At 37.9% G+C, this 231,080-nt stretch overlaps 12 protein-coding genes across 23 annotated transcripts; 5 read left to right on the top strand and 7 right to left on the bottom strand.

The window, feature by feature from the left end:
- The first annotated feature begins 394 nt into the window (after positions 1-394).
- On the top strand, positions 395-21,420 carry LOC126382022 (ATP-binding cassette sub-family C member 4-like). The gene is made up of 25 exons (XM_050031708.1): positions 395-696; positions 3,453-3,584; positions 4,098-4,302; positions 5,096-5,321; positions 5,694-5,791; positions 6,001-6,198; positions 8,745-8,871; positions 8,986-9,126; positions 9,695-9,864; positions 10,175-10,339; positions 10,883-11,020; positions 11,565-11,732; positions 11,824-11,925; positions 12,157-12,410; positions 12,577-12,626; positions 12,715-12,924; positions 13,054-13,284; positions 13,629-13,735; positions 14,702-14,825; positions 17,089-17,262; positions 18,683-18,810; positions 19,185-19,307; positions 19,784-19,906; positions 20,503-20,663; positions 21,031-21,420. The coding sequence occupies exons 1-25, from the start codon at positions 491-493 to the stop codon at positions 21,314-21,316; spliced, it is 4,047 nt and encodes a 1,348-aa protein (XP_049887665.1). The 5' UTR covers positions 395-490; the 3' UTR covers positions 21,317-21,420.
- A 1,683-nt stretch (positions 21,421-23,103) lies between these two features.
- LOC126382017 (ATP-binding cassette subfamily C member 4-like) lies at positions 23,104-49,653 on the bottom strand. The gene is made up of 25 exons (XM_050031700.1): positions 49,293-49,653; positions 42,793-42,924; positions 42,390-42,594; positions 41,692-41,917; positions 40,917-41,014; positions 40,038-40,235; positions 39,712-39,838; positions 36,364-36,501; positions 34,728-34,927; positions 33,848-34,012; positions 33,092-33,229; positions 32,229-32,396; positions 31,238-31,360; positions 30,697-30,941; positions 29,640-29,689; positions 27,592-27,801; positions 26,897-27,127; positions 26,619-26,725; positions 25,954-26,077; positions 25,414-25,587; positions 24,630-24,757; positions 24,105-24,227; positions 23,899-24,021; positions 23,653-23,813; positions 23,104-23,572 (listed from the first exon to the last, which is right to left on the bottom strand). The coding sequence occupies exons 1-25, from the start codon at positions 49,484-49,486 to the stop codon at positions 23,281-23,283; spliced, it is 4,080 nt and encodes a 1,359-aa protein (XP_049887657.1). The 5' UTR covers positions 49,487-49,653; the 3' UTR covers positions 23,104-23,280.
- Positions 49,654-52,505: 2,852 nt separating this feature from the next.
- Positions 52,506-88,906, top strand: LOC126381978 (potassium voltage-gated channel unc-103-like). 3 transcript variants are annotated; one of them, XM_050031627.1, is made up of 19 exons: positions 52,506-52,800; positions 54,968-55,229; positions 69,500-69,586; positions 71,789-71,936; positions 72,721-72,902; positions 73,666-73,686; positions 75,914-76,068; positions 76,289-76,402; positions 76,809-76,930; positions 77,393-77,511; positions 79,024-79,214; positions 83,023-83,165; positions 84,583-84,776; positions 85,174-85,299; positions 86,064-86,208; positions 87,447-87,524; positions 87,711-88,126; positions 88,415-88,666; positions 88,742-88,906. In XM_050031627.1, the coding sequence occupies exons 2-19, from the start codon at positions 55,161-55,163 to the stop codon at positions 88,904-88,906; spliced, it is 2,727 nt and encodes a 908-aa protein (XP_049887584.1). In that variant the 5' UTR covers positions 52,506-52,800; positions 54,968-55,160. The 3 variants fall into 3 exon arrangements, with proteins under 3 accessions (XP_049887584.1, XP_049887582.1, XP_049887583.1); XM_050031625.1 differs by lacking the exons at positions 52,506-52,800; positions 54,968-55,229 and adding an exon at positions 66,469-66,741; XM_050031626.1 differs by lacking the exons at positions 52,506-52,800; positions 54,968-55,229; positions 73,666-73,686 and adding an exon at positions 66,469-66,741.
- Positions 88,907-95,198: 6,292 nt separating this feature from the next.
- LOC126381980 (bystin) lies at positions 95,199-97,366 on the bottom strand. Its single transcript, XM_050031628.1, has 8 exons — positions 97,082-97,366; positions 96,852-96,969; positions 96,533-96,770; positions 96,251-96,407; positions 95,972-96,163; positions 95,640-95,848; positions 95,414-95,564; positions 95,199-95,313 (listed from the first exon to the last, which is right to left on the bottom strand). Exons 1-8 carry the CDS (start codon positions 97,214-97,216, stop codon positions 95,233-95,235), a joined length of 1,281 nt encoding a protein of 426 aa, XP_049887585.1. The 5' UTR covers positions 97,217-97,366; the 3' UTR covers positions 95,199-95,232.
- Positions 97,367-104,705: 7,339 nt separating this feature from the next.
- Positions 104,706-111,157, bottom strand: LOC126381981 (mite allergen Der f 7-like). The gene is made up of 5 exons (XM_050031629.1): positions 111,002-111,157; positions 109,819-109,954; positions 108,384-108,536; positions 106,966-107,117; positions 104,706-104,973 (listed from the first exon to the last, which is right to left on the bottom strand). Exons 1-5 carry the CDS (start codon positions 111,103-111,105, stop codon positions 104,775-104,777), a joined length of 744 nt encoding a protein of 247 aa, XP_049887586.1. The 5' UTR covers positions 111,106-111,157; the 3' UTR covers positions 104,706-104,774.
- A 2,161-nt stretch (positions 111,158-113,318) lies between these two features.
- On the bottom strand, positions 113,319-117,377 carry LOC126382253 (very-long-chain (3R)-3-hydroxyacyl-CoA dehydratase hpo-8). Of its 2 annotated transcripts, XM_050032062.1 has the most exons (5): positions 117,353-117,377; positions 117,131-117,246; positions 116,890-117,007; positions 114,806-115,035; positions 113,319-113,999 (listed from the first exon to the last, which is right to left on the bottom strand). In XM_050032062.1, the coding sequence occupies exons 2-5, from the start codon at positions 117,223-117,225 to the stop codon at positions 113,744-113,746; spliced, it is 699 nt and encodes a 232-aa protein (XP_049888019.1). In that variant the 5' UTR covers positions 117,226-117,246; positions 117,353-117,377; the 3' UTR covers positions 113,319-113,743. The 2 variants fall into 2 exon arrangements, with proteins under 2 accessions (XP_049888019.1, XP_049888017.1); XM_050032060.1 differs by lacking the exon at positions 117,353-117,377 and having other exon boundaries at positions 117,131-117,342.
- A 1,101-nt stretch (positions 117,378-118,478) lies between these two features.
- LOC126382008 (60S ribosomal protein L30) lies at positions 118,479-120,183 on the top strand. The gene is made up of 4 exons (XM_050031688.1): positions 118,479-118,556; positions 118,654-118,707; positions 118,998-119,143; positions 119,983-120,183. Exons 2-4 carry the CDS (start codon positions 118,687-118,689, stop codon positions 120,155-120,157), a joined length of 342 nt encoding a protein of 113 aa, XP_049887645.1. The 5' UTR covers positions 118,479-118,556; positions 118,654-118,686; the 3' UTR covers positions 120,158-120,183.
- A 1,159-nt stretch (positions 120,184-121,342) lies between these two features.
- Positions 121,343-131,464, bottom strand: LOC126382006 (collagen alpha-1(III) chain-like). Of its 3 annotated transcripts, none has more exons than XR_007569009.1 (10): positions 131,170-131,445; positions 130,798-130,982; positions 130,612-130,737; positions 130,274-130,520; positions 127,463-127,567; positions 127,196-127,267; positions 126,728-126,859; positions 126,263-126,411; positions 122,091-122,191; positions 121,343-121,400 (listed from the first exon to the last, which is right to left on the bottom strand). XR_007569009.1 is itself a non-coding variant. In XM_050031686.1 (10 exons), exons 2-10 carry the CDS (start codon positions 131,271-131,273, stop codon positions 125,574-125,576), a joined length of 1,131 nt encoding a protein of 376 aa, XP_049887643.1. In that variant the 5' UTR covers positions 131,274-131,283; positions 131,394-131,464; the 3' UTR covers positions 124,872-125,573. The 3 variants fall into 3 exon arrangements, 2 of the variants coding, with proteins under 2 accessions (XP_049887643.1, XP_049887644.1); XM_050031686.1 differs by lacking the exons at positions 121,343-121,400; positions 122,091-122,191 and adding an exon at positions 124,872-125,584 and having other exon boundaries at positions 131,170-131,283; positions 131,394-131,464; XM_050031687.1 differs by lacking the exons at positions 121,343-121,400; positions 122,091-122,191 and adding an exon at positions 124,872-125,584 and having other exon boundaries at positions 130,612-130,725; positions 131,170-131,444.
- An 872-nt stretch (positions 131,465-132,336) lies between these two features.
- LOC126381842 (p53 and DNA damage-regulated protein 1) lies at positions 132,337-133,068 on the top strand. Its single transcript, XM_050031353.1, has one exon. It carries the CDS (start codon positions 132,497-132,499, stop codon positions 132,947-132,949), a length of 453 nt encoding a protein of 150 aa, XP_049887310.1. The 5' UTR covers positions 132,337-132,496; the 3' UTR covers positions 132,950-133,068.
- A 450-nt stretch (positions 133,069-133,518) lies between these two features.
- LOC126381817 (serine/threonine-protein kinase mig-15) lies at positions 133,519-146,823 on the bottom strand. 6 transcript variants are annotated; one of them, XM_050031308.1, is made up of 22 exons: positions 146,549-146,823; positions 146,281-146,346; positions 145,016-145,223; positions 144,691-144,867; positions 144,390-144,621; positions 144,178-144,306; positions 143,878-144,105; positions 143,714-143,790; positions 143,550-143,634; positions 143,082-143,205; positions 142,575-142,601; positions 142,319-142,415; positions 141,987-142,116; positions 140,930-141,050; positions 139,239-140,201; positions 138,318-138,437; positions 136,315-136,714; positions 136,013-136,233; positions 135,635-135,825; positions 135,363-135,489; positions 134,707-134,841; positions 133,519-134,610 (listed from the first exon to the last, which is right to left on the bottom strand). In XM_050031308.1, the coding sequence occupies exons 1-22, from the start codon at positions 146,612-146,614 to the stop codon at positions 134,362-134,364; spliced, it is 4,173 nt and encodes a 1,390-aa protein (XP_049887265.1). In that variant the 5' UTR covers positions 146,615-146,823; the 3' UTR covers positions 133,519-134,361. The 6 variants fall into 6 exon arrangements, with proteins under 6 accessions (XP_049887265.1, XP_049887266.1, XP_049887267.1 ...); XM_050031309.1 differs by having other exon boundaries at positions 134,707-134,835; XM_050031310.1 differs by having other exon boundaries at positions 136,315-136,519.
- Positions 146,824-150,872: 4,049 nt separating this feature from the next.
- LOC126381825 (zinc finger and BTB domain-containing protein 14) lies at positions 150,873-205,190 on the top strand. Its single transcript, XM_050031324.1, has 3 exons — positions 150,873-151,097; positions 177,645-177,687; positions 199,221-205,190. The coding sequence occupies exon 3, from the start codon at positions 199,659-199,661 to the stop codon at positions 201,408-201,410; it is 1,752 nt and encodes a 583-aa protein (XP_049887281.1). The 5' UTR covers positions 150,873-151,097; positions 177,645-177,687; positions 199,221-199,658; the 3' UTR covers positions 201,411-205,190.
- A 6,843-nt stretch (positions 205,191-212,033) lies between these two features.
- LOC126381834 (serine protease inhibitor 88Ea-like) lies at positions 212,034-230,507 on the bottom strand. 2 transcript variants are annotated; one of them, XM_050031345.1, is made up of 9 exons: positions 230,471-230,505; positions 228,444-228,743; positions 218,058-218,355; positions 217,444-217,611; positions 216,022-216,283; positions 215,246-215,344; positions 214,651-214,781; positions 214,133-214,259; positions 212,034-213,397 (listed from the first exon to the last, which is right to left on the bottom strand). In XM_050031345.1, the coding sequence occupies exons 3-9, from the start codon at positions 218,346-218,348 to the stop codon at positions 213,237-213,239; spliced, it is 1,239 nt and encodes a 412-aa protein (XP_049887302.1). In that variant the 5' UTR covers positions 218,349-218,355; positions 228,444-228,743; positions 230,471-230,505; the 3' UTR covers positions 212,034-213,236. The 2 variants fall into 2 exon arrangements, with proteins under 2 accessions (XP_049887302.1, XP_049887301.1); XM_050031344.1 differs by lacking the exon at positions 228,444-228,743 and having other exon boundaries at positions 230,471-230,507.
- Between the last annotated feature and the right edge of the window lie 573 nt (positions 230,508-231,080).

Below are 231,080 nucleotides of genomic sequence, written 5' to 3'. Positions count from 1 at the left end.
TCTTACTAAAAGGTCCGGGATAGAATTCCGAGATATGAGTTTTATGCATAAAATAAAATACTATAGCGATTAATGTATTCTGATGAATGCAGCTCTAAAATTAGAAAATAGTACAGTGTGTAACATGAAAAAAGTAAATAAAAAACAATCAGTTCTGGCTGTGACCCCAAAAAATGACTTCATTTAATGATAAAACTTAGAGATATGATAACTATAATTCGATTTCTATACTTTATTACGTTTTTAAGGGGCATGCGAGGACGATATCTTCGAATCGGGTTGTTATATTGATACGTAATCACTAATATAGATTTGAAAAATGTATAATCATGCCAGAGTTATTAGTACCATATACTAATGTTTTATCTCTGTATTAATAGTTACAGTCGCGCTCGAACTGTGGTAGTGTGAGGTTCTTATTCGATTAATTAACAAAAACAGTATTAAATTTATGCATAGTAATTGATTAAAAAAGCTTTGATGATTTGTCATGGAAAACGGTACTAGTCCGAACACGAAAGCTGAAGGGGCTGGAAAGAAAAAAAGGAAGCAGCCGAATATAGTATCAAGATGGTTTTTGTGCTGGGTGTGTCCTGTGTTGTTCAATGGGAACAGGAGGGAAGTGGAGGAATCAGATCTGGTGTCGCCGCCGAGCAAGCAGTACGACTCGCAGATTGCCGGTGACAAACTTGAAAGGTAACGTCTCTGGGGGTGTAGCCAAGTTGCTAATGTCCCTGTTTCTACTGTGCAAGGTGTGTACGGTTAATTAAAGAATATTGCTGAAGTGTGTTCGATTGTTGGGAAATATTTAATAATTCAGTGGTGGCCTAAAACGTCCTCTCGATTCTATAGGTAGTCTCTACAAACCTGGGTACATACCCAGGTTAAAAATAATTAAAACACATAATAACGGGTTGTTACCGCGTTTAAAGCAGGTATATGCGACTCCCGATAGTCATCCCGTGATCATTTCACTTGCAACAGTGTCGAAATATCGGGAGTCTCATATGCCTGTTTTAAACGCGGTAAGAACCCGTTATTATGTGTTTTAATTATGATAATAACCGCGTAAACTTAAAACAATGTATGCCCAGGTTAAAGCATAAATATGCCTTGATAGATTTTAATTTTCTACATAAAATAAGATTACTCAACCTTGTAAAAGTAAATGATGTTGCTAACTAAACAATATCAAAATGATAAAGCAATCTCATTCAAGTTTATAATTGTATGTAAGTTTAATGCTCAAAGATGTTTTTAAATAATTTGTTATTCGCGAAGTACTTATAGCTAAATGAAATACAAACAGTGAGTTCAGAATATTATTTCATTAAGTTTCCTTCTCGCATACACAACAAACATTTTATATACTTAAAAAACATTTATATAAATACACGCGAAAGACTTTAGAATAGTTTGTTAGATTACAGTACGCAATGTTAGATATGAGTGAAATAAATAATGTAAATTGTGCCGATGAAAATGATTTCGCAATAAAGTAAGATAAATATAGGTCGTGCCGTGCAATATAAAAAAAACAATGTCCATTTTTGTATGAACCCTGAACCCAGTGTTGAGTATCATAATGAAAGATCTTTATCAAAACCAAAACCTACCGAGAAATACGTCTTTCTCAGAATCTAGAAGTCGTATTGATCTTTTTTATTGGATTAAGTATCATTATATTCGATAGTGCAAGTTTCATCAATATTGGTATAAGTGCTTAGTATATTCTAAGTTATGGTCAAAACTGTTAAAAATTTAGATGTATTACTGAAATTATTAGAAATTTAGCGTTTCGACCGAAAATTCGACTTGATATTATTAACTCAGATAATCAGCTGAATCATCCCTCTCAGTATTCGTTACGATGTCAGGTAAAAGGGTTATTTTTTAATTATTTTCTGTTCATCTCAAAATCATGGTCTGAATCATCTCTCAAAGTTTTCGTTACGATGTTACTAACACCCTGTATATGCTTGACCGTAAATCAAAGAAAATTGTGTCTGATGTCAAGGGTGTGTCGGGCATACATTAAAAAAATTATAAGTCCAGGGACTTAAACAAATTGCAAACGATTGTTGACAAAACATTTTTTCTTTTAAAAGTTTGGTAATGAAGGGTTAGTTGAAAGGGAAAGGAAAGTAACACTAAACTTTACCTATATAAGTTATGCAATCAGGTAAACGATTTGGCAATAAATAAAAGACAAGCGTGGATCACGTTACTATTAAAATACTTAGTCGTAAACACATTAATTAGTTGTAAACTCATTATTACAGTAACACGTTAAATTACATGAAACAATATTAAATAACATAAACACTTATGATTATTTTATAAAGCCAAGTGTATTCAAATTCAAAAATACCCTTTGCAATTTTTTAAATAGAAATACTCTTTATTTGCCTTTGAAAAGCTAACCAACAGCAGGCAAGTTGCAGATTTTGCATGCAGTAGGCTGAATAAGGATACTTTAAATAGTCATTTTTTACATAACGAACCTCTTATCCACCTAAAACTATATACCACCCGCCCGTATGTGCCACCCGCATTAAAGCAACTTGGTTGAGTATGTTCCATACCCCCTCCGGTTGATTGATGGGAAGCCTGTGCCCAGCAGTGGCACGTATTAGGCTTTTTGTGTTATGTTTATTTATATTAATTATGACAGATAGTATACAGTTGACAGAGGCCACAGTATTGATGAGTTAAAAAAAAATAATTAAAAACGTACCAACCTAGTAAATTCAGTTTTATGTATAATTATACATGTTTCTATCACAGTAAAAATTGCTCTACCAAGGTATGTTATTATTGTATGCGTATATGTAAGTGCGTATTAGATGTTTACATTCTTGTGTTATTGCATCCCGCACTATTTTTAGAACCGCAGACGTAACATGAAAATACATAAACAAATATTGGACCTACTTAGAAGCAGGTGAATGTACCTACCTAATCTTTATGTAGCGTGGTGTGGTCTACTGAAAAGTATCGCCGGCCGAAGGACATAATGTACGATCCTGGCGCTTTAGCCATAAAGGCGGACAATCAGCTTGCGACAACAAACACATCTGGACCCTGATACCGGACCCGCTGGCTTGGTTGACGATTTCTCTCATTCAGTATTATAAAATAAAAGTACTTATCTTATCTAGCCTACTGCTGGGCAAAGGCTTCCCCCTGATTCTTCCACTCTTCTCGACTGAGCAATCTCCGATCAATCTCAAAGACAACACACAATCACACAATCTTTTACAGGGTCTCCCCATTATACATTAGACGGTCTGTAACCCGTCTAACAGAAAACTGAGGTGAAGCGTAAGTAGGTACTCAGGTCATCTTACAATGGATTTACCTCTGATGAGCCCAATAGCCCAGGAAAATATAATCGTGGGTTTACTTTATTTATTTTTATTAAATAACAAAAACTGTTTCTTTCCGTGCAGGGCGTGGTTGGCGGAATGTGAAAAAGCATTGCAGGAGAACAGAAAGCCTTCATTATGGAAAGCCCTATCAAAAGCCTACTGGTTGTCATTCATGCCTGGAGGTATTTACCAAATCGTCGTGGCTATTGTCAGGTAAGTTCAATGACATTTAGACATAGAGCAACGCGGACTTCTGCGGCCCATACATAAGTTCGAGTCTCTGTAAAGTAAAAAATAGGAACTTCTCTTGGTGGCCCTTTTCTGTCATGTACAGTGATCGAATATTCACGGCCTCGGTGCTTCAGTGGTTGAGCGTTGTGCTCACGATCCGGAGGTTCGAATCCCGGTGGGGACATATCACAAAAATCACTTTGTGATCCCTAGTTTGGTTAGGACATTACAGGCTGATCACCTGATTGTCCAAAAAGTAAGATGATCCGTGGTTCGTAAGGCACGTTAAGCCGTTGGTCCCGGTTCCTAATTAATGATGTAAGTAAGTAGTCGTTACTTGAGCCATGTCAGGGGCCTTTGGCGGCTCAATAATAACCCTGACACTAGGGTTGATGGGGTTGGTAATTCACCTCAGAACCCACACGATAGAAGAAGAAGAAGACGGGATAAACGCCAGGAAGTATATTGTAATTACTTATTTTTTATGCCGTTCAGGACGATTCAGCCGCTGCTATTTGCGCAGCTTCTCAGCTATTGGACTGTCGACTCGCAGTTAACGGCATTAGAGGCGGGGTACTACGCCCTCGCCATGTTGGGGCTTAACTTCATCGCCTTGATGAGCCAACACCACGGCAGTCTGTTCAACCTTCGATTCAGTATGAAAATGAAAGTGGCTTGCTCTGCGTTGCTGTTTAGAAAGGTAATATACACATTGACAGTACAAGACCTGTTTCTGTCGGTAAATTCATAAACATTTTAGGGTATTTTATTATTATTTTCAGTTCCATACTTGCGACGGAAAATTCCACTTGATATCAACTCAGAATCATTGTCTGAATCATCTCTCAAAGATTTTTTACGTTGGCACTAACACTCTAATTATATAGTATAATATATATAATATAATACGTTACTTTGCTACTGAAAGCAGTGGTAGTAATTCACACAGCTGTTGAGTCAAAGGATGACTTGTGTTTTATGTTATACTAATTTGTTATCATATCTTTATTATTATCGCTTTTATTGATTAGGTACTTACTCATTTATTTTCGACGATATTACGATTGACTAATTAATATACATAAATTTAAGATAAATCAATTTTATTAGTTAAATTCATATTAAAATGAAGTCTACGTGATTTACTTAAAATGCCTATAGATACGCGGTCTATGTATGATCAAGTATGAAAAGGAAAGAAGTTGATCTTGAGATCACTTTGTGCCAAAACTGATGGACGTTTTATAAAAATAGGATGCGAACGCTATATATTTATTCCAGATACTTAGGCGCATACTAAGTACCACTCGCGCATTAGTTTTGTATCTTGTTTGTTAACACACATTGTAGATCCTATATCCGCATAAATTGTGCCCATTTTGGGGATATAGTGGTGATGTAGCCGCTTGTAGAAGTATATTGAGTCAATCGGTCAATGTACAGTTTGATATAGAGATTCGCATACAATCTATACAATCTTACCACGTCCACAGCTCATGCGCATCAATCAAGCGTCGATCGGCGACGTGGCGGCGGGAAAGCTGGTGAACCTACTGGCCAACGATGTGGCCAGGTTCGACTACGCTTTTATGTTCCTCCACCACCTGTGGATCATCCCCATCCAAGTCGCAGCCGTCCTCTACTTTATGTGGATTTCCGCTGGCTACGCACCCTTCGTCGGCTTCTTTGGAGTGGTCATTTTGATTTTTCCTATTCAGGGTATGTGATCGTCAATGTTCAGTTCAACTCAACATGATTCCTAACAATCTAGTAAGGTGATTGGCTCGACTGGGGTCGACGTTTTTCCCTCCGACCCAGACAGCGTGGACTATTTCTGAAATGTTCCTATTTTACGCGCAATTCTATTAATTTATCTTTCCATAAGAACCTTCTACAAATTAATAGATTAAAAAAAAGATCAATTGTATCTCTTTAATCGTTTTAATGTTACCTATGTTAGTAGATTGTTTTGTAGCTAGACTGATTTGAAAATTACGTCTAGACTAACAGTGTTATTTTTATTTGTATTAAGAGAATAGGACTGAATAGTTTTATTACCTAATTGCTAATATGAAATCGTGTCAATTGTAGCGGCTCTCACCAGAGTGACTGCTACCATACGTCGGGCCGTCGCGCAAAGAACTGACAGAAGAATCAAATTGATGGGTGAAATCATTGGCGGTATACAGGTAATTTTGTTTTTATTACCATTAATATCCATGATAGTGGTTGCATCATCAGAACAGAAATAGTATAAGTACCACTAATATATTTACCTTTCGCTTATCGTATCCCAACCTTCCTAGATACCTATGGGAGCGCGCACATTGAGCGCTAGTTGGTCGTCATAGACCGGCCTAAGCTTGATTAGTATTGAGTATATTTTTTTGTCCTCAAGGTCATCAAAATGTACGCCTGGGAAAAGCCATTCCAGAAGATAGTGGCAGCAACTCGTGCGTACGAGTTGAACGCGCTCACCAAGTCCATATTCGTGAGGAGCGTGTTTATTGGGTTCATGATGTTCACCGAGAGGACCATCCTCTTCGTCACCTGCTTGACCCTCATCTTGAGCGGGGATATGGTCACTGCACCCACGGTACGTATCATAAATATAAAATATTCTTGGACAGCGCATACAGGCTACATCCCACTGTGCCGTACCGTCAATCAACATTAAGTTTCCGTCATAGGTAATTGATTGTAGTCAAGTCCAGCACAATCTCACCGGACGCTAAGTAACAGTGACCTAAATAGACAGACAGTGAACCAAGGTATGAGATACAGTGAATTAAGGTACAGAAAATTACAATTGAAATGACTTCAAATGAAAAAAATGCTTTGTCAGCTTCTGAAACAAATGGAAAAACCAGGCCAATTAGGGTTTCGTTTCAATGATGGTTCCATTCACCGCTAATCTCGACAAACGTCAACTCAGTTTATCATCTATATTATTATAATAACATGGATCCTTTAGAAGAGTACACTTCTGAATGCTTCTGTGACATTAAAATGTAATGAGTCGAGATTGGTATTCGGCACTTATGCTTACTCATTCTTTATGTATAACGTTGCATTATGCATCATACACTTGTTTTATCACTAGCATAAATTCTTCACTAACGGTATAGGCAAGTCATATATGAATATCACAGTATAGATAAGTCGATTTATGGGTAAGTAATACAACCGTTAATCATATAAAGTACTATTTTTAATTGTCATGGTGACACGCTATACGTGTACATTATTGTTGATTAGGTACGTATTGTAACTTATCTGTGTAATAAAAATATTTTTTTGTGGTGCCTTTACAGGGTTCCTGTTTTCTCTATATTTAAGACCTCTGTAATAAAGTCAATAAATAAATATATCTTATCTTAAAGCCTATCGTCCAGTGATTCACTCTGAATATTGCAGGTGCGAGTCTCATACAGCCACAGAATATATTTTTATGAACTGGACCGTAATTGATATGCCTGTGTTTATATTATATTATAAATTTTATTGAACACAAATTAAAAACACATAAACAAATACATTCCATCATCACTAATTTAAGAGTCACGCTCTTGTCGGGGTAACATTCTCCGTGCTACTTTTTAGGGAAAAATAGGGCAGTGGTTTCCTTCGTGCCTTGCGCCCCACATAAATATATAAATACATTCCATTCAAGCACAATTGTAACAACACATAAAATATTTAAAACCATTTATAATAATAATAATAATGCCGTGTTTTATCAGTGAGGGAAAATCATTAAAATTGTAATGAAGCAGAAAATGTCTCATTGATTGTTTGTGTTCAATGGTGTTAAGAGAATGGGTAGGTATATGTACCTACGTGCTGTTTATGTATCGCTTTTTAACCCTCGACGCAAAAACGACGGGGTGTTATAAGTTTGATGTGTCTCTGTGTGTGTGTAAATGTGTATGTGTCTGTCTGTGGCATCGTAGCTCCCAAACGATTTTTTGTTTGAAAGGTATATCAGTCGAGAGTGTTTTTAGCTATGTTTGGTGGAAACCGGTTCAGGTCTTCAAGGTCATGAGGTCGTCTGTTAAGTATGATAGGAATGTTAAACGCTCAGTTTTCTTACAAGTATATGTGGGATAAGTTATTTTTTTGATTTTTATAGGGTTTAGCATTTTTAACCTTTTGTCATAATAATTGAGTACTTTTTTTGGTCGGGGTTTTTTAATTTTTTTTTGTCGCGTTGATTTATTATACCTAGATTCAATAATCTTTCAGACCAATGAATACCTAACGCAAAAACAAACGTCTATGATTAATATTATGACGATTATTTGACGATAACAATCATTATCATATATATTTCGTCACAGCATAGGGAATGTAGATATTTATTTCTTTGAATAGGACGATTATTATACGGTCAGGCGTCACCGAAAAGTTTATACTATAAGTACATATGTAAAAAATATACAAATGTCATAAAGTTATTATTGGGTAGTTTTAGGCAAAGCGGTGGCAACAACAACGATTTTCATATAAATTTGACTCGATACCTCATCTAATATGCTCATTTGATCTATGTTTTTAGTAATATACTTACGTCATAATGACTGTCAGCTGATTAACCCCATTGTTATAGATAAGGCTAATGCACCACGAAAACTACGACTAAAAGCAAGTGTGGCCGCAAATGTCCTTTCTAACAAAATTTATTAGATAGATATATTTAGGCGATGGATTGATGACTTCTCTATCATGAAGCGGTTGGTTTTATTCGACTTGTGTGTCCCATCCCGATAGGGTTACGGGCGTGATTATGTATGTTTGTACGGCGAGTTGTAGCGTCGATTACCTCTGAAAATAATCAAGTATGGACTTTAATAATCTTAATTTAGTTATATAGTTATAATTATTTTATTTAGATGTAATTATTATATTTCGTATATTGCACATCTTTTTATTCTCCAACAGCTAATCTTGTACTATCTCTGGGTTGGCTAGAAGAGATCTCTCTTAGAGATAAGTCCTCCCTTGTTAACGTCCATTTCATGTACGTGATGTAACTGGTTGTTAAGTGCAATAAAGAATAAATAATAATTGCATTAACTAATGATAGTCAATTTCAATTTATATATTAATTAATTAATTAATTTTTATTTTATAAATTTTTAGATATACCCTATCCAGCAGTATTTCAGTATCATTCAAATGAATGTGACGTTGATTTTACCACTGGCTATAGCAAGTTTATCAGAAATGTTCGTGTCATTGGAACGTATTGAAGGTTTTATGGCTTTAGGTAAGTATTTCAATACATTCAAAAGTATATCTTACCGTTCGTATATATATCTTACCATAAGTATATCTTACTTAATATATTTACTAATAACTATTACAATTAATTATATTTTAGATGAAAGGGAAGACTGCAAACTGATGCCCAAGTCAAACCTCATCAATAATGTTACAACATTTAGCTCTAAGAAGCATTCAGTTGACAATGCAGCTACCGTCAATCCGACGAAATACTCCCCAACAGGTGAAGTAAGCACTGGTAAGTAAATAAAACATTACCTCTTAACTACATTCTACAATTCTTAATCTGTTCTCTGGCCGCAAGCTATAAAAAATGTGTTTCATTCTTCTTCTATCGTGTGTCAGGGTCACTATTGAGCCGCCAAAGGCCCCTGACATGACTTTCGGACAAACAGGTGATCAGCCTGTAATGTCCTAACCAAACTAGGGTCCACAAAGTATTTTTGTGATATGTCCCCACCGGGAATCGAACCCAGGACTTCCGGATCGTGAGCCCAACGCTCAACCACTAGACCGTGGCGATCGTATTTATTATATTTAATTGTATTGTATTTGCGTGGATACTTAGTTCATCTTGCGATGGAGGTAGCTCTGACTGCCCCTATATGGGGTGTAGGGACATAAGCTCACGAGCTTATGTTTTGTTATGTTCATTGTATGTTTAGTGTTTTATTATAATTGCACTCGTATCAAGGCATACCTAGCAGCCAATTTATTTATTTTTTTATTTTATTTGGCTTTACCTTGTAAGTAGTCAATTTATTGGTCTGTAATATGATAAAAGTATATTTCATCTGACATCTTAGCGACTCCTCAACACAAAGCGGCTGGAGCTGACTACTCGGTGGAACTATCTGGTGTCAGCGCGTCGTGGACCGACTCCAAGGAGCAGTCGGAGATGACGCTCAAGAACATTTCCATGCGCGTACGCAAGGGCAAGATGTGCGCCGTCATTGGTCCCGTGGGTTCAGGCAAGGTAATATCTTCTTTTAAAAATACTCTTATAAAACACTAACATAACAAATAGTTTATAGCACACAAAGAAAATACAAAAAACACAAATAAAAGAGAAATAAAGAGTACCATAGGTGGCCTTATTGCTCAGTATATGTTGTTGTTGGACGCAAGTATAATTAATACCCCAACTTTCATAGATCACTTTATATTAGTATTAGTTATAAAGTCGATAATAGAAATTGGTAAAACAAATAAACTGTTTATCGGAATTTCATCGATTTTTTTACTGCTGTCGTTATTCAAAAGTGATTCGAGACTTTTCTTTTTAGTCCTCTTTACTCCAAGTACTGCTTAAGGAGTTACCGACGTCTAAAGGCAGTTGCAGTGTCAATGGCAAGATCTCGTACGCCTCTCAAGATGCCTGGCTGTTCCCTGCCACTGTGCGCGAGAACATATTGTTTGGAGTGCCCTACGATGTGGAAAGATATAAAAAAGTAAGTTGTTTTGAAGATTAGCTTTCTTTTTCGTATGTTTTAGACTCATTAACAATTTCACAGACACAGACCACATGGGCCTGTAGACATTATATTCTCGAAAGTGTTAATATAAGATAACCTGCTGATGAGTTCTGATTTTGAAAGCTTGATAAGTAATATATTTACAATTCGTTCATTGCACAAAGTGCAGTCACTGAGCCCAGCGAATTATTTGTAAACAGTGGTGAAATTATGAACCATTAGTTGTTATAATTATAAAATTTATGTTTTTGTAGGTGTTTTTGGTCTATTACAGAAACGACATGTAACCAGGAAGTCTTAAGTGCAAGCAGTAAATTTATTACTTTGCAAGAAACTGATTGGACTTTTACACCTTATCGTACATATACATCGATTCAGAAGACGAAGAGTCATATATGTAGCCAGGCAAAATGTGTCTTTCTTTATTTAAAAAAACACCGCTGACTGCCAATCCACCTTTTCCTTAAATAACTATAAGCTGCACTAAATAATTGAATGATTCAACTCTATCTTCACCAGGTTTGTAAGGTGTGCTGCCTCCAACCTGATTTCAAGCAGTTTCCATACGGAGACCTGTCACTGGTAGGAGAGAGAGGAGTGTCCCTCTCGGGTGGTCAGCGAGCCAGGATCAATCTGGCTAGGGCAGTGTATCGAGAGGTATGTGATAGTACAATTTGCTTCTACGTCATTACTCTATGATATCACTCAACTTTCTAGTTGCATGTACTCAGCATTATAATGATACTGTCTATGGTTTTGTTCGTTCTCTCTCTTCTCACTCACGTATGAAGAGCTACTTCACGGTTCATTAGAATTTATTTCTAATAGCCTAGTATACTTTCTATAAAACACGAAATTAATTATTGTTGTCTATTTTTATTATACGTATATAAAGAAATTCACGAATAAAGCAAACAGTTCAGGCCATTGTACCAAGTAAGTACTTAGTTGATAAAATATCTGATAAACTTGTTTACTTATTCTATAACATCTTTATGATAGGCATGAGATTGTCCTTTGACGGCACACGTGGTTGGTACAAAGTAATGTTTAATGCTAGATTGCATGCCTATGTTTGAGATGTGTGTATATAGGTACCTATCTTATGTTTGAATGACCGTGTCTGGAAAGGATTTGAGTGACTGAAGTAAAGTCAGTGAGCGCTAAGGTGAAATTATATACGCTGGATTAAAACTTTCAGGCTGACATCTATTTGCTAGATGACCCTCTCTCTGCAGTAGACGCGAATGTCGGTCGTGAACTGTTCGAAGGTTGCATCAGCGAGCACCTGCGCGGGCGCACCGTCATACTAGTCACTCATCAAGTTCACTTCCTCAAGTCGGCTGATCAGATTGTCGTCCTAAATGAGGTTGGTACCTTCATTCTATAGTAAAATAAGAGAGTCCAGAATAAGATTCCTATTATTTAGTTACTTCTTACATTTTCATTCTGATTTGCAGGGATCGGTAGAAAATATTGGAACATATGACGAATTGGCTAAATCTGGAACTGAATTTTCATTAATTCTATCTAATGAAGGCGAAGCAGATGAAGTTGAAAATGTATGTATTAGATAAAAATATTATGGTAACTAAATACTTTTACAATAAATAATATATTAACTAATATTTTTATGTCTATTTTGTAAGAGCTCTATGCAGCTTTTAGCTAAGTGGTGTCTACACTTGAGGAACTGTAATTTGTTGTTTTATATTTTAATCATTAGCTGTCTTCAATAAATAAATAAATTTTCATAAATACAATCCAATTTCAATAATGAAATCTACTTTCAGGCAGAAAAGAGGCCTTCCCTAAAGCACCGCATATCTTTGCAACGTGGAATATCAGTAAAGAGTGATGACAACCCTGAGGAGGAAAGGGAACAAATTCAGGTAGCAGAAGAAAGAGCTTCCGGCACATTGAAGGTGGAAGTCCTAATCCAATACCTCCAGTCAGTACAGTCCTGGTGTCTCATCGCCTTCGTCTTTATTGCGTTGATTACTGTACAAGGATTTGCAACCACTACCGACTATTGGCTCAGTTTCTGGTGAGATACTTATGTTCGTTGGTAACTAATCTGAACACGAACAAACAACACATCTTTTTGGTGTCGTATTTGTGATCAATTTAAACTCTACGGCATAATAGTCAGCGCGAGTTAATATTTTGTAATATTCTGTTTCCATCTGTAAAGAAGTTATTTTTATTTACAGGACGAACCGAGTAAATGAATACATGGAGGAGAACAACGGAGAATTGCCTGGTTAGTTTTTAGATATAAGGACCTAATGCTGCTGTATATTAGTTCCATATTCCTGTCGATCTATTAATTTTAATCTTCTACTTCGCAGACACTAGCTTAGACTTCCAAGTGGGTCCCTTGACAAACGGGCAGTACCTCGGGATTTATGGCGGACTTGTGCTATCAATTATAGTATTTCTACTGATTAGAATTTCCATCTTCGTCACGATGACTATGAGAGCCTCGAAGAATCTTCACAATACCGTCTTCAAGAACTTAATTGCTGCCGTCATGAGATTCTTTGACACAAATCCTTCGGGTAAGCACATTCTAGATGTAAATAAGATCTTTCGATTACTCGTATGTTCGGTGTTCTCAAGACATTCGAATTTTGAATTTTCGAATGTTCGCAGTTTTTGATGATGATTAACTAGTTCTTTATTCGTAGGTCGTGTGCTGAACAGATTTTCCAAAGACCTTGGAGCAATGGACGAGTTCCTTCCTCGAACATTCTTGGAAACGATTCAGATGTACTTGCTGATGACAAGCATCCTCGTGTTAAATGCACTAGCCTTGCCATATACGCTGATACCTACCTTTGTATTAGTGATTATATTCTTCTTCCTACTTCGGTGGTATTTGAATGCGGCTCAAGCTGTGAAGCGGTTAGAAGGCACCAGTAAGTAATAGCACAGAGAGATAATAAAACAGCGTATTAGTAACACTGTAACGAAAACTTTGGGCGATGATTCAGACACTGATTTTGAGTTGATGTGGAATTTCCTGTCAGAAAATTTATGAAAATTTATACGGTATCCCTAACACCTTACGGTGCTACGGTGTCACTTACACCCTGTATATTTGAAATCATTAACCCTGACACCAGGGTTGATGACGTTGGTAATCCAGATAATGTTTTGCAACTAGTATAGCTGGTAGAAAGAGTGATATTTTCTACATGAATTATACATAGATAAAAGCTGAAAAGGTAGTCAGTTAGTAACATAATCCCGTTTTTTCCAGCCAAGAGTCCAGTCTTTGGTAAAATCAATTCGACCGTGACAGGTTTGTCTACAATAAGAAGTTCTAATGCCCAAGATATGCTTATGCGGTCCTTCGATGAAGCTCAGGTACGATCAGTCAAATTTATTTATTCCATGTATTTTCTTTGGTATTTTATGTACTTATCTGTTTTGGAAGAGTATTACTTTTTGACGTGGGTATAAAGTAAAACAGCTTCTTTCGGACTTTGAAAACATATTTTCATTTTACAACTAGAACTATTCACACAAACTAGTTTTACAGTCGCTATCAAATCGTATCATAAACTGAGTATTTTAAAACCCGAACTTAGGTATTTAGAAATTCATAATTTCGCTACCGAATACTGTAAACCTTTTGGTAAAATTTAATGGAATTCACCAACACGCAATGAAGCAACGTGGTAGTGTGGTCTTTTCCAGTTCATATATAGCTCCAGCTCCCTTAAAATACACTTGTATCACCATGTTAGCGTACTAAGAAATTTTTGTTTTGTGTTTTTAAGTGGAGAAATAAACCTTTTATTATTTACTTTAGTATTAATTTATTTTTTATATTGACAGTTGCATGGAGTTTTAAGTAAATGATGATTTTTCAGACCAGTGTACAATAAAGTTTAATGCATACGGTTACGGTACACATCAAGGCCGTTCCGGGCTGCGAAGCGGGGGATTGTATGAAATTGCGCCACACAACGTGTGAACGCGTGCTTACAAACAAGAAAATTAAAAAATTCTCGCTCCCGCTATGCCCCTGGTACCGCCTCTATGTGCATTAAGCTTTAGCAATGGGATAGTATAGGTCAAAGATAAATTCTGATGACTAAATATAGACATTTAAAACTGACGAAAAACATTATCTTTTTTCTATGTATGAATTTGATATCAAGAAATATTAATAACAAATTCGACATTTCATCGTTTTTCTATGACGTCACAGTGTGGTTTTTTATACAAATTCCATAGTAATTTTGTGTTTTAACGTTTAGTAAAAAGTAACTGATTTGCCTAGTTGGAAACTAGCCTGTTGTTAATAGGTATTATGTGCGGTTGCAGGATCTCCATTCGAGTGCTTTCTACACGTTCATCGGCGGGTCTTCCGCGCTGGGCATGTATTTGGACGCGATGTGTCTCATCTATCTGGGCATCATCTTGGCTATCTTCATATTGGTTGACTTTGGTAACAATATTGATAAATATTTTAGCTCACATACAGAGGCAGCACCGGGAGCGTTACAGGCTGGATTTTTTTGTAATGTTCGAGAGTATATGCATAGGTATTATTATGTTTAGACAAAAATCCGCCGCCGCGGTTTGTTAAAAAAACTCCACTTACGGCCCACCACGGTCGCGATACCGCCTCTGTCCGTGAAGATCTGCATACATAGCGTCGCTGTAGTATTACTTTGCAAGAATATTTGTTACCATAGTGCATTTTTAAATCAATAGAAAATCCCATTACTGATTTTTGGAGGTGGAATTGGATAGTCTTTATTATATTATTCGGATAATGATTCTCATCGATGTGAGTGTCGAAGTTTCTCCGAAACAAAGGTTGTAGTTGTAATCTTTTTAGATATATAATAATACGTAAATCCATAGAATTCGACCTGAATTTCTGTTCTCAATAGATAAAAAATAAATTAACTTCATTTTATGAAATTCGGTATAATAGCATGATATTGTATATTAATATATCAGTTCATTGCCTTATTGCGCATGTTGTTGTTTAGTTTTGTTGTTTGTAGAGCGAATCTACATTTTTATTTTAAAATTCAATGATAACACTTGGGTTGCATTACGTGTATTTTCCAATGTTCTTTTTTTTGACGTGACTTATTGTAGATTTGCCGCAGATGGCATTAACTACTTGACCGGACAAATGGGGAGCGCTGAAGGCTCTCAACCGGTATAACGTTTAACACAACAGGCCTGAGGGTGCCCAGTTGGGCGCGAACCTCGGCTTAGGGCGTCGTCTGAGAGGAAAAATATTTGAAAGACTTAATCGACCCTAGTGGGTCGATAGCGATAAGCGTTGATTGAGGGAAATGGTCGACCACGCCGGCGGGGTCGGTATCGGGGTCCTAACCAATGTTCTATAATTACAAACGTTATATTTAATTGTTAATTAAGTACCACATAGTTGGCTGTCGACTATTACAGTTAGTGATATAATAAGTACGTTGGTCTAACAAAACTGTCTGAATATACTCAGTTCAAAAACTCAGAATATCTTTATTCACTAGATACCTAACAACGGTGCTAATTCCTGTAAATACCATCTAATTTTATTTTAAGTTATATCTGTCATTTTCTTATCCGCCGAAAAGGAAAAGGACGGGTAATCGACAAGCATAAAATTTATGGAACACACGTCAATTTTAAGGACAAATCTAAAACAACCGTCTAAAAATTTTACATCAGTCAATAACCCGACACAGGTAAGTAGACAGCACGTCAAACGGATTGCATACCAGCGACATACCTTTTTGATTCGCCCGGGTTATTCATTCATTTACTCATTCTTCCTAAAATTAAGAGCTGTGAATCATCCGTCCCTTTCCTTTTCGACGGATATGAAAATGACGGATATAACTTAAAATAAAATTAGGCGGTGTCTGCAGGAATCGGGGCCATTGTTACACTTTGAATCGTGCAACGGATGTACCTCTGACTGACTACCCCAATTGGGATAGTCAGGAGCTTATGTTATGTTATATTAAATTGTTCATTCGAAACCTAAACAACTACGTAACTAAAAACTATTCCTTTGCCAACTAAACGGGCACTCTGTTGTTTACGTGAGGCTGCCCCTAAAATAGAATATTGCTTGCATTAAAGACGCCAGCTGCCATGCCGTCTGGTTCCGTACATGAGATAAATATTAAAATAGTTTCCAAGATACGTGCTAAATTGCACCGTGGAAATTTTCATACTAATGTTACAATTTGGTAATGATTTTCTAAGTTGTTTAGAGTTTTATTTTAAGTATTTATGTTGTTAAGAGTTGGTTTTACATATGGCAATTTTTTTTAGCACACGTATCCAGATTAAGTCATATGCGGATTATTTGTCAAAAATAAATTTAAAGCTCATGTGAAGCTTACGTTATGTAAAAAAACCTTATAGATTAATGATTACCTAAATGATAAAAATGTCTCGTATTAAATGTGTTCCTCTAGTTATTAAATAACTTGTAATGTATACATACCCTCATCCATTTAAAAGATGTGTTGCTGTTTCAGTTTCTTGTCATTTCTTCTCTTCAGCCATAACACCTTGCGAAATGACGTAAATTCAAAAATGGGGGTGAGGTCCTCCATGCAGTAACCCCATGTTTATTCAAGTGCAAGTTTATTCATAACTAATTGCGGTCTTGAATAAAATCCAAACACCATTGTGAAATCTGAGTTGCAGGAGGTTATTTGTGTAAATATTTCCAGGTGATTTAATCCCCGTGGGGAGCGTGGGTCTGGCCGTGAGCCAGTCGATGGTGCTGACGATGACGCTGCAGATGTCTGCGCGGTTCACCGCCGACTTCCTCGCGCAGACCACCTCCGTCGAGAGGGTGCTCGAGTACACCAAGCTTAATAAGGAGCAGTACATTGATGATGGACGTAAGTGACACACATATGGTGGCATATTAGACCCATATCTGACAGACTTTTTAACTCGAATAAAACGGATTGACCCTACAGCTTTGGTGTCATAATAATAAATGCTCAGACGGATAAGGTATAACTGAATAGAGCAAAAATATTTTTAGCCCTGCACAATGACTTTTGGGCCGACATCCGATGATCTCATTTGTTATTGAGACATAAACATAACATAAAGAGTCTATATATGTCCCACACCTGGGCACTAGCTTCCCTTCAATCAACCGGAGACATGGTATTGAAAAACTAAAAAAAGTAGAGTAAGTACGGAAAAAAACGACAATTAATTGTATGTTATTGAAGTACGATTGGCCACGAATTCATTAAAAATATCGTTGAAAGCATTGTTGTATAATATGTTACTATAGTAACCATTGATTGAAGGGAAGATAGGAAAGAAGACCAAGCAGAGCTTAATTATATAGAACAAATTATTAAGAAGGCGAATGTCGGAATTCTCTAAAGGCAAAATTAAATTAATAAAATAATAAAAAATATAATTATTAATATTATTAATTAATTTAATTACTTAATTGCTATATCTAAAGACAGATAAATATGGAGAAAGGTACACCGACAAAAGCCTGGTTAAAGAGAGAAAAAAACGAATCTTATCTAATAGATGCCATTACTGATCCTTTATTGGCTTGACATTTTTTTGAAATAGGTACTCCACAGTAAGTGAAGCCATTAGGAAGCTATTGCATGAATGCCTAAATAGCGTATAGCAAATACAAAAACAAATAAAATCTATTCCAAATCATTCGTTTTCCGAATACCAAATTCCGAATAAAAAATATTTTTCGGAAAATCTACATATGATTCTCGTTATCCGTTATAACCGTGTGAGCATGACCGTGAATTTTATTTCGGCCGTAAATTTATGTTTCGGCCTCAAAAATTCTGTGCTGTGCCGTGTTTGCATAACGTATCAACAGTACAGTTTAATGTTTTTTTTTTTTGCGTTCCTTTTAAAATGATCAAATCCTAAAAGTTTGAAACCACCTAAACTTTTATCGTATGCCAAGCAAGCAAAATCTACCTATTAACCACGTCACTTATTTTATCGCTGATCGACAAAGGTTATTTCATTCATTAGAAATAAGTACTTACTTTGAATGCTAACTAAATGAGTGGCCGTAAACAGTATTTGAATTGGTGATTGCGTAAACAATGATCCGGGTTATAAATCATATTTATAAAAACTTAGTTAGACGTTAGTTTGAAGCGGCTTAAAATGTGAGTAGATATTTGCAATAGAGTAGTGTGATTCTCCATACCTTATTCGTCTGAGGGCAGTCCTATCTCTAATAGTATAAGGGTGGTATTTAATAAAAGTTAACACAATAAATACTTACCTGATGATTTTTATTTACAGCAACCAAGCCACCAAAAGATTGGCCAACGCAAGGCAATGTGAAGTTCGAGGGAGTAAGCATGAAGTACGGTGAAGATGATCCTCCTGTTCTGAAAAATTTGAATTTCGAAATCCAAAGTGGTTGGAAGGTACTGTAACAACTACAAGGTTGTATATCTATGTTAATTTCGAAGTTATTTCTGTCTAAGGAGCTGTAGTCTCGGCAACAGTCATGGTACACAATTTAAAAAACTTTTAAACCAAGATTTAATCAGCTTTTAAGCAAGAAAAGTGTATCAGAATGCAAGCAAATGGAATTCCGTAGGTTCTGCTCGTTAGTTTATTTATGAACGTATCTTAATCAGTTTTGAAGTTTAAAGTAGCTACTTCACGTTCATTTTAAATTTTCACGCTCAAAATTGGTCTTTTAATAGGCCTAAATAAAGTACTTTTGATCTAAAGGTTTAAAATTACTCATTATGTTAATTTGTCCCATTCAAGTCTTTGCTTGGTATACTTGCAGGTGGGTGTGGTCGGTAGAACGGGAGCTGGGAAGTCTTCGCTAATATCAGCCCTCTTCCGACTGTACGATATTGAGGGCAAAGTCAAAATAGACGGGGTCGATACACACGGCGTCGCTAAACAGGTACAGTTATCTAATCACCTAAATAGCACAGAAAATAATCGTATAAAAATGGTTTAGGGTAGGTCCATTATATATTTTTTAAATAAATATTTTGCTAAGAGCTCGAATTTGGAGACTCCACCATATAGAACCCAATAGGCTACTTTTCAACTACACGAATAAGTTACTTTATAGGAAACGTCAAGACACGAAATTACAAAGGAATTTGTATGAAAAAACACTCTGTGACGTCATAGACAAACGTGATAAAATGTCGCATTTATTGTTGCGTTTTTCTTGATTACAATTCAAAAATTTGTTATATAGAAAAAAATAAAGTTTTTTGTCAGTTTTAAATCTGTTTTTATATAATAATCAAAATTTCATAATTTATCTTTGACCTAAGAAACTATCCAGTAACGTAATTTGGAAAGTTCGAAACAAGTATTGTTATTTGTATTTCAATGTGTTGTATTTTCTTTTTATTTGTATTTCAGGAGTTGAGGTCTAAAATTTCAATTATACCGCAAGAGCCGGTCCTGTTTTCTGCACCGCTGCGCTATAACTTGGATCCTTTCGATTCTTATAGTGATGATGATATATGGAGAGCATTGGAACAGGTGAAATCTTTAATATCCACTTACTTTTTAGATATTATCGTAATCATTCACATAACTTAGGAACTTAGGACATAAGATTAAAATGCGAGTGTAATTTCGTAGTACAAATTTCTAATAGAATAGCGAGAGTACCTAAACTCTCTTGAGTATTTTCATGCTTAAACCGCTGGATCTATTTGGATACAAATTGGCACTTGCACTAAAACCCTGGAAGAGATATGTATTGTGGGACGTAGTACATGTAGTTTAAAGTTCTGAGTAGGTATTTAGCGTGGTTACCGAAATCCACGAACGGCCTCCGTGGTCCAGTGAATCCCGGTGGGGGCATATCACAAAAATCACTTTGTGATCCCTAGTTTGATTAGGACATTACAGGCTGATCACCTGATTGTCCGAAAGTTAGATGATCCGTGCTTCGGAAGGCACGTTAAGCCGTTGCTCCCGGTTACTACTTACTGATGTAGTCGTTACATGAAACATGTCAGGGGCCTTTGGCGGCTCAGTAATTTTTGATGAAGTTGGTATTCCACCTCACAACCCACACGATAAGAAAAAGAAGACCGATATCCACTCCAAATAATTTTATTTAATTGTAGGTGGAACTCAAGGAAGCTATTCCAGCGATAGACTTCAAAGTGTCAGAAGGAGGCAGCAATTTCTCGGTGGGCCAGCGACAGTTGGTGTGCCTGGCGAGAGCTATCCTGCGCTCCAACAAGATACTTGTCATGGATGAAGCCACTGCGAATGTTGATCCTCAGTAAGTCACATTCTAAATAAAAGAGCCGATATAAGTACGTCCAACTGCTAAGCACAGGCTTCTCCTCAATCAACAGGAGGATATGAGCATCCTCCACCACGCTGTTCGACTGTAGGTTGATTTATGGTAAACTGAGTAGGGGTAACAAGTCATTACACTACTTTTCAAGTTTGTCAGCTCGAAAAATCTAAGCGCATTGAAGTTCTTGTACATTTTCGTCTGTATTTACTGGCGGATTATTTAATGACTGAGTTACTATATGACGACGTATATGACTATATTTAAATAAAATATGTTTTGTAAAAAAAATCGTTTTGTACAGAACTTTTCGCTCTTTCCAATAATATTAACTTGTACGTTTTTCCAGAACGGATGCCCTCATCCAGAAGACCATTCGTCGTGAGTTCTCCGCGTGCACCGTGATCACCATAGCTCACCGGCTCAACACCATCATGGACTCCGACCGAGTGCTCGTCATGGACAAGGGTGAAGTAGCTGAGTTCGACCATCCCTACCTGCTCCTCAGCAACCCCAACAGTATTTTCACGTTCATGGTCAACGAAACCGGACCCAACATGAGCAAAGTACTCATAGAAATGGCAAAGAATAAGTACTTGAGTACTCACCCAGAAGAAGACAAGAAAGCTAGGTAAATAATGTAGTTAAATGTAGAATAAATTATAAGGTTGAGAATCAACCACAATGTTGCTGACTGTGACTGATGAGTGTGTAAATTATAAATAAAGATATATTTTTTATTATTTTGTAAATTTTGTTTCTTTTTCTTTAACTTTATGGTATTTTACTGGAATTCATACGAAGAAAGTCGGTAAAGGTCTCGCAACATTTGCTTTCAAAGTTTATGGTTTAAAACTATCAATGTCAACAAAGTGCCATCCACATCATCCATCATTCAAAAAACATCCCGAAAGCTTCCTTTACAGTATTTACATTTAACAGGCAATAGTTTCCACACCACGATGTAGCCAATCTAGACATAAAATGGAACTGCAACTATCTGTGGAATATAAATAACACGTTTTATATAAAAAAACTAGATTGAACATAGCGAGAAATTTATGTTTGGATTCAAACCAATGTGCTGCGACGGGTGTTTGGAGAAATCTATGTTTTGTGACCCCCATGTTCTGTATATGTCCCTGATTCTTGGAGGACTCATCCTATACCTCTGTTGGGCCCTCTACAAGTGTCGTTACTGCCTGTAATATACCTATACAAGTAAGTATATATATGTTTTCGGTTCGTTTCCATATTGTATGGTAAGTATTTACTTGCATAGTAGAAGTAGTTCAAAATTTCTCTCTGGATCGAACAGGAACATAATAAACATCTTGTATTTTAGCTTCTGTAAATAGTAAAATCAATACGAATTACAGCAAAAAATAATACACTACCAAAAACAATATTCGTTTGGAATGTAATCTTCTTTTCATGCAAATTTTATTAGGTATTTATGTAATCATCTTCGTCTATTGTTCAATTTGATATTTCATTGGATTTTTGAATGACCATTTGTCAAAACCGTTAAGTCATCCGAATCATGTAGGAATATAAAAAGCGTTATTCAATTACTCCTTACCTTACCATCTCAAATAGCCACCATGAATTTAATTAGTAAAATAATAGTCATGAATACGTAAATGTAAATTAATAATAATGATATTTTGTTGTGACAATTGCACTAACCAGAACTTTCAATCGTTCTTACTCAAGAATAAGGCCCGCCTCTGGATAGCATTCCTTGTGGTGTTGGCACTTGTTCTGTATTACCAGATATTTCGGTGCTATCATCCCAGGCGGAGGTTGCTGTGTCTGCTGCCGTCACCGTTTAACAATTAGGTAAGTAATTAACTCACGTTCTCATAAAAAAAAACAGTGGTCTTTTGTGTAACAGCTTGCCTTTGAAACAGGAAGCGACCGTTCACTTGATACCGGATTTGTACCATTGAGTAATTTATTTTAAGTTTCATTTTCACTAACACCATTGACTCGACCATTACAGACGCGATACGGCTCACCACCTATCACGTAAGTCTAACAGAAAGCTTGGTCAAGCGTGGGTACTTGGTACTTATCGCTCAAAGGCTACTCATGTTTTGCGGTATATAATTATATGTTACAATTAAAAGACTACTTTATTAAACTAGTTTTTACTAAAGGTTTTGTCAAAACTAGACTTTGAATCTGGCACTTTGGTTGACGAGGAGGACAACCCACAAGAGAGAACACTAAAACAGGTTTTAACTGTGACATAATATACGTAGTTACAGAGAACCAAATGACAAAACCACTTGCAGAGGCTTTGAAATGAGAACGATTTTATCCTTCTGTTCGGCTGTGTTAGTATGCGTGTTTCCAAGCTTAACATAATCTAGTGTAGGATTTTGGAATTTAGGTTACTTACTAAGACATAAAAGCATATTTTCATATAAAATTTTATACTTAATCGGAAATTATAAATACAAATTTCACCAATGTACATTATTAATTGTCCTAGGTCCCTACTCTATTTATCTATATTTGGATGATCAATCACTGTGATCTAAGCACACATGATTCGATTTGTACAGTTAATCCACAAAACTTTACTTCATCTTCAACGATCAATTCTTTCTCCGTGTTCTTTCAGGTTACTTTTGAAATAAGCATCTTTGGCAACGTTGATGAGTGTAGCGGCGTTCTTCTCGCCTGTCTCGCGCAACATGGAGGAGAAGGCGCTGTTGGGGTCTGAGAGCAGGATGTAGGGGTGATCGAACTCCGCCACCTGCCCGCTGCTCATCACCAGCACGCGGTCTGAGTCCATGATGGTGTTGAGCCGGTGAGCAATAGTGAGCACGGTGCACGACGCGAACTGCCGTCGAATCGTCTGCTGGATGAAGTTGTCCGTCCTGCCAACACAACCGTCGCATATTATACCATAGCCCGATATTCTAAAACCAATCAATATAAAATATACCAGCACACTCACGCAGGGTCGACGTTAGCAGTAGCTTCATCCATTATCAAGATCTTATTTGACCTGAGCACAGCTCGTGCTAAGCACATAAGCTGTCTTTGGCCAACGGAGAAGTTGGAACCACCCTCTGTCACTTTAAAGTCTAAGGAAGGAACCGCTGACTTCATGTCAACCTGTAAACCAATTTAAAGACAGTAAATATATATTATCAAAAATAAAATCTTTATCACATTTAACGTGTTATTATTGCTTGTATACCTGTTCGAGCGCTCTCCATAGATCGTCGTCACTGTAGATATTAAATGGATCTAAATTATATCTAATTGTAGCTGAGAATAAGACAGGCTCTTGAGGGATTATTGAAATTTTCGAGCGTAGACCCTGAAAATAACAAATAAAATTATGAAATGTAGAACGGAATTCATCAACCATACAAAGTGTACCTAATACTCGCATGTATATACCTGTCTGGATACAAGACTAGTATCTATTCCATCTATACATATTTTCCCTTCGATGTACGCAAACCGGAACATGGCAGAGATGAGAGAAGATTTGCCAGCGCCAGTCCGGCCGACGATACCTACCTGAAATAAAATGGGGTATTTACTATAGCTACATATTACGAGTATAAATGTTGTATGTTGCAGGATGATGTACCAAGCAAGAATAATTATTTTAAAGCCATCGAAAGTATACGTTATTTCGCATTAGCATATTTTTATTTTCCTGGCCTTTTGAAATATTTTAGAAATACATGCAAAAAATAACAAATTAAAAAGATACGCCTAAAAGTTACGTTAAGCATAATGGTGTTTAATATAATATCTTATCCAGGATTGATGATCCACCCGACAACCCAAACGACAGAGGAAGATAATAACTTAAAAGTAAATGAATACGTATCTACATTTTTAAAATAAGGATAACTAATTAAACCGAAAGACGAACAAACACCGCTATAACAATTATCATGAACGGTGACCCACCTTCCACCCACTGTCGAAGGTCAAGTTCAAGTTTTTCAGCACAGGGGGCTCCTCAGGAGCATACCGCATGTTCACATCTTGGAATACTATCCTGCCCTCCGATGGCCAAGTCGGCGGGGTAGATATTTCTGTGAAAAACATACAAGACTTAACAATCGAACGCTAGTTGTGAAAACTGATGCAAATCTTAGCTGAGATTCAGCACATATAATAGGAGTTGAGTCACTGAAGACGAGCATTGCAGCTATTCATAGCCAACGCTTTGAATAACATTTCAAACAAAGGTGGCTTTTTTTTCTCCGATATGAGGTTCTGTGGTAAGACTTTGGTGTATGCATTCCGTCCCGCAGTACTCTGTCTGACGAGAGAGACGAGAGATGGGATGGCGCCCAGAGTACTCCATTTTAAAGCCGTACCAGGACTCCTATCTTCCACCTCTGAATAGTACTGACAGTTACGGCTGCCCTGGCTGTCAGGTTCCAGGTTACAGGCCCTTCCGTCTTGCATTGTCGTACGAATGGCTCTCATCTCCGCCTCTGCAACCGTCGAGATCTTCACCCGTATACCTGGGCAAGGGTTCTACTTTATACCCCGTAGGTCTGGGTCCCTATTCGAACTCAGCCACCATCATACTTCGGCCTACTGAACTAAGAGGCCCACCCCCGCGACAAGGACGCGCCGAACAGGAATGCCCCACTGGACAACAAAGAAGGTGATTCTTGATGATATGAAACCAAAACTACTGGCCAATGTCATGTACCTACTTAATTAATAAAAAACTTACGTCCTTCAAAGAGGTTAGGTTCGTTCTCAATGTTGGTGTACTCGAGCACTCGCTCGACGCTGGTGAGCTGTGCGATGAACTCGACGAGCATACGCGCTCCGTGCTGCAACATGGCAGTCAGTGTGTTGCTCTGTGTCACTGCCAGCCCCACGCTGCCCACTGCCACCAGGTTACCTGCACAAACGCAGCTTTTAGAACACTTGATTTTGTAATTCTTTCGTGTGACTTATAGACCTTATAGGTCACGTTAGGTTTTTCTCTACTGGTTTCTACTCTAGTTCAGTGGAAAAAGCGTTGTATGAGGAATTATTTCATTATTTTCTCAAGAATTATTTAAATTGGTCCGATAGCTATTAAACCTCGTAAGGCCTGGATTTTCAGACACAATAATTAAACAATTGTTTTTGGACTTCAAAGGGCATCTGGACCTTTGGGCGACCTTACATGCAGATAATCTTATAGTAAATAGAGTATGTAAATCTAGTTCCCTGAAAACAGCAGATTTTTACAGGAACTCAAAAACAAATTGAATGTGCTTACCAAAGTCAAGGTACAGGAAGACGAAGATGATAGTTCCGAGATAGATAAGACACATGGTGTCCAGATAGAGAGCGAATGTGGCCCCGCCGCATAAGTATCCGTTCCACGCTGATGTATGTAGATTCTAAAAGACAAAATACAACATAACTTATTCGCCGTTTAGGAAGGAGATGGATGATTGACAACTGTTAATTTTAAATTGAAATAATAACCCGGGCGAATAAAATAGTCATCTCGCTGATATACAATCCGTGTCGCGTGTGCTACTAACTTAATTCTGTCGGGTTATGGACCAGTATACAATTTTGGAAGGCTATTTTAAATTTCTGCCCAAAATTGACGTATGATCCATAAACTTTATGACTGTCTATTAACCGTCCCTTTCCTTTTCATCGGATAGGAAAATGTCATGTGTAACTTAAAATAAACTTAAATGGTGTGTACCGGAATCAGCACCATAACAAGCCTATATAAGTCCCACTGCTGGACACAGGGCTCGCCTCAATCAACCAGAAATCGTGAGTCCAACGCTCAACCACTGGACCACGGAGATCGTTAAGTACTAATGATGATGATGGAAGCGGTCAGGTACGCAGGATATATTAAGGTGCGCAGACGTTCGCGCAAAACGCAGGCGCACACACCAAGTACTAATAAATCCTCACCTGATGAGTATCGAACTCGCTAATCAGTCTGTCCTGCGCACCGCACGACCTTATAGTCGCCATACCGTTGAGAGACGACGTCACCATGCCGAACACTGGACTTTTCGCTAAAATAGTACAATAAAATGCTATTAGTGCTGCGTTAGGGCATGATGTGGTTTAAATGTTTGTTATTAAGTTTAATATATGACAATTATTAAGAGGTTTTACAAAAAAATACGTATATACTATAAATTTTATAAATTTCATTTTATAAATATAATTATAAATTTACATACTTGTGCCTTCGAGACGTTTAATAGCTTGAGCCATCTTAAGATAAACTTTGACGAACAGGAAGAAGAGTATCAGTAGTACGGCTGAAGGAATCAATGTAAAGTAGAGAGAGAGTGCATTTAGAACCAATATGGCGACTAAAGTGCTATAAATCTGCAGGACGTCGAGTAAAGTCCTCGGAAGAATCTCATCTAGAGCGCCCATGTCTTTGGTGAAACGATTTAGGATGCGACCTGGAACATATTGCGTTTATCGGTGAGCAAATAATGTGCTTCGGTAGAATACTGAAATATAAATAACCATTAGTAAGACATATTTACTTTTACACCTTGATTCAGCTGTACTGCTATAAAACTAACATTAGTTTTATGAAACTAATCAAACCCCTTCTTCAAGAAAGCATAACTATTTACCTTGGTACCCGTAAGAACACATACGTATATACATAAACTTACGCCTATTTCCCACCGGGGTAAGCAAAGACTACAGAATTCCATTTGCTTCGACCCTGACACACTTCAGTCGTATGAAAATAACTAATTATTAAATAAATAACTTCTAGCATAGAGAAAAAATATACTACGTAAGTTATACCTACTATTCGCAATAATGTTTTTTTAAGTAATATCAAATTAAAGTTTAAATATAAATGTTATACTTAAAGCACAACCAAAGCAAACTCTACAAAGGTGTTTACCTGAAGAGCTGGTATCGAAGAACCTCATGATTCCTCTAAGCATGTTGGAGAACATGCTGTTATGGAGGTTGTTGGAGGCGGTGACGCAGAGGTTGACGAAGGGGATGGCTCGCAGCTGCGTCAGCAGAATACACGAGAGGACGATGCACCCGTGGATGATGAGGTACTGACCCGTCGTGAACATACCCACCACTACGTCCAGACCGGGGTCTGAAACAGAACAATTTTACATCGTTCTTCATCTTAACATTGCATAAGCTCTCTTCTATATCCCAATTGGGGTAGTCAGAGGTACATTCATCGCAAGATGTACCGGGTGAGAGCCTTCAGCGCTCCCCATTTGTCCGGCCAAGTAGTTAATGCCATCTGCGGAAAATCTACAATAAGTCACGTCAAAAGAAAATCGCAAGATTAACTTAGTAGCCACACCTCACTGAGCTTTCTGTTAAACCAACGTCGATAGGCTATAATGGTCGGGCCAACTGTGTTGGTGCAAGTCCGTTATCTGGGTTCGGACCAGCGTTCCCATCTTATGTTCTTTATCTTCATCCTATCAGAGGACGCCTTGAGCTGAACTTCACGCCAACGTAGACACCCTCACGTCTGTTATCTTAGCCTGTGTCAAATTTACTGAGTGAGAGCTCTCAGGCTTCCCATTTGTCTTTCATCCGACACGTAGATCCGACACGATAATATGTCAAGTGAAAAAAAAAACTTCGTTGTGAACATGTTCTGGGATAGTTTGCATTTATAGTGAACTAGTTCGATTTAAGTCAAACGTTTTCGTTGATTACATAAGCGTCTATATTAGGAATTACACAAAATAGCGCTAGATGGCATGTAGCGGAAACCGGGCCGCGACTACTATACGCATACCATACTATCGTATTTACTATTGGAATCCGGCCAAGTAGTTAATGCCATCTGAGTCGAGCCTACAATAAGTCAGGTAAAAAAAACACTATCGGACTACGAAATGAATGTATGATGAATCTAGTACAGATTCAAGCACGTTCATTATGTTTGCTTTTTTTACTAATTATAGGAATAACAGTTTCATATCTCGAGCGTATGCAGCATTCGACAAATTATGCCTTATTCTGCAGCAGCTTTGACCATACTAAAAAAGTCTCATTAGTAATTTCCTTAACAGTGTTTGACACTTACTTTATTGTTATATATTTATCTGCTTATTTCTTATTTCTATTAAGACTCTGTTCGAAATTTTACCCATTTAAATGTTCAATGCAGCAACATAATAATATTTATTATTTTATTTAAATTTCTTCAGGGAGCTAACAGCTTCAATTACAAATAAATACAAAGGTTGTGTCTATGGAGTATTGAAGGCGATTTTGTTCCACCGACAAGAGCGCAGCTCTTGAATAAAGAGAGAGAGAGAGATGGTTTGTGTAAAATTTAAGACGTAAGAACTTACTTTGATATTTCACTTTTATATGTGGAAGCTTGTAATTGGCCTTCTGCTAACTAACTAATGTTATGTTGCTGCATTGAATTTTAGTAGCTAAGTACTAATATTTACAAGTGTCCGACAACAAGTAAACATTTCTTGATACTTGTAGGTGCATTGCTCGCCACTTGAGATTCCACTCTCGTTATAATCTTAGCATTTGAAATATAATTGCATTCTCAAACTTGAAGTACAAGGATATAGTTAAAACGTTTTATTAAATGTAATCTACAATTAGTCTACAAGTACTTAAACTTCAGTGAACCTCATTCGATATTGGAAATGTATTTTTTTTCTATCATACATACGGGTTCTGAGATGGTAGTACTTTGTCGGTCTGCACCGTGCAACTTCTCCGACTTACAAAGGATGATTAAGTTTTATAAAGGCATAGAAAAGTACCACCATTAAACAAAGGAAAGTTTTTGCTATGACGACATATTTAAATGTGACCCAGAAATATCACGTTTTTATTGTTTATTATCTTATCAACTTAATATCTGTTTGTCCTAATAGAACATAAACAAATTAATTATCTAATCTAACCTTATTAAGTAGGTAAATCAATGATACGTACCTATTGGTTCTCCAGCCATGGCTTCTTCATATTCCGCCATTCGGTTAGACCTTAAATTAAAAAAAAAAAAAACTCTGCTAAGAATATTATTTTGTTGTTGTGTTAAGAGTAAAATGCATTAAAGTGCCGTTAAATAAAAAGGGTATCAAGACCCGTATTTGGACTATAATCTAGTACACATTGGTGCTAATTCCTGTAAATACCATCTAATTTTAATTTAAGTTATATCTGTCATTATCTTATCCGCCGAAAAGGAAAGGGACGGATAATCGACAAGCATAAAATTTATGGAACACACGTCAATTTTAAGCTCAAATCTAAACCAACCGTCTAAAAATTTTACATCAGTCAATAACCCGACACATTCATTTACTCATTCTTCCTAAAATTAAGAGCTGTGAATCATCCGTCCCTTTCCTTTTCGACGGATATGAAAAATGACGGATAGAACTTAAAATAAAATTAGACGGTGTCTCCAGGAATCGGGGCCATTATATCTTTATAAATGTTTATAATATTAGTATCTATTAAAATCACATCGACACTATTATATAGTATAAATGATATGATAGTATAAATAAGAACTTATACTTAACAAAAATCTTAGGTACTTATAAGTCATCTATCGTGTGGGTTGTGAAGTGGATTACCAACCTCATCAACCCTGGTGTCAGGGTTACTATTGAGTCGGCAAAGGCCCCTGACATGACTCATGTAACGACTACGTACTTACATCAGTAAGTAGTAACCAGGACCAACGGCTTAACGTGCCTTCCGAAGCACGGATCCTCTTACATTCGAGCAAGGTGGTAAGCCTGTGATGAGCTAACCAAACTAGGGATAACAAAGTGTTTTTGTGATATGTCCCCACCGGGATTTGAACCCGGGACCTCCGGATCGTGAGCCCAACGCTCAAACCACTGGACCACGGAGGCCGTTCCTTATAATAACTTATAAGTAATAAATACAATAACTTGACTGCGACTCTCATCTAAGTTAATATAATAATTATTATCATTTTATCCGTTCCACATAGTAGAAGGTTATAAGTACTTACCAGTAGCTGACCCAGAAGTCAGCTCCAGCGGCGCTTGCAGCAGCTATGAGGACCATGAACATGGTGAACAGGACGAAGCACCAGTTGCCTCCGCTCCTGAAGTACGCTGACACCACCGCCCAGCGAAGGTTGCCTGACTGACGCTCCTCTGCCTTCATCTTCTGAGCCTCAAACTCTGGCTCCTTCTCGCTTTCACTCACAGATTTTGTCCTCGTAAGAACTTTTTTGTCTTTGGAGTCTGTACTCTGAGAATAAATAATAGATATTTATATAAACATAAGCTCACGACTATATCCCAATCGGGGTAGTCAGAGGTACATCCATCGCAAAATGAACTAAATATCCACACCTCACCGAGCTTTCTATTACACGAACGATATTTATGGGCTTATCACGGTAACTCATTGAATAGGGTCTAAAGCTATGATAATCTGGAGGGACGTCGGCGTTCTCAGGGTAAGTATTCACTTTTCAATATAACTATTGATACATATTCAATGCGTTTTAGCTAGATAGCAACACTTGTAAACGTATTACTTACACCAGCCGAGCTTAAGCTGTCGCTGTCCTTATCCTTGCCTTCTTGCAAAGCAGCCAGCATCGTAGCGAATTCTTTTCCTGTTGATACGAGCTCATCGAAGGTGCCCATATTCTCCACTCCGCCCTACAAATTGATATGTAAGTATAAGTAAGTATTTTTAAAAAAGTTTTTTGCACACAGGTCCGGGATATACGAACAAGCAGCGGTCGCTCGATTTTATATAAAACCGCAAAGAAATATGATACGATGAAGAAAAACCTTATCAGACAAAACACAAAAGGAGTAACTTGGTTGAATTGAATATTAAGTACTTATTCGACAAAAATAAAATAAATGTATCGGAAGGAACGTTCTCTCGAAAATATCCTTTCAATCCTTAGTCACTGTAATCTGTTACAGTGGTCAGGATTTGCGTCCTTCACGACTTGACTTTGTATCTAGAGCTTTACCCACGTAACGTAACCGTGGGAATTGAGCTATAAATAATAAATAAAAATAAAAAAGTGTTTATTTCTTGTTTTATGCAACATAAAGTTATGAGGCAACCCCAGGAAGCAAGGTTAATGCTTGGGTTGGGGATGTCTCGCTCTTACCCTAGTTGTAAACACTAAATAGTTGTACTACAATAAATAGTTGAGCTACTTATACATAGTATAATGGGTACCCGGGCGGAGCCATCGACCACAGCCATCGGAGGCCAGCGACAAGCAGTAGTGTCGTTGCGGGGCACACGAGAGGTTGATATCCGCCACTATCGCGCTGCTCCAGCCCCGCGCAGTCACCGTTAGACCCTATTGTCCCTTACTCTTATTTTTTCTTATTGTTAGACTCCCCAGGAGAGAGCGAGTTATAAAACGCGGTGTTCTTCCGAACACCGCAATTGTTGCCGCGCTTATGTCACTTTTACAAATGTGGGGGTACTTGTTACCGATTACTGTGGTCGGTGGCCCTTATGAGCCGAGCCTAAGCAAAGGATTTGTAGTATATTTACCTCATTGAGTACGATGATGTAATCGGCGGCCTTGAGGAAGTGAATCTGATGCGTGACGAGGATCCTGGTGTGCGAGCGCAGGTATCCGTTGATGCAGCCCTCGAACAGCTGCCGGCCTACGTTCGCGTCCACGGCCGACAGCGGGTCGTCCAGAAGATATATATCTGCCTACATTGCATAATGAAGATGGTGGTATTATCAATTGTACAGCCTCTATACAGTCATATAAATATAGAAGGCAGAGCCATAAACTTCAGCTCCTTCGAGAATACGTATTTCTTGTAGGTAAGACATGTTCATACAAGGAGAAACGAAAGCCACGAACAAACAGGTGGATAATAAGGATAAATCAAAGGATTAGAAGCTTCTTCTATCGTGTGGGTTGTGAGGTGGAGTACCGACCTCACGCAATCAATATTTTGTTTCCTACACACTAATAAACTACCACGAAAATTTCTTTACTTGTTTGAGTTCTAAAAGTACGGTGAATTGTTCAAGACATTTCTTCTGGGAGCCACAAGTATTTAAATGAATGGCCAATCCCATTTTACTTTTACCGTATTAGTGTAGGTACGACTTAAACAAGAAAAATAGAAATATGAATATTACTGAAACCACTGTATTTACGAGGAAAACAAAACATAAACTGAATAGAAAATGTTATTCTTGTTATAAGTACGCAATAATACAGTTAAATTGCATTTTGCATTGAACAAACAAAACTATCTTATTCAGCTATTATTCTGTGTACTACCTAACAGAAGGAAAGAAAACATGGAATTGGAGCTGTTTTTTTTCTATCCGCTCGCTTGTTATCATGAAGGTAGACTGTTTATACGACAAATAAGAAACCAATTACCTACCTCTCTGTAGACGGCGCGGGCTAAATTGATTCTGGCTCGCTGGCCCCCTGATAGGGACACCCCCCGCTCCCCAACCAGCGTCTGGTCACCGTAGGGGAACTGCTTGAAATCCTTCTCCAGCGCACACGTGCGACACACCTGATGGAGTGCAATTAAATCTTACCCTCTACCTTTTTTTTGACGTGACTTATTGTAGATTTACCGCAGATGGCATTAACTACTTGGCCGGACAAATGGGGAATACCCCTCTACCATTATAATTAAAAAGTTTAAAAGTTTAAAAACTAAAACCCGATTACGGTATCGTGCTCGTGCTCTAAAAAGTATGAAACAAGAAAAAATTCTCTGAAATTCTTCCGAATGAGATAACAACAGTGACAACTGTAGGATGCCAATGTGTTCTAAAAGATTTCTTACCACGGCATACTACCACCGTTATACGCGGAAGAATTTCAGAGAAATATTTTTTTGTTTCATACTTTTTAGAGCACGAGCACGATACCGTAATCGGGTTTTAGTTTTTAAACTTTTAAACTTTTTAATTATAATGGTAGAGGGGTATTCCCCATTTGTCGGTATCCGTAATATACGATCCCGACGACCCGATTACTCTAGAGTCATAGAGGCAGCCAATCAGCTCGCGACACCAAACACTTCAGGACCCCGATACCGACCCCGCCGGCGTGGTCGACGATTTCCCTCAATCAGCGCTTATCGCTATGCTATTTTTTATAATAATACTATATTTCTACTAACCTTTTTGTATTTTTCGGCGTCATATGGCTGACCAAATAGTATGTTTTCTCGAACAGTGCTGGGGAACAGCCATGCTTCCTGACAGGCGTACGAGACCTTCCCATGAACGGATACTGATCCCGACATCGCTGGTAACTCCTTCAGCAGCAGTTGCAGCAGCGAAGACTGAAAATAAGAAGAACAATAATATTTTACTTGCGACAGATGAAAAACATCAGCAGTCGGCTTATCCTCCCGAGCATGTCGTAAAAACCGACAGAAGGATATTGTCCTTCCCTTTTAATATGATGAACCGTTATATTATGTTCATCATTATCCATTCCAGGACTTCGTATCAAAAGTTCAAGTAAATTGTTTTCTAGTTACTTGTGCCAACCCCATTACGAAATATCGGACGTGGGTTTATGTATATCTCAAGTAATTTCAAGAAGACATCACTCATCTCAGTAAACCATACTTGAGTTCACTCATCGCGATCGCGGGTAATCCCTCTCAAGTTAAGGGGGCTTTAAGTCGTCATGAGGCTTGAAGCATTGAAATGTCTAAAGTAAATATATATAAACGACTCGTAGTCCAAAATCTGTAAACGTATTTAAGAGAAAACATTCAACTATTAAAAACAATATCGGAACTAAGTAAGAACTTAAGGAAAATGTAATGACATTCGTTAAATTTAAATTCAACGATGAAAATGTATAAGTAACATTCTACCTCTAATGTCTCGCAATGCCGCAAGAAGCATTAAGCATGTAGTATTTATGTTTTAGTAAGTACTTAACTACTATTATTTATTCAGTAGCATTACTGAGATGAGAATACATTCTAGCATGTCTGACGAGTATTATTTATTCTATGAAATTTAATTAGTGAGAATACATACCTTGCCAGAACCAACCGCACCGATGACGGCGCAGAGTCTTCCTTTCCGTATTCTGAGCGAAAGATTCTTCAGCGCCAAGAAATTTGGGTCATTGGTCCAACTGGCTGTAATGTTCTGAAGTTCCACAGCCACTTCGCCAGGGAAGGACAAGCTTCGGGTGAACTTTTCTCTTCTATTTTTAACGTCAATTTCTGGTGTTCCTGTTTTAAAAAAGTGTATGTTATTAGCTCTGTACACTTCTTGATTTAATTCCAGCCAGTTAAAGAGAAGCTTGTAATAACCGGTACTGAACTTGCACCAATGAGTTATTAATTTATAGACAATTATAAACGGCGATACGTTGGTCTAACAGAAAGCTCGGTGAGGTGTGGCTACGCAGTTCATCTTGCGATGGTTGGATCAATTGGGATAGTATCGTCTGCTTTTTTCTAGAGGTATTATGTTGTAGTAAAACTGTGATTGATTTATTTTCATTTGTCTAATAATAGTCTATTAGATAAAGCTGTCAGTAACACCCTTGTTAGATTTACGCATTAGAGTCCTTATTTATCCAACCCTCTATTTACTCTACTAAGATGTAAGTACTTATAGAAAAGTAGGTTTTTCAGTTGGTAGTTTGGCATTTGTCGTAATGTAATTATAAAGATAGAATTAGAGCGGCGTGACAGTTTTATCATATGATAACGATGCACGTGTTGTAGCGATAATAAATCTGAGACAAACAAAATAATGAATTGGTTTTTTTTTCACAATCTCACCTGATGATAAGTGACGATGTGGTCTAGAGTGGATCACGCTTACCTAGACAATGCCTATTCACTCTAGCCTTGATTATAACGAGTTTGAAAAAGAGAAAACGGCAGACAGTTCCAGTCCTTTGCTGTTCGCATCAAAAAGGAAGAGGCAAAACGTTTAGTGCGGATTGATGGTATATCTGTCGCAGGGATATGATAAAAACGGGGATTTGATCAATTCCCTAAGGGATTTGATCAAATCACGAAGGATGTTAAAATAATAATACTATTTTATCTTTTCCCTAAACAAATCTAGTGAATTATTTTTAAACAAATTTTTGTTCGTTCTTTCAAAAAAAAATTGTTCTAAGTAATGGTGATTTTTATATCAATATTTCCTTGTATTACACACACCTGATTATCCTAACCAAATAAACCTTTAAAATACCAAAGCAAAATTATTTTTGTCATTTCACTGAACCAATTTAGAAATTTGTTCAATTCACTAGATTTGTTTAGGGAAAAGATAAAATCGTGTTGTTATTTTAACATCCTCCGTGATTTGATCAAATCCCTTAGGGAATTGATCAAATCCCCGTTTTTATCATATCCCTGCGACATATCCACAACATAAAGATGAAATATATGCCGACGTCTAGTTGTCCGTAGATGGAATGGAGTGGGTGGAATTCACTTGTCAAGTTCCTGCGCGCACTAACCGAAGTGTATCCTATAATTGGTCTGATCTAGGGGCTACTATAGATATGCATACACACAACGAGCAGTTAGAAGTTAGTTAAATTATGAAGTTACTTGTGACCTCCGCATTATAGCGTAAGCTTTCATGGCTTCCTTTTTTTGACGTGACTTATTGTAGATTTGTCGCAGATGGTACGACTTACCATTACTAAGGTATGTGTCAGTCTTCGGCTGGTAGGAGAGTGGTCTGATGGACGCCTTCTCTTTCGCTCTGAAGCTCGACATGTTGCGGAAGAGGTTGGTATCAAACGCCCACGAAGACAGTAAGTCGGGACGGTCATCTGAAAAACAGTTCGATTGTAAAGCGTAGAATGCAGTTTAAAATAAAAAGTATCTACTATCTATCTCTAATCTAACAGAAAGCTCGGTGAGATGTAGATACTTAGTTCATCTTACGAAGGATGTACCTCTGACTACTGATATAGTCGTGAGTGTATACTAAGTATTTAGCTTGTAAAAAAATACAAGAGTCTAATCTAATCTAGCCTACAAGATCCCACTGCTGGGCAAAGGCCTCCCCTTCCTCTTTCCATTTTTCGCGATCCTGTGCGTATTCCGGCCAGTCCCTCCGGCAAGCGTCCAGGTCGTCACGCCATATCTTTCGAGGTCTGCCACGACGCCTGTATCCGTCATGAGGCACCCAATGCGTGACGATCCGTGCCCACCGCTCAGGGTGCATGCGACAAACATGTCCGGCCCAATTCCATTTGAGTTTTGCGGCTTCCCGTCCCACATCAGCGATTCCCGTTTTTGAACGCAGTGTTGTGTTTCGGACTCGATCAATTCGTTTGACACCTAACACACTACGCTCAATCGCTCTTTGGCAGACCTTGACCCTGGACTTTTGACGTTCCGTCAATGACCAGGTCTGGGCACCGTAAGTTAGGATGGGCAGAATACACATGTCGATGAGCTTTCGCTTTAATGAAATGGGAAGATCCCCTTTCATTAGGTGTTTCATCGACCAGTAGCTCTTCCACGCATTTTCGATACGGCGATCGATCTCTTTTTCTTGCCGGTTTTGGAAAGAGACTATCTGGCCCAAGTAGATGTATTCATCGACATAATGTATTTCTTGCCCATCAACCTTGACCCTACGTTTTGTGCTGTTGGTCATAATCTGAGTCTTCGACCTGTTCATCGCAAGCCCAACCCCAAGGCTCGCTGTGCTAAGGTCTTGAAGCATCTGCTCGAGCTCGACTGATGTAGGCGCAAAGAGTACTATGTCATCGGCAAACCGAAGATTGGTTAATCTTTTCCCTTGGATGACAATTCCTCTCGTCTCATCGTCTCAAAAAAATACAAGAGTAAATACTTTTTATGTATTTGTAAAGATTATGTGGGATTTTTGGACATGGTCGATTTTTTCTTTCAAGGTAAATAATAATTCTTGATATTATTTTTACGTGTACCTTGTGTAATACACAGAAATATGCGAGGACTCGTAATGTATGAGGGTGTAACTGAAGTCATTCAAAGCGATAGTTCTTGTGGGTAGGTCCCCGCCCAGCCAGCCAGCCAGTCTGGCCGATTGTCTGCAAGAGCACTGCATTTGGCACGCGTAACCCTACACTACAGTCATAGCCACGGGTTACGTCTGACGCATACTTAGCTCAATTTTGTTTTACTTGAATTATTGTAGATTTGCTGCATTAGGTGTTCATCACTTGGCCTGACACACGGGGAGCGCTGATGGCTCTCACCCGGTACAAAATTTAAAACAACAGGCTTGAGGGTGCCCAGTTGTGCTTAGCTCAAAGTTTACAATATTTTGTAAGGTTTTTTGTATAATGTTGTTTACCTAATTAGTTAATACTTTCACTACTGTTGAAGACTTGGTAATGTAGATAGTGTATGAGTTTGTGTTTATGGATGTAAAGTACATGTGTGTGGTTCTGTGGGTGGATAGAAACCGCGGATTAGTAATTACCTATTTATTGAAGAAAGTGACATGGCGCATGTTTCGGTCTTCGAAAGAGAAGTAAAACTCTGTACTTATATTTTATTTTTGTTTTTTATTTTTATATTTCCTGCGAGTGTAATAAAGTTTTTGTTATGTTATGTGAAAGATCTTCTACAGCTTACTATGTTTCTTACAACACACAAGAGCACATGTTCGCATACCGAGTTGTATAGTCGAAGAGTTCACATAATAATTTAGATAACGAATTAGATAAGTAGGCCAAACTAAATCAACGACAATCAGTTTAAGTGCACACACTTAAACACACACACACTTAATCTTAATCCATGCTAAGAACACATTCTTAGCATGGATTAAGATTAAGGAAAAAATTACGTCGTGTGTTGAAATTTGAATGCAAAAACATAATTCATGGGTACCTTGTCAAAGGGTATAGCAGTCTACACACGTACTTTTTACTAAAGTGAACCTGACTTTAATGGTCCTGTGTCACAAACAGCCTCCGTGGTCTAGTGGTTAGAGCGTTGGGCTCACGATCTGGAGGTCCGGGTTCGATTCCCGATGGGGACATTGTCAAAATCACTTTGTGAGACTGTCCTTTGTTTGGTAAGGACATTGCAGGCTTGAATCACCTGATTGTCCGAAAAAGTAAGATGATTCCGTGCTTCGGAAGGCACGCTAAACCGGTGGTCCCGGGCTATTAGCCCTAACACCTCCACCAACCCGCAGTGGAGCAGCGTGGTGGAGTATGCTCCATACCCCCTTCAGTTGACTGAGCGGAGGCCTGTGCCCAGCAGTGGGACGCGTATAGGCTGTTTATGTTTTATGTATGTATGTGTCACTAAGACACTATGGTTGCCGAAATATTCAGAACTTGGTTGTCAGCAACATATTGGTTTGTACATGCTGCATACATTTCGTTGATTATACCCATCGTTCTAAAATAACCATTTGTTTTAGCCACAATGAGTGTGCGTCAAACCTTAAACGTCCCGACATAAGCAGTGGCGCCGAAACACTTGCAAGTACAATCACACAAAGACTTTTTTCTTTGGCAAAGATAACATCATCTAGACAACCTTAAACATTAATAATAGTATAAGTGTGATAAAATGTTATCATGTTAATATTACCCGATAGATAATTTTACGCATATCGTCAAAATTGGACTTTGTTTACATTACTTATTGGAATTTGCTATCTGCGCTTAAAACATTATTTAATACAAGTAGTTGACATATATAAGGAAAACAATAAAAAGTGCGTCACATAGCAATATGGTATTACACTAAACATATTAATAGATCGGGTAATTGGTCGGTGTACTGCGGAACGGAAGGCGATTGGGGCAACCACCTTTCTATACGCCCTATCTATGAAGTATTGAAGGCGATTACCTACTCCACCGACAAGAGCGCAGGTCTTAAATAAAGAGAGAGATATTTATAGATTAATAGTAAAACGGAAACTTTGTCCGCGAATAGCAAGGCTAATTCGTGACCCATGCAAATGTGTAGTACTGTCAAATTTTGTTAACAAAAATACTAAATAAGTATTAGCTACATACCTAATATAAGGAACTCCTGAACTCTTCGCAAGGAGACGAACAACTCTGAAGTGAAAGAGATCACCAGCGGCAGTATCAGAGTTATGTTTATCTGAGCTGCGTTCATGAACTGCTGGAGTGGATAGATCTACAAATATACAGGAATCATAAGTAGTTTTGTACTTCAGTAACATATAATTTGACAGCCATGAATAATTTGTTCTCCCAATTTGTTTAGTGAAGTCATAATTGTAAATAACACGATTGGTTGCTTCACCTATTCTCAGCGGTTCATTCAACGCGCTCTTATTTGTCTTTGTCTTTCAAAATTTAGGTAGTATACTCACAATGTTGGCCGACATGGAATTGCCGAGCAGTACGTAGGTGAGAATGGCAATAAAGAGGGCGGTCCTCTCGGTGAACACCATGAACCCAAGGAACACTGTGCGCAGGATTGTTGCCGTGTTCACCCACCGCAGCTCCGCCAGCCGCTTCTCGCCCACAACCTTTTGGAAGGGTATCTCCCACGCGTACATTTTGATCACCTGCAAACAACAACCATAACAAATAGGTACCCGTCAACTCGTAGTGGAGCAACGAGTTCAAATGTGCTCCATACCTGTTCCAGTTGGTCACCATCTTCCTAGCATTATCCCGTTTTTAACAGAGTCCGCTTACCTAACCTGAAGATTTGACAGGTCCGGTTTTTACCCGATCCAGTTGGTATAGCCTATTATTTTTATTGCGTATGGCTATGCCACCTGGGAACCGGTGTAGAGGGCACTCGTTCACTATGTGAGATAGGGTTTGATCCGGGTGACCACATTCACAGTATGGCGACTCCTTTAAGCCCCATTTATGTAGGTGATGGTCGACTTTCAGTGGTTGGTCCTACACCGGTTCAGTCGGGTCAGGTCATGTTCAATGGCACAAATTCGGACCTTATTCGAGATCCCACGCGGAAGGCTTTGACACCAAACGAAAAATCTGGTATAGCCTATTAATGTTATGTTACACATAACAAGTCAGTTGATAGGCAATTATGGTAAATGGAAAGTAAATATTGTTGTGCAACATAATATCACCGTTTCGCTTATGATATCCACTGATAAAACAAAGTGGCGCTATTATACGAGTATTTAACATATACGTACAATTTTAGTTCTGTGCAGAGAAAAGCTCTATAAATACAAAGTGTAAGAGAAATAAACGAGTAGGTGTCTTACTTGTATTCCGTTGATAACTTCACTCATAACTTTGATTCTGTCATCTGTTTTCTCAGCGACGCGGAAACGCACTTTGCCCGAAACTCGACCGAGAACACCTAAAACGCAATAGCATAATATTATTATGCTATTTTTATAAAAAAAAGTTAAATACCTATTCCTTTCATCACAAACGGAGAATATGAAACGAAGTTCCATTCTTTATTAAGTATGCTACTTTGTTGTCCAACAATGACGTAATTCATAGTTTAAAAACAGACATATCCCATTTGCTCTGAAAGTTTTAACCCTTAACTAAGTACCACTGGACTGCTTGAAACTTACTACTTACCCCAAACACAACGGAGAGGTGAATTATGGTCCATAACCCCTCCGACTGATTGAGAGGATGCCTGAGCCAAGTAGTGGGATAATATAAAACTAAAAATATGCCTAATCTAATATTAATTACCCTTTTAAAATCTTTAACATAAATAACATAAGTTCACGACTAGGTATATCCGAATGCGGGTACTCGGAAGACGTGAGGTATCTATCGCAAGATGAACTAAATAAATATCCACACTTCACCAAGCTTTCTGCTAGACCAACGTGATAGATTGTGAGCCGTATCGTCTTCTAGAATGATCGAGCCAACTGTGTTAGTGAAAAATGTACTTAAGATAAATTAATAACTCATTGATGCAAGTTCGGTACCGGGGTTTGAACAGGCGCTTCCCGTTTAAAATTTGGGAGAAAGTCGTGAACTCATGTTATTATCATAATCTTTGCTAACCTTGTATAGGTAGAGCGATGAGGATCAAGGCAACAATGCCAATCAAGGCGGCGTATCCAGCCTGCATGAACCCCAGGTAGCAGACAGCGATCATCTGTATGGGGATGATCCAGATGTAATGCATGAACAGGAACGCCAGGTCGAACCGCTGCAAGTCGTTTGATAAGATGTTCACTACCTTCCCCGCAGTCGTCTCGCCGAGGGAACCGTTGTTCATCCGCATTATCTGTGAGAAAATAAATAGATACTGAAGTAGTTGAAAGAAACACAAATTTGCACAAAAAATTGGATTATTTTCACGCCCAATCTTTTGTACTTACAACGAAAAATTTCTCAAACAAATAAAGATTCAAGCCGCATGTATATTAATTGTTTTTTCTTCTTCTTCTAATACTTTTATCCCTTGTTGGGATGCAGGGCTCGAATGACAGATTTTTCTCCTCGCGTTTTTTTGCAGTTTTTCTGTAGCTTGCTCCCAAGATATGCCGATAGTTATTAATTTTGGCGAGGGTCGCCAGGTCTCTTTGGGTCCCCCCTTTTGCGTTTTCTACGCGCACACCAGGTCAGAGCTCGTCGGGACAGGTGTTCCACATATATATTCTATATATATTTAGTAATATCAATAACTTTATGTCAAAAAATATCTTTCTCTATTACTATTCGCAGAAAATATAACTAAAAATCCTATGGATTCCAACCTTTCGAAACATGAGAGAACTTGTGGCAATCCTGAGCTTCATTCCGAACTGCTGGCAAAAGAGGTTGCCGTGATGGTTGAAGAAGGCGGCGAACCAGTTGGTAACGATCATACTGAGGCCAAAGTAGGTAGCTGTGGTGCGGTCCATCGTCGAGTCCGCTGACCAAAAGCTCAACAACTGCGCGAAGAGAAGCGGCGATAAGGTCCTAGAAAAAAACACTCAATAAAGCATAGGAGCAACTACTTGTGTAAAGAATATACCATAATACCTATAGCTAGTTACTGGATGAGATATATCAAAATTATATATATTCGTTTTCCCCTTAGACAATTTTATGAAGTTTATGTACAACCTCATATATTCTCGGTATTACAATATAAACCTTAATGGTAATAATATGAACCTTAAAATGACGTTAAGAAGCTGCATAAGTCCACCAGGCACGAAAGACCAGCCGAATGTCCGCACCAGTACCATCGTGAACGAAGGCTTCCGCCCTGATGCCTTGGCATCGCGTTCTTCCGCCAGCCAGTTTCTGAAACAACCAATAAGTAAGTATGTTGTAAAGCAGCCATACTCAAATTCTTTACGCGATAAAATTATCAACTCTCCAGAGCCACTTAAAATCATAAATTGAAAGTGACAATTTTAAGCCTACGGTATAAGTAGGTAGGTACCTACGTCGAGTATACATAGTTGTCGTAAAGAAATACTTCGGCACCATGGTGAAATAAATTTTAAATTGTCTTCGTTCTGTGCTATATTTTGGCAAAATATCACCGAAATAACATAGATTTCTAAATTCCAAGTAGCTTGTTTGTACATTGTTTGACAATCCACTCTTTATCTCTTTTAACACAATGTTCTAATTAAGTAAGTATTAACTTTTATTATCACTTTAGTTCTATTATTATATTTCCAATTTCTTGTCACCGCATCTTTCTGGTTTCATATCTTGAATGTAAACATGTTTTATCTCTTTACAAATTAAATAACTCTTTAAAATACCTTAAATAAATAATAAAAATATGTTTGGGGACAACTTTAAACTCGTAAGGCAACTTTAACCTGTGCCTGTGATTTCCAGACACAATAGTTAAACAATGGGATTTGGATTTTAAAAGGCATCTGGGCCTTACGACCTTAAGATAAACGACGCAACGCCACTCATTTGCCCTAATTATTTTGTCAAGGTGATTCGATTTTAATTGTCTTGAAAGATAAGTAAGTACAATAACTATCAATAATTGATAACCGGTATCTTCGAAGTCATCTAGTACTTATAATTGAAATTGTTGGCGCGCCAGAGATTCAATGATACTGCTGGCTTCGAGCCCGACCACTGGCGAGTGAGCGTAAGGTGGTATAGAAGTGGCGTAAGGAAATAAGTACTCAAATGTTACGTTAATTCCCCTGATACAAGTTTAGTTTACTTATTGAGAAAAATTACAAAATAGATTATCTCTTATTTTTTTTACTAAGAATACAAAATATAGCAAGCTTTAATTTGGCTCGACTCTTTACTACTTTTCTCATAACAGATCTTCTTAGTCTAATATTCACTCCCACGCTACGCTAAACACTTACCACCTTACAAATAAAAAATAAACCAGGGATGAACGTGGGTAAGTATTTGACAGCCAAGCAAAGTTTAGTCGAATTGTATGATAATTGGATTCAATTTTGCTTGGCCGTCAAATACTTAAATCCACGTTCATCCCTGGTTTATTTTTTATTTGTAAGGTGGTTGAACAATTTACTCACACATAGTTTTTTTTAATCCCGCTAACGAGTAAATGGTAGACTAGAGAAATGACGGACAGGAACATGCCTCCTATCAAAAACTTACTACGAAACATATTCTACACCAGGCCTCTTTACTTCAACTTTCCGAAGATACCTGAGACGTAACTTTTAAGTGCTCTTCAAGGTTGATGGATACGATTATTGAAAGTTCCATTACCTACGTTTCTTTCTATTCACCAAATTATTTGATTATTTTTTATCAATCTGTTTTTGATAAATCTCTAAAGATCCCTTCTTCACCTTAATAATTAAATCAATCAAGACAAAATTATTATAAATGCGCATTGAATTATTTAAATGTGGTTTAATTTAAATGAAGTTTCCGTACTTATTTTCGAATACCTATTACATTAAAAATTAGCTGAAACGTTTCTTAATATTTGGTAAGTAGGTACTTAAATGAAGAGATGTTGTATTACTTAATACGAAGCGAAAATATTTTAGTAACATTTCATAAAGGAAAAGACGAAGACTAAAATGCCGAATTTGTGCTAATTCTCCTACTCTCTAAATTAAAACCTTGCATTGCAAAATACGAACTACTTATATAAGTAAAAAAAATAGTCTACAGTATACTCTCTCTCTCTTTATTTAAGAGCTGCGCCCTTGTCGGTGGAGTAATCGCCATTCTCCCATTCGCCATTTCCCGCCAAATCTCTGCTGATACGACACGACCTGCACCATCTCTTTTAATTGTTTCTAAAATAGACTATTATAGCAATATTACTGTTAATTATTATATTGCGATAAGAGGACCATAATAATTATTAAATGATATTGTTTTCCTTTTTTCTGTTTAGTATGTAACGCGGCAGTAGAATCTGGAAAGACGTGTACCCAAAACAATGAACATTGCATACAATTACGGTTTATTTGGTAATCATTAAATTTAGTAATGTACCTAATCTGTGGTAAAAGTCTCGCCAGCAGGGCTAACATGCGCAGCATCATAAAATTATCGATCATTTCAATAAATTTTGTCGAAATCGATAAGTTTGTTTTTTTCCTAACATGCGTGATACGTGATTTTCTTCGTATTTTGACAGAACGGTTATGCTAATTTGTTGTCGGTTGGTGACAAAACGGACATAATTATATCGGCAGAATCGATCAACTCAAATCAAATATACTTCATTGCATATAACTATATCTCAACCATTAGGTATAACACATGAATACAGTACAATTTGAGCGGCCTTTTTGCTCTAGAGCAATTTCTTCTGGGCAACTACTATGACAACTGACAACACTAAAATTACTGTGACAAAATTTTATCATAGGATAAGTCAAGTATTGTTTGCGCGATGCACTTATAAATAGGCAAGCAGATGTTCATTTCAGGTTACTTTTAATGGTTACTCGGCCACGATGTCCGGGAAACGACCTTGATAACATGACTAATAGAACAATGAAGGACAATATTACGACTAATACTTGTTTTGTTAGTCAATAATATATAATTATTTTATTTACAGCTGAAAACATGTGTTATGTTGAGTATCCTTTCCAGTTTACTGTCTTACTTATTTATCTAATAATTATAACTATAAGTTATCATACGGACCAGAAGGCAAAAGGGAAACCACTGATCTATTCTTCCCTAAAAAGTAGGATGGAGGATGCTACACCGATAAGAGCGTGGCTCTTAAATTAGTGACGATGACGGGCCCATACCAAAGGCGGTAACTTATACATATATAAATATAAACTTAAATTATGATAATTATTTACCGTAGGCACTCAGCTTATCAAATATCTTTAATAATTATTGTAAGTAAGTACTAACCTAATATCACATAATAGTTTAATTATAAATAAATAAAATAAATAAATAAAAAAAAAAATAAAAAAAAAATAAATAAAATATCACATAATAGTTTAATTATAGCCTCGGCGAATCTCGCCAATAAGCAATTGAACAGGGGGGTAAAAAAGGTCACTTCGAGGCAATTCACCTGAAAAGCAATGTTAGCAATATTGACTTTTGTGTATATAAAAATAAGTGCGATATGCCAACAAATGTCAAATAGCAATGTTGCTTTTTGAATTGCTTCGATGTGGCCTTTTAACCCCCTCAGGTTTGTTTCCATGGCAACCTCATTTAATATATTTAAACTAATAATACCTAATAAACATATGTACATTATTACTGTCTATGCCAATTCGTCGCGTTTCCTAGGCATGTGGAAGTTAAGAAGTTACGCAAGAAACCCTATATACTATTTTACAGTCTGAATTTGCAAAGTTTAACAATAACACTTAATATTATGGTGGTAACTTACACAATACTAATTCATTAAACATGTACTAACAGTTTGAGTTCCACATGAAGGGTACTGCTGCTCCATTGAAATTTGTGGAGATGGCTCAAAACTTACAGAGTTAGCCAGAATTTCCAAACCGCTCTTTTAAGTTATATCTCTATAACCATTGATGTACGTATAATTAATTATGCTATATTCAAATTCAAAAATATATTTACTCAGTATATAACATAAGAGCTCCGGATTGTGAGCCTAACGCTCAACCAGTGGACCTCGGAGATTGTTCGGAGGTCCCTAGTTTGGTTAAGAGATTACAGGCTGATCTTATAAACAAATGCAATCAAGCATTTTATTCAGCTAGTGTTACAATAAATTTATTCCCCACATTAAACAAGGCATTTCAGTACACTTTATCGGTAATTTCATGCCTCATAGCATGACGCATTTATATTATTACATTTGTAACGCCTCTTACAATTAAATAAGTTTACTTATATTTGAGGAATAATTAAACCATCCATATTGTAATTAATGATAGGTAAGTAATTACCTATTAGTTACGTATATTGTATCAAAGCTGTATCATAATTTAGTATACTTACTTAATATACATACGTAGGCGATTTCAAGTCTGTAATTTATTCTAATTGGAGATTCACAGATTTTTCCCACTAATCGAAAGGTTTTTTCGCGTGGCTAAGGGGGGGGGGGGGTACATATTATTATTCCAGTTGGTTTGATTTTAAAATCTAATTAATCGAACTACTAAATTCCAAGACCAAGTGGTGCGACTCTGGGATGGATGTAATTCAAATGACATTCACTCACTACTGTCCGGAAACGAAATGAAAATACTTAAAATTGGCTAAATAATATTTTCTCAATGTTAAATTGTGAGTCTATTTCCTAGATGTGAGAAATGAAATAAGTAGTCTGTTGTCAAATAAGTATCAAGAAAAGAACTAATCCATAGCAAAAATGAAAAGATAAAAAGTATTTTAAAAAATACAAGCGCTTATTTTATACCTCTTAACATATTTTATTTTCTCGAAAAAGCTTTATTATAAAATATACAGGGTATTAGTGACATCGTAACGAAAACTTAGAGGGATGATTCAGGCCATAATTCTGAGTTGATATCAAGTGGAATTTTCCGTCGCAAAAGTATGGAACGGAAAATAATTTAAATAAGCTCTAGACTTCTCCGACAGGAAATTCCACTTGATATCGACTCAGAATCATGGTCTGAATCATCCCCTTCAGTATTCGTTACAGTGTCACTAACACCCATACCTACTTGTATGGCTACTGTATGTACTTGTATGGGGTGTAAGTGACATCGTAACGAATACTGAGAGGGATGATTCAGCTGATTATTCTGAGTTAATATCAAGTGGAATTTTCCATCGCAAAAGTATAGAATTGAAAATAATTTAAAAAAACTAAAAAAATAACATGAATTTTGCGACGGAATATTCCACTTGATATTAACTCAGAATCATGGTCTGAATCATCCCTCTGAGTATTCGTTACGATGTCACTAACACCCTGTATGTTTACTTCTATTGTTTAAAAATTGGCGCGAAAACGTTGGTCACGTAACATTTTCCCAGTGACGTCACATTTTAACAAACAAAGAAACAGTCAGACAGTATAAGTAACTTAAAACCTGACAGATAGTTTTTCTTTATTTTGTGAAATGTGACGTCGCACGAAGCTCAATCATGGCCGCCCGTGTTTCAGGTCTTGTAATACACAGATAAAAAAATGCATTTTTATTATATTTTTTTAATAATAAAAAAGCTATTGGATAAAATTATCTTTAAATGATAAACTACCAAATTCGTCAAATTTCATATTTTATTGTTACAACGGTCAATTAGCCAATTATACAACTTACCTTACAAAACTTTGTCACTTTGTTGGTTTGGTGTTTGTTTGCCAGGACAATCATTTTATGACACGAAGTATTTACGATATATATATCGTACATACATATGATACTCATCTTTACCATCTGTCGCTATGCAATGCAATTTTCTTCCTTGCAACGGTAAAAACAAAATGCATGCTTAGTCACTGGCTGCTGAAGGAAATGGAAAATTACGGGCGTTATTTTGACCCGAGATTACATTTTTCAATCTTTTCCCTCTATTAAAATTTATTGTATTGATATACTTACATATTTACCTAGTGATACTTATTTCACACGAATATCGATTGTTTCGTGTTATCAATCATATTTTTTTATCTCGAACAGTTGCGTAGGTACTTAGGAAGTACATAACGTGGTCATATTCGTTGATAAGTAGGGATGCATCTATCAACTTCCTGTTCAAGAAGAAGTAGCGTACCTACTATATCTAATCAAATCAATCGATTGTGATACTAAAAGATAACACATTTCAAACTCTTTCTCATGCGTTAATGTGCACCAAGCACGGTTCTAAACCAGTGTACGTTGTAGTTTATCATAATATAATATTTTAAGACACAAACATGAAAAGTGGATGCAAATTACAGCTCCTGTGGTAGTCGTAATGGCTTGTGTTCTTTGATATTTTCTTTAGTACCCAAGTAGGTCGATAATTATAGTAAGTGTCAATAATTGATAATAGAACAATAAAGTATAACAACACCTTTTTCAAATAAATCAAATCAAGTTTTACATTAAAAAAAACACACGTGTTACATTCATTATAAAAAAAAACTAAGATCTGCACAGCGCTCTCGACTCAAGATCCTGAGAACTGCAGATTGGAACTTTTAAGAAGAAAACTGTATGAAAAATGTACAGGTACCACTATAATAAGCTGAAGCTGCGCCGACTTACCGTTCCAACTTGTCCCCGGCGGATTTAGAGTCATACATATTCCTGGCCGGCTGCAAGTCGTACTCGTCGAGGTCCCGTCGGTTGCCATTGTAGAACATTGGAAACATCCAACAAAACCACAGGCGAGAAAACAAATTCGGCACTTTCTTCTCAGAAGGCAACCTCTGCTTGCTTGTACTTTTTTGTGTCGTCATCTTTATATTTTTGTTTCACTATATTTTATGAATATTTTTTTCTACACTATTTTTTTATTTTATTAATATATATAGTTATTTACATTTTCCATCGAGCCGTACAAGCGCGTGCGTAGCCGCGCGCTACACTGATACCTACGTTCGTCACTTTCAGACTGAGTCTAATACAAACACATAAGGCTCACGGCTTCTTTTTAATGACATTTATTGTCCACTTTATTATACGATGTCATTAACAGAGATACGTAATCTAAGTACACTGTGGCGATGCCGTTATCAGCCGGGCTGTACATTTTACAACGGACTATCTATATTATATTCAGCTAATCATGTTCCATTAAAAATGAATTCTACTTCCTAGGGCGTCCATTGTGCCTAAAAATATAGGTGCTTAAGTAAAAATAATGCAAAAAATATATAAATATCTACAGTATCTAGTTCATCAGTCTGGTTTACTCAGTACTAGTATTAAGTCCGTGGTACTTAAACTAGTTTTTTTGTAAGTACTAACATATTATTATACGGAATGGATGTAATGTGTTTTGATCCGAAATAAAATTTAATTTAAATAAATCATCTAAAGCCGAGCCGTTGGTCCCGGCTATTAGCCGTGAAAACACCTCCACCAACCCGCAGTGGAGCAGCGTGGTGGAGTATGCTCCATACCCTCTCCGGTTGATTGAGAGGAGGCCTGTGCCCAGCAGTGGGACGTATATAGGCTATTTATGTTTTATGTTTATGTTTAAATCATCTAAAAGATGCCCGAGAAATCATACAACACATTATAAATGTTACATAGTATTCAAGTGTAATAACAAAATCAACGTATTTATCAACTTATATAAATATTGTAGACAAATAGGCTCGTGCGTTAGCAAATAAGTTACTAATCGTTCATTGAATCATGAACTAGTTTCGTGTAAAGAGCGGGTTCTAACGCTCATTAATGACAAAATTGTTTATCGATTAGGTTTAATTGAGATACGATAGGTACATTGTGTATTACAATAACCGTATGAATCCGTAATAGTCCTGTTCGGAGAATGCGTGACTTACATTATAGTGTCGCGGGTTTCAATCCCGCCTCAGGCTCTAAACTAAATACGACCTTATTGAGTTTGAATTCATATTTGAGTTAATTGATGTCACGTGGCTTCCGGGATTTGTGCCCGGTTAATGCCAATAGGCTGGCCCCATATCACAGCAAACTAGGAACAGTCTCACGATATGTTTTTTTGTTAGACGTGTCGCAGCGGGAATTGAGTTCAAATCGTTATATTCAACTCATGCAAGGTTAGGAATTACGAAATTAAAAACAAAAACTTTGTATTGCATTTATATTGCATGTTGAAGGCATAACACTATGACAAACAAAATAAAACTCACTTTTAAAATATTAGTCACCATTTCCGAAAACCTAAAAACGATTTGTAGCCTGTTACAGTAACAGCTAAAGCTGTTCACGGAAACACACGTTCTTTTTTCGAACGCAATTTATTTATAAATAAATTCTTAAGTCTTATTACAAATGAGTTTTTGATTTAAAAAATATGTATACCTTGTCTGCTCGTCGGAGAACTAATTACCAAGTGACCCGCGCCTTTTCAGCATACCTGCCTATAAACTACTCTGCAGATATGCTGCATACCAGGTTAAAGTACCTATTCATCTCAGCGTCTTCTAAAAGTAATTTTGTCGGGCCAAATAATTAATGTCACATGCTACAAATCCACAAAAAACATGGCAATAAAAATATCAAAACTAACAGTATGCTCAGGTAATGTCGTAGGTCTACATAATTACATATTAAACTCAGAAATTAAGGCATTTTTGGGACTTATTTTAAATCTGCTGCATATGACATAACTAATTGGCCGTATAAATGGGGAGCGCTGAAGGCTCGGTCCTGGTTACTGTCAACGTAATACATTTTTCAGTAGCAAGCATATTTTTTGTAATTTTCAGCGTTTAGTATCATGGGACGTCGTATTAGTTACACACTGCATTAGCCGATTATCAGCGGTGGTGACGTCATGCGTGCGTTATCGTATCCCTGATTGAGCGTTGCAGTAGCTGCACGTCACATATTTACTCTCAGATACACGGCCTGTATACGGCTATACAGTAGGTATGTGTACAACATTTGCCACAGTCAGTCAGCCAAAGGACCTCTTGGAATATCCTTCGTCATTCTACTTAACTGTATGTGTGTGGTGAAGTTTTCCTGTTCTGATGATCATTAAACTATGCAAATTATAAGACTAGACTACAAAAACTTTTGGTATATCTTAAATGCATAAAACTGATCTATCATTATATTATGTTAATCCTACCATGACATGTATGCCCAAAATGAAGACGTTATGGAATAGTTTGCATGGAAGTTTCTAGTGAATACTTACCGATTATTTATTTAAAAAAAATGCGATAAAATCAAAGTTAATCGTAAAAGTCCTTCACTGAAGGAAAATTTATTTATCGACAAAAATATTGCTGCTGTGACAATGCGATCCTTTGTACAACCTTGGAGACGTAAAGTGATTGTAAAGGACATAAGATAAGCGATTAATCTATTAAGTTAATTATTCAGAATTGTAACTAAAATCAAATCAAAGTACCGTTAAACTATCGTTAATAATAGAATTTAGGTCATAGCATAATTGGCTGTTAACCAACAACGATCTCGTGTTAAGCTTATTCCACTTAAAATACACGAAAAACCTGCAGTTATGCTGCGCTGAATATTATTACTACAGTTATGTAACTCTACATTTAGGGTTTATTTGTATTTCAATTTAGGGTGATTGGAAGTTTGAGAGCGCAGGGAAGAAAAACGAAATTAGTATGTAGTCCAAGGTCTCACGTCAATAATAAATGATGGTGCGTATGGTGGTAAGTGGTGAGTGGTGTGTGCCGGTGGTGGCGCGGGCCGGGGGTCGCGGCCGCCGCCGCCGCCACCGCCGCGCCGCAGTGTGACGCGGTCCGCGCCCCGCGCACTGCCGCCAACGACCGCCCGTCGACCGACGCGACGCGTGCCGCACGACACACGAGCAATATGCTCTGTAATAATACAGTGATCGTGCCTTCTAACTATCTAAAACTACAAATACCTAGGTAAACTTTTTCTAAACAAATGGCGATTTGACGGGGTCGGTCCGACAACTTTTAAACTCGGTTTTCATTCAAATGTTATAAATAATTTTGAATGTTTCTTAAAGCACATTAAACGAATAAATCAATTAAGTATGTCCAGTGAAATTAAAGTTTAGGGCATAAAAAGTGAGTTTAGAACAAAGAAGTGTTTACAAAGAAATGTAACATAGCAACGATTCTTGTGATATAATGACACTACAACGTGACAAAGAAATTACTTAACACATAAACTAGTTTAGACCAAAACATATTTCATTTCAAATCATCAAGTCACATCCATACCATATAAATGATAATAAGTATCTTTTTATTTGATGAAACATACAGTATACCTCGGGTACTGTTTACGTTACAATGAGGATTCGTTACATATTTGAAAGAATGGAAATAACACGAAAATACGTCTAAATAAACTTTGCTTTAATTAAAAAGCTTGTAAAAATTTTACTTTTTTGTTTTATAAAATAAGATTTCTAAGTAAAATGTAAAACAAAGCCAACTATTGTGTCTCGATTCTGGACGTAATCGAACGTAACCGCCCGGAGCTACCACATCGTAACCAGCGTTCCACACGAACAAGCTTGTGATTACGATTGTAATCAATATTCTAAGTACTTACATACACAGATACTGATTTTACAATGAGTAAACTAAGATTTATGATATTTAATTTTATATTTTCCATTTATGACATTTAAATACTGGAATAAACAAGTGTCGTATAAATCCAACCAAACTAAATAATTTTGAATGAAAATTACGAAATGAAAATAATTAATATCATCAGTATAAAACCGAAAATCTATATCAGTATAGGTGATTAATTAATACGATCATTCATCTGTTTAAATATATTTTATAGTGAAATAAAAGATATTAAGTATCTAATAAGTGCTTGTTATAAAAAATAAAAGTTTTTAAAAATAAATATTACTTTAAAAATCAAACAAAGAGTCACAATGGGAAAACTGAAATAAATATAATAATACTTACTAGCAATTTCAGTCATAATTTAAAAAAATATATCTGGTATAGCTCAACATTAATTTCATGTAAATTTATCTTCTAAATTATTTTGCTTTAGTAATTAATTTACGAAGGGGTTGAGAATAACCACCTCGCGTAATTTCTACATAGTCATATTTTTACCTCCAGTATTTTTCATTCAATACGCGATAGTGATAGGTACCTACTTATCTAAAGATCGTAGTTTACGGTCTTGGTATCATACGTGGTTGATAAGAAAATCATTGTGCAAATTTTTGTAATCGATAATGGGGAGAATTTTATCGATAAGAAATTAGAATCGTAATTATTTTTATTTTATTATATGATTGAATGAAACTCTTGCTTTTAGCTAAATCAAAAAATAAATCTAAACCTAACGTGCTTTTAGTTTTATTTTTCTATTATCATATCATTATCTATAGCTAGTGATGATATTTGTAGATTGCAGTAATTGCAGCTCTTTTTTTTAACGTGACTTATTGTAGATTTGCCGCAGATGGCATTAACTACTTGGCCGGACATATGGGTGGCGCTGAATCCTCTTACCCGGTGTAATTGCAGCTTAGACACACTTCGATAATATCAAATTAAGCGAGGAACAATATACGTAGAAAAGAGCCAGGCCACGGTGGCGCTAGTGTCGCGGTATCAGCATATAATAATTATTATGACTAGTCAATTAGCTCCCTTAAAATCCCCGAGACTTCTTTCATCGCGCGTATTCTGCCTATCTTATCATTTTTTTACTTATTGTTTATTCAAGAAGACTTACTTAGAGTCACCCTTCGAAATATTTCTCTCGTTTAACCGGTTCAAATCAGTATTTTTCGGTATGACGAAAAATTAAACATAAGCTTATGTCTGGTAAATAAAACTGAGTTCGAGATTTAGTTGTGTGAGTATGTATCAAATCCAAATAAGATATCGAAACATTTGCAATTATCCCGCTGAGTAATGATTACAAGCAATAATTTTGTTATCAGTGACTTACGAGTGTCACAATGAATATTATGTATAGTTTGTCTAATCTGGGGACATTTAACACATTATGAACATAAAAACTAGATGATTTAAAGATTAAACACTAAAACATAATACCCTTTAAATATTATCTAGTAAGTATTGACTGAATTTAAGGAATAATAAAAATATATAGAATCTCGAATTGCTTTTAAATCTTACACGAACACGTGAATGACTTCATAGTTGAAAATTAAGAAATTTATTGGAAATTAAATGATCATATTTTGTTTTCAAAAACACACCTACATTAAAGACACCTACTAAAGTAACTTAATTACATTGTGTGTGTTTCTACAGATAACCTACGCGTTGATTTTAGTAATACACTACATTTGTGCCTATACCCGCATAGGTATAGTACTAATATGTAAGTAAGGTAAACATTACAAATAATGTATTATGAAAAGTGTTCTCGTATTATAGACATATTACATGTGGATCAATAGTGCTAGAGATATAAGTGTGGTGTACCCGACGATCAGTTGTGGACATGGAAAACGGTGCCTTAAAATATGGGAGCAACAACAATAATGACAAGGTGGACATTGAGGAGAAGGTGGTAAGTATTAATTTACATTGTTTTATTACTTTATGTAGCCATTAATAACCCAGCTGTCCGAATATCTCTTCCATTTTCATTGATTCTGCGTGAAATATTAGTCTTTCCGGTAAACCTCAAGGTTGGCACGCCATCTTTTCCGAAGTCTACCATGATGTTCATAACTATAAAAAATACAATGTTTTGAGTATTTATTCTTCTTCTATCGTGTGGGATGTGAGGTGGATTACCAACCTCATCAACCCTGGTGTCAGGGTTACTACGCCGAAGGCCCCTGACATGATTCATGTAACGATTATTGACTTGTATGAAGAGGATCATAAAGAAATGTTCTTCCACAAGACTTTCTAAAGGTATACCTGGGAAGGCACTTGCTAATTGACCGCTTAAATATGCTGAAAGCTGAAGGTCCTCACTCCTCATAAAAATGCGCAAGATGGCGACTTTACGGTCGGAGTGGTGCTTTACTTTCGTGCAGAGAAAACTGCATCAAGACACTTAGTAGATTATGCAGATCTAAGAAATCTTATGAAAGCTGCGAAAGATCTTGATAAATTGTTCGCAAGTTTAATTTGCGTTTGAAAAGTCCTGCGTTACGTCCTAGAAACAAGACTTTTGATACGTTTCTAGACTTAACAAACTGCTTAAAAGAGATAACGTTAATTAATATGATTACGCTAATAAAAAGTGATGTTTAAAACTAACCTAATTTACAACGTAATGTACTTCATTAGCAGATAAAATATAGACTTCTATAAGGCTGATAAAGCCTTTTGTACCTGTGTAATGTCTTTGGTACAAAGCACAACAAGTTTATAAGTATTGTAAAATCATAGACAATTCAAATGACATAACTTACTTCAATCAATCTAATAACCACAAACTCGCATGTAATAGGGTTTGTCCACTGTAATAGGGTGCCATACTTTACCTCTACGTAAAGCTAAGGGCTATATAATTTGTTATAATAGGCCTGCATTATATTTTAAATGCGGCGGCATATGGCCTTGAAGCTTTTAACCCGGACAGAAAGGGCTTATTTTTCCTCGTTTCTGTATAATATACGACAGGTCAGGAAATCACACACGCGAACGTGGAATTAGAAGAACCCACTGACCGCAAGGCTTAGTTATTTTATCGCTGCCAAGTACAAAGTATCTGCATTGCACTGTGGAATGGATTCACTCGAGTGTCCAATTTGTGAAATTGCATAGTGTATTCGCTATATTTCGCAAACTAAATTGCTTGTAAATATTTTAAGGTTATTCCGGTCAGTAACATCTATATACCGCTTATATCACGTCGTTATTATTCATTTTATAAGTGTAAGTACATTTTCTTTAAATATGGTAATTAAAAGGTTTTCTATCAATTTTGTAATTCGTTCTACCTCGTTCGCATTCCAAAAAAGCAATAAAATCTCCTTGTATGTATACTACAGAGACAACATATCAAGGAGCAAAAAGATTTTATACTCTCGGAACACCATTTAAACTTACGAAAAAGAGTACATATTCGACCTGGCTGCTTTAGGTAGTAAAATAATTGGGTCGTGTACTAGGTTCAAGATAAATTATGAAATTCTGATTACTAAATAAAGACACATCTAAAACTAACGAAAAACATTTTCTTTTTTCTATTAAACTTATTTATGAATTTTAATCAAGAAAAATGTAATAATAAGTCCGACATTTTGTCACGTTTTTCTATGACGTCACAGAGTGCTTTTTCATACAAATTCCATAGTAATTTCGTGTTTTGACGTTTAGTAAAAAGTAACTGATTTGACTAGTTGGAAACTAGCCTATTATCACTTATAAAATTAAAATTAATAACTATAGGTACTTCTTATTATATTTTACGTTCTGCTTTATACATGCGAGTTTTATTACGTTCAGTCATTAATAATTGATTGATTAGGCCATACAAGCTAAATCTCATTCTGTGAAATTCTCTTTGTGTAGAGACAGAGGATTCTTTCGTAATTTTATATATGTTCGCGAGGGCTCTACGGAATATTCTAAGAGTGATCTCTTCTTATGTTCTACTGATTTTGTTCTAGTCCTATTGTTCAAGTTATTTGTTCGTTAAATGTACTTAAATGAGAGAATAATTTAGGTACATTTATGATTACACTAAAAGAGCAAAATAGGAGAATAATGCGCTGATTCGATCGATGAACGTTTGGTTTAGCCCTACACCGTTTTACGAACTATTAAAATGTTCATATCAAGCATCGTTACACCGAAAATTAAAAACAAATTCAACGGAATTGAGTACCTCCTCCTTTTTTGAAGTCGGCTGAAAAGAAGCCATATACGATACTCTTATTCCAAAAACAGTTTATATTCTGTGCTACAATTTTGATACAGATTTCGTTGGCGCATATTTCGTAAAGTAGAAAAAATGGACCATCCAGAGGAAATTACAAGAGTTCCCTTTTATCTACAGAATTCTGAAGAAAGAAACACTGATAAACCAAAATGATGTAAATGTTACCCTGCTATTCACGTGAAAATATTCTACAATATTTTTGATCAAATAAGAATTTGTGAGTATTTACGATGTCGATGTACTCAAGTTTACCTGCATACATTTTTGAATAGCCATGTATGAAAAAGGCGTTATTGGTACAGTTGTTACACGCAATTTGGATATTGTAACATAATTATACTTAATAATTTAACATAATATTAATTAAGCTACGTTTTTTAACAAATTACTTTAAGTAAAATGACAAAACAATTAAAAACGTTTTTCCTCTTAGTAATGATTATAGAAATTACCTTCAATCTTAGGCGGTTTTGCTCTCAACGCACCTTTTTACGTTGTCACAAAATAATAGCCAACGAAATTAGTGTATAAAACAATGATCAGTGCCTGCGTTATATAAGATTTTTCACCATTTCAACTTCCGACCGCTAATGTATTCTAGTCTAGGTCCTGTAATAAAAATAAAAATCTCGACAGTAAATTCACATTCTAAACTAGAGCACTTTAAGCGGTCCATTTCTGGGCAAAGGTCTCCCTAGGGCATTGGAGCTTTCACTGTGCTTTATCACCGTGGATTGGTGAGGGTCAGTTGCCAGTAGACCTAACGTGACTTTGATTTATGTCTTCCACAAAAATATCCTCTCCAAAAACACACATACACAAACAGCATAACCTTGCGAATTGAATACGATCAATAACGGACTTCTACGTTTTAAACTAAGCTATTAAAATAATAGATAGGTATCTTAAAACGATTGTGACATTTTCCAATAAAATGTTTTATCACTTCAGCAGCGGCGAGTTTCAACCCTGAACTAATAATAAAACAAGAATATTGCAATCTAACTTGGATTATTACTTACTCCTATAAAACCGTTCTATCTTTTAAAGCCTCGTCGGTATTATATTAGTTACCATAGCAAATTTGAACTATTTCAATTAATTTCGACTTCTACAGTCTTTTTACGCTGACTCTTCTGATGTAAGTAGATAAGAGAAACCACCGGGAATCCATTTCATATTAAAATTCTTCTAATACCACTAATGGTACTGATTCCAGTACATACCATCTAGTTTTATTTTAAGTTCTACCTGCCATTTTCTTATCCGCCGAAAAGGAAAGGGACGGGCAATTGACAGGCATAAAATTTATAGAACACACGTCAAGGCAGAAAATTAAAAACGCTTCCTAAAATTTTATATTCGCCAATAACCCGACAGAATTAAGTTAACAGCACATGTCAAACACGTTAAACATCAGCGGGTTGCCTGTTTTATTCGCTCGGGTTATTCATTCGTCTCATTTATTTTAAAATTAACAGTTGTCAATCGTCCATCCCTTTCCTTTTCGGCGGATAAGAAAATGACGGGTATAACTTAAAATGAAATTAGGTGTCTGCAAGAATCGGAACCAATATCTGATTGGTCTTACTTTGCAACTATAATATAATATAGAACCAATGAACTTAGGTTTTAAGTGAGTGTGGCATATAGTTGTGGATTTTAGTTTTACTTTGTATAAGTGGTTTTTGTTTTTAGGGCATTTATATTGGAATGGACATCACAACACCGCGGTCCTCTAATGCAGATTGATGGAGGTTACAAAGCTGACGGCCCAGATATCGGGGCCAACAAGCACGTAGCTTAAGGCTATGGTATAACCATTGACTTTTTGGCGGCGAGGGTGTGCTGCCGCCAAAGGATGTTTTCGGGGTACCGAACTGAGCATAGTACCCCGCTAGCCACAAGTTAGTAGTGTGACTAGGGATCGACGATCCAACAGTATTGTGTTGGAAGTTGTATATATACGTCTTGCCGTGAAAACTTCGATACCGCGTTTCAGGACTGCTTGAAGACTGCATTATTGAATGTGGCGCCATCTGTTGCATGTGAGCGGAACTAGGTGGCCAACTAGTTGGGTCCGCTACATCACTCCCCCCCTCAGACCGGAGGTCGATTTAAGTGCTTCAGTGCTCTTCAGGAATGCCGTGTTGCCTGTACTCCCAGTGAGTCGGGAAGAGGTGTGTACGGCGTGGGTTGTGCTCCTTGTCCACGGTGAGTCGGGATGGGGAGCTGCTCCTATCCGCGGTAAGTCGGGATTGTGGAGCCGGCGACTGGCGTGAGGCGAGAAGGCGGCCTGCCACGTGGAGCGCGTGCTCGACAGCGTGGTGTGGCAGTGGACCTCGTGTGCTGTGTCGCTGCTGCGTGCGGAGTGCCAGGTCCAGGCAGCTTGGGCAGCTGGTCATGGAACTGTAGATGCTCCGAAGTCCTGGTGTGGAGTGTCAGATGTCCAGGCAGCGTCATAGGCGGCTGGCAGGTGGACGTGCTGATGATGCTCCGACTGAAGGCTGATGATGAACGCCTGTTGAGGGTTGATGCGGGGTGATTGATGCTGGTGGCGGATGATGCAGGTGAGACGCAGTTGACTCCGACTCCCAGAAGGTGTAGGCAGGAAGTGTTCTGTCGAGGGTCACCAGTGTGGAAATAAAGTGGGAAATAATTCAACAATTTTTCAGTTTTACATCTAATTTGGGGTCACCAGTTTGGCGGCGAGGGTGTGCTGCCGCCAAAGGATGTTTTCGGGGTACCGAACTGAGCATAGTACCCCGCTAGCCACAAGTTAGTAGTGTGACTAGGGATCGACGATCCAACAGTATTGTGTTGGAAGTTGTATATATACGTCTTGCCGTGAAAACTTCGATACCGCGTTTCAGGACTGCTTGAAGACTGCATTATTGAATGTGGCGCCATCTGTTGCATGTGAGCGGAACTAGGTGGCCAACTAGTTGGGTCCGCTACAACTTCTTTGGCTTCAAACTGAAGTAGACCATTATGGCGACCTACAAATTATAATCAAAATTAATTTAAATTAATTAATTTAAGTACCAAAATTAATTATGTGAGTAATTTATCAAATCACGCTAATACTTATTAAAGCTTCAGCAGCAGTAGCAAAGCTGGTGGGGGAATTAAAGCGCGTCCGCGTAAAAATAAATGTTGATATGATTCCAAAGACAAAGAAACTACCCCGCATTGGGCTTAACCTGCTCCTGCTTTTGGTGTGCTAAAGCTTTTACTTCCATGATCAAACCACTACTGAGGAGCTTTTTTTTAATGAAAAAACAATTAAAACTATAAGGCAGGTTATCCACCTCTAAACGCACAGCAATTTGCAGCACGTTGCGCTTTTTTGTTGTATAAAAAGCCTGCTGTGTTATGAAATTGTAGGTCCTTATGACATCAACGGAGTAGACTATAAGCGCAACTAAAAGTGACGTTAAGGTCCCAGCTTCTGGTTGCAGAATTCAGAATTTGAATATTTTCACCCCTCTCATATCACCCTTCAAATACTTAGTATTATTATTATATTTTATTATGATTTTGGTTTGCTTTTCTTTTTCTAATATTTTTGTCTTAGTTTTTTTTTTGTTTCCCTGCGTGGTTACTGTCCTGTATTAAATGTAATGTACCTGTCTGTCTGTGTCTGTGGTGTCTGAAACTAATAACTGTTTCTTTCTTTCTTCAAACTCTCATTCGCGTGCAAATACCTAATAATAAATAATGGTGTGTTGGCATATTAGGTGTTGCGAATGAAAGAATCTGAAAACAAAACACTTACACATGATGGTGTTTAATCTAAGCAACGCAAGTTATCGTATCCTATCGTGAAGTCACCGGGCTGCAACTAACGGCGTCGTAAAACCCGCCGTTTGGTGCATAGCGTGTTGTGGCGTGCTCGAACTTTTTACACAACACAATAAGTGCACTAGTGTAGTGTTGTAACGTATCGTATCCCAGTGTGACGTCACCGGGGTTGGAGTGAAAGTGGTGCGGTGTACCTGTGACGTGGCGACCAGCACGATTAGCACGCGATAGGTCAAGGCCTTCCCCTCTGCATCAGATACTAGACACTCCATTACGGTTGCGTAACTACTAATCGCCGTGGCCTCCACCCATCTTTAACTACTTTCTCTTGTAAAGTAAGAATCTGAACTTGGATTTTTTTGCTGAAATCGTATTTAGGCGTGCTATTTGCTATTACACTACAAACTGGTGACTTAGTGATGTATTTTCAGTAATATTTCACCAGTAGTAGTAGATAAGTTGAGCGCCAATTTGTAAGTACCCTTAGTTCATTTTCTGACCTCTTTATTTGTACTTTGTATCATGTCATCTCAAGCACATAAATAGTTTCTGTCCTTTCGTTGGTAATTTGCAATCACCTGATTATCTGAAAAAGTAAGATGATTCTGTGCTTCGGAGGGCACGTTAAGCCGTTGGTCGGCTATTAGCCATAACAACACCTCCACCAACCTGCAGTGAAGCAGTGTGGTGGAGCATGCTCCATACCCTCTCCGGTTGATTGAGGGGAGACCCAGCAGTGGGACGCATATAGGTTGTTTATGTTTTTATGTAGTTTAAAAACCGAAAATCTCGAACCTACTTATGTTTGAGGTCCTCTAAGTTGAAATATTGTCGTGTTGTCGAGAATACGTCTTCGTAAACCGAGCGACCTGCCGACTCGCTGCCTCTGAGGTAATATATAAATATCATGACGAGGACACATGCTTTCAACAAACAGGGATAAAATGGGTCATACGCAGAGTACGTGAAAAAGGCAGTGGATAGTGGGCTAAACGTGATAAGCACCAGGAAATGCCTTTGTGTAGCATAAGAGCGTATTATTAAAGAATATAAAATATTTCTGACGCATTATAGAAAAATAAAAATACATATTTTACATTGAAAAAGTCTATTAAAGGAATAAGAATAGCTATGATTTTTTTTTTCAAATGACATAGGTAAGAAGTGTATATTAGATATTGTCTTAATCTAGTAAAATAATATCAGAATATCAACTTAACAACCATCAATAGAGACTCCTTAGTTAATTCTTCGTTAGTTAATTACTCTATCTCCTTCCTTAGCAATACGACATTTGGCCCGTCCACCCTTTGTTTTTGTGACCCGTTGTTTTCGTTATGATTTCTAAAAAATAAAGTAATATATTGAACAGTTCAATATTCTATAAAAAAGTACAAAATAAAAAGTAAAGTTAGAGGTTGCAGAGGCCATCTATCATTATTATCTATCACAGTGTGAACGTAGCCATCTCGTAGCCGTCGTAGCTACAGCTACGCGCCACCCTGTCGTAACGCTGTTACTCTAACGCGCCACCCTGTCTACGATGCCGTAGCTTTATTTCTAAGATTTATTTTAAATTATTTTTAAATTTTTAACTATAAAAAATGTGTACAATCTACGAGCTGAAAATCAGATGTTATGTATGAGACATAAATTTATGAAGAATGCATTCATTTGCAATTTTCTTTGATCTTTTCTCTTGTTTCTTCTAGAAGTACATAATAATCCACGTGTACTATTCTCATTTTCTCTTACAATAATAATGTCGACCCAAATCAAAGCTACAAATATGAGTGACATTTCGATGCCGTGCTTGTTTGTAATAACACGTAGGTACGTCGATGTTGTCGTATTCAAACGGTATCCTATATCTCCCTATGTTAAATCTTAGCTTTTTAATTCTACGAAATAAGAGCCTGTATAGGCGTACTAACCCTTTGGCGCAAGAATGTATATGACGAAATGATTTGTTAGTTGATTTGAATGGGTAATGTGGAGCAGTCACGTGATGGTCGCGTACCGAAGGCTCCAGCTGGCGCGGAGCCGCGGCGCGGGGTGGAGGCGGTGCGGGTGACGATGGCGCGGGGCGGAGGGGGGACGGCGAGGTCACGCCGGCACTCGGGCGGATCCGCCGCCGCTCGGGGGCGCTCGGCGCGCGCACAGCGACCTCTGCCGTGCGCCGCGCAGTGCCCATGGAGTTTACGTCCGACGACCACTCTGCGGGCTCTGCCGCTTCCCACACTGCCATCGAATTGTTATCTTGATACCGTTCCAGGGCCTCTTGCCTTGAGCGAACGACGCCGCGATCCCATCTCTGCGACCCCCGACCGATACAACCGCCTACACGGCCGCGTTCCCAATAAAATGTGCAAATATACAATATACTAGTCGAGCGTTTGATCGATCGACTGCATTAAAAAGTAAAAACTGTTATTATCGTTTTGCAGTCGTTCTTTGCAGATTTTGTTGCGTTCAGACGGAGCTTTACAACTTACCTTTTAAATATTTACAAAAAAGTGGTCGATCGTCGGCTGCGCGTGTTTCGAAGTTAATCAGTAATAGTGTGATGCCGTCCCGAGCTTAGTTCAGTGATCAGTGCGCCAGCAGTGGAGAGGTGTATTAGCGTTCTCTTGGTTGCGAGCTTTAGCTGTTTGTGTTATATCAATTATTTGTTGCTTTCGTTTGCTATTTTTGTGGAAAAACGCGATCCATGCTTGGAGTTATGACTACCATGGTATGGTTTTCTTTGTCTACGTTGTACATTTAATCTCTTGTACTCTGTTGTTAGTAGGTGATCGAAGGTAGTTAATTGATGCCATTACACCTGATTCGTTGCATTTAGATTAGATTCATGGTACTCCTAGAGACATATCACAGATTTAGGTTTGTGCTGCCATTCATGAATTTACTTATTTACCTCCTACACTACATACATTGTTTAGGGTACATGCGCTTTGCATCAGAATGGTGTTCAGTAGATTTTCAAGAGTAACTAGATACATGTTTGATGTTGGATAATTGCGTAGGTAGATTAAGCGTACACTTCCATCGGCGCCCGCTTCTAGCAGTAACAATAGAGCGAGTAAAAACTGTGCAGAGCATGAGCCCCCGCCACCCCCCGGCTTGCTGGAAGGATGCCCAGAGGATCCGTCGGTCCGACCTAGCGATACGCATACATTATCTTACCCTAAACTACATCCACTTGGCACTTACTCTACTTTATTTTACAAGTACATTATAAAACAATTCAATTCATCGTAGAACTCAATATTGCGAATTTATTTAGATGACAAATTTTAATTGAAACCATTATGTATGTTCGCTGCGCCGTAGCACAATGCTACGCTTATTGTACTCCGGGTCGTAAACAATCGTCTTTGTCATTTGATCGGTAACATAAAGCTCTAAAGGTGTACCTATATATTCCATTATAAATATATAGTGTCCTTCATATCTCCCTATTGACTAATATATATCATGAAATATTTAGCGTATAGACCGATTTATATCTTTAGTTATATGCTTTATAAGTTTTATAAAAACTAATTAAACACGTCTACAAGTATTATAAGTATTGTTACATAAATAAATCACGAAGTCACGCAAAAGGCGAAATCGTGACTCATTTTACATAAAACCGTCATACTATATTGGAAATATTACCTACTAAATACGACCAGTAAATACACATATGCGGTGTCGTGTATTCAATATCTAAACAATAAGCATCCACCACTTAATTAATAAATGACTCAGCAACCAAACGGTGCAAAATATATGGCGCTTTCATATTTATGGCCGCATTTATACGTACAAATCCGTGCAGAGTTAAGAGCTCATAATATAGGAGTGTGGAACCATCTAGTGGTTTACGTAAGTCGTGTCAGCCCACTCGGCCGCCGCAGCCTCGGGATGTTCCCAACTTCTTGCGTAATTTTCTTCAACAATAAATATAGAACAAACAGACAAATTCCACGCCATTCTAAACGTACAGTGAAAGGAATTCGGGACATGACACTTTTACGATCAATAAAACTGACTGACTCATATGACCCTATAGACTTTTATTTTGTGAAGCTGTCACCTTTTTCACAAATAGGAATTTCTATTGACGATAACACCTCTGCGTTCTATTTTTGAACAAGTTCCTACAACAAAAATAGGTATTTATATACCTACTTATATCTTCAAGTCTTGCAGGTGTTCTAAGAACACAAAGTTTATTTGAGGGCCGGGCAACACAAAATATTTACTTTGTCCGAAATATCATTAAAGTTGTTTTGATTCGACTCGACTTGGAATAATATTATTCATGAGATTTCTGTACCTGCTGGTATCATGTGACGTCATCACGCGCTGACCTGCGGGCGCCCTGCGGCGGCGCGATCAAAACATGTCTCATACACTCATTGTCAACAATAGCTTAACTACTCTACCTACTTACTATATACAAGAAGATACAAATGATTGACTGTTAGATACTGTATACATATATTATTATATGTACTGCTGTGTAAGTATTTTTTGTCCCAATTTAGGTACGTTTATACCATCCCGTCCCAAATGTTATTGCTACGTTTCCTACTTTACGTTTTATCATGGACCGTCTAGCTCACGGTATAAAAAGATGAAAAGGTCCGGCTCCCCATTGACATTCCGTCTTGAATGAGGCTCGGCCTCGTTCTCGCTTAGTCGTTCGCAGCTTTATGCCTATTGCCGGTGTCGCACCGCACCGCCTCTTATGCGGAAACTCAGTGTTGCCTCTGAATACCTCTGTGTGATCGTTGTTGTGTCGGTGTTGTCTCACTCATTTCTTAAAAATACGAAACTTTTGTTTCTGTAAAACCATACCATAGTACGCATACCTCTCTCTAAAATGTAAATGTTATCATCTATCATCGTTCGTAATTTTTATTCTATTTGTTTGTGGCGCAACGAAAAAGAAGGAAGAAGTTAAATTCGAGAGGACTTAAATTGTGCATCTATGCAAGTCACGGCACTCCATGCCGTGTTCGAGGGCGCGTCGCCGTGGGCCTCGGAAGAAAGTGAGCAGTCGGAGCAGAACAGCGGGCTCCGGTGAGAGCTTTGGCGCGTCAGCGGCATGGAGTCGCGCGCGCCTGCCGATGTGCCGCTGATCGTGACGCCGCCGTGCTCCGGAGGCGGCGGCGGCGGCGGCTCGCTCGGGGGCGGCGGCGCGGCGCTCACCACGTCGCGGCGCGCGGCCTCCGCGCGGGGATCGCGCGACGACCCGCCCTCCACTTGGCGCTCCTCAGTTCGTGTGCACGACACTGGTTTTCGTGGCTCCCGCAAAAGCGTCGTACGCCTTGAACCGCCTTGTAATGGCCTCAACGGGCTCCCCGCCATCGGCAAGGAGGTAATTTGCGATCTCTATGGTTGAATATTACAAAAAGCAACTGTAAAATGTCCTGAGCACATTGTGATAAACAGAGGAAGAGGATAAAGCTATCGATCAGATAAGCTGAAGTTACTCTTTGAGCAACAGATTCTTTCGCGGCCACTTGTTGACTGATATTATAATCTTAACAAAGTCGGTTAACTTTAAATTCAATGTTATACGAAATCTACGTAAGTAGATTTATTAATTATTACCATATATGTTATGGCTACCTGCAGATACTTTTGTCGAACGAGTAATAAAGTTATCATAAACTGGAACTTCCTAATACCTCAGCTAATAGAAAAAATTCTTAAGGAAAAACGAAGCATTATAGCGCTGAAACTAATTTATAGACCATAAAACTTCATAAGTGTCATAATTTAAAAGTAGTCAAGTAGCATCTGCTCCTAGGAAGCCGTAAATGTCACGGACGCGGCCGTAATCGACTACGAGAAAATATCATTTCAGTTTCACTATTTACAGAAACAATATTTTCTTCGTATTACAAACTTTTATTTCTTCGTTTCTCCTACATCCAATTTGTTCGCAGGAACTATGAGCTCGCTGAATGGCTTTTGTTACATTTTGTATGAAACTCTTTCATACTTCTTTTATTAATTTTCCATTTCCACCCAGTACGAGCTAATTTTCTGTTATGAGTTTAGAAGTTTACATAATCACGGATGTAAATAACTGTAATAACAATGTAGTGTGATGGCAGCAGCGTTAATATAGTTAAGCTCTTATTACGCATCACTCACATATAATTACTGTAATTTCACCCCTGTTGCTGTTGCATGTTATTTAATAAAGAAATTAACAACATATTTCTATTACATGAGTAATTTTCAATTCGCTAAGGGATGCAACACTGTACTGGCTATAAAGTAATTTTAGCAATTTTATAATTAAGAAATAATTATTCGTAGTATGTTTTGCTTATTTGTTAACTGTGACATATTTGAGATAATTATATTTTTAGTTCACTATATATAATAAATGTTTTCAGAGAAAGCAAAATATATTTTTGCGAAAACAACAAAAATATAGGTGAATATATTTACGCATACATACTGTCTACGCCCAAGGGAAAATGTTATCCACTGGATCGTAAACTTTCAAAGCAAAACAAAATGTATTTAGCGAAGTTTTTCGTTTAAAATTGATTTCTTTTTACGTAATGCCAAGTCAAAGAAAAGATTTCCTGCTAAGCCATGAATAATTTACTTTGCACCTCCTGCCCTAGAACCGAGTATCGAGTCACGCGTCGATATCTCATGCTACCTGTACGTAGTATTGGAAAATGTAATGGAATCCAAAAAGGATCTTATTCGAAACATAAGACCGTTGTAAGAAATCGAGAGGTCTCGATTCCGTTCGGTCGAGTTCACTTGTATTGTATTAGATTAAACGTATGCTTTTTGTAAACATATTGAAATCAGGTAAACAAAGCATTGATTTTCATTTAAAGAATGTTAATAAGGTACTTAGTTGTTTTTTACCCTATCGACCCATTAAATACTTGTAGTTTACTTTGTAACAAGTGCGTGAATCTTTAAAAGTGTTTATCATGTGTAGTCCTTGAAATAAATATGACCTAATATTACTTGGCCATTACTGAATTATAAGTATGTTGAGTATGTATTTAAAAAATAAGTCTGAATTAGCCTAAGTTATTCTTCACCACTAATTTAAGAGCCACGCTCTTCTCGGTGTAGCACTCTCCATGTTATTTTTTTAGGGAAAAATAGGACAATGATTTTCCTCTTGCCTTTCGCCCCGCAGTACTCTGTCTGACGCGAGTGGGATAGCGCCCAGAGTAGTTTGTTTCAAAGCCGTACCAGGACTCCTATCATCCGCCTCTGAATAGTACTGACAATTACTGCACTCCTCTGTCAGGTTACAGTCCCTGTGACTTGCCCCTTCCATCCTTAATCGCCGTACCGATGGCTCCAATCTCTGCCTCTGCAACCGTTGAAAACTTCACCCGTATCCTTGGGTAAAGGTTCTACGTTATACCCCGAAGGTCTAGGACCCTATCCGAACTCAGCCACCATCTCACTCCGGCCTACTGAAGTAAGAGGCGCCCACCAAGAACGCGCTGAACAAGAATTGCCCCAGTGGATAGCGAGAAGACGACTCTGTCCCCCCTGGGGCCGGGTTAATGGTCTTGTAAGAAACCAAAACCAAAGGCAAGCCTAAGTTATTAATGGTCGCAAAATAATATTACAAATTAACAAATAAGTACAATACCTTTTATTATTCTCCGTAAACAACAAGAAGAAGCTCCTCATTTCAGCCTATTATTGAAGCCCTTTGTTTCTCCTTATTTAAAGAGAATAAACTAACAATGTTATAGACTATTATAACAAAACATTTTTTTTCTATTTGGCTTTGTAATAATGGTAGACAAAGAGTAACCGTAAAAGTAATAAGGTACCTAAATATTTAATAAAAATAAAGTTTGATTTCAACAATTAATATTAGTTGACGTTTTATAATAAAGTAACATTTGGAATTATCCTAAAAAAAACTGTTTGAACGTGAACTAATAAACCAAAAAATGTGTCATGTAAATTGTTCTACTTATTTTAGGTAATGTTAATAATAGACGAACATAAACGAATGGGCGTATAAATCGTGATGCGAGTGTCGCAGAGTGTCGCATACGAGCAGGCAGTTAGCGGGTATAGAAACACATACATACATGTACACATACATATATGTTCCGCAGGTACTGTCACTGGGCGCGACGGGCGGCCACAAGGGGACGACTCAGCCCTCTCACCCCTGCACTATCCTGCACCATTCTCCTTACAAGGTAATTTGATGATTATTCACTTAAATGTAAGTTTAGATAAGTACAGGATACAAATTGCTACGCCTATATTATGCCAAGAACTAGAGTAGCGGAACATTGAACCATTTTCCTGATAAGGTGATTTGTTTGTCACAGTACCGTCCTTTTCTTGTTCGCATTGTATGTAAAATAAATAGTAAGTACCTACATAAATGCTCTTACCTACGTAAGTCTTAGAATACAAGTTACAGAAAACAAAATGGTAAAAAAGTACGTTTTTTAAAACTTTTCTGGACCACTAGAATCAAAAAATCTATGTATATTATTGCAAAGTATAGCAGTAGTAAAAGCTATAGGATTCCATTCCAGGGTCATGAGTTTTTGGGTCAAAAAAATATTTTTGAACCTCAGCGTAAAATGAGAAAAAACGTAGCTATTTTCGGAAAGCTTTAAAGAAAGGGAATTGTTCAGAACATATGACTGTGAACGCAAATTTTAGAAATAATACTCAAGTAAAATTAAACTTCCAAATTAAAGTTTTCCTGTTTACATACAAAATCTACTCGAGCACACAATTTTTATTACAAATGGATTCTTTAAGTATAAAAGAAAATATGTTTTTTCCTGTTCCATTCTCTTTACGCTAACTTGTTTATTTTTACGTACACATACCCAACATCGTTACAATGACGGTTCTTTCTCATAATCAATTATGTTTTTCGTTTCTTTGAATATAAATATTTTTTTGTTTTTTTTTTGTTTTGAAGGATACTTGAAGAATACTTACCAGAGTTTTACAATCTGACCCAAAGGAAGTTATGTATTAATTTTAAATTAAAAAGTTATTTAATATTATTACAATCATTTATAACTCTACACCAAAATGATATAGGCGTCTAGAAAGAGCAACACGGGTCTCCGCCGCGGCGGATCAGAGTCAAAACGTATCGTCCGTGTCAAAATGTGAAAATATTTTAGAAAAAATGTAGACTAAAAGCTGTTGCTGCTGATTTCGTATTGGAAACCTTTATCGCAGGCTAATTAGAGAATAAAGGTATAATTATAAAGTGAAATTGTCCTCATAAAAATTTAGTATTAATGGAAAATATGAACAGTGTTTGTCGCAATGGCCTCGGGCGAGTGCGGCACGCGACAGCCGAGACACACGCCATTACTTGGTCGACTTGTTGGTGTGCCAATCACGGGACTGCTCCGTTTGATTTTACGCATAACTCTGGGTTCCGTTTTTTCCGATTAATTATTTCCAGTAGCTATAGTACGTCAACCATATAAGATCACATCTTACGATCTCCTAGATTGGAGACTTGTCGCTATGGCCGAATAGGCTTGAAAGATATATAAACGTTGTATTTTCTCATCTTTTATTTTCTCTAAGTATTATTATTTTCTCTAAGTAGTATCAGTACTTAAACTTTTATACCATTCTGAAACATAAAATTATATAGGTTTATTATAAAAAATTAAAAGTTAATAATTTATGACGACATACACATACGTAATCCTTAATGAGGTTGGCAAAGTCACAAGTAATCAAACAACTTACAGCCAAAATTCTCCCTCAACATTACTAGTGTTGGTACACTGCAAAACGATCGATACTAGTTTTGCCGAGTCTTTCCCACTAGTTCCATTCAAACGTCCCATAATGGGACGAATGGGGAAAACTTCTGTCCCGTCAGAAACTTGCTAATGAAAATAGTAAGAAGCAGCCGTTACAGGCGCGCATTGAGAATTTGGTTTCAACAAAATTGGAAAGTCAATCAATCAAACAATAATACTTTATTGCACAACACTTATACAAAGGACATAAACATACGTATAAAAACATAAGAACAATAGGCGGCCTTATTGCTAAACAGCAATTTCTGCCAGGCAATCTTAGGGTGAAAGAAGTTTATGCAAAAAACCTTTCCTTTCCTCCTTATCCTTTTATTTTTCTTTTTTAAAGTGTTTGTTTCTAAACAGACATTGACCTCGTCTGAAACTGACAAAAGCTGTTCATTTGTCACCTAAAGTAGTAGCAGCCATTAAAAGTATTATAATGATTCGAAGCCATTGTTGCCATCTAAGGCAACGCAAATTGGATATTCAGTTTTAATAGTAGGTATGTCTACGTATTGGTAAAGGTCAACATTATACAAACGTTTTTACTTAAAACGTATCTGAGCTGACTGGAGAGAAGTAACTGGGTGTTTTTTCTAGGCCGCTTGGGATTGGTTGATCCTTATCCTGGTCATCTACACGGCGATATTCACCCCCTACGTGGCCGCTTTTCAACTCAACGAGCCCGATTTCGACAAACGCTCACGTAAATTCGGCGAAGATCCCATTGTCGTCATTGATATGATTGGTAAGTAATTTTTCTTTATTTGTGATAAACTTTTTATATGTTTAACACCAACATAAAAAAATGTTTTTATCTTAAAGGCCATGAGCTATTAACCTGTGACTGTATCAGTTCATTGTGTTTATTACTATAATTATAATTAAATCCTTTGTAGCTCTGCCTAATCTGTAGTGTTTTATGACGCAGACAAGGGAATCAATTATATACTTCCTAAATTTAAAAATTGTCAAACAGAACGAAATATAAATGGAACTAAAAGGGTGTGTTGTTATGACAGATAAGTAAAAAGGTGCGACTACGAACACTGCCCCATTGTATCGGAATATTACCTTAAATTTCCATACCTTTACAAATATAATACTTCTATGATTAGTCGCATATAGCTAGAAGATATACTTAGGGTTTTCCTGTGACAAATACATTAACAATATTTATTAAACATGCTTATGCATAACGATGTAATGTAATGGCAGCAACGCAACCTCGATGAATAAATATTAATAGCATTAACATTATTCATTCATTTCTAGTTGTTCGATAATAAAATATATTTTTTTAAATTGATATAAATTTTTTAAAACGAAGTTTTGGGAGCATTTTTAATTGAGCCTACTTGCATGTACTTTCTTTTTGTTTTTAGTTTTAGTAGTCTAGTTTTAATTATTTGTAATTTTAAGATTAATAATAGTTTTATATTATATTTTGTGAACTATCTATATATATTTGTCATTTTAATATATTTGTTATTGTGACAAATATATTAACAATATATTTGATTCCTTTCCAGTGGATGTGACGTTCATAATAGACATCCTAATAAACTTCCGCACGACGTACGTGAACGTGGCCGATGAAGTGGAGTCGGACCCTGCCAAGATCGCCATGCACTACCTGCGCGGCTGGTTCGTGATCGACCTCGTCGCCGCCATCCCGTTCGACCTGCTGCTCTTCGGCACCGACACGGACGAAGTGAGCCTCTACCCCGCCCCTCGACACACTCCATGTTTTCGTTCCATCTCACTCGCCACATATAATTTTAGACTAGACCAAATCGATGCCTGAATTTTAGAACGAGAATCACCAGACGATCAATTGTCCGAAATCGTTGATGCTCGCTTTATCGAACTTATTGTATTCAACAGAATTCACCTTCCAAAACACCAGACGGATTACAATGAAAATAAAAAAATATGTATAGGGTTGTGAAGCACGTTATTTTTTCGTAGAAAAAACCATGCGAGTCAAATATGTAGGTCATAAGTATAGAAGCGAACTAGGTCAAGTTAGGGCTGTGCGGTAGTCTTTTGTTCGGTTGAGCATCCGTGTAGGAGCTTGAACAGATACCTAGTAACTATTTTCGGACAACTGAAGTTCTTGGTGGCATCACACGAGTACCGCTAGTGGAATGCAGTTACTGCAAGTCATCACCCGGATAGGATACCACTATTCAATAGCTGACTATATGCCGATCACATTATACTTAGGTCCCATGTCGCAAGTTGAATTGGCTATTTATTATAAAATTATCTAAGGTCATTACTCACAACTTTTATTTATTTATAATAACATTATTTTGTGATTTCGACTTATTTTCTAACTAAACAATGTAGTTATGGATTTCATCACCTTTATGTTCAACAATACTGTTATATTTATTTTCATCATTATCATGGAATGAAAAGAGCCCAAAGGTGGGTGCGTATTGAATTTGTAATACCATTTCTTGTTACAGCAGGGGCTGGAAAGTGATGAGGTATACCATCTTTGTGAACTACTTTTATGTTGCTGCCACTCGATTTTCTTACATTTTAGTTGACATATTTTTATTCATTAATATTCACTAAGCATTTTCAATCCACTATTCGAATGCGTTAATGGAAGATAAGGACGCTTCCCATAAGCAAATGTTATCGTTTTCAATTTGTACCACGCGAACATCTGAGCTCACTCGCTGAACCACGAGCTTGCTCGGCTGCGCCTGCGCCGGCGACTCTACATGTCAACGAATTAGCTTCTTACTCAGGTAGCGGTAGTGAACTGTCACTAAGGAATGCCTACAGTCTCTACGGCTTCAACTCAAATCATAAGTGACGTTATTGGATCTGTTGTTACTTTTGCAAGTCTCGGCTTAGAACACGAATATAAAACTCTCATGTGCGATTAGATGCATTTTAAGTAAATATATCCCATATCTGGTTTGCGTGGGATCTCTATAGTGTCAATGCATAATAGATTTAGATATAATTATAACGGTTGGATTGTAGCTCGCCACAAACAAAATACGCTATAGGAGCATTACGATTGAGCCCCGAGTTGTGGTTGTAACGATCGTCACAGCCAGTTAAGGTGACCTTGCCAGGGCCTTCACCTTTTCATTTATGTTACAATATTTTCGCTGCTAAGCTTATAACGCTACGGACTGTAAATTTGTTATGAAATTATCCATAAGGTACTTCATAAATACAAACTAGTTTCACTTTGATATCTACTTAACGAAATATGTTCAACTTTAATGAAAATAATTGAAAACGAACGTTAATATTGTAAAGCCCAGAGTTTGATGACGCTTATTGTAAGCGTATGAAATGGGATATTGTTTCATGTGCTTCTCAGTATGAAAGTGCAATACCACGAGCACAGAGCTTGGTAGCATACGCTCACACTTCCCAGACGATCATATATGTACAAATGAATAACGCATAATGTTCATTACACGAAGGAGCACTAAGTACAACATAACATAATTATGGCACCCACCTTACATCGACGTATGACGTCCATGTACTGTTTATGTCAGTCATTCTCTCCAACCGACTCATCATGCGACACATTTCATTTGAACTCATCCTCATTACCTTACTTTACATAATTATTATTTACTTTTACACTGTGATGTCTTTTTAAATAAACTATTGTTAATTTGAAATCGTTTATTTTCTTTTTTAGTTCCTTTACCTTTGTTAATCTCATTCACAAATTATTATTGTATAAATCGGACGACGATATTCGACGCATTGCATTCTGATAAAGGAATAAAATATTGTTTTATTAACGACCAGCTTCATATTATAATATGCTTTAACATAACGTGCATGTCACAAATAGCACACTAGTGGCTGTTTGGTGCCGACAATATGCGTTTGCTTCAACAACATGTTAAAGGAAATTGTTTTAGACGTTCCGTCGCTCAACCATATTCACCACCGACTCATTGTGTATCGGAGGGAACACTACCTTATAGAGGTACATTGTGTAGGAACTTTAGGTATTTTGGATATTATAAGTGCTCTGCTGTTTAAAGTCATAATTCAAATAAAGAGTGATAAAATGAAGCTATTCGTACAAAATTATCACGTAGAACCCTCGTGTCGCGTTTGTAACGTTCTAAACACATTTTTGTTTGAACAATGACTTTTAAAATGAACGTAATACGGGAAGTTTAAAATGTTTATTAATATTTTAAAGTAAGTAAGTATTGTTTTTAAGCCAAGTATATTTACTTAAAATGGCCCCATTAATAGGTACGTAATCATATTAATTCCAAAGTTAAATTAATTATTGGCTTGGTTTGTATCATGCACCGTGTGAATTACCCAAAAAATATATTATTATTTTTCAAAATACTTATATCGAAAACATAAGTTAATTAAAACGCACAAATTGATTGCTCGTAAACAAAAGTCACATAAAAATACTGGATACAAAAAATATAACAGTTTATACAGTATTATGCACCGCATCTGTATGAAGCCAGCTAATTTTATAGTTTTTAAGTAATCGCTTTTAATTCTGCAAACAAAGTAATCGTAAGTTTGAAATGGAGTCGCTCGCTAGCATTCATAGGCAAGTTTTCGCTTGGTTACTATAGCGTGGTTTTCGCTGCGAGGCCTCATTGATGCTATTTAGTAGGCGACAGTTTTATCCAAGGCTTGGTCGCGGCGGTGGCGGTGGTGAGGTTCTGAGCGGGCTTGGTGTTGCAGACGACGACCCTCATCGGGCTGCTGAAGACGGCGCGCCTGCTGCGGCTCGTGCGAGTCGCGCGCAAGATCGACCGCTACTCCGAATATGGCACTGCCGTCCTACTCCTCCTTATGGCCACCTTTGTACTTATTGCGCATTGGCTGGCTTGCTTATGGTAAGGTTCCATATATATCGGAAATAAAAATGTGCATTATTATCATGCATAAGTACATCCTAGTATCTGTGTTTAATGTTTAAAAGTGTTAGAACAAACCACGTTTGCACATTCATCGTTGTTTTGTATATAGAAGAATGCTTTTTGTGTTTCATGTTTAATTAATGACTATTATTATATATGTATATTGTATACAATATGTTGCATGTGTTACGCGCAGGTATGCTATCGGCAGCTGGGAGCGGCCGCAGCTGCACGCGCCTATCGGCTGGCTGGACGCGCTCGCCAACGATGTCCAGGCTTCTTATGATAACTCCACTGGACCTTCAATGAGGTAATATATACATTTACCTAATAATAACGCTTATTTTAATAATAATAATAATAAATAATAATAATAATAATGTACAAGTGCCGCAATCCACCGAAAAAAGGCCAGGGTGCAGTTATTTTCCCAGAGGCCAACAATGTCCTTATAATATATGGTGAGGGCTGCCCTTTCAGTCTTCAGTATTCTTTTCTTTAAACTTTGAGGGATGATTCAGACCATGATTAATTGATATCAACTGGAATTTTCCGTCGCAAAAGTATGGAACGAAAAATAATTAAAAAACACTAAAATTTTCATGACTTTTCCGACAGGAAATTCCACTTGATATTACCTCAGAATCATGGTCTGAATCATCTACCTGAGTATTCGTTACGATGTGACTAACACCCTGTATATTTTCCGGTCGCAGGTCTCGCTACATCACTGCCCTGTACTTCACGTGCACGTCGCTCACCAGCGTCGGGTTCGGAAACGTGGCGCCTAACACCGACATGGAGAAAGGATTCACGATATTCGTCATGCTCGTCGGATGTTAGTATTCACATTTTTACATAACATAACATAGCCTACATACGTCCCACTGGGCACAGGCCTCCCCTCATAATACACTATAGCAGAGCTGTAATTCGGTGTAGATTGCTGCCTTTGTTCTATTTTCTTGGAAGCGTCATCATAAAACCAAGCGGTCTACATCGGATGTACCCTTTCGTTGTATGTCACCGTACGTATTGTATAACAATAAGACACATACTTAATTAAATATATATCACACACCTAAACTGCACATTCTGGAGGGTGTCCAAAATAAAATAAAAGATCTCCCTCAGCATAATGCCTATGAGACCTATCGTCATAGAATAAGGAATACTACAGTGTTGTTTTGTGGGTGTGACGTCAGGACAAACCCTTTCGAGATTTAACGACGTTATATTAATAATATTTGTAACAATGTTTTGTAACAATAATAAACTGTAATAATAATGTAACCCACAGCTCTAATGTACGCCAGTATCTTCGGCAACGTGTCGGCGATTATACAGCGGCTGTACTCGGGAACCGCGCGCTACCACACGCAGATCCTCAGAGTGCGCGAGTTCATACGCTTTCATCAGGTAACACTATACCCCCATAACATAAGCTCACGACTATATCCCAACTGGTGTAGTCAGAGGTTTGTTTTGTTTTTCAAAGTTCTTTATCAGTAATAATAATTTAAATGTTTACTCACAAAAACATAGTGAGAAACAAATCATCAAATTAAAATAAAACGTTAAAGCCTTTAAAAAACTTATAAAGTCAGCGGTACATCCATCGCAAGATGGACTAAGTCCCCTCACCTCACCGAACCTTCTGTTAGACTAACGAGATAGGTCGTGACTGGTGAGCCGTATCGCCGTCTATAATAGTCAAGCCAACAATGTTAGTTAAAACTGCTCTTAAGATAAATTAATAACTCATGGGTGCAAGTCCGGTACAGGGGTTTGAACCGGCGCCCTACATTTGAGAAGCAAGCTGGTGAACCACAGGACAGTGACTATATACCCCCAGCCTTCCATTATATCTTTACATGACCCACTAGTTTTCCGCCCGCAACTTCGCCCGCGTAGACGCGTGTTTTGTATCGCGAACTAAGCACGCCCCTGGAAAATGCCTACTCTATGTCCTTCTTTAGCACTCATACTATCTTCACATCAGCAGCTGAAGCTTCAAAGAGTTACTTTCGTATTTATAATATTAGTAAGGATTACTTATTATGTACTTAGTAGGTAATTTAGAGGTATTGGTGCAGTGCCCGTAGTCATGATTTTATCCAATAAAAGCCCGTTTGTAAACAGGCTAAACTGTGTTGCCTGTCAAATTCAAAATTCAAATTCAAATAATTTATTTCAGAAAATATAAATTGCGTATTTGTTAGTAATATGACTTATTCTATGTTAGTATCATTAACTTATGTGCTTAGTAAAAATTACAAAATGACACACATAAATTAAAAATTGCTTTATTGGTTATTTATTTCCATGCATTTTTTTTTAATATTTTTTTTATTTCAGATTAATATCCATAATTATAAGTACATTAAGATTAGATATTTTTTTTATTTTATTATTATTTATTTAAAAAAAGTACAACCACATCACACATATTGAGCTTATTCCATAACTTAACTAGGTATTCTGACTGATATGTGTAACAATAACGGTGTACATAGCACTCACAATGCATAAACTAATTTACAAATTTAACAGTAGCAGAAAGGTAATTAAACTTAATTAAACTAAACTAAATCAAAACATACAAATAAACTTTGGTGGTAGACTTAAAATATTAACTCAAAAAGTGTGGAATAATTATATTATAGTTAATTAAATGTTAAATGACAAAAATAACATACAATCTATAACTGATGGCCAATTTATACAAAAGAAATCTAAGGCTACCTCTACAAAATTACAAATTAAACATTAATACAATTAGAAATTAACAATTCAAGACCTTACGTGTCTAATCGTCAAATAATCCCCCCGAGTTATTCCAGGCGCAAAGGTCCCCATTACACTCGCCGCATTACCACGCATTTTTTTGTGTAATCAATTTAATAAAGTTACCTACATTTTTTGGTACAGATTGCGAACCCTCTACGTCAAAGGCTCGAGGAGTACTTCCAACACGCATGGAGCTACACCAACGGGATCGACACCTCCAGCTTGTTGAAGGGCTTCCCCGAGTGCTTGCAAGCCGACATCTGTCTCCACCTCAACCGCAACTTGCTCGCCAACTGTTCTGCCTTCGAAGGCGCTAGCCCCGGCTGTCTCAGGTATTGAAAAAGAAGTTTTATATCCAAAAAGTATACCACATAGAAAAAATATATTTCTGAAAATTATTCCTGTTGGACAAATCACTTGAGCATTTGGATCAGTGTGGTAGAATATTATACTCCATACCTCCCACCTCCTGTGTCAGAATGGGGTGTAAGTATTTAGAATGTTTATGTATAAGTAGAAATCTAAGTTTGACCACGTTTACGAGTTTTTAGTACTCAAGGTGCAAGAAATATCAATGTACTTATTAAGAACTAGCTTTTGCCCGCGACTTCGTCCGCGTGGCGTGTTATATAAGAGAGAGATCTTTGTGTGTGTGGGAGTGCATACTTATGCAGTTTAGATTTTTTCATAAGTACATTTTTTTTCCCAATAACTCCCATTTTTCAAAATACAGCCAAAAATAAACTTTATATTTACTAAGGTATGCATGCGTGCTAGATTGAATCAATTGATTGAATTGTTTTTTTTTTAATTGATTGTTCATTGAGTTTTAATTTTAATACACACTTCCTCTCTTCCCTTCAACGTTGCTGTGCCCTATAGGGTCCATGTTTTAGTTCCTATGCCTATGTAACACCCTATTGTACTACATGGAATGCAATAAATAATTTAATTGAATTGAATTGAAAATATCTATCTTACGCGGTTTCGATTTTTTCATACAAATGTTTTTTCCCACTAACTCCCGTTTCCGTGGGAATTTTGCAATATCCTGTTGCAACTAAGCTTTAAGTTAACTAAGGTACCTGCATGCCAAATTTCAAGCGTCTAACTTAAGCGGTTTAGATTTTTCATACAAAAAGATTTTCCCGCTAATTTCCGTTGCCGTGGGAATTCCGGGAATTCCTTTCTTAGTGCACCTCTACGGTACCTAAGCTATGTCCCTTCCAAATTTCAAATGCCTACGTTTAGCCGTTCAGGCTATGCGTTGATATATGTCAGTCACTGAGTCAGTCAGTTTCTCTTTTTTATTTAGATTTGATTTTTTCATACAAATGTTTTTTCCCGCTAACTACCGTTCCCGTGGGAATTTTGTAATATCCTGTTGCAACTAAGCTTTAAGTTTACTAAAGTACCTGCATGCCAAATTTCAAACGTCTAACTTGAGTGGTTTAGATTTTTCATACAAAAGGATTTTCCCGTTAATTCGCGTTCCCGTGGGAATTTGGGAATTCCTTTCTTAGTGCACCTCCACGGTACCTAAGGTACCTGCATGACAAATTTCAAAGGTCTAACTTGAGTGGTTTAGATTTTTCATACAAAAGGATTTTCCCGCTAATTCCCGTTCCCGTGAGAATTTTGGGAATTCCTTTCTTAGTGCACCTCTACGGTACCTAAGCTATGTCCCTTCCAAATTTCAAATGCCTACGTTTAGCCGTTCAGGCTATGCGTTGATATATGTCAGTCACTGAGTCAGTCAGTTTCTCCTTTTATTTAGATTTGATTTTTTCATACAAATGTTTTTTCCCGCTAACTACCGTTCCCGTGGGAATTTTGTAATATCCAGTTGCAACTAAGCTTTAAGTTTACTAAAGTACCTGCATGCCAAATTTCAAACGTCTAACTTGAGTGGTTTAGATTTTTCATACAAAAGGATTTTCCCGTTAATTCGCGTTCCCGTGGGAATTTGGGAATTCCTTTCTTAGTGCACCTCCACGGTACCTAAGGTACCTGCATGACAAATTTCAAAGGTCTAACTTGAGTGGTTTAGATTTTTCATACAAAAGGATTTTCCCGCTAATTCCCGTTCTCGTGGGAATTTCGGGAATTCCTTTCTTAGTGCACCACTACGGTACTTAAGGTATCTGCATGCCAAATTTCAAACGTCTAACTTGAGTGGTTTAGATTTTTCATACAAAAGGATTTTCCCGCTAATTCCCGTTCCCGTGAGAATTTTGGGAATTCCTTTCTTAGTGCACCTCTACGGTACTTAAGGTACTTGCATGCCAAATTTCAATTGACAACATTTCATTTTTACTAAGGTGCCTTAAATCGAAAACCATTTCGAGATATTTCTATGATTTACACAAAACATATTTTTTCAGATTTTTTAATTCAGTAATAATAGAAATATATTGAAAAATCCACGAGGTCAGAAGAGGAAGGCATAATAAGTTCAGACCTTTACATAAAAATTATAAAAAAAGTAAATGTCATACATAACATGACACTTTGTTTGCGACTTGTTTTAAATACGCATGCAAAGGTACATTACAGTATACTGCCTTCATTCTATCAATGGCAGAATCCAATTTTCAAAAAATATTTTTTGTAACTTCTAGTGGAAAAATCTTGAAAAGAAAAAATACGTGTCTTCTATTTAAACAAGTACATTCGAAATAGCACAAAAAAACCACGGCTTAAAAATTTGAAATGTTGTCAATTGTCTAACTTGAGTGGTTTTGATTTTTCATACAAAAGGATTTTCCCGCTAACTACCGTTCCCGTGGGAATTTTGTAATATCCTGTTGCAACTAAGCTTTAAGTTTACTAAAGTACCTGCATGCCAAATTTCAAACGTCTAACTTGAGTGGTTTAGATTTTTCATACAAAAGGATTTTCCCGTTAATTCGCGTTCCCGTGGGAATTTCGGGAATTCCTTTCTTAGTGCACCTTCACGGTACCTAAGGTACCTGCATGACAAATTTCAAAGGTCTAACTTGAGTGGTTTAGATTTTTCATACAAAAGGATTTTCCCGCTAATTCCCGTTCTCGTGGGAATTTCGGGAATTCCTTTCTTAGTGCACCTCTACGGTACTTAAGGTATCTGCATGCCAAATTTCAAACGTCTAACTTGAGTGGTTTAGATTTTTCATACAAAAGGATTTTCCCGCTAATTCCCGTTCCCGTGAGAATTTTGGGAATTCATTTCTTAGTGCACCTCTACAGTACTTAAGGTACCTGCATGCCAAATTTCAATTGTCTAACTTGAGTGGTTTAGATTTTTCATACAAAAGGATTTTCCCGCTAATTCCCGTTCCCGTGGGAATTTCGGGAATTCCTTTCTTAGTACACCTCTACGGTATCTAAGGTACCTGCATGCCAAATTTCAAACGTCTAACTTGAGTGGTTTAGATTTTTCATACAAAAGGATTTTCCCGCTAATTCCCGTTCCCGTAGGATTTTCGGGAATTCCTTTCTTAGTATACCTCTACGGTATCTAAGGTACCTGCATGCCAAATTTCAAACGTCTAACTTGAGTGGTTTAGATTTTTCATACAAAAGAATTTCCCTTCACTACTCTGCTCCTATTGATTGTAGCGTGATGAAAAGTATACTATAACCTGTCCAGGAGTGTGAAGAATAATTGTACCAAGTTTCATTAAAATCCGTCCAGTAGGTTTTGTTTCTATAAGGAACATACAGACAGACAGACAGACAGACAGACAGACAGACAGACAGACAGACAGACAAAAATTTTACTGATTGCATTTTTGGCATCAGTATCGACCACTTATCACCCCCTGATAGTTATTTTGAAAAAATATTTAATGTACAGAATTGACCTCTCTACAGATTTATTATAAGTATAGATGATATAAAGAAAGTGATTAAATTTTATATTGTAAATTCTAATAGTCGTCAATAATTCAAAAACTATAGATTTGTATACTGAACATAAATAAAAAAAACAATATGGAGATTAATAAAAACTCAATAAAAGCTCGAGAGCATTCTGGGGCGGGAACAGAGTTGTTTTTTTTCGAAATGTCGCTGCATCTATTTAGACCAAGATAAAAAGCTTTTGTTATCTACCATGTAAATACTACATTCCTTACATTTATTTATTTTTTACTACAGGGCGCTGTCACTGCGATTTAAAACGACTCATGCGCCTCCCGGAGAGACCCTGGTTCATCGAGGGGATGTGCTCACATCTCTCTACTTCATATCGCGAGGGTCCATAGAGATACTTAAGGACGACATTGTCATGGCAATTTTGGGTGAGCCCACTCTATGATTTTAATCGGGAACTTTCCAGGCTACGTTCCCAAAAAAATATATAGATGGCGTTGTACAGATTTAACGTGAAAGGGTAGTTTCCAACAAGTGAAATCAGTTACTTTTTACTAAACGTCAAAACACAAAATTACCATGGAATTTGTGTGAAAAAGAAACCTGTGACGAAAAACGTGACAAAATGTCGAACTTATTATATATTTCTTTATTATTAAAATAATATAGACATAAATAAGTCAAATAGAAAAAGAAAACCTTTTTTGTTACATTTAGTAATCAGATTTTCATAATTTATCTTGACTTAGGAAACTATCCAATTACCTATTTCCTCATTGCCCGGGTACGTACTCCTATAAACATAATTGTTGCTTGATATTTGAATCAGATATAGTATAGAATTATGTCGCTAACTGTATTGCTTCTCTTTATTTTGATCAGAATAATAATGGGTGGAAGATATGTGCCTGGTAACAAGGGTCATCATTTATACTCAAAAACAAAGATAAAAGATGCTGTTATCCATGAAATTAGAAGGTAACTGTGTACCATTTAAGCATATATTTTAGGAGGAACGTAGTCTGAAGAGTCCCTCATTGAGTTATCATTCAAACTACGGAATTGTAACGTAAAATTAAATAAACCTTATTTGTAGGTAATCACTTTATAAAACGGCGTTAACTGTTTAATTTGAATATTTAACAAAGCTGTAATTATGTCGGACTTTTAATTACAGTTTATCCTCGAATAAACAACTTCAATGTGTAATTTTCTTAAGTCATTCTCTACTAAAGTACACTTGTAATTTGTTATAAGTACCTAAGTATTCCCTTTTAAATATAGAATTATATAAATATAGAATTTGGTATCAGATAAATGAGAAATAAATGATAGTGATTCTAAACGTAATTTCAGTGGAGCTATTTTTGGCTGTTTTTCTAAACTATTGGTAACAAAGGTAATATTCTAAAGTGGTTGACTGACACTTTATCATTAAAGAAATAATTTAAGTACATAACAACATAATATAGCATCACGCCCGTATCCCCGAAGGGGTAGCCAGAGGTGTATACTATACACCCACCCCACATCAGCTATGTTCAAGTCCCATGTAATAGAGGGCGAATCTATTGCCATTCTTCAACAAATCCTGGAAATCACATGATTTCAATTATCTCTACCTATGATCCAAACATGAATTCAAACTCATAAAGTCGATTTCAGTAGTTTAGATTTAAATCCCGAACTGGGTTCGAATCCATGACACTAAATGTAAGTCACGCATTCTCTGAAAGACTATCGCGGACTAATATTTACGCCGGCGAAATTATGAATAGGAATTTGAAATACTAATGTAGGTCCGTAATTTACTTCCCTCTATCCCTTTCTATTATCGTACATCAGGCAAGGACGACATATTCGGCGAGAACCCTTGCATCCACGCGACGGTGGGTCGGAGCAACTGCCGCGTGCGCGCGCTCACGTACTGCGACCTACACAGGGTGCACCGCGACGACCTGCTCGACGTGCTCGACTTCTACCCCGAGTTCCGGCAGTCCTTCGTCAACAACCTCGAGATCACCTACAACATGCGGGATGTTAGTATTTATTTGCTTAACATTCGGGAGGTCAGCAATTACCCAATTACAGATCCCCACAAATAGCATCAACGTAGCTGAAGCAAAAATAATAAATGAAAAAAACAAAAAAATCGCATCTTTCACAAACTCTTAGAATTAGAATTACTCCTGTTATTATAGTAGTTTAGGTTTAAGAAAAAATGCCTATTAGCTTGTAGGCTAGATTGTAAAGCATATATTTAATTCTAATGCTTTATTTAAATTTAAAAAAGAAAAATCTTTCACAAACGAAAGCCTAACACCGGCATTCTAAGATGTCAACTCGACAGACCTCCCAAATTTTGTCTCGATCAAAATTATTTACTGATCATAAGAAAAACAGATATGTAATTTACATACAATATAATGCTTGCAGGAGGAGCTGGGTGGTATAGAACCACGTCGACGCATGCGCTATGAGAACCCTAACGACGCGCGTCTGTTGCGAGAGGCGTACGCGCGGACCACGCGCAAACCTCATACTGAGACCTTCGCTGAAAAAGTATGAGTACTTACTATTTGTTAAAAAATATTAATGCAATTTCCAGATAACGAATAAGTACACCCACATGTGCAACTCTACAAACAAGAAGAAAGGCTATTTTTTCTGTGATGCTTACCGAGTAAGCTGACTACTACTGTCTAGTAGTAGTTCACGAATCATTTCATTCTTTCATGCTATCTAAAGAAAGTATTTAGTAGGAGGTATTTATTTTTCTTTCCATTTCTACTGCAGACCCTTGTTGTGAGTGCATACATCGAATATCGCAAGCAAAAAACATTCAGGGCCGATTTTTATAGCTTTCAAAATAAATAAAATATTTATATCTATAGAAAAGCTCGGATAAAAAAGCTTGAATATAAAAAGGACGACCCAAGAAAGTGTAGATGGATTGTGTAAAAAAGGATATGTGTGGGAAATGACTGCAGAAATGAATGAAAGAAGAATACATATTGTGCCGACCGCACCTAGAGTGCGATAAGGGCAGGAGAGTGATGATCTATCAAAAAAACAAGATAATTAATTTAAAAACTACCATCACTTTATCTTATTCATTTTCCAAACATGCGTCGATATTAATTTTAAATAGCGAGCGGTAGCAACGTTATTAATACATACCATAAACAGCCTATATATGTCCCACTGCTGGGCACAGGCCTCCCCTCAATCAAGCGGAGGGGGTATGGAGCATACTCCACCACGCTGCTCCAATGCGAGTTATTAATAATAAAGATTATAAAACTTAATTATAGTATAACTGCCAGGACTCGCAAGACACGGACGAGGAGACAGAGTCGCCTGCTAGTCGGGGTATCCTGGAGTTCTCCGCCGACAAGGCAGGGCAGGACGTCACTCCACTCAACTTCAACTTCAGCAAGCAACGCTCCACCACGCTCAACTCCATCACTGGTGAGCCTCCACCCACTACATCATCCCCCCACAACAGGAATGTATTTATAACCCCCTTTATATATATTCTCCTATTTCGAACACAATGTCGCCCGTATGTGTTTAAGTTGATTGTACGCGCTCCGAATAAATATCCTTAAAAGTAAAAAATAGAATGAACGCGCAAAACTACTCACTTGAATACTCAAATGAAGAAAAGTGTATTCTCACATTTGGCGGTCCGCTATGCCTAAAAAGAGATTTGACGAAAAGACTGGAACTAAGTATTCTTCTCATTTCAACCAATTTTAGCAAAATACAGTAACAACTTCGCTGCTTAACTTGCTGTTATCAGTATCATAGTCAAGTCTACAAGTTATTGAGTGGTCTACAAGAAGAATACAGAGAAATATAGTACAGCGCCTACAATCATTCTTGAATTACAGATATGAATATTCGAGTGCGGGTCGCCGACTGTACTTTTAACTTTAAGTACCTTTATCTACTTATACGTGGTATCCTGAGTTTAATCAAGAACAACTTACGAATTGTAGGCATCCCACACACGAAATAATATTGATTCTAACAAATTATTGTTGGGGCGACATGTAGTGTCATGGTTTTAATTTTTATAGAGTAGTTTCACTAGAAAATGAATGGATAATATGCAATTCCGATTTATATTTATTATTTATTTAATATTTTGAAGAAATACATCGACTGTATATTTGAAAGGCCATTTCGGTCACCGTGTATATGAGAGTAATTTGACACATAGTAGAGTATTTTTCCTAGCTACAAACTGATATTAGTTTCATTTTATGTTTTCCTTTATTTTAAACACCATTACACCTGTAAAGGTCATCAGTTTCAGGACACCATCTGGTTTTACCAATTTGAATCAAATCACCAACTTCTTCGTTGAAGTTATTATTAAGATGATTTAAATATTTACAAAGAAGATAAACTGTCAAGTTGTATAGGTAAACACAAGATAACTAAAGCGAGACTTTATTTCGTTTAAAGCAGCATGTATTATGGCTTCATCTTTCCGTATTATTTATCTGTACCTACTTCTTTGGTGACGAGGGCGTTCGGGAGCGGCGGATACGTGTCACACACACTGATTACTACTGCTTTTATGCATAAGATAGAAATGTTCGAGTTGTATGGGAAAATGTGTATATGTGTGACCGCGCATGCGTCCCGCGGCTCCCCGCGCCCCGCCCGCCCGCTCTGAGCGCGGCCCTTGTGTGCAGGCATGCTAGCGCAACTTAAACGGAGCTTCCCAGACCTCTACCACCATAAAACACACCAGCCGCTGCACAACAAGTACTGTAAGTATGCATTCTACTTTTTATAACTGCATGTTTTCATTATGGTATCGATAAAAATGAATTTCAATTAGAACTTTTTAAATACGATACTTGTAAATAAACTCAGAGAGAAACGAAAGTTACCGGATCAATTATTCTGCAACGTAGGGAAAATAACGACAAAATTAAAATCGAAATGGATTTCAGCGCAATCGACGCCGCAGACGTACAGAAGTAGAGGGGCGGTGCGGCGACAGTCGTCTGTGGGTCCGCTGAACGACACGTCCCCGCTGACGGGCGGCGGCGGCGGCGCGGAGGCGGCCGTCAGCACGCCGGCTCACAGCGCCACGATGCCCGTGTCCAGCCTCAGCACCAACCCCAGCTCGTACTACACCAACGCGTCCCCGAGCCCGCCCGCGCCGCACGCCGCGCCCGCCGCGCCCACGCACGTGTCCTGCGACGACATCCTCACGCCAGCCGCGCCCACCGCCGCGCGCGCACCTTCCTCCCGCTCCGCGCCGCACTCCGCGCTCAACCTGCACCACGCCGCCACCGCCGCCGCCGCCGCTAGACCCACCGCGCTTGTCTTCGCTTCCGAGCGCCAGACCGCTACTAACGCGCAGGTAAACGACGCACTCTAGCTCTTGACGATCGGATCGCTTACCGTCCATGACATGAGCATGGTTTTCCGATCCAAGCCGTAAGGTGCTTCTTAGCACTAGCTCGTCTCAATCTTTAAATATTTCATTAAGCCCCTAACCGTCATCAGTTCGTACTAAGTAATATGTATTATTATTATTAATTACTAACTATGTATATGTATAAGTAACCATCCAGTATGTAGGAGCCACTGTACTTTTTCAAATGTTTTTTCGATATCTATCAACTAACTGTCGGTGTATTCGTTACAGGACGTCATATCGCCCCAGTACCAGAACGTGGGTACGGCGGCGACGGCAGTATCAATGGCCACGTTGCTGACTCGACTCGACGAGCTGAGTCGACGAGTTGCAGTGTTAGAGACGGGGCTGACGACAGACGTGCGCCGTATCCTGCAGCTGCTACAGGCACGCGAGCCTGCGCCTCATCACACCGCTCATCCCACGCACACACCTTCCCAACCCCTACCGAGGACGTCTCTATCCGTGCCGCAAGCGAACGATGTATGTAAAAGTTTCTATAACATAATTTAATATTTTAAATTAAAGATAATATCTTCTTAACTTCAACGTCTACAGAATCAGAGTCAATGGGAGTGGAACTGGAACGGTTCCGGCGAGCGCGGAGCGCGGGGCGGGCGGGCGGAGCGCACACCGGGCGTGCAAAGGTCGGCGTCGGAGCCGCACGCGCCCGTGCCGCCTGTGCTGCCGCCGCCGCCGCACTCGCACTCCTTCTACAGGTAGTGTGAGGCAGGCGAGACGAGCGCCCGCTGCCGGCGCTCGACGCGCTCGCTCGCCGAGTCGGCATCGTGCGGCTCGCTGGCGGGCCCACCGCCGCCGCCGCACCCGCCCCTATACGCGCACGGTCGCACGCGCCCGCCCGCGCCACGCGCCCGCTTCCACTTCTGTCGGCGCATCGCGCGGTTCCGGTACGACGATGCTCGGACCTTCCTTTAACGCGGCCCGCACCCGAAGACGCATGGACCAATTTTATACTTCCGTTAACGCCTAAATAACACGTCCTCGCGATCTCGCGAGCGGGCGGTTTCGATCCGCCCGCGCCGAGTCCATTTATGATGAAATATAAGACACCATTTTCGTACACTAGAGGAATGGTCATCGCATTCGGTGACGGTATACGGACTACGGATAGAAGAATGTTAATAAAAACATTTCTATGAAAATTAATGAGTGGTTTGAAGCGCAATAAGTGGTGGATATATTGGGTGCTTTAAGTTGTTTTTAAATTTATTGGCTTTCTGATGGAAGTCTTGTTTACATTATTACTTACACGTATGATATGATAATTCAATAGCACTATCTGACAGTATTACCCATTGTCATTTTTTTCACAGGGTTCGATCACGGTGAACACGGATCGTTACTGATGTCGTTCAATATTTCTCTCGATTAATTTTAAGTGCTGGCTATCAGAATGAGGTATATAAGACTGAGGGACTACGTAACTACCGTGAACTGTATTTCCAGTTGAGAGTAAACGATAAACGCTTTCTACCCGTCCTCGCTCCTTGCCTTTACATGTAGCTAGGTAATGTACGGTGCGCCAGGGCGTGCGAGTGACACTCGCGTCAACGCAGTGAGGACCGCACGTTGGTACAGCCGCCGGCACAGGTGCCGCGCGTGTGTCGCGTCGCCACTGCCTGGTAGTAAGTTCAATAAATATCCACCGTTGTGTTAATATTCTTATAGAGTATGAAGTATCATCTAACTGATATAAGTCGTATGAGAAACGGTTTATAAAATATTACGGCGTGAATACAAACAAGCAAGCCTGCTACGTATACTACTACAGCAAAATATATTACTAAACAATGCATCATTATCCATTAACTTGATAATAACTTTTGATTAATGGTTGATGGATCTGTAAATGACGCTCAAAGTAAATTATTATTATTATGTTGTAATTCGTATCCTAGTTACAAGGTAAGAAACGTCGCCAATATCATTGTAAGCAATAATGAAACCCACCATGATAACTTTAAATTGTCTATCTTATTATAAGAATCTTCGTGATTATATTTTTTAAACTTAAAAGTGGCACCGACATACGAGTACCATTTGATAGAAAATTAAGCTTTATTCTGAAAGAGCTTTTCTTTGTTTTTGTGCATTTACTTAAAGTTAGTGGAAACGTAGTTTTTATTTTCTAATAAGACACATTTTTCTTTCGTCCATGAAAAAATAAAAACTAAATTATTAGTTGAGTTAGCACCATGAAGCAATAACGACGGCACGAAAATCAAGGGCTAAAGTATTTAAATCGTGGCTGTGTAAGCATAGCCTTGAGCAGACATGCTTTATTTTAATTTAACTAATAGATAATCTCTCTTATAAAAGTAGAATGATAGGCTCAAAAAATATTAACTTTAAAATTCCAGAAACAAGACTTTACGATACACGAACAAATACGCTAAGAAAAAGACATCAACGCAGCCGCCTTTAAACCATTTATTTATTTATTTTTTTATTTTTACAATTATCGCGTTGACAGTTCAAATAACACTAATATTTCACAAAGGTACAACGACACACAACAGTTAACTTTAAGTAATAACCATATACATGTTAATTTTACAAATTGTGTAAATATTTACCTATCGTAGACGTAGGTTTGTAAATTCGTCAATTCCCAGGTGTAATTCTCGTTCATCTAGTTTACCAGTTAATTGCTTTGCTTCATAATAATGACTATTTAAAGGCGCACTCTTCTAGGTACTGCATTGCTTTAGTAGCTATAGAATAACAACTATCATATAATGGCCGTACATACAATACATATATATGCCTAAACTCATTTACAAAGCATATGCTTTAAGTAGGCACATGTTCACAAAAGTATATAATAATATATTGAAAGAGGAATTCCCGTTAGATAGTTAACTGTAACTGTGTAGTTAAAGTATTTTAGAATATATAACAGTATTCATACAGTTAATTGAATTTTCCGAAACTAAAATCGCACGGTAATAAATCAGCATTTGAAAATTGACAAAGAATTTTGTTGTGACCCAGGAATAACTTTTAATTCAATCGTTTTGTCATGTTCAACATTCTAAAGTATCCTATTGTAAACATAACACTTCTTGACACTTATTATTGTGATCTGAGATTGTGATGCTCAAAATTTACACGTTTGTAACCGTATAACGCTCGATATTTCAGAACCATAGCACCATGCATGACTTGAATTTTCTAATTGTTCGTATACACTTATTCGATTTTCGAACCTTCTTACCTCTATATTTATTAATTTGTACTATTGATCTTGCAGTGAAGAATTCCGCCCACTCACCTTAACACAATCATGTATAACAAGTGGACAGGAACGCTTCACTATCGACTGACGTTCACCGATTTATCATGAAATTGCATTTGTAAATAGTCTTATATACTTTATTTTTCTCTTTAGCTTTACGACGTACGTCCACAGGGCGGATTGTTTGAGTTACAAAGCCTTTCACAAAAAGTACAACAGTATACCTACTTAGTTAGATGCTTACGCGGTTATTATCATAATTAAAACACATAATACCGGGTTCTTACCGCGTTAAAATCAGTCATCCCGTTATCATAACACTCGCGTTGAAATATCGGGAGTCTCATATCACTGATTTTATGTGTTTTAATTAGTATAACTACTGAAAATGGAGAACATCTATGAATGGACCCTTGAGTTGTGCGTGTGTGTTTTTGTTTTTGATAACCGTAAATACGAATGTGCCGCACTTTACTAAACACAACTCATACACGTAATATAAAGCTATTCAATAAGATAATCATATGAACTCGTGCGTATAGGCAGGGGTGACTCCTCGTTCCCCTTTCGGTCCCCATTCAGGGCGACGTGCCCTCGTGCAGGACAATCTCAGTTCAGTTGTTGATAGATTTACTAAATGGAATATTTATAAAACGCACATTTTTTCATTTGTGACGTAAAACAAAGCAATTGGAGTCATATCTGTACTATACGTGGCAAGCGTGAAAATATGTATAAATGTAAGTAGGTAACTCGGTACTAACCGAAATCGCCCTTCTAAATAATGATATAAGTACTAATTAGGTATATCTAAACATAAACATAAGCATAGGTCACTAAGTCGCCACCTTGCGAAAAGTTATTCGCTTGATCATTTGAAAATTGTTGCCTTGATATATTTTAGTCACAGAAAACTGGTTGTTTCAGCTTTGAATAATCACACAATTATATTAAATTAGAATATTGTAACGGTAAGTTAAGTGTTTTGTATTCCAGCAGCATAAAGCGCATGCATCGACGCGCGCGCGCATCATAATGTAATTTTGTCTGTGATCAAAATTTTATATTGTTAAGTAATTATTGAAACGCACGTGATTATTTTTAAATGCTGGTTGGCTACACGTTTATGCATTCTGTAAGCCGCTGACACGCAAGCATATGTCTCGAAATTATATGATTTCGTTATCTCAAAGATTCAGCGATCTCTTAATCTTTAACGTTATCTATTTGAACTCTTTTAATGAATTGAAAAAGTACGTATCTATTAAGTATATATTACGTGTATTAAGCTGTATATACATGACTTTAAGCTGCTTAATCAGCATATATGAAACTACTTTGTAAACCCAATCAAGTTGCCTTATATGTATTTAATAGTTTAAAACATTCTCAGACGTGTAGTCTCATTTCAGGATGTTTATTTCAAAGGTAGCTTAAATTTAATCATATCCATTCTACAATAGTTTCAATAACATGCCACAAATCCTACCTAACTTTGTTTATACCTATTCAATCAAGTTGTGGGTTCAAGTTGTGCTATGTTATGAATCGTATTAATTTTCTTAGAAGCTAGAAGCTCTTTGTTACGACATCGATTCATTTTATATATCAAGCGCGTGGCCCTACACTACCATTAATTTCTTTTTTTCATTCATATAGAGGATTATGCAGAGCTGTTCTTAGAAAAGTGATATACCTAAGTCACGAAACACGAAAACACGAATGCTACTTGGCAGTAGGAAGTTAGCGCGCAAGTGGTAGTTACATACGAGTACAAACACCCCACCACATTGACAATAAATTTATTTAGATAGTTAACCTCATCTTTCCTCAGAGCTTACCAATCAGATTTACTAAAAACTATGGCCAAAGCCAACAAGTCAACAATTACAGAATGTATAAATACGCATCACGTAAAGTATGATATTAAATGCCTATTGAATCTTCTGGTTTTTATCGTTAATATCACACTACATGGTATGTATAATGATAAGTTTTGTTATTTACAAAATATTGTTCTAAAGCATGTTGCGTGTTATCAAGTAATACTTGGCGACACATAAATACTAGATGTACTATGTAATAAGTAGGTATGATTGTTATACAGTCGGCAATAGTTGGGATAGATTGTTGCAGAACTCTGTGCCCGAGAATTACTGTTTATTTACCAAACGTTTGTTGTATAGGGAAGCGAGTAGCGCGTTGCTCATCACCGCAATTTAGATATATCGGATTTCAATAACATCATCATGAAACATGAATATAAATGATGTAAATATTTTATCGTTAATTATATTATATTTTGTCAAACATTACTTGTTAAATGATATAATTTAATTCTAAGCTGGTAACAAAGTTACGGCAGTGTTTGTTTGTATCTCACTTTTAATGATCTTGCTGTGTTCGATCGATTATTGTACGTCTATACTTACATTAAACTTATTTCGCTGAGTCACTTTCCAAACTTTCCAATTTGTAATTATAAGTTCAACAACGAGACTAATGTTTCATCACATACACGTGTAATATAGCCGTGTTAATTTAAGCAGCGACTGGAAAATATTATTATGGCAGTTACTTTATAAAGCCACAAAATAATGCTTTAGGTATACTTTTTATACAAAATTATTATTGAACGTTTGTTCATTATTGTTATGGGTAAACAAACTGTACATGCTAGTACATGTAAGTATGTACTTAGATCAATATAAACAAAGCACATTAGTCACATAGTTCAATCGAAACTTTGCAATCATTGAACAGCGCAAAATTCTTGTTCAAGCAAGTTCAGTGAAATAAAATATCACGCACATGCGATTAGTTGTTTTATTTCCGTGATTTGCAACATTTCTTTCCTATTTTACTAATCCATGCTGAACAAACTAAATAAACATAAAAGCGGATCCTCAAATAAAACTTTGTACGAACATTAACCGCCTCTAGTTGTTTTCTAGTGGTTAGAGCATTCAGCTTTCGATCTGGAGAGAGAGATTCGGGTTCGATTCCCGGTAGATATCTAGTATTTACATATAAAAAACAATTTGTGTGTGTGATCCCTAGGTACAATCGTACCCACTGTGTGCTACGGTATTTCCGGTTTTTCATTAAACGCACCCATTGTATGACGTCAGTTTCAACTGTCAAAGTGACAGATGTCACATCAATGCCGATTGTCATTATCTGTTCATTATTGAGTCAATCGAGTGAGATTATTGAAGAAAACGTAGTGATTTATATTCTTTGAATGTATGTAAATGCATGAAATAAGTGTGTACGTGAGTACCACTGCAAATTAAACTTCTGAACACTGCTAAACCTATTTTCATGCCATGGAGAGCCAGTTTGGGGGTTATATAAAGTGTCATAAATGTAGGCACATTCTTCTAGATGATATAAACAAAATATACAGTAGTGAGGTTATACATTCAGAGTGTGACAGCTATGATATCAAAAAGTTTATATATTTGCTAGAAGACAATCTACCAATATGGATAAAGTTAAAAGTTGAAGAGGAACAATGGACTAAAGGGAAGCTTCACTGTGAAAATTGTGGGAGCAAAGTGGGCACATTTGATTTCATTTCAGGACGAAAATGTGATTGTGGAAAGTCAGTGTTACCACCAGTACATTTTGTTACAAGTCAAGTAGATCGACCAATAAAGATTTGAAACTGTTAAATAAGTTTTATTTGTAGGTAATACAAAAAAATAAGTGTACTGTAGTATCTTAAAATAGTAAACAAAATAAACTAAAATATTGTGTACAAATTAGATTTAATAATCACTAACATTTATTCCACAATCATACTAGTGGATACTCCTTCATTGACTTCATCATCTCTGCATTTGGCGGCATGAAGCTCTCTTCGAATCTGAGAAAAAAATATTAGACAAGTTGAAAGAAAAAGTTATTTACAACAATAGAATTACAATACAATAAACACAACAACAATAATAGAATTAATGTTGTACCTCAGATGTAATAGTTGGATGTGACTGTTTCCTCAACAATTCTAGTAGAGCGTCCCTCTGTTCTGTGGAAATGTCAGCTTTGTAGCGCTGCACAAAGGTGAGCAGTGACTGATGCCAGAGCACAGGCAATGTACGAGACTCATTCTGGAACCTAAAATACATTAACATATAAATACCTTGCAATATAAAATGTGATTTGACAAGAAATCATTGATATTTAAATTACCTCAGAAAGTGAAATACAATAGCATCAACAACTCTGTAGGGAAGAGCATATTTTTTATCAAACAGTATTCGTAGGAATATTGAGTTGGCACCAGTGTAATCCATTTCAGCTATTTTCAATAGAGCAGCACTAGAGTGCAGCACTGGCACGGAATTGCGAGCTAACACTGAACCCACTATGATTGCCTCTCTTAGAGTGCAGTCCCCAGCCTGCAAAAAAAATAGGAGAACAAAACTTATAGTTGATCAACCATGAAACATATCTATAAATAAGACTCTAAGATGGTCCATTATGTGTAACATCAATAATAGATTGAATCTTTAAAAACTTACTTCACACAGTGGCAGTAGAATACCCTTCATAAATGCCCCAGGCTTAAACAGAGATTTTCTAAGAGCTTGGTATAAATGAAAGTTCAAACGTTTATACTCTGCAAGATCATCTCTGATACGTGGCATTAAGACCAAGTTATAAAATCGTTGAGCCATTTTTTCCTTAAGATTTGATGCAAAAATTCTTGTAGCCTGCAAAATAAATCATTATTACAAATATAGAAAATACTTAATATTAAATTGAAATATTCTATTGGTAAAAATTAAATATAAAGTTACCTGGTACATCGCAGCTGCTGACCAAGTGGCAGGTTCAGTTATGTATAGAATTTGTTCCCAGTTCTGCAGATGTGGGATCATTTTGAAGGCTTTAGGCAGTTTGCCAGACCGATACTTTTGTAATACGTCTCTTACTCCTTCATACATGGTTTTAATCCTGCAAAATAGAATTCATAAATCAAGGACATGAAATATACATATTTGCAAAAAAAAACTAGTAATCATTTAATACTTCTTTTTTTACTTTCAAAATAAAGGTTTGACTGTTTAAGTGTAAAGTACCTGGGATCAATATTCTGTAATTTTAAGGTTTCTACATCTGAGAACTGTGTATGCAGTTCTGTGTGTTTCTCTGTTATTTTGTCCATAATAATGTCTGCAAGTGTCCGAGTCTTCTCAGGTTTAGCAGACATAAACATTCTAAGAGCTTCCTCATCTTCTTCATTAATTTCAATGTTGTCATAGTAGGTATCAGGCTCCAAATCATCATGTTCTGATCCAGACTCATCATCGTCGGAATCTACGAATTGCAGGATATTAATTGAAAAGTCACATTATTAAATTGAATTATAATTAAAATATATTTGTTTATTTCTCATACCTTTGGCAGTGGATAAAACCACATGTTTAGCAGGTGAAGGTCCAGCTCTATCATCGAGCTCAGCCTGTTGCCTTCTAGCAGCCTTCAAGATCTTTTTGGATAAATCTGCATTGACAAACTAAAAAAAAACATGGTAGGTATAATGACCATTTGTATGTAGGTACATAATACATAGGTATTATACGAAAAATCACAAAAAAACCTGTATTAATGGAGTATTCAAAACGTACCTCTTCATCGTCATCGTGTCTGTTCCTTTCTTTATTCCTGTTCTTGGGTTTCACAGCATTCACTGACTCTATCTGATCTGCTAGAGCTACATTCTTGCCCACTTGTGACGGTTTCAACTTTTTAGCCTTGCCCATGGTTAAGTTAATAATAACTCACTTTAAGTCAACTCGTAATATAACTATGATTATAATTATTCAACTAAAATCGGCACATATTTGTAAAAATATGCAATAAATAACCAAATCACGCATGTGGTTTGGATTTGCAACTTCGAAATGACAGTATTTGACATTGACGTTTAGTTGATTTTTTTTTTTTTGGTTTGGTTTTCCCCGAAGGGTAAGGCAAAGGGAACTATGCCCATACAGCCATGTCTGACGTATATTTTTTCTTGATGATTAATGAAATGATGAAAGGTGATGATGATGAAACCTAAGCCCCCACCCTCGGAGTAGACTCCTACTCCGAACCCCAAACGAATTAACTCAAAAGTCCGCATAAACTTTTGAGTTATGAAGCGGCTTCCTGACACGAAGCGAAAATAGGCAGATACACTTTGTTTATTGAATACTCCAATATAATAACACTCGCGAATGTCTTCCGACTAACTTAATGCGATCATTAACCACAAAACACCACTTCGTATTAATTATTTAGATCATTCAATGAAGAAAGCAACTGTCCCGTTCCCGCCTCCCGCCAAAAAGCCGACGTTTAGTTGACATAAGAAAGTTTTTTTTTGTTTTGGTTTTCCAAAACGCAAAGGGAACTATGCCCATACAGCCATGTCTGACGTATTTTTTTTCTTGATGATTAATGAAATGATGAAAGGTGATGATGATGAAACCTAAGCCCCCGTCCTCGGAGTAGACTCCTACTCTGAACCCCAAACGAATTAACTCAAAAGTCCGCATAAACTTTTGAGTTATGAAGCGGCTTCCCGGCACGAAGCGAAAATAGGCAGATACACTTTGTTCATTGAATACTCCAATATAATAACACTCGCGAATGTCTTCCGACTAGTGTTGGGTTCTTACCCGGAAAATTCCCGCGTTTCGGGAATTTTCCCAATTCTGAGGGAAAAAACCCGAAAAATTCCCATTTCAAGGGAAAATATTTTTTATCGCATATATTTGTATTAAAAGTAAGGATTTCCAACAAAGACCATTTAAATATAATGTATGCCTACTTATGCCCAATTTATTTTCTGTCGTAGTGTCGTATGAACTCTTAAAAAACTAAAAGGAGATCATCGGATTTCGGCCCAGAAGTCAAAGTGCCGGCCAAAAAATAATATTGCTATATTCCGTTAGATCTTATCCGTATGAGCATTTATTACTATGGCACCAAAGCTGTAGGGTCAATATCTTCGGTTTTATTCGATTTTAAAAAACTGTATTTTTCATACATTTATGGTGAAAATGTAAAGTGCCGGCCAAGTAACAATAATGGTATTATCCTTAGAACTTATCCGTCTGAGCATTTATTACTATGGCACCAAAGCTGTAGGGTCAATATTTTCGGTTTTATTCGAATTAAAAAAAAACTGAATTTTCATACATTTTTGGTGAAAATGTGAAGTGCCGGCCATGGAACAATATTTGTATATCCCGTTAGAACTTATCCATTTGACCATTTATTATTAGGGCACCAAACGTCTATGACCATTATTTTGACTTTTTTTGGACTTTACGTTATAGTTTCTGTGTGAAAAGTGCCGGTCAGCAAAAAACACATGTCAAAGCTATCGAGAAGATACCTGTAAACATTATTCACTATGACAAAAACATGTATGACCATTAATTAGTTTGGCTTTTGTTGGATTTAAAAAAAAACTTGAATTTTGTTTCATTTTGTATAATTCAAAATAAAATATAACAGGCGCGTTATTTAAAGGATCGTCAGAATGTTTATTACTATGGCATTAAACGACTATGACCAATATTTTGAACTTAATTCGATTTTTCAAAAATAAAAAAAAAGTTTTATCTAGTGATAATGGAACTATCTTGCTAAAGGCGTAATATGGTGGTCGTCTTTTGAAAAATAGGTTTGCGTTTGACCACTACATTACCTGATGGTGATACACGCTTAAGAAGCTACTTTTTTTTAAAGAAAAGTGTAAACAAGGAATAAACAGTGGGGTGATAGAGGTACTATGTTATCGGCCGAGTAGCACCAGGACATTGTGATAGGCATACTTGCAAAGTACAACTACCCGACTCCTGTTTTCCCTAACAGATACTTCAGACGTCATGCCAAAATACGAGTTTCGTCACTAGATGGCAAGCTTATCTTTGGAGGGTGGTAACCATTTACGGTCAAGGTGAATCAATACCATAATTCAACCTAAACTTAGGCCGTAACGTTGAGTCGAATGCAAAAACTACAGCCAACGTCATATCTAAAATCAGATAGTATTAATATAGAAGTTCACCTAACAACACTCAAAACAAAAACACAAAGTATTTATCTGACTAATAACTAGTCATTGGGAAAGCTCTGCTTGTTGTCATTGTTAAAATGTATAGAAAAAAGTTTTTTTAAAAAGTCCAATAAAAGCCAAAGTCGACATTTGGTAGTATAGTAAAAATACGTTTCAAGTCGTTTACCAAAAGATTTGACTTATTTTGTTTCGCTGGCTGACATTTTCCCATTTGAACCAAAACGGAAAGAGAGACGAATAAAAAGTCAAGATAACGGTCAAAAATGTTTTGCGCCAGATTATTAAATGTTCTAAAGGCCCTTTTTAATCCGCCGTACCGCATTTTTTACCCAAAGCACTTTATTTTCATACAAAATAAATAAGAAATGAAGATTTTTAAAATACACTAAAAGCCAAACTAATGGTCATACAAGTTTGGCGCTATAGAAAAAAATGTTAACAGGCATCTACTTGATACTCTCAACATGATATTTTTGCTGGTCGGCATTTTTCACATTTGAACTAAAACGTAAATTCCAATAAAAGTCAAAATAATGGTCATAGAAGTTTGGCGCTATACTAATAAATGTTCTAACGGTCCTTTGTAATACGCCTGTATACCTCTTTTTCCCAACGGACATAATATTATTTTTTACAAAATGTATGAAAAATCGAGATTTTTAAAATCCAATTAAAGCCAAACTAATGGTCATACACGTCTGGTGTCATAGTAAAAAATGTTCAGAACAATCTACTCGAAAAGTTTGACACATTTTTTTTCTCTGACCGGCACTTTCAAATTTGGGCCGGCCAAAGTATGGAAAGCCGACGATCTCCTTTGTAATATATTTTGAATGGAATGTTCAATTTTAATAATTCCATGCAAAGATATCTACATATTATAGGATATATAGGATGCTTTTGGCACGAGAGAATGTCATCATCGAGGAGCAACATGGTTTTGTGCAAGAAATTGGGAGGCACGAATACCTACAGATATTATTTACTTGGACTATGAACAAGCTTTTGATCGAGTTCCTGTCACACGATTGATTGCTAAATTAGAGCCCTTTGGAATCAGAGGCAATGTCGTGAAGTGGATTAGACTTCCTGTCAAATCGCATATTCTCTGTGCGCATCGGAGAATCATACTCTGTTCCCAGAAAAGTCCTCAGCTGTGTGCCGCAGGGATCGGTGTTAGGACCTATTTTATTCAGTATCTACCTTACAGATCTTAAACATGGTATCATGTCTGATATATCACTCTTTGCAGATGATACGAAAATAACGGGGAATCCACTTATTAGCCATAATATAATCCAAGATGATCTTGATAGAGTAATTGCTTGGACCCGAGATTGGCTAATCACATTAAACGTAGACAAATGCACTGTGTTGCATGTTGGCAGTAACCACCCCACGTTGAGTTACACCATTGACTCAAAACCTCTCGAGTGTGTTAAAAAACAAAATGACCTTGGCATAACGATAACACATAGTCTAAAGTGGGACGAACACATTATTGGAATCACTAAGAAGGATAACTCCCTCTTATACATAATTAGAAAAGCTTTTTATCATATAGATACGGAATTGTTTCTTAGGCTTTACAAAACTTACTTACGTCAGATGGCTGTTAGAACATGGGTTTCAAATATGGAGACTTTACTATAGGAAGGACATTGCACTACTAGAGAGAGTCCAAAGAAGAGCAACAAAGATGGTGACAGTACTGGCTGGCCGGAGTGGACCTTAGCGGGGGCCGCAGGACTCTCACCTCTGGCTTGCCTTCATTGGCCAGCCAGAGTGGGGCGTTAGAGCTATACGCTCGCAGGGTGGAAGTGAAAGATGCATAAGTCGCGAGTTGATAAGGCGGGTAAACCGCCTCGCAGAAAGCGGTGTACACCTCTTGACACCCAGAGATGCTCACAACCATGTTGCTGCCTTGCCGTCCAGTCGCGTCGGCTAGATAGGTGGCCCAACCAGTGAGTGACGAGTCACCGCCTGCTCATTTTATCCATGTTTACCAACATTGGTCGAGCAGGCGCCATAGTCCCCCATAGCCCCAGTATCCCGGTTCACTAACCCCCAACCCAATAGCCCAGTTCCTTTTGTTCCCATAATCTGCAATAGTCCTACACGAACCAGGGATTGTCTTTGGGTGCACTCCCATAGTGCATACAGGGATAATCGCCGGTTGGTGTCACAACACATTTAGAGTAAATTGTTTTAAGGGGCCTCTACGTGTTGGCTTCGGCCCCACGCACGCCTTCCAAAAGTCCGGGACTCCATGACAGACCCGACCCGAGACATGGAAACGAGATACAAATAATAATAAGATTAAAAATAATTAAATAAAAAATATTTTCCCATGATTCGGGAATTTTTCGGGTGTTTATTTTATTTTCCCATATTTTCCCGATATTTTTTCTTTCCCACCCAATTTTTTCTTTCCCTGCCCATCACTACTTCCGACTAACTTAATGCGATCATTAACCACAAAACACCACTTCGTATTAATTATTTAGATTACTCAATGAAGAAAGCAACTGTCCCGTTCCCGTTTCCCGCCGAAAAGCCTGACAGAAGAAAGGCTAAGCCCTATCACGGATTAGGACAACGTTACGTTTATACATTGCTTTTTTATAGCATTCCTAACAAAGACGCAATGTATAACCAAAAATTATTATAAATCTTAACTTTTTATGAAGTAGAATTAGTTATTTGGCTGCGTTTAATGGGTTTTAAAAGGATTTTATTTTATATTTCGTTCACTGCACTGCGCAAACAATCTCAATAAATAAAAATGTTTTGGCATTCACATTAATTAGGTACATTATTCATGAATAGGAAAGACGGGTATATTATACGAGCATAGAGACAAGTTACCTTTCCCGCCATCCCCGTGGCCTGTCTGTAAAATGGCAGCTGATGTGCTATAATTATTCCATTTAGACAGGAAACCACCACAAGACGTAAACGTTTAAATACGTTCCTGATGATCCGATCACTTCCGACAGCTTGAGACGACTAATATCTCAGACTAATAGGACCTCGTCGATAAGAGACAAACATAATTCTCTGAAAGTAATCCTCTCAAAAAATAAAGGACGGAGAAAGGTGGGATCATTGACTAACGACAATGACTATTCTATTACTTGATAAACATGGCCTAAACTCTCCCAACTCCTAGGCATAAAATAAAGAATAGGTATAAGTAGTATATAATATAATAATAATTAAAACATAAAATGTAATAGATTTTAATTAGTCTTCTTCTATCATGTGGGTTATGAGGTAGATTACCAACCTCATCAACCCTGGTGTTAGGGTTACTATTGAGCCGCCAAAGGCCCTTTACATGGCTTATGTAACAACTACTTACTTAAATCAGTAGGTGGTAACCGTGACCAACGGCTTAACGTGCCTTCCGAAGCACGGATCATCTTACTTTTTGGACAATCAGGTGATCAGCCTGTAATGTAACCAAACTAGTGATCACAGTGATTTTTGTGATATGTCCCCATCGGGATTCGAACCGTGTACCTCCGGATCGTGAGCCCAACGCTCAACCACTGGACCACGGAGGCCGTTAATTTCATTTAATTAGTAGGTAATCGAATAAATAAGTATCAGCCTCCGTGGTCTAGTGGTTAGAGCGTTAGGCTCACGATCTGGAGGTCCGGGTTCGATTCCCGATGGGGACATTATCGAAATCACTTTGTGAGACTGTCCTTTATTTGGTAAGGACTTTTCAGGCTTGAATCACCTGATTGTCCGAAAAAGTAAGATGATTCCGTGCTTCGGAGGGCACGTTAAGCCGTTGGTCCCGGCTATTAGCCGTAAAAACACCTCCACGTGGTGGAGTATGCTCCAGACCCCCTCCGGTTGATTGAGGGGAGGCCTGTGCCCAGCAGTGGGACGTATATAGGCAGTTTATGTAAGTAAGTATCCACCAGGCTGCTCCACTTCGAGTTGATGGAGGTGTTTTACAGCTAATAGCCAGAACTAACGGTTTAACGTGTCCTCCGAAGCACGGATTCAACTTACTTTTTCGGACAATCAGATCATTCAAGCCTGCAATGTCCTTATCAAACAAAGGACAGTTTCGCTAAGTGATTTCGACAATGTCCCCATCAGGTATCGAACCCCCGTACCCCCAAATCGTTAGCACAACGCTCTAACGACGGAGGCTGTGTCTGTGTTTGCTTCACACCCCCTGAATGATTGAGGGGAGGCCTGTGCCCAGTAGTAGGACGTTTTTAGGCTGTTTAATGTTATATAAGTATTTAGTAAAGGCAGGGCCCGAAGTAAGAAAAATTCCGTAAATGAAAAGTTAAAGAGGAGCGGGAAGACATTTCGGTCGGCGGCGAGGCGCATTGATTTGATTATAAGGTAGGTAGGTATTAACTTCGTAAAAGGTACTTTCGTATCTAAGGTGCCTAATTGATATCGGATAATTCTCCAAGAAAGATATCGCAACGAAACTGATTTCTATCAATCTTAGCTAATACTTACACGCGCAACTGTCCTCAGTGATGTAGGTACCTATATTTAAATACCTGCTAAATAATTATTTGGCGACGTAGTTACTTTGAAAGTCGAGTAAGTACCTAATATATTAATTTCGTTGTAGATCGGTCAATCGTGTCTTCAACAGACAACAATTGAATACAATATTCAAAGGATTCTGATAACACCCTATCACGGTTTCGTATCGTAATGTGATACGACGATACGGTTAACAATACAATACACAATTCTTTATTGCACAATCACGCGAGAAAGAGACAATAGTATAATTTAAATTTTATCGTCATCATTGTTCATTACTAACATATTATTATACCTAATCAATATTTATCTTTCAACAATTTTCCTCAATTTTTTGTCTTTTTCTTTTTGCTATCACAGTTGTTAAGGTTGATCATGCTGTACGACACTACTGGTTTTACAATCTCTGGTATAATACCTTATACACTATTAGATGTTATCCTCTATTATGATTGTTACCTGTTCAATTCAATTCAATTCTCAATTATTTATTGCATTCCATGTAGTACAATGGGGTGTTACATAGGCATAGGAACTAAAACATGGACCCTGTAGGGCACAGCAACGCAGCTGTTGTGCTCGTTTTTTAAATAAATAAATAAATAAGTGACCGTCGTGTTTTGAATAATAGGAAAAACAAACTATTCTACATAGTATTACTATTTTATTGAAGATTGCTTGGGTAATACAAAATATCACATTTATTCAGGTAATTAGTTTATGGACTCCAGGGTACTGATGATCTCAGCGATGTTATGATTGAGGATGCCAATGACGGCGACGACGGCGTTGCGGATGTTGACCTCAACGACCTTGATGATGATGGTGTCGAAAATGCGGATAAACACGTTGAGCACAGGGTTCACCAGCCAGTCGGTCAGGATGTTTCCGGTGAAACGGACGCGCAAGCGACTGGAAACAAAATAAGACGTCGTAACATTGTTTATTGTTGTGATTTGGATAGCGTTAATAAAAGATGTAAATTCTTCGGTATATAAAAAACAGAAAAATGTACAACGGTTGGTTTGACACAGAAAAAAGGAGGGAAGAGCGGAAGAGCAACAGCGCCACATGTGACGAAAATTGGAACTAAAAACTAAGATTGCGTTCCATTTAAACATTTATGAATGTGTAATTAAACTAAGAAGTTAGGTAACTAGCACTTTTAGCATTTGTATAGGAAACATAGATAGGTACTTTAGGTATCTCTGAGTTTTACCTACTCAGTTAGACATACATACGTAATCTTAAAAAGTTAAAAAGCTTATTAGTAAAAAGCACTTCAAGTAAAAAGTGCGTATCGAAAAATCTACGTTATAATAATCCATGTTCAGTAATCCAATCGGCGGCGAGCAAGAGGAAAACCACTGCACTATTTTTCCCTAAAAAAAGTAGCATGGAGAATGCTACACCGATAAGAGCGTGGCTCTTAAATTGGCGAGTCTAGGAGAGCCTAAATATTATGGATTATAAAATCCATAATTACTTTATGGAAAAAGTATATCTTTAATATAAATAAGTAATGGAAATACCTACGCATATTTACCTACTTATATACAGGGTGTTAGTGACATCGTAACGAAAACTTTGAGGGGTGATTGATGATTGATTCTGAGATGATATCAAGTGGAATTTTCCGTCGCAAAAGTATGGAACGGAAAATAATTTAAATAAGCTCTAAAATTTTCGTGACTTCTCCGACAGGAAATTCCACTTGATATCGACTCAGAATCATGGTCTGAATCATCCCCTTCAGTATTCGTTACAGTGTCACTAACACCCATACCTACTTGTATGGCTACCGTATGTACTTGTGTGGGGTGTAAGTGACATCGTAACGAATACTGAGGGGAATGATTCAGCTGATTATTCAGATTTAATATCAAGTGGAATTTTTCATCGCAAAATTATAGAATTGAAAATAATTTAAAAAAAACTAAAAAAATCATGAATTTTGCGACGAAAAATTCCACTTGATATTAACTCAGAATCATGGTCTGAATCATCCCCCTGAGTATTCGTTACGATGTCACTAACACCCTGTATATTAAGAAGCATAACTACCATGTACCTAAAATTGTTCTATCAACCCACAGGTTGTGAGCTCGATAACCGACCACAACAACCCTGGTTTGAAATTTTCATAATTATGTAGTAAATATACGTTTTCATAATACTTATACTATTATACTTCCTAATTATAATGTGAATTAACGTTATGACTAGTCCGTTATGGATTTTTAAAATACCTAGAAGTGTTTTAATAGGGTATTTGACTGGGTCAAAGATTAATTATAAAATGCTAATCTAGAAAAAGTAGTCATTGGCCCCGATTCCTGCAGACACCGCCTAATTTTATTTTAAGTTATATCCGTCATTTTTATATCCGTCGAAAAGGAAAGGGACGGATGATTCACAGCTCTTAATTTTAGGAAGAATGAGTAAATTAATGTGTCGGGTTATTGACTGACGTAAAATTTTTAGACGGTTGGTTTAGATTTGTGCTTAAAATTGACGTGTGTTCCATAAATTTTATGCTTGTCGATTACCCGTCCCTTTCCTTTTCGGCGGATAAGAAAATGACAGATATAACTTAAAATAAAATTAGATGGTATTTACAGGAATTAGCACCAGTATAAGATTATCAAAAATCAATCTAATTTTACTTTTCGATTTATCTTCGAATTTTATTTATGAATTAAGTAACAATGATTACGTTTGACCGCTTTTATTGATGACGTCACAGGACAGTATTTCCATACAAACTCCAAAGAAAACTTTCGTTTTGACATTTCGTAAAAAGTACCTCATTTGACTAGGTTGTCAAGTAGCTTGGAACTCTCGATCCAATCGTATAAGAATTGAGTCCACCTCAAACATTAAAAGCAAACAATTGGTCCTCACCCGATGTCATTCATGGAGAACTCCTGAAGATGAATCTCATCGTTGTTGAAGTCGATGAGTACGTCTACAACGATTACGAAGCGGCTCAGCGTGGCCACGATACCACCAGTGGGCCCCAAGTTCATCACTTGGACGAGGTAGTTGTAGTCGAACTGGAAAATAAACGTAAATACAGGGTGTTAGTGACATCGTAACGAATACTGAGGGGGATGATTCAGACCATGATTCTGAGTTAATATCAAGTGGAATTTTCCGTCGCAAAATTCATGTCTTTTTATGTTTTTTTAAATTATTTTCCGTTCCATACTTTTGCGACAGAAAAATCCACTTGATATCAACTTAGAATCATGGCCTGAATCATCCCTCAAAGTTTTCGTTACGATGTCACTAACACCCTGTATATTGTTAACCCGCCGTGGAGCAGCGTGGTGGAGTATGCTCTATAACCCACTCCGGTTGATTGAGGGAGGCCTGTGCCCAGCAGTGGCACGTACGAGTATACAGGGTGTTAGTGACATCGTAACGAATACTGAGGGGGATGTGTCAGCTCGTTATTACATATGGGTATTAGTAACACCGTAAGGAATACTGAGAGGGATGTTTATCTTACGTTACGATGTCATTAACACCCTCTATAAACCGTTTATGTTTTATATATGTTATGTACTTGAAAATAAAAATACATATATAAGATCACGACTATATTACCAATTAGGGTAGTCAGAGGTTACAGCATCGCATTATGAACTAAGTACTCGCTTGTCGTCGAGCTTTGTAAGCAACGTTAAGTAAAAGTTTGTTTCCTCCACAAAAACTCTTTATATAGAAAGAAACTCAGTTTGGACTTAGAATTTCTGAAGAGGCTGGCTGGAACCTAGACTATCTACTATATTATATAATCGTCTTATGCAGATAACCGTATTAACATAACATAAGATGGCGTATATATCCCAATTGGGTCGTGTACTAGATTCAAGATAAATTATGAAATACTAAATAAAAACAGACCTAAAACTAACGACAAACATTTTCTTTTTCCTATTTAACTCATTTTGAATTTTAATCAAGAAAAACGTGATAATAAGTCTGATATTTTATCACGTTTTTATATGACTTCGTATTTTCCATACATTTTTCGTGTTTTGACGTTTAGAAAAAGTAACTGATTTGACTAGTCGGAAACTAGCCTATAGATTGGACACATATTATCCGACGCAAGATGAACTATGTACTCACCCACACCTCACCGAACTTTCTGTTAAACCAACACATATGGTAGGTAGTAGGACGTATCGTCGTCTATAATGGTCCAATAACAAGGACCAACTGTATGTGTATAACCGTATTACCGTTAATATATCACACAATATAATCGTTAGGTTTAATATAAATAAGTACAAATATTACTGTTAACATACCCTTAAATCGGTGAACTGCAGTTCAATTCTCGAGCGGACCATCTTGGCAAAATAGTGTACCATCTGGTCTCCAGAGCGCTGCATGTTCACTAGACCAGTCATTCTGCCGTTGGTGATCTTCAGCCACGCGCTGTATGTGATTAACAGCGGCCTCTGTGCGAAACAAAATCACAGAGCAGTGTTAAGAGCCATAGAATAAGGAATGATACCTAGTAGGTACGTCTCTGCCCCGCACCAATTCGTATCGGGCGCTGACCTCTCCCCGGCTTGGTCTTAAATGGCCTTTTTTTGCCCGTGACTTATTGTAACCTAATATAACATAAGCTCACGACTATATCCCAATTGGAGTAGTCAGAGGTCATCATTAACAGCCGACGCCCACTGCTGGGCATAGGCCTCCCCCAAAGTCAAGTCAAAGTCAGAGGTAGGTACATCCATTGAAAGATGAACTAAGTATGCATACCTCACCGAGCTAATTACTTCTTGACTTATAGATTTGTCTCTCACCCTGTCTAAAATGTCCGTAATTCAAATTCAAATTCAAAAATATCTTTATTCAGTAGGTAACATAGTTACACTTTGAATCGTCAATTTTTACATAACGAACGTCTCATCCGCCTAAAACTACTGCAGCTTCTCACAACCTGTATAGCCGGGGAAAAGAAGCTGCAATCCGCTAATCCGCTAAGAAGTATGGGGAGAGCGCGCGGATTCTGTCTCGCTTACCCTTACGCGTTGAGCGGCGGGGAGTCCCCAGGGTGTGCCCTACTAACCTAAAGTGCTTCATTAGTACTTAATTACTTATTTGTCAAAGGTTTTCTTTCGATAGAATAAAATAGAAATTGTTTATTATAAAAGGACGCTACGAACAAAAACAAAACAATAACATCGCTTAAAATTTTCACAAAACAATTAAGTACAACAAAGCAACATCTATAAATAGGATGTTCGTCGAAATGATCATAAGGTAGTGGTGGACGTCCTGAGATAAAAGGGCCTCACTCAGCACAAGTCACGGCGTGAATCACGGCCCTGGTGTTATGTGGACCCACCTGGGTGAGGCATGAGCATCGTGGTCGTATACGTTAATAATGTACTTACATGGGTTACTTACATAAAAAGGTTTTCTCATACCATAATACCACGTTACATCTTCAATATTCTTCACCTTGTGATGTTTGCGTTGCGTTAAGTCATTGAGATACCTATGTAGGTAGGTAACGGACAAAGTAATAATATCATACGTAAGTTTATGCGATGTTATGTAGATACCTACGCCCCGATCGCTTCTCGGCAGAGTTTGCATCAATTGCCATCAATGCCATTGCTTATTTCCAATTTCGACAGCTTTGGACGTTGTAGACGTAACTACTAATTATGTACAATTGGGTTCCGTAGTAATGATTGTAAATAAGTGAGTATACTTATTACTTACGACTTCAAAACCTTCGACAACATCGGGCAGCGCCATAGGATCAAGACCATTGTTTTGCATGAAGGGGATGAGCATATGCAGCGTGTTGTCAACGTACTCATTGACGTTTGCTGATTCGCCCCAGCCATCGATCTTCCTGAAAATTATATAAGTAATCGTAGACAGGTAAGACTGAAATGCTGACGCCCTTTGTGGCGATACAATTAGTATGTAAGTATTTAGGTATACCTACCTGTTTACTTATAATTATTTTCAATTGCATTGAAGATAACTATCACTAACAGGATGGATAAGTAGTTAGATACATACCTATTGTATTACGTAGCTATCTAACGATTTAATTTGATTGCCTCGTTTAAGTAGATATGTAAGTATTTTATAAAAAGATATCTAAGTACATCCAGCAACTAGGCAGGTACCACGGAAAAGAAAAAAAGGTTGGAAGGGCCAAGTGAGCAAGAGCAAATAGTTCATAAGTATTTGAACTTTGCACTCCACTCGTTCGCAAACTTTACGACACACGGAGCTCCGCGATAGTAATTATATTAAAAGTTCGTCTTGTGTATTATAACCTGCAGGGCGATAAATCAAATATCGACTATCACGCAAGGAAAAACCATCACAGGAAATACCTATAATCGGCTATTTATCAAAGAAATACTTTTGTATGCAGTACTTACGAAGAGTAATGACAAAATTGCAGCCTATCACATAAGTAAATAAAGTATACAAGTACATTGCCGGTAAAGTGGCTATGGAATTTAAGAAGCAGTAGAGCTCTCTTAGTTATCTGTGTCCAGGAGTAGGGAGTAGTAAAAGAAAGTGAGGTTGAGCCGAGCAAAATGCGCGTTAGGGCCTTTCCAACGTCTTTCTTCTATTCCGTTGTAGGTACTATGTGGATACTGAAATACTTTGGAAAACTGCTTCAAACATTCCTTCTAAACTATTTGTATTGGATATACATATCAATTTTACGCACATTGACGACACACGGATAAAGCAGAACCACCACGACACTCACTTTATCAGTTGTTTTATAGCCTTATAGAAGCTTTTTACTTTATGCTTGGCATAAGAAATCCCTACTCTGTACTTTTAGTCGGTTCAATCCACTGGAGGTTGATCGTAAGAATTCCATCTCGAACATCTTCTTTGGTCGCACTTAGCATATTAAGACACTTACGGTGCAGCCTCAAGCGCCACAGGAGAGACTTTGTTGACGGTGTTCGCCTCCGCAGCGAGCACCAACACCGCAAGGACCACGGCAGTATATTTCTTGTACATCATGCTTGCGATGTCCAACAACAGACTATGTCGCCCCTATCTTATAGTGTTTGTTATATAGACAGATGCTAGCTAAGATAAAATTGATAGAGAACCGATTAACACCACACTAATATACAAATCAATGCTGATGCGACTGATTATGTACACTTCGGATAACGTAAATCATAATTAATTAGTTTTATTAGAATGATAGGTAGCAGTAAACAACCATATCTCATTTCTGATCGGCTTTATCTCGCTGGTGTTCTCATCGTCGCAGCTGTTGTAAGAATCCAACCATAGGTGCATATCAAATATACCCCGATACCTACCCCGCCGGCGTGGTCGACGATTTCCCTCAATGTTGTCTTGAACGTTGTACCGGGTGAGAGCCTTCAGCGCTCCCCATTTGACCGGCCAAATAGTTAAAGCCATCTGCGGCAAATCTACAATAAGTCACGTCAAAAAAAAGCTAATCAAATAAGTTTTTTATCAGAATCAGCGGGCTTAGCACCGTAAGCGCGCGACTCTTTCTCGCCTCGACATACATCGCCCGTCACTCTCTCACAGTACTGCACAGAAAGAAACAGATGATCTCTGTCGCGGCGAGAAAGAGTCGCGTGGTTACGGTGCTAAGCCCGCTGTTCCTGTTGTGCTCGTTTATCACATGTGTCATACTGGCTGGCATACAGTAGCCCAGCTACGGACACCAAGGCGCTGCGAGTCTTCCACACCCCGTCAAAAACGTTATATCCTCTTTGACACCGTTCAGTGTACAAGGGTTTTGTGTCAATAGTGGGACGTGTACAGATTGTTTAAGTATCAATAGACATCCTAAAGCAAATCTCAGAGCACTGAAAGTCAATATCATTAACATTATTGCTGTAAAAATATCCTCTAAATCTCCTAAATCCTCAAAATCTAAATAAAAGTTTTGCAAATATCCACTTCGACTTTATGTGTTGGTAACATACATAAATTCCAACCGGATATTTTCGAAATCACAAAATATTCTTACTAGGTATGACACAAGAAAACCTTATAGACACTGCCAAGGTGATTGGACAAAATAACAACTGCGCGTCACATGATTAACCACACATTTTTGTTATCATTACAATAATCAGATTAATATCTATGTTGTGTGTGACAAAATAACGTAGTAGGTAGGTACTTAGAATAATGAAAATGTTAACAATGCATTGGCAACGAATATGAACTAGCATTATTTTATAGTCTGCAAACAATGACTAGGTACCTACCTACCTATCTCAAAAGATACGGTCCGCGGCAGTACCAAATCACATATACATAGGTACTTCATTGCTACTTCATTGCAAACAAAACATACAAACATTTAGCAACAGTACAAATGGTCAAATCGTTACATACATAACACAAACAGCCTATATACGTCCCACTGCTGGGCACAAGCCGCCCCTCAATCAACCGGAAGAGGGTATGGTGCATACTCGACTACGCTGCTCCACTACGGATTGGCGGAGGTATTTGGGCTAGTAGCCCGGGACCAACGGCTTAGCGTGTTTCGACAAAGTCCCCATCGGGAATCGAACCTGGACCTCCAGATCATGAGCCCAACGCTCTAACTTTGTAACGGGTCCGGTTTAAATGGTTGAAAATAATGAATACGTCTACAAAAATAAAGGAACGTATTTTACACTTCGTTATGAACAAGGTCTGGTCATCATCTGACGTCGTATTTCGTTTTAAAGGTACCTAGTTTATAGAAAATAGTTATAAACATGGCCAACTTGGAAACGATTTCAGTATGTCCCTTCTCCTTATCAGATTAAAGAGCGTACGGAGCATATTCCTCTGGAACCAGAAACCGAAACCTCTGGGTGTATCACTGCAAGGTCGTAGCCATATTGGGAAACTTACAAATCGATAAGGTATTTAGGTGATTCATTACATGATTCGATTAATGTGCTTATGTACTTGCTGCACTATCTACTATTGCATGTAATCCTCTGTAAATGTGTCAAGTTTGTAATATTTTTCCAGCAGTTACCTACCAACTTTATTTTTTGTCTCGCGCAATCTCACGGAGTTCAAATTCAAAAATACCTTTATTCAGTAGGTAACATAGTTACACTTTGAATCGTCATTTTTACATAACGAACGTCTCATTCGTCTAAAACTACTGCAGATTTTCACAACCGTAATAACAGAGTTAATCCATCTTCTAAAAAGATACGAAGGTAAACAACAAATACTTTATTAATGAAAATACTTTATTTAAACATTGCCCATTACCCAATCGACCGATAACAATAAATTACTTACACTAAGCCTCATCCCGTATTAAGTCACTTATACTACTGAGTTAATTAAATACATTCTTGGGAATGATTTATAAGTTAATTGTACACATATATTGTGCAACCCGTCACTTATATTATTAATATTATTACCCATATTTGCTACTAAATTTAAGCGTAGGTTCATCGAAGTGTTCTCAAAAATGCAAAAGGTACCTGTAGGAAAATAGCTGCAATGCAAACATGACCAGAATTTGAAAAATAAACTAGTAGAGAGATTCTAGAAAAAGACACACTAAGATAAACTTATCAATGTGATAAGTTACGTTAACTGAGTACCTAAAGGTATCTTGTAAAAAATAGTTATTTACTTAAAATTACTTGGTTTTCTTATGGTCACCACCCAACATCTTCTTTCTCTGGGCCAGCATGTGGCCGAAGAGGACAGGGAACAACGGGATGTATAGGAACATGTAGAAGATTAAGAAGTAGTAGTAGTTAAAGGCGAAGTTCCACGCATTGGGCATGGACACCGTGAACAGTTTCTTCTCCTGGATCTCCTCAAGGGAATGGTACATGCAGAGCAGCTCCCCGGTGATTCCAAGAGGATACAGCGGCAGGAAGGTCGAATACCTGAAATGTACAAGTCATTCGCTTTTAAACTGCGAGTTCCTTCACATTGAATGAAATTGAATACATTAGACATGTCATTTCATTATGATAAGTTATTCAGAATAACCAAGTGGATGTTTTATTTTTCCTGATTTTTACAGCACACGCAAAGTGGCATGGGAATTAGTTTGAGGGATACGAAAAATTGAGCATTTTATCCATTTTTTCTTTATGACGCGTAAGTCGAACTCGTAACATGTTACGAGTTTTTCGAATCGAGTATCGAGTTCCACGCATAAAAGAACTCTTTGCCTTTATGGTCTGTAAAGAGTTCTTCTCATTGATTGAAGGAAAAATCGTAACCAAATCGGACTATCCGTTCTGGAGCTACGATAGCGCAGACAGAGACAAAGGGATGAGCCTTATAACACCTCTCCAGCCAGGGGTCAATAAAGGATGATTCACGCACGCTATACTGGTGCGTACTCCACGGCAATGCGTGCGTGAGTAATAGGCTAGTTTCCAACTAGTCAAATCAGTTACTTTTTGCTAAACGTCAAAACACAAAATTACTATGGAATTTGTATGAAAAGGCAACCTCTGACGTCATAGAAAAACGTGACAACGTACATTTTTCTTTATTAAGTAAATAGAAAAAAGAAAACAGTTTTTGTCACCTTTAGATTTGTCTTTATTTTGTAATCAGAATTTCATAATTTATCTTTGACCTAGGAAACTACCCCAATTAACGTGAGAAGGTATTACCCAAAACCGAGAAAATTGGTTTTATAATTAAACCCAATTCAGAAACTAGCCGAAACACTTACCTGAAGAATAGTAAAGGCTGTGGCACGGCGTTGAGCAGATTGAGGGCATAGTAGGCGTATCGTACAATTTCAGTGATAGACCACGCAAGGATGCAGAGCGGGAGTCCAGGGCTCACGGTGGCGCCGTGTGTGGCCAGCAGTGCCCCACATACAAGGAACACTCGCGAGTACACTTGCATCAACACCACCATCACGCCCGACGGCACTAGACCAATCGCCGCATGTACCACCTACAATAACAAAAATCTTTAAGGAACATTCATATTATACTTACTTTGATGTGGATTACCAACATCGTCGACACTGACATCAGCAGGGCTATTATTGTGCCGCCAAAGGCCCCTGACATGGCGCATAATACCTACTACTTACTAACATCAGTAAGTAGTAACCGGGAACAATGGCTTAATCCGAAGCACGGCCTTACTTTCGGACAATCAGGTGATCAGGCTGTAATGTCCTAAGCAAAATTAGGAATCACAAAGTGATTTTTGTGATATGTCCCCACCGGGATTCGAACACGGGACCTCCGGATCGTGAGTTCAACGCTCAACCACTGCCCCACAGACGTCGTAGGGACATTAAATAATGCAAGTCTCTTCCCTCAGCGTCTCTGGACACGTGGTGACGCGGCATATTTAAAGTATCAGATATTAGGGTCCGTTTATGGAGCCTTGGAGCTTATTCCATAGAATAAGGAATAATTATTCTTAAAGACTTGGGGTTCTCTGTTCACAGAGAAGCAGGGTGCTTGAAGTTTAGCGGTAGGTATATCTCATCGCGCATGACTGTGTGGTTTGTAGGTATATTACGTACGTTAAATTACGTAACCTACTTGCCTACCTACGCGTAACTTTTTTCTAAATATTTAAATCTCAATTAAAAAATAATATTAAGAAGCGTATCTCCATAAACACTTTGAGACATGATAAGCTCACGACTATATCCCAATTGGGGTAGTAAAAAAGATACCTACATCGCAAGTACCCACACCTCAACGAGATTTCTGTTAGACCAACGTGATAGGTGAGCCATATCGCCGTCTATAATGGTAGTGCCAATTAAGACATTTCGCATGTGTGAATTGGCCGCTGTATGCATAAATAATAAAACACATCTGTTACTTATATAATTAAATAACATTTTAATATTTCAATTACCTACCTATTAATCAATTATTTACTTATATGATAACCAACAGCTTACAACAGAACATTTAACAAAGTTTTTAACCAACCAACTTAAGCTACTTAGAAGTTAGCCTAGATAAGTTATACTCTTTATTAAATGACTTTAAACTTTTAACTGTTTAAATGACATATTTTCTAGTACTAAATACTTCTTAGTTAAATTGAAGTATGAAGTTTGTAATTTACAAAAAAGAACACACATACACACATAGAATACATTTCCCGGTGAGGAGTCTAACTGGCAACCTAGATTTGGATAATATACTACAATTTAAAATGATATTTTCCCTATATATTTTTTTAATTCCTGATAGTCCCCCCCATCCTCAAAAACATTAAAATACCTATTTTTATCTCTAAATTATTTTTGTAGTTTTGAGTGTGGCCAAGGTTCTCATTTGTATGGATGTAGGTACATAAGAAGTGAAACTGACTTTTTAAAACAATTTGAATACAATGCATTATTTAAATAAGCTTCAGTAATGTTTTCCTACATTCAACCAAGAACCATATGAAAAATTTATGTAAACAGTGTAATATAATACTGTTTCTATTCGGTTTACATAAAACTTAAAATTTTACTATTTAATACTGATTATAAGTCAGAAATTTGGTAGCATATTTTACCTAAAATTTGCAGTACCTAGTCCATAATATATATTTGATATCACTATTTACTGCATTATTTCTCTAAAATAGCAATAATGATAGTGATTCAGATAAGGCAGAGAAAAGTAATATCAACATTACCAATAATTTGCAAACTGCCTAATATGTGTAGATAATATTGATAAAATGTATATTAAAATAGATAAAGAAGGTATATTTCGAAAATAACACTGACTGATTGGAAGATCAAGACTAGGAAAAGAAATAATCACAAAGAATATTTACCTCCAATATAGCAGCATTCTGGAATATTATAACTGTCCACTTAATTTCTTCCCAAAATGTGTCTAAAGTGCCTCGGTTTAAGAAGTGAGTTAATGATTGCCATAATAAGTAACTCCACCTAGAAATATACAATTTAAATAGTGTAAGAATGTAGCAACGACCTTTAGACCAGTGTGATTTAATTTCAACAGGTTATAACTGTTACAAGTCTGTAATTTGAAATATGTATTATAATACTTACCCTAAAGTTTGTATACTATTGTAAGCCACCAAATACAGTTTTCCAAGAGCCGAAGGTTCTGAACTTTTGGACTTTTTCTGTACTTTTGACGACATAATTCAAATATTTGGTAACCTTAACAAATAAGAAAATATTGAACGAGTAACAAGATTACAAAAAAAAATTAAAGTAGCTATTTTCACTGTCCTTTCATTAGCAACTGAAAACTTTAATTAAATAGGTAGTCAAGCAACTGCAGTGGTAATTCCTCAGCCTCAGGGTAATTCACTGGCTAAGTAAAAAAAAAACTCGTCGAAGTTGTTGACGAAGACTATGACTGACAGATGGATGATGACGTTTGACGTTTACAAAATGACGTGCGTGACTGACATTCTTTTTTCCATGATTTAACTTACCTCAAAGACCAAGTATACTTGGTCCTTGAACTTACAATTGAACTTACCTACATATTAACTTAAGTAGGTGTAGGTAGTAATGGTATGTAACGTAACAAAAAAAAACAATTAATATATGGCAACATCGCATTCATCAATCAATCAATCTAGATCGCTTTGTATACAAACCTGAAAAATAGATAATTATCACGTTAAATCTCGAAAGTGCCACCTATATTATTTTTGGGGAACATACTCTAGAAGGAAAGTACCTCATTATTGGGATGTCCCGGATGACCATGAGGATACTGATCTATATTGAGCGTGTAGTATAGCCTCTTTTTTTTTTGGTTTTCCCCGAAGGGTAAGGCAAAGGGAACTATGCCCATATAGCCATGTCTTACGTATTTTCTTTCTTAATGATTAATTAAATTATGAAAGGTGATGATGATGAAACCTAAGCCCCCCACCCTCGGAGTAGACTCCTACTCCGAACCCCAAACGAATTAACTCAAAAGTCCGCATAAACTTTCGAGTTATGAAGCGGTTTCTTGGCACGAAGCGAAAACAGACAGATACACTTTCTTTATTGAGTACTCCGATATAATAACACTCGCGAATGTCTTCCAACTAACTTAATGCGATCATTAACCACAAAACACCACTTCGTATTAATTATTTAGATTATTCAATGAAGAAAGCAACTGTCCCGTTCCCGTTTCCCGCCAAAAAGCCTTAAAAAGTGCCATTTGCCATTATAATGTGTGTTGCCAATGTAAATTTAGATGACTTTATGTGGTAAAATTACGAATTGGTTAACAAACATGATTGACATGACATGATTTTTTATACTTACACTATCGCCCAGTGCTATCGCCAAAGTTTTTATCTAAAAATATGGGTTGGCGTCATTGGCATGTTTTGTGATTCCATAAAAAAATCAGTGTATTTTTGTATAATTTTAAATAGGGAAACCATCTAGGGAAATTAGCAACACTGTTAGTCTACTTCAAATTTTTCTTTCTTATCTGTGTACGCGTTTCGGCTGCCAGGTTTGTGCGCTCTGACTAGCATTTTATTAATTATTTGCTCTCAAATCTTTAATTTCTTCTCATATTCGTGCTAACGATTATTATCATTTCGTTTTAGAGTTTACTCTGTGAGAAGACACACTATATCACAATGGTTGCCGCCAAGAAACAGGTGAGTTGGAACACGTGTTCGTTTTTAGAAATCAAATGGACTTTTGGCATAGTTATTCAGTCTAATTATATGGAATAACTTCCGAAATAAAAGTCCAATATTAATTGTTACTCGATAGGCTCGCTAGTTCCATAACAAGCGGGGTTGAGAAGGTACCATACATCTTGATTTTAAGGTTATATCATTTTGGATTTTACTTCGTAGTACGGTTATAGTAAACCATAAATTGACTTATACCAAACCAACTGCTGTGTTTAGATTGCTCAATCGTGGTTATTGTCGATTTTCAGAAAAAGACCATCGAGTCTATCAATTCGCGCCTGGCGCTTGTTATGAAGTCTGGCAAATACTGCCTCGGCTACAAGCAGACGCTGAAGACGCTTCGCCAAGGCAAGGCTAAGCTGGTCATCATCGCCAAGAATGCTCCGCCTCTAAGGTGAGACTACTGAGAAGTAGAGTTTCCCAATTTATTTGTCGAAGGGAAGCATATGGAGTCTTAGGACAAAGAAGTATGGATTCCCCTATGTGATTCAGTAAAATTGCATTCTATACAAATAACATTTATTTTTAAAATGTATTAATTACTCGACTCTTGCAATAAATCATGAATTATCATGGCAAGCTGGAGTACCTATCTACTCACATGATCAATATTATAAATTTAAATAGAATTTTACTGTTTCACATGCTCTAAGGGAAACCTATGGAGTAGTCTTGAGCCCATTTGCTGAACTTTGGCAGGTAAGAAATGTTATTTTGTATAAATAGATGTAACACTTTTCAAATTTCTGTTGGAGTAGGTTTAGTGTCCCGACATGTACAAGTAGGTATTGATGCCGATTCTGGTCGATACCAATATAATTTGACAAGTTTTAAAACTATCTCTGTTACCTCATAAGTGAAGGACAACACAGTTTTTAGAGATATGTGACTAAAATAAAATTAAAGTTTTGTCCACCAGAATCAACAGCATTATGTCCTCTATAAATATGATGGATTATCTACTGGTTAATAAGTTTGTAACCTATCACAATATAATTCAACACATTTATCGAAATACTTAAATGATATCACGGCTGCAAGTTGACTTTTGGGGACTTGTTACTCTGCCTGTTATGTGTGAGATGGTCTGTAGAAGAAATGCAAGATTCTTTACTAAAAATCTTGTTTGATAACATCAAGCACCTAAGAAAATCTAATTGGTGAATTTTTATGGTAATTTATCGTTATAGGTTACATTTTTGCTTATTTAATAAAACTAATAACCGTCTTCAGGAAATCTGAGATTGAATACTACGCTCTCCTGGCCAAGACTGGAGTCCACCACTACAGCGGCAACAACATTGAGCTGGGTACTGCCTGCGGAAAGTACTACAGAGTATGCACCCTGGCTATCACAGACCCTGGCGACTCTGACATTATCACTACCCTCCCTGAGGCGACGGCGTAATATGTTTAATATAGGCTAAAAACAAATATGGTATTTTTTATTTTAAAACACCTTTGAATGTTCCCAAACAAGAAATGTACACTATGTAAACAACTCCAGTACTATAAAGTTGTCGATTATTGCTTTCAGCATATAACTACTCTTTGCTTTCAACAAGATGAGCTCGTGACTATCCCCATTGGGGTAGGCAATTTCCACTACCTTAGATAACAATGAGTTAACGAGGGACTTTCTAAGGCTGCCACCAAAAATAATATCCTCGTCAGGCCCGGATTTCCAGACACAATAGTTAAACAATGGGATTTGGATTTTAAAAGGACTGGGCCTTACGACCATATAGATGGGTGGAGTAATAAAATGGGTCATCTCATCGTTGATACAAAAGATGCATGTCTTATTCATGAAATGAGGTTAAACTAAGAAAAATCGGTACAGTGCCATTGTTTTTTGAGGAACGTAGCCTAGAAAGTCCTTCACTGGTTATATTATTTATATAATTAGGTACTATAGGTAGGTTGAGAACTAATGACCCTATTTCCTGCAGACACCTAATTTTACTTTTTTTTAAGTTATACCTGTCATTTTCTTATCCGCCGAATAGGAAAGGGACGGGTAAATCGACAAGCATAAACTTAAAAATAAGATTAGATGGTGTTTACAGGAATTAGCACCAATATCTGGTTAAGAAAAGTATGCTTCTGAGGTAATACAGATTGTGGAGAACAGCAGGACAGGAATATAAAAACACCAGTAGCCTCTGTTCCTCTGCACGGTAACCGCGCCGCGCGCACTACATCGAGGCCTTCGACCAATAGCCGTGTGATGTCGGTGTTGTGATGTCCCATCTACGTAGATAGCATTCGTATCGTTTATTGGTCAATGCCCTCAATATAATTCGCGCCGCGCGGTTGTCATGCAGAACCGGCTGGTTTTCATTATACCATGATAGAATAGAAGCCTTTTAAGCAACTACTTAATTGCGCAAGAGTCGTGATGATTATGTAAGTACTGTTCTGACAATGTCATATTTTAATCAAACTTTAACAACTAGTCATTTTATAATCCAAAGCACTATGGTCATTAAATGTGCGAATGGGTGATCGGCCTATTGCCCATATAATCGTATGTCGGCCTAGTGCGTGACGAAGTGGACAAAACCCCATGGTTAAAATAAAAAACAAGAAATATTGTTGTCTTTTATTTAAAACTATTTTTTCTCTGCCAAACGGCCCGAACGCTGAATCTGTAAAAATAAAAAATGTTATAGAGCATTGGAAGGCAAATTCTTGCATTTAAAAGGGACTCTACATTTATGATAATTGCAGTGTAATTGATTTTTGCAGTGTAATAAGCATTGTTATACAGTGTCTTTTGAATAAATATTTTTGTTTTATTTTATAAAAACTAAAATCTTGGTACAATACTGAATTCGACTTAGTACTACGGTTTAAGTTTTACCGTGGCGGTGCAGTATCGCAATATTATTTTCAATCTAGAGCAAAACGCTCTAAAATAACAGGAAGAGTATCTTTACACACGGCTTCTTTTGCGATTAGCCTATAACGTTTATGTATCGCCGTAAAAAGTGACCCGCTAAGAGCTAGGAGCTCGGTGGCGCAGCGGTAAACGCGCTCTGTCTGCGATTGTTGAAGTTAAGCAGCTTTCGCAAAGGCCGGTCATAAGATGGGTGACCACAAAAAAAAGTTTTCATCTCTAGCTCCGTGCTTCGGAAGGCACGTTAAGCCGTTGGTCCCGGCTGTATTAGCAGTCGTTAATAACCATCAATCCGCACTGGGCCCGCGTGATGGTTTAAGGCCCGATCTCCTTATCCATCCATAGGAAAGGCCCGTGCCCCAGCAGTGGGGACGTTAATGGGCTGATGATTATGTGTTTCTAAGCCCGAATAATTGCGAATATATTAAAACAAACATACCTCTTTATCCATTCCAGCGTACCAGGAACTCAGACTCAGTAAGGTGATTGCCAAATGTTTCTCTACACCAAAAGTGTCTTATCACTCATATTATCCATAGTCTGAAATATTAATAATATTATTAGAACAATAAATCAACCTCACAAAGATGCAATACAATTAAAACCAAATAAGAAATGTTTCTAGTAAGTAAATAAATATAAATAGTAAGTACATGTGATTTGAAATTCTTATGCATGTACATAATATTTCATTTATAACAGTAATTGTATTACGCATAATTCTCTATGTTATGCATTATTTTCTTATCGTCACGTTTCACAGCAATTTATTACTTCTGTAAGTTGTATCCAAAATTGTTATGTTTGAAAATTACTATAAAATTGCATTGAACCAACCACTTTGTGTAATATTTCTTATTCATTTTATTCCATACATCTTTTTATACCTCATTATTTCTGCAATTCACTTATTTCTTGGATTGAAATTTTATAAAGATTTAGTAACTTCTTCACTTGAAAAATAGTAAAGTACATAATAAATATTAATTTGTGTTACCTGAAGTGCGCTAGAACTTAAAATCTTCCCCTCATTTATGCTCTGTAGTGGTCAATTACCTATTAATGTAACTACTATGGTATATAATGGTCGGTCAACTTAGGTATATATTTTAGCGCTATAAGTTTTCAATATACCGTAAATTATATAATTATAATATATGATAGCACACAAACTTACTTGGAAAGAAGTCGTATAATATAACTTTCGATAGGTATTATTATAACCTAAATACTAGCATAGATCATTGAATGAGTATCATCATGCTTGGCCCCTTCCATACGTTTAGGACTTATTACCTACCAATGCTCGCCACCAGAGCTATATTTTAGTAGTTAAAAGTAGCTGAATGTCACTAACCGAATAAGCTTATAGGTTCCGGCAAACTTCTTGAGCATCGACCTTGACTGCGCAAAACCGAATTTTAGATCTCTTTGGTGGTGCGGTACGGGGGGCGGGGGCGGGTGAGTCCCGCATCGACCGGCTATTGGTAGATCAGTCGATACTTCCCCCGCGCACGTTGTCTTCGTCCCTTTGACTCCCGAATACACTTGCGTGCAGTGAAACTCTTTTGTTCGTTTTTTTTGTTATTACTCATTTGTTTAAGTTTAAGAATTAGTTACTAGCACGAGGTCTATGTCTACAGATCCAAAACCTAGCACTAGCTCTGGTATTGCTGGTTTCCACCTCATGGAAGGAATATCATACTTACGTGACGATTAGTTTTTTCTTAAATATAATAATATAAGTCTTAATAAACTATAATAATATAAGTTTAGTTTTATTTATAATAATTGTTTTTTTTTTAATGAAATTAAGAAAATAATCAAAAGTTCATTTTTTTGCACGGAAGTGTACGTGCGCGAACTTTCCCCCACTACGACACTCGATGCTCAAGAAGTTTGCCGGGAGTTATGGAAATAAAGTGTCATATCATTATGAACACAGTGACAGTTGGTACACATGCTCGTCACCGGCGCTCATTTGAGCGCCTTTTAGCTGCTATTTTTGAGGTATAGCGAGGGGATCCTCCATATAGTATGATAGTTACTCCATGGTATCGTTAAGAATTCACATTCCAGTTTCCCGATAAAGCAATATATGAAAATGCCATCCCTAACAAATTTGCAGTATTCTTATGAACAACATAATACTCTCACCTTTTGCATAAAAATTAATAGAAAAACTAGCATAATAATAAAAAAAAAATCAGTATATTCTAATGATTCATGCCTTGTTCAACTTATTATTAGGACATATTTAGTCTCTCTCTAAGAATAGTAATATTGTTGATGTATTATACACATTCACTTAGTAGATCTAGTTCTAGATTAGCCAATATTGTCTCAATGCTGGGTAAAGGACCTACTTTCCAATCCCTCCTCGACTATCTCCTTTGTTCTCACTCGATTCGATTCATTAGTTCGATCGTCGAATATCGTGTGCTTCAAAAAAATCCTAATCCAAATTAAATCAGCCAATAACTCGAGAAACCCCGAAAAACAAGACTCACAGGTCGCTAGACCGAAATGTTGCTCGTCAATCTATATAGGTATACTAGGTAAAATTATAAAGAGGTTTGTAGGGGATAATCTCTGGAACTATTGAACAGATTTTGAAAATTATTTTACCAGTAGAAAGCTACTTTATTCCTAAGTATATATTTTATTACCAATATTATTATAACCGAAGTCCACACGGACGGAGCCGCGAGCGGAAATCTACTATTTGATACTAATGGAAACCTGTAACATAACTCAAATCAGTACACAACACATCAAACTGCGTAAGATTTTAAAACAGCCATTCAAGATTGCAAAATTCCCATTTATATACTTAGTTAACTATATTTGTTTAACACTTCAATCATAGGGAATTAACCTAGATGAGAGCTGTCATTGCTTTCATGCCCGTTATATGTATCTTGTAATATTAATTTATATACTTACATTATAGTGCCTGTTTTGCATTTTGTTCTCTGTGGTCTTTGGTCTTAAATACTAAATAATTGGGTATTCTAAGTCAACTTTGCAACAGCTGTGGAGTTTAGATTTACCTATTAATCAAATCAAATATTTATAGTATTGCACAGAACTATGTAACTACTATTATGTGGCTTAAAATTTTTTCATAAATATGTACAGTCAATATGATATATTCCAACCATACCTCTGTTTAACTAAAATATTGAAAATGGTACTACAAATAAATATACACAAAAAGCATGTTTCACGATTTTATTACAAATTGGTGCTTATAATCTAAAAGATGGTACCTACACTCACTCTATAATACCGTCAATAAATACAATGGATATCTACCAAATTAATCCATTATAAGGTCACCGGGTGTCCAAATAGTACCATAAGTACAAAATTATTATTAAACATTACTAGTCACGACAGTTGTTAAACAAATTTGAGATATTTTCACGATAACCTACTCGTTTTTTATAACTTTATTTTCACTAGTAAATGTAATACAGAATAGGGACTGTCCTAAATTACTCAGTGGCGCACACATACTTTAATATTTATTAAAATGGAAATTTTCATCGAAATTCGATATTTCATTATTATAATTATACCACATCCCATATTAATCTTCTGTCCAAACTTAAAAGTAATGTACTTTTGTAAATCTTGAAACAATGTGTTAATATTTATAAATTAAAAACATTATTCTCTTCACCGACAATCAAGTGTCATATTACGGTCAGTATACATGCGTCATGGTCATTGCAATAAAATCTGCTAATAATTTCATGTCTTCATTCACTCTTTGAATAAAATCTTACCTAACACAATCTTATATGAAAAAGTGTAGTATTTGTGTTCCACATGCGTCAATTATTTGTAGCAGCTACTTTATAAGTTGTAGCGTAAACACGCTCATAGACGTTACTTTCTGTTATATTCAAACAGATCACCAACTGCCTGTAATGCAAACAATCATATAGAAGCTTTACACTTCAATAACAACACCCATCTTTACTCTTCTCTCAAGTATCTTTGGTTTCATCTTTCGAGTGTTTTTCATTCAATTTCTTAATTCAATACGCCACTTATTTATATTATAACTTTTCCCTAAACTGGTTCACGTTTAAGTATCCTACTACACTGTTGAACAATAAAATTCCTCTTTGTATAACCAATAATCATGACTAATCTGTTTTATCAATATATCCATTGATAAGATAACGTAATAATTATTATTACTGGTTAAAATATAATTTTCCAATGTGACCAAAAAGTTTTAGTTTTTACCAATACAACTTACATTGCACTACTTTCATACCATTATTTTCCTAATTATCATATATTACAAAGTGATTGCTGTGACATAGATATGCCTATAATTTTAGAGCATAATTAATTTATAGGTATTAATTAATACTGATATTGAATAAATGCTCTTTATGGACCTACAATAAATAATTTTAACACAACCTACTTTAATATACACTTCATAATATCTTAACTTTAATCCTAGCCTCCTTATAATATGAATAATTTGTAATCTCATAAAATCAGATAATTCTCTGTAATAAAATACTTGGACTATTTGTCCCAGAGTAAGTTTTATCCTATTAAATTAATATTTTCCAAACTTACCATAGCTGTTGTTATATTGTGGTTGTTGTTGCTGGTATGAGTTGTACGCGGGTTGCGGGTACGACTCGTACGCGGGCGGGGGGCCGCCGCCGCCATACGACGGCTCGGCCGCGCCATAGCCCGCGTCGCCCGCGCCTCCCGCACCACCCCTTTTTATACGCAACATTGTTACATTTTTCCCAGCACAATAGCCAATAGCAAATAATAAAATAACTAACAATTCAGTCTTCAAATTATCTGCATGTGTGTATCAGACGGCAATTCCTATCTTGAAGATTATCATCATTTGAATAAGCAAATCACAAATAAATAAATGACAAAGAACTATTCATAGTTATAGAAGAAAATATTCATAGTTTAGAGATTCTGAAGAAGTTTAGTATCAAATGTGTCACAAAAAATGAAACAACCTGCAGGCCACTGATAAAATAAGACATTTTTGAATTCAAATGAAATATTCCTTACCCATACTCATTTTCGTAGCCTCCTTGACCACCTGTGGAATACCCATATCCAGATCCCGATCCATAACCGGAATTGTATCCCGTGTTAGACTGGGCTGGTGCAGGTGCAGAATAGTTGTTACTTTGATATGAACTGTAAAAATTAAATTAAATTGTAACTGCTATTCTTAAGCTACTGAAGAATATCAAGCTAAGAAAAAATTCAGTCTTCAAGTTATCTGCATATCTGTGTCAGACGGCAATTCCTATCTTGAAGATTATCATCATTTTTATAATCTTATAGGTGGTGACAAATCAGGGAGTCAAATCTTTACATGCTCTGAGTCGAATGAAATTAGGATTGAATTTGTAAAGATTATAAAATATGAGTACTGTACTAACTTATTATTATTCAATCCTACAAAACATACAAGAAGTTTTTGTACCTTTGATACTTGAGGCACCATTAAATTGGTGAATAATTAATTACCTTCCAGTGTTGTAAGATGGCTGTCCATAAGGATCTGCTGCTGGTGGCTCGTAAGGTTGGTAGCCTGTGTGTCTGGAAACAATTCAATATCAAAATTAGTATATGATGATTTGGCTCTTCATCTTATCCTAGAATATATTAATTATCAGTAGGTATTTATGGCGTCATGTTTGTATCAGACGGCACATTCCTATCAAGTTGCTGGTTCATCATTCAATAATCAAGTTAATATACAATTTTTTAACCAAAAAATACTAGTAAACTTACGATGGAGGTCCATATCCATTAGCTGGAGGGGCATTGTGAGGTGGAGGCGCTTGATATCCTGATGGTGGAGGTCTGCCACCACCCCCTCCTCGTGGTCCATCAAACCTGAAGTTTAACAAAAGAACTTAAAAATGATTCATTTTTAAATAATACAGAAATAGTGCTTAAGGTGATTCGTTTTCCATACAAAAGTTGATGCAGTGCTACAGGAAAACGGATAGAGGAATATTGTTATAAAACCGATAAATAGTAATATTTTGGTGTATTATTTTCGCAAACTAACAAAAATTTAGGGTCCGAATACGAGAAGTACCATATTTCAGACCCTCAATTTTGATCAATTCTACATTTGTAGTGGTGCAGATTACAGTGTATTTGCTGAGCGTGTAGAGGTGTCAATGTTAGTTTGTGTGCGTGATAGTTTTTTTTTCTCTAAAGGCTTTGACTACTTGACAAGTGTAATAGAATGTCAGTGACAATTTATAAAGAGATTTTGTATGAAGAGAATAAATATAAATAAAAAACTAAAAATACTACAATCTGAGAAAAGGAATATTGGAAAAATATTTTTGTTTTAACGCATATTATTTAAACATTTTTAAATAATGGGTAAGTACCGTGTTTTAAAAGAGGACATATATTATAATAAAAAATCAATACACATAATGAAATGGCTGTATGGGCATAGTTCCCTTTGCCTTACCCTTCGGGGAAAACCAAATCAAAAAAAAAGTTGTTGCATTTGCCGGCCTAAATAGTAGTCATTTTTAATTAATTGTTTTTCCATCCAACATACAGATATATTTATATTCTCTTTGCCGCGGACTTTTTGGTGGAAACGGGAACGGGAAGGTTGATTTCTTCGTTGAATAATCTAAATAATCAATACGAAGTGGTGTTTTGTGGTTAATGATCACATTAAGTTAGTCGGAAAACATTCCCGATAGTATTATTAAATCGGAATACTCAATAAACAAAGTGTACCTATCTATTTTCGCTTTGCGCCAAAAAGCCGCTTACTTCGTTTGGGGTTCGGAGTAGGAGTCTGCTCCGAGGGTGGGGGCTTAGGTTTCATCATTTCATTAATCATCATCAAGAAAAAAACACAAGACATGGCTGTATAGGCATAGTTCCCTTTGCCTTGCCCTTTGGGAAAAAAAAATAAGATAAATTTTGAAATTCTTATGTATAATAAACAAACATCACAGACATCATGACAGATCTAAAACTAACGAAAATCTTTTTTCTTTTTTCTATTTGACTTATTTATGAATTTTAATCAAGAAAACGTGATAATAAGTTCGACAGCAACTAGTTCAGGTCCCTGAAACAGCCCATTTCAGGCCGCGTATATATGGAAATACTACTTCAATACGTCCCAGCCTCGTCTTTTTTTAACGTCCTCGTTAAAAAAAGACGTCCTAACCTGAACTAACTAACCTAACAATAAACACCACGCGTAAATATAAGTCCAGAAATGCGCCGCAAGTCGTCTGGACTGGGCGCAAAAACAACATAGAAGTGTCCCGCATGCTATCACCAGCTGTCACTGACATACGAATGAAGTCCCGCGGATTTTATTGGAACTAAATGACAAGTCATAATAATTATATGCGGATACTGCGACATCAGCGACGTGCTTGCGGGACGTCCTGAAGCGCTATTACATCTTTCAAACGCGATGCGACGAAGTTTGAACCGACGCAATTTAGGAAAAATCTACCTTATTATTACTGTACTGTGATCGTTATTTGTAAAATCATACAATACATATACACAATTCTTTATACACAATATAATTATTATGACATATTGTGGACTTTTCGGTAGACCTACAAAAAAGGAACAATTCAACCATACGTTGTTTTGTTATATCTCAATGGGCTCAGGCAGCGTTTTCGCCGAAAGCTCCAAGTCGGCTATATTTGTAACGATAATTATGTTTGACATTCATCATCATTTTTGAACCATTTTATACAAAAAAAAATACTTGTATAAATTATATACCCTAAAGCACGCCCATGAATCACTCTACTCATTGGTGAAAACCGTATGAAAATCCGTTCAGTAGTTTTTTAGTTAGCCGCATGTTCACTGATGCGATTAATGCCTGTTAGAATTTTACAAAATAAAAAATACGGAAATTACGGAAGGTACTTTAGTGCAAAGTACATTATTGTATAATGTTAGTGGGCTCTGTTTTCCGCATTTAGACTCTAAGATGGCCCATTATGCGTTATAATATTATTGGTAAAAGTGATACTTTTTGAAAATTCCGTAACAAATAGACGGGTTCGCCAAATTCAATCGTAAAAAAAAAATACAAAAAGTAAAAACAATTAAAACATGCACTTGGGTTTGAACCGTGAAACTTAAGAATGGCGGTGACTGCTTTACCAAATGCGCCATTTAGAAGTTAGAAGTAGACTTCAAATTATGCATCTCTTTTAATAGCTAACCTAGTTCGCATGTGTGTGTGACAGCTTCGTGTTTGTACACAAATTGAAATGACACCAACTTTTGATGCAATGTTTCAATATGATATCTGCAGTAAATACTTCAAAATTGTAGCTTAACTTAAAGATAATGTATGTAAGATTTCGCCACCTAACATTTCACTGGGTCAGAACTCAACACTAAACGAATAAATGGAAAAAAATACGAAAACTGCAGAAGTAACGCCAACTGCTGACGCAGCGTTACCTAGCTGACTGAAACGTATCACCTTAATTTGTAATTAATCACATTTAGCAAAAGATTATGATATAACAGTACAATCACACTTCTATGATATTGTAAAATATAAATTACCTTCCACGTTTAGGTGGACCTCCAGGTCCACCATGGGGTGGTCCACCTCCTCTCTTGAATGGAGGTCCTTGTTGGCCGGGTGGTGCTCCAGATGGTTGGTGTGGTACAGGTGCTGGCCTTGGTGCCATGTTTGGCGGCCCGCCAGGCCCTGCAGGAGGCCCCACTGGCCCAACACCTGGGTGAGGTCCAGGGGGCCCTGTGGGAGGACCACCTGGTGGTCCACCAATTCCACCGCGGCCTCCACGACCTTTAGTAGTAAAATAATGCATAATAAATTAAGACGAAAATGACTAAAGAAGCATACTTATAGTAAGACTACCAAATTAAATATCTTTTACCTCTCATTCCCATTCCTCCACGGCCACCTCTATCATTTCGTGGACCAAAGTCGCCTCTGCCTCTGCCTCCTCTGCCCCTCATGCCACCTGGCCCACCCCTGTTGAAACCACCTCCTGACGAATGAACTAAAAATTGTAGCAACTTTCATTCAATATCCATACGAAAATATTAATAAAAATACATACTTTGTGCAGGAATTCCTCTAGATTCAATTGTAGGCACTGGATGGGGACCTGGTCCTTGTGGCCCAGGCGGGAAACGTCCGCCTCTTTCGCCACCACCACCACCACCACGCATGGGTCCGCCACGGAATCCACGAGACATCCCACGCGTTGGGGGTCCTCCACGCCCTCGCATTCCAGGGCCACCACTGAAACGGCAAATACTTTATTAATTAACTAAACAAGTGCAATGTAATGTGTAACTTCTTTAGTTGGGTTAAGGTTAGTTCTAAGGCGCTAGAATGTTAGTAGCGTACCTAACCTAAAAAAAATTTTTTTTTTCAAATCAATTGGTGCTCATGGTGAAAGTCAACATTTTGTGTAATATTTACTTACCGTCCACGCATATCGAAACCACCCCTTCCTCTCGGATTCGGACCCGGTGGACCTCCGCGTCCACCGCGGAAACCTCCACGGAATGGAGGTCTAGGTCCGTCCATTTCTATAGCCCTACGGGTCGATAACCAACAACTCTGTAGGAAACTCTTATTTTTCAAGGTTAATTTAATTTAAATATCATTGAATGTTTAAATTACGCCAATTGTTAACAAAGCTTGTACCTTACTACAAATTTCAGGACAAAATGGCGGCAACTTGAGGGCAAGAAGGAGAAAAAAAATGGTTGCGTTGTTTTTTTTTTAATAGTGTTTCCACCTTTACAAAAGTTTTACCCTACTGTACTTGTACTACTAAACTGTAAAATCAACTGACTGTGAGTCTGTGACTGACTGGACTGAAAGGGTATAGGGGTAGGAGTATTTATCCTGTATATCCCAATCAAATCAATCCACCCACGCACTGCATATTGGATAGGGCACACACATTCGGATGGATTGTGATACAGATTGATCGTGTTTGATCATTCATCATCATTATTAATCGTCTTCAAGTAAAATATACTAGACATGGCTGTATGGGCATAGTTCCCTTTGCCTTGCCCTTCGGGGAAAATCAACCAAAAGAAAAAGAAGATCTTAGCCCGTTCTTAGCCTGACCCTCAAATGGGCAAAAGGAAAAAAAAAACAACCAAAAGAAAAATGAGTCCGGTTAATGTACATCCACGTAATGTACGACCTGTACGGACTGATAATTCGCAGCCAATATTTCCCGACCATGGATTGTACACGCACGTATTCCGTGTACATTGTTATGTACACGGATTATCAGGTCGTACATTACGTGGATGTACATTAACCCGACTACCAAATCCACACGGAATATTATTTGGATTAATGGGATCACCTTGTGTCTCGTTTGTACAAGGTGTTAACTCGCAGCCACGGAATGTACGCGATGATAATCCGTGTACATATGGTCACGGAATATTTGGATGTACAATACTTGGTTGGGCTTTATCATGGTCGTGCATTACAGTTTCCCAGAAAAATGAGCTTGAAAAATAAACGGCTGCACGGCTTTGCCTTTGCCTTTCCCCAAAGGGATAAAAAAGTTAAAAAAAATAATAATTGAAAAATAACCTACATTATAAAAAAATCAATTCAGCACTACACTAGTTTGCAGTTTGACACAGATAAAAAATATCGGCAGCCATATTTGTTTACCTTTTATGAAGATCATTCTTGAACGGACTATACAATGATTGTTTTGATAATAAATTAGTTTTTTATGACTTATAAGAAAACATCTGGTCATTCTATTACACATGTATGTAACCTCAGTTTTGTTAAAGACGTCAAGTTTCGGGATACTAAAATATAAAACTATGGATGACCAAGCCAAAGTACTTAAGTATTTAGTGTCAGCGGAAAAACTAGCAGAAGAAATATTATCTGACAGGCGGGAAATAGTACTGTTGGATAAAAGAAGAAATGCCAACCGAGAAGCATTACGAGATCTAAGCAAATCTGGTCAGCAGAAGTGCTGGGTGACTGTTGGATCTGTTTTAATAAAAAACGATTTGCGTACAACTAAGGATCTTCTAGATGAAGACCAGAAACAGTTAAACATAGACATTAACAAACTTCGTAGTGATCTCAGAGTGAAGGTAAATGATTTGAGAGACTTAGAAATGCAGCCTCCAGTACCAGGATTGATGCTGGTTCCGATGTCCCGAAAAGAAACAGAAGGATTTTCTTGTGCAGGACTATTTACTTGATATAAAAACAGTTTTTCTTGCTTGAACAGTATAAGTGTAGTATTATAAGTATAAAACCATTGCTGTACCAATATGTAAATGAATAAGATCTGAAGTTTACTATATCACATGTTAACAAAGCCTAGAGTTTTTTTTTGTTGGAATTGAAGGTTAACCCTATAAGATGTATGGATTTTAATCCATAAAGGAGGTTTAAAGACAGATACCTATATCGTCCCTTAGCTTACAACACCGCTCAAGTCGAAAATTGGCGGTTTTTACATATTAATGCCATTGGATGAAGAAAATAAAGGTTAAAATAAAGTAAATCGTCAAAATAAGTATAAATAATTATTTATTAACCGCTAACTAGAGTATGTATTAAGTAGCAATAAAAAAATCTACAGATATTTTAAATAAGACATTTTATTTCGTCTCCTGTAAAGTTGGTAAAAATGACTTAAGCGGTGTTGTAAGCTAAGGGACGATATGTAGCTGTCTTTAAACCTTCAATTTGTTTTGGTAATCTACCCACATTCATTCTTAAAGGTTCAATGTATTTTACATGTATATTAAAATAAAAGACAAAATATTTTTTGAATTTTAATGGGCTAAGTTGTTTTCAAATAAAAAGTCATCAAATATATAATTTTCAATATGCACAGTTACACTTTTATACATGTAAAAAATATAGTACACAATAACAAATAAATAATAAATAGTACCAATTTAAGGATTTATCCATTAATAAAATTGTTGTTTGGTGTGATAATATGATACAAAGTGACTTGACTAAATGCCAATTTGTATTTAAAAAGATTGAATAATAATTTACAGTATGTAATAATTGTATTTTGTTTATTTTTAATTTGTCAATAATTTTATAATTTGTCAAAATGGCAATGTCCTTTGTAATCATTTTGTAAACAAAATTGTATCCAAATAATTATCTGACTTCACCACCTAGCTTAACATTATAAACAATATAATATGGCATATATGAATCAATAGTTTTGATTTGAATTACATTTTCTTTTAGAAATTAACCAACTGCAACATATAATGTAATAAAACCTAAGCAATATTAACTAACTTACGAATAATCGTCAATATCAAAACATTTTATCCTAAAGGTTATTGCTTAATATTAATATAAGTTCCTTAGTAGCTTGTATTGAAATTACAATCTTCAGTACAAAAATGCCACATTTAGTAAAGGGTCCTCAAATACTCGAATGTATAAATGATTTGTGGATTGTCTTTTGAGCACATAATAATCTGTCACTATCACAAGTCTTTGAATTTCAAATGGCCAAAGCACATGTAGCATGTATGTAATAATGACTAAACTAGTGGCATATGCAGTAAGGACCGAGGGTCTGGTGTGTCGCTTACATCACAGATCGGGGGCGCTCGACGCTCGCGCCATGCCACTACCAGTTGGCCATGCCCGGTTTGTTGAGCGTCATGAAGTATATCTGACAAGAGGAACCGCCTTTGGCCGAAGAAAAGAATACTTTGTCGTTGCGCTCACATAAGAACTTGAGTCGTTGTGCTTTCTTGTGCATAAATACGCCGTCAAGGTGTCCACTCTCTACTGAACGAATCTCAATTGCTTTATTGCCCCATCCCATAATTTGTCCTGTACCAATATAGGCGACAGACGTCGGCATTTCGCCCCACTGGAAAGATAATTTGTTTGGTATAAAATCTAGTAGACTCAAAATCAAATCCATCAAAAAATAAGAGTTTAGTTTATACAGGGTGTATTTACGTACCTGAAGGACTATATTTTTGCTGACGCGTCCATAGGTATTAACGTATACTCCTTCATTATCGTAACACAACAGTAACTGTACGCCATTCGAATTAGGAAGAGGTACAATACAGTGTGGTATAATAGCGCCCTGTGTCTGAAACAAAGTTTTTAAACTATAATCTAACTTCCAGTGTATCTCACTCATTTTCAAATTTGTGATCGTTTGTAAAAAGAAGTGTCCTGGAACACGGAACGGCGTTAGCAACCAGGTATATTTTCTTTAACAAATGAAATCCTTTAATAAAACAAAAAAACAATCCATTCCAATAATGGAATGTATGAAAGGAGTTTGCATATGAAAGTCAGGATATGAAAGACTGCTACAAAAGATGAAGTGAAAGATAAATTATTAAATACTTGTCCAGGAATAAAAGCCAGTCTAAGAAAAGAAATCAATATCAGACAATGTTTGACCACATATATTGCTTCATACCTCACCAATAGAAATTATTTTTGTAAAAAGTATTTAATTTGACTAGATTTTGTATATCCCTTGACCCTAACATTTAGAACATTAGTTCCTAACATTCCATTATGTTAACAGTAATTATTGAACAGATTTTTGAAGCCAAATAATTCGCTACTGAATATAAGGGCCATATATGCATTACTCACATGCTTTGGGATATAGATATCGTAGACTGTAGCATTGTCCAGATCCACAGCATGGAAGCCATCAGCTGAGCCATAGATCACTTTCAGTCTTATGCCTTCTTCGATAGTAAGATCTACTAGTAGAGGCCTGTAGAGAAAGGAAATATTGAATTTATGAAAATACTTATCGAGTTTATGGCGATTTTAATGGAGACATTGCAAATTGTTGAGTTCTTTGGAATACAATCTTTATCGTAAAGTATCAACTGTTATAAACATGCTTCTAAACTCACCTATGTTGTAGCTCGCCAAAGCTCTTGAAGGCCATGAATTTGTGATATGGTTTAGGCGCCCATGCGTAAATTTCAATGGAGTCTTTTAGGGCAATTACAAGGAACTTAATGCGTTCGTATTTAACAATACGGAAGTGGACTGCTCCTTGCAATTCACCCACATTGATCCAGCCATTCCTCCTCTCGACTTGCTGCAAACAAAATAAAATTAAGACTACAGTGTAGAAAGACGTACTGTGCTAATCTGAGCTGTAATTGTATTTTATATGTGTAAGTATCGAAAAGTTTGTAAGAGCTGTATGTGTCGGTGAATGTGATGGGGAGTTATTATTATGTTATCGTATTTATCATCGACCATTATAAAAGATATATACTTACGTCACTCAGTCCATCAGTGCGCAAGATCTTTGACTTCAACCAGCTAAGGTAGTACACGCGTACGCGATTCTTCTTCCCCGATACTGTCACTAGAATGTTTTGTCCTTCTAACACTTCCATCTGTTGGAAGCGGCGTCGTGAGATCAACTGATATACTTTGCCTTGACCCGAACGGTCAAGCAGCATCAAACCGTTCTCTGTGCCAATCAGAAGATTTACTCCTGAAAATAAAACATTTGAGTTATTGTACGTATGAACGTGATTGGAATATTCCAAGAAATAGATAGTGGTGCTAAACTGACCCCATAACGCGGCACAAAGAATCTCTGAATTGAATCTCTTCTTGTATTTGCGTATCTCTGGCGTGTCGGAAGACAGGTCGTGTCCGGTGGGCGTAACGTTGACGTTGACGTGGCTCTCGCGGCGCGACGAGTTGCCGCCGGAGCCGCCCGTGCCGCTGCCGGTGGAGCCCGCGCCAAAGCCGAACGTGAGGAACGAGCGCTGCTTCTGTTGTAACGGAAGGAATTGGTTTTGGGAGCCCACAGACGAGTTGGAAGGGGAGTGTTGTAGGGAGTGCGGGGTGTGCGACACGTGAGGCGCGTGCGGCGCGGCCGCCACGAACGACTTGGACGGCGTGGACTGCGCCGACGACGGCGCATGGTGGTGCGGCAGCGGGGTGCCGCCCGACACGGCTTGCCTGTACTGTAATAGAAATGCAGTATATTACTCACACTGAAATACTTATCATTTGTAATATGTGTAATACAAGATTTCGACTACAAAGAAAAAAATACATATATAGTTGCTTTTATTTATCATAACGGAAAAGGTCTAAACATTAAAAGGTTTTCACTAATCTAAATTTGACTTGGCATTTTATACATAGAATGTTAGTTTTCTCCATTTCCCAAAGATTAGTTCTGATTTCAGTCGCTGGAAAATTATTAGCTGTAAGTAATTGTTATCTACATTTCCTTGTCATCATTACTGTGAGGTAATGGTAATGATGATGATAACAGGCAATGAATAAGTACGAGTTGTGCATTCAGTTGAATGATTTGTGTATACATTCCCATGATTTGGATGCTATGACTTGTTAATTGTTCTCAATGACTGTACGATCCAGAATTATAATGTTTTTACCTTTTATACGTAAGAATATTTTTCAAGCTGTTTGTACAAATAGTACCTGTCTATTTTTTTTAATAAAGTAGTACTAAAGTAAAATAATTTGTTCGAAGAATGTTAAATTCCACTTGCCCCTTGTAAGATCTATCAGGCAATTGAGGAGTCCTGTTGTTATATTACAGCATTGCCAAGTCGCAGCTCGGTGTCTACCGAAGTATATCACAAGACCCCGTTTGTTACGGTTATTAAGCTACCAAATAATTCAAACTACCTAAAAGCTCGGGTAAAGTATGTATCCGCACTGACGACCCAACAAAAGTTCGTATAGATGAAAGCAGGGCTAGAAATGCATACAGAAGTGAGATATACTTTTGATTTGTAACATACAACAATCTATGAGTCTTACAAGCGATTCTTCTTGCATCAGCCAGTGTATACTTACGCAGTGCTAACTGCTGCCTGCAAACCGCCCCGGGTGACGCCTCCAGGGTGTTTGCATGATCGACAACCAGTATCACATTAATACATTTAACAAAGCTGTTCACCACACGTGATAGCAGGGATTCCCGACATTTCACTCAATTAGGGGTTAACTAACGAAAATGTTATATATGATTCCGTTGTTTTCTTTGTAATTAATGTAGGTAAATTAGAACAAAAATACTATATGTGGGGCTATTTCATTAATTGATTATCATTACATAATAGTATACACATATACATCTTAATACACAATGATAGTTCATTGTCTATCAACGGAATCATATCATTGTCTTTCGATTTAACTAAATTGATTTGAATCCCTGTTATACCAATGTTCGCGTTAAAATGAACAAGTAAACATGGATTGTGAACTTAGGGTAAGTATTAATTAAATTCCCCATTGAATTATTAATTTAAGCAATCAGTGTAGATGTCTTCAATGTACTGTTGATCGAATGATATCTCCCGTGAAAATAGATGAATAAGTGTGGTATTATTATTGTAACTGGAAACCACAGTTGTAAATGGTACGAAGTGTCAAGCGGACATTGCTACCCATGAGGAGGGAACTGAAAGCTACTAGCCAGATTATGATAGATTGGTAAAATTTTAAATAATTGTGGATCAGTGATTGTTCCTGGCTTCTTGAGTGGCTGGGTGTGATTGGTGGATATAGTGCGTGGTGGAGTCTTACCTCCTCGCTGGTGGATTTGTCGTGTCGCGGCGGTGTGGTGGGCTGCCCCGCCTGACTCAGCAGGTCCGGGAGCACGGAGCTGGTCCGCGACCCGCTGCCCTCGTTGCCGCTCGAACGACCCTGCACACCCACACTGTTACACACACCTCTCCAAATAACATTACTTGCAAATATCTACTTATCAAGAATCCTGCAATTGTACAAAAAACAATAACACACCGGTCTTAACACACTAAAACATTGTCAACAGTAGTAGTTTCAGCGGTATTAATAGATCAACAGCAGCGCAGTCGACAAACACAAACACGGCAGCCAAGACATGCAGTAAAACACATTCACGAATGATGTAATTTCCTTTTCTATCTCTGTGATGTCGTTAGGCGTTCATTCCCAAACTTGTTAATTGTCCGAGGTGTCCATGGCACGAGATCCTAAACTCTTTATGTTTGGCAGGAAGACGGTAATCGCACACAGGCGTGTTCAATACTTCTGGAACGGGTTAGTCGTTAACCAGTTGTAAATAGCAAGATATGTTAGATGTTATAGCGATGTGAAACCATTCTATGTTCTAATGAAAAGTTCCTCTCAATTTGTGCAAGAAATCAAGAAGCAACTAATTTCACTATGTACACAGTTCTGAAAGAAGTAGGTACAATAACAAATCGATAAATATTTTACGCCAAATTGTAAGACGTGTGAGCAAAAGTAAAATCAGAATATTTAATTATTATTATTGGGATAAGCCGGGTAATAAGGTAATTGTCTATAGAATGAATAAAGAATACCAAACCCACACATGTTATTCGACGAAAACCAACAGCTACACATCCAAATCCTCAATGTTAGTCAAGCTGTTAAAATCGAACCCTCATACCAATTGTGAGTATGTAAATATTAACAAACTATCCTAAGCGCAATTACCTGATCCTGAGCGAGTACCGCTTCCTGCCCACAGTTCGCTACGAGCTCTGCGTGCCGATTATAATTGGAATTTCTTCGAAATACTATATCAGATTCAGTCTTTTCTCTACGAGGTTTGACAATGTTGGCGTCGGTTGTGGCGGAGGTGGGGGGAGAGGCGGGCGTATCGTGCGTGAGGTCGGGCGAGCCCTGCTTCTCGAAGGAGGCACTGCTCGTGAAGCAGACGCTGGCGGCCGGCGAGTCGCTGTTCACGCTGCTCTGCCGGCTCGGCCCGTTGCTCTCGCTCTCCTGCCTGATCAGCGCTGCCACGCTCTTCAGGGCGTCTATAGGGTTGTTCACTGGGGTTTTCTTTTCTGCCATTTTTTTATCAGTCTTCTTTATTTCTCCCTGTGCCGACATCTTGAGGCTGTCATTCATTTTTATAAAATCTGTCAATATAGGTTCCCCTGATGCCGGCGGTTTGATCACTTGCTTACGAGAGTTGTTGAATATGCCACTGGATCGTAACTGTTTACTCGCTCCTGCCGGGCTTTCGTGCTTCGGAAAGTATATGGCGGAGTGTCTAGTACTCGACAACGGGAAGAGGTCGGAATTCTCCCTTCTAAAGCCTCTAAAGAAGCGATTCGGAGAACTGGACTCTGAGTCTTGTTCCTTTTTAAACTTCAGTATGTCGGAAAGTTTATCTTGCGTTGATTTTTCACTGGGCTTTTGGAACAGCTGTTTGTGGCGCGACGGAGGAGTAGCGATGGCTTTGTACTTGGCCCACGCATCTTCCATTTCTATCCTCGACTGACGTTGCAGTTGCGCTCGTTTCAGTTCCACCTCTTTACTGGGGTCTGCTTTTTCTTCCTGACCAGCGCCCGCGGCGCTCTTTGATGGGAAAAATCTTGCAAAGTCCCAGTCCTTCAGAAGCACGGCTTCGTCAACATCCGACTGCCTTTTATCCTTTTCCACGTTATCTTTCTGTTGTTTTTAACATGTCCAATACAAAAAATACATAAATAATAAGAATAAAAAAAAATGTTAGGTCATACATACATTTATCACAACATGAAATAAAAGCTAATCTTGCTCACTGATCTTACTTTGGCGTGGAAAATGTTTGGTATGATATGCAAAGATAAATGAATCAGAGATTGATAGAAAGACGCGGCACAACGCTTCAAGTCTTACTCTTCTATGACAAATATCGAGGAGCATAAAGAAAATCCAAGATGATTTGTCTTAACTGAGCGCAAAGTTAATGCTAAAAATTAACACAGAGATAGGATAACAGTTGTCTTGGGGCCGAGTCTGGGTTTATAGCTTGGTGTACTTCGGTCACTACTGTTGGTCCTGGTTATAGCTGCGGAAAGCGTAAAGTGCGAAGGATTTTCTCGACGTATCCCGAAGTCAAGCCATTCCACACTGTATAAGTAATATGTTCTGTCTTAAGAAAACAGAATCAAGTATAAGCGAAAGAGAGCATAACTTATTCTTCCTCTGTCTTGCACTCATGAGTAGCCTCTTCTTCATACTCATGTCTATCTGGGCCAAAGAAGTGAAAATTTTTATTGTTTGGCTTGCGCAACAGCGCAAGCTCGAGAACGAAAGAGTCCTCTCTCGGATAGTGATGCTCTCTCTCGGTTAAACTATACATATATCTGTTATTTCTTGTGTGTTAACTAAGTGTATAATGTGGTGAGCCTTACCCGCTTCATGACGAGCGTGCGGTCGGGGTGCGCGTCGTCGTCGTCGGGCGTGGGCGGCAGCGGGCGCGTGGGGGCGCCGCCGCCGCCCGCGCCGTCCTCGCTCACGGCGCTCAGCCCCGGCCTGTAGCAGAACTCGGGACTGACAAGCCGAAACCAAACCAAACAACCAAAACGGGGAGCCAAACAAAAAATAAATGGGGAAGTGCAAATAATAATGAAAAATAAAAAAGAAGGTTCAGTTAATGTGTCATGAATAACGCTGGTTGCAGATCAAGAGCTAAGCTAAAATGGTTCAGTTTAACTCGCATAGCTGACGCAGTTTTCCATAGTTGTGTGCGCACTGCAAACTACGCTGACAACTAGAAAAACTGTGTCAGCTATGCAACCTAAGCTAAACTAACTTAGCTAAGTTCTTGGTCTGCAACTTCCTTAAAGTGGTGTGGTTGAATGAAGTTGAATGTCATTTTGCACAACTTTCCGTGCAGCACCTGCAGTAGCGCAGGCTCAAAAGCTTTCGCGTGTCGTTTCGGCCAATACACAGCGAATGTCACTCCGTAGATAAACGGACGACTACTGGTCAAATGCCCTCGGGAATTGATAACTTCTCGATTAAGATAGACTACTTGAAGATAATGTATTTAGTATACTCCATTTAACCAAACTGGACAATGGAATATGTAGATCCATAATTATAAAATATAAATCGTCATTGCTTTTTTGATAACTCTTTAGAAACATGACAGTGGTGTGATGTCGTATAAGAGGCTTCGATGAGTAATTACGAGGTTGATGGAAACATATTTTAATGACCATGGTATAATAATTCATGCAGATGTTTTAAACTACTGATATTGTATAATTTCGTAAGCTTGCTTCATCTTAGACCACACCTTCATTTACGATTAAAAAAAGGTCAATGACCTCTGATCTTCCTTTATTCTTTTCCTTGGCAAATAAACTTTCCCGTCGCCGAAAAAGGAGTGTATTGTTTTATTCCGACGCTAATAACGTACTTATTTTGTAAGAATTTACAAACTTTACAAGTGAAATGACTTACAGTGGTTTGGGCGGGTCGGAGGCGAGCAGAGTGCCGTCGTTGCGCACGCGGCCGCCGCTCTCCTCGGCGTCGGAGTCACTGTCCGAGTCGTCAAACGGCGGCTCGGGCGGGTTGCGCTCCACCGGCGGACCTGCCAAACCATTCACACACACTCATACATACAATCTATAATTTTACAAAAGTGCATACATTCAATCACTTTTGAAACAATACCAGTTGTTATGAATCAGCATAATCTCTTGCAGTTTTGAGAGACCCAACATTTTACTTCACAATAAGCTACGATATTGAACTAAATAAATAAATGTCTATCTATATATTTTGCAGTTTACCTTGCCCATTAGTAGGCGCCCGTGGTGGTCGGTTAGGTGGTTCGTTGCCGGACACCACACCAAGCTCGTTCAGTTGCGCTGCTAACTTATCCAAGTCCTACGAAAAACTCCCATTTATTACTATTGTCGGTATAACCCATTAAATAATAAATAATTATTAGAGCACTATATTTGAAACTAAAAAGGAAATGTAGTATAATAATTTATTCTACGTGTATGTTTAGGTGCAAAATATAATAATCAAGCAAAAACAAACCTCTGGCCTTCGCGGTGGCAGTTGCGGCTGCAGGTTATACCGGGTGCGCAAACAAAGATAACAGCGTGACATGAAAATAAAAAGCAAATAAAATAACAGGAAAATCGAATCTAATAATAAATTATTTTTGGGAACACACCCCAAGTGAATGTCTTAGTACTATTCAAACATTACTAACATTAATATGAGTATACATATCAAAAAGATAATGACCATTTTCATTATAAAACTATACAAAATTTTATTGTGAATTGTATTCTGGATAGAGTGCCAATCTCAAAACACAATAAACATAAATATCATAATAAACTCGATTATATTTATAAAGTCGACTTATTCTTTCAAACAGCATTGTTCTTTGGCACATGAACTGAACCATTGTGGTTTTACTTTTCTATTATTTATATACCTAGTATTTATATTGGACTAGTACCATTATGCAGGTCAGTTAAGTCTAGAATACTGTGATGTAATGACATAAGACAGAGGACAGTAGTGAGACAGTACCATAGGTTTGAACATGTGGTGCGAGCCGCGCTGCGGGGGCTGCGGGCCGCTGGCTGGCGGCGTCCCGTTGTTGGAGCCAGAGCTGTTGGACGAGCCCGACGACTTGGGCGTCGGGGGCAGAGGCCTACGGAACACATGTTATAAAGTAGATAATCTTACGTTAAAATATAAACATTTTCGATAACTCGTTATTTTATTGATTTTAGTAAGATGATCCGTGCTTCGGAAGGCACGTTAAGCCGTTGGTCCCGGTTACTACTTACTGATGTAAGTATGTAGTCGATACATGAGTCGTGTCAGAGGCATTTGGCGGCTTAGTAATAACCCTGACACTAGGGTTGATGAAGTTGGTATTCCACCTCACAACCCACACTATAAGAAGATTTTATTGAATGTGTTTGAAAATGAAATATTAGTTGAAATTAATAGTTAGCACAAAATAAAATGGTATGAAAAAAATATATTTACCTATATCTATTAGGCTGTTGTGCCTGAGGATCCGGCACAACAATCAGTCTTTGCGGAATGTTAGGTCTCGCTGGCGGGCCCGGTTCTGTGGTAGCAACAACACAAGGGTTAATACAAACTGCAGGCAGGTCAACACTTCTCTCTAGTTAGATAGGGTATGTTACCTGGGATTTCCTCTCGCTCCTCACGTTTGCTGTTGCGCTTTGGCGGCGGCTGCGGCTGAGGCGCTTCGGGTGCGGCTCTAAGTTATTACAGAAAGTTACATTATTAGTCAAGTGTCCACAGTTAATTAGCATTACACTTCTCATTTATTGAGCAGTGTCCTCACCTGCCCTCCTGGATTTGCTGGAAGTTGCGGCGCAGCGTGTCGCCGCCCTGGTGTGGTGCATTGTGTACAATTGACGACGGCTCACCCGCCACGGCGTTCTCTTCTTCTTCCCCTTCCGACCCCGAATACTTGTAATCATCCCGGACTGAGTTGTCCTGCTTTCTCTTTTTACACCTGTCTATGTGATCCTTCAACTGTATTCTCACTTGCCTCTCTGTTGGTTGGTCCCTGTAAATAACATTGAAAGTAATAATCACAGTAACATTTGTTATTACTAATACAAATCAAGACCAAGGTTACCTTATGAAGGGGTGCTTTAGGAGCTGTTCAGTGTATGGCCGCTGATGGTAATCCTTGACAAGCACAGTCTCAATGAAACTGTGAAACTTCTTAGCCCACTTCTTTGACTTTAAGCGAGGTGGTGGGTTTCTGAAAACAACAATTAAGAGTTTGATTACAATTTATGAATTTTATTGAGTTTTAGTTTGTATTTTAATGGGTCTGAAAATTACCTTGGAATCAGAAACAAAGCTCTCATAGGATGAAGATCACATAGAGGTGGTTGACTCTCAGCCATCTCAAGGGCTGTGATACCAAGGGACCAAAGATCAGAGCGATTATCGTAAGTTGCATCAGGGTTCTCATCACAAGCAATAACTTCTGGCGCCATCCAGTATGGGGTACCAATGAAAGTATTTCTCCTCCCAATTGTTCTGTCAAGCTGTGCAGATACGCCAAAATCCACTGGAGACAAAAGACACAATGATTAGGTAGGTCCTAGGAGTAAACTACATTTCTCGACTTAGAACATACCCAATTTAACTTCAGCATTGTCTGTGAGCAGCACATTCTGCCCCTTGATGTCTCTGTGTATAACTTTGTTGGAGTGCAAGTAGCTGAGACCTCTCAAGATTTCCCTGCATATGTAAGATATCCACTCTTCCTTTAAAGACTGGCCTTTGGTGGACTTTACCAAATCTGTTACAGAACCTAAAAATCACAAGATCAATTACTATTTGGCTAAAATAAATGATTAAACTGTATGCAGAGACGAGCAATTACAATGGTGAATTCATTAGTTATCAGTCATTTGAATGCAATGTTTACTATTGATAGAATAAATGAGATAAACACATACCAGCACCACAGTACTCCATGACCAACCAGAGCTGATCATCTTTGCCTGGAGGACTCTTTTTTATGAAAGCACCATAGTATGTGGCAATGTTACGGTGGTTGGAGTACTTTTTCAGAACATTGATTTCAAGTTTTATCTCTTCCTCTTCGTCCTGTGTGACATCCATAACTTTGATGGCTGCAAGTTGCCCAGTTTTTGTGTGCCGACCCTAAAATATACACAGGAACTTGCAGATAACACAATAAAAGTAGGTAGGTAGTACTATAAAATAGATAGAAGTGTTTACAAAAGCAATAAAATAATGTTATTTTACATAAATACAACATCCCTATGACTTTATTAACTAGTACCTAATATGTTGTTTTTATAATCTGTGTAATATTGATTAATTACTGCTCATAAATGTTCATAACATTGCATGTAAATTGTAGGTGTATATCACATAAACCATCAAATTAGTGGGTCAGTCCTCTTTTGTAGCACAGGCAGATATCAATTAAGTTCATTGACATTTAGCCTGCTCTCTCCAATTGCTGTAATCTTAATGAGGCTGATGTAGGTACAATCAAGATTACTATTAAAAGACCCTAATGGACCTGCACTATGAATGAATAAGAGTAAACTTCAACTGACAAGGAAATTGATATAGAAATAATACACTGATATTATATTTTTATGTCACATAATAAAAAAGATAAAATAAAATAGCAAGTTGATGTGTCAATTGGGAGCAATTAAGAAAATTATTTTTATGTATGTATGACAGTTTCAAATTTCGAAATAGTTGACAGTGGTGCTAATTCCTGTAAATACCATATAATTTTATTTTAAGTTATATCTGTCATTTTCTTATCCGTCGAAAAGAAAAGGGACGGGTAATCGACAAGCATAAAATTTATGGAACACACGTCAATTTTAAGCACAAATCTAAACCAACCGTCTAAAAATTTAACATCCGTCAATAACCCGACACAGTTAAGTAGACAGCACGTCAAACGGATTGCATACCAGCGACATACCTTTTGATTCGCCCGGGTTATTCATTCATTTACTCATTCTTCCTAAAATTAAGAGCTGTGAATCATCTGTCCCTTTCCTCTTCGACGGATAAGAAAATGACGGATATAACTTAAAATAAAATTAGGCGGTGTCTGCAGGAATCGGGGCCATTGTCAACTTTTAACTCTTCCTTATGTGTCACTGGTTCTCAGAAATAAACAAAATAAAGAAGCTGTAAAGTAATTTGTAAGTAATTATTATCGTACCTTGTATACTTGGCCATAGGTGCCATTTCCCACTACCTCTATCAGTTCAAATATGCCAGCGGGGTCCTGAAATGAAGAGCATAATGCAATAACAGAGATAAGACCAATAAATTTCTTCTTGCTTTGGACCTTTTACTATGATTCACGCCCTGTGACGGACAGATCATTGCCCTATCTACTGGGCGTTCGTCTCGCCTACGTGGGAACTCCCTAACTTTTAGTGCGTGCCACAACGTATTGCTAAAAATAGTTAAGATTATAAGTTTACCTTTAGTGCACTGAGGTCAATGTCGTCTAATGAACAATTCACAGACGGGGCCAGTTGATGCGCCATTTTGAGTATATTGTCACACACGAAGACAAAGCACGAGAACCTCACATCAAAGCGAAAAACTTAGGTAAACTTTGTTTTGTGACATTAGCGGATAGATTACACAATTTCTAGTTTTAAATTTTTATATAATTTCTAATAAACATTGTTTACAATTATTATAAAGTAAATTACAAATACACAACTCTGCCGTCGCACACACCCGGCAGGGATACCGGGGTATGAAACTAAATTCTACTAAATGTTCTGAATCATGGATGGTTTAGTAGATTTAAGTTTAAATAAAAAATGACTTATGTGCATATTTAGTTAATTTACTAGATGATCATCTATTCTCAAAAAAATTAGAAATATAGCTTTATACTGCGTGTCACTAGAATATATTTATTTATACAAAAGTAGCTATATTCCATTATAAATTGGCTACGATTTAAAACTACCAAACAATTATGGAGGGTTATTTTGGCAATAATATCTAATATACTTTCGTTGTCCACCTAATTCCAAAATCTAAAATAAAATTAGTTTTATTTGTTATTACGTTTATTTTATTTTTATAATAACAAGCAGATTAATTTATTGCACGAAGATAAGATAAGCCTATCGAAAATTTATCTTTAAACAATGATAGTTCAATACGAGTAGTAATAGATGGCAGCACCTGGTCCGTAGACGTAGACAAGATTTAAAAATCCGTCCATTGTTTTGGTAAAGAGCAATAGCAAAAATATTCCTGTGAAGTCTTTCACTAGAATAAAATATCTTCTACCGTGATGTCCGAGAAGCGTTACTGTCCGGGGCGCGGTATTGTGTGGGTATTGGCCACTAATTGTTGATGTGCTTTTGTCGTTTTAATGGAAGTTCATGATGCCGCGTCGTTGTACGACGCGACGTCGTATCGTGTTAATGTATGGGAGCCCTTAGAAATTCTTCAATTTCTTGACAGTACACCTAAGCACAAATACACAGTGCTACTATAGAGTCACAAACAACTTTTTGTCTCACTTTTCAATATTATGGACTGTCGTCTCGGGTCAGTCTCTGCTAAAAAAATAAGAATGGAAGAGATCACACCAAAGTTATATCATGCGCTCTCTTACCATATCCGGTGTAACCACGTTATCTACGTAAGTATATTGTGTGATTCCTTTGCAGCGTTGCTGCAACAACGGTCCACATTTTCGAAATAGCGCATATTTAAGAGTTTTTCACGGTTACTTTAGCGACGTGCAAGAAAATACGTAAAAGACGGAAAGAGAAATGAGCACCTGATTTTAGTTGTTTTTTTTCTCCGGCTTCATGCGACTTTGCCAAAAATGTAGAGGGCAAAAACTTAGGAAACTTTTATGGAAAATGTAATTTGGATAGGTACGAAATTCTGAAATAAAAGATTATAAGGATTATCAATAAATATACTTACGTACACATATCAATAGGTATAAAATAGACAAAACATACATTAAACTTAATAATATAATTTCCATGAATAAATGTAATTAATTTATTGTATGATATCGTAGTTTAAGCTAGCCAGTATTAGAAAACATTAATTTTATAGGTAAAGACCTACATAACGGTATTACAGTGAACACTCGAAAGATAGCTAGCTTCTAACTATAGCTATCGGAAGATAATTTCTACTTCTTTGTCAACTGGTTACTTGTGGATCTGCCTACCCCATGAGCAATTACGGGGATGAGTTAATGTGTATGTATTCCTCTTGCTCGAAAGGTGATCGGATTACCCGAAATCTTGTGCTTTCGTTTGGTTTGTAAGGTTGATAACCGACCTCATCAAGCCTCACAATCGGATAATCAAATGATTTCAATCTGCAATCATATCCCTAGCATTATCCCGTTTTTCACAGGGTCCGCGTACCTAACGTGAAGATTTGACAGGCCCGGTTTTTTACAGAAGCGACTGCCTGTCTGACGTTCCAACCCGCGAAGGGAAACCAGCCCAATATAAGTTAGGTCACATACCTCCGAAAATGCATTTCTCGGGAAAGTGCGTTTCCTCACGATCCAAACATGAATTCGAAACAAATTCGACGATCATTGGTTTAAAGTGAGAGGCAAGCGTTCTACCAATTCAATCTGCAATGTCCTTACCAAATCGGAGTCTCGAATTTTTTTTTGTTCTAACCATGCCCCCAAGGTTGGGAGCTCCTAGCTAGGTGATTATTTTACTGTAGATACTTATTTTTAAAATAATCCTAATCTCAATGCACGCCTAAACATCAAAATCCCGCTTAGATTTGGATACTTCTGCACCATAAGAGGGGCTGCGCGTTCTCTTGTTAATAATTTGTGGCTGCCTACCCCGATAGGAATACGGATGTGAATGATGTGTGTTAATGTATTATTCAATTATTTTGTTTGATGATATAACTGTCTGTATTGAAGAAACAAACGCCTTAATTTAGTTTTATTATGGTATTCAGAAAAAAAAGTCATCGAAACTAATCGAGAAGCTCACATGTAACCAGTTGTAGTATTTTCTAACTTGAGGCAAATGTCTTTTCCATCATTTTTTTTGCCGTGACTTGTAGATTTGCCGCAAATCTCATTATTTGGCCTGAGGGTTCCCTGTTGGGCACGAACCTCGGCTCAGGGCGTCGGTCGTCTGAGAGAATAATATTTGAAAGAATGAATCGACCCTAGCGGGTCGACAGCGATAAGCGCTGAATGAGGGAAATCTTCAACCACGCCGGCGGGGTCGGTATCGGGGTTTTGAAGTGTTTGTTGTCGCGAGCTGATGGGCCGCCTCTATGACTAGAGTAATCGGGCCGTCGGGATCGTATATTACGTCATTCGGGCGCCGATACTTTTCAGTACCGTCTTTAAGCGGGATGTATTCGGAAGCCGAGAGTACCAATTTTTTTCCAAAATTGTAGGCGAATCACTTGGCACCGTCCGGTCTATCACATCTAGTATCCTAGGACAAAATAACATCAGAGGGTCTAAGAAGGCCACATTGTAGCAATTCATAAAAAAAGCAATACTGCAAATTGACATTTGCGCAAACAAAAGTAGGTACCCCCAACAAATGTCAAATAGCAATATTGTTCTTTTAGATGTATTTGCTTCGTTGTAGTCTTTTTAGACCGCCAGGGGCCTGTTTAATAAAACTTACAATTGTAAATTACAATGACAATTTGATGTACATTGCGGAGTTTGTGATCACAAATATTTTGCAGTTTCATATTAGCTACGTAATGAACATCAAATTGTCGTAGTAATTTACAATTGTAAGTTTTATTAAAGAGGCCCCAGGAGTTCGAGTGTCTGCGAGTTGTTTGGTTGATTACTTGTGGCTCTAGTCACTACTATAAGTATACAGTCGTGATTTGTGTTTGTGAATATATATTATATAATAGAGATATCTGGACTGGAATTTCACGCCCATGTTTCCTATTGGCGCCGGCAGAACCGCAAGCACATGGCAACCTGCAGATACTGTGATATGTATATACTTTTCTATATTGGTAATTACATATATTCGTATTGTCAGAATGGCTTCTTGTAAAGTGTTTCAGCTCCACTTATGGTGATTTGTCGAAGTTCAGAGCACGTTTATTCTAGTTCCGCGCCCCGCCATAAAATAGACATCAACGCGCTCAGCGCGCCGCTTGCACGCAACATGTTAATACATAAAAATGGACATTAAACATAATAAAACAGCTGTATGGACATTTATATTATACAAATAAATTATAATCAACATATGTTAGTAAACTTGTGCTATTAGTCTACTGCAGTAATCAGATTAAACGATAGTTATAACATGTTATAAGTACTTTTGAGCTCTTTGTCTTCCACTCCCACAGAAACGCTTGTTCTACATTTGCAAATTATCGTCAAATCACAACCAATATCTGAGTGAAGATACTCGGTCAGAGCGACCGGTTGCCGGTCCAGTCTCCGACGTATGTTGCACAAGCCTTTAAAGTTATTGACTAGGTATTATAGAAGTAAAATATAGCCACGGTGCTACGTGCGGCGCGGCCGTGCATACCGAATCGTAAGATCAAAGCACGCAGTGTTCTGGTACTCTGGTACTTTAGACACCCACACGCCGCCACGTCTACCACACACACAGGCGCACTCACGCGCACACTCGCGCCCACACACACGCGCAGACCGTGGAGGCACACCAACGTAATAAAAGTATAATAAAAGTTACCAAGACACGAGCGCAGCGTACGGTACTATTTGTTTGGAGGGAGGTGGCACTCATACAAGCGAGAGAGAGGCTATGTGAGCGCGCCGCCAGTTTACCGTTGCGAGGCGCGCAGTGCGGCCGGACTCCCGCGCCGGCCTTCGCACTCCGCCACGAGGCACCCTCACCCCCAGGGTCGCACTGTACCACGGCTCTACGCTCACGAACTCACCACTATCTGTTCTCAAGAGACCAAGTGCTACTCGTGCTATTCACTGTGTTACACATTATTTTTGGTTCTTATTGGATCGCCTCCTCGGACGCGGTAAGTTTTATGACATGGAATTTCTTTATAGAAACTTTGTTTTGTTGGCTTTCTAGTTTAGTTTTGGAATTAATAACCTTATAAGTTGCATATTTTGCATGCACTAACATAGTTTAAGTGTAATTTAAGGCTTTAAGTTTAAGTCTAGGCTTCTGCCTACTAGAGAACTAGATTCTTCTACTAGTTACTATAATTTTTGTCTCTTATGCTAGATTACGAAATGTAACTGTGTGTAAGTGCTTAGTTATTTGTAGTACTTATCTACGAAAATAATCTTATAAGAAACAATAATAAGTATTACAGTCTCAGGGACATTTACGTAGAGTGGTTAATAATTGTAAGTTACGAGTACGTACGTACATATCATAAATAGAGTTAAAAATAGACACTTTTATCTCATTTAAATAATCAAACGTCATATATTGCAACAAGGAAGATTGGTTGCGCCTGCGCAGCGCGCGTTGAACTCTTTTGTAGGCGACACGTAGAGACTCCAGTACGAGTATAAAGATTTCAACGCGTTACGTTGCGTTGGATAGAGCTGTAAGTCGTGAAAACAGACAATTAAAAGTAACTCGGCTCATCGCATGTACAGTGCATCTAGTTTCTTATGTCCTGCAGCAATCATCGTATTTCTGAATATAAATGATACAAAAAAAACGATTTTAGGTATCTAATTTGTATTCGATAATTGGGTCGTGTACTAGGTTCAAGACAAATTATGAAATTCTTATTACTAAATAAAAACAGATCTAAAACTAATGAAAAACATTATCTTTTTTCTATATTTAATTTTAATCAAGAAAAAAGAAATAATATTATTTCGCCGATATTTTATCACGTTTTCCTATGACGTCACAGTGTGCTTTTTCAAACAAATTCCATAGTTATTGATATCTATAATCTATCTTTCTTCTAATCTATCTTCAGGACCCCGATACCGACCCCGCCGGCGTGGTCGACGATTTCCCTCATTCAGCGCTTATCGCTATCGACCCACTAGGGTCGATTAATTCTTTCAAATATTTTCCTCTCAGACGACGCCCTGAGCCGAGGTTCGCGCCCAACTGGGCACCCTCAGGCCTGTTGTCTTAAACGTTGTACCGGGTGAGAGCCTTCAGCGCTCCCCATTTGTCCGGCCAAGTAGTTAATGCCATCTGCGGCAAATCTACTTTAAGTAAAAAAAAAGATATCTATAAATGTATTTACAGACATATCAGCTGAGAAGTATCTTTTAACATTTATGCAATGAGTATATAATTTGTAAATACACTTCTCATCAAAAAAATCGAAACACCTTGCAAGTTTACGTTTTGTCAGGATTATCAGAAAAATGTGTACATTTAGGAATAAATGTTAAATGTCGTTTAATAGTGAGTAATATGAGCTTATCAAATCTTAATGTTAATGTTCTAAATTTAAATGAATTTTTCATAAGTTTCGTATTTTGTTAAATGAGTCATTTTTATTCCGTATGGAATATAAAGGAAATGGATAAAACAACACACGTAAATGAAAAAAAAAACCTAAAAAACGTTTATTTAATAACTTGTATTCCCTCCCCGAGCTCTAATTACTGCTTCCATACGGTTCTTCATCGATCGGATGAGAGTCACGATCACATGCTGTGGTATATTGTCCCATTCCTCTTGGATTGCATCTTGCAGCTGGCTAAGTGTTTCTGGGGCAGGATCTCTTGCTCGAATTCGTCTCTTTAATTCATCCCACAGATGTTCAATGGGATTCATGTCCGGGCTTCTTGCTGGCCATTCCATAATAGAGATATCGACTTCGTTAAGATAATCTCGTACGACGCCCGCGGTGTGAGCCCTAGCATTGTCGTGCATGAATATGAAGCCGTTGCCAATAAAATGTGCATAGGGCATCACATGAGGCTCGAGACACTCTTCGACGTACCGATGACAGTTTAGTGCAGGCAGACGTGGCCCAGACACGAAAGCAAGCTCTGTCTTACCGTCGGCGCTGATTCCTCCCCAAACCGTCCACGAACCGCCACCATAGCTGACCTTTTCTTCAATGCAGCATTGTGCATAGCGTTCTCCGTCTCTTCTGTAGACCTTGTTCCTTCCGTCGTTACCATACAGCATAATTTTACACTCATCAGAAAAGAGAACTTTGCTCCACTGTAGGTATGACCAATTTAGGTGCTCACGTGCAAAGTTAAGGCGCGCTCTTCGATGGTCTGCAGTTAATTTCGGCCCATTTGCTGGCTTATGCGGTACCAGTCCACGATCCTTCAACCTTCTTCTAATTGTAGAGTCACTTACAGCCACCCTTCGTACAACACGAAGCCGCTGCTGCAGTTGAAAAGCGTTAAGGCGTCGATTTCTTAAAGAAGTTGTTACAATAAATCGATCATCTCGCTCAGAAGTGACCCGATTCCTGCCAGATCCTGAACGGCGCGTGAACAAACCAGTCTCCCGATAACGTTTATAGACTCTATGAACAGATGACAGGCTTAGATGCAGTCTTGCAGCCACAACACGCTGACTAAGGCCAGAATCCAGCAATGCCACAACTTGGGCGGCTTCTGTGGGCGAAGTATCCATACGTTTTAGAAAAAAAACCTTTTTTCAGACGTCCCAAAGTCACAGTATTGAAATAAAAAACAAAAAGTTTAAGGATAGGCGCCAATTTTTAGTTTTTAAACGCTAAATGTACTCCAACCCTAAACACACATTTGTCTCAAAACAGTGATTCATTTCGTTTATAAGATAAACAAATGAAATTCTAATTTTGAATTTAGAATTTTCGCTTATTACTGTAATGGCCAAACTGCCAGCTATACATTTATGTATTTTTTTTCATCGTATGAATTCTTTTTTGTGTTAAATTCGGACAGAAACAATGAAAACGGAAGTGTTTCGATTTTTTTGATGAGAAGTGTATTTGGTTGTTCATTTGTTCTTAGGGTATATTGGTAACTAGTATCCTCTACTTTAGCGGAATAAATTATCGGTCACTCTTAAAGACTAAGAGTGGCTGCAAGTTGTCTTCTGTTGAGTTAAGGTTGTATCGTCCCTAATTAACACACACAAACACACACATAAACAGCCTATATACGTCCCACTGCTGAGCACAGGCCTCCCCTCAATCAACCGGGTATGGAGCATGCTCCACCACGCTGCTCAAGAATATATCATGCGTCAACTAAAAGCAGTGTATCTTGAAAGCTTTGAAAATAACTACCTATAATACACTTCTCATCAAAAAAATCGAAACACCTTGCAAGTTTACGTTTTGTCAGGATTATCAGAAAAATGTGTACATTTAGGAATAAATGTTAAATGTCGTTTAATAGTGAGTAATATGAGCTTATCAAATCTTAATGTTAATGTTCTAAATTTAAATGAATTTTTCATAGGTTTCGTATTTTGTTAAATGAGTCATTTTTATTCCGTATGGAGTATAAAGGAAATGGATAAAACAACACACGTAAATGAAAAAAAAAAGCTAAAAAACGTTTATTTAATAACTTGTATTCCCTCCCCGAGCTCTAATTACTGCTTCCATACGGTTCTTCATCGATCGGATGAGAGTCACGATCACATGCTGTGGTATATTGTCCCATTCCTCTTGGATTGCATCTTGCAGCTGGCTAAGTGTTTCTGGGGCAGGATCTCTTGCTCGAATTCGTCTCTTTAATTCATCCCACAGATGTTCAATGGGATTCATGTCCGGGCTTCTTGCTGGCCATTCCATAATAGAGATATCGAAGCTCTGTCTTACCGTCGGCGCTGATTCCTCCCCAAACCGTCCACGAACCGCCACCATAGCTGACCTTTTCTTCAATGCAGCATTGTGCATAGCGTTCTCCGTCTCTTCTGTAGACCTTGTTCCTTCCGTCGTTACCATACAGCATAATTTTACACTCATCAGAAAAGAGAACTTTGCTCCACTGTAGGTATGACCAATTTAGGTGCTCACGTGCAAAGTTAAGGCGCGCTCTTCGATGGTCTGCAATTAATTTCGGCCCATTTGCTGGCTTATGCGGTACCAGTCCACGATCCTTCAACCTTCTTCTAATTGTAGAGTCACTTACAGCCACCCTTCGTACAACACGAAGCCGCTGCTGCAGTTGAAAAGCGTTAAGGCGTCGATTTCTTAAAGAAGTTGTTACAATAAATCGATCATCTCGCTCAGAAGTGACCCAATTCCTGCCAGATCCTGAACGGCGCGTGAACAAACCAGTCTCCCGATAACGTTTATAGACTCTATGAACAGATGACAGGCTTAGATGCAGTCTTGCAGCCACAACACGCTGACTAAGGCCAGAATCAAGCAATGCCACAACTTGGGCGGCTTCTGTGGGCGAAGTATCCATACGTTTTAGAAAAAAAACCTTTTTTCAGACGTCCCAAAGTCACAGTATTGAAATAAAAAACAAAAAGTTTAAGGATAGGCGCCAATTTTTAGTTTTTAAACGCTAAATGTACTCCAACCCTAAACACACATTTGTCTCAAAACAGTGATTCATTTCGTTTATAAGATAAACAAATGAAATTCTAATTTTGAATTTAGAATTTTCGCTTATTACTGTAACGGCCAAACTGCCAGCTATACATTTATGTATTTTTTTTCATCGTATGAATTCTTTTTTGTGTTAAATTCGGACAGAAACAATGAAAACGGAAGTGTTTCGATTTTTTTGATGAGAAGTGTATTTAATTAACGTTATTATTCTAAAGCTCGATACTAGGTAATGACATTATGATTATCACATTTTACAGAAAAGAAAACAATTGGGGTAGTCAGAGGTACATCCATGGCGAGATGAACTAAGTATCCACGCGTCACCGAGCTTTCTGTTAGACCATCATATCATATTTTAATACCTCTAATGGACATATACTTTTGTCATCATCAACACACCCATGCAAGAAAATGTATCATAGTTAATGAAACACGAAATAGTACCAAAGTCATATATAAAGTAATATGTGGCGAAATTCGTAACTATACGTGTATATTATCTACACTTATGTATCTACGTACACTTCCACCCCTATATTGAACACCATCATCCTGTTCATTTACTTCTACGCTGTACTATCAGCAACTTCCATGCTGAACTGGCAATGAATAAAATACTTAGAACGCGTTCAGTTGCTTGCCCTCACGGGCATGCTAGGGGCATCAATTTGACTGTTTCAGCACTCCCAGCATGATAAACTATTTGTGGGGCAATACGCTAGTCACTTGTTACCATAGAATCAACATGTCAACCGCGCCGCGTGCACCTACTAGTCAAGGATATAAGTCGCACAGCGCGCGATGTGGTTGCCGTGCGGACCCAGCATAACAACATGTTTATCTAACTGATATTAATTGAGAATTTACAGCAAAAATGGCTGTATTCTGATCGCTTGTGGTTCGGGCCATGCAATTATTATTTTAATGAGTTTATGAATGACCTAAAAAGGCCGCATCGAAGCAATTCATCTAAAAAAACAATATTGCAATTTGACATTTGCGCATATAAAAGTAAGTGGGCATTAAACAAATGTCAAATAGCAATATTGCTATAAATGAATTGCTCGATGTGGCCATTTTAACCCCCCTGTATGTATCACCATAGACTGAACAGAAAACATGCAATGCCTACCTTTAGATAAGCACTATACACCAGATACAACCGCTGTAGGTATCACAAGACACGTCAAAAAAATCTATATCATCGTATTTATTTCAGACGATTTCTTTAACCTGAAAAAGTGAAAGTTTTATTATTATGTAGAAGAAGCTTTTTGTTTCCTATATCATAGTGCGTGTTTCGTAGAGTTAGTGAGATGGCATGGCACATCAATAAAAGCACTTCGTAAATCCAATATTATGGTCTGACAGTGGCTGCCCTATGGACTCCACGTAAGACTGTAAATTTTATGATATACGTCATGTACACTAAATATAATTATGTCTGTTAAAACAACCTTAGAATTTTTAACTTCTTAAAAAATACGATGAAATGTAGTTAATGTAGTTGTGTTGTAGTTAATGTAAATGTGTGTGATATAGTTAGTGTACTTATTGGAATCCAATACGAATCGAACACGCTACTCTGTCAGATTTACCTATACTTACAATATAACCGACGGCCCCAAGTAGCCGCTAGGGGCGGCGCAGGCATTGTTCGTATCAGCAATAACCCTGCTTGGATGCTCCGCAACTATAGAGCTTTATACCTTAAAGGTGACTACACTGACTGTGATGAGACGTAGAGAAAGAAGAATATACTTAAAAATTTGAATTGTTGCGCAAAGTCCCACTACGCTTAGTGTGAATTCATTAGAGTAGGTGTACCCACAAATTTGTTTAAATTGAAACTTGCTTTAAATATGCTTTTAATCCACTTTTTAGAAGTTACTGTAATAATCTTGTTTAATTCATGTTGGACTCCACTAAACAATCATTTCGGAAAAAAGTATTTTTGTTAGTTGCTGACAATGTTTTTATTTTGACGTAGGTATTGCAGAGATACGCGATGGATTGAAAAATAAAAACATATATAAATATATAAGGCATCAGTTTAAAGAAAAACTGCTCTAATTGGTACCGTTCAATTGGATATTTTAATTCCTATATTTTCGTTCAATATTATAATAATGTTGTCTGAAAATAATATAGGTACATGAAAGACATGACCCGAACACTGTTGTTTAAGTCAAATTGCTTTTCCGTATTCCTTATTGAGCCAATCTTTGTAGATTCGCTCACTGATCCACCTTGAACGGATCAAATTTCGGACTGGAAACTTCAGACTTAACGGTTGTGATAATATAAAAATAAAATTATCGGACGACGAACTACGAGTATTACATATATTAAGTCGAAAATCAGAGAGTGAACAAGTAACTATATTAATTTCATTTATATTGAGCGGCGTTATGTTAATACTCGTATTTTTTGGTGGATATCCCAACTATTCGCACAAAGCGCTTCGCATCGTCCTTCATTATGCGCACCGCTAGGGAGAGGAATTCTTTGCGGTATTTCCGAATGCATATAATATGATCTGGGACCAAGAGCAAACCCATCAAAGGTACAATAAAAACTAATTTGTGACCAAATTATTACATCCACTATAATTCACACGCCCTGTAATAAAATGAACGAACTTCAAAATGTAGAGATATATTACGCAGATATTAAAAAATATGGAGAAAGATATATGCTTGATGAGACATTATTTTGAATGACTTACTATATAGTTTGTACTAATAACAATGTTTCGCTTTTCAAACCAAACGATATAATGTATACAGTAGTTATATATTTATTTAGGTATCTACCTAACGTATTTTCCTTATAGTTAAAGTACCTTGCGCTGATTAGCTGCGCCCGAAGGACGTAATTTACGATCCCGGCGACCCGATAACTCTAGCCATAGAGGCGGCCCATCGGATCGCGATAACAAACACTTCAGAACGCCGATACCGACCCCGCCAGCGCGGCGTGTCGATTTCCCTCATTCAGCGCCTACCGCTATCGACCCACTAGGGTCCATTAAATCTTTCAAATATTATCCTCTCAGACAGTCCTGAGCAAGGTTCACGCCCAACTGGTCATCCTCAGGCCTGCTGTCTTAAATGTTGTACCCCCAAAATGTTGTAGAGCCCTTTCTCCACTTGTCCGGCCAAATAGATAATGCCATTTGCGGCAAATCTACAAAAAGTCACGTCAAAAGAAAAAGTCACTGATTATCACCAAAAGTACTAACAGTTACGATTTCAAAATAGTATATTTTGTCGACTTACTCAAGATCATATTAATATCGAGACCTTTCCAGAAAATAGTTGAATATACTTACTTATAGTACAAACAGGGTGTCCCGTAAGTAGTGAATTAAACGACACATACATTGTATAGGAGGGCCCAGGACCTACCAGACAAAAAGAAAATTGTTTTCTGGTATATTGCGGTTAACCCTTTAAAATGCACTTAAATCAATTATTAAGGAATGCTTAGCTTTTAACAAAAAGTGAAACAAATTAGTAGAATACGCATGAAAAAAAAACAGTCACGAGATTGTGATTTGTTATTTTTTCACAAAAGTCACACAGCTAATTACCAAGGTTACAAGTTGGCTGGTTATTTGTGACTCTGTCCACCCCATTAGGAATACAGGCATTACTTTATGTATGTAAATGTAATATGATTGAACTGGTATTAGAAGTGTTAACTGGAAGTACCGAGGCTATGCCACGAAGTGTTTTGCCGCGGGTTGCGCAACACGACAACCACGCATCACGCTCTGCAAAACCAGCAACTCGCGACAATCACGGTCTTAACATAGAACAATACAATCATCACAATTGTCGTCGTTATTGACTGTGAAACAAACGAATTATTGACTTGTTCATAAAGATCTTATTACTCGTTTATGCGTCTTGCGACGTAAAACAAAAGTAAGAATTTTGACGAAAATGTAAGTATTTTTTTCGATCTTATTTAATATAGTAATTGAGGATAACCGAAGTCAAAGGAATCAAAACCAACTCCAACAGATAATCCTTTATTAAACATATACGTTTACTTGTTACCTTATCGCAGGTTATTAAAGTTCAATGGCAAGTTTAGATGTTCGATAAAGACAAGTTTCACTATTATTCAAATAACCAACCAACACATTAGTCGCACATACACGGAACTTTTTGTTCCTCCTCATTGTAATTTGCTTATAGACGAACATAATTGTCGCGATACATGCATGCCACGATTAATTGGCATGAAATATTCTCATCATTCTTCCAATATGTACGCAGTAATAGATTCGTATGGAAAATAGACTGTAACGAGATTACAAGAACCAAGAACAGAAGCTGAGAAACAATGGCGGCTGGGGTTCCGCGATTTAAAACGAAAAACAGATCAAAATCTTATCTAACCGTCTGTCTGTCTGTCACTTGCGATACGCGTATATAGTAAGGTCAACAGGTTTATCTTGTCCATCTTAAAATCTTACTAACATTTGATTCCAAACGCCCGCTATAAGTATTTTTATGTAACCTATTAATGTATTTAAAAGTGTCGAATTGTAAAACTTGTTATATAAAGATATTTTTGGTGTCTCATGAAGGCTTTGATAAAGGAGTTCAGTACGAAACTGTAGGTCAGAGGTGATGTTATTTACGGTGAAGACAAGACCGCCTAATCGTCTTCCAATCCTTATCAAGAGTTGAAGGACTAAAATCAACACGATAAAGATCTGTATTTGACCGCTTCGATTTACTTTATCCGAATAAGTAAAATAGAGCAGTGCGGGCCGCCTTGACCCCAGGTGCCACGCGGAAGGCTAGCGCGCGCCCAGCCGCGACGCACTCCTGCGCAGAAAGTGCCTGTCCTTGTGACCGCACGTGACCTTTACCCCTGAAAATAAAATAGCTACACTGAACCGCAGATGAATAATTTCATTTTCAAGTACACTAGTTGTAGTTTACTAGTTTAGGCTTGCATTTAGAGGGTTAGTTAAAAAGACAACACTGAAACAATTGATCTAAAAAGCAATAATGGAATTTGACATTTGCGCATATAAAAGTAAGTGCGCAATGTCAACAAATGTCAAATAGTAATATTGATTTTTGGATGAATTGCTTCGTAGAAGCAATCATTTCATTCATTCATTTTCATTTATCAATTTATTAGAGACTAATCAGTAGATTAGTATATAATAAATTGAAAGTCTGGACTGGGATGTGTATGTATGAATATGGACATTGTACAAGTACTTATATCATTATGATGTTTGACTGTTATGGAAAGGTGTTCCACTTTGACCACCCATTCAACCGATGCGCTATTGTTATATTTATCACTACTTATCTACTTTATTAATGAAATAAGTTAAATACCCAGTGATAAAGATTTTTTTGCATCGACATAAACCATGGTTTAACGATGCTAGTTAGCATAATCACAGTTTGTACTTAATTTTTGAAATACATAAATAAATAATTACTAATATGTAAGCTGGGTGTGGAAAATGGAATACGTAATAGTGAATAATTTAAGTTCTTCTTGCGGTAGTCGAGTCGTTTGGTTGTCATTTCGCTGGCTAGCTGCAAATTTTTATGGGAATTTGGAAAATTGGTGATTATGAAGATTTTTATCCGCTCTTTACGAATTTCAACTTTGCCACCATCTTTACCGCTAGCGCCGCCATATTGGAAAATACATACATAAGATCACGCCTATTTCCCATTAGGGTAGGCAGAGACCACGCAATTTCACTTATTACGATCCTGATACACCACTTTCGCTTCTTGGATAATATGGCGCCCAAATTGATTTTTTTTTTAACAATTGGTACTTATCTCATTTTGTTTTATCTATCTCGCTTTGGAAATAATATAAATGTTGTAGAGGACAATATTTTCTACTAATTTGGTCTTAAAGGTCTAGACAATATTTTATATATTTAACCGATTTTGAAATAAAGTGCGAAGTTGACGCCGGTCGTTCACGGCAAACTTTGAAGAATTTACTTCACAAACGATGATACTACGACGATACTCAAGTTGCAAGGTTTACAGTCATTTTTGTTCTGTCGCGGCAAAGGTAAACACGTCCATAATGCCAAGTGATTCGAGCGAAGAAGCCGACGATATTGTTTTATTATTGTTTAACAAAACAATAATAAAACAATATCGCTCGGGTAAGTCGGACTTAATGCTACAGGTGAAACTACGAAATGATCAGCGTTGTATATTGTAATTTATAAACTAAAATTAAATAAAAATGAGTTCACCTGTCTAGGTTTATTTGTAGGAAGTTCGGAAATACACATTGAGGATTTCTTAATTTTTGTATTAAGAATTTTATTAGAAAGTTGTTTGAAATGTACGAGTACGTACTTGTTTAACTTTATATTGATGCGTTTAGGATTTCCTTCATAACTCTGGAAATCAGTTGGAATTGATAAAAATACTAATGTACTTAGTAAATTGAAAAATCACTAGCAAAACTGTACCCTTCATGGTGCATCGTAATTATAATACTGACTGGTACACGAAATGAAAAAAAAAAACAAACATAAGTATACAAAATGTCGAATAGCGTGTACTTACTACAAAATACTACGATGTTCAATTTAAACGCTCAACCCTGATCTTTGCTGGTTTATACCAGGTTGCGTGATTTACAAAATGAAATTATTCAAAGTATTCAAATTCCAACTCCGTCATCTAATAGAAAAGTAATCTTAGTTGAAATCTAAAACTAGGGGAAAGTTTGTTTTGTTTCTTTTCCCGTATAAAATACCAATAAAGTATCAAATCGCTATAAAGTTTTATGATGTTGCATTTATTTCCTGATCGACAAGTTATAGCGAATACTTACTCGTATCTATCGATTAAACCACCATTGAAGGTCGATGATGGTTTTATAAAAATATCTAATGCAGTATAAGTAAACATTAAACTGGTCATCGATGTAGAGTTCTTATTAACGTTGAAAGATAACAATTATTATTAATATTGAACATTGTGGTACATTGTATGAAGTAGGCATAAAATAAGTAGGGAATAGTAATAATAAGTAATAGTAAATACTACAATAACTACGGAATGCAGTTAGATGCTAGAAAAGCATCACTAAGCTAAGTATTTACTAAATGGTCAGTAAATATGTATGAAGTTAAAAATAAAGAACTTATAAAATGAATTAATATTAATATTTGAGAAATGCGGACTCGTTTCTTCTAAAGGCCGAGGCGTGACTAATCTGCACATTAAGCTTAATATGTCGAAATACAGTCAAAGCAAGTAAACATGCGAACACAGTTTCGGTCCTACCGCCGCCGCTGGTCCCGCCGCCGCCGCCGCTACACACACATACAAACAGCATGTTTTTGTCGAATATTAGAGACGAAGAAACCGCCGAATACCGCTAGCATACAGCGGTTATTGCTCTCGGATTCCGCAACAAATTAACATGTATTCGGTACGACTACATTTTATAGTTAGTAATTTTAACCGATGCGTTTCCTTACGATAAACTATATGCGAAATTGAAACAAAATTTGTGCAAGCATCATGTGATTTTTATGTGCATATTTTATTTCCGTGTGTGCGTTCGTTTTGTCCATCGTCTCTAAGGCTCTACCAGACAGTGAGTCACGACAAAAGATGTTGACCCGTTTTGCATTTGCTACACACCTACTTGTTTTTTCCTCGCCATTAACAAAATAATATATTCAATGAATACTCATTCTATAGGTAGAAGGTACCTACTGTTATATATTATTATAATGCTCGAAATTGAAAGCTAAAATCATGTCAGCCCGTAAATGGACGCAAAGTGATTATAACAATAGTCATACCCAACCTTTTAACCCTGTTCTTTCACTGACAGCATTTTGGGGATTGAAACACGTATACTAAAAAGTTTGCAATCTTATAATATTGCATATATTATATTACAACTGGTAACATATATTTTAGTCTTTTTTATCAACATTTATCTTGAAAGTTATTAACTAACAAACAAGAGTTTAGGCAATTCATCAATATGCAAACCAGTTAAGTAGCGTTTTATTTTGTAATTAATTTTATTAATCTGTCCAGTATTTTGGTTAGGTAAAAAGTATTCAGTGCTAAGTATTTGCATATAATTTAGCGATAATCAAATTAATATGCAACTATGACGCGATACGGGTGAAGCCGACGAATACTGAACAGATCTCCGGTAAAATCCTAACTAGTCTTAAATTCAAGAACTGGTTTGTTGTTGGAATATTCGATGATAGAGTGCAAGTGAAAGTCATGATCGACGTACACATAAACAGTTCCGGTTTATCTCTGTTTTTATCATTAATTAGCAGGTCTTTCTTTCTGCTGGATGCATAAACAACTTCTAGGTCCACCGCAGCTCTGTTTGATGGCAAACACACAAAAAATCTATTTTTACGTCTACATAATTTAGGCAAGTACCTATCTGAAGTGTGATAAATGCTTGTTCAAACTTTAGGAGGTAAAAGTGTCTAAGTGTAAGACTTGCTATAAGGAAAACCCCGACCCCGCACATGAGGGTACCACTTAGGACGTATATATCTATTGCTTATACGTAATACCTATAGGTACATACGTACATAAACTCACGCCCGTAATCCCTAATGGGGTGAGCAGAGCCACAAGTAATCAAAAACAACTTGCAGCCACTGTTGATATAATGTCGTAAGCTGGATATGATGAACCTTATGGTGATAAGGGATCAGCCTATCGCCCATAACATTAGTCCATCATGTTAGAGGACATAATTCCTATGTCGGTTTTTATGACATGCCCGGGAAGACAAGCAGCTGAACGTGTAAAGGTACCTATATAGTGTCTCGCAAATGTTATAGTTAGGAAAATTATATTTATAAAATGAAACACGTAATTAATATATTTTAACAATGCGGCTAGTGTTTACTAAGCCAGATAATGACATTTCAAACGTCCTTCAGTGACACTACGACCCGGAAATTAAAACACAAATTACTACCTACTTGCGATACTGCACGCTCCGTGTGCAATCAACGAGCCTCTATGTAACAAACTTCGTATTTAGCTGTTTATATTTGAGGTATTCAATAAAGAGTTTTTATAGAAACCGAAATTGTTATTACTTATAAGAAAGTTATAAAAATATCGTTGTGATTGAAACGTCTCAAGGAGAATTCAAGTACCTAAATAGATGAACAAAGAAAGCAAAAACATCAGTTAGGTGGCATACCTACCTACTCCGTCCGTCGTCCTGAATGTAAAGGTGTCCCTGATACTAGTATCGGCATTACAGGCACCACAAAAACACCATTATTGTCATTTAGACGGGCTTTCGAGCGTGGGATTACGGGCGCAATTTTAGATCAACAACAAATTAAACTTTAATTTGTCGTGTACTTTTCCAGTTGGAGTGACCTTCGGCTTTTATCAATTCAACCACTTTGTCTTGAAACACAACACAAATAACACTACTTAATCCAGTTTCCTATTCAGATATTGAAACATTTACTTATTTGCTAATAGGCTGGCGGCCGAGGGTAAATTTATTCTCACGTAGGTATGTTATATTACATCAATTAATTACTTTACGCGTGATGCACTTAGCGAGAAAGGAAGTCTCATTTCAGTTTCTCTGTCTCGATTCGGTTAGCTCCAATGAAGTAGCTGCACGAATTTATATATTACTTAATTAAGATACTTCAATGAGGCTTTGTCATTCGTAGTACACGCGCTTGTGAGATGAATCTGTAGAATGAATAAAACCGCAACAGAGGTATCCAATTAAGTGGATTGCTAATAAAAGTGAAATCGAAGTGAGTGCAGTGGCCGGCGTGAGGCGCGCGCGCTTGCGGCGCGGCGGCGCGGCGCAGCCACCGCGGCGACGACGCGACGCGCGTTTGCGACCACTATTAGCCACGCACACATGCATTATTGAATGTACTCTAGCATCCAGACTCTACCATTCATACATACATAATATACATAAACAGCCTACATATGTCCCACTGCTGGGCACAGGCCATCAAACCATTCAAACTGAAAAAAAAACCAACCTACCTGTAGGTACTAATTAATTACAAATTCATGCACAAAATCATTTTAGTAGTGTCATGCTATAAAATCATCCTCTAACAGTTTATACCCAGTTGTGTTGTATATTGCAATAGCATAATATTTTCCAGTTACAACGTTACTTACTCATGCTATAAATATATATATTTATCTTATCTTATATATAAGATATCTCGCAGTGGTTTTTAAATATTAGTGATGATTTCTGTTATGTTTAATAGGTAATTTAATAAATAGAGATATGAATTAAATATAAGGATTACATATTCATACAGAGATACAGTTAGAAACTATGAACCTTAAATAAATGGTTTGAAACATATTATGATTAATCGTTAATTAAAGAAAAAACACACATAAGTACATACCTATAACATGATTTTTCTTAGAATTTTTCTAATCTAATAAGTGGTAGGTAAGTACTATAATAAAATGAAATGTCATAACCGCAAGGATTATTTCATTAGATCCTGATAGACTTTTCGTGACCGCAATGTTTCCGTAAATATATCACTATTATTGTTTCTAATTGACATAATATTATAGACAGGCGTAACAGGATTTGAAGTAACCACAACATAATATGGGTTATATAGTAAAATACGACGATAAACTAAACAAGATTTGCAAAACGTTTGAGAAGGAGCAACTTCTTTATGTCTTAATTGTAAGGTCATCGCTGTGGAGCAAAACTATCAAAGTACCTACCTATATTGTGAAGTGTCCGCTATAAGGTCGGGGTCATCCTCTCTTCTTAGAACTAAGATATTACAGTTCTGTCTGTACTAAATAAGTAACAAATTCTTGACAGACTAAGGACCGAGACAGCAGGTTCCGTTTATATTGTTATTAATTAGTTCATTAAGCGAGAATCGGTGAGGCAGGCGTAGTAGCAGGCTTTTAAGTTGGAGTAACCACAGAAGGCATCGCGGGCACAGGGCGCGGGGCGCGGGCGGCGGTCGTGCTAGCATGATTTATCGGGCTGCTAGATCCGGTTCGCGCAGACTCGCCGCTGCTGCGCCCACGCCTTATTTTGCTCTATTATCGCACCAAAACGATCGCTCTACACACTGTACAATTATTCGTTCGCCTTTGTTCCACGCCGCACTATTAAAAGACATTTTATTTTCATAGAAAAGGAAAGCGAGATGTTTTTATTGTTTTCATTCTACTAAGAATAGTCGCCGCTTAGGAGTCGCACGACGAGAGGCGCCGCCGCGCCGCAGACGTCCGGTGGAGCCTCGTAGAACTCGCTCGGTTGCCGGTTGCGCTGCGCAGGCGCAGACTCACGACGCCAGTGTATTTCCGCTAGCCCGCATCGCGGATTCACCTGTTAGTAATGAAATAGAAAAGTAGTAACATAAATTCGAACACTTTCAGCAGCAGAATTAAAACTGAGTTCTATGCTGCCACTTTATAATATGGAGGCTCTTAAGTTAATAAAATATCTTGGTTTTAAAGACAATTTACAATTAAACAATTATAATACTCTGAGATTACCAATGACATATTATTCTATCTGTATTACTTCCCGTCATTTAATATGACATAACTTTGAAGCTACATCATGATGCGCTTGCAAAGTTAGATGTACTTACTTACTTAATAAAATGAAAGCGTCGTCACAGTTATATTACGAGGCAACGTCATTTAAGTAACGAATTTAATAATACGGCGATTATTTTTGGTATAAGTAAGTATGTTATAAACCCCAAGAATCCAAGAATGATAATTAGCAAAAAATCGATTAAAATAATTACTAATTAAACTTTGTGAAATGAAGAAGGTGGTCGGAATGCCGTGAAAAATGAAGATAACGGTGTATGTACGTAACCTTTGCTTTACGTCAGAAAATAAATTTTGGTAAAGCAGGTGATAATGTGACGATGTAGTATATACTTACATAAAAATAATAATCTACACAACTATGTATTCCGGAGGAGACAGATCGGATGGTCGGAATGTTAATTACGGATGCACAACTTTCACAGATGACGTCAAATTCCATTCCGAACAGATGCAGATTTCATTTTAATATATTTGTCACCTAAAAATATAAATTCTAAAATATAAAAATTCCTTTGTACGTATCGATTATAAGCTACAACATGTGAATTAAGATTCAGGCTGAAAGTTGAAAAGAAAAACATAAACGTGTACATTTTTACCTAACCCCTGAAAACTCTTGCAACATTGATAATTTTAACGCGGTTTACACAAACGAGAACAAATATCGCGATTTAAGCGTGAAACACTTTCCTCGCTTCGTCAATCACGCTCGATAAAATTGATGTTTCACTTGCCTGTCAATATACATCATCGTTAGCTATCGACCGTCTGACCCCGGTCTAGGCAGACAAAAGTGGTTTTCTTCCCACAAATTATAATTCTTTATAATAAACTAAATATGAACTATGATTTTTTGCTGTCATTGGTACTTTCATGTGATGTGATTTTATAATTTTAATACAAGATTTTTCTAATTCCGAACGACTTTTAAAATAACGTTATCGGCGCTCCTTAAAACCTAAATACAAGGAATAATGTTTGGCATGTAAGTACTCGTATGTTTGAAGGAAGGACATTTTCTCTGTTCCCAGCGCAGCCAATGTCGAAAAGCTAACATAGAACATTAAAGGTACTTACATCTGTTTAACACGATGGACTTATTAGGCGCAGGTTTGGTAACCTTCCTCTATGCAGTAGATAATTTCCAGGGCAACGTTGCCTTACGGGTTACAAGCGTGATTTTATTTGACTTCTTTTGTCTTACTACTTATTAACAATTCGCAGTTATTACCGAATAAAGAGATATAGATAGTAGACATGTTTGATTTAGAAAGTCATTTTACAATTAGTAATTAATTAGCGTTACTTATACACTTTTATAAAGATGTAAAAATGATACTAGTCATCCACTTAAACGGTTTTTGTAGAGTTTAAGTACCTATCTACCTACTTAAAAGTCTTTTATTAAATTTGACCTGCGGTATTTTATGCATCGGGTTATAAAAATGTATATTTGTTTGGAATAATTCTACATAATAACGCTTCGGGATCGATACACGGACAAGAATCATTAGTATTTCGAAATTCTTGAACAGCAAAAAATTTTTGCAACAAACTGAGCATGACGACTCTTAATTAAAGACCTGTACAAAAAGTATTTTTACTTACTTACTTATAAACCTATCCCAGCTGTGAAAAGTTTATTTACTATATGCTGAAGGTTCCTATTGTGGTTTGATATATGGTCATTAATTAAAAAAACATTTAAGTAAGTACTGAAGTTAATAATTTTATAGCTTCGATATATTCAGATAGAAGGCTTTTGAAGCTTTGTGTAAAGTTTATGTCTATTTCATACGAGTATGTCCGGATAAAAGATAATCTGCATAAAATAGATAAAATTTTGTAATCCTTCACTGTCAGTTTATTACTCGTCCTATATCCCTAACGTAAATTTCTCAGGAAAACTTTACATTATTCGTACGCGTTAACGACGTATAATATTGCAAAGTTGAAGTCATCTGTAATTAAATCCGTGTTCCTCATTAGTTTGTGTATGAATTAGCTAATGTCAGCGTACGCCGGCCGGTGTCTAATTAATAACTGGCATTTGGGCAATAGTTATAGGTCGCGGAGCGGGTGGCGAGGTAGCGCGGCAGAAGGAGGTCGCGGCGCCGCGTATTGCCTGCCACCACTCAACTCGCCGACACCTAAATTACCTCGCCGAAAAGAAAAAGTGTACCAATTGAGCTCTGTGTAAGAGCTAGACGTAAATCAAATTGAAGATGCCCGATAAAGTGGATAATAATTAGTGGAAGACGTGAAAGCGTTGGGAGAAAAATTCGTGAGAGTTTGAGTTAGTATGATTGTGCATTTGGCGCGGGGCATCCGGTTGCGGTCCGTGGTCGCCGCGAGCTCGCCGCCGCCGCCGCCGCCATCACCGCGGCGTGACCCGCCGCTTATTGCGTATCACATACTTTTATGTATGTAACGCAACTGTATCTTACGCAAATCGTGTCAATTTTCAAGGTATTTTTTTGTAATTGTAATAATCACATATTCAATATAATACATATAGTAAGTGTCTTAAGTAAGCAGGCCTATAAATATGTCTTCGGCGCTCTCTACTCGTAAGGAAATAATTTCCTATAAACTAGCTTTACATAGATAGCATGGGCATGTGAAAATGTAAAATAGAGATAAAATTTATAATGGGTCGCGACCTTTTTAGAGGTATGATTTTACGATGGTTTTAACAGCTGGCGATTTTACATAGACTACAAGAGTGAGCTATGAAAATTAATAAAATTAGTTTGTAAGAGTGCGGTGAGACGACGGAAGGTAGTACTAGAAGAAGGCGATGTACGTAGTTATGGAATCAGCCGGACGCTAAACAATGTGGAATATTTTACACCGCGCGAGCCGCCGGACCTGATCCAGGCTCACTTGTTGCCGGATACGTCGTCAATACCTACTATAAATATAAAAATACTAACCACTACTTAGTCACTACATAACTGTACCTAAGCCTTAAGCTATTCACAGTATTCTATGTAGGTAGGTAACTAACCTACCGTTTTACAACCGGCCGGTATTTAAATTAAGCTCTTTTACATCGACATTATTTTGTTATAGCAATACCTAAATCCGTATTTTTTCTGTAATAATATTTTATGTAGTTATTCGCCTATTGCTACATAGTGCTAGCTGCTTGCTGCATTATAGGTAGGTAGGTATATATGTATGTATGGAGATGCCTATGCCTCTCCTAAGCTAAATTGCTTTACCTATAAGGATGTAAGTAAGTATAAAGCAGTGTTTGGATAAAAGATTAACGCCTAGCAACAACAACATAAACAGGCTGTATACCTCCCACTGGGTAGCACAGGTCTCCTCTATCAACCGGAGGGGGTATAGAGAATACTCCACCACGATGCTCCACTGTGGGTTGGTGGAGGTATTCTAATAGGCGAGATCAACTGCTCAACGTGCCAAGCAACGAATCATTTAATTTTTTCGGATAATCAGTTGATTCAAGCCTATTATATCCTTACCAAACATAGTAATTTTGACAATGACCCCATTTGGAATTGAACGCGGACCGTGAGCCCAACACTCTAACCACTAGACCATGGAGGCTGTCTAATAAAGTCTAATGCCTGTCATCACTTACCTATTACATACACAACATGGATAGGTACATAATTAGCATATCAAAAATCATAAAAAAAAAACAAATCCGTTACAAGGTATTTTATTATTGACAATTTTAAACATCCTTAGTAAATAAAACTGAAATATAAACTTTTAAAATTATATATATTATAAAATACTGGTTGAAATCGGCCAAAACATTATTTGCAAACCTTAAAATAATTAAAAATAAATAAATATTTCTTCTTTTTAACAGTAAATAGAAATTTACATATATTTTTTACGCATTAAGGCCAGTGTGGCAATTATTAGAATCATACGGAATCAATCAAACTTTTTGATCGAATTTATTTTTGTAAAATCGTTTATTTTATTTTTTAATATTAAAGAGAGCCTCAATAAAGAGTTTTCATGATCTATTTCTTTTTGATTTAGCGGAAGTAGGTTATTAAAACAATATATATTATACCTACGTATTATACTAATACATTCAATGTAGGTATCTAAGTTTTCTAATAATACCTCTTAGATAATATGCCTACTTACTACAAAAGTTTCTCTTTCTATAAAATAACGTTTGGAACTACAAAGGTGATAAACTTTTCAAAAACACTCATTTCAGCGTACATAAAATAATTTAACGAAGTAACAAAAACCATTTTTGCATTTGACAGAGTGTATGATTCATTGGCTAAGCACTTGTAAATGAAAGCTAGTGTTGGAGAAAAATGCACCGCTCGATTGTACGATAGATTCAACATCAGATAAATATTGTTAGCAGACGCACCATTAATCCTTGTGTAAATCTATTAATATTATACAATACAAATAAAAAATAAATTATTGATTATAAATTATTAAAACTCATGAGTTTCATATCTAAGATATATTATATACGTAGGTATTTTAAAGTACAGTGGCATGGTGGTGTTACACTAAAGTAATAATTGTACCTTAATTTGTTAGTCATCGTTATCGCAAATTGTTGTTGTGTAAATTAAACATATTATATTTATAACTGTAGTAAAGCAGCACCAGTATATTATCGATACAATATTGGTTTAGCACATCACTAGATTGAGCAGGGCGTGGATATTCGAGAGCTGGTTCCTGCTTAAGACGGCACTTACAATTCTATGTTATTTATAACAATACTAACTTCGGGCCGCGGGCGCGCATGCGTAGACGTAAATATTAAATTTTCATTTTAATAATAATGTGTGTTGGTCAATTATGATTTATAGTCATGTTCAAACTTGGAACATACTAACGTATATTATTCGTATTCAATTGTGAATTTCTCCCTGTTGTAGATCCATCCATATACTTACTTTTAATAAATATTTTAAATAACCTTTTCAACACAGATTTGTACTATACGTATACACCACATTATATTACTGCTACAGTCATGGTACAGATTATAACTATTTCCCACCGGGGTAAGCAGAGACTGTGGAATAGGCTACTTGACTAGGTAGTCAAATGAGATACTTTTTAAGAAACGTCAAAACGAAAGTTTTCTATGGAAATTTTATAGAACTACTGTACTGTGACGTCATCAATAAAAGCGGTCAAACGTCGTAGGTACTCGTCGTTACTAAATTCCTAATTATGATTCGAAAGTAAGTCAAAAAGTAAAATGAGATTGATTTTTAAACATCATAGACTGGTTTTTATTTCTAGATTAGCATTTTATATTTTTTCTTTGTCCCAGTCAAATACCCAATTGCATTTGATCCTCATAATGCTTCTCTTGCTTCCTCCACATTCATCAATATTTGTATATTGTGATAACATGACAATTTAGCAAATAAAAATTATAAACAATCAGTTGGTAGTCAAACAGGTTGGCCACAGTATTCCATGTGGATGTGGTGTGAATATTAACTGTGCACACAGTAGTGGGTATCCAAGTAAATATTTAACGACTAAACATGGTTCACGAGGATGAGTAACCGAACTGAACTGCACTGGGAGGAGCTTGCTTGCTTGTTTTAGCTTTGATAACTTATTTATTATTCGGAAAACAACATCCAAGTACTTACATAAAAATCCTTTTTACTTTATTGCACAGACCGAACTTAATTACGTATACAATATAAGACACAATAAATAAATACTTAAAATAAATACTTTATTAGTTTTGTGAACAGGATTCAGTACCTATGCTATAACTCGGTGCAATATATTATTCTTCATCAATCATCTATTAATTTGATATATAAATAATATAATCTATAAAGGAAGTAAGTCGTAAGTTCGGGGCTAATCTCGAGAACCACTGAATGATTTTGCACGCAGATTTTACTCTTAAGTAATCCATATTTCTCATCGAAGGTTATAGTATTTAATTAATTATTTATATTATAAGTAATCGGTTTATATCGTAAAATGACACGTTAACATTTATATGTAGCAAATATTTATTATAAGTTGCACTTGTTATATCAGATCTTGCAACACAAATTGGAAAGTTAGGTGGCCATTTACGATATTTGAGTATTTACATAGTTTTCGGACATTAACACCTATAATGTATCTTCTGTTTACTATGTAGAAATTGCATCAACAACTATTTAATGTTTAATCATAAGTACGGTTTACAACTAGAAATCATAGGAAGTAAACGAGGTAATATGTTGGTAAGCGTCTATTATAAATTATTATGGGTCGGGTCTTTGGTACTTATGTCTCCAACGTGTATGATATACGCGTTGCGAATGTGGTGCTTGTGTCTATTCAGAATTGCTGCACTCAAGGTACTTCTGTAACACGACTTAGTTATGTCTATTCCCGGGTATATAGTATATCTCTGCCTTAGGTGTCCATGAAATATAGACTTTGCATATAGTTAAATACCCGCTAAAGCATACGGGTTTTGAAGGTTTTATTTGTACTGTCATTGACCCAACATTTAACGTAGCAATGATTTTAGACATGTGCCTCTGCCCATACTTAACATGTTACGGTAATTGTGTTACTTTGATTATTGTCAAAATCTTACTCTACTTTCCAGTAGAAGCACATGATATCTGACATTATTAAATGTTCTAGACACTACTCTTCCTTCTCCGTCACTTTTTACTGAGTATTTAAGTGTGATAGCAACAGAAATTTCAACTCAACAAAAGCTAGTCTATTAATTTGTTTTTATTTTTATGGTAATTTACATTCTTAGCAAGAATTTAACAACAGGAACTATATTGTAGGTCATGTGAACGTGATTATCATTGAGCATTTTTATTACTTCGGCGAATACTTAACAATAAAAAATAAATATTGTTCCTCTGATATATAGTTGACTCATATTGATCTTATAAATATATCACTGTGGTTTTATTAGGCTATTAAGTACAAACTGGAAGGCTACACTGAGGCTGGCATATCGTAAAATGTATACTTACATTAACGCTAGAGAGAAGTGAGGTGAAAGCCGCGACTACTCGTCGATTTTGGTAAATTGCGAGTGTGTAAATAACTGACGTGCAGTGCTCTGGAAATATCAGTCAACATCAGGTGGGTACGCCCCCCCCCCCCACCGTATTGTAGCGTGTCTAGAACTACTGACAGATCGTATTTTAGAAACAGTTAAGACTTTAGCACTTCCCGTATTTAGGTACTTAAGTACCTATAACTTCGATGTAAAAGTTATGCGTTACATTGAGGTAGGTCTAACTTAATACAGAAGCTTTTGAAAAACGGTCGCATATTGTGTAATTACAGAGCCGGGCCTGCCAGATGGATATTTTATGATCGCGATTTACATTTAATCCGACCGGTGGCGGAATGTCGTGCATGGTGTTATTTACATAGCTAACGCGCGTGCGGGCGAGTTGACTCGTGACGCTGATTACAGTGCTGCAGCGTATCGTGCGCTTAATGCAACGCCAAGCTGCGTAATGTTCAGACAATGCCTCGATTTCAACAGTGAAACCCATCGTATTAATGCGGAAAGAAATTCGCCGCCATGTGTGGGCATCGGTTTGCTCAAAACCAATTAACGCGGACTAAAAAGCATAGACATTGATAAAAAATATAGACGAACTTTGCTGAATGCTCAGGTGTATCTACTATAGAGGAAAACAGGCCTCTGGCTATCGTAAGGTACGTATACAAAAACAAACAGCAAGGAGGTCGAACGTAGTACGTGGGCTGTTTTAAAAATATAAAATGCATTCGGCTTGTAAGTAACAGCCGCTCTCCTTTGCTATCTTGTACCACTTTTGGTAGTTTCCCTAGGTCGGTCGACGCACTCAATCTTTTTCTTTTCGTCGAATCATAAATGTTTGCTATGGTTGAGTAGTTAAACAAATATTATTCACGATCAATGCCGGCGCTTGGCCGGTGCACACGTCGGGGGTATTGCGGTCGGTTTCTCTTCACGCTTGTATCGCGCGATCTCGTCGCAGAGGCGTTTCGCGTTCCTTATTTGGTATAACTCGAGCAAAATTCGTCGGTAACTTTTATCTGACTTCGCGCAAGTTGCACTCGAAAATCGGATTTTTATTTTAATGAGCGAGTTTCGCGGCGGCGGCGTCTCGCTCGCACCCGCCGCCGGTACACCGAATAAATAAATGACTTGCTCTACTTTCTATGAGATCGTTTCTTTGGGCGGTTCAATAAGATTTGGCGGCCGGCATCAGGAACGCGGCGACCTCGCCCGCCAGACATCGTCGCTACGAGATCATCAATACATTGTTATCCTGCTCTCTACCAAAACAATAACGACTCACTCCAGCTCGCCCAGCATTTCAATCACGATTTGTAACACGTTCATCGTACGATTTCTATCGAAGCCAATGTAATTGAAGACTCCGAAATGCCAGTGCATGGATTCTCTAGAGGGGTGTGTCGAGGATTGTATAATATTAAACTCCTTTAAAGTTTTCCTGTAATTCAGTTATAGTTACGTAAATTATGGTACACGAAGTGCGGTGTTGTAAAGAGCTTTAGTTGAAAGAGGTACTTTCTTATAACAGCTCATAAATATCTGAAGTTTTATGTCTAGGTAGTATAGATACTGGGTGAGTACACTTAATTAGGTAAATTAGCGTCGCTACCGCGTTACTGGGGTCGAGTGGTCAGGCGCTGTTACCGGACATTGAAAAGGACATTATTATTAGTGCAATGCACTTGCATGCGTCACTCAGTGCATGAAGGACACGCTTTGTCTGGAGCAGGAGGTCGCGCGGCAGGTGGGCGCGGGGCGTGGGGCGGGGGGCGGCGGGCGCGCGGGCGCGAGGCCGCTTCCTGTCGCAGGACTGGTTCTGCGGTTTGCACCATTTCGCTTTGCACCAGTTTCCAACCAAGTAACTCGAGCAACCGCACACACTTAGAACTCAAGTACACTTGTATGTAAAAAAGTTTTTTGCTCTCGATATTAGCTCTTAATTGCAAGTCACACTTAAATTATGGCGCCGGGTCTGACAGTTTAAATTGGCATAAAACAAAACAAGATAACATTTATAACATCGATTACCTACAAGTTCTCGTCACTCAAGCATGCGAATACGACATAAAATCTCAGCATATCGTGTAGATGTATGTTTGAAATGTAAGAAAACTGCAGTGCACTGTGAAGTCGAACACACGCGAATAAGAGCACGACTTATGTTGTTTCGCAACTGGCTGCCACTACGGCCAAGTTCTCTACTTGTACACTACCTACTATGTACACATTCTATCCGGAGATCATTGGATTATGTGCAGTATTATGCATCACGACAAGCTGAATACCATTGTACGGATCAACCGGTTACCAATATAATATTGTAAGACGGCACCAAATCAATTGATTTTCATAAAATGTACGGGTTAATTGGTTCACTTCTTGAAGCTCGTAAACGAAGACGACTAAAATTGATGTGCCTCTATTCCTGCGTACCAGACTTAACATTATTTCTCTAATGTTATGGAGCCTATCCGTCTGCTTTATGACGAGTAATAACAGTGTGGTTTCGTAGCCTAATAGTTGAGCAACACGGTAAACCTTACATTGTAATGAACGAAGAATTTAATAAAGTGCCCATGTGCGCCCAAGGTTTCAGTTAATACGCGGTAACTATCAGATCGAGTACAATTCAATTTGTCCGAGCTCTTTTTACAACTACTTACTTATATTGTAAAAGCTTTTTCTTATTAGGCGGCTAGAGATAACTAGCATAGCTTTTATGGGCAACAACACTTCACAAATTCATACTAATAGCGTTCTGCCGACCATATAGTACATCGATTTCCATAGCCACTACCTGTTTACCTCAGTGGAACACGAAGCAAATCATCGCGACTCACGATTATGGACAATAATAACGGCGAGTAGAAAGTTGGGAACATTTACCGCGCCTGGACTGTCAATGCTGATTTTCGATAATAAAAACCAATTTGATTTCGATTCTCTCGCAACTCGTTCACGTAATTGCATATAAAACTCACTATAATGTTTTCAATGAGACAATTTAAATTTTTGAATAGATTTTGACATTATTTTTTACAACTTAAACCTTATATTTACAAGTAAGGATACCTACCAATAATTTTTATAAATAACATTTGTGGGCCTCAAAATAATGAGATTTTGTTGTTGATTACACACATGAATAGTCAAAGTCTAGCAAATAACATCAATTAGTTTACAAATACCTACTTGACGACTAATAACTTAGCCAATAAAAATTAAACATCGCGCAATAAAAATGTGGTTTCTGAGATGCATTTTATTAATTTATTGACATGTCAGTCGCCTCTACAAGTCTGGAGTTTGATTTATTATAGTTTTATGGTAATTCATAATTTAATTTATTCATTGCAGATATTCGGAGTGCTAATAGCTGGGCGGATCGTCCACCAGAAAGGTAAGAGTCTAATCACCGTTTTATAGTTTTATGGTCATCGGTCATACTTACAAGTTGTTAACTTTCTTTTAATTTAGATATAAAATAAGCACCTACCTTAGGTAATCCTTATTGGTCTGCATTTACGACACATTTCTCGCTAATATTCTGTTACGCGTCTTTTTAATATTAAATTACAAGTAGACGTTCATTTCACTTTTATAGCGTACCTGTATTCAATTTGTTACAGTGTGGGATACATACACTATCCATAGTACCTATAATATCCATGAGGCAACTGTATACAAATAAAAAATATTCCTTTTTATTTTGTAAGATAAATCCAGCAGTGTTCTGGGTAAATTGCAGGACAAAATGTATGGCTTCGCGGTTTTCATTTCACACGAATCTAAATGAGCGTTTGACCCTTATAACAATGGAACAAGATCACTTTTATGAAACGTAAACTGTCAGATTATACCAGGACTTGCTCTGCTTAATACGCAATAAAGCGGTCTCAAATTACACATTGAGTCCTAAATTATACAACATTCAACAATTGCCTACAATTTTCGTATCGACATTAATCAGAAAGTTCGTTTTATTGTTGTGGCATACATTTTTGGTATAATTGGTTTTGGATTAAATAATTGTATGTAAGTATATTATAAAAAGTACATTATTTATATATACAGAGCTGTTTTATAAACATAGTTTGCTGTAAAAGTATTTTCACTGACTTGTTTTTGTCGAAGAAAGTTAAGATAAGACTAATTTAAAGCATAACTAATCTAAAATGTGATTTACATAAATTAATAATTCAAACATAAAGTTTAAAATTCTGTAGTTAATATTGCTAACATTTTCGAATACAATGCGCAATTAATCATCGGCTTTATTGAGTAGTCACATCGAAACAAAAACACTATATATTAAAATACACGCGTAATAAAAACCTCGAAATAGAGTAATGATAAATCATGTCAAGAAATCATACCAAAAGTGCAGTTTATTTACTTCATAAACTTTAAAACTGCCCACTAGTCAACGCTCTCTAGATGAATAATAGTTCTACTTTATATCCATTCTGTAACTTCTCATTATTTTACTATTTTATCAAAGAAAACAGGAAATAATGTAAAGGTAAACCGGTTGCATAGTAAACCTCCACTCATAGGTATTCCACAAACTTCAAAGCTGTATATGATTAATGTATGTATAAACGAGTATCAGTTTCATACCTATCTAAACGAAACATTTTTTGTAGTCGAATATTTATCTACCTTGCTTATCGTCGACAATCTTGTACCTACTTGTCAGGTCAGAAATAGTTAAATAAGTCCGTTAATTAGTTGCATAATCTGGACGGCAAGGTTATCTAATGTCCATTTTAGTTTTCGCCATATTTGCGTGTCACCGTGGCAACCTCCACATTTCCGCAATATTCGCCACGAGTTGCGCCTGCGCACTCTACCGCACTGAGACGGTCGATCCAACCTGCTATTGTTACTAAAATGCCTGTGGGCAATCCTTAAATTACAAAAAATATGCCAGGTTTGAACTTTCAATACTCTTTCAGCTTCTTTGTATGTGTTGGTAGGAGTACATCACGAGGAACATTCACGATACTTATAGTTCATCATAATAGAATTGCTATAAGTCTGAAAACATGCCCGGCGGTCGTTCCCAGACTTCATTTAATGACCACAATCAATAAAAACCAATAAATCCATATCGCACGAATAAAAAAATGAATAGCTTTGAGGATATTTCTTAATTCAATTAAAAAGTGGAATATCAATTAATCACGAGCAATTTTATTTCAGAGGCTGTATTTTTATATTTAATTAGGTATAAACACCGATAATTCTGCAATAACTTTCATGTGTGTTTCTACTCTCTCTTAATTTCGTTAAATTACTGTTAGATTTGGAAATCTCTGCCTTATTTAACGAGTTCCATAATGAATACTTACTTAAGTACTTAGAACTTTAATACCTATTGAATATAATGATATCACTATAATAATACATCAACATCTTCCTAGCACGATTATCACAGGGCACGCGTATCTATCCTTTTTCCATAACAGTTTAGGTTATATACCTACCTCCGAAACGCATTTCTCGGGAATGTGGGTTTCTTCAGGAAGTTTCCCACCTGACCATGTGATAATCGTTTATGATCCAAATATGAAATTTGTTTTTTTTTTATTTATGCTCGTTTTGGGATTCGAGCCTGTGACCTCACAGTGTCAAGCGTTCTTCCAACTAGGCTTCCACGGCTCACGGGTTTTATACAATGCATAGTGAACGAAAAACAAACTTCGCAGCTCTTATTTACCAAGTCCAAATTTTTATGTATTTTTTATTGTCCCGTCCCAGTATGTTGCAAAACATGTTCATTAAATTTTAAGTAGTTATGCAGATAATTGCCACTTATAGTCGTATTTATATTAGGCCACATAACAATTAAATTTTGCAATGTTTTTCTTAAATAACTTGTTCAATTTAACGTTCAGAATTTCGGTAGAAATGTATAGTGGTTGGTAAGTTCAGAGGGTAATGAAAGTTCCTGTTAATTAGTACTAATAAAACACGTATCAAATAAACAGGTAATAAATATGCACGTCTATTACTAATTAATCAATGTCTGATAGGTGCATGTTAAATTGTGTAATCAGACGTCTCCGCAATGGAAAATTATTACTCTAATAAACTTTCACAGATTGAGCCCATCGCATATGATTTAAGTGTTAATGAATATAAGGTTTTAGTTATCAATCAAATTTCAGAAAACACAAATTATCTTTTAAAGAAATATGGTTCTTTTAAGCCGAATATTTTACGTACATTTGAGGATATAAGAGCATAAAATCAAATTGTCATGACTTAGCATAAGTATCAAGTAGAATTAGTCAGCGTAACGTAAATAAATCGATAGTAATGTAAACACTTCGACTTGTCAACCATGGTACACAAGAATACAATAGAATTTTGTTACGTGACGAAAAATATCTATATTCTCGGACATGTAAATATGGAGACAGTCGTTGAAGTCTTTTGTTCATGCACAATGTAGCTTTTAACTTGTTTGGAACTGACATATTGATCTAAATTTGTCTTGTATCTTACTTATACCTGCACACCTCGCATCGGCTAGGTATACATTTGTGCTGCTGACTGACATTTTACAACGTGGTATAATTGACTCGGTTCATGAAAACAGGTTATTTTATGAGCGCTGGGAATTTTTGCATTTATAATGAGCCATAGTGCCCTAGCAGCGGTATAAATTATAAAATTTTTCGACAACAAAATTTTGACAAAGAGCTAAAGCTATCATAATTATATAAGATTACGTCTTGACCTTGACTTAAGGAGGTGCTAATTAATTGATAAGTACTCGTATAACGAGTAACTCACTTGAAATTACTTTGAAGTGTGTGCTGAATCCTTTTGACAACAAATCAAGAAATCTCTTAATAAAACAAATTGAAAACTGATAGAAGACAATTTTTATACCTTATTTATACAACGGAGTTACACGTTCGAACTTAATTTGTACGTAGAGCTTACTCGCGCTGACATCTCAACTGCGGTTGCAGTAAAAAGCTCGAGCCGGACCACCTCATATAAAAACAAGGACTATTTTTATATAAAAAAACGTTGCTCAAGTCGGAAACTCCATTGGAACGATAATAATATAGTGTCAGTGGTAAAGTGGAACAAGGAACTCGCGCAGTGGCGACTGGTACGTTGAACCTCCCGCGGGTGGCTGTGTGCGTCACCGTGCGCACACGCACGCCGCCACTGTGTGCGTCTCTAACACCAACACTGACGTACACGTATTCTAACTTTTGGCCATTTAGGTTACACTGTATGTGTCGTTTGGAACACGATAAGATGTTAGCTTTATCTGTAGGTCAATCTGATTCATGAGAAGCGGGCCTAGATAATGATATTCAACTTTGATCTACCGTGTATTGGTCTAGTAATGAGCACTGGTTTTTGTTGCCTAGGGCGTAGAATTAAACAGAAGTGGTCTTACTAGTATGCTGGTAACCTAATTTGTTGAGACAGTAATGCACGTAAAGATAGGCCGCGTACAGCTGTTGAGTATGTTTATTACCTGGAATGATATTAGCAAGGATCCTGACCCTGTTTAACAAGAGTACACGTTTGTGTGTCTGCGACGTATTTGCGGCGTGTTTGATCGAATGTGAGCTGAGCGCCAGTAGCGGCATGTTAAGCTCCTGTTGGCGGTGATTGCAGCAATAGCGCGGCTGTTAACCGATCGGCGGCGTCCTTGCCCGCTTGCACAACGCTCGATAATGCGCGCTATATTAGCCTCATCGTATTAAAAGCTTCCACGCCAAATGTAAAATAAGAACAAAAGTAATTAAAAGGTTGGACCATTTTAAAGTAACGCTCCGGCGGTGCATGCGCACTGTGATTACTGACCTTTGTCGGTAACGATTTCGAAATTGTTATACCTATTGAACACGTGAGCTAACGTTATTGTTAACAAAGTTATATTGCGTAAGGTCACAATGCAATTTATAGATAAATGTCATTACAGACGATAAAACGTAATGATCGTAATCTATTTATTTCCAATGGTGTGGGGAGGGTCACGTGACTCACGCGTAATTAGTTCCTTGATTGGTAATGAACACTTACCTAATGCAAATTCCATAACGATATTATTACAGCAGTGGAGGATAAATGGCTGCGCGACCGATGACTCTACTAACGAGGGTAGATTTGTCAACACCTTGCACTTTCTTGTAAAACAAGATAATTTTCCTACAACATTATTAACTAAGATAAACTTTAACAACCATGATTGTAATCTATGACTTTAATTGTATAAAATGCTTTATATAAACGTTTATGTACCTATGTAACTCAAACTTATGCGGTTTATGTCTTACTCATTTTTTTGCGACATTACGAACAGACACCAAACACGTGTACCGGACGAGGAATGTCAAACGCGTCGAGCCGCTGATATTTTGAGGCATTTATCCGACGAATTCCGTAATATCCGTTAGGTGTAATTCGTATTTGTAGCTAGAATAGATACAGTGTACGCACACATAGAGTGTACGTGTACGGATAGTACACACGTGCGGGAGGCGGCACTCGGAACGAGTCCGCGCGACCTGCTGCGCCCGCGCGCACGAGAAAGAACTCAGCCAAGGACGCCGAAGTAACGGTGCGGGCGATTCCGTCCCGCCGTGCCGCCGGGACCGGGACCGTGGGATACGTCACCATGCTCCATATCCCCTCCATAGCTCCACGTAATACCCTGTAACGTACATTATTACACGTTTATAGGCACCTACTACGATTTTGCCTCGAGAATACTAATGTAAGCACGTTAAAGTTATGACTTTTAGAATAGTTTTCTGAGTACTTGGATATTTAATTACACATTATGATGATAAGTAGATATTTGTTTTACAAAATGTATATTGAAATTCATACATGGTTATGTATTTTGCAAATAACTAGTTACCAGAAACTTCGTCATACATCGTAAATAATGTAAGTAAATTAGGTAGTCAGTCAATCACTACTCGTGACCGGTGTGTCCTAACCTAAATAACGAAACATAATTCTTCGGAAATCCAATTTTAAAGTTCCTTCGCCCGGACGTCGACCCTAAAACCTTATGTTTTGTCCCACTCGCACACCTTAATCTTGATAGTTTTGTCTCGCAGTCACGAATACCGCTGCTCTGTCTTTATTTTGTTCCATTACGACCAAGAACAATGACTATTTGAAGATAGAGCCGCGTGTTCCTATAGCTTTTCTTTTCTCGCAAGTAACATAAGGCAGCGCTCCGAGCGAGACAGCCGGCGGTCGCGGCATAGCTCACGCCGATATTAAATGTTTCGAATTCTTATTGGGCCGCTGAGATTTAAAGATGGCCACTGGAGGTTCGTTTTGTTACGATAACCTAATTTGATTCCATTACGTCGGTAGTCGTTCTGGTTAAATTTCAATGAGGCGAGTCCATTAAGTTCGAATGTCAGGAGGCAATGCGAGTAAAAAGACAGCGACCTCGCGCGCATGTTCGCACGCCCCTCCCCCTCCCCCGGCGCCCCGCGCCCCGGCTGGCGTCGGCGTCGGCAGCGCCTGATTCAACTATTTCGTTCGGAAATGTCGAAGGTTTGCCGGACGTCGGCCGACACGGAACTACCTTCGGCTTATGCGTGTTTCCAGGTATTATTTTACTATAGGCGTCAATTCTTTTGAATATAGACCTGTTTTTAGCATAAAACTCAGTCAGTTCTCTTCGAATCCGTTCTTATATGTTACTTATTGTCAACTGTTATTGTCGTATTCAACTTGAACGCACTTATTCAATACTTGAATGTGCACTGGCAGCTTCATGCGGCGTACCGGAGATCATTATAGAGCGTGAATTGAAATGTTTCATACAAAAGACTTCAACGCGCTCTGCGCTAATGCATCTATTTTCTCTTAGAGAAATTTAAGGCTATGGGAAGTAAAGGCTTTTCTATGTGAATGCTTTAGAATAGGATATAGATACAAGTAATAAATTTTGATGAAAATAAGGTCGCACTCCATGCTTTAAAATACTTTAGTAGCAGAGGTACCTTACTGATAGCACAAGAGTCGATACAGTTTTAACAGACGAAATAATAATAAATAGGTTCGTAACATGTCACACAGTACATGTCGTGTTAATTCCGCTTAGAGTGAAATAAGGGCTGGAGTATGATGATGGTAATATGTCACTTTACAGATAAGTATCATGTCTTGGGAAATCAGTACAATAAGTTAGGTTATGGTTAGGTATATGCAGTTTGTCTTCTAGCGGCTCATCTTCAGAATCATGTCCTTTGACTTAAGAAGAAATATTTTTGAAAGAAGTTTTACTCCTAAATCCACCTAACCTGCCCAACTGTGGGGCGTATTTAAGCTATTTATGTTATATATGCTTTCATAAAGATGACTACTAGAGGTCCGTTTTGTTACGATAACCTAAATTGATTCCATTACGTCGGTTAAGGCGAGCCCATTTCAGAACAAGTTACAGTACAGAGTAAGTAAATAAATAACCAATAACACCACGGGTCGTTGACTGTTAAATAAATGTATAATAGTCACTCAAATCTGGTTTAAATGAAATTATTGCATTAACAAAATGTCACCGGAAAACACGCAGCCTGTTTAAATGGTTTATCAAGTTTGCGGATAATGCCCTCCGGCCATTACAGGGTTTTACCTCCAACAGACACTCAGCATTAAACTACGTATGCAATTATTGTACAGAAAATAAAATAAAACAAAGCCTTTTACAGATAGACAAAAAACCCAAGGCCAAAGGGGACTTTTTTGATATCTATATTTACTAGAGGTGAATAACAAAATTTCCAGAACGATAAGGAAGATCCTGAAGAAATGCTTGTAGGCTTGTGGGAATTATTTTCCGCTCTCTTTGTTTATAAGGGCTTCTTGTAAGGTGTGAGAATAATAAACAGTCATAAAACGTCGATATTATCTTACACTCCATCCTACGTAGAGCTGATATTATCGATACAAGGCACAGGTATCCCTTGGATATAAAGAGTAAGTATACTGTACTAAACGAGAAAATCTAAGTGTTATTAGGCTGTAAACAGTAAGTACTTACCTATTTAACGACTTCTTAGCACAATTAGCATTGCGTCTGTTTACAATGCTAACTATTACCGCATCTTCATTTTCAGTATAGAAATTAATATTAAAATGTTCTCGGTATTGTTAATGTGCAACAATAGGTTTTTTACTGCGTATGTACTGCTTAATATTCGGATTATTATTGGATTTTTATTAGACTATTTAACATCAAGCAAACAAACATAATAATTAGATAACTTAATTATTAAATAAAATTTGTATAATGGCGTGGGAAGCTTAAGGGTCTGCAAGAGATTTTTACAATCATTTTCAAGATATACATACCTGAGGTTTATGGAAAGGAGAATATTTCACTCCACCCCGCTACTCTACAGAGAGTTAGTTGACTACAACAATTATTGCATAGTGTGTGAATAAGTATCCACCTCAACTGATCATCATAATACATATACACGTTGTCAGGAAACAGACGATACGGATGTAAGGCTTGGGAATAAAAAAATGTCTGAACTCCACGCGGACTATGTCGCAGAACAGAAATCTACGACATTTATGTTTGTTGAGGACTCTTTTCTTTTGCAGCGACTGGCTGGTCTTCAGATTGTCATTTTTGTTTGTTTTTTGGATACTTTGTTTTTGATAACAACGTTCTCTTTTGTTTTTGCAGTCTTGTTATGTGTTTCTGTGTTCATTTTGTAAGTATATTAAACTTCTATCGCTCCGCCGAGAGTAAAGTCCGATAAAATCTTTATAAAGAAATCAAGTCTCCAACACCGAAACCCAACCCTGTGCTCATGCTACCGGCTCCGCAGCCGGTTGCTGCAGCCGTGTCCAGCGTGGTCGTTTGTTTTTTGTCAACAAACTTGACTTTGAGCCCGCGTGTCGCGCGCCATTGTCAGCTAATTGTTACATTGCCGCAGATCCTGGTTTGTCCAGAGGTCAGTGCCGCGCGTAATCCTGTTTGCTATACTTTTTATAAGCTCAGTTACAATAAAGCTGTTCACCCATTGCAGCGCGTGGTCGGCGTTGTACGAAAATGTAGGTATCACCTCTTGTGATGTGACTCAGTAACTGATATCCTTCGTGTATGCTTATTATTGGTAGGGCAAAACGGAAGTAAATAGAGCATATATCTTTATATTAGTAAGTCTTCTTATTTTTTAAAATTATTTAAGTAACTAGATCTTCCTTATTCAGTTATTTACTAGCAGTTTGCTATTTATAATATTATCATTTACAGTAAGTACTAATTACTTAGATTCAAATTGTTGCACACGACAACATAAGCTCACGATTATATTCCCAATTGGGCTAGTCAGAGGTACGATAAGGTGCAAATTTCTAATCGGTTTCTTGCAAAGTAATAAATTAACTGGTTGCTCTTAAGACCTCCTGGTTACATGTCGTTTCTGTAATAGACCAAAAACACCTACAAAAACATACATTTTATAATTATGTTGTCATAATGGTTCATAATTTCACCACTGTTTGCAAATAATTCGGTGGGCTCAGTGACTACACTTCTGCTCTGCTTCTCTGATTGTACATTCATCGCAGGATGAACCAAGTACCGATTCACCGAGCTTTCTTTTAGACCAACGCGATATACGTATAGAGGCAACATTGCCATCTATGAATTAAAAATATAATGTATATATTTTTAATGATTAAAAATGAGAAATATGCTTACGTAACATAATATAAACAGCCTATATACGTCCCACTGCTGGGCACAGGCCTCCCCTCAATCAACCGGAGGGGGTATGGAGCATACTCCACCACGCTGCTCCACTGCGGGTTGGTGGAGGTGTTTTTTTAGCCGTGACCAATGGCTTAATGTGCTCTCCGAAGCACGGAATCATCTTTCAGACAATTAGGTGATTCAAGCCTGAAAAGTCCTTACCAAACAAAGCACAGGCTCACAAAGTGATTTCGACAATGTCCCCATCGGGAATGGCACCCGGACCTCCAGATTGTGAGCCTAACGCTCTATCCACTAGACCACAGAGGCTGTTAGACCACGGAGGCTGTTATAATGCATAAATATTAAGCATATTTCTAATTAAAAAAGAGAAATATGCTTAATATTTATGAAAAGATTACCTTTTAAAGTTTACTTAATTTTAGTAATTGGTTTTGTTAATCACAAACTAGTTATTAAGTACTTGTATATAAGTACTTTGACAAGAACAAATACAGCGCCGTCTCTATGCGACATTTAATCACAATTCGTCAACTCATTGATGTTTTTTCAAACGCGACCTTAAACATTTTTTGTGGCGCGCAATTTCGTGTAACGTTAAAAAAGCAAGTGTGATTGATTTTCCACTTAAATGATCTTACGAATTCTTCATTCTCGGAGCGTGCGCGCCTAGCGTGGCGCGGGCGGCGTCTCCGCGACACGATCTATTCAATCAGCTCTCTTTATCGTTACGTGGTAGTAACCGACAGACTTTTTTTACCTATTATGTACAGTTATGAGGAAAACCACCGCCTGAGTGGGTCATCTGAACATCTTCTTGTTTTCTTGCTGTTGAAAATGTGAAATTAAGTCTTTGTATAGGAAAATTCCGAACGCCTCTTAAACTAAATCAAATTGGTTTACTATCGGCGATCATAATTAAAGAAAAATATTACCAATACATTACTGTCATTATGATTTTAGAACTAACAATAAGAATAATCGAAACATAGGTACCAGCGATCATTATGTACATTCTTTTACAATTGATGATTAAAAACATTGTTTCTAATGAACGAGTTGTCTTTAAAGTAATTTAATATTGCCTACAAGCAGCAAATAGAATATCGTTCCATCTTTGTTATCGCAGTAACAAATCAATCATAGGTGAAACCGTAGTATGTACTATGCTTTAGTTTTATTTTTAACCAACAACTTTTTACGTCGGTAGAAAGTCTACCTGTGCCGAGTGAAGCTTTTTGAATGCCGATCAGTTTACATCAAATTTTAGAGAAATTGATGTTTATTAGATTAATGGTAATGCACGATGAAAAATAATGTTCCACGATGTCGTATTTTTACTTCGCAATTCAAAACTCTCTTTTAAACATTCATTTTACTTAATGATGAATACAAGTTTTTGATACTCGTATATGTAGTAACGATAAACAGTATAGTACATTCTTAATTTTTATTGAGTATCTGGTAATGACCATTAATGGATCGTAAACGGCGAAGCTTCAGATCTCTGTATAGTCAAGGTAGCCAAATAGAATGTAACTTTCAGCGTTTGACGCTCAAATCCTCTATATTTCGCCGCCCGGTGCATAAAGCATTGAGCAGTAGATCGCAATATGCATTACACGACAGTTACCTCAATAGTCGTTAATACTGTCGACCCATGTAAGGTATTTAAACAGACCATCTAATACAGAACTTTATTGCAGAGCTAACTCACTGGAAGAGGCACATTAGCCGTTAAGCCACTCGCGCAACATCGCGGCTCTAATCTAATACACTAACGATTTACGACGAAACCAGCCGCGTTTCGCAAAACTGATTGCCGAGGATCGAGATTGGTTGTCGTGTTGGGCCCGTATCTAATTTATTGCAAGCGTGCATCATAAAGGCTTGCGTACCGCCGCGGAGGGCTCATGTGCTTGCGGGTTGCAGGTGTCAATCGCGCTCTGTATATCATACGCGTTTCCCGGCGCACACGTGTTTGTACCACACCTCCGTGCACGGGCTGGCCCACACGCACTCCCTGCGAATATAGACGGTGTTGCCGGTGCTGTGATCCGATAGTGGCGCGCACGCCGTCGCGCCACATCTCACTCGCGGTGCGACCCGGCACGCAGCCGCCATCCTACCACGATTACAGTGAGAGTGATCATTATTGTCGATCATTGACGATCTTTACATTGCACACGAGCATTTTACTTCCATATTTTATGTTTACCTCTTCTGATTTTCCGTCTCCAAGATATCGTTAAAGAAAGAAAGAAACATTTATTATTTTCGCACACCACAGACACAGATACGTTTACTTACTAAAGTTTGACGTTTAATTGTAACTAAATATGATAAAGTAATTAGATTTGATTGCGGCGATATGATTAATCGCACCAAATAAAATATCGCCGCTTTCACCAAACTGCTTAATCATCCGTTTTGAAACGCGCCCGCCGCCACTAAAAAACAGACTTACTCGTACGGTCTCGTTTTGGACAATAAAGTTTTTCAGTGCACCTCCATCCATACGCACAATTAAAGTAAATGTCAATAACTGGAGCACTTAAAGGAAAGTTAATAAATAAAATTATGTTTTCACTTGCGGCAATTACCTTGAAAAACAGTTTCGACGAAAGAACCCTTTAATTAAAGTAGGTACACGATTCCGGTTTTTGCTCTTATAGCTCCAGCGAGTATAACGAACGATAATTTGGCTATATTCATTACAGAAGTGACTTTTTAAGTGTCACAGGTAAAATAATAATTAACGTTTCGCATTTACAGTTGTTTATTATCGTCAGTTTATCTCGTACCTATAGATTTACCGCGTGTATAGTGCAGTGAACATTTTGTACAAACAAACGTTTAAAACTACAAAAGGGAAGTGTCGAAATATGTTTATAGTTTTATATCATAGTTCTGGGTTGGGTTTATGTTAGTGTTGTTCTAGTTTCTCTTGCTCTCGTCAAATTATCCTCGCTCGTTGAATGCAGTAAACAGGCGTCATTTGGCTAAACTGCTGACCTGTGGCTTCGATTATTGCACTGTTGTGCTGCCGGAGAAGAAACTCGAGTAGCCAATTAAAAAAGCCATTATCGGCAGAATAACGAGCGTGTTTATTGATTTAAATTGCAAACGAAGTCTCCCGGCCCGCACGGCGCCCGGGCCGGCCGGCCGCCTCGTGGGCTCATGGACCTTAATTGGCGAACTTGTCCACTTTTTGGCATTATGACATCTACATACGACGGTACGATAAATATTATTCGTAATAATTTACATGACTTTGTTAATCAGGCCATGCACTATTGTACTTATAAAAAATGAAATCAAATTAAGAAGCAAAAAATTGACTCACTATTTTTTTATGAACAAAGTTTTAATTTGCAGCAACTTTATATTCCATACTCATACGTCAAAATAAACTGGCGACCAATGCGGAAGCATCGCCACAACAGTTATAGCAAGCCGATATTGTTGCATATCCGTCTATATTTCCTTATCTTGGAGCATTAAACCATTTACGAGTGTCATGCCATAAAATGTAATAGGTACAAGTGAACTGTATCTGTAAGTAGCGATCTATGTTAATCGATAGGACATTTTAACGTCGGTGCGTCGACAACGGCCGCGCGGGTCCTGTAGCCGCTCAAGGCTGAGACCGGTGAAAGGATGCCATATAAATCTGGATCATCCCAGCATCCGTGGCCTGCGGTTGCGTCACGACCGTACCTACTCAATGTCACCACTAGGACCAAAATCGCTCGCCACTTCATACGATTCCTCTTCCCTTCTCTGGCTTCGAAGCAAACGATTTTCATTGCAAAATTGAGCAGAGCTCTGTCCGATTAGCACACGCAGCTTCGATACCACCATGGAATATGCTAATGACACTAAACTGTGTTACGAAATGCCCCGACCGACAGACGAGATAATACCATGAATAAGGATAAACTATTAACGATGAAATAAATTGATGCGAGAGTGAGATCACGACTTACAACTACCAGGTACGCAAGGGCCCGGCGCCCGCGTTACTTGCTCACTGCACACAAAGCCTGGAAAGCGGGATGAACGGCACGGGGCTCGGGATTTTGTATGAAACCACAAATAAACCCTCACGTCCCGGTTCGGTTGTCTTTATTTTTCCAGTGCCGTATGCAGCAAGCTTTACATTGGGAACAGACCAGTCTTTTTGGGTTAAGTTATTTTCAAACAGTGTAATTATTAAACTTTAATAGTATTAAATAAAACACGCTAAGACACCTAACTCTACTAAAACAAGAAAATAATTCCTAGAGCGACTATAAATTACACAGTTAGTTAACATATATTAATTCCCTTCTATTGCAGGACACGTTGTAATGTTCTCTTAAAATTGCTATACTACGTACTTACAACTTTAATTATGAAAAAAAAAAGATTATTCAATTTATTTACACAAATAATGAACGAAATAAGTGTGTACTTATAACACAGTAATCGCTTTAAATTTCTTAATACTGATGATAGAATTAATTTAATTCTATCATTTCACCACTTTAGACAAATTTTAGAAATCATTTGAACAGGAACTTGATGATGTTTATTGACAAATTGAAGTCTCCATATTTCATGCCACTTTCATTTTTACAGACGCCCACATTCAATTTATAGACGATCATCTGATTGAGTGATTTAACTCAAATTTGCGGGTGAATTGAGGTGTGCTTTGTATGAATGGTGCTCCAAAGATAACTGCCAATTAACTATAAAAAGTGAGCTACAATATTTTATAAAGCCGTCTGGTGGCCAAGCCGGCAGCCGGCGGTACTCAGTCAGAATCTTTTAAGCACATAGTATCTTTTATCTGCTCATGTCAATTCATCAACAACAACATGATTTAACCTTTTCATCTGTCAGTTGTTTGTTTTCTATCAATGAATTTGCTTCAAAAGATGTTCAAACGCAAACTCTTATACAGAATTGCTAATAATCTTATTGAGAATGTAATTTTCATCGAAATTTTGAAAGTATATCTCAATATCACTTATTTACTCAGTACCGAAACTTGATATAAGTGTTCAACATCCAAAATTGACTTTATTTGCTCAGCATGTCGATTATCATTATGATAATGTCTGTTAAGGAACATACTGTAAATAACAGTGCTTAAAACACCATAAGAGAGTGGCGTACGTGTTCAGATCGGTGGTTCGCACGAAACCAGAGCAAACCGGATCCAAATCGGAGGGAGCGTTTTCTGTAACTGGAGCAGTCCGCCGGCTCGAATATCGCCCCTTATGTCGATAATAAGATTTTCTTTCGAACGCCGTAATACTGCAGTTTCTCTTTTTTTAAGTCCACCTGCGATGTAGGACAATCTTGGCTTATTTCGAAACGACATCATGATTGACTGTTATCGGGCAAATCGCTGTGCAAATATTACAATGCCACACTTGTATTCTACTTGTATTCTTACTATGCCACACGTGTGATATTATCGGCATACTAATAAAATATTTACTTAACTAATTGTAAAATTGTCTTCATTACATATATGCCCTGCGTCCCTACATACGTTATTTAAAATAGGTATTTAGGTAAAGGTGCATTAGAAGCTATAGTAGCGCGGATTATCTGCAATAATTTAGCTCATAGTATTCAATACGCGAATTTGTATAAGCGATTCTATGGAAACTACCATGGACGGATGGGTTAGATGACGGGGGTTGAAAGTAAAAATATAAAATTAAGTATAAGTAAGAAGATATTTTAATTAGTATAATAATTGTGAGGATCTCTTGTCCAAAACTGTAAACTTAGCTGGTTTCAAAAAAGCTTAAAAATTCGCAATTAACGTTAAAATCGCAGCCTTTAACGTTACCTCGTCCAATTAAATCTGTCAGATGATACTCTTTAAAATAGGACAAAGCGGTCACGACGGTATAATTTTGGAATAATCGAGTTTTAAACCCGACTGACTGGTACTGCTTCACCCACTCAAGATATTTACGGTTTTACCTTTAAAATATTATTATCTTAATAAAAAATTTCTTGAAGAAATAAATCTCTATGTGACATACCTACCTACTCATAGGTAAGACTTATTAATGTGTGTGATCTTTAAAAAATGTCAAAGCTGACAACGTACATGATTCAGATGTGAGTGGTATGTGTATAATCATCAAGTACTTACATTGTTTAGATATTTGCTTTATATTTACATCGCAGTGCGTGGTGTCATTATTTACGAGCAGGCTGGCGGTGGCGGCGCGGCCGGCGCTCGCGCGTGGGAACTCGAGCAAGTGGCTTCCATTTAATGTTCGCGGCTATATTTCACGTCAGAATTCGATGCACGCCGACACAGCCGGTACAAATTCGATACTAGATTGTACATCCTTGTACTGCGAGCTAACATCTCGTTCGGCTCCCAACGACTTAGGCCATAAACTGCAATCGACTTCGCAAACTTTATAGCAGCATCATGACTACCTACATATTTATTATCTTAATTATATCAACTGAATTTCTAACTTGGGTTAATTAAATTGCAAATTTATTACACCAATCCTTCGGCGTATCGAGGTAAGCAAATATGAGCCCTTTCTAAATCTGTGTGATTTTCTCACGTCAACACATCGGCAGTTTATGAAAAATATTAAATATTAGTTGGAAATTGCAGAATGAAACTTTACAATTCACATAAACGTAAAACTTTAATCAGATTTTATAGCTAAGTACCTATACTTATAATGTAAGTGCAAATAATAATTAAAATAGGTCTTACAATATTAATACTATATTATGCTCCTTTACCTAGTGTCGAGGTACATTGTGACATTAATATAATTACTTTTACAATCACTCTTTAGGTATTCATAATACCTCATACCAAGAGATATGAGTGTATCGCTTCGTATGATAATTGCTTCACCACATGTCATCCCGGGTTATGACGCCCGCCCCGGGCTAAGCGTACTCTTTGCAATGATAATTTCCCCGCTGATGTTATCCGACGTGAATACATAATAATCTGGCATAAAATTGCAACAGCCGGGTATATGAGAGAGATCAAAGGCTGTGCTAGCAAACGGCCATCTTCGTCCAAATGTCAGGGGTCGGCGCGCAGTGACGCGCGGTCTGGTATGCGCCAGCGCTCCCATTCGCGCGCGGCTACTGCCGTTTATTGATCATTGCAATAATTATTTAGAAAACCACTTTCGTTTTATCTCCTGTAAGTATGTTCATAAAATGCCGACGTAACATTTTGATCGTAAGAAAGACACTTAAGATAAAAGCGAAATAAAGCCAATAAAAAACCAATTTGCAATGTTAATTTTCTCAGAGCCACGTCTTTGTTCACGCATACCCATAAACTTTAAGTTTCTCTGAAATGCCATTTATCTAGGTAGACGCAAATGAAGTGTCATAGATCAGTGTCAACATGAAAATGCTCCGCTCGCCGGTGCACCTGCGCGTGCGCTGCGATGCTCCAATTTGGAGCAGAACCGACGTGTTGTGTTGAGACAAGCATGCCTATGTAAGACTGCCAATTAAAACGGCCGTATTGTCGCCGGACGCATATCGCGGCGCGGATCGCACAGCGCGGCCCTCCAGCCCTCGGGCAATCGCCTTCATTGAGGTGAAGTTAATTGTCCTCTTAATTTTGCACAACATAAATACAAAGCAATTTGTAGACACAGTTCGATAGATATCGCAGATAAAGTCGTTTTATATTCCCGGTATCGAGGTCGATTACTTACCTTAATTAAACATGATGACTCAAATCTATCCAAAACGACTATTTGACCTGCTAATCTTCGAGTTATAACAATTATTAGGTAGGATTTTGTTGTTACTCAATAAGTCATAACTGTTCATAATAATCTGAGCTTTATAAAATGTTTATCGTCCCGTAAAATGCAGAGTGAAATAGAGATAGGATGTAGACGAAACCAATAGAGACTAGGGTTAATAGAAACGTCATGTCTTCTAAAGAGACATGACGAAAAACTACTTTGTGGTGTCCGCACGTAGCTGAGACATGTTTACTGTAAGTTGACATATTTACTGGGTGAAATAGCAAATAAGTAGGTACGTATTTAGAATTTTAACTTGCCCAAATTCCATTTCAGGAAATAAAAATTACGCTTGACACATTGTAGTCTCTTAACATATTGGATTTTTATGAAATTGAAGTAAGATACTTTCGTATCGTTTCGTAAGATGTTTTCTTAAAAAACCTTATTACATACATACCTGTATCCCTAGCGGGGTGAACAGTGTCATCAATAAGATAACTTTAAGTTTGATAATTGTATATTTAGCTCATTATTTATAGAGTATAAAAGTCGTGATCCTTTACACAAAGTCAACTATGTATGATGTGATCATGTGACCTACTACGCGTCCACACAAATCTCGTCCACGCAAATGTCTGTAATAATAAAATAAAAAAAAATAAAAAAGCTTATCTGTCTGTCTGTTTGTAAGTTTGTCTGTGTCTGTTTGTCTGTCTAAATGACCTACTTATATGATAAAAATGTCTGGTATTGAATGTGTTCTTCTAGTTATTAAATAACTTGTAATGTACCCTCATTGATTTAACATGTGTTGCTGTTGCAGTTTCTTGTCATTTCTTCTCCTTAGCCATAACACCTTGCGAAATGACGTAAATTCAAAAATGTTACATTGACCTTCAATAAGTTTATCCATGATAATTACGTTGAATAAATGATTCTGATTTTTTTATTGAACAATCACACAAAAAAAGAACAGCATACAAGTAGGACAGAAGAAGTACAAGAGGGGGCGTTATTGCTAAATAGCAATTTCTTCCAGGCAACCGTATGGTAATTCTTCTCATAAGGCGTAGTAGCTATAAACCTTACAACCTCTCATGCTCGTGAAAAGACCGTGACATTCGACTTCATCAAAGATTACTACGGGCAAAAACATTTCAAGGAAACGCATCAATACTAACCGTTTGCCTACGATTTTTCCAAGAAAAACGGTTATTTAGTCCGTAATGTCCTATTACGTTTTTACGTAAACCATCAACGACTTGAATCGTTTAAAGAAACTGTGAAGACTGATACCTACCTACTTAATTATTAGGTATCTGCATTCATGTTATTCGTTATTCGCATATCGTCATCTTATAGTGAAAAAAAAGATAAAAAAATTAGATAATCATATTCTAAACTGATTTTCTTCAATAAAATCTCGATATTTCAATTTATTTCATTCCGGGCAAAATTTGAGACCACAAGCTTTGACCTGGATTGAAACTAGCTTATCCATTGAGAGGTTTTGTTAGCAAAAAACACATCCAAATGTGATTTTTGAATAAAGCCCTTGCGTATTGTAACTTCAAATACAAAATACAAACATACATTATAAATATTTTTTTTAGTTACAAAAGAGACTTAACTACTTACAGCGCAAATGGCGGCCTTATCGCTCAAAGCGATCTTCTAGACAACAACAAGGCGAGGAAATATGTAAAAATTAAAAGTAAGAAGCCGTGTATATTTTGCTTTTGGGCTGAATACTTTTTAGATTTTAATTTTCACTATCGTATCTTACAAATTCAAATTCAAAAATATCTTTATTCAGTAGGTAACATAGTTACACTTTGAATCGTCAATTTTTACATAACGAACGTCTCATCCGCCTAAAACTACTTCAGCTTCTCACAACCTGTATAGCCAGGGAAAAGAAGCTGCAAGAAAAACCTCGGCACAGGGCCCTAGACGTTCTTTAAAAAAAATATATGAAAATACATTGGAGTAGGTATGAGATAATTAGTAGTAAAAAAGTTAAATCCCTTCAACGAGACACTTTTACGTCTATACATACATCTATCTACACAAAACCTTACTCTATGGTCACATTTTATAGTTGTTAAATAAAGCTAAGTAACTTGTAGTAAACTTTATGACTAATTCTAAAAGGCAGTTATGTACTAAATTACTAAAGTCGATTCCCAGAAAAGTTACTAACATGACCTTATTATCAATCACAATTTGTTAAGATTACTTTGAAGAACTATTTAAATACTAGCAATAAATCGTTTCTTTTATAGCTTAGTAAATAGAATTACTATTCTTAGCACTCTTGCAATTATTGTACCAATGTAATGCTGGAAACATAATTATTTTGGAGTGGTAATGTTGAAACAGTTTTGCATACTAACAAAGTGTACGAGTTTGTAATATCTTGTTGGATACGTACGTACTGTAGAACTAAATTTACTTTATGTACAACGACGAAGCTGTTTACTACTAATTACATTCAGACGTTAGATGTATACTTACTATCTAAACTTGGTTTTATGCATCCGCTACAAGATAACGTTTGTATTAAGTATTTTTACTATATAATTGAACTTTTACTACGAGACATAAAATTACAACACTGAAGACGTTTAATCCGACAAAGATTAGAATACTAATAGAGGATATTTAGATTGAAGTGGTTTTCTAAATCTTAGCTACATTTAAGCGCGGATTATATAATTTGGTACGTATTCCTAGTCGTATTATAAGCCCTTTTAAAGAATAGCAGAATTGGCGAATCAAATAACGATATTCGCATTTGCAGTTTCATTCAATGCATTTTGAGCTCCAGAATGAATTTAATAGTTTCGCTATATAACAGTTCTTTGTTTTTCTGACAGTTTTCTTACTAGTGTTTTAGAAAAGTGCGATAAACCAAAAAAGTGAAGTGAAGTGTGATGTTATACCTAATTGGTTTCGTAAAGTATGGGCATGACACGATGAACATCATAATATACAGGGTGTTAGTGACATCGTAACGAAAACTTTGAGGGATGATTGAGGCCATGATTCTGAGATGATATCAAGTGGAATTTTCCGTCGCAAAAGTATGGAATTGAAAAAAATTAAAAAAAAACACAAACATTTTCAGGAATATTCAGACTGAAAATTCCACTTGATATCAACTCAGAATCATAGTCTGAACCATCCCCTTCAGTATTCGTTACGGTGTCACTAACACCCATACCTACTTGTATGGCTACCCTATGTACTTGTGTGGGGTGTAAGTGGCATCGTAACGAATACTGAGGGGGATGATTCAGCTGATTATTCTGAGTTAATATCAAGTGGAATTTTTCATCGCAAAATTATAGAATTGAAAATAATTTAAAAAAAAACTAAAAAAAATCATGAATTTTGCGACGAAAAATTCCACTTGATATTAACTCAGAATCATGGTCTAAATCATCCCCCTGAGTATTCGTTACGATGTCACTAACACCCTGTATAATAGCCCTCACAATATATTATGTTTATTCTGTTGTTACCTAATGCACTATGATTTCATTGTCGAATGGAATATTGAAGAAATCATATAACCAGGATGATTAGTCTGCATGGAACATTCTAAACTTGCAAGCACGTAACGTAAAACGTTTAGAAAAAAGACAGTTCTTAAATAGACTGATTTTGTATTAGCCTACTATTTTCTAAGAATTTGTAATTTGAGTGGAATGCCATCCCAAATGTGGTGGGTATCGCTCCGTGTCGTTGGTTGGTAAATAATATTTGGTCAAATATCGGTGTGGTGGCATTGTATCAGCTGACAGGTGAAACACGAGCTGCCTCAGTCCGCGCTGCTCCACTTCACCGTGTCGTTTGACAGACCTTTCTCATTTTACATTCGGTACTACAACTCACTCGACAGAAACACTTCTGATTCTAATTATAAGGTACTTACCCATTTAATCTACAGCGTGACAGCAATATAATTCATTTAAGGATGGGGAAGTCGAAAAATACCCGTACTTACTTAATAAAAGTTTAAATGCAGCCATTATGTATAATTATAGCTGACGTTGTTTCTGCTTTCATCGTAGCGGTAATTAAATTGAATATTTATAGAATAATTTTGGAGGATGTATAGAATAATTTAGGTAGCGAGCATCGGAGGGTGCGGGGGGTGGAGTACAACGCGCGGGTGGGTGGGGCGCCGGCCGACCGCCGCGTGACTCGCCCGCCCTGGTTTCGTACAGGATTCGCAACCACGACCGAACCGAGCGAGCTTATTAATTAAACATTCCGTCTGATACGATACCGCAACGACACACCGAACTTAACATTCGTAGTTACCTAACGAGTTCTTTATAAGAAATATTATTTATTTAAGTATATTTGTACCTGCATTACAAATACTAATCATATTAATTTCTCTCTTTTCAGAACTGACTGCGAACTTCGAAGACATCTGACGAAAATCATGGAAAACGTAACCGAGTGCTTCAACTTCGCTGCCGGCAACAGCGGCTATTGAGATCTCGTAAAGTAGTGGACCAGATTGGGGTGAATAATGGGAAAAAGGAACGTTCGGATCAAGTTCACACACGCCATTGGTCCACCGCTCGAGTCGAGCTCGCCCGCGCCGCGCGCCTCCGCGTAGCGACGCCGCGCCGCGACGCACCGCCAGTTACCGACGCTCTAGCGACTGCCAATAAAGTACAAGTCATACCGGGTTATAATACTAATTCACTAATTTAAACTTAGATGTATTTATTGTAGTACAAACATACTTTCGAAAAGAAAAGTTTTACTTGATGTAGTAAAGCTAACGAGAGAATACAACCGAGTCATAGCCCTCGGTCGAGATATAAAACGGTAGTCATGACGGCCACTGCCCCAGAACTGTCAAAGTCAGATTTCTTCGATTTCCTGACGTCCAACGAGGTTACTGATGCCCAGTATAAGCAGCAGATGCGATCTGTTAATGTGTTCATGGAATCACCGGATTCTCGATCTAACCCGCTGCTGTCGGAGGAGCCCAAGGAACAGAACAACAACAGCCTGGTGAACGTGGGCGGCGCGCCGACCGTCGGCGCCGGCCCCACCATGGCGCCTGCCGCCGCCGCCGCCTCCACTACGCTGCAGAGCTTCGACTCCATCTGGAACGTGGACCGCGATCGCGACCGCCTCGAGACTGCCATGCTAGAAGATCTCAACAAATACTACTGGAACACTCAAGATGGCGAAATTAACGGTACTAACCCTTGTACCGACACCACCATCTCTAATAAATTGATCAGCAATAATACGGATGGTCAAATTTACACCTTGACTGTTCTTAATCAAGACATTAATGAAACGAGTTCGAATCGCTATTGGGGTAAAGAAGAAGACGTGTCGATGTCGAGTCCGACTGACATCGAGCAGCAATCCTCCCTAGATCTCGAGTCAATATTGAACATGAACGGATTCCCTAACGACTTCAATCAAGACTCTCTCGGTTCAAACATATTACCAAAAGTAGAGAGTTTCAATTATGAAGAAGGTGAATCAGAAAGTCAACCAAATACAAATTTGAGCGCAAATAGCTTAGTCAAAGTGGAAACCTATAATTATGACGAAAGTGAATTTCAAGGAAATGATAAAAGAGACGATTCCCGCAACTCCATCGTTAGCACTCCCCTATTAGAAAGTCAAGTTGAATTTAACAACAACAATAATGATTGGAAATTAACAGACCAAAATACGGAATCAAATGAATCATTACTCAGAAGTGCATTACAGGGGAAAGCTTTCCTAGCTAGGTATAGTACAATACAAAAAAATACGATAACGAAATTAGACGCCAATACAGAATTACAAAGGGTAATCATCAACAATAACAACAAGGCTGATGTCCCGTCAATGTATCAGGATAGCAAAGAAGGAATTCCAGATATTTTAATGACAATTGCGCCTCCAAAGGGAATGAACATATCAATATTACTAGAAGACCCTAACGAGACCGTCATATCTAATGGGGAAAACCCGACGTCCACACAAAGCGTCGACGACATATTATTACAACAACTAGATGCTAATTACCATCCAGAAGACTACGAGAAACTCAAGCGGATAGCGTCAGAACTAGGGGAGTCGGTACAGCCGTATTGTACCGTTGAACCTATCGATCCGACGCGCAGTGTGTACAACATACATCACGTCAACGGGGAACTGGTGACGATGATTCCCGCCGGCGAAGTTCAGTTACCGCAACACTTGCAGTTAGTGACAGCTTCGCCCACAGTCACTAGCACGAAGACAGTCAGTAAGAAATACAAGAGGATACAGAACAAGAACTCGCCGCCGACGTCTCAGGTGCAGTCGGGGACGGCGATCCAAGCGGCCACGTCGACATCGAACGGCGTCCGCAAGGAGCGATCCCTGCACTACTGTTCGATATGTTCGAAAGGTTTTAAAGACAAATACTCAGTGAATGTTCACGTTCGCACTCATACAGGCGAGAAGCCGTTCGCGTGTTCGCTGTGCGGCAAGAGCTTCAGGCAGAAGGCGCACCTTGCCAAGCACTACCAGACGCACATCGCACAGAAGAGCGCCGCCGCCAGCGGGGCCGCCAAGCCCGCCAAGAGGTAACCGCGTTCTCTGCGACCACACCCTCTATGACATTCGTAGTCAATTAACTTTAAAACGTGATATCACAGTGATATCGTAACAAACTTAACGTAACAAACGAATACCTAAAGGCTGAAAATTCACAGAGAAATATGGTAAGGTGCTAAATAATAGATATAAAACGTTATTCAATTGTACGTAAAAGAAGAAGACATTAAAACAGGTCATTGGCCGTTATTGTTAATTCGTATGTACGTATGTAATCCGTCCGTTACCGAAATACTTTTAGTTCTAGCTGTAGCTAAGAACTTGCTACTGTTAAGTATTTTATAATGAGATTATTTTAAACCATCACTTCATAAGTATTTACATATTATAGTCATAGCTTCGTTAGATTACGTAAAGTCATAGGTATTTTCCATGCATTTCTGTAAAGTTTTTTGTTCCTGAATTCATTACACATAATTGACATCGGCACATAGATAGTATGAAATCGTACAAATTACCAAATAATTACTGCTGGCTTGATAGGTGTAACTGGCTAACGTAACAAGCTTTCAGACAAATAGCCACAATGATGAGTCGCGCGGGATTACCGCCGCCCGCGCCACCGCGCGCCGTAATTTCTCCCGCTGCGCGACCGACTAAACTTTCTAAAAAATAAAAAATAAAACAGAGCAAAAGAACGAGCATTCAGTACCTGCCATCTTTCACCGCGCGGCTATCGTATTCTCTATATTGGCTAAGAGCAACTCATTCTACAGCCTTATTTTATTTTCGGTATTCTAACCTTCTCGTGATTGCCGGTACCTCTACCGTTTTTGACAATGGATTCAATCATTTTTCACGTTACGTAAATCAACTGATGGATCTATTTTGTTTTTTCATTATGCACCTACGATTGTTTTTTGTATATAAAGAATAATAATGTTATTAAAGTTAAGTGCTGGCTAGAAATCCACTTGTACTTAATGGGCAATAGCTATCCATAATTATTTAGCCATCCTTCCCGGACAACATAGTGAGCGGTTTCTCATTTCCAATATTACATCTTTCGCCTCATACTAGGAAAGGCCTGATTGCTCCCAGATTGCTATAAATTTGAAACACAAGTGGTGTTTCAATCGCGGTCTTTAAAATTGTGCTCCCTTTCTCGTCTAACAAATTGGCCTTTCTTGTCCAGCCCGTGTACTGGCAGTACACTGTACACAGAGGCTCGCCCTGTTCTCATTTATACAGATATTGTTTGCAGGTGGACCCCGTAATCATCTTATCTCGGCTATAAATTTCATCTTCAAGATAAAAGCAGCATTTCACTAATTTTCTAAAATACAACACATCGATATCAGTACATCGAAGTCTTAATACACTGTTCGATTGTCAAGTTATACACGGTCTTTAGAAAATATCTTATTGATAATTTTATTATTTCTGTAAGCTTTCACTAGATAGCTCTGTAACTTTCGTATTTCTGACAATAGATAAATTCACGAAGTGCGATGATTTGTAACCGCAAATGTTTAAGATAAATATGGCTTTCAATCGAACATCGGCTTATTTCATTGATTGATTTAAAATAAAAAAGTAAAACAAACTAGCATCGACTTAATCAAACAGCGTAGCAGGAAATGTCTTGCTACAAGAGTCGTGACTCAGCAAGGCGGCGGCGCACGGCGCCAACGTGCACACTAAATTCATACAAAAATTTGAGTTGACGGATGTGCGGAACGAAGGAATTTTGAACTTTGTTATGCTAGATACTCGTAAAGAATTATTGCTTTACAAATAATATTGTTTATAAGTAATTCAATTTCCAAGTGCAATTATAGAAATAAATTAAATTGTATAACCTATCATCAAAGGTCATTCTGTTCAGAAATACTTATTTTGGCCTCCGCACGTCAGCTACTGCCGCACGACGTTTGAGCACAATGTCATTCTGAAACGACCTAGCCAGCTTATTATGTCCTAAATACTACTGTTAACATGCTATATCTACTTACATACTAATAGAAGAAACTGAAACTTATTTATATATTGCCTATTCAACTTGGCAATTCAATAAGGAAAAAGTAGAAGAAAAGGAAATGTAACTTAGTTTACCATTTTTATTTCAATGTCATCTTGCCATTAACACTTAATTAGTAACATTTAATTAGTAACGAAGCGCTGCCTTTAATGCTCCTATCTGAATGAGACTATGGACAAAATAATGTCACTAATTAAGGACCAAGTAGATTCCATTAATTGATGGTGCCTAAGTGTATAGGAATGCAAAAAAAATAGTTATGAAAAGGTATTTAGGTACTAGTAGTGTATTACAATACGTTACAATTCTAAAAATAATCAAACAAAACAAGAATGGGATACAAAAAATACATTTCCGCTTTGACTAAGTCTATCAACTTTACAGCCCACTGCTTAAAGTAAGTATTAATAAAATCTCCTTCGTCTCAAAATTATTCTAAAATTTAATATATTATTCTCGATTAAATCCGAGCCGTCTCATGCGTAACAGTTAAATACTCATTATTTTGTAAATATATTTATGTAACGAATGGATTGTAAGCGAAAATTTATTAATACGCGACACAAATTGTACTCTACCACGTGTATCTCATTAGATGGTATTTTGAATTTAGCGAATTTATAGTTTATAGTAAGTAATAAGATGAGATTTACCAATTTATATTAAGAAACTGTGGCTACCTTGATAAATTATGCATAATAAGCATAAATGGTTGTTAATATATTCTTTGTAATATATTAAATTATGTTGGTTTTTGACTACTTTTATCGAAAAGAGGGATTTATAATATTGATCGATTTTTATTGCATTTGTTCCTGAGTTGATTTTAGATTTTATTGATAATAATAATTATATCTTGTTCATAAGATTTTTATGTATAATTCTTGCATGAGTAATTTAATTTTTGTTAGTAACTGTAGATTTAAGGACGGCGTGGATAATTGGAAATGACGATACGCTTCGTAGAGCGGCGCGGGCGCATTGCGGCGCGCAGTGCAGCGGCCGTCTCACTTGTAAATACCAGTTAATTTATTAGGAACCGCGAGTACATACTTTATTCAATCACCTTCTCCACCACCTAGTTACATGTTTCTGCATAAAATAATATTATTTTATGTACGAGGGTGCTCGATCTGCGGATTATCTGTAACTTATTGCAATGTATTAATCCATTCCGTCCTTAAACAGAATCCGTCCTGTACAATACTTTAATTATTTATTTGTAGAATTATTATTAAGTCGACAAAAGAAAAAAAACAAAAACGATCATATTTTGATTAACCGGAGCTGTGATTTTTGCTTATTGTATGTCTATGAAACAGTGTCATTTGCTAGATAAGCACGCTAAGTTAGTACCAGAAGTGTGCCTTCAGTGGCGCTGTTTCTTATCACTGAGGTCTTCCAAGCTCCAGGGCATATTCACGAGAGGTTTTTTGTCATGTGTACAGGCCCGCCCACTTGTTATTCTGGTTTGGAAAATTTACACATATCTCCCTCCAGTTAACATTGCTTACGCAATCATTCTTTTATGGTTTAGATTTCGATGAATAATTTGATCAAATGAAGTACTTAATAATGATAATAACTTCCCGTGAAATGTAAACCTCGAGTAAGCTGTTAATAAATCTGGTCACATGTAATATCAGTATCACTCTGTAAGTTCTGTTTAACGTAATGAAAGTACGTAGCTACCATATTTTTTACAAGATTTACAGTTTTGTATTGAATTTCTTATATTTTTTACTTTCCTACATTAGTTTGCTAATAAAATGTTTTTGTACTTTATGTTTTGTTTCACTACCAAAAAATCCTTATGTAACCATGCCTTCTAGATCAGTAATATGAGATACTTACATAGTTGATACCACTTTCTATTTAGGTTTTTTACTTTCTTTTTCAAAGCAACTTATACTTCAGTTTGTATAAAACAGACTACCGTAAGTAACCTGAAAGGAACTATAAATCGTCAAAGAAAGGCATCAATCTTGAACAACAATGGCAGAGACCTATCTTGATAAACAGTTTGTAAGCAGTTTTTCTTTTAATTGGCGTTATTGTAACGATTTAATATAGTAGACATTCCGAGCACCTGGTTAAGAATCTAACACACGCATCATGAATGATTTTAAAAACAATTCGATGGCATACTAAGATAAGTAAGACATGATGACATCAGCACAAGACAAAACTATTATCCATTATTATAAGGCTTGTAGTGGAACTGAAAAAGGCATTGGATGAAAAATAACTGGCAAGTCTTATGAAAACGATAGGTCGTCGAGGTGTAAGACAAAAGCCGCAGCATCAATTGGATTGCGATAAAAGTAAGTGTGTAACAAAGGCCGCGTGTAGCGGCGGTCCGCGGGGCATTGTTTCTGGTCCGGCGACGGCGGCGGCGGCGCACGCGCACCCATAGGTAAGGCGGTAATTAGCTCCATTGTGGATGTAGCGATCCTATCGACGCCGCGAACACTTCCGATGGATTCAAATACCTGCTTTCCACTCATTGTTTACTGATCGCACAGGGTTACTTGCCTATACAAAGTACATACCTACCAAGAAATTTTCTAACCTGCAACAGTGGAATCGTATAATAGAGTAAAGACCAATCCAATCCCCAATTGACAATGGAGGTCTATGAATGTGGGACTCTCGTAGCTTATTATATACCAACTTTGAAAATGCGTGAACAGGTATCTTTTATGTTTATTACTTAACAAGTGAATTTCCATTAAGTAAAAGGGAAGTAAAAATCTGATCTTGTTTTTAAAGATTAGGCACTATAAAAATAACAACATTCAGCATCAAATTGTAGAAAGCAAATTGATAACCTTTGACTCTCCGGGGTAATTACAAAACTATTTAGAGTATGTACTTTCTAAAACAGACACAGAATACGGCAGCAGTTAACCAAGCTCGATATAACTAAATTACGAGCTTATGAAAGCAAATTGGACCGTCCTTTATATTTACCAATTCGATCCGAATGACTAATATTCGTAAATAGTGGTCATCAGACGCCTGTCGGGTATTAATCATTTAGTTTTTGCATATGGAAGATAACTTAATTCGAGCGTTGGTTAATATAAATGTTCTATCGAAATGTCTACACGGGGAAGTGAGTTTCATACTTGATTGCTCTTAATGACGTTTTTTGATATAATCATGGAGTATCTCCTGTATAACTATAAAATCATTTATCTTATATAGATTACCTAAGTACCTGTTTATAAAAACTTTATATACATACCTCCCACAAGCCGTCAGAAGCCACTCTAATATTTGTGTCCCATTTGAAGAACTGTCAGTAGGGAGTGCATAATGCCAACAAACGTCAAATAGCAATGTTTATTTTTGATGAATAAATACTCTACGGTAGATTTTATAATTCCCCAGCTCATTGCGATCCGACTATGGTAATCTCTTGAGTCTACTTTGTCGATAAACATGGAACATTCAATGTCATTTTGTACTCGCAGAAAATTTAAAAAGATGTACGCGATAGAAACTCGCCTGGGGCTAAAATTGAAGCAAAGTATTTTTTTTCGTTGAAAGAAAACTAAGTTTGCGTGTAGTGTGACTTGGTTAATGTAAACAGACATGTGAATATCATGAGCCGCGGCACTTTCTCCCCTGATGGGCCGTCAATCACGACGCTTAGAGAAGCTTTTCCAGTTATCACTGCATATAAGGTCACGCCGGAGATTAAGTTCAATCGTATTTGTAAAAGTTGCGGACGTCTCATTTTGTATCTATTAAATTTAATGTACTTACTGGACGTAATGTAAGTAGATGGTGTTGAGAGCCCATGAAGTGTAAGGTACTCTAGTTTGGTATTGGACCAAGATAATTAATGTTTGTAAACTTCCGGTGTTATGTGAAGTGCTGGGGGGTTAAAAGGCCACAACAATTTAGTTAATTTCAAAAATATTTTCATTGCGCACTTAATTTTATATGCGTAAGGTAAGTAAGTTGTAGAGTCAAATAAAAACAAAGTTTTCAACAAAGTAGATTTTGATATGGATTTAATTTTTAAATCAACTTCTTCTTCTTTGTCCACCCCTGTTCCCAGTTTAGCTGGGGTCGGGTCTCCTTACACGTCTGCGCCAGAAAGCTCTGTTCTGGCTTGTCTCTGTACTCAGATTTTCCAATTGAATCTCTTTCTGCATATTTGACCACCAGGTAGAAGGCGGTCGGCCTCTTCCGCGCGGTCGATCAGGTATGTTTAAGGCCTTCTTGACGGAGTGGTCGTCTTCGCGTCTCAGGATATGGCCGTACCATCGCAACCGGCTTTCTTTCACCTTTTCCACAATCGATGCAACCCCAAACGAACCCCTGACATATTCGTTTCGCACTCTATCCAGTCGAGTCACTCCTCCCGCCCATCTGAGCATTTTCATCTCGTTTGTGTGGAGTTTTTGTTCATGTGCTTTCTTGATGGTCCAGCATTCAGCTCCATACGTCATGGCTGGTCGTACTGCCGTCTTATATATTTTCCCTTTTGTTCGGATGGGCATTTTGGGGTCGCAGAGGACACCTGTCAGCGATCTCCATTTGAGCCAGGCAGTGTTAATTCGATGGTCCACATCCTTATCAACATTTGCATCGGCGGTAAGCACAGAACCTAAATACTTGAAATTGTCCACTTTGGGCACGACGTGGTTATCTATAAGAATGTCACAGCCTGTTTCAGCGGTCCCTCCGTAGTCGCATTCTAAATATTCAGTTTTACTCCGGCTTATACGAAGTCCGTGGCTTTCTATTTGTGTAACCCATTGACTAAGTGACTTCTGAAGGTCTGGTGCGCTTTTCGATATGAGGACTATATCATCTGCATAGAGCATGCATTCTGGCGTCGGTTTTTGAATGCCGCGCGTGATATACTCCATGCATAGATTGAACAAAAGTGGGCTCAGCGCCGATCCTTGATGTACTCCCACTTCTACGTTGAAGTACTCACTGACGCCAGCAGGGCTTTTGACGCACGTCTTTGTGTTCCTGTACATGTCTTGGATTAGTGCTATATAATGCTCTGGAATGTTTTGAGCTCTCATTGCCTGCCACACTAGTTTTCTGGGCACTCTATCGAAAGCCTTTTCTAGGTCAATGAAGACCAGGTACAGATTTTCTCTGTTCGCACGGTGTTTCTCCATTACTACTCGGATTGTCTGTATGGCATCGACAGTTGATTTGCCTGGTCTGAAGCCATATTGGTTTTCGGATATACATGAGCAGTTGGTTATGCGGGAGGCAATAATTCGTTCGAATAGCTTTAGTGTGTGCGACGTAAGCTTTATCCCTCTGTAATTACCGCATTGTGCAATATCTCCTTTTTGTTTATATACAGGACATAAGGTGCTGTATCGCCAGGAATTTGGGATTTTACTTTCCGCAATAATACAATTGAAGAGTTCAGTCAGCCAGTGTACACCACTTTCCCCCAGCATTTTCCAGATATCTGCTGGTATTCGGTCCGGGCCGGTAGCCTTATGGTATTTTATTTTAGACACAGCCTTCGTCACTTCTTCTAATGAGATGGCGTCAATGGGTCCCTTGGCAGGTGGTAGATAGGGCAATGCTGTGCTGGGGAATTCTTCGTTCATCAGTTCCTCGTAATATTCTCGCCATCTTTGACTGATATCCTTATTTGCTGTTAGAAGCGTACCTTGGGTGTTTTTAATGTACTTGTTAGATTTAATATCAAGGGTGGACTTGTAGCGTTGGCGAGCTATTTTATAGATCAAGTTTTCATTTTCTGCATTTTCAAGTTTTTCATAGAGCCTCTGTCTAGATTTTGCCATGGATTGTGCTACTGTAATTTTGGCAGTCTTCTTTAGGCTCTTGTATTCTAGCCGGTCTTCTTCTAGTTTTGATTTTTGCCACACCTTAAATGCATCTCGCTTTGCTTTTATTAAATCCTTAGCACTTTCGTTCCACCAAGCGGCATCCTTATTCTGACGTAGTGCGCCACGTGATATTCCCATGATCGCCTTAGCCTTCCTGACACAAAGGGTCTCGAAGTCAGACCACCTCTGGTTTGCCGGTTTTTCGGTCTCAATGTCCTCAGTCACATAGTTGTGTACCCACTCAGACAACCGTAGTCCATTAGAGGTGTGTAGATCCTTCCACTTTATGCTCTCTGTTCTGTCTACGCATGTACGTATGCGCTTCGGTAGACACATAATTGCGACGAGTAACCTGTGCTGTGATGTGAGCGCATTTCCTGGGATCACTTTGCAGTCTTTATAGAGCTTGCGGGTGTTGTCGCTGGCGAGGATAAAGTCGATTTGTGTTTCGTGATTAGAACATTTATAGGTAATAAGATGATCTGGTTTCTTTCGGAAGCACGTGTTTATAATTTTTAATTGGTGCTTTACTGCGAAGTTTAAGATGTCACCTCCCTGTTGGTTTGCGGCGCCAGAACCATACCCTCCGTGAGCAGCGCTGTGCTGGGTGTTTCGTTCTCCAACATGCCCATTCAAGTCTCCACCAATGTGGATATATTCTGATATGGGTATGCTTTGCATAACATCGTCGAAGTCCTCCCAGAAATCCAGTTTCTCTTGTTCGGAACAGCCGGTTTGTGGTGCATATGCTGAGATAATGTTGAATGGTAGCTGATCATCCATTGCTAGTTTTATGGCTATTAGCCTATCGCTCTTCCTGACCACATTGATGATTCTCTGCTTCAGGTGTTCGTCTAGTACGATACCTACTCCGTTTCTCTTGGTATCGACTCCATGGTATACTAGCTGGAATCCATTGCCTATATCCCTAGACTTTGACCCCTTCTACTTCGTTTCCTGTATGCAGCAGGCGTTGATTAGTCTAGTCTTCAGGATTTCACTTAGTTCTCTGCTGCGCCCAGTCAATGTGCCGAGATTCCATGTTGCAAGTCTGAGTTTGTCAAAAACTTTTGGATGCGAGTGTTGGTTCTTGTCATGGCCGTCGCTTCTGGGGTACGCCCTAGCATTACTCGTATTCCCGGCTTCCATTACATCCACGTCGCTTAAGGGGGACGCCCTAGCATTTGACTTACTCATTCTTTTATCTTTGTGTATCATGTTCGTGTAAGGAGTATGAAGGTTTGGCTGAAGTTTTATGGCCGGTTGCCACCTGACGCCAAGGTTGTGCTTCTCCTGGAGACATGCGGGAGCCGCCGTTGACCCTGATGGGCTCTTCCGCCGCCGTCCCTTCTGTACGCCCCAACCTGGGTGCACAGCACTATCCGCAGCCTCTGCTCCGATTATTTCGAAGAAGCCTGCACTAGGGGTTTGGTGTCGAAGTATCCTTCTCCTTTTAATTTTTAAATCAACCTTTTTATTTTTTTATATTCTTTAATATAAACTGGAGTAAATGTAACAATGAAGATATTATTACGTCAGTTTCCAGGTAAGTACCTTCGCTATCAAAAGCAGGGTAAAAGTAGTTCATTTAAATTATGTCCGGCACACCCTTAACCCGTTTTCCAATTATTATTTTTTTCCAATTTCAATTATAATCTTCTTCTATCGTGTGGGCTGTGAGGCGAATTACCAACCTCATCAACCCTGGTGTCAGGGTTATTATTGAGCCGCCAAAGGCCCCTGACATGACTTATGTAACGACCACCTACTCCGAGACCAACGGCTTAACGTGCCTTCCGAAGCACGGATCATCTTACTTTTGGACAATCAGATGATCAGCCTGAATGTCTAATGCCTGTAAAGTGATTTTTGTGATATGTCGATACCGGGATTCGAACCCGGGACCTCCGGATCGTAAGCCCAACGCTCAACCACTGGACCACGGAGGCCGTTACTAATGACACTTACTTTACTATTAAATGACCTCTATCTTATTTATTACATCTTAATTTTTATCGGCTTTTTCACCACTGTAACATGAAAAGTACTAAGCCAATTTTGATGAAACCTGCACTATTCCATAAGTTGAATGTTACATAATCCAATAAAAAAGAATTATTGCAATATATAATATGAATTACTATTTAGCAATAAGGCCGCCGTTTGTGCTTTTCTTGTGACTTTTGTAATTGTTTTTAGTGTTGTGTTTATATGTGCAATAAAGCGTATTGTATTGTATGAATCGAGCTCTAACGGCTTCATGTTGCCCACCAACATTAAATGGCTTCCTTCATACAAAAGACATCAACGAGTTCATTGTAGTTATCCCATAATAATGATTTTATGACTATTTTACGAATTTTATATCTTTAAGCCGTTTTTTATGAAACTTGCAATATTCCTTAAGATGGTCGAAAATTTATTGCAAAAAAGAAGAATAAAATTATTGCAATACGATTTCTAGTTGCTGAGTAATGCGTGGACGCGTGGACAGGATGTTAGTGACATCGTAACGAATACTGAGGAAGACGATTCAGATTATGAGTTGATATCAAGTGGATTTTCTGGAAAGTCGGAAAATTCCGGTTTTTTTTAATTATATTTTCAGTTCCATACTTTTGCGACGAAAAATTCTACTTCAGAATTATGGTCTGACTCGTCCGTCAAAGCCTATTCATTACTATAAATTAAAGGCAGCACAGGCAGCGAATAATTAAAAATGAAATAAAACATATAAATTGGGAAAACGCATGAATTATTCGTAGTTTATTTATTTATTACGTTTTTCAAATGTAATTCCACCAACTTATTAATTACACAATGTAAAACAACTTAAAACTCGAAATGTAATTACTTAGTGTACAAAAATCTTATAAATATTTTTCGGGCTATCTTATACATGAATTTCCTTTGGATTTTACAGCAATTCAAAACAATAGAAAAATCAAATCACATACTAATTTCAAAATCACTCATATTCAATTTTATTTTACATCTAAAAGAATAACCAGCTGTCACACTGTACAGCTGTTTCACATAATGTGTGTATAATATATTCTACACAAAAGCAATATTCATTAAATAAATAATTGGATTAATAAATATTCGGAATATTACGAGTACTTAGCTCTATATTTTGCTTAGCGTAGGCACAAATCACTAATCAGAAATGGAGACAAAACTGAGCAAACCCTACTGAACTGAGTGTTCAAAACTCCATCCAAATATTTGGCATACGCATACAAAATTGGCCAGGAGATCGTAGGTGGTAGCACTGCGATATTTTGGCATTCTCATTTACGGAGCCTTGGAGGTAATCTGAGCGAGTAGGTAGTCAAGACATGACGACAACGCGCATGGTAGGTTTACTAGAGTCCCATGCACATAAATGGAGACCACACGCTGCTCCTAAACGCTTTCGTACCACAGGATAGATTCCACATCCCAATAAATTTAATGACACCTATATTTTTATAAAATATGCGCTGCTTTAAGGCCTACTTACATGACTCTGCTACAACACGGCTAATAAAATGACATTCAAATACGGGCTTTCAGTCGTGGTCTTGCAATATAGTTTATATTGACAATATAAATTAGCTGTTGGTCCCGGCTATTGGCCGTAAAAACACCTCTACCAACCTGCAGTGGAGCAGCGTGGTGGAGTATGCTCTATACCCCCTCCGGTTGATTGAGGGGAGGCCTGTGCCAAGCAGTGGGACGTATATAGGTTGTTTATTTATGTATGTATGTATAAATTAGTAAATAGCTCGATGGCAGCAAGCTTTCCACCATCAGACTGCTCGATAGTTGACCGCCAGCAGTCGTTTCAGTTTACGCCCGGTGTTGGGTGGGAGCGGTATTGGAGCAGCGTCGTACGTAGAGTTGATTTTGGAGAATTTGTATTGTTTATTAGAGTGTGACACATAACGTCACTGGCATATATTTACTTAAACATAATTTATAAGACATTTACTTTTTGGGATCTCTGTAGACGCCCATGAAGAGAACGGAGTTAGTTGGTCGTTCATACAGGATGTACACGAAGGGAAAGTTGGCCTTGAACAGGGTGGGGTCCGCGGGCCGCGACGATCGGAACCCAAAGATCACAGACGCTGCTGCTGCGGTAGTACCTAGTAAAGATAAAATCGTGTGAACAGGCAACGCAATTTCATATGTAGAGTTCCACTTCACCACTAAACTCCGGTAGATGCGGCATTAGTGGCGCAAAATGTGCATACCACTAGTGAAAACCACATAATAGCCGTTTCGAAAAATCACATTCTGATGTGATTTTTTTCAACAAAACCTCGATTTCTTTCAATTAGTGACATTCCGGGTAAAAATTGAGATTGAAACTAGCTTCTGGGCGCCACCTCACTCGCGTCAGAGTACTGCGGAGCAGAAGGCAAGAGGGAAACCACTGCTCTATTTTTCCCTAAAAAATATCCTGGAGAGGAATGCTACCCGACAAGAGCGTGGCTCTTAAATTAGTGATGATGAAACCGGCTTGTCGATTTGTTCTATTTGTTAACAAAACCACAAAGTTGTTCTATTTGTTAACAAAAACCACAAAGAGATTGCTAGTTAGCAATAAGGCCATCCATTGTACTATTTCCATTTCTCTTTTGTTTTGTACCGACGTCTGTATTTCCTGTATGTGCAATAAAGTATTTGTTAAGTTATTCGAATATCATTTTTCAAAAAGGCGGTCAAGTACGTGAGTCAGCTTATTTTACCCTGGATCCGGGAGATATCTGACCGACGCTACTACTTCAATTGGTAATATAGTACTAACTTTACAGCAGTGTATCAGGATCAGAACCAGGCCCTCAAACTATAACTTCAAGCCAAAAACAGACACATACCCTCCTCATCGACTTGGATCTTGGCCTTGTGTATGGCGTCATCAAACTGCACGCCAGACGGCTCGGCAAGCGTGCTAAAATTCGCTGACGAGCTGAACAGGTCGCCCACGCCCATCGTCTCCAACACCTGGAATAGCCAACATTACAACAAATTAGTATTTCACTTTTGAAATTGGTCAAATCTCGAACTTAATCAACTTGAGGCGTATAAGATACGCCATTCCTCGCCAGCTAGTCTAAAACTGTGCATTATACCTACTCGTAAACAAAATGGGATAAAACTGTCTATAAGTATTGCAAGCCTTGGCCACCCTTGGCTGTAGCTTACCTTTATTTTATCGTAACTATAACCCAAACTCCACCATAGGCTGAATTCATACACAGCTCAACGCTACTTAGCATTGGTTGCCAATTCGGCAACCACTGGTCTTAAATCTGGCTCTATTTCATTCTTGCATTTATTGTAAGTGAAGGATGGCACTAGTTTAAGAGTTGTCACACGAAACAGCTGTACTCACATCTCTAAGAGGCAGAGTCCTCTCCATGGTGAACTTAGGTATCTCAACGATGACTTCGCGACCCATGTAGCTCTCTTCGACCACAGCGGCCAACCGCTCCGGTGTCAGTTTGGCTATGATGTTGGACACACCTGGAATATTATACGATTGAAGTGATTAAATTATATTTAAAATCGTTTATAACATAACATAACAAATACTTTATTGCACAAACAGGAAAAAACAAAATACAAAACAAAAGAGAAATATTCAATTATTATTATCAATTATAATTATTTTATTACATTTAATTTTTTTTATTATTATTTTCTTTTATTTATTTTTTTTTATTTTTAATTATAATTATAATGATTATTTTTATTTTCAATTTCATGTCAGGTGATGTACCATTTAAAGGAAATAAACTATTTTGATTTGATTTTGCTATTCTAGATTGTAGCTACTTTTGCTTAAAGCGTGACGATCTATGCGTCTACACTGTTTTAATTGCACACAGAGGCTCTGAAATGTTGGAAGACCATCACGCCCTAAGCCCAATATCGTTTTTGATGGTTCTGGTTCAGACCAACGTAGATTTTGTAGTTGTAATACTGACCTTCCTTCATGGAGTACGGTGGAAGAAGGATGTACATGCTGATGTCTTGTCCCTTGTAAGGCAGCTCCAAGATTTGGGCACCAAGCTCGTCACTCACCACTGTACACAGGAAAGTAAACGCATTTTAATTATTAGTTTATTGCTTCTGGAAGGCTGAGTACGTTAAGCAGTTGGTCCCGGGGTAGGTACTAGCCCAAACGCATCCACTAACCCGCAGTGGAGCAGCATGGTAGTGTGCTCCACATCCCCTCCAATTGATTGAGGGGAGGCCTATGCCCAGCAGTAGGACGTGTAGGTTTATGTTATGTTGTGTTATCATGTCTTAGGAGCAAACAAAACGCATAGAAGGTGTTTAGCTGTTTATCTTCCTGGGCGTGTTTTAGCAACAGAGGGATTGTATTGTTACATTGATGGACAATTATGCTGAAAACAGAGACATATTCTTAAAAATCGATCTTATCTGTTCTGTATTGGGCATTATAATTCCAAAAAAATTAATTCTGACAGCGCATATAATTTGAAAGAATCCTGATGTGCATTTCAGCTATAATTATTGGTGAACACCATACGGTTCGTCGTATCCATCTTATGACATCAATGCTTTTTCTTATGCCTTATGCTTTTTTTTTCTTTTCCAATGTTTTTTGCTTTTTTTTTTAGGCAATACGAGACATCATTAATGCCTAAAGAGCTTGAAGTGCGCCAATTAATTATCAAATTGCATCAGCGAAACAGTTGTCTGCGACAGGTAAGTATCTATAAGATGTAAGACTCACTGTAATGGAAGGTTCCTTTCTGCTTCATGAAAGGCACGATGGTCTGACGCGTCTCGGAAACGAAGAAAGCTTGCTTCTTGGTATTCTCCGCGGGGAACTTGGAAGCCCAGACGCCCTTAAAGTAAGCGGCGTTTGCGAGGACCAACTTCGTAGAAGTGGATACGGCATCGGGAGGCAGCAGATCGTTGATGTTGTTCTTAGTAATGCGGGATACCCACTTGTTGATGTGCTCGCGAGCGTAATCCGGGCCGTCCCTGAAGTTCTGTAAATTAAAATATACTTAAGTATTTTATAGCAATTTTAATACAGCAAGTCTGGGCAAAGTGGAGGAGATTCAGTAGATATGCGAATCATGGGCGGATCCAGGGGGGGGATCATGGGGTCATGACTCCCCCTGGGCGACAGGTTGTGTCACGGGGGCCACTGCGATTGAATCGTAATAACAGCTCATCAGAACCTCTAGGTGGTATTAAAAAGGCCATATTGATAAAATTCATCTAGAAAAGCAATATTGCTATTTGACATCTGATGACATTGCGCACTTACTTTTATATGCGCAAAGGTCAAATTAAAATATCGCTTTTTAGATGAATAGCAACAATGTGCTTCGACACTGTCAGAATGGTCATATTGTTAAGCGACCTATGGCCATAATTTTATAAAATAAATAAATAACAGCAATGTGGTCTTTTTAGATCCACAGTTCTTCTTCTAAGAAGTCGAGCAAGCACTGCCTCACAGCAAGGCTCCTGTCCACGTACATCTTGTTAGCGGTGGTGAAGTCTTAGGCTACGTTCACACGGAGTCATTTTTCACGTATATCGTATACGAGATTTTATCGAATATCGTAGTGACAGCCAAATTTGTATAGCAATATTTAAAATCGTTCACACGGCGTCTATACGAGAAAATCGCGTATTCGAGACATATTTTTTACCGTATACCGTAGGGTCTTACCACCGGGAATGCGAGATTATCGAAACGATTTTAACGAATGCGATACTCATTGGCGCTTGCGTTTACGTTGAGAAGTTCACACGGACAAACTGGTTTCTCGTACACGAGACGCACGCGGGGGCAGGCAGCCGCCAGTCGTGTTCGGAACGTCGTTTGCTAAGGTCGTTTGTTATGATGGAGGACGGATTGCCGATTACGATCGAGTCATTTATCACGCATATAGAGGATCGACCCATAATATGGGATAAATCATTATTAATCATTGTCACGTGTACGGGATGACCGTATACGAGAAAAAACCGTGGGCCTCGCACCGTGTGAACAGCCGTCCCGTATACGGTACTCCCGTAAGCGAGAAAATATCGAATCGAATAGTCGCCGTGTGAACGTAGCCTTATCATCTCTGTTCCTTTTTCCCTGTCTGCCTTGCTTGTTGTCATCAAGTGGATCATATTATGTACTCACCAGAGCCTCCAGTTCTTCTCCAAAGAAGTCGAGCACGCACTGCCTCACAGCGAGGTTCTTGTCCACGTACATCTTGTTAGCGCTGGTGAACTCATAGCTGTCACTGTTATTGTTTGTTTGTCTTGAACGCTTGTCCACCTTGTATGCAGTCATTAAGTTGATCTTGTCCTGAAAACAAGAAGCATTATTTAAGTAGACGTGAGAAGGATGGATGATGATAGTTTTCCGGAAACAAGTCGTTTAAGTTCCTGATGTTAAACTAGGGAGTGGAATTCTCTGCCGTCTTCTGTATTTCCGAATGCATATAACCCGGGTGCTTTCAAGGCCAAAGTGAACAGGCACCTTCTGGGCGAGCTCGCTCCATATTAGGCCTCGTCAATGCCTTCGGGCAAGTCTGGGGCCAAGAGCAAACCGATCAAAGGTAAAAAAAAGAAAATTAAAACTCAAGGAGATCGGTATTCAAGTCGACAAGACAACTTTCTTCAAATGCAGTACTTATAACTACCCACGAAGGGGTTAGTTTTCTAACACTGCTATATCCAACGTTTTAACAAGTTGTAAATATCATTGTAACCATGTGAAATAAGCTCTGTAATGCAATATTAAACCCTTACCAAGCTATCAGCAATTTGCAGAGACTTCTTAAGGTCCTGCTCGGTTTGTCCGGCGGTGGAGAAATATGCGAGCAGCAGCGACTGGTACACGGAGAACGGAGAGAAGAATATGTTATCATCGGGAACCGCCTTGTTGATAGCGTTGAACAGATTCAGAGTAAACTCCAACTGGCCCTTGTACAGAGTCGTGCGTGCTTCAGGGTCCAATTTCTTTGAAGAATCATCTTTGTAAAAACACTGACTGTTTACAGTCGATATTAGCAAAAAAACAGCTGCCGCAAATTTTAACATGATGAATCTGAAACAATAGAAAACTATTTTAGAACACAAAATACTGCATGCGTTTGTTTTACTGAATAAACTACTACTGCTACTAAGCATTTTTCCTGTTCCTAAATGTTTGTATGTTTTATTTGTGTGCAGTAAAGTTATTTGATTTGATTAATAAATAAAATAGTATCGTACGCATTAATTTGGCGAATAAATTGCTGTTGGACAACTGTACTGTAGCTCTACAAAAAAATCATTGCGGATGCCAGTTGACACCGACGTTCATTGTCCACACATTGCGCAATTGTCCATGTGGCTTGAACAAAGGAGCGTGGCAATGACAAGCGAGTGCGGTGCACACAGAGTCCATCTCTGGTTGCAACATTTCACCGGTGCGGGCGCTTTCTCCGGCCGGCCGAGCAGAGACGCGGAGGGAGGAGAGATTAGGGGGGAGGGGACGACGACAGCGGCAGCCGCGGCGGCGGCGGCGGACGGGTCACGCTTCTCGGCAACCGTGATCGAACGCCTGTCAGATCTGCCCTTATTTTGATTGTTTGCAAAAACTTTCATATTCATTATACCAAAGCCTCAACTCGGCCGGTCTACTCACTCTGCGTCGAGCGGCCGTCCCGAACGGTCGTTTGTTCAGAGGTCCAGAGCTGCGCCCCGCAGCTCCCCGCGCTGCGCCCCGCAGCCCCCCGCCGCGCGCCCCGCGCCCCGTGCCGCCATTGTCTGCCGGCTACCTGCTGGCGTGACCCTGCCGCCATACATTGAGCCAACAATAGTTCTTCTCAGAACTTGCTGGCTTATCTAAGTTTCAAGGTTAAAATAACGACTGTTATTTTACAGTTGCATCGATCTTAATTTAAAACCACAGTTTCGTGGTCCTCAGTGGATACCTTGCGGTGTTAACTAAGCTGAGTGGGACGTGGCCCTGGGGCGTCCGCTTGCCTCACTTTGAGGCAGGCATATCACCCGGACGGGGCTAGAACCACCGGCCTTGGGGTCTACCCTAGTCGACTCTAGCTGTCACCCGGGGTAGAGTGACCAATCTCTACCCCTTATTCTTTTCTCTTCGTGTTTCGGGGTGTAAAAACCCTCCGCACTTAGAGCATAGGAACCCTCTTGCACAATAAGATCGGCAAAGGGATACCAGCTTAGGGCACACCATAAGCACACATCCTCTTTGTTAACCCCAACCAAAGAGGCAAAACTCACTCTCACACACCCTCGAGCAATCCCACTCGAGTTGCGAAAGTTAGCGAGCGATCGCCTCAGAGTTTCTTGCGCCGCTTATTCTCTGAGGAACGCTTTTGCGAAGCGGTAGTAATTATTCTATAGCAGATTGGCCGTCCCTTAAAAATGGCCGACAGCTCCGAGCTGTGGGCCGAAATCGGTAAACTCATTTTGACGCATATCCTAGCGGATAAAAGCAGCGCGCTTTACGCTGAGATATGCCGTTTAGTACCGCAAGTTGCGGCGTTAACTTTGCCTTCCGCGCCCCGCGTTGATAGCCCTCGTGCCGACCGCGCTTCGTCACCCAGTCTCCCCGCGACCCCCTGCCCCACCGCGTCCTTCGCGTCGTATCCCGGCCCTGCCCGCCCCACCGCGCCTCTTGCTTTGTCCCAATCGCGCGCGTCATCTCCTTCCCCTGCTTCCCTCCTCGCCGGTGACGATGAGGTATCGTGCGATGTTCGTATGGACGTTGCCGAGTCCGATTCGTCGTCGGAGTGTGTGGAGTCGTCCTCTTCGGAGGACATATTCACGCTCGTGGAGGGCCGTAAGGGAAAACGAGCCCGCCGTCACCGTGAATCTGAGCCTGCTAAGGTTCAGAAAACGTCCTCGGGAACGTCGATCCCCTCTTCCATCCCCGAGGTCCGTAAGGTCCCTTCCAGCCCTTCTAAGGCTGTCACTGAAGTACAAAAAGGTCCCACCCCTCCGCCCTTGTACATGAGGGACAAAAATAGGTGGAACGAAGTCTCCCTTCGGGCGAAAGAGGAGAACATCATAATCACCAGCGCCCGCACGACCCAAGATGGGATCAAAATCCAGGTCCCGTCATCTTCTGAGCATAGAAAGCTCACTTCGATTCTGAAAGGTAGAGGAATACAATTCCATACCTACGCCCTCCCGGAGGAACGTATCCTCCGTATTATTCTAAAGGGAATCCCTAAGGAGTGGGAAACCACTCTTGTTAAGGAGGACCTTATTAAAAACGGTTTTCCGGCTCTCGAGGTGCACCGTATGCACCGCGGTCGTGGCCAAGTCCCGTACGACATGGTCACCGTTATATTAGAAAGGACGGATGAGGGCAAGAAGATCTTCAACCTGAAGACTTGTTGCGGTCTATCTGGCCTTAAAGTTGAAACTCCCCATAAGGGAGGCCCCCCAACGCAATGTCATAGATGCCAACTTTACGGGCATTCTAGTAGGCATTGTCATGCCAAGCCTAGGTGCGTAAAGTGCCTAGGTGATCACGCTACCTCGGATTGCCTTAGAGGCAAAAACGAGGTGGAACCCCCTAGCTGTGTGCTGTGTGGTCAGCAAGGTCATCCTGCGAACTATCGCGGATGCACCAAGGCTCCACGCACCCACCATAAGGTAGCTCAACGAAGGGCAGCCCGCGCTGCAGCTTCCCAACCCGGTCCCACTAAGGCCCATATGGCCCCTTCCTCGCACTCTACTCGCGATTTCCCGGCTCTGCCACTCACGCAAACCAAACTCGCGCCACAGCGTCCATCCGCATGGATTCGTCCCCCGGCAATCGTCCGACCCACAAATCCGCTCCGCGCCCAACCTAGTAGCAACTTAGGTATTCCTGCAGCCACTCTTGCGCCTCGTCCGGTTCCTGCGATGGCCCCTCAGGCCTCTGCGTTTCCTGTCAACCAGTTTAGGGAATTTAGTATTCTCTTTAAGTCGGCCCTTAGTCAACTTGACAGTTTATTAGACTCCCTGTCCCAATTTAAAGCCTAATAATGGATTGTACGAATAAAAGTAGAGTCAAACCGCGTTCCCTTACAATAGGTTTTTTCAATGCTGATGGCATCTTAGGTCAACGTGCAGAGATTCACGAGTTTGTAAAACATCATCAGGTAGATATTTTATTAGTGCAGGAATCCTTCCTCAAACCTTCTAATCGCGACCCCAAGATGGCGAATTATAATTTAGTGCGAAACGACAGGATCTTTGCGCCCAAAGGGGGCACTCTCATTTATTATAGAAAGTCACTTCACTGTATACCTATAGACCCGCCTGCCCTCACTGACATTGAGGCTTCGATCTGTCGAGTGGGCATGACAGGACATCAGCCAATCACACTAGTGTCGGCTTATCTATCTCCTAATAACTCTAAGAGGTTACTTAGAAGTGACCTCGAAGCCCTCTTTAATCTCAGTAACTCAGTCATAATTGCTGGCGATCTTAACGCTAAACATCTTTCTTGGAGTTGCTTAACAACAAACACAAGAGGCAGGGTATTAGAAACTCTAGCCGAGCCCCTCTATTATGATATAATAACACCATTGCAGCCCACTAGATATCCCCCTGACTTGAACCACAGACCAGAAATACTCGACTTGGCGCTTCTAAAGAACATAAACTTACGTCTATGTTCTATAGAAGTACTACACGAGTTACAATCCGACCACCGACCTGTTATATTAAAACTAGGCTCCCGTTTAGACGCCCCTGATAATCCAGCAACCCCTAAGACAGTACTGGACTGGGAGAAGGTGGCCGAAGGCCTCCAGTCTTCTAGTTCAGTATACTTAGATAGTATCCCAGTAGAAATAGCCTCCTTAGAGGAGGCCTCGACAGCTATTAACTCCCTCACGGATCACGTGAGGTCGGTTTTGAATGAAAGTTCAAAACAGGTTCCGGAGATGGAAGACCATCGCTGGAAACTGCCTACCGATATCCGTGATCTGCTAACGGAGAAAAACGCAGCCACCCGCGCATATGATTCCAATCGCACCGAGGAATGTCGCCGTCATTTGCGTCTCTTGCAGCATACTGTAAGAAAACGTATTAATGACATGCGACAGAATCGGTGGGATAATCTTTTGAGCGGCATTGAGCCCCACCACCAGGCCATCTGGCAGCTGTCTAGGTCTCTTCAAAAGGATACGGTTGTTCCTACTCCTCCTCTCAATAGGCCTAACCAACCCCCCGCTTTTGACGATGACGAAAAAGCCGAATGCCTTGCCGACAGTCTCGAAGCCCAATGTTCGCCCAGTACTCTCCCTATCGATCGTAGGCACCTCTCGACGGTGAACTCTGAAGTTCAGCGTAGGGCTTCTGTACCTCCCACCGATCCTCCTCTTCCACAGGTTACTGAGGAAGAGGTACTAGGTATCATCAAAAGATTTCATACCCGAAAAGCCCCTGGCTCAGACGGTATCACGAATCGTGTCCTTAAAAACTTCGGTGCTCCCCTCATCTGCTTACTAACGGCAATATTCAACGTCGCCATGAGCAACTGCGTCTTTCCACAGCAGTGGAAAGAAGCAATTGTAATTGGTATACCAAAGCCTGGGAAACCTAAAAACGAACCTTCCAGTTACCGCCCTATAAGTCTCCTCAATACCATGGGGAAGATTTATGAGCGGCTCATATTTGCTAGATTACGGGACTACGCCGAATCCAATAGTCTTATTCCACCAGAGCAGTTTGGTTTTAGAACCAAACACTCCTGCGTTCAACAAGTGCACCGTATTGTTGAACATATCTCCAGTAGATTAAACTTAAAAAAACCTGTCGCTACGGGAGCGCTCTTTTTCGATGTGGCGAAAGCGTTCGATAAAGTCTGGCACAACGGCTTGATCTACAAGCTTTATTCACTGGGAGTGCCAGACCGTCTCGTGCACATCATACGAGACTTCCTCTCAAATCGAACCTTTCGCTACCGCGTAGAAGGGACGCTCTCGTCACCGCACCCGATACATGCCGGAGTCCCACAAGGCTCCGTCCTCTCCCCTTTACTATTTTCATTGTATACTAGTGACATTCCCAAATCCCCTAATACCGAATTAGCTTTATTTGCGGATGATACAGCCATCTATTCTTCGTGCCGTGGTCGAGTTATGATGACCGGAATCCTCCAACGCGCGGCCAATGCCTTGGGCAAGTGGTTTCGCAAATGGAGAATCGAGGTAAACCCGGAGAAAAGTGCAGCGGTGTACTTTTCAAAGGGCTATTATAACACGCCACGGTCACGCCGTCAACTTAAAATCATTAAGATGTTTGGCAAGCCGATCCCTTGGGAGGAGCAAGTCAAATATCTCGGCGTAGTCTTAGATAGACGTCTTACTTTCAAGGCCCATATCAAACGTGTGCGCGATCGCGCCGCGTTTGTAATGGGCCGTCTTCACTGTCTTCTTAACAAGCGAAGTAAATTGTCCCTTAGGAATAAGGTGAAAATCTACACGACTTGCATCCGTCCGATCATGACCTATGCAGGGGTAGTTTTCGCTCATGCGAGTCCCTCTCAAATCCACCGTCTACAGGTAATACAAAATCGTTTCATGCGGAAAGCCACGGGAGCTCCGTGGTTCCTTCGCAATGAAAATCTGCACATTGACCTAGGTCTGCCAACCATTGCCCAATGGCTCAAATTAGCTTCCAAACGTTTTTTCGATTCTGCTCCGCACCACCCAAATCCCCTGGTAGTTGCGGCTTCCGAATACATCCCGTTTAGGGACGGTACTGAAAAGTATCGGCGTCCGAAGGACGTAATATACGATCCCGACGACCCGATTACTCTAGCCATAGAGGCAGCCAATCAGCTCGCGACACCAAACACTTCAGGACCCCGATACCGACCCCGCCGGCGTGGTCGACGATTTCCCTCATTCAGCGCTTATCGCTATCGACCCACTAGGGTCGATTAATTCTTTCAAATATTTTTCCTCTTAGACGACGCCCTGAGCCGAGGTTCGCGCCCAACTGGGCACCCTCAGGCCTGTTGTCTTAAACGTTGTACCGGGTGAGAGCCTTCAGCGCTCCCCATTTGTCCGGCCAAGTAGTTAATGCCATCTGCGGCAAATCTACAATAAGTCACGTCAAAAAAAAAAAAAAAAAAGGCCGGTCTACATCACTCCGATATAGTAATGCAAATCTTCACCCGGAAACTCGTCCATTAAAGTCGAGGGCATTTGTCGACCGATCCATCATGGCCATGACACAGTTTAATGGTCAGTTAACTGGACTCTTTTAAATCGGATCCGTTAAACTCCAAAATCTTCACCGGTATGGCTGTAGTCGTCATCGTCGTTAGGATTATTGTGACGGTAATTTGGAGGTCAGTGGGTAAGCTGAGAAGGATGACCTTTTCCGATATCTGTCTGAAACGTTTGAGGTCGAGTATTGACATATGTTTCTACTTTGTATTATTGAAAGATGCGCGCGGACCGTTGAAAGGCGGAGTCTTTGGCATACTAAATGAAAACGACGTACACTTCACGTAGTTAGACTTTTAAATGATTATGAACATGAAATCTATGTATTGTTTTACGTATCACATACGAGGTCGTAACGGGAAAGATCATATGGAGGTATATTTATGTGGAGGTCCTCAAGTAAAAGCGGATGTCCCTGATGCGCTCGGCATCAGTCACACCTCTAGCGGGAATCCCCAACAGAATTGTCCATGTCCAATTTTCTGTTTAAGTCCGACGTTGGCCTTACACGGCCATATGCATGAGGGTCACTTATTGACACAATTATATACTTAGCTACCTATAAATAAATAAATAACCGCATTCATCTCGCTTCCGTGGCACATTATAGACCGAATAATTAATATACGAATGAGGATAATGCAGTTTTATATAGAATCAATCATTGTGCAACAAATAAAACCGTATTCTCCTATATATGACGTAATTGTGTTATTATATATCTATACATGTACAGATAGTAAATAAAATTTGCATATTAATTATTGGTGTTATTGTAAAGTAGATAGGTAAGGTTTCTTAATAAACTCTGTCTAAATTTAATAGTAAGTAGTACATACATATGTAGAATTAATTAAAAGTATTAGTGTAAATCAAAATAGCATTAAGGAAACTATTAACAAGACGCAGTAAAAAAGTGGTAACGTTAAAGTTCAAAGAGATGTAAAGAGTAACTATTTGTTGAGAGGAGACTACGACCAGTTACTGGATCTTAGGCAAGTGTAATAATATTATAATAAAAAAAAACTAGGTATGTCGCGGTAGGTATTTCCCATCTAGAAGTACTCATATAGGTACACAAGGTGATGCTGTCCCTCTGTCCATTTAAGCCAATATCATGCGCACTTATGAGTCACGTTCGTGACGTCAGAGGAAATCCCGCGCAAACGCACAATCGCCGTCAATCAGGGCCGTCTGCGCATAATACGCGGATTTTCCCTCCAAAACTAAAGTCTTTGGAGAAAGTTTTCGCGTCATTCTCGACACATTTATTACACAACAGCCTGACTAAACTGCGGCGGATCGTCAATGATGGTTTAAAATAACGACCATCGTGTTTACTAATTATTCTGTGCTGCCTCTAAACATGATGTTGAATGCTGTATTTGGGAGAAGAATTTGGAGTGTTTATAAACTATCCTAATAATAAAGAAGGATAAATTATATTCAAGTTTACTATAGAATTCCAGTCTTCATATCTGTCCAGTGCATAAGGATTATAGATTTGTGCAAAGTCAGTAAGTAAGTAAAAGAAAAAACATAGTTATTAAGTAAGTACAATAAGTTTCTTATGATTTTTATATTTACGATGTAATTGTCAGGAGAGATATTTTAAGATGATGTATGCCTACTTTTGCGACTTTTTTAGTTTGTTTATTTATATCAAAACTGTTTGTAGAGGTATGCATGTAAAATATATAAAACCTACAAACGTAGAGAAAATTACGACATTCACAGTATGGAACCAATTGAGTATTTTCTTTTAATTCATATATAAAATTAATATCCATTTTAGAATTAGAAAATTGTTATGGGCGATAGGTTGATCCCTTGTGGTCAAGGTTCATAATATTAATATTAGGACTTCGTATCAATTTTGCCTGCAGGTTGTCTTTACTTGTGGCCCTGTCCAACCACTTATAACAGGCATGAGTATGTGTATATCATCATCGATTTAAGAGCCACGCTCTTGTCGGTGCAGCATTTTCCATAATACTTTTTTAGGGAAAAATAAGGCAGTGGTTTCCCTCTTGCCTTCCCTCCTGTCTGACGCAAGTGGGATGGCGCCCAGAGAAGTCTATTATAAAGCCTTACTAGGACTCCTGTCCTCCGTCTCTGAATAGTACTGACAGTTACTGTTGCCCTCTGTCAGGTTCCAGGTTACAATCCCTGTGACTTGCCCCTTCCGTCCTGCATTGCCGTACCGATGGCTCCCATCTTCGCCTCTGCAACCGTTGAGGTCTTCAAACTTATCCCTGGGCAAGGGTTCTACGTTATACTCCGTAGATCTGGGTCCCTATTCGAACTCAGCCACCATTATTGTGTTAATGACTCTTTAAGATATTTTATTAATGGAGAATTATAAAAAAGAATTTTAGTGTAAAAAGGAAATGAATATGACTACAAGACATATATAAACTCACGCCTATTTCCCACCGGGGTAATCCGAGACTATGGAATTCCATTTGCTTCGATCCTGACTCACCGATGGGTGACAAACTTTGTTAAAAGTCCCCCAATAATGAAAAAAAACTCTTTTTTTGCTTTCTTCACATTCATCAGTCGTTTCGACTGCAATAGGCAGGTAGATGGTATACCTATCTACATTCCCTAGACAGAGCGTTGTAAAACAATAACGTCTGTTTGTTTACTAATAACACGTAACCGCATTGAATGATGGCAGACGATTGTAGATGATATTATGATAAAGTTACTTATCAATATATTTAGTAGGTACCGACTTACCAACGTGATTAAGTTTTATAGACCAAATGGTCTTTTAACAATCTAGTAATTTAAGAGCCCATAAACTTGTATTTTCCGCTACTAGGTTTTTTTAAACAATAACTCACACGAGGTACATGTCTACATTTCGATTGAGTACCTATTGATTCAGTTAGGTAGCAGAAGGTTTAAAAAGGCTACAATGAAGTAATTCAATTTAAAAAAGGAATATCGCAAATTGACATTCGCGCATACAAAAGTAAGCTAGTTCGACATTAAATACAGACTTTATTCCCAGTCTCATTGTTCGATGCATCAGTTTTTTAGTAGATCGAGGCCGCATGTTTTTGTACTCGTAACGTTTGCATAACCCGCTGTGGAACTATACGTTACCGGAATAATAATTATTTTTGTTTGGTTATAACGGAGCATTTAAGAGCAACAATGCACCCCAGGTTTTATTTTCAGGTTCCTGGGTCCCCGAGCACGATTCAACCATCGATACTAAGCGACTTCGAACACTTAATGTACTTAGTAAGTGAAGATGTTCAGTGGTTGGTATTTCTTTATTTAATGGATCAGTCAATAATTATTGATAACAAAGCGAATAGACTCAAATTATAAATTTTATTGGGTTTGCACCTCCGAGTAATAGATATACGCATGGTAGAGTGGACTTTACTTATTCGTTTTGATGTTAAATGCAAGCATGGAAATCTTGCAAGCAGTTTCATATTTACTAGTAGTAAGTAGTTATGATGTAAAACCAAGTAATAAGTAAGTAACTATCTTTCCAAGTTGAAATATTTTCCATTGCATGACAGGTAACGGTATGCCTTTTTAAAAACTCTAATCAACACAGAAATTGAAAGAAATTCAAAGTGAAAACTTGATTACAGATTCAATGAAAAGTGTCGGATTGAACTGTCATGGTCAGTTAATTCATATAAGTTACACTTTAGAGTTGTGAAAATTCGTCATAGTAAATTAGAAAGCGTGCACGTTAATCCGCGACCACCTGAAGCCACACTCCGCTCTATACAGCCAAGTATAAACACGATATCATGTAATAATATCTGTTAAGTAACTGCATAATAATGAGCCGTTCATCCTCATTAAAGAACCAGAACAAGCTACAAATAAAATCCAAGGTATTAAACAAGTTGGTTCGACCGAGCAGATGATGAAAAAATATAAGCAAACAAACTCTACTCACCTCTAGTTATCCTTTCACACGCAATTTCTCCTGAAAAATTCTTCTTACGATGTTAGAAGACTGAAGACTTTTTCATTTATTTTAAAATACGAATGCTTCACAAACTTAGGTTTAGCTGCGTTTTAAAATGATTAAGCGGTGTTGTAGAGTTGAGTGCGGCACGTAAGGTAGCGCTGAGACTCTGAGGCAGACTGAATGGGGGCCGGTCGCTATCCTCTTTTATGTTAGTGTTGGTAAACTGGTATGCGCCTGCGGCCGCCATCGCCCGGTGTCAACAGCAGCATGTAAGCAAAATGAAAACTAGGTATTTTATTTAATCGCCCACACAATAGAGTAGCGTAAAAAACGTGTCTATGATGATAACAATCTTATACTATTAATATATGTAATGATGAACCGTTACTTTAACAGAGAGCCAATTCGCGATGAAATTAGAAAATCGCTGGTTGCACTGTTTTTAAGGTCCTATTGTTATACACACTCGTTGATATATTGTATGTAAGTTGCGGGTCTAGATATTTTAAGGTCACGTGACTTTCAAGCTGCTGCGGAGGCTTGAAATGTGGGTTCTAAAGATACGAGTACACTCTGTATTGTAAGAGCTTCTGTAACTAAATTGTGCTATTCTGAAGTTTTAAAGACAGACAGAATAGTGAGATCGGTGTCACTACACATTTAAGTCAGTTGTTTTTCGGACCAGACTGAAATATAAAATTAACGCTATGTAGATAAGTACCTATTTCTTCTACGCAAGTTTAAGATCTACTTATATCTAAAGGGACTGAAAATAACATCAAGCCGAAATAGATCGATCTTATTATGCTGAAGTATACCACCTAGTCGAAGATTAGTCTTTACTCTAGTGCACACTCCTGTTATACCTTGGGCATAACAAAACGATTTCTCGTAATTACCGAATCTTAAAGTCGTACGGTATATTAGCTTCCACTTCTGAAATAATTATTTGTATTTCCGAACAGTACCTATCTACGTACTTATTTCTGCTACTTTTTGCGCATGCTCGTTAAGTATCATTATATCCTGTGACCGTCTTCTACAGCTATTATTTGAATATCTAGATAAGTAAACAGTGTAATTATACCTAGGTGTATTTTATACATTACATACATATATAGAGCATTTAAGTTCGGGTACTTAGAGTAGTTAGTGCGGAAAACTCGAGTAGGTACCTAGTAAATGGCAGGACGGATGATTACCAGTACATAATTAGCTACAGTAGGTAGGTAAGGATAATTCAGAGAACATGCATGAAAATCTACATCATTGTATTCGGAAGTGTAGAGTCACAGTTTAGTAAAATTAAGTACGTGGTCATCCGACCGAGCCCTTGGCTATCAATTTACTAAGAGTACTCAAACATTTGCACAGCAATGTCAAAAGTGCTGTAAGTTGTCTTCTATCAATTATTAGTTCTGCTGACCCTATAGCGAATTAAGGGCGTTAGTAGTTAGTTAGGGCGGTAGGACAGAAGGGCGGCACAGGGACTGTAACCTGGAAACTGACAAAGGGCAGCAGTAACTGTTAGTACTATTCAGAGGCGGAGGATAGGAGTCCTAGTACGACTTTGAAATAGACTATTCTGGGCGCCATCCCACTCGCATCAGACTGAATACTGCGGGGCAAAAGGCAAGAGGGAAACCACTGCTTTATTTTCCCTAAACAGTAGCATGGAGGATGCTACGCCGCCAAGAGCGTGGCTCTTAAATTAGTGATGTGAGTTTCGGCACGCATGCATAATGATTACCTGACGAAAACGCGGAAAAAGAGAAAAATATGTTGTCATGTTAGGATACAATTCCTATAAAACCACATTATTACGTATCAGAACAGAAAATTCCATCCGATATAATATAAATCGGTATCTATAATCAGTAAGTAATATATAAGTATATAAGTTATATTAAAATATTATATATAATATTTTCTCTACTCACAAGTTCTATAAGTACATCATAGTGTCACAGGCCTTCGGTTAATTGATAGAGGGATTGTGTTGATATACTTACTCGTAAGTCGTCATTTCAGGTCGCACCAATAGTGACTGCAAGGTGTCCTTTGATTACTTGTGACTATGTCTATCCCAATAGGGATTGCAGGCGTGAGTTTGTGTAAATGTGTAGGTATGTTATCTTCGTCTATCGTGTGGGCTGTGAGGTGGATAACCAACATCATTAACCCTGGTGACAGGGTTATTATTGAGCCCCCAAAGGCCCCCGGCCGGACTCAATAACGACTATCTAGTAAGTACTTCGCAACCGGGACCAACGGCTTAACGTGCCTTCCGAAGCACGGGTCATCTTAATTCTGGACAATCATGAACTAGGGATCACAAAGAGGTTTTTGTGATTTGCCCCACCGCGATTCGAAACCGGGACCTCCGGATCGAGAGCACAACGCTCATCCAATGGACCATGTAGACCGTTATGCAGGTATGTTATAAAATATTCTCAATATTTATTCTTATCTGTCGAACTTCGCTGTCGAAGTACAAAATGAAAGGCAGATGTGGGGATAAACCGATTGATGTATGTAGGTAATTATGCCAGGTATTTCGCCTCACACAACATTATAATACGCATATCTTTAGCCCCTTTTCGGATATGAAAAAGTTTGTAC

This window comes from Pectinophora gossypiella, chromosome 3 (assembly GCF_024362695.1).
Source record: "Pectinophora gossypiella chromosome 3, ilPecGoss1.1, whole genome shotgun sequence".
Lineage (NCBI taxonomy): Eukaryota > Metazoa > Arthropoda > Insecta > Lepidoptera > Gelechiidae > Pectinophora > Pectinophora gossypiella.
This window is presented reverse-complemented; position numbering and strand designations above follow the sequence as displayed.

What these genes read in the sequence shown, in the direction of transcription:
- LOC126382022 (XM_050031708.1), top strand. Translation starts at nt 491, where the DNA reads ATGGAAAACGGTACTAGTCCGAACACGAAAGCTGAAGGGGCTGGAAAG. An exon ending in CTGCGTTGCTGTTTAGAAAG is followed by an intron (nt 4,303 to 5,095) that starts GTAATATACACA and finishes CCACGTCCACAG; the next exon opens with CTCATGCGCATCAATCAAGC. An exon ending in CTTTGACACAAATCCTTCGG is followed by an intron (nt 12,925 to 13,053) that starts GTAAGCACATTC and finishes CTTTATTCGTAG; the next exon opens with GTCGTGTGCTGAACAGATTT.
- LOC126382017 (XM_050031700.1), bottom strand. Translation starts at nt 49,486, where the DNA reads ATGACGACACAAAAAAGTACAAGCAAGCAGAGGTTGCCTTCTGAGAAG. An exon ending in ACGCCGAAAAATACAAAAAG is followed by an intron (nt 33,230 to 33,847) that starts GTTAGTAGAAAT and finishes GCACTCCATCAG; the next exon opens with GTGTGTCGCACGTGTGCGCT. An exon ending in ACTGCTAACGTCGACCCTGC is followed by an intron (nt 23,573 to 23,652) that starts GTGAGTGTGCTG and finishes TTGTGTTGGCAG; the next exon opens with GACGGACAACTTCATCCAGC.
- LOC126381978 (XM_050031625.1), top strand. Translation starts at nt 66,469, where the DNA reads ATGGAGTCGCGCGCGCCTGCCGATGTGCCGCTGATCGTGACGCCGCCG. An exon ending in CATTGTCATGGCAATTTTGG is followed by an intron (nt 83,166 to 84,582) that starts GTGAGCCCACTC and finishes ATCGTACATCAG; the next exon opens with GCAAGGACGACATATTCGGC. An exon ending in AGACCGCTACTAACGCGCAG is followed by an intron (nt 88,127 to 88,414) that starts GTAAACGACGCA and finishes TATTCGTTACAG; the next exon opens with GACGTCATATCGCCCCAGTA.
- LOC126381980 (XM_050031628.1), bottom strand. Translation starts at nt 97,216, where the DNA reads ATGGGCAAGGCTAAAAAGTTGAAACCGTCACAAGTGGGCAAGAATGTA. An exon ending in GACACGATGACGATGAAGAG is followed by an intron (nt 96,970 to 97,081) that starts GTACGTTTTGAA and finishes GTTTTTTTTTAG; the next exon opens with TTTGTCAATGCAGATTTATC. An exon ending in TTACAGAATATTGATCCCAG is followed by an intron (nt 96,408 to 96,532) that starts GTACTTTACACT and finishes TCTATTTTGCAG; the next exon opens with GATTAAAACCATGTATGAAG.
- LOC126381981 (XM_050031629.1), bottom strand. Translation starts at nt 111,105, where the DNA reads ATGATGTACAAGAAATATACTGCCGTGGTCCTTGCGGTGTTGGTGCTC. An exon ending in GTGGCGCTTGAGGCTGCACC is followed by an intron (nt 109,955 to 111,001) that starts GTAAGTGTCTTA and finishes TATAATTTTCAG; the next exon opens with GAAGATCGATGGCTGGGGCG. An exon ending in TTGTCGAAGGTTTTGAAGTC is followed by an intron (nt 108,537 to 109,818) that starts GTAAGTAATAAG and finishes TGTTTCGCACAG; the next exon opens with AGGCCGCTGTTAATCACATA.
- LOC126382253 (XM_050032062.1), bottom strand. Translation starts at nt 117,225, where the DNA reads ATGTCGTCAAAAGTACAGAAAAAGTCCAAAAGTTCAGAACCTTCGGCT. An exon ending in AATAGTATACAAACTTTAGG is followed by an intron (nt 117,008 to 117,130) that starts GTAAGTATTATA and finishes GTATATTTCTAG; the next exon opens with GTGGAGTTACTTATTATGGC. An exon ending in CAGCCTTTACTATTCTTCAG is followed by an intron (nt 114,000 to 114,805) that starts GTAAGTGTTTCG and finishes TGTACATTTCAG; the next exon opens with GTATTCGACCTTCCTGCCGC.
- LOC126382008 (XM_050031688.1), top strand. Translation starts at nt 118,687, where the DNA reads ATGGTTGCCGCCAAGAAACAG. An exon ending in TGGTTGCCGCCAAGAAACAG is followed by an intron (nt 118,708 to 118,997) that starts GTGAGTTGGAAC and finishes GTCGATTTTCAG; the next exon opens with AAAAAGACCATCGAGTCTAT. An exon ending in AAGAATGCTCCGCCTCTAAG is followed by an intron (nt 119,144 to 119,982) that starts GTGAGACTACTG and finishes AACCGTCTTCAG; the next exon opens with GAAATCTGAGATTGAATACT.
- LOC126382006 (XM_050031686.1), bottom strand. Translation starts at nt 131,273, where the DNA reads ATGGACGGACCTAGACCTCCATTCCGTGGAGGTTTCCGCGGTGGACGC. An exon ending in GGTCCACCTAAACGTGGAAG is followed by an intron (nt 127,568 to 130,273) that starts GTAATTTATATT and finishes GTTAAACTTCAG; the next exon opens with GTTTGATGGACCACGAGGAG. An exon ending in CCATCTTACAACACTGGAAG is followed by an intron (nt 126,860 to 127,195) that starts GTAATTAATTAT and finishes TAATTTTTACAG; the next exon opens with TTCATATCAAAGTAACAACT.
- LOC126381842 (XM_050031353.1), top strand. Translation starts at nt 132,497, where the DNA reads ATGTATGTAACCTCAGTTTTGTTAAAGACGTCAAGTTTCGGGATACTA.
- LOC126381817 (XM_050031308.1), bottom strand. Translation starts at nt 146,614, where the DNA reads ATGGCGCATCAACTGGCCCCGTCTGTGAATTGTTCATTAGACGACATT. An exon ending in ACCACATGTTCAAACCTATG is followed by an intron (nt 142,602 to 143,081) that starts GTACTGTCTCAC and finishes TATAACCTGCAG; the next exon opens with CCGCAACTGCCACCGCGAAG. An exon ending in GCACTGATGGACTGAGTGAC is followed by an intron (nt 135,826 to 136,012) that starts GTAAGTATATAT and finishes TTTTGTTTGCAG; the next exon opens with CAAGTCGAGAGGAGGAATGG.
- LOC126381825 (XM_050031324.1), top strand. Translation starts at nt 199,659, where the DNA reads ATGACGGCCACTGCCCCAGAACTGTCAAAGTCAGATTTCTTCGATTTC.
- LOC126381834 (XM_050031344.1), bottom strand. An exon ending in GAGAAGAACTGGAGGCTCTG is followed by an intron (nt 216,284 to 217,443) that starts GTGAGTACATAA and finishes TTTAATTTACAG; the next exon opens with AACTTCAGGGACGGCCCGGA. An exon ending in GGACTCTGCCTCTTAGAGAT is followed by an intron (nt 214,260 to 214,650) that starts GTGAGTACAGCT and finishes TGGCTATTCCAG; the next exon opens with GTGTTGGAGACGATGGGCGT.